General features: G+C 45.9%; 3 protein-coding genes, 2 long non-coding RNA genes, 5 other non-coding genes and 1 pseudogene across 14 annotated transcripts; 6 read left to right on the top strand and 5 right to left on the bottom strand.

Moving 5' to 3' along the window:
* The first annotated feature begins 6,205 nt into the window (after positions 1 to 6,205).
* NCL (nucleolin) lies at positions 6,206 to 16,165 on the top strand. 2 transcript variants are annotated; one of them, XM_055573726.1, is made up of 14 exons: positions 6,206 to 6,374; positions 7,670 to 7,786; positions 9,227 to 9,716; positions 10,093 to 10,308; positions 10,421 to 10,507; positions 10,691 to 10,832; positions 11,414 to 11,538; positions 12,445 to 12,568; positions 12,988 to 13,145; positions 13,867 to 13,990; positions 14,172 to 14,305; positions 14,840 to 14,966; positions 15,273 to 15,496; positions 15,673 to 16,165. In XM_055573726.1, the coding sequence occupies exons 1-14, from the start codon at positions 6,357 to 6,359 to the stop codon at positions 15,747 to 15,749; spliced, it is 2,163 nt and encodes a 720-aa protein (XP_055429701.1). In that variant the 5' UTR covers positions 6,206 to 6,356; the 3' UTR covers positions 15,750 to 16,165. The 2 variants fall into 2 exon arrangements, with proteins under 2 accessions (XP_055429701.1, XP_055429702.1); XM_055573727.1 differs by lacking the exon at positions 6,206 to 6,374 and adding an exon at positions 6,664 to 6,818.
* LOC129648088 (small nucleolar RNA SNORD82) lies at positions 10,548 to 10,617 on the top strand. The gene has a single exon (XR_008712675.1). It is a non-coding gene; the product is annotated as a small nucleolar RNA SNORD82 (small nucleolar RNA).
* Positions 14,398 to 14,477, top strand: LOC129648097 (small nucleolar RNA SNORD20). Its single transcript, XR_008712683.1, has one exon. It is a non-coding gene; the product is annotated as a small nucleolar RNA SNORD20 (small nucleolar RNA).
* Positions 15,003 to 15,136, top strand: LOC129648074 (small nucleolar RNA SNORA75). The gene has a single exon (XR_008712668.1). It is a non-coding gene; the product is annotated as a small nucleolar RNA SNORA75 (small nucleolar RNA).
* Positions 16,166 to 36,430: 20,265 nt separating the features above from the next.
* TRNAG-GCC (transfer RNA glycine (anticodon GCC)) lies at positions 36,431 to 36,503 on the bottom strand. The gene has a single exon. It is a non-coding gene; the product is annotated as a tRNA-Gly (tRNA).
* A 15,368-nt stretch (positions 36,504 to 51,871) lies between these two features.
* LOC129647342 (protein arginine N-methyltransferase 1-like) lies at positions 51,872 to 53,058 on the bottom strand (annotated as a pseudogene).
* Positions 53,059 to 63,707: 10,649 nt separating this feature from the next.
* Positions 63,708 to 67,520, bottom strand: B3GNT7 (UDP-GlcNAc:betaGal beta-1,3-N-acetylglucosaminyltransferase 7). Its single transcript, XM_055574476.1, has 2 exons — positions 66,832 to 67,520; positions 63,708 to 64,996 (listed from the first exon to the last, which is right to left on the bottom strand). The coding sequence occupies exons 1-2, from the start codon at positions 67,518 to 67,520 to the stop codon at positions 63,802 to 63,804; spliced, it is 1,884 nt and encodes a 627-aa protein (XP_055430451.1). The 3' UTR covers positions 63,708 to 63,801.
* A 30,791-nt stretch (positions 67,521 to 98,311) lies between these two features.
* On the bottom strand, positions 98,312 to 280,188 carry ARMC9 (armadillo repeat containing 9). Of its 2 annotated transcripts, none has more exons than XM_055573725.1 (22): positions 280,057 to 280,188; positions 278,235 to 278,322; positions 273,701 to 273,826; positions 268,685 to 268,855; positions 266,922 to 267,077; positions 261,551 to 261,643; positions 257,859 to 257,883; positions 249,261 to 249,418; positions 243,023 to 243,121; positions 229,834 to 229,868; positions 226,335 to 226,446; positions 223,186 to 223,278; positions 218,008 to 218,098; positions 215,501 to 215,624; positions 212,209 to 212,348; positions 210,985 to 211,061; positions 207,204 to 207,278; positions 191,265 to 191,355; positions 188,120 to 188,175; positions 139,883 to 139,987; positions 100,276 to 100,448; positions 98,312 to 98,815 (listed from the first exon to the last, which is right to left on the bottom strand). In XM_055573725.1, the coding sequence occupies exons 2-22, from the start codon at positions 278,283 to 278,285 to the stop codon at positions 98,614 to 98,616; spliced, it is 2,253 nt and encodes a 750-aa protein (XP_055429700.1). In that variant the 5' UTR covers positions 278,286 to 278,322; positions 280,057 to 280,188; the 3' UTR covers positions 98,312 to 98,613. The 2 variants fall into 2 exon arrangements, with proteins under 2 accessions (XP_055429700.1, XP_055429699.1); XM_055573724.1 differs by lacking the exons at positions 98,312 to 98,815; positions 100,276 to 100,448 and adding exons at positions 117,164 to 118,551; positions 124,933 to 125,048.
* Positions 164,742 to 169,727, top strand: LOC129646865 (uncharacterized). The gene is made up of 4 exons (XR_008712204.1): positions 164,742 to 166,259; positions 167,066 to 167,129; positions 167,705 to 167,827; positions 168,946 to 169,727. It is a non-coding gene; the product is annotated as an uncharacterized LOC129646865 (long non-coding RNA).
* Positions 210,803 to 220,005, top strand: LOC129646864 (uncharacterized). 3 transcript variants are annotated; one of them, XR_008712202.1, is made up of 4 exons: positions 210,820 to 210,926; positions 217,348 to 217,528; positions 217,983 to 218,152; positions 218,702 to 220,005. It is a non-coding gene; the product is annotated as an uncharacterized LOC129646864 (long non-coding RNA). The 3 variants fall into 3 exon arrangements; XR_008712201.1 differs by lacking the exon at positions 217,348 to 217,528 and having other exon boundaries at positions 210,803 to 210,926; XR_008712203.1 differs by lacking the exons at positions 210,820 to 210,926; positions 217,348 to 217,528 and adding an exon at positions 212,259 to 212,382.
* Positions 267,534 to 267,638, bottom strand: LOC129648058 (U6 spliceosomal RNA). Its single transcript, XR_008712660.1, has one exon. It is a non-coding gene; the product is annotated as a U6 spliceosomal RNA (small nuclear RNA).
* Positions 280,189 to 288,358: the final 8,170 nt, after the last annotated feature.

Here is a 288,358-nt window from a genome sequence, read left to right as displayed (position 1 = left end):
ATCCACTGTACCACCAGGGAAGTCCAGATCTTATTCATCTTATAACTGAAAGTTAGTACCCTTTTACCAACTTCTCCCCATAGCCTCCACCTCCTAGCTATTGCAATAGTGTTTTAATGAACATGAGAGTGCAGATATCTTTCAGCAATACTATTTTAATATTTTGAGGAACCTCCATATTATTTTCCATAGTGGCTGCAACAATTTACATTCTATTACTTTTAAATCAATCTTCTGGCATTTAAGAAAGTGTTCCCTCCTTTTCTCCAGCCAGTTGATGCCTTGTAAATGCCCATCTGGGGTTCCCTGGTAGCTTAGCTGGTAAAGAACATGCCTGCAATACAGGAGACCCTTGTTTGATTCCTGGGTTGGGAAGATTCCCTGGAGAAGGGATAGGCTACCCACTCCAGTACTCATGGGCTTCCCTGGTGGCTCAGAAGGTAAAGAATCCGTCTGCAATGTGGGAGACCTGGGTTTGATCCCTGGGTTGGGAAGATCTCCTGGAGGGCATGGCAACCCACTCCAGTAGTCTTGCCTGGAGAACCCCCATGGACAGAGGATCCTGGTGGCTATAGTCCATGGGGTCCCAAAGAGGTCAGACATGACTGAGTGACTAAGCACCTGCACAAATGCCCATCCAGCCTCCGATTCTTCCCAAAGAAGACACCAGCGGACAGGAATTATCCTAATTTTCATGCCCATACTCCATTCATTGAATGGACACTTATTAATGTCCATTTTATGCACTTTTATGCACTGGGAACTGTCTGGACACTTAAGAGGCATTAAGCCATCTGCATCAGTTACACAGGTACACTTACCTTTAGCGTCAAATTGGTCTTGACCAAGGGGAAGCCCCTTGGTTTGACAATCCTCAGTCAGTCTTGTCTTCTCGTGGTTTTTTCCTGAGCTTCCAAGTCTCCCTTTACTGGCTCCTTTCCCATAGGCTATAAGCTATGGAGAAATTTGTGACTACTCCCTCTCCCAGGGGCACTTCCCACAGGGGCCTTACAACTTCTCTATCCACAGCAGTGTGGCTGCTATCCATCACACTTGCCAAAACCTCTGATATCTTTTAATACCAAATCCAGTAGACCCTCTCAGGCCTTACCTTATTTGACTTTTCTGGAGGCACTGGACACTGTTCTTTGCTTCCCTTTTTCTTAAATTCTTTCTTCCCTTGGCTTCCAAAACTCCCCTTTCCTAGCTTGGCTTCTGACTCCCGGCCTTTTCCCACCACTGGACCTGGGTCTGCCCAGCCTTCTCCTCTCATTCCGTCTGCTATTCTAGTCTGGTCCCTTATGTCATCTGTCTGCAGCCAGGTGGCCACCTTCTCAGAGCCAATTGCCTAAAGTGACTGGTATTTCTCATGCACGCAGCATGTCCAACACTGAATTCAGGAGCTTCCCCCCAAACCTGCAGCCCTGTTGGTGTCAATCCACTTACATACACACATTCAACAGATAATGGAAATAAATGATCCTTTATCCCTCTCTATGAAGTGAAGTGAAAGTCACTCAGTTGTGTCAGACTCTTTGCAACCCCATGGACTATACAGTCCACAGAATTCTCCAGGCCGGAATACTGGAGTGGGTAGCCTTTATCTTCTCCACGGGATCTTCCCAACCCAGGCATCAAACCCAGGTCTCCTGCATTGCAGGCAGATTCTTTACCAGCTGAGCCACAAGGGAAGCCCAAGAATACTGGAATGGGTAGCCAATCCCTTCTTGACCCAGGAATCGAACTGGGGTCTCCTTCATTGCAGGTGGCTTCTTTACCAACTGAACTATCAGGGAAGCCCATAATTTAAGTCACCAAGTCTGTCAATAATAACACTAACTAGTATTGAGGGCTTATTATACATCTCATTTAATACTTGTTACAACCCCAAAGTCAGGTGCTATTATCATCCCCATTTTATAAAGAAACTGGGATGACAGAGTAGGGTCTATTTCAATCCTAGTTCTAGGATTCCCTGGTGGTCCAGTGGCTGACTCCATGCTCTCAATGCAGAGGGCCCAGGTTTGATCCCTGGTCAGGGTACTAGATCCCCCGCCACAAATAAAGTTTGCATGCTGCAACTAAGACCTTAGGCAGGTCAGGAAGCAACAGTTAGAACTGGACATAGAACAACTGACTGGTTCCAAATAGGAAAAGGAGTACATCAAGGCTGTATATTGTCACCCTGCTTATTTAACTTCTATGCAGAGTACATCATGAGAAACACTGGACTGGAAGAAACACAAGCTGGAATCAAGATTGCTGGGAGAAATATCAATAACCTCAGATATGCAGATGACACCACCCTTATGGCAGAAAGTGAAGAGGAACTAAAAAGCCTCTTGATGAAATTGAAAGAGGAGAGTGAAACAGTTGGCTCAAAGCTCAACATTCAGAAAACGAAGATCATGGCATCTGGTCCGGTCACTTCATGGGAAATAGATGGGGAAACCATGGAAACAGTGTCAGACTTTATTTTTCTGGGCTCCAAAATCACTGCAGATGGTGACTGCAGCCATGAAATTAAAAGACGCTTACTCCTTGGAAGGAAAGTTATGACCAACCTAGATAGCATATTCAAAAGCAGAGACATTACTTTGCCAACAAAGGTCTGACTAGTCAAGGCTATGGTTTTTCCAGTGGTCATGTATGGATGTGAGAGTTGGACTGTGAAGAAAGCTGAGCGCCGAAGAATTGATGCTTTTGAACTGTGGTGCTGGAGAAGACTCTTGAGAGTCCCTTGGACTGCAAGGAGATCCAACCAGTCCATTCTGAAGGAGATTAGCCCTGGGATTTCTTTGGAAGCTGCTAAGCTGCTAAGTCACTTCAGTCGTGTCCGACTCTGTGTGACCCCATAGACGGCAGCCCACCAGGCTCCCCCGTCCCTGGGACTCGCCAGGCAAGAACAGTGGAGTAGGCTGCCATTTCCTTCTCCAATGGGTGAAAGTGAAAAGTGAAAGTCATGTTGTTCAGTCGTGTCTGACTCTTAGTGACCCCATGAATTGCAGCACGCCAGGCCTCCCTGTCCATCACCAACTCCTGGAGTTCACTCAGACTCACGTCCATCGAGTCAGTGATGCCATCCAGCCATCTCATCCTTTGTCGTCCCCTTCTCCTCCTGCCCCCAATCCCTCCCAGCTTCAGAGTCTTTTCCAATGAGTCAACTCTTCGCATGAGGTGGCCAAAGTACTGGAGTTTCAGCTTTAGCATCATTCCTTCCAAAGAAATCCCAGGGCTGATCTCCACTTTCATCAAGAGGCTTTTTAGTTCCTCCTCACTTTCTGCCATAAGGGTGGTGTCATCTGCATATCTGAGGTTATTGATATTTCTCCTGGCAATCTTGATTCCAGCTTGTGCTTCTTCCAGCCCAGCATTTCTCATGATATACTCTGCATAGAAGTTAAATAAGCAGGGTGACAATAAACAGCCTTGACATACTCCTTTTCCTATTTGGAACCAGTCAGTTGTTCCATGTCCAGTTCTAACTGTTGCTTCCTGACCTGCATATAGGTTTCTCAAGAGGCAGGTCAGGTGGTCTGGTATGCCCATCTCTTTCAGAATTTTCCACAGTTTATTGTGATCCACACAGTCAAAGGCTTTGGCATAGTCAATAAAGCAGAAATAGATGTTTTTCTGGAACTCCCTTGCTTATTTGATGATCCAGTGGATGTTGGCAATTTGATCTCTGGTTCCTCTGCCTTTCTAAAACCAGCTTGAACATCTGGAAGTTCATGGTTCACGTATTGCTGAAGCCTGGCTTGGAGAATTTTGAGCATTACTTTACTAGCGTGTGAGATGAGTGCAATTGTGTGGTAGTTTGAGGATTCTATTTATTAACAGATATTATTTATTTTATGTTAATAGATATTTATTTAATAAATATGTAAAAATATTAAAATTTATTTGGTTTACTGTGAGCAGCACACAATATTTAATCTCAAGAAACCTCTAGTACTAGGAATTGTTCACAGTAGGAACCACCCTGGTGGTCACAGGATGGTGTAACTGCGGGCTGAGGAGAAGAACTTGTCAGGCCAGCCACAAACCAGGGCCTTTGACCACATAAAAGTGGTCAAATAAATGCTCAAAAAAATAAATTCTAGTTCCTAGCTATGTGACCCTGGACAAGTTAATCTCTCTGCCTCAGTTTCTGTAAAACAGTGGTAATTTATTTTTAGAGGTATAAAGAACTGGAATAGTGCTTAGAAATTCATAATTATTATGTAAGTATCAGCGATTACTATTTTTTTTTTTAATCTCAGGCTGACTCCAAAGCAAAGCACTTGAACACTCATATACTCAGACTTCCTCCAGTGCTCCCTTTACCTAAATACTTCATTCATTCAACAAATCTTCACCACTACTTGTGTCAAGCAATGCTTAAGGCACCAGGAATACAGCAGAGAACAAACGCTGTATTCTTTGAGGCTGGGGAAATAGCAAATGGGCAGTAAACAGACAAAAAATGCTAGGTAGCGGTTAAGAACCTGCCTCCATTAGGGTGGTGTGGTAGGAAGCCTCTGCGTGGCACTTTTCACTGGAGGGGGGGGAAGGCCTCTTAAGAGGTGATATAAGCTGAGATCTGAACTGACAAGTCAGCCATGCCAATGTTTCTATAGCTCATCCTTGTCACTTGAGCATGTTCCCTGCTTATCTCCCTAGCCTCTTCCCATGAGTGTCCAAAGCTTGCTCTGTGCCAAACTGTTTGCAAACACTGGGGTTTTATTCTACCACGCCTTGGCTTATGCTGTTTTTTCTGTCCCCAGTCACCCAGTACGTGTCCGCTTGGCTCCATCCCAGAGTTCAAAATGAAAACCTCCTTAGGATGCTCGCCAGATATCAGAAAGCAGGGTGCAGACCAGAGCATGGGCCCGTCTCCTCCCTGATCAGACAGCCCCAGTGGGTAGCTGTGGGCTTCCTATTCATTCAGTCACAGGAGTGTTTTAGTAAGAACTGCAAAATAATTTGATGGCTCAGAGAATCCCCATCAGCCCTTGTTAAAATACAAAAACCCTGGGCCCAGCCCCACATCTCCTTAATTAGGAACCCCAGAAGTGATTCTGAACATTAGTTCATTTGGGGAAACATCGTCATAGCTGAAGATAGCTTGGTTTTGTTTCAGGTACCAGATGCCAGATATAACTTCCTACCTGGGCAGCTCTAAACTGAAGAAAGTGCTCTGGGTTGAATTTTACATCAATTAAGTTTTGCCAATGATCCATCTGAATAGCTGGCAAAAGCACAACGCAGACAATTTTCTATTCCGTCCAGGGAACCTTCCTTTAGACTCTTTTGACTAACTCCTGGACCATCTGACACTGACTTAGCAGCCAACGTTTTTAAAAAGTAGGTGCTTTAGTTCCAAATAACAAAGAGGGAACTTTTAAGTGGTCAAAGGCCCTGCTTTGTGGTTGGCCTCACCAAGTTCTTCTCCTCAGCCCGCAGTTATCCCGTGACCACCAGGGTGTTGCCTACTGTGAAAAATACCTAGCACATAAGGTTTCTTGAGATTAAATATTATTTGTGCGCTGCTCACTGTAAACCTCACATACTAGACTGTCTATATCAGCAGTTCTCAGGAGGCAGTCTCTGAGATGGGGCACCGGGGGAGTCACCAGCAGACAAGGGTACTTTCTGGCGCGGTTCATTAGCGGGGGAACTAAGGTGGGCGATCAACGCGGTGGAGTCTGAATTCCCGAAAGTCTCGGACCCTTTAGAGAGGAAACGGGACAAACTCTTATCTGCACTGCCTCCAGGAAGCTTTGTGTAGAATGTGGGCCGGGGCCGCCCGTGAAGCCTCTCAGGAAACTCAAGCCCTCCGAGGCAGGTAAGACCCTCCCTGACTGAAAAATCAAGAGACAACTGGTATCCACCGCCCGGGAGTTACGGAACACGCGGCGCCAAAATGTCCGTCCTAAAGCGCAGGCGCCGCGAGCGCGGGCCGCGGATGGGCACCCCGGATACCGCGCGCCAATGGCCCAATCAGAGCTGGCTTTGCACAAAGCGAGTCCCGCCCCAGGCCGCCGCCACGAATCCCCTCCCCCTTCCTTGGCCGCGTCGGCCCGCCCACTCCGGCCCGCGCCCCGCCCCGCGCCGTTCTCAGCTAGAGGCTCGCGATTGGCTCATGAGAGGGACGCGAAATCTGGTTGGTCGAGGCGGAGTCACGAGGGTGCCGTCGTCGCCTTTCCAGAGGCGATTACTGGGCAGGCTCAGTCTTTCGCCTCAGTCTCGAGCGCTAGCTGGCAGCCAAGCGTACGCGCTCAGGGATTAGCGGCCGCCATCGACGGTGCTTAGGTTCCTCTGGGCTCGTCTGCGCCACTCGCTCGCCACACACTCCGCCGTCATAAGCCGCCATCATGGTAAAGCTCGCAAAGGTAAGAGGCCTTGCCCGCGCGAGCATGGACATCAAGGCCCGTTTTTCGAGGAGCGCGCGCGCTGCGCCGCCAGGAGGAGGGCCTGCGCGCCGTCCCGGGCGCGTTCGAGGGCGCCATGCTGTGGGAAGTCTCGCGCGATTAGCTGGGAGGTCTCGCGTTTTTAGCTGCTTCGTAGCGAAGTGAAGAGCTTCGGCAGGTGCCGCGCTGGTAGTGAATGCGGCGGGGAAGGACTTAAGGGCTGAGAGCGGGGAGGGGGAGAAGGGCCTCGGACTGATGAGGCGAAACTCCTGCGACGGGCCGGAGCGGGTCCCCGCCTCCTGACGCACGTGCGGCGGCGCGGGGTTCGCCACGTGGGCCGTGCCGTGTGGGGCCGGCGGCCTGCGGAAGGACCTGGCCTTGTGAGGAGGCGGCGGTGCACCTCGTCTCCGTTCCCGGTCCAGCGGGGTGGGTGGATGGGAGCGGGGCTCCGGAAGGAGGCCCTGCCGCATGCTTTCTGCGCCAGGCTGCGCGCACGTGGTGGCCTGCGACTTATCCCACGTGGCTCTTCCAGGGCTGAAAGGGGCGGGGTTGGTAACCTGGGAAAGGAAGTCTTAATAGAAGACTACGGGTTAGACGTGGTTTTTTTTTTTTTTTTTTTTAAAGCTGCCTTCAGAGTAGGGTGGTGGGATTTGGTGCCACAGTTTACCTCAAAGGCTTTTTCAAGGTGGTTTTCCTCACGTGAAGGGCCTTGAATTGTTGGCAGTTACATTGGTCCAGTTGTAGTCCGCATTGAGAAACGGTGCGGTGAAGCAAGGTTCGATTCTGGTTGGAGGTGTAATTTTTAAAACGGGTGTGCTTGAAGAACGTAGCAAGAAGACAGTAGCCTTTTTATCCAAAGCAAAAGTTTTTTGTGTTTTTTTTTTTAAAGAATTTGAGAGAAAATACGTAGGAAATTGAGTGCTAAGTCGCTTTGGTCGTATCCATTTCTTTGCGGCCCCATGGACTGTAGCCCGCCAGGCTTCTCTGTCCATGGGATTCTCTAGGCAAGAATTCTGGAGTGGGTTGCCATACCCTCCAGGGGATCTTCCCGATCCAGGGTTTGAACCTCCGTCTCTTATGTCTCCTACATTGGCAACCGGGTTCTTTTATCGCTAGCGCCATCTGGGAAGCCCTGTGTTAACATTGGTATGAAGGATAATTTTTATGTAAATTGTAGTTAACAGTATGTAGAGGGAATTCTAAGGGACATTACTGCCGTTTTGCTCTGAAGAATGGCTTGAAATGAGGGAGGGTGTAATGTGTCACGTCTGTTTTAGGCCGGTAAAAATCAAGGTGACTCCAAGAAAATGGCTCCTCCCCCAAAGGAGGTAGAAGAAGATAGTGAAGATGAGGAAATGTCAGAAGATGAAGACGATGAGAGCAGTGGAGAAGAGGTAATTGTATATAGTTCAATGTTGAATTGCCTTGAACTACAAAATGGAGACTTAAAGCAGGTGGTATTGGATGTCTGAAAATATTGGCAGAAAAACCAGGATTCTGTTAATTCACATAGGACCTGTTGTAATGGTCGAGCATTTCACAAAGTTGTATTGACCTGTCAAGATGGCACAAGAATATTTGAATGAACTCGAGAGCAAAGATCTGTAGGTGTGTGTGTGTGCGTGTGCACATGCGTGCACACCTTCTGCAGGGCTTGGTGTGATATATTGTAGTAAATCACTAGTTTCCCACTTTCAACATGTTAGTTCCACATACCAGATAAACAGAGTGAGTTCTACATACCAGATAATCAGGGTGGACAGTTAACTGTCCTGCGAATGGCAGCTCTGAGCATTATATTCAGGTCTGAGGTTAGCCTTATCAGATTCTTCTAGCTTCCAGTAGGATCAGTTGGTCTCTGTTACCCTGTATGGGTTTGATAATACTAATCATTGTTACAGTGGTGTGGATTGAGAGTTGCCACCTTTCATTGTATTAGCACTTATTTAGAACTCCGAGCTACTGTTGGCTCACTGTAAAGACGACTCGTTGCTTTATTTGTTCATATTTCTTATTTAGAATTTAATGAAGGTTTTATTTTGGCACACGTTACCTGATAAAACCAATAGTTAACAAAAAGTAGTTTTGAGTGTAACTTTAAATATAGACAAGTGATGGTTTTTATCAAGCTAATGTGCTCTTCACTAACTTTGCCACTATTGATTATCCCACTTGCCTTTTTTGATGTTCATTTTCTCTTTGGTTCTAAGAATGAGCATTCAGTGAACTTCCTACCTCCACCCACTGTGAGAGCCCCAAATGACTTAATAACATTTAACAGGTTGTCTTCTCTATGTGTTAAGGCTTTATGTGTCAAGTCATAATCCTTAAAACAGTGTATAAAGAGCCAACTCAGTGGAAAAGACCCTGATGCTGGGAAAGGTTGATGGCAAAAGGAGAATAGGGCAGACAGAAGAGGATGAGATGGTTAGGTAACATCACTGACCCAATGGACGTGGATTTGAGCAAACTCCAGGAGATGGTGAGGACAGGGACAGCTGGCTGCAGTCCAGAGTTGGACGTGATTTAGCGACTGAACAACAGTTATTTTCAGATGTGGAAACTATTGAGGCTTAAAATTAAGTTTTAAAACTTTGTCTAAGCCCATGCAGTGGCATCTAGTCTATTTTCAGGGTCTGTGTTAGAGTTTCCTGCAAGATTAAGAGTGTTACTTCAAGTGTACAGAACATGTTAATTTGACCCTACTTTTTAACTTGCTCACATCTGGTGCATGTGGTGGTGAACTGAGGCAGTGCTAGAGTTGATCATTCATTTATGGGACAACTCTTTGAGTTTGAAAACAAGCTTATGTTGTTTTTTATTTATTCTTAAAGGTTGTTATCCCTCAGAAAAAAGGCAAGAAGGCTACCACAACTCCAGCAAAGAAGATGGTGGCTTCCCCAACAAAAAAGGTTGCAGTTGCCACACCAGCAAAGAAAGCAGTTGTCACCCCTGGCAAAAAGGCAGCAGCTATGCCAGCCAAGAAGACAGTTACACCTGCCAAAGCAGTGGTAACACCTGGCAAAAAGGGAGCCACCCCAGGCAAAGCAGTGGTAGCAACCTCTGGTAAGAAGGGAGCAGCCACCCCAGGCAAGGGAGCAAAGAACGGCAAGAATGCCAAGAAGGAAGACAGTGATGAAGAAGATGAAGATGACAGTGAAGAGGAAGACGATGATGATGATGAGGAGGATGAGCCAGCAGTGAGGAAGGCAGCTGCTGCTTTTGGTGCTGCTCCTGCCACAGATGATGAGGATGACGAGGATGACGACGATGATGACGATGATGAGGAGGAGGAGGATGAGGAGGATGAGGAGGACGAAGATGGTAAGGCATTGTATTGGTAGTTCCTGGACTCCTGTTTGCAAGGTACATTAGGGATGAGGTGTGGGTGGTAGAACTACATGTTGCTGAAAACCTGGGGGGTTAGATAAGAATCATCCCAGGGATTCTCTGGACTGATTGTGATGCACTAGATTGGGACCCATGAAAGATTGCCTGCTTGTGTTGCTCAGTCCTTTCGATGCTTTGCAACCCCACAGATTATAGCTGCTCCTGAGTAGAATGCTTCAAACAGCTCATTCTTTATTTACTTATCATAGCTCTAAGCACAGTGGCATGAATAAGATTACACTTATTTTCCTTTAGGTCTTCGTAGAACTGGGATAGAACTCAGTTTTTGACTAGGTGGCTTCTCTTTCAGACTCTGAAGAAGAACCTATGGAGATTGTACCAGCCAAAGGAAAGAAAGCTCCAGTAAAGGCTGTTCCTGTGAAGGCTAAGAGCACTGCTGAAGATGAAGATGAAGAGGAGGAGGATGATGATGAAGAGGAGGAGGAAGAGGATGACGATGATGAAGAGGATGACGACGATGAGGAGGAAGAAGAGGAGGAGGAGGAAGAAGAGGAGGAGGAAGAAGGTAATGAGTTGGATTCTGAAGTACATTGATATGAGTTTTGTTTAAAAGGAGGTACTTGAGTATGTGTGGATGACACTTGTGGATGACATAGATTGTTTGAACTCTTGTCCAGAGCCTGTCAAAGAAGCACCTGGAAAACGAAAGAAGGAAATGGCCAAACAAAAAGCAGCTCCTGAAGCCAAGAAACAAAAAGTGGAAGGTAACTTAGAGAATTGGGGGATTGGGAAATGATACCACATAGCGCAAGTGATGAACAATAAAGGGACTTAATACTGAAACCTGATGTTATATTTCAACGTGCTGATGTGCTGTGTACAGAAATAATTTGATTAATACTTAAGTATACTGAAAAATTGACTAATTTGAGAAAATTTTTGTACAGGCACAGAACCAACTACGTCTTTCAATCTCTTTGTTGGAAACCTGAACTTCAATAAATCTGCTCCTGAATTGAAAACGGGTATCAGTGATCTTTTTGCTAAAAATGATCTTGCTGTTGTCGATGTCAGAATTGGTGTGTCTAGGTAAGTATGGGGGGCCTGTGTCATAACATCACACATTGTTTGTGGGTCTGCTGTTGCTTTTTCCTTTCAATTTTAGGACCTTAGCTCATTATCCTTAAACGAGAATATCTAAAAGTCTTCAAAGATTAGACATTATTGAATTAAATAATTTGATTATCAAATTGTGAAACCCCCAAATTGAAATTTTCATAATTCCCCTTAATTTTTGATATAACACAAACTAAATATTTCTTAGACCTGAAAAGCCATAATAGTGAATGCTTTTAAACAGGATTCTCTTAGTGCTTAAACAGGTTCTTTTATCATGTGCTATTAGTTGTTAAGCAGCAGTGAAGCTAATGAAGATCTCAGAGATGAACTTGCATCATTAGGTCTTGATACTTATAGACCCTGTTCTATAGCCCCATCTTAAAGGGCTTAACTTAATTTTGTTAATAGTATAGGTGCTTCTTAATCTTTGTTTGCACTATCATGTTAGTGTTACTGCTTGTCCAGAGTACTTGTTAGCTGTGACTCTTGTGGGTTTGTCCCACCACCCCCTGACCTGTGATTTTTAAAATTTTTGTCCCTTCACTTTAAAGGAAGTTTGGCTATGTGGATTTTGAATCTGCTGAAGACCTGGAAAAAGCCTTGGAACTCACTGGTTTAAAAGTCTTTGGCAATGAAATTAAACTAGAAAAACCAAAGGGAAAAGACAGTAAGAAAGGTATGTAAAGCTTTGGGTAACGCTGATACTGATAGCTTGTTCGTAGTTATGTATCTAATTTAATGTAGACAAGCCGGGGTAAGTAGTTTAACCTTTTTCTTTTGGCTTCCTTATATGTTGAGGATTAAATGAATTAGAATGTTAAATGTTTACATCAGTGCTTGGCACTGCTTGCTAGACTTAAAAAATAATTGGTTCAGTATATCTAAATTAATAGTCTTTTCCTCACTGGACCTAGAGCAGATCTCTTAACTACTCTCTTTGCATCTTTTACCCTTTTCTAGACACTTGTCACCTTTCAAGTGTGTGTTCATCCCCTTTTTATTTTTAAATTTTTTAAAATAAAAATTTGGGGCACCTGCATTGTATACCTTATGAAATCCTAGTTCCCTGACCAGGAATCAAACTGTGCCCCATGCAGCAGTGGAAGCACAAGAGCCCCAACCATTGGACCATGAGGGAATTCTCTACAGTATTTTTTCCCATTGTCTTTTAAATTAAAACATACTAAACACTTTATATACATAGCATACAATGTTTAGCTCTCTTTTTAAGTGTTCAGCACATAGTTAGCTGTCAGCCATGAAAGCAGTTTGTTTTGCCATTGCTATATCTCCATAATACATAACAGCAGAGTGCCTTTTATGTTATGAAAGCTAAAAATTATTATTATTATTATTATTTTTTGGTTGTGCCCTGTTGCAAGCAGGGTCTTAATTCCCCAACCAAGGATCAAACCTGTGCTCCTGCATTAGGAGCTCAGTCTTCACCACTGGACTACCAGAGTAGTCCATAAAAATTTTAGCAAGGACTTGTACATTGGTCAGTCTTTGATCTTTGGGACAAGAAGGGTCTTTTAAGCCATTCAGTTTATTTTTATGTTTTTGTTTTTTTTTTTTAATCTAGATCGAGATGCAAGAACACTTCTGGCTAAAAATCTGCCTTACAAAGTTACTCAGGATGAATTAAAAGAAGTGTTTGAAGATGCTGTGGAGATCAGATTAGTCAGCAAGGATGGAAAGAGTAAAGGGTATGTTTTGTGTCTACTGAAATGTTTCATTAGAATTAATGCACTTTAATTTATAGAATAAATGTTGATTTAACTTTCCTATGTTTGTGATTTTGGGCAAATTATTCTATAACCTCAGTTTCCTATCTGTACAGTGAGGATAATGTACCTAATTCAGAATAATTTTATTATAAACTAACATAAAAGTACTACCTAAGGCCTAGCTTTCTAGAAGTATTGGGTAAGCTTTCTGTAGTGGGAGGAAAGTTTTAGTTGAAAAGTGGGAAATGGCAGAAACCTTGAACATTTCAATTAATATAAAACAAAGGGCATTTTTATTTTACTTGTCTGAAATAAAGTCATATTGTTGAGATTAAGAGAGAATTAATATGTTTTTTAAAACCGAGTGAGTTCTTTACTTTTTTTTTCCCCTATTGTAGGATTGCTTATATTGAATTTAAGACAGAAGCTGATGCAGAAAAAACCTTGGAAGAAAAGCAGGGAACAGAGATAGATGGGCGATCCATTTCTCTGTACTACACCGGAGAGAAAGGTCAAAGTCAAGACCATAGAGGTGGAAAGAATAGCACTTGGAGTGGTAAGAATTTAAGTTGTCCTTCTGGGTTCTGAAATTTAGGAGAGAAAAGAAATCCTTTGCATCTTTGTACTTGATATAGTGGATAAACTGTATGTAAATCAGCATGCTATACCTCTATTTGTAATTGTCTTGAATGAGAGCTATATGAAATATTTGTGCTAGAATATAGATAAATCTAGCTTCCTCTGTATGTTTTATACTGTAAAGAACTTAGATTGTGTGCATTTAAATTAGAATATTGTTCTAAGAAGACACAGGGCTATAGTCAGCTTGCATATCTGCACAGTAGGAATGGAAGGAACCAGCATGTGAGTACTTAACAGGTATTTGATGTTGAGTAGTAAGTAGGATGGAGAAGGCAATGGCACCCCACTCCAGTACTCTTGCCTGGAAAATCGCATGGACAGAGGAGCCTGGTAGGCTGTAATCCATGGGGTCGTGAAGAGTCGGACATGACTGAGCGACTTGACTTTCACTTCACTTTCATTCGTTGGAGAAGGAAATGGCAACCCACTCCAGTGTTCTGTGGGCTGCTGTCTATGGGGTTGTACAGTCGGACACAACTGAAGCGACTTAGCAGCAGCAAGTAGGATTCCACCTATGTTAACATTGGTGTGTTACCTCTCTGAAGCACAGAAGTTCTTGGAGAACACGGTACAGCTGTGACTTAAGTTGGGATGTACTGCTTCAGAGTCTTAACTTGACATTTCTTTATTTATAGGTGAATCAAAAACCCTGGTTTTAAGCAACCTCTCCTATAGTGCAACGGAAGAAACTCTTCAGGAAGTATTTGAGAAGGCAACTCATATCAAGGTGCCCCAGAACCAAAATGGCAAATCTAAAGGGTAAAGTATCTTTATGTCACCAGTTACAGGCTTTTTAAGAGTTATCTTGTGGAGGTGAAATCATGTTCTGACATTTAGAAGAAGCTGCATTGTTTAAGGATTTGCTTGAGGAAAAAGGCTTGGTGGCAGTAGCGGAGTCATGTGCTTGGTAACTTATTCTAAGTATTGACTTAATCCTCAGGTATGCATTTATAGAATTTGCTTCATTTGAAGATGCTAAAGAAGCTTTAAATTCATGTAATAAAAGGGAAATTGAGGGCAGAGCCATCAGACTGGAGTTGCAAGGACCCAGGGGATCACCTAATGCAAGAAGCCGTAAGTCACTTTGTTAACAGGAATTTGTGGTTGGGTCCTGAGATCTACAGAAGAACATTTGCTTCTTTCTGTTGCTGCTGAGTAAATGATACTGGATATGATGACTGATTATCTGAGAAGTAACTGATGAAATCTCAAGAAAATTCCTCTAGATAGTCAAGTTCTGATCCAGCCAAGTCAGCACTGAGCAGCACATTGACCTGTGGTTTACTGTCTTGTGTTTATAGCTGCCTGTTTTAGGACTGCAGTTACTTACTTGGGTTGCTGCTGCTTCTGTTTTCCATAAAAAGATTCTTAACTGCTCTGGTGATCAGTGTAAACATTACGTGGAATTTGGTCCAAACCCTTTGCTGAATTAAGCATTAATTGGCCCAGGTTGCTTTAACCTGCTTTTTCTCATACAGACACTCTTAAGTGAAAGGCTAGCATTTGCTAAGGCAAGCATTCTTAGCCAGTAGTCAGATGCTAGACTGTAACGTAAATCCAGTGTTGTCATGGATTGTGACTGATACAGTTTTTATTTTTATTTCCCAGAGCCATCCAAAACTCTCTTTGTCAAAGGTCTCTCTGAGGATACCACAGAAGAGACGTTAAAAGAGTCATTTGATGGCTCTATTCGAGCAAGGATAGTCACTGACCGGGAGACTGGATCCTCCAAAGGGTAAGAGGCAGGAAATGTGCGGCTCTCCCACCTTGAGTCTTCTCACTGAGCTCCTTTCTGTCAATCAGTGACAGTTGAGGATTCGCACGAGAAGAAGAGAGAATTCACGGAGCTAGCGTTGTTGCCTTCTGTCTTCACAGAGGCCTATTCAGCTGTTTTGTGAGACATTCTGTTTCAACTTTCTGTAGGGAAGTGCTCTCACCTGGGTCTTTCTCAGTTTAAGGCTTATGGGATCGGTATGGAACATGTGAGATTAAACTTGGCATATGTGTGCTTTATAACAGGCAATTTCATTTGGTGTTTTAGGTTTGGTTTTGTAGACTTCAACAGCGAGGAAGATGCCAAAGCTGCCAAGGAGGCCATGGAAGATGGTGAAATCGATGGAAACAAAGTCACTTTGGACTGGGCCAAACCTAAGGGTGAAGGTGGCTTTGGTGGCCGAGGAGGAGGCAGAGGTGGCTTTGGAGGCCGAGGTGGTGGCAGAGGAGGCCGAGGTGGCTTTGGTGGCAGAGGCCGGGGAGGCTTTGGAGGTAAGAAGCGTGGAGGGCCACCCTGCTATGTTCACGGGATGCTGTTTAAGTGGCCATGCACTTCCCAACCTGCGAATCCATGTTTCCGCATCCGTCCCCAAGTCCTTACTCACCCTGCTGGGGAGGGATGACTGGCAGTTTTGGAGCCTGTTTAATGATGCCTTGCTTTTCTGCAGGGCGAGGAGGCTTCCGAGGAGGCAGAGGAGGAGGAGGAGACCACAAGCCACAAGGAAAGAAGACGAAGTTTGAATAGTTTCTTCTATCCCTGTCTCTCCCTCTTCCATTTGAAAGAAAGGACTCTGGGGTTTTTACTCTGTTAACTGATCAATGACAGAGCCTTCTGAGGACATTCCAAGACAGTATACAGCTCTGTGGTCTACTTGGAAATCCGTATAGATAACATTTCAAGGGAGGTAACCCTGTTGGTGTTGACTGGATATTCGTATAAACTTTTTAAAGAGTGATAGAGCTAACCCTTATCTGTAAGTTTTGAATTTATATTGTTTCTTCCCATGTACAAAACCATTTTTTTCCTACGGAGGTTTTTTTTGTTTGTTTTTTTTTGTTTGTTTGTTTTTTTGCGCATTGGGGGGTGTAAAGGAAAGCAGAATGTTTTATCATGATTTTTGCTTCAGCAATTTGGGACAGATTAAAAGTCCTAGAACTCTGGTGCCAGCCTTGTACTTCCTGTCTTAGAGTGTTTCTCCTTGAATATCACTGAGAGTGGAGCATGGTGGAGCCAAGTTCTACCACTCCACATCTGTTCCACCCCTGATGAAGATGTTTCTGCTTTGGTTTTGAGTGTCCCAGCCATAAGTTTTGGTGAAATGGCTACTAAAGTAACAACCGCAGCCTTGCAGCCTTGTGTGTCTTCATATGAAAGCCTGCTATGATCTTATCCCAATTACAAACAGTCCTGAGGGTCAGGTGTCCTGAAAAAGTGCTCTGGAAAGAGGGCTAGGAACGCTTTGGTTGAGCCTCTTAGATAAGCATACAAGAGCAGTGCCTTATGAGAATTCTTCTGGGGTGTATGGGCCAAAATGAAAGCTTCCAACAACTTTGGTTAAAACTGACAAGAAAGGCCTTCAGTTTTGCACTGGGTTAATTCAGACATTTGCCAAGTGTTCCCTGCCCACCCCACTTCCAAATAAAGGTCACATGAGAGACCTAGGTCAAGGGATTAACATTTTAGTTGAAAAACAGTGCCCTAGGTGATAGAAAGAATGAAAGATACTAGTGGAATAGAAGGCCAGCTGAAAGCTAGAAACCAGAGGTCACCAAGCCTGTTAGGAACCGGGCTGAATAATAGGTGATCCAGTGCCATCACAGAATTACCAGCTGAGCTCTGCCTCCTGTCAGGTCAGCAGTGGCATAAATAATGTCACTTGAATCACCCCCAACCTATCCCCACCCCATGGGAAAAAACGACCAGTCCTTGGTGCAGATTTCTGGCTCTGAGTTGCTGGTGGAGTGAGGGTGTCTAAACCTTGAGCATGCGATGCACCATGTCTCGGTCACTCTGGTGCACTCTTTGTGGACCTATGGACAGTAGCCTACTAGGCAGCTCTAGTATTCCAGGCAAGGATGGATATTAGAATGAGTTGCCATTTCCTACTCCAGAAAATTTTCCCCACCCAGGATTGAACCTTAGTCTCACATCTCCATGGCAGGTGGATTCTTTACTAGTGTCACTTGACTACCTACCAAGTCTGTTGTACGACAGGGCAGGAGGGCAGGATAAATACCTACTTTGAAGCAGGGAAGATTGAAAATTTGGTTCTGCTAGAAAGAAAAGCCAGCATAGGGACATCATCCGATTAACCAAACCTAAAAACGAAAATGAACCCTTTGTGACCTATATTTTCTAGATTTAAAAGATCTAATTGGTTAGAGCCGTTTGTGCTAGTGCATGCTGGCTGAGGCACTTCAGTCGTGTCAGACCCCGTGACCCCATGGACTGTAGCCCACCAGGCTCGTCTGTCTGTGGGATTATCCAGGCAAGAATGCTAGAGTGGGTTGCCATTTCCTACTCCATGGGAAATGCAGAGATCAAACCTCCATCTTCTGTGTCTCTAGCATTGGGAGATGAACTCTTCACCACTGAGCCATCTGGGATGGCTCATGTTGTCTGTTACCTCTTGAAGCAAACGTGTAGAATTTTTGACTGGACGTGTGGAAATTTGCATCAGCGGCAGCTCAGTCTGTCACAAACTGGACAGTCACAAACTGGACATTTAGGAAGGGCCTGTATGATTGGTCTCTAGTTCTCCAGGGCCTTTTCCATTATCCAGCAGCTGTCTCTTGTGGGTACCATCCCTGACTGCTTAGCTCAACTTTAGACAAGTTCCTGGGTTTAAACCTGAAGGTGTAATAAACAAGTTGGCCATCTAGAAACATGAATTAGCATTTGCTGGCTTGCTAACCCACTAGCAGCTAATGCTGCTTATGCTGTACCCATGGTGTGCCAGGCTTTGATCTCAGTGTCTAACCTGCTGTGGGGCAGGATGAGCAGAAAAACAGTTCTTTAATCCTAACTGTTCTTCCTTCCCGTCAAGTGAAGGAGATTGTCAAACACTATATACTACAGTTATTCCAGCCAGGGATATTATGGTGATTTCCACTGGGATGAAGATGAAGGGTGGTTACCCTGTAGCACTTGAATTTAGGGAGTCCAACAAACCTCTTAATCCTAGGCCTTCTCAGCGCCTGTCTGGTCTCTTGGTGAGGGTTTTGCAGCCATTTTAGAAAAGCAGCTCCCTACAGCAAATGGTTGTCGCCACTTTCATCACTCTTCCAGTAGGTGGCAGCACACCCACAAAGATGTGGACACCTGACAGGGAGGAGTCTGGGGGGAAGCCTGAAGTTTAGTTTCAGGTCAATGCGTCTTCCATCTCAGTTTAAGTAGTGGTGGTGGTAGTCATTCAGCCATGTCCAACTCTTTGTGACCCCATGGACTATAGCCCTCCAGCCACAGGATTTCCCAGATAAGAATACTGGAGTGGGTTGCTATTTCCTTCTCCAGAGGATCTTCCTGATCCAGGGGCCGAACCCGCGTCTCCTGCATTGGTAAAGTGAACTTGCTCAGTGGTGTCTGACTCTGCGACCCCATGGACTGTAGCCTACTACGCTCCTCCGTCCATGGGATTTTCCAGGCAAGAGTACTGAAGTGGGTTGCCATTTCCTTCTCCAGAGGATCTTCCTAACCCAGGGATCGAACCCAGGTCTCCCACACTGTAGGCAGACACTTTGCTGTCTGAGCCACCAGGGAAGTCCAAGAAGTCCTTCATTGGTAGGTGGATTCTTTACCACTGAACCACTAGAGAAACCCCGGGTTTAGGAATCTGCAGAAAGTCCACTCAGAGCACAGGAATGCTGTGGAATCCCCACAAAAAAGTGGATACTAATTGGGCCCAAGAACTAAATTTTGTTGAATGGTTGTCCTATGCTCTTTATCTCTCTGAGTTGTCACTTATCCATACTTGGCCCACTAATAACTTCATTGTAACTCAGTCTTTGTCTCCCTTCAGCCTTAAAAAGTGCAAAGCTTTTCTCATCTGAAAAGAGTTTGTCTCTTCACCCTACCTCCCTTCCTAGCTGTTCCCTCTAAACTTTATTGCCAAACTTCGAGAAGGGTAACACTGCTGCTTCCCACTTCTTTGCCTCCAGCAGGGTGGCTGCTGTCCCCACACCAGCATTGAATCCGTTAATGGGTTCTCATGATCAAAGGCTGTAAATCCAGTGGTTGGTCTTCCCTTAGGTTATGGCTTCCCTGCAGCATCTGATAATTCCTTTCTGCCTGAAACTTCCTTTTCTCCCACTTAGGAAAGGGGTGGTGGCTCTAACAGTAGACCAGTGTGAAGGGGGACAAGAACAAATACCCCTCGGAGTAGAGCCTCTCAGAATTTTACCCAATTAATATGTGTGAGCTAGTGGCTGTTCCTCCATGTCAGGTAACCCCGTAATTAGAGGAGAAAGACTTAATGATCCTTCTACTTGAAATGTGAAAAGAACACTTGTATAACTGCTGACTTCTGAGTGGAGGGACTTGGTTTTATTTACTGTCCTGTCTCATGGCCCTAGGATAGTCTGTGACACATAGTAGGTACTCAGTAGATAATGAATGAAGAAATCCTGGAGAAACGCCTTCCCTCAACAGCAGGAAACCTATGGCAGCAGCAGGAAGGAGTGTCTAAGGCCAGGAATTCTTAACATATTTTTGAAGTTCTTAACCTTTTTGTGTTGGAAATTCTTGGGTAAAGCCTTTGAAAACTTCAAAATAATATTTCCCATTAAAAAAAAAAAAAGGATTATAAAGGAAATAAGTATACTGAAAAAAGTTTTCAAAATATTAATATACATCATTTGTGATAGAATTACGTGTTCACTAATGCATTAGGTAGGTGTGCGTGCATGCTAAGTCGTTTCAGTCGTGTCCAACTCTGTGCCACCCTATGGACTGTAACCCACCAGGCTCCTCTGTCCATGGGATTCTCCAGGCAAGAATACTGGAGTGGGTTGCCATTTTCTTTTCCAGGGGATTTTCCCAACCCAGGGTTTTCGAACCCTGGGTTCGAACCTGGGTCTCCCACATTGCAGGCAGATTCTTTACCATCTGAGCCACCAGGAAAGCCCCAGGTAAGATGTATTTACATTTAAAATACAGTTCCTGTAACATGCGTGCTCAGTCGTGTTTGACTCTTTGTGACCCCCCCTGCCAGACTCCTCTGTCCATGGGATTTTCCAGGCAAGAATGCTGGAGTGGGTTGCCATTTCCTACCCCAGGGGATCTTCCTGACCCAGGGAGTGAACCTGTGTCTCTTGCATCTCTTGCATTGGCAGGCGGATTCTTTACCATTGCACCACCTGAGAAGCCCAAAATATAGTTAGGGAGTTTGGTTCTGGTAATGATGGAGTGGCTTTTAACAGATTAACCCTCCTGTTGGTAATTATAAACTTGACAAAATATAAAAATCAACTTCTGAGGTGTTGAAGACCAAACAATAGAAGCTGAAACAGGTACCATCCTTGAAAGAAGCTAAAGACACTGGGGAAGATACATGTTTAACCAGCTTTTCCCTTGAGGATATTTCCCCCACCCACCACGGATTGGCATGAATCTTTGGACATAGACTTTAAGTAGAAAGGGGGTCTTACTAAACTGAGAAGTCAGGTTGGAGCAAATGTGAATCTGGCAACCTACCTGTAGAGAAGAGAACTAATTGCCTTCAAATTCTTGATGGAGTCCTATATTTATGAGCAGCACAAGACTCGCATGTTGTTGCTGTTCAGTTGCTCAGTTGTGTCCGACTCTGTGACCCCATGGACTGCAGCACGCCAGGCATCCCTGTCCTTCACAGTCTCCCGGAGCTTGCTCAAACTCATGTCCATTGAATCGGTGATGGCATCCAGCCATCTCATCCTGTGTCGTCCCCTTCCTCTCCTGCCTTCAATCTTTCCCAGCATCAAGGTCTTTTCCAGTTATCAGTTCTTCTCATCAGGTGGCCAAAGTACTGGAACTTCAGCTTCAGCATCAGTCCTTCCAATTAATTTTCAGGGTTGATTTACTTTAAGATTGACTGGTTAGATCTCCTTGCAGTCCAAGGGACTCTCAAGAGTCTTCTTTAGCACCACAGTTCAAAAGCATCAGTCCTTCAGTCTTCTTTATGGTCTAACTCTCACATCCATACACATCTACTGGAAAAACCGTAGCTTTGACTAGACGGACCTTTGTCGGGAAAGTGATGTCTGCTTTTAAATATACTGTCTAGTTTTGTCATAGCTTTTCTTCCAAGGAGCAAGCATCTTCTAATTTCATGGCTGCAGTCACTATCCACAGTGATTTTAGAGCCCAAGAAAATAAAGTCTGTCATTGTTTCCGTTTTTTCACCATCTTTTTGCCATGAAGTGATGGGGCTGGACACCATGATCTTTGTTTTTTGAATGTTGAGTTTTAAGTCAACTTTTTCACTCTCCTCCCAGGGGAAAACAGGAAAGGTGAGAAAGAGCTGGCTATAGATTCCAGCAGATACCTGGTGCTGAAGGGAAGTTTGGAGTTCAAATTTTGCCCAGTTAGAAGGGTTTGGTAAACACTTAAAGTGTTTCTTCGAAACTCAGAAGGGTCATACATTAGACATACAGAATAGCGCATTCCAGGACTAAGGACTAAGGACTAGGACTAAGGGCAAAATACGAAACTGAAGTAGACTCACTCTAACAAAGCGTAAAACCTAAAACTCCCCCACATAATCAGTGGGGGAGTCTGCTGGGAATTTAATTGCATACTAGAACAAAATCTAACAGTGTTCAGGAGAAGATAACAATCCAGACTCTGCAATATGTCATTCATATTGTCCAGTAAGCAAAAAGATTAATAGACGTGCAATGAACCATGACTGTCCACAATCAAGAGAAAAAGGCAAACAACTCATGTTGAAATTTGTAAGCAAGCACTTCAATCATTGTAAACATGTTAAAGAATCTACAGGAAAAGATAAGTATATTGAATGAAGAAATGAGGAATTTCTGGAGAGAATGGAAACTCTAAGAACTGAGTGGAAATCCTAGAAGTGAAAGTGCTATGTTAAAAATTTAGCTAGAAAGGCTTAGTAGCAGCAAAAAGGATCCGTAAGGATCCAAAAGGATCGGTCTAGAAAATAGACCAATAGCAGTATAGAGTTCAAAACATGCTACTCCTAAATATGATATCAATAGATATTAAATATTTCAAGCTGAAGGAACTTGAGAAACAGCAAGTACATGAAGGATTTTTGGAGTGTCCCCTGAAGCAGCTCATAAAACCCTCATATGAATGTACCCTCCTTATACCCAGAAGAAGGACTTCCCTGGTGGCTCTGATGGTAAAGCGTCTGCCTACAATGTGGGAGACCCGGGTTCAATCCCTGGGTTGGGAAGATCTCCTGGAGAAGGAAATGGCAACCTACTCCAGTATTCTTGCCTGGAAAATCCCATGGATGGAAGAGCCTGGTAGGCTACAGTCCACTGGGTCGCAGAGTCCGGACACGACTGAGCAATTTCACTTTCTGTCTCTGAAGACAGAGGGACACCAAGAGGGAATTTTAAGGAATAGGCCTGCTGTTTTCCCCATTTACTACACTCAGTTTATATCCTTTTTTTTTTTTTTTTTTTGGTCCTTTCTTATTTTTCCACAACTCTCCATTATTCATCAAACCTAACATAAAAATACTCAGGTTTAACCACTTATTCAAGTCTTCATTTCCTTATAAAGGCTTCCATGTCTCGTAAGACTTAAATAAATCTGTCTGCTTTTCTCTTATTTATTTGGCTACATCAGGTCTTTGTTGGTGGTGCACAGGTTTGCTCTGTGTTATGTGGGATCTCAGTTTCCCCCACCAGGGACTGAATGCAAGTCCCCTGCATAAGAAGGCAGATTCTTAACCATTGGATCACCAGGGAAGGCCTGCTTTTCTCTCTGTCTCTTGTTAAATTTTTTAATTGCAGGATAATTGCTTTACAAAATTTTGTTGTTTTCTGCCAAACCTTAACATGAATCAGCCATAGGTCTATATAAATCCCCTCCCTTTTGAACCTCCTTCCCATCTCCCTTCCCACCCCACCCCTCTAGGTTGATACAGAGCCCCTGTTTGAGTTTCCTGAGCCATACAGCAAATTCCCATTGGCTATCTATTTTACATATGATGATGTAAGTTTCCGTGTTACTCTTTCCATACATCCCACCCTCTCCTCCCCTCTCCCCATGTCCATAAGTCTGTTCTCTATCTCTGTTTCTCCGTTGCTGCCCTCCCTGTAAATAAGTTCTTCAGTACCATTCTCCTAGATTCTGTATATATGTGTTAGAATACAATATTTGTCTTTCTCTTTCTGGCTTCCCTTGTGGTTCAGCTGGTAAAGAATCCACCTGCTTTTCTCTTTTTAAATCTTTTTTTTTTTTTTTTAATCTGTTGTTACAGGGCTCTAGCCAAGAACTTAGACATGTAAAGGAAAAAGATACTTTTCCTCCCCAACATGATCCAAACTAAAGCTCTAAGAGAAAAAGTTGGGAGAAAAAGAAACAGAGCCTCAATGGCAATATCAAATTGTCTATCATATGTGGAATTGAGTCCAAGAAGGAGAGGAAGGAAGGAATGGGCACAAATAAATCTCTTAGAAAAATAATGGCAGAAAAATATCTAAATTGATGAAAAACAACCTACAGAGCCAAGAAGAAAGTCACACACACCTCAGCATAGCATAACTGAGTTGTTGAAAAACAAAATAAACTTTTAAACAAAGCCAGGCAAAAGAATGAAGGCTAAGACTCACAGGAAAATGACAAGATAATGGATGATAGTGTTAAAGGAAAAGTATCAATCTAGAATTCTGTATCTATAAAGTGTTTTTCAAAAATAAAGGGAAATAAGTCATTTTCAAACAACTGAAGCTGAGAGAGCTCATCAGTAAGTATACTTGAGTTTTGAGAAATGCTGAAGAAAGTTTTTCATGCTGAAGGGGAATGATATCAAATGGAAAGCTGGGTTTTCCAGAAGAAATAAAGAGCACCAGAATGCTAAATAATACCCTTTGAAAGACTACTGCATAAAGCAAAAACCTAACACATATTTGCTGGGGTTTATAATATATGTAAAAGTAAAATACATGATAAAAATAGCACAAACTAAGGAAGTGGGTCAATGAAGCTGTATGATTTTGAGATCCTTGTGTTAGACTTAAGCTAGTATAAAGTTAATTCAGGGTAAACCGTGATAAATTAAAAATACATAGTGTATGTTTAACCCTGGTTGTTCAGTTGCTCAGTAGTGTCCAACTCTTTGTGACCCCCTGAACTGCAGGACGCTAGGCTTCCCTGTCCTTCACTATTTCCTGGACCTTGCTCAAACTCATGTCCATTGAGTCAGTGATGCCATCCAACCATCTCATCCTCTGTCACTCCCTCTTATCCTACCCTGAATCTTTCCCAGCTTTGGGGTCTTTTCCAATGAGTCAGCTCTTCACATCAGGTGGCCAAAGTATTGGAGCTTCAGCATCAGTCCTTCCAGTGAATATTCAGGGTTGATTTCCTTTAGGATCGACTGGCTTGATCTCCTTGCTGTCCAAGGGACTCTCAAAAGTCTTCGCCAGAACCACAAGTTGAATGCATCAATTCTTTGGTGCTCAGTCTTCTTTATGGCTTTATAGTCCAACTCTCACATCCATACATAACTACTAGAAAAACCATAGCTTTAACTATACAGACCTTTGTCGGGCAAGTGATGTCTCTGCTTTTTAATATGGCATTTAGTTTTGTCATAGCTTTCCTTCCAAAGAGCAAGTGTATTTTAATTTTGTGGCTGCAGTCATCATTCTCAGTGATTTTGGAGCCCAAGAAAATAAAATCTGTCACTATTTCCACATATCCCTCATCTATTTGCATGAAGTGATGGGACTGGATGCCATGACCTTAGTTTTTTGAATGTTGAGTTTTAAGTCAGTGTTTTCACTCTCCTCTTTCACCCTCAACAGGTTCTTTAGTTCCTCTTCACTTTCAGCCATTAGAATGGTATCATCTGCATATCTGAGTTTATTGATATTTCTCCCAGAAATCTTGATTCCAGCTTGTGATTTATCCAGCCAGGCATTTTACATGAGGTACTCTGCATATAAGTTTAAAACAAGCAGGGTGACAATATATAGCCTTGTCATACTCCTTTCCCCAACTAGGCCATTGTTCCATGTCTGATTCTAACTGTTGCTTCTTGACCTGTGTACAGGTTTCTCAGGAGACAGGTAAGGTGGTCTGGTATTTCCACCTCTTGAAGAATTTTCCGCAATTTGTTGTGATCCACACAGTCAAAGGCTTTGGCGTAGTCTATAAAGCAGAAGTGTTCTTGCCTAGAGAATCCCAAGGACGGGGGAGCCTTGTGGGCTACCGTCTATGAGATTGCACAGAGTTGGACACGACTGAAGAGACTTAGCAGCAGCAGCATAAAGCAGAAGTAGATGTTTTTTTGAACTCTCTTGCTTTTTCTATGATCCAACAGATGTTAGCAATTTGATCTCTGGGTCCTCTGCCTTTCCTAAAACCAGCTTGAACATCTGGAAGTTCTCAGTTCACGAACTGTTGAAGCCTGGCTTGGAGAATTTTGAGCATTATTTTGTTAGTGTGTAAGATGAGTGCAATTGTGCGATAGTTTGAACATTCTTTGGCATTGCCTTTCTTTGGGATTGGAATAAAAACCTTTCCAGTCCTGTGGCCATTGCTGAGTTTTCCAAATTTGCTGGCATACTGACTGCAGCACTTTCACAGCATTATCTTTTAGGATTTGAAATAGCTCAGCTGGAATTCCATCACCTCTACTAGCTTTGTTTGTAGTAATGCTTCCTAAGGCCCACTTGACTTCACATTCCAGATGTCTGATTCTAGGTGAGTGATCACACCATCATGATTATCCGGGTCATTAGGATCTTTTTTGTATAGTTCTGTGTGTTCTTGCCACCTCTTCTTAATCTCTTCAGCTTCTGTTAGATACTTACTGTTTCTGCCCTTTACTGTGCCCATCTTTGCTTGAAATGTTCCCTTAGTATCTAATATTCTTGAAAAGATCTCTAGTCTTTCCCATCCTATTGTTTTCCTCTATTTCTTTGCATTGTTCACTTAAGAAGGTTTTCTTATTTCTCCTTGCTGTTCTCTGGAACTCTGCATTCAGTTGGGTATATTTTCCCCTTTCTCCTTTGCGTTTCACTTCTCTTCTTTTCTCAGCTATTTGTAAAGCCTCCTCAGACAGCCACTCTATCTTTTCTTTTTCTTGGACCTCCCTGGTGGCTCAGATGGTAATCCCCAGAGCAACCATTAAATGAAATCATACAAAGAGGGATAGCTGAAGAGTCAATACAGAATATAGAATATTAATTCCAAGTGGCAAAATGTGAAAAAATAACCTAAAATAAGATAGAAGAACAAGGGTTAGATGGGACAGTAGAAAGCAAGTGTCTTGAACAGATATTTTAAGAAAGAAGCTATCTGGTTAGGAAAAAAACACATGAAAAAGTGGTCAACATTAGTCGTCATCAGAGAAATACAAAACTGCAACGAGATACCACTACACACCCAGCAGTGGGGCCATAGTTAAAACTACTGACAATGCTAAATGTGGTCAAGAATATAGAGCTAGAACTCTGAAATTACTGGCAGAATGTACATGTATAGGCACCCTTGTTATTTATTTTTGGGGGGCCATGCCACCTGGCTTGTGGGATCTCAGTTCCCCAGCCAGGGATTGAACCCAGGCCTCAGCAGTGAAAATCTGGAATCTTAACCACTGGGTGACCAGGGAACTCCCTAGGTACACCTTGTTTTATTGTGCTTTAATTTTTTTTTTCTTTTCACTTTTTGGCTGCTTCGCATGGTGTGATATGTGGGATCCCAGCTCCCCAACTGAGTCCCCCGCAGTGGAAGTCAGAGTCTTAACCTCTGGACTTTCATGGAAGTCCCTGTGATCAGTGCCCTTTGATGTTACTATTATAATTGTTTTGAGGCATAGTGAACCAGATTCACATAAGACTGCAAATTTAATGTGTGTGTAATCTGGCTGCTTCCCCTGTGGACTGTCCTTCTGTCTCTCCCTCTCCTCGGGCTTCCCTGTTCCCTGGGATGCAATATTGAAATTAGGCCAATTATTAATGATAACCCTACAACGACCTCTAAGTGTTCAAGTGAAAGAAAGAGTCACATGTCCCTCAATTTAAATACAAGACTAGAAATGATTAAGCTTAGTGAGAAAGGCATGTGGAAAGCTGAGACAGGCTGAAAAGTAGGCCTCTGGCACAGAACAGTTAGCCAAGTTGTGAATGGAGAAGAAAAGTTTCTGAAAGAAATTAAAAGTGTGACTTGTGGACACATGAGTAATGAGAAAGTGAAGCAGCCTTACTGCTAACGTGGGGAATGTCTCAGCGGCCTGGAGGGAAGACCAAATGAGCCACGGCATCCCTGCAAGCCAAAAAGTGAAAGTTGCTCAGTTGTAAACTTTGCGACCCCACGGACTATGGCCTGCCAGACCCTTGTCCATGGAGTTCTCCAGGCAAGAATGCTGGAGTGGGGTCTTCCCAATCCAGGGATTGACCCTGAGTCTCTTGCATTGCAGGCAGATTCTTTACCATCTGAGCCACCAGGGAAGCCCTCCCTTAAGCCAAAGCCCAATCCTAATCAAAGCCCCAGCTCTCTTCACTTCTGTGAAGCCTGAAGGAGGTGAGAAAGCTGCAGAAGAACAGTGTGAAGCCAGCAGAGGTTGGTTCATGAGGTTTAAGGAATGACGGTCTCTCCACAACAGAGCACTGCAAGGTGAAGCAGCAAGTGCTGATGTAGAAGCTGTAGCCAGTTAACAGGGAGATCCAGCGAGGATCCTGAATGGAGGGCTACGCTAAACAAAGTCCCTGCTGGGACTTCCCAGGTGGAGCTAGTGGTAAAAAGTCTGTCTGGCAGTGCAGGAGACCTGGGTTTGGTTCCTGGATTGGGAAGATCCCCTGGAGAAGGAAATGAAGTGATGTAGCACAGCACACTAAACAATGGATTTTCAATGTAGACAAAACAAATTAAAAAATATATATATTTTTCTTTTTTATTGTTTGCAGGGTCTTAGCTCCCCAATGAGGGGTTGAACCTGCACCATTGGCAGTGAAAATGCCCAGTCCTAACCACCGGACTGTCAGGGAACACCTTTATAATGGAAGAAGATGCCATATAGGACTTTCAGAGCTGGAGACGAGAAGTCAATGCCTCAGAGGACAGGCAGACTTTCTTGTTAGGGGCTAAAGCAGCTGGTGACTTCAAAATGAAACTGAAGTTCTTTTACCGTTTCCAAAACCCTGAGGCCCTTCAGAATTATGCTAAATCTACTCTGTCCATGCTTTATAAATGGAATGACAAAGTCTGGATGATGCACAGTACCTTACAATATGGTTTGCTGAGTATTTTAATCCCACTGATGAAAACTACTGCCCAGAAAAAAAGATTCCTTTCAAAATATTATGCTCACTGATGATACACCTGGTCACCCAAGAGCGCTAATGAAGATGTACAATGAAATTTGTGTTGTTTTCATGCCTGCTAACGCAGCAGCCATTTTTTTTGAAAAAATTATTTACTTATTTTTGATTGCACTGGGTTTTCATTGCCACGAGTGGGCTTTCTCTAGTTGCACACAGGCTTCTCATTGCAATGGCTTCTCTTGTTGTGGAGCACAGGCTCTAGGCGCACAGGCTTTATCAGTTAAGAGGCACGAGTTTAGCTGCTCTGAGGCATGTGGGATCTTCCCGGAACAGGGATCAAACCCATGTCCCCTGCATTGGCAGTCAGATTCTTATCCATTGCACCACCAGGGAAGTCCCACAGCATCCATTCTGCAACACATGAATTGAGGAGTAATTTTGATTTTCGAGTTTTATTGTTTAAGAAATACATTTCATATGCTATAGCTGCCATGGATTGTCATTCCTCTGATGGACCTGGGTAACGTACAGTTGACCCTTGAACAATACAGGGACTGGGGATTCCAACCCTCCTCACAGTTGAAAATCTGTGTAGTGCTACCTAAGTACTTCAGTGGAGGAAGTAACTGTAGATGTGGCAGAAATAGCAAGAGAACTAGAAGTAAAACCTCAGACTTGCCTGGTGGTCCAGTGGTTAAGAATCCGCCTGTCAGTGTAGGGACACAGGTTCAATCCGTGGTCTGGGAAGATCCCACATGTCATGGAGCAACTAGGCCTTCATGCCACAGCTACTGAAACCCATGCTCTAGAGCCCATGTTCTGCAATGAAAAGTGACTGTAATAAGAAGCCCCCACACTGCAATTAGAGAGTAGCCTCTGTTTGTCACAGCTAGAGAAAAGCCCATGTGTGCATGCTAAGTCGCTTCAGTTGTGTCTGACTATTTTCGACCCCATGGACTCCAAGCTCCTCTGTCCATGGGATTATCCAGGCAAGAATACTAGAGTGGGTTGCCATGTCCTCCTCCAGGGGAGTTTTCCCAACCCAAGGATCAAACCTGCATTTCCTGCAACTCCTGCACTGCAGGTGGATTTTTTACTGCTGAGCCCCTGGGGAAGTCTAGAGGAAAACCCACACAGCAACAAAGACCCAGCACAGCCAAAAATAAAAAGAAATAAATAAAAAATTTTTTTTAAAAAGTGGAGCCTGAAGATGTGACTGAGTTGCTGCAGTCTCATGATAACACTTTAACAGATGGGGAGTTGCTTCTTATGGATGAACAAAGAAAGTGGTTTCTTGAGATGGAATCTACTCCTGGTAAAGATGCTGTGGAGATTGTTGAAATTACAACAAAGGATTTAGAATATGACAGAAACTTGGTTGATAAAGCAGTAGCACAGTCCTGGAGGACTGACTCCAATGTGGAAAGTTCTACCATTGATAAAATGTTATCAAACCGCATCACATGCTACGAGAAATCATTCATGAAAGGAAGAGTAAATCGACTTCATTGTTGTCTTATTTTAAGAAATTGCACAACCATCCCACCTTCAGCAACAACCACCAGCCATCAACACAGAGGCAAGACCCTCCACCAGGATAAAGACTACAACTCCCTGATGATGGTTATCACAACTTCTATATGCACTGGGAAACCAAAAAAATTCACATGACTTACTTTATTGTGATATCTGCTTTATCACCGCGATCTGGAACCAAACCTGCAATATCTCCAAGGTGTGCCTATATAGCCATTTTGGAAAGCGCTTGACTGTTTGTTATAAAGTTAAATGTACACCTACACTGGAAGTTTATAATAAGGTGAAGTTAAAGATATACCTATCTGGTGCCTCATCAATTCCACTCCTAAATATTTACTCAGGAGGAAACATAATATATCCACAAAAAAATCTTGTACAAAAATGCTTGCAGCAGCTTTGTTCATAATAGCCAAAAACTGGAAACCACTCAAATGTCCATCAAGAGGAGAATGGATGAATCAACTGTGGTATAATGCAATGGAATGCTCCTCAGCAATAAAAGGGAACAAACGACTTAAATACTCAACAACATGGATGACTTAAAAATAGTATATCCAGTGAGAGAAGGCAGAATGAACAAGCAAAACCAATCACTTTTAAATACAAATTGGAACAGTGGTTGCCTCTGGGGTTGGCAGGGGATTGAGTGGAAAGAACCTCAAGGGAATTTCTAGGGTGATGGAAATAGTCTAAATCTTGATTGCGGTGGTGGTTACAGATTGAGCAATTGTCAAAACTCATAAAACTGCACATTATGATTTGTGCATTTTATTGAATGTAAATTATACATTGACTTTTAAAATGTACAAGCAAATTAAAGTTAAATTTTAGTTTTTAAAGACATATTGGTGTTAAAGTTGTTATTTAGTTTGAAATAAAGCACTATATTATATAACTACAAGGATATATTGTACAATACAGGAAATACAGCCAGTGTTTAATCTTACCTATAAATGGAGTATAACCTTTAAAAATTGTGAATCACTATATTATATACCTGTAACTTATGTAATATTGTACATCAGTTATACTTAATTAGAAAAGTAAATACATGAACTTAAAAAAATTATAGGGTGGGCTTTGACAAGACAATACATACACAATTTTTTACATCCAATTGATTTCAATTTTCTGTTTCAATGGTATGGTGGTGGTTTAGTTGCTGAGTTGTGTCTGACTCTTGCAACACCATGGACTGTAGCCTGCCAGGCTCCTCTGTCCATGGGATTCTCTAGGCAAGAATACTGGAGTGGGTTGCCATTTCCTTCTCCAGTTCAATGGTATAAGTCTTGAAAATCTTCACTTTCAAACATAAATATCTAAGCTTCCAGGGCTTTCTTTACTAGAAGATAGGCTTTTCTCAAAGAATACCAGCATTCTTCAAGGCTCTTTTAGTTTAACTCTACTTGTCATAAGTATATTTGTTCTAAGAAAAATGAGTTCTTTAGCTAGATCACAATTCAGAAACACACTATCTCAGAAAGAAAAGGTTGTGAATTCATGGTTCAATTTTGATGCCCTAAAGATTGAAATCTTCCCTGGTTGCTCAGCACCAGGATCAGTGCCGAGAATCAGCACTGCAATACAGGAGACACAGGTTCAATCTCTGGGTCGGGAAGATACTCTGAAATTTTTATATACTCTCACAGTTTTTAAAGGAATGGCAACCCACTCCAGTATTCTTGCCTAGTAAATCTCCTCTGGACAGAGGAGCCTGGCAGGCTATAGTCCATGGAGTAGCAAGAATTAGACAAGACTTAGTGACTAAACAACAACAACGATTGAAATAACTTTTGAAAGAGGTATGAACTGTTGCTAGGTGTTGGCAAATTTTTCTATGCAAAGAAGTCGATGTTTTGTGTCTGGTCTCTATCCTAAGACAGCACTTTTCCAGCCCAGATCATTTGCAAAGGTGGATTTTTAGGAGCATCATAAATGATGACTTTGGGACCTCAGAGAAGTCTCATTCATATGGTTAAATATATCTGCTACTACTGCTAAGTCACTTCAGTCGTGTCCGACTCTGTGCGACCCCATAGATGGCAGGCCACCAGGCTCCATTGTCCCTGGGGAATCCCAGGCAAGAACACTGGAGTGGGTTGCCATTTCCTTCTCCAATGCATGAAAGTGAAAAGTGAAAGTGAAGTTGCTCAGTCGTGTCTGACTCTTCGTGACCCCATGGACTGCAGCCCACCAGGCTCCTCCATCCCTGTCTATGGGATTTTCCAGGCAAGAGTACTGGAGTGGGTTGCCATTGCCTTCTCCTAAATATATCTAAGTAAGCCAATTCAAGGATAAAATTTTTTTTTGTTCAAAACGTTGCCAGAAGTGCCTTTCTTTTTCTTTCAGAAGACAGTAAGACTTCTGCTGTTTGTTTGAATAAAGCACTTGTCCTTTGAAAGCCAGTGAGGAGCACTTTCTGAACTCTGTTCCCATTTCCTGACAAGGTTTTTGCAAATGGAGTGATTGAGGGACCTGATTCTTCAGAAGTTGCTGACTTTATGAATGTTGACAAAACATCTTTCAGAGACGTCGGAAAAGTCTTTACTGCCTGTGCATTGAGAGATGACGACATGGAGAGTTTCATCACTAAGTCCAAATGAAATCAGCTTTGCAGGAGGTCCATCTGGGCAGAGAATGAAGCTTTTCTTCCCAGGCAAAGTTCTATTTGGCAAAGACCCTTTTTACTGCTTCCAAAATGTCCACAGTCTTTATAGTTTGCAAAAGCCACTCAGAAAGTCAGGATTCTTTGGTACTGCCAGCATGCCAACAGTGAGGCAAACAAGAAGACTCCTCTGTTGGGACTGATGAGGCAGCTCTGTCCTCAAAGATCTGCTTCAAAATGTTGAAAGGCATGCCATCTATTCTAGAACGTATCACACCACATGACAGGGTAACTGCTTCCAGTGTTTCCTTCTGATCCAATTCCCAAAACAGCCTGGTAATTTCTGCACGTGCCATTGGAGTCTAATATGTCCCTCCGATGGCATGGGAGATTTTCCTCTGGGCCCCTGGTAAGCAGTTTGGAGGATGCTCCAATAAAAGCTTACTGTGACATAGCAAATCCAAGTGTTGGAAGTGCTCCAGCTTTTCTGAATTGAGTTTTCCTTACATAACCACCACCCCCACCCCAACATCTTTTAATGATTTTCAGGACAGATAGATGTGCCGTGCCCTTTCCGTTTTGCTGATCCCATTCTTCCATTCACAAGAATTTTTCAGTACAGGAAACACTGAGGCTTTTGTATCCTGTCATGTTCATTACTAAAAGCGAAACAGTTATGACCAATTCATGTTGATGTATGGAAAAAGCAACACAATAGTGTAAAGCAATTATCCTTCAGTTAAAAATAAATAAAAGTGAAACCAGATAATACATCCTCTGTATAGTACTTCAGTATTACTCCTATAATGTGACTTCTTACAGAGACCTTGCTGGTCTTCTGATGTGTCAGCCTGGCCAAGTGAGAGTCCCCAGTTCTTGAGTCAAGCATAAACTGGGTGTTGCAGAGAAGATGTTCGGTAGATGGGCTGAAAGTCCATAGACAGTTGATTTTAAGTCAAGGAGATTATCCTAGATCCTCTGGCTGGGACTGATTTCAAACAGTTGAAAGGCTTTAAGAGCAGAGTGTTAGATTCCCCAAAGAAATTCTGTCCATGTACTTCCAGCCCTGTCCCTTCCCAACAGCCTGCCCTATGTATTTGGGACATGCCCACCCCCATGAGCCTGAAAGCCAGTTCCTTACATTTACAATGCAATAAATCTCTTGATATATACAGCTGATTCTCATCATTAGTTTTTGATTTTTGTATTTGCAAATTCAACCACTTGCTAAAGGCTACTTGTAAGCCCCAAATCCATGCACATGGTGTTTTTGAGATCATACAAGATCATTCACATGGTCCTCCAGGACGCGCGCAGAACTTGTGAGATGCCTAACATGCATCTAGTGAAGCTGAATAAGGTGACCCTGCTTTGTGGGGTTTTTTTTGGGGGGACCCTGCCTTTTTTTCTTTTTTGCCATGTCACGTGGCTTATGGGCTCTTAGCTCCCTGACCAGGGATTGAACCTGAGCCTCCACAGTGGAAGTGCAGCATCTTAACCACTGGACTGAGAGGGAAGTCCCGACTCTGCCTTTTTGGTGCAGCTCTCACACTGTAAGCAAGTATCCTTTTGACAATCCATGTAGTGCCATGGTTTTGCATTTTTGTCCTTCTTGCTGGTGATTTTACTGTTTGAAATGGTCCCCCACGCAGTGCTGAAGTGGTGTATACAGTTCTAAGCTGTGTGCAGTGTGCCTTAAGGGGAAAATGTGTTAGATGAGCTTCACTCAGGTCTGAGTTATGCCGCTCTTGGCTCTGAATTCAGTGTTAATGAATCAACATATATGTGAAATTAGACATATGTCCATGTGTCTTTAAACAGAAACACATGTAAGCAAGGTTATGTATTGATTGGTTGATGACATTTTCCCCAGGAGCAATGCTTTCGTGTTCACTAATCCAGTGTGTGCACCGATTTTATAGAACATAACTACTGCAAAGATGAAGCATTAACTGTATCTTCTGCTGACAATTTCTCTGCTTAAAACCCTGATTGATAGTGACAGTCACAGAACTTCTAAGATTACTGTGGTTTGTTGCCTATGTTTGCAATCAAAGGAAACTTAAAAGTCAGTGAAGGTGAAGTTGTAAGTTTTATTCCCATCCAAGTTTACGGCTCCCCTGAATTCATGGCCCCCAGGTTAAGACACATTTAAATAGAGGGTCAGGGAGAAGGATCACATCAATCCTGGCAGTCAGGTGGTGTGGGCTGGAGGTGGGGAGCTTCCTACAGACTCTGCAGAAGCCAGTGAGGCAGAGAAGGCCCAGTCGGGCTACTTTAGCCCTCCCTAGCATGTTGCCTGTGGTTATTCTTGCTTCATATATATATAAACCAGTCAACCCTAAAGGAAATCAGTCCTGAATATTCATTGGAAGGACTAAAGCCGAAGCTGAGACTCCAATACTTTGGCCAGCTGATGCGAAGAACTAACTCATTGGAAAAGACCCTGATGCTGGGAAAGATTGAAGGCAGGAGGAGAAGGGGAGGACAGAGGATGAGGTGGTTGGATGGCATCACTGACTCGATGGACATGAGTTTGAGCAAGCTCTGGGAGTTGATGATGGACAGGGAAGCCTGGTGTGCTGCAGTCCATGGGGTCACAAAGAGTTGGACATGACTGAGCGACTGAACTGAACTGAACTTTTAAAAAAATTTATTCGGTTGCACTGGATTTTAGTTGGGACACACAATATCTTCAGTTGTGGCATGGGAACTCTTAGTTGGGTATGTGGGATCTATGTTCCCTGACCAGGGATTGAATCCAGGCCCCTCGAATTGGGAGCACAAAGTGTTAGCCCCTGGAGAAGGCAATGGCACCCCACTCCAGTATTCTTGTCTGGAAAATCCCATGGACGGAGGAGCCTGGTGGGCTGCAGTCATAGTCCGACGCTATGAGTCGGACATGACTGAGTGACCTCACTTTCACTTTTCACTTTCATGCATTAGAGAAGGAAATGGTAACCCACTCCAGTGTTCTTGCCTGGAGAACCGCAGGGACGGGGGAGCCTGGTGGGCTGCCGTCTATGGGGTCGCACAGAGTTGGACACGACTGAAGCGACTTAGCAGCAGCAGTAGAAGTGTTAGCCCCTGGACCACCAGGGAAGTGTCTCCTGTGGTTATTCTTCAAAGGATGGTTGGGTGACCCCATCTGGAAGAGCAGTGTTTGCCTCCAGTGCTGAGGAGCTGCCCTCAAGGAGGGGAGTTTGGCTGGTGTAGCCCTGGGGTCCCTCCCTGGTGGAGTCTCAGAAGATACAACTGGGTGGTGGGTGAGCCTTGATTGTTTTCAACTGGAAGTAATCCTCATGATCAAGAGACATTTTAGGGCGGCAGATTTTGTCCCCTCTGGTCCCACCTTTAAAACTTCTGATGCAAAGTTTCAAGGTCCAGAAGCAGCACTGGTAGATAGTTGATCTCAGGGAACCAGTCTGTCGGCCAAGGAAAACGAAGGTTCATGGTTAGAACACATGATAAACCCAGATTCTTAGTCCTGAGTGCTGCCATCGGGGAAGATTTCTAAATGTCAGGGTCAAAGCATCTAGAGCAGTCAGAACTGTCTCTGATGAGTTCAGCCATGAGGATAAGAGTGGTTTAAAGAGGGGCAATTGTGTGATCTCTCTCCAGAGGATATTAGGTGTTCAACTTAACTTTTCAGGGCTTCAGGAAAAGAGCAGCTTCGATTTATTTATGTATGAATTTATTTAGCTGCACTGGGTCTTATTTGAGGCACTCAGGGTCTTTAGTTTCAGCATGTGGGTTTTTTTTTTTTTTTTAATGTTTAATGTCTATTTATTTGGCTGCACTCAGCCTCAGTTGCGGTACGCAGGATCTAGTTCCCTGGCCAGGGATCAAACCTGGGCCCCCTGCATTGGCAGTATGGAGTCTTAGCCACTGGACCACCAGGGAAGTCCCACAGTTTTGGTTTTTGATGATGCCAAGTCAAAAGTGGGAGAGAAGTTGGAAACATGAGTTGGAAGAGTGGTAGCCAAATTCTGGAGAAAGCTAGAAGAATTTAGGATATTTCTAGTTTATAGGGATCACTTCGGGGTTGGACACCATCTGTCTTTTTTATTTTATTTTTGGCTGCTCTGCAAGGCTTGTGGGACCTCAGTCTCACAAGGGATCAAACCCTTGCCCCCTGCAATGGAAATGCAGAGTCCTAATCACTCGACCACCAGAGAAGTCCCAGACACTATTTGTCTTGATTCATCTATTGTTCTACCTATGATTTTAAACCTCCTTCTGTGTGGACCTTTTGTCTCTTTGTGAAATTAACCAGTAAACCCTGGTTCATCAGATCGGGGGGATCCTTTGGCCACCTGTGCACACAGGACCTCTCTGCCATCCTGGAAGGTGAGGGCGGCCTGCTTGGCCAGGGTCATTACAAAGAGGGGCTGGTAATCCATCCTGTGCAGGCCTCTGTGCCCTTTACCTTCAGGTTCTGGGAACATGAGGACTTGCTTTTGGCATCCTTGGGCCATGAAGCTGGACCTTGGTCCTTCTTGGCTGGGCTCGAATTTACCTCCAATTGTTGATGTTTCCTTAAGCACAGCTCTGTGGACCCAGGGTATCGCTCTCTATTTAGGTCTTATTGTACCCATTTTGTGAACAAGAACTGAGATTTGCAGAGTAACTAGCTGACCGAGCTGACCCCATCTGACCTCACCCTCTGTCAGATCACAGCTTTGGCAGAACCTTTACCTCAACATCTGCTCTGTTGGGTAAGGATGTGGCTCTGCTTTTGACCCCGGGTCTGTGGCGATCCGTCCCTGAATGACCTGTCCCCAACCCCCAGCGTGAGGTCGGGGGTCTGCACATTTTCCCTAAAATCCTCAGTGCCCACCTCAGGCTCCTACCTGGGGAAGAGCTGTCACCCAATTGGGACCACTTCTGCTCTTCCCCTGCAGGAGACTGCCCTCTCACGCTCTTCCCAGTGTCACAACTATGCACATCCCATGACACGTGGCTCAGGAATGAATGGATGAAAGCTTGAGAAAGTACCTCACCCCAGGTGGACCTATTGTCTTCAAAGGGCTCGTCTGTGACCTGAGCTCTTTCCCGGAGGCTCTTGGGGCTTTGTTAGCATCTAGACAGCTGTCCATGAGCCTGGGGAAGTCTCAGATGGATCTGGGTGAGCTTCAGGTCATGGCACCTGCAGTGTTGCTTTGAGAATCCACGGATCATCTCCAGAAATACCCACAGAGTCATACACATAGAATCTTTAAAAAAATGTTTTATTTTATATTGGATATTTTTTGGTATTGTTGATTAACAATGTATTCATTTCAGGTGTAGAGCAAAGTGATTCCATTGTACATATACATGCATCTATTCTTTTTCAAATTCTGTCCCATTTAGGTTATTACAGAATATTGAGCAGAGTTCCCTGTGCAATACAGAAGGTACATACACATAGAATCCTGCCAGCAACTTCAAGGGGCTCGGGAACCCGCCCCACCCCTGCCCCGAGTCTTTCAGTCTCATCTCCTATTTCAGGCATCACTTGGTCAGGCAAAGTGAAGACAAAAAGTAAAAGGTATTGCAATTGCTCTAAGACATCAGGATTGTGAACCTACGGCAGAGTCCTGGCCATGGAGAAGGTCAGATAGCGTGTTGCCCACTTGCAGTGGTCCCACTGGGATAAGGTAGGAATGGAACTGTCCTGCCTGGGAGTTAGCCAAGGTCCAAGGTTAAAGGCAGAGCCCTCCGGACCATCACATGTGCCTGAGACTTCTCACACCAGCGGCATCAAGTTCAGCCAACTGTACTATTTGAGGGGACCCCCCCCCACACCAAGACTGCCCTTACTGCAGGCACCAGCTGCATGTTCAGGGGCCCCAGGACCACCTTTACTTTAGATCAGCTGGCTACAAATTTCAGGGTCCTCAAGGCTACAGATTTCATGGTGCTCACACTCACTCTCAGGTCTGATGATTTGCTAGAATGACTCATAGAACTCGCTGAAAACTACTATACTCAACAGCCACATTTATTACAGGGAAGGATACAAATTAGAACCAGGAGTAGAATGGTGGCATCCAAGGATGTCCGAGTGTGGAGCTTGGCCCTTCCTTTCCCTGTGGAGACATGAGTGGCATCGCCCCTCCCAGCCATGTGTGACGAAACGCACAGGGGATTGCCAACCTGGAAAGCTCACTAAGCCTCCACGTCCAGCATTCAGACGGGAGTCTCACTATGGAGGCACAAATCAGGGGCCGCTTGGTTGGACGCTATCACCAGCTCAACCTCCTTCCCTGGAGGATGAGCTGACATCACATGATAAGTCACTTTGTTAGAATAAAATATATACTGTGGTCCAGAGTCCCACCATGAATGACAGATAATCTCATGTTACTTAGGAGATTCCAAGAGCTTGGAGTTTCCCTCCCAGGATCCAGGACAAAGGGACCCAGGCCAGATCTTTCTCACGGGGAGGCCAAATTTCTTAACACACAGCTCCTGATCTCAGTCTTCTGCACCTCAGTTGGGTGCTCACCTCAATTCTTTTTTTTAAATGTTAGTCACTCAATCATGTCTGACTCTTTGAAACCCCATGACATGTGGCCCACCAGGTTCCTCTGTCCACAGAATTCTTGAGGCAAGAATACTGGAGTGGGTTGCCATTTCCTTCTCCAGGGCATCTTCCTGACCCAAGGATTGAATCTGGGTCTCCTGCACTGTGGGCAGATTCTTTACCATCTGAGCCACCAGGAGTGGTTTAATTATTGTTATTTTTTAATTTATTTATTTATTTTTGGCTGGGCTGGGTCTTCATTGCTGTGTGGGCTTTTCTCTACTTGCAGAGAGCTGGGGCTACACTTCGTTGCGATGACTTCTCTTGTCGTGGAGCATGTGCTTAGCGCACACGGGTTTCAGTAGTTGTGGTTCTCAGGCTCTAAGAGCGTAGGTTCAATGTTGTGGAACATGGGTTCAATTGCTCCGTACCACATGGGATCTTCCCAGACAGGGGATGGAACCCGTGTCTCGTGCACTGGCAGGCCGATTCTTATCCACTGAGCCTCCAGGGAAGCTCCTCGCCTCAATTCTCATTGTACATTCTGCTTGGTAAGTGACCCCATAAGTTTCCTCCAGGCTGTGAGCTTGCAATGGGGGAAGTGTTGAAGCAGGTGGCTGAACTCAGGGTCTGGTCCACTGATGGGAAGTGACATTTGCTTCTCTCCCAGTAACTACCAGTTTCTTCCCCTGTATCCCTGCTGGTTCATCTGTGAAGAGACCCAGAGTCCTGACTGGTCACTGTGGAAGGGCGACAGGTGGCCACTCCTGCTCTTAGCCTTCCCCCTGTGGGCACTCTGTGGACGTGCTTACGCTGAGCCACGTCCTGTCCAGTCTGAGTCCTGCTCCATGTTGACTGAGCCTGTGGTGCTTAGAATTGGGATGACAGAGTAGAGGACTGAGCACGGCCCAGTTTCCCATCATCCGGACCAGAGGCTGATGGGGGTGGAAGCAGAGTCAGTGGACTGAGGAGTTCACCAGAGACGGGAATGAGAGACAGGAAGTAGATGATGTTCTCAGAGGCTCGGGGTCTGAAGGCCAGAGTAAAGACAGCAGTAGCTGCAGAGGAGCACAGAATTGAAGGAGGCTTTTTGTTTGTTTTTAATGTGTGAGAAACTTGAGTCCATTTAAACGAACATCGAGAAGGGGTAGGGAAACGATAGATAGATGTTGAACACAGAAGAGGGAGACTTTGGGGCTTGGGAGGCTAGGCTTTCAGACTTGGATGGAGTGGCTACCTTAGAGAGGAGGGAGGGTGGGCCTTCCATGTCATTTTTATATATATTTTTATTTTACTGCACTTTGAGGCATGCAGGATTATAGTTCCCCGAACAGGGATCCAACCCACACCCCCTGCGATGGAAGCACAGAGTCTTAACCACTGGACCACCAGGGAGGTCCCAGGGGTCTTCCATCTCCCATGAATCTTTTCATTTCCTTGTGAACTAAAAGGCAAGGTCATCTGATAAGAAGTGGGTAGATGTCGTGGTCAGTGGTTTGAGAAGAGGGAAGAAGGTCTCAAATAGGCTAGTATATAGGAAGCATGAAAATAGACCCAAATGCACAGAAGAACTCAATAAATGATAAATATAGCACTTCAGATTGGTGGAAGAAGGAGGGGCTGGTGTTGGGACAGCTGGATAAACACCTACCAAAAGAGACATTGTTCCTAATGCCTTACAGTAAAATAAGTTTCAAGTGCATCAAAGGTATTGATGTGAAAAGTAAAGTATTAAAGAAGTAGAAGAGGGAATTCCCTGGTGGTCCAGTGGTTAAGACTCTGAGCTTCTACTGCAGGGGGCATGGGTTTGATCCCTAGCCAGGGAACTATCCTACATGCTGTGTGGCCAAAAAAATACAATAAAGTTCTAAAAGAAAACACAAGAAAATTTGTTTTATAACCTCAAAGTTGGAGAGGACTTTCTGAGAATGACATAGAGCCTAGAAGCCATAAAAGAAAAGATGGGTAATTTACATAAAAATAAAATATCACTGAATTATAGAAAAATTATGAACAAAGTTGAAAGATAAATGACAAATATTGGCACAGTATATTGAGTAAATGTCTTTGGTGAAGCCATTCCACAAAACAATAAGAAAAAGACAAATAAGCCAATAGAAAAGTGGACAGGTCCAGCAGTTAAGACCTCGATTCCACTGGAGGGGGTGCAGGATGGATTCCTGGTTGGGGAACTAAGATCTCACATGTCCTTGGCCTTGGCATGGCTCCAAATAAAATACAATAAAAGATAAATTTTTTTTAATTGCAAAAGATTTTTTTAAAAAGTGGACAAGATTGTGAACAAATCTTTCTCAGAAAAGGAAACACAGATTACTCATAAACTCATAAAATAGCTGTTAACCTCACTCAGAGTAAGAGAAGTGCAAACAACACCTTGTGCTCTTTCCTGCCTATTAGATAGTAGAGCTCACTGAGTTTGCCTCAGACTCTTGGGGCAAGTGTATGGAGACTGGGCTCCCTTGTGTGTTGATATAAGGCATGTAGGTTGCTAGATCCTGGGGAGAAAGTGAGTTGGTAACAGCTTTTTCCTATGGGCTGAGTTGTGGCCCCCCCCACAAATTCATATGTTTGAAATCCTAACTCCAGTACTTCAGAACATGAGTGTTATTTGAAGAGAGGGTCTTTAGGAACATTTAGGAACATTAAAAAGAGGTCATTAAGGTGGACTCTATCCACTATGACCGGTGGGTGTCCTTATAAGAGGAGGAAATGTGGACATGCACACATACACGTAAAGACACAGGAAGAAGACGGTCATCTATGAAGCCTCAGAAGAAACCACCCCTGCAGACACCATCTCAGACCCTGGGCCTACAGACTGTAAGGACATAAATTTCCATTGCTAAAGCCACTCGGTCTGTGGTATTTTGTTACGGCAGCACTAGCTGAATAATACACCACTAAAATTTAAATTGATGTGGAAATTTTACTCATAGGAATTTATGCTCCAGTTAAAGCGGCCCGTGGGTTCATGAGCACACACAAGGATATGCAAGCAGCCCTGTTTGTATCATTCAAGGTTTAATCAGGAAGACAGAAGCCACTCTAGGTATTTCGAGTAGAGAGAGGTTAATACAGGGAAGTGGAGACTTGCAGCAGCGCTGGAGGGGCCGGGGGAGGAAAGGACAGAAAGACAGTGGGACTGAGGGGGTGGCAGGGAAGTGCCACCCGTGATCCTAGGTGCCAGCAGGACCAAAGCAGGGGTTCCCCAGGAGGACACCAGCAGCCTCTGGAAGCTGGCACCAAGGATCTCAGTTGCACATAGCACTGAAGTGAGGGTCTTGCAAGGGGGACCCCAGAAGCCAAGAAAGACTCCAGCAATGATTGTTGCTGCTTTTACCCATAGCTGCATGTAAAGAGCAATGGATCCTACTTCCTTCAGCCTTTGGAATCTGGTGACAGTGCCCCTCCTGGGCAGAATCCAGCCTAGAACATACTGGAAAGGGATTCTGGGAATGCAGTGGATATATACAAGGGGACAGAGATGGTGCTATATTACAGTAATTGATCTAGCACTTTCCTCATCAGGGCTCATCCATAGAATGGAACACCGAGCCATTTCAAATGCACTGTGACACCCCTACTTGGATTGGTGATGTGGAATGATCTTTCAGGCTCACTTTTAAGCGAAAAAGCAAAATGTGGAGAGCCTCATGTGCTTCAGTTTGTGTAAAAGATAAAAAGAGGGTGAGAGTTCCATATGTGTTTGCATAAATTACCTTGAAAAGCCTCCCTAGAGCCAGGTGGCAGTGGAGGCCTGGGCGGATGGGAACCTGAAAGCCCCAGCCAGCCCCTGATGAATGTACCCCTCTGCGTGGTTGTGTGGCTTTTCTTGCCCAGGGACTGTCAGCAGCAGTGGTGGCCAGAGAAGACGCCCAGGGAATCTGAGGAAGCCAGAATGGGTCTCGAGCACAGATGTCAGCGTTCGCCAATCCAGCCCGCAGGGAAGCTCTGTCTGAAGCGAGTAGTTCCAGGCTGGAGCTTGGGGTCGCTCTGGGCTGCAGGTTTTCCCGCAACCCCGGCGAGGTGAGGTGTGTCTGGCCCTCTGCTGGCTCAGGAGCGTGGTGCAGATGTGCAGCCAGTATCTGACAGGGCGGCTGCTGGTCTCTGGGGCAGGAGTGCCTGGCCAGCGGCCGGGGTGTTGAGTCCAGGGCCTGCCCTCTACCCCAGGCGCTCAGTCTGAGTGTCTTTCTACAGGTTCAGACTCTTGGCTTGCTTCTTCCTGGGTTTTTTTCTTTTGTTTTTTCATTTTAAAAAACATGTCTAGAAACGGTTTTGCTGTCTCAGGTTTAGACATACCTGTCTAGCACACCTATCATTCTGAGTTTTTCTTTTCTTGTTATTATTGGGTCACACTGTGCAGCTACGGGATTCCAGTTCCCCCACCTGGAATTGAACTTCGACCATGGTAATGAAGGCCCTGAATCCTGACCTCTAGTCCACCTAGTGGCTCAGTGGGTAAAGAATCCGCCAGCAATGCAGGAAACCTGAGTTTGATTCCTGAGTTGGGAAGATCCCCTGGGGAAGGAAATGGCAACCCACTTTGGTATTCTTGCCTGGAAAATTCTATGGACAGAGGAGCCTGGAGGGGTACAGTCCATGGGGTCGCAAGCGTCGGACACGACTTAGTGACTAAACTCCCCTGAGTTTTTTCTTTTAAATTGGTTTATCTTTTTCCTTGGGTATCCAATTACTTTATTATTTCACTTTTACATCTTCTTCTTTCGTTGAATCTTGCATGTCCTTTAATATTTTCAACACTTGTGTAGTTTAGATATTATTTATCCTTTATTTTTCTGACCATCTTGTTTCCTATGTTGAATTGCTCATCTGGGCCAAGAGTCGTGGGGCTGCTGTGTGGCTGGAAGGACTCCGAGTCTCCAGCCTGATATCAGGGAGGAGGGCCTGGCCTCACAGGCCTGGGGGCGGGAGGCACAGGCAGTTTCCCTTCCTACCCTACCCTTGACCTCTCTCACCTCTGACTCCTCAGATTTTTCTGCCCCTCACCAGCTAGCCCTGACTACATACACATCACTTCCCTATGCGGTGGCCACAGGCTTCAGCAGCACAAAAGACTGAGAGGGGAATACTCTATCTAGTGTCTTGCTTTGTAACTTTCTCTGCTGCTTTATGCAGAAAACAATGACTTGTTCAGGACGGTTCCCACTGCTTTTGTGATATCATTATTATCTTTTACTTTTTGTCCTTTAATCCTCTGAACTTTATTATATGTTCTCTTTGTTATCTTCCAAATTATTATGTGTCCTCGAGCCACTTATTAAAAGAACAATTCGTCCTCAATAAAATCTCTGCTTTGTTATATATGACAATCTTGACTGTCCCAGGGTCAACTTCTGAGCTATTAAGTATCATTAATCTGCCCAATGTATTCTTGTACCAGACAATATTAACTGCTGTAGGAGTTAATCTGTAATGGGTTTTCAATCTGGCAAAGCTAGTTTCTTTTCTTTCAAATGTTCTTAACTAGCCTCGATTACTCTTTCAGATGACTTTTAAAAGCTTTGTCAAATTCTGGAAAAAAAAAAAAAAGGGAAAAAGAATTTTGGATGGAGTTGTGTTAAATGTTAAACATTAGGGAATTCTCTGGTGATCCAGGAGTTAGGACTCTGTACTTTCACTGCCAAGGGCATAGGTTCAACCCCTGAAGGGAGAACTAAGATCCCACATGTTGTGCAGTAAAAAAAAAATGTTAAACATTAATATTTAGACTTCCAGTTTGAAACACATGCTCTTTAAATATTCTGTACTACAAAGAAAACATTTTTGTGTTTCTTCATACACCTCTCATATTTATCAGGATATTCGTCACAATTTTTGTGGTTGTCTTTCTATATACTACCAACAATCAGAAATTACAATTTTAAAAGCCTTGTCAAAAAAACCCCATCCCATTTACAATAGCATCAAAGATTTTAAAATGCTTAAATATTAATTTGACAAAAGATTTGTAAGACCTGTACTAAAAAAATTGCTGAGAGAACTTAAATAGATATATGCACGTACATGTATTTATATAGTATTCATATATGGATCAGATGGCTCAATATTATTAGATGTTAATTCTCCCTCAAACTGACATATACATGCAGCGTAATCCCAATCAAAATCTCAGTAGGTTTATCCGTGGAAATTGAAAAGCTGATTGTAATGTTTATATGGAAATGCAAATAACTCAGAAAAACCAAAGCAACTTTGGAAAAAAAGGAATGAAGTTCAAGGATTTATATTACCTGATATCATAAATCTACAGAAGTCAAGATAATATATACTGGTGTAAAGATACACAAATGCATCAAAAGAATAAAGTCCAAAAATAGACTCCCATACATATGTGAATTAATTTTTCATAAAAATGAAAAGTATTTGGTGGAGAAAGCATAATCTTTCAACAAACAGTACCGAGACAATTGACAACTAAGTGTAAAAACCCCAAAACTGAAAAATTAAAAATTCAACCTGGATCATGCATTCTCAGGGGAGGTGGTATTGCCTATAGGAGGCAGAAATGGGTTCTTATAAATCACTGCAAATGGTGACTGCAGCCATGAAATTAAAAGATGCTTACTCCTTGGAAGAAAAGTTATGACCAAGCTAGATAGCATATTCAAAAGCAGAGACATTACTTTGTCAACAAAGGTCCGTCTAGTCAAGGCTATGGTTTTTCCAGTGGTCATGTATGGATGTGAGAGTTGGATTGTGAAGAAAGCTGAGCGCCAAAGAGTTGATGCTTTTGAACCGTGGTGTTGGAGAAGACTCTTGAGAGTCCCTTGGACTGCAAGGAGATTCAACCAGTCCATTCTGAAGGAGATCAGCCCTGGGATTTCTTTGGAAGGAATGATGCTAAAGCTGAAACTCCAATACTTTGGCCACCTCATGCGAAGAGCTGACTCATTGGAAAAGACTCTGATGCTGGGAGGGATTGGGGGCAGGAGGAGAAGGGGATGACAGAGGATGAGATGGCTGGATGGTATCACTGACTCAATGGATGTGAGTCTGAGTGATGGACATCAGAGTGATGGAGTTGGTGATGGACAGGGAGGCCTGGCATGCTGCGATTCATGGGGTCGCAAAGAGTCGGACATGACTGAGCGACTGAACTGAACTGAAGGGGAGTGAAAAAACTTACCTGTTAACAATGGCTTGTGGCCCTCCATAGCTCAGCCCTACCTGAAAAAAAATCTTATTCCTTAGTATTTAATTTCTCTCATTAGGAAAAAATTAAGTTTAAATTTAAATCAATCATTGAAATTTTAGTTAATTGAATTTTTCTTCTTGAAGAGGCCATAAAAACAATGATTTAGAAAAATTACACTTAGATTCATACCTCAAATCACTAAAAAAAAAACCTTTAAAGTGGATCATTACACCTAAATAAAAACCTAGAACTAAAACTTATAGAAGGGACTTCCCTGATGGTCCAATGTCTAAGACTCTGAGCTCCCAATGCAGGGGTCCTGGGTTTGATCCCTGGTCAGGGAACTAGATCCCACATGTCACATCTAAGACTTGATGCAGCCAAATAAATAAATAAATACTTTAAAAAAGTTAATGACGAAAATTGTAATGCCATTATCACATCTTAAAATTTAAACATCAGTTCCTTAATAGCATAAAACATTTTGTCAGTTTTATTTTCCTGATTATCTTGTTATTTTTTTCATTTGATTTATTCAAATCTGTATTCAAAGAAGAGCCACACATGGGTCTGAAGTCTCCTTCAATTTATAAATTCTCTTTCCTGCTTTTCAGTTTTCTTGCTGTCTGTTCATTGAAGGCACTGGGCAATTTGCTGTGCAAGGATTACATAGTCGGTTTAGCTGAGAATATCCTTCTGGTGGTGTTTGTTCCTCTGTTCCCTAGTATTTCTAGAGAATTGATCAGATGGAGGCTCAGTTTTTTGGCAAGTGTATGTCAGGGTGGTGCCATGGGATGGGTTGCTGGGACCCTAGACTCTGAGAGATTTGCCAAAGGAAATTTTTACTGGAGAGGGCTCTCGGGATTGAGGCCTAGGGGAGTGGGGGAGGTGGAATGGGGCAGAAGGAGTAGTTGGCCTGTGATGTGGTGGAAACCAAGGCCTCAGCTGACCACAGGGAGCTCTGGAGCTGGGACAGTCCTTCAGAATTGTTCTGGTTGGAGGCAAGGGGTGGGGCTCTTGTGCCCTCGAGTGGGCGTGTCTTTAGGACAGGAGAATAAACTGTTAACTTAGCAGCAGCAGCAACCCCTGGGGGGACCCCAAATATCAGCAACAGGCAGGAACACCACTCTGGCAGCTGTGGGAAATGCCTGCCAAAGTCTTGGAGGTGGCACCTGAGTGGTGTTCCAATCAATATTTCTTATTGCTTCACATGGGGAGCATGGGGGTGGCTAGGGTGGGAGACATGTAGTCTCTGGCTGCCTCTCTTATGATGTTACAGTTGATCAGTGGGTTCAGTTCTTGCCAGCTTCATCTATTCATCACAAGCTTTCCATCAGCTTTTCCTCACTAGTTTAAGCAGCCAAAGTTAGATCTTTCACTTCATGGGGCATTAGGAGACGGTGCTATTCTAAGTCTAGCATTCTTGTCTCATTTAAAAGCTGGAAGTCTTCTATAAATAACGTCCTCATAAACTGTTTGGTTATCTTGAGGTACAATTCATACAGAATACGTGGAATAAACATTTGATTCCTTTCCTTGATTTTCCAATTAAAATACATCCATCTAGGGATGCTGAAGCTGGTGATCTATGAATCACACGTAGATTGGCAGCTCAGCATCACTAGAAATTTTGGTAGAACTTCAGACTCTCAGGTTTATAACGAAACCTACTGAATGAGGGTCTGCCATTCAATGAAATCCCACATGTCCATTAATGATTGAAAATGGCTGTAAAATAATTTCCTTTACATATATCAATAAATATTCAATTCCATACTGGCTATTAAATTTTATCAAGCATCTTTTCATTATATATTGAGATGATCAGCACACCTGTGCAGTGTTGAACTGCATCTTTTGATTCTTTTGTGTATGAACATCCTTTTTATTTCTCAGTAGCATTTCATGGCATGCATATCCCCTGGTTCATTATCCATTCATTGGATGTTTATCCATTCATTGAATATCCATCCATTTGGTTGATGGACACCAGGTTAGTTTCTGGTTTTTCTTTTTTTTTTTTTTTTTGGTTTTTCTTTTTTATTATTAGTTTTGGTTGCACTGGGTCTTCCTCGCTGAGTGCAGGCTCTCTCAAGCTGTCGTGAGTGGGGGCTACTCTCTTGAAGTGTGTGGGCTTCTTGTGGCTTCTCTTGTTGCATAGCACAGGTTCTAGGCCTGCGGGCTTCAGTAGTTGCAGCACAGAGGCTCAGAAGTTGTGGTTCAAGGGCCCTAGAGCACGGGCTCAGAAGCCGTGGCACACGGGCTTAGTTGCTCCACAGCATATGGAATATTCCCGGACCAGGGGTTGAACCCATGTCCCCTACACTGGCATGCGGATTCTTATCCGCTGCACCACCAGGGAAGTCCAGTTTCCAGTTTTGGACTATTACAAATAAAGCTCCATGAGTATTTGTGTACAGGTTTTAGGTAGAAACATGCTTTTTCTTGGATAAATACTGAGTATCGAAATGGCTGAGTCATAGATTCATATTTAATTTGGAAAGAAACTGCCAATGTGTGTTTTAATTTTTATAAAACATAAATTTATTAATTTTTGACTCCACTGGGTCTTCATTGCTGCTCTTGGGCTTTCTTTAGTTGTGGTGAGTGGGGGCTACTTTCTAACTGTGGTGTGTGGGTGTCTCATTGTGGGGGCTTCTCTTGTGGTGGAACATGGGCTCTGGAGCACAGGCTAAGTAGTTGTGGTGTACGAGCTTAGTTGCTGTGCAGCACGTGGAATCTTCCTGGACCAGGGATTGAACTATGTCCCCTGCAGTGGCAGGTGATTCTCAACCACTGGACCACTGGGAGAAAGTCCAATATATTTTTTCAAATTGACCCTCAAAAAGGTTGTTTAGGTATAACTGTTAAGTTTTGGTATAATTTGTTATGCAGCAATAGGTAACTTTCACAGGTTCAGTTCTGGAAAGCAGACCTGAACCCGTGATAGAAAAGAAAATAGAAATTCCTACTTCCTCTCTTCTGTCTTGGATTCCTCTTTCCTTCACTTCAAATGTGGGTTTTAAGCCACTATGCCAGATTTTCTCAGACTTGAAAGCCCCAATGAAAGTGATGGGAACTTTATTTAAATTGGGGGATCCGCCACAAAAGAACAATTCTGATGGATTTTGATGGGTAGGGAATGGAAGCCAGATCGCAAGAAGGAGCAACAGCACCCAGGAGGAAAAAATCTTGTAAGGATGGGGTTTGATGGAGGGCGAAGGCTTATCTGGGGACTCCAGCATAGGAAGCACCAGCTCTTGAGCAGAATGTGAGGGTCAACTTCATCCATTCCAGACTCAGGCTTTGTAGACAGAATCCATAATTTTTATCTCCTAATAACCTTTTCTTTTGGGGAACACACCATCCCCTCACTGCTGTCTTCCGTTTGCTTGTGTGTGTGAGTGTGTGTGAGTGAGAGAGAGATATTAGTTCTCAATCACACCCTCAGCAGTGAAAGTGTGGAGTCCTAACCACAGGACCACCAGGGAATTCTCGGTCCTCTTCCATTGTAATCCTGCTCACGTCATGTGGATCAAGTGGGACGAAGCCAATCCCTGGCCTCAGTGATGTCCTGATTAGAGAATTCCATTCTCCTCACTGTAGGCACTGGTTCTAGCTTGGACATAAGATACAATCAAACCTAATTATTGGGTATTTGCTAGAAATATCAGAAAAGACACTCTTTTTTTTTTTTTTTTCTTTTAGGAGTGAGCTGTAAAGATCACCTACATCTAAAGCAGCCTGGGACCACTTTTTCCTCCCATCTCTAAAAAGCCTGTTAGAGAATCAAGTCAACTCAGAATGAAGAAGAGCTAACCAGTAAAGAGCAATCACCTGTTAAGCATCTGGACCAGCCATACCTGAAGCCCTAGTGATTTGTTTTTATCTACTAAAACTTTTTTTTTTCCTGAGCTAGTTTGGAGTAGGGTTTCTGTCAGTTACCAGTGACTGAAACCTGAATAGGAGAATGCTTTGTGGCAAAATTGAAAGAAACAGATTCCCCCAAGGAACTCTACTTCAGTATCTGCCCTCCTAGTAAGGGAGCATGGTATGAGAAGGGGAGATTGCATCTCAGTTAAATGAGAAAGTGCCTCTTCCTCCTCTCCCTCCTACCACTTCCACTCCCAGCTTTCTCTTATAATTTTACGTTTTATTATTTTTAAAATACTTAGTTATTTAATTAATTTATTTGGCTGCACCAGGCCTTAGTTGCAGCATGCAAGATCTTTGATCTTTGCTCTGACATGTAGTATCTAGTTCCCTGACCAGGGGTTGAATCTGGGCCCCCTGCATTGGGAGCAGAGAGTCTTAGCCTTACTGGACCACCACGGAAGTCCTAATTTTACATTTTAGTCTTCATTAATTACATGAACTTGTTAATTATATTTGTCTTTTAATAAATTTGGCTGTGGTCTAGCTATTTCAATGCTTTATTTAATTCCTTTATTTATTTTATTGAAGTATAATTAACCTACAACACTATGTTAGTTCCAGGTACACAATATAGTGATTCAATGTTTGTGTACATTACAAAGTGATCACTATAGATGACCGATGTATCTAGGAAGCGTCTGCCATTATACAAATATATTACAAGGTTATTGACTCTACTCCCCATGCTGGACATTTCACCCCCGTGGTTTGGGTGCATATTGTAACTGGAAGTTTGTACCTCTTAGTCTTTTTTCATCTGATTCTTTCCTCCCCTCAACCCCCTCTCTCTGGCAACCACCAGTTTGTTCTCTGTATTAATGAGTTTGTTCTGTTTTGTTATGTTTATTAATTTATTTTGTTTTTTAAGATTCCATATATAAGCAAAATCATACAGTATTTGCCTTTCTCTGTCTGCCTTATTTCACTATCATAATACCCTCTAGGTCCATCCATGTTGGTGCAAAGGGCAAGATTTCATTCTTATTTATGGTTGAGTAACATTCTACTGTGTGTGTGTGTGTGTGTGTGTGTGTATACACACACTGCATCTTCTTTTTCCACTCATTTCACCTATCGATGGACACTTAGGTTACTTCCATATCTTGGCTATAGTAAATAATGTTGCAGTGTACATAGGGACACATATATCTTTCCAATATAGTATTATCGGTTTCTTTGGGAAAAAACCCAGAAGTGGAATTGCTGGATCATATGGTAGTTCTATTTGTAATTTTTCAAGAAACCGCTATACTATTTTTCATGGTGACTGCCTCAATTTACATTCCCATAAACAGTGTACAAAAGTTCCCTCCTCTTCACATCCTCCCCAACACTTGTTATTTGTTGTCTTTTTTTTTTTTAATAAGAGCCATTCTGATAGGTGTGAGGTGATATCTCATTATAGTTTTGATTTGTTATTTTTTTTGCCATCCCAGCTGAGAATTTCTTGGCATAAATACAACTATATAAAAACCTAAGTAATGAAAAACACAGTTATGATGTGCCCTCCACACCCTGGCACATAAAACCCCCTTCTGCAGGAGGGAGTGAGGGGTAGGGGGAGCCCCGAAACCACCTAAGAATGCCGCAGCCCCTGGGGCCTCTGCAGGACCAGCCGGGCTGGGGTGGGAGAACCCAGGCACCGCCTTAGTGCATCCTGTAGTCGGTGGAGCAGGAGAGCTCACAGAGCTGGCTCTTGAAGTCTAGGCCAATGGTGAGGTCCAGGTCATGGCTGTTCTTGGCATTGGGCCACGTGCCGGTGGGGCCAAAGATCTCCTTGCCTGTCTTCACTGTCAGGTAGTCCTCCATGTAGAACACTGTCTGCTTCCAGGGAGGGGACGGGGACTCAGGGCTGTGCAGAAGCCAGTTCTCTTGTGGCAGCAGGTGAACTCAATGTTGAAGTCGGCCACCAGAGCATGCATGTAGCCGTTCGGCTTCACTTGCAGGCAGAGGGGGGAAGTGAAGGCCAGGTCTTCCACCTTGACCGTGTAGATGTCCACTTCCTTTATGAGGCAGGTTGGTGACCAGCTGCTTGGGGTCCACCACGTCCACCAGGGGCTCCTTGATGGCCACGTCTTTGATGCAAGACCTCAAAGCTGCACATGTTCTCCCGCCTGTGGATCATGTAGTCTTTGTTCTGCTGGTCCTCGATGGCTCTTACATACCAGCGTGGCTCGGTCTGGGAAGATGAGGCCATTGGGCACCAGCCACTTGTCTCGGGCGTAGACCGCGGTGTTGAGCATCAACTCATAGGAGAGGTAGTAGCCCATCTATGGTGATGAAATCCACCTCCTCCACCTTCCCCTTGATGATAGTCACCACGTGGTCTAACTTGTTAGCTTTCACAGTCTTCTTCAAGTAATCAGAGCTACTGAAACACTCGATCCCAAAGACCATGCGGGCCCTGGCCTTGGCAGTAAACATACAGACGACCCTTGTGCCTGAGCCAACGTCCAGCACCATCTTGTCTTTGAAAAGGTGTGGGCCATGAAACATGGAGTTGCTGTACGTGAATTTGCGGACCTTTCGGCACTTCCTCATGGATGCTGAAGTGAGCGTAGTAGTCAAAGCAGCAATCTTTGGATATCACGTCCTCAGCATTGGGCTTCTCGCTGAGCCACAGGAGACCACCTCTCCAGTCTCTCTGCCCCAGTCTCTAGCTCAGCCCACAGCTGGGGAGGCGAGGGAAGGGAAGGCAGAAGTGGGGGCAGACACAGGGAAGCACAAAAGTGGGGGGGGGTGACTTCTTCAAGAGGCAGCTGGAGGCTCATCCCATTAGCCAAGGTGGCTACAAAATTCTCCAGGATGCAGTTTGAGGCCTTGGCTGCTGCCATCTTCAGCCATGCCTGCTCTTCTTCTGGCTGCTGAGACCCCTCCCCACTTTTGATTTGTTAATTTTTTTTCTTAAGAAACAATTTTTGGATTCTTTTCAGTTCTACTGCTTTCAAATTCATTGATTCAGCTTTCATCTTTATTATGTCTTTATTCTTTCCTTTTTACTGGCTTGGCTTTAGTCTGTTTTATTTACTTATGGCCACACCACATGGCTTACAGGATGCTCCCTGACTAGGGGTTGAACCCAGGCCATGGTGATGAGAGGACCACATCTTAACCATTAGACCATCAGGGAACTCCAGCTTTTGGTTCAGTTCAGTCGCTCAGTCATGTCTGACTCTTTGTGACCCCATGAACTGTAGAACGCCAGGCCTCCCTGTCCATCACCAACTCCTGGAGTCCACCCAAACCCATGTGCATTGTGTCGGTGATGCCATCCAACCATCTCATCCTCCGTTGTCTCCTTCTCCTCCTGCCTTCAATCTTTCCCAGCATCAGGGTCTTTTCAAATGAGTCAGCTCTTCACATCAGGTGGCCAAAGTATTGGAGTTTCAGTTTCAACATCAGTCCTTCCAATGAATACCTAGGACTGATCTCCTTTAGGATGGACTGATTGGATCTCCTTGCAGTCCGAGGGACTCTCAAGAGTCTTCTCCAACACCACAGTTCAAAAGTATCAATTCTTCGGCGCTCAGCTTTCTTTATAGTCCAACTCTCATATCCAAATATGACCACTGGGAAAACCATAGCCTTGAGTAGATGGAACTTTCTTGACAATGTAATGTCTCTACTTTTTAATATGCTGTCTAGGTTGGTCATAACTTTCCTTCCAAGGAGTAAGTGTCTTTTAATTTCATGGCTGCAGTCACCATCTGCAGTGATTTTGGAGCCCAGAAAAATAAAGTCTGACACTGTTTCCCCATCTATTTGCCATAAAGTGATGGGACCAGATGCCATGATCTTAGTTTTCTGAATGTTGAGCTTTAAGCCAACTTTTTCACTCTCCTCTTTCACTTTCATCAAGAGGCTCTTGAGTTCTTCTTCACTTTCTGCCATAAGGGTGGTGTCATCTGCATATCTGAGGTTATTGATATTTCTCCCGGCAATCTTGATTCCAGCTTGTGCTTCTTCCAGTCCAGCGTTTCCCATGATGTACTCTGCATAGAAGTTAAATAAGCAGGGTGACAATATACAGCCTTGACGTACTCCTTTTCCTATTTGGAACCAGTCTGTTGTTCCATGTCCAGTTCTAACTGTTGCTTCCTGACCTGCATATAGGTTTCTCAAGAGGCAGGTCAGGTGGTCTGGTATTCCCATCTCTTTCAGAATTTTCCACAGTTTATTGTGATCCACACAGTCAAAGGCTTTGGCATAGTCAATAAAGTAGAAATAGATGTTTTTCTGGAACTCTCTTGCTTTTTCGATGATCCAGCAGATGTTGGCAATTTGATCTCTTGTTCCTTTGCCTTTTCTAAAACCAGCTTGAACATCTGGAAGTTCATGGTTCACATATTGCTGAAGCCTGGCTTGGAGAGTTTTGAGCATTACTTTACTAGCGTGTGAGATGAGTGCAATTGTGTGGTAGTTTGCACATTCTTTGGTATTGCCTTTCTTTGGGACTGGAATGAAAACTGACCTTTTCCAGTCCTGTGGCCACTGCTGAGTTTTCCAAATTCGCTGGCATATTGAGTGCAGCACTTTCACAGCATCATCTTTCAGGATTTGAAATAGCACCACTGGAATTCCATCACCTCCACTAGCTTTGTTTGTAGTGATGCTTTCTAAGGCCCACTTGACTTCACATTCCAGGATGTCCGGCTCTGGGTGAGTGATCACACCATCATGATTATCTGGGTCGTGAAGATCTTTTTTGTATAGTTCTGTGTATTCTTGCCACCTCTTCTTAATATCTTCTGCTTCTGTTAGGTTCATACCATTTCTGTCCTTTCTTGAGCCCATCTTTACATGAAATGTTCCCTTGGTATCTAATTTTCTTGAAGAGATCTCTTGTCTTTCTCATTCTATTTTTTTCCTCTATTTCTTTGCATTGATCACTGAGGAAGGCTTTCTTATTTCTTCTTGCTATTCTTTGAAACTCTGCATTCAGATGCTTATATCTTTCCTTTTCTCCTTTGCCTTTCACCTCTCTTCTTTTCACAGCTATTTGTAAGGCCTCCTCAGACAGCCACTTTGCTTTTTTGCATTTCTTTTTCTTGGGGATAGTCTGGCTCCCTGTCTACTGTACAATGTCACGAACTCCAGCTTTAGTCTGTTTTAAAGTTCTTTCCCTGAAATTTTGAGTAGAAATATGAGTTCGATTATTTGTATTCTTTTATTCATAGATAATGAATGCATTGAAAGTTGTTAAATTTCACAATATTCAACTGCTTTAGGCCCAAGGTCTAACATGTGACACTTCTGAAGTCATAATGATGCAAATTTGTGTTATCAACATAAATATAATGATGTGGTAATCTTGATTTCAAAATAATCTGCCTCTGTAGCTTTCACTTTCTCTTTGATGCACAGTTATTTAAGAAAGCGGTTAGGATTGTTGTCATTGTTCCTGTCATTTGGTTTACTTTTGTGGGTAATTTCTGGTTTACTGTCTCATGCACACGGAGTTTGGTCTGCTCAATTTCCACCTTGAGGGACCCTTGATATTTTCTTCCTAATATACATAGGTGGTAAAAGTTTCAGGAGCAGAAAGGATGTATGTGCTGACTTGAGTATTGTATAGAGTTTGATATGAATCTTTGATTCAGTCCCACTTCCTTGCTGGCTGCTAACCAGGGCTTGCTCTCAGCTTCTATTAATAGAAGCTTCTCTCACTCTTTATCACTTGGCCAATCTTCATCTTCAATTCCATGTTGTATATGGAATTGTTTTCTGCTTTGAATCTCTCTGACTTCTTCAACTGATAGGAGAAAACTCTCCACTTCTAAGGGCTTCTGGGATTCAATCAGGCCCACGCAGATAACCTCCCTATTTTAAGGTCAATTGTAACATATAATGGGCTTCCCAGGTGGGGCAGTGTAAAGAATCTGTCTGCCAATGCAGGAGACACTAGAGTCTTGGGTTCAATCCCTGTATCGGGAAGATCACCTGGAGGAGAACATGGCAACCCACTCCAGTTTTCTTGCCTGGAAAATTCCATGGATAGAGGAGCCTGGCGGGCTACAGTCCATGGGGTCACAAAGATTCAGATCTGACTGAGCAACTGAGCATGCGTGCAAGGGGTCAAGGGAAACACAGAATGCACTGTAATTGTAAGAATGACACCTCATCAAATGTGAAAGTTCCTGGGAGCAAGGAAGGTATCGTTGAGGGATGAGTGTCCTGTGATCAACAATGGCTCGTAAGTCTTCACTATAAAAGATACATTTTTATCGGTAACCTCTATTTTTTAAGTGCCAAAGAACATTGGTTCAAATTACATAAAACAAATCTAGCAAGAAAAGTTTGATTAGGTCTGGGTGTATTGGGCTGCCTGATTCGAGTCTGGCCTTTTAGCCAGCAGCTGGTACTAGCTAACTACAGGCAGGAATAATGGATGGTCAGCTGTTTTCAGACCTGCCTCAGAGTTTTTCAGGCCATCTGCCTGGGGGTCGGTGTGGTGGTCGATGTGCAGGTTTTGCAAACTAGCTACCTGAGTGTGGATCTCAATCCATCACTTAGACCCTTGACCTTTCACTCACGCAAGCCAGCAATCCCTTTTAAAGTTTCAAAAAGCCTGAGCTGAATTTTATGCCATTTGCAATCAAACTTACCCTAAGCAATGCTGGCTATACATTAGCTTTTAAAAAAATATATATTTATTTTTAATTGGAGGCTAATTGCTTTACAATTTTGTGTTGGTTATATATTAGCTTTTATAACAAATGGATTGTTGCGTTGGTTGTGTAGGAGTGCTTACACAGTAAACTCTTACAAGGAGAGTGGATTGTTTTCAGATTCTAAGATTTCCTTCCTCTGACCTCAGCGGGCCTCTGAGGGTGGGCCAGCCAAGGTGATTTCTGTCAACAGACTGTACTCCTCTCCTTGGTGGGTAATCATTCCTCCTTTTTCTGGAAGAAGCCCCCTGAGGGCCTCAAAGCCACTTTCACTCCCCCCAAGGCCGCCAGTTCTGTCTGAATATTGGCCCATGTCTATCTTCTCCACTTTTTGTTGTGTAGTCACTAAGTCATGTCTGACTCTTTGAGATCCCATGAACTGAAGCATGCCAGGCTTCCCTGTCCTTCACTATCTCCCAGAGTTTGCTCAAACTCATGTCCATTGAGTTGATGATACCATCCAACCATCTCATCCTCTGTAGCCTCCTTTTCATCCTGCCTTCAATCTTTCCCAGCATCAGAGTCTTTTTCAATGAGTCAGTTCTTCGCATCAGGTGGCCAAAGTATTGGCAGCTTCAGCTTCAGCATCAGTCTTTCCAATGAATATTCAGGATTGATTTCCTTTAGGATTGACTGGTTTGATCTCCTTGCTGTCCAAGGGACTCTCAAGAGTCTTCTCCAGCACTACAGCTCAAAAGCATCAATTCTTTGGCGCTCAACCTTCTTTATGGTCCAACTCTCACATCCCTACATGACTACTGGAAAAACCACAGGTTTGACTATACCGACCTTTGCCGGCAAAGTGACCTCTCTGCTTTTTAATACCTTGTCTAGGTTCTAAACTTTATCCCTCAACTAAGTGGTAACCGCTCGTGGTACAAAGCCTTCTTTAGACAAATAGGCAAAAAGAAGAGAATAAAATCCCTGGAATTCCATTGAAAGTGAAAATTGCTCAGTCCTGTCCAACTCTTTGCGACCCCATGGAATTCTCCAGGCCAGAATACTGGAGTGGCTAGCCTTTCCCTTCTCCAGGGGATCTTCCCAACCCAGGGAGTGAACCGAGGTCTTCCACATTGCAGGCGGATTCTTTATCAGCTGAGCCACAAGCGAAGGCCAAGAATATTGGAGTGAGTAGCCTATGCCTTCTTCAGCGGATCTTTCCCATCCAAGAATCGAACTGGGGTCTCCTGCATTGCAGATGGATTCTTTACCAACTTAGCTATCAGGGAAGCCCATTACAAGGAAAGAATTCCTATTAAATAGTCTGGCGTGGAAATTTCTGGTATTTTTGAGGCATACATGCCCTTAGGGACCGCGGATAACTTGGGGTACAAGGATTCCAAGTTAACCGATTTCACATAACAGCTCTAATCGTCCTCCTCTTTGTCACTATGCCCACCGTGGTCGGCTGGGGGCGCTCTCCGCCCTGTCCTGGGATGGTTCTGGCTCCGCGGATGACTCCAGCCCTCCGGCCCCTCCCCGCCCCTTGGATCTTCTCAAGGGCCCTGCCCTGGGCCGCCGCTACGGAGCCGGCGCAGAGGGGTCTGCCCAACGCCCGGCGCCCCCAGCCTCGCTGCGATCGCGGCGTGGGCCAACAGGTAGGTCTCACTAGGAGATGCCGCACTCTCCACATCTAGTCCAGGCCCCCGGGGTCCAGTGGATTCCACCACCAGCCTCCCCTGGCCTCCCCCACCTCCGACGGCAGAGTGCGATGGTCCCCACCGAAGCCTAGGTGGTTCACCGATGGCCTCTGGGCTCCTGGTTGCGCTGACCACCCTCCGACGCCCGAACCCTCAGTCCTGCCTGGGGCGAGGGCAGGAATTCCGGGCATTCTTGTTAGATTCGACACCAGAGAAAAACACAGCGCGAGCAGATTCCTGACCCATCACCTGCAGGGTCAGTTAATCCCCGCCCGGGCGTCGGCCGGAGTCACCTGGGAGGGGGTTTGAAATACCTAGACTAGCGCCCACCTCCGAGGTTCGGAGGTACCCCGCCTGGGTTGGGGCCTGAACGCCAATTTTTTCCCCCAAAGCTCCGGGGGGAGTAAGGGCTTTGCAGACGAGCAGCGGGGCTGAGCCCCTTCGGAAGGGATTGAGCTCTAGGCTCACCTGAAGGTGTAAAATTTATTCCAAGATGCAAGTTTGGTATCAGAAATATATGCAAAAAATGGCATTCTCAACCATAATGAGTCTGTGTTCATTTTAATATAAAAGATGGTAAAAGATACTTTTCAGAAAAAAGAAACGCCTAACTCCTACAGGTATAAAAATTAACACGAGGTAAAGATTTATTTTATTCGTAAGAAGGTAAGCTGATGTTATAACTGGTTCACAGGAGACTTGTCTAAAAGCACAGATTTGTATGGAATGAAGGAATTGAATTGCTAACGGAGGCAAAACTGGTTTTTCCACAGTGGGGAGAGAAATTGATGGGATCTCTCCCTTTCTGTGTTTTCTTTTTAAAAATTATATTTACAATATATTTCTTAAAAAATTTTTATTTTAGAAAAATTTAAAATTGAAGTACAGTTGATTTACAAAGCTGTGTTAGTTTTAGGTGTACAGCCGAGTGATTTAGTTTTGAATATAAATCTTCTCTTTCAGATTCTTTTCCATTATGGATTATTGCAAGACATTGATTATACTTCCCTGTGCTATATAGTAGGTGCTTGTTGTTTATCTATTTTATATATAGTAGTGTGTGTATATGAATCCAAAACTCCCAATTTATCCCTCCCCTATTTTCTGTGGTTTTAAAAAAGGTGCAGAATAGCTCCAAGACCATGAACTGGGCTAGAAGCAGACAGCTTGGGGGTTGTGTATTAAACAATGTATAGTGTTCCACTAAACAGAAAAGCTCGTCTTCACAATATTTTTTTAAACTATGTGGAAAGAAAGGTCTCCTATAGTGCTAGTCCTGCTGGGCTTCCTCAAACCCTTAATACCCAATTTCCAGTCACTCACGGGACACTACATTTTTCTACTTTGGGGACTGTCAGGCAAAACCCCACAAATACACATGGAGGTTCCTGGGAGACCAAAGGGTGGGGGGTTAGGTGCAGAGACTGCGTTCAGACAGTGCTCGGTCACACAAGTGCCGTGGGACCCTACTCTGGGGAGCCTCCGTTTCTTCACTTGACCGTCATCTTCATCTATAACTGGTTCCACAGAAGCTTCCCTCCCTGCTGAGGTGGACAGAGCGAGTCTCCCTAGAACAGGCTTTCTTTGTTAAGGGTAGAGTTCTTTGAGTGGTCTCCTTTAGTTATGTAAATGTGGCCAAGCAGCACCCATTGCCTGGCAGGAGACCTTCTGTGGCCTGACAAAGCCACCTCTTCCACAGACCCCTTAGGAATGCAGGACTGGAGGCAGGAAAGCAGGGGGGAAGTGTCTTGCCTTTGAAGCTAGGGGTCTTTGGGGAGGAAAGCGTTTGAGACCTACTTCCCCTTCCCCCCAACCTGTTCCCCAGGATCTGATTGAGGACTGACTAAAATTTACCTAAAATTTACCAGCAGCCCTGAAAAGTTGCTTCCCAGTGACAGAACCTGAGTGAATTTGTAGGGTCCCCCCAAACTCTGTGTCACTGACTGGGAGTCTCAGGACCCAGCTCTCCTAGCTGGCTGCTTCTGCTCTTTGGAGAAGAGCAAGCGAGGGTGACTAAGAGAATCGTTCTGTCTACGAATCGTGGGCCCCACTACAGCCTCTGTCAGGAAGACGGTGCCTCAGAGTCCACAGGACTGTGGGGGCCTATGGGCCAGGGTGTCACCGCGTGGGATGAGAGGCAGCAGCTGCAGAGGTCGGCTCAGACTTTTCCTGGACACACACTCAGGACTAAGGAAGCCCTTGAGGTTCCAGATAATTAAGGACTGAGTGGGCTCCGAAAGGGAGAGGTAGGATTTAGTAGGGAGGAATGATAATTTCCCCCTCTAGCTGTCTAGGTTCTTGGTGGAGACCTTTCTCTATATAATAAAAGACAGGTTAAGAAGAGAAAAACAAACAGAATGATATGTATACCTTCTGTATGCATGGAGGATACCAGGGAGCTCTCCAAAATGGCCAAGCCACCAGCTTAAATACCACCTCCGGCCAAGATGTTGTGGTGGGGGGAGCACTGGCACACCCCATCCAGCCTCATCTCCAGCACTGTCCACACCGGGCAGCCGGCAGCTCCAATGTCCCACTTTTTTTGCACTGCTGGGCTGTTGCATGTCCCTTGTCTGGACTGTCCTTCCCCTTCGACCACAGGCAAGCGCCTACTCCTTCTTCAAGACGCAGGTGCACTGGCAGGCCTGGTGATGAAGCCTGCTCCCCACCCTGTGCTGGGGGGGTCCTATTCCACTGGTCCCCTCACAGGTGGGCTGCCTGCCCTTCCTCCTGCTGTGCTAATGCTGGCGCCCCACCCCTTTCCCAGCCCTCTCTGCAAGCTCAGCCTGGGCCTCTGAGGTCTGAAACGAGGTCAGACACAAGGATCCCCCTGGGGCGGAGGCTGAGGGCGTTCCCATGCTGGAAACTTGCTGCTTCCACTGAGTCCCTGCGGCTCAGCTGGAGACAGGGCAAACCTAGAGGCAGGAGTGTGTACCCAGGGCCCCACTCCCGGTCCCTGCCTCTCGGAATCAAGTCTGAACACCCCCCTGCAACCCAGGAGGCCCTGAGATCCCTTTCTCACACTCCAGCTCCCCCCATTCCCCCACTCCATCCTCCCACTGTTGAGGAGCAGCTATCTGCTTCAGCACGCACCTGCTCAGCATCCTTCAGGTGATTTCTGAGCAAAAATGCTGTCTCTGGGCCCCAACCTGTGCACAGGGACCAGTGGCCCTTCCACCTCTGTCTCCTGGCTGTCTCTCCATGGCTCTTGCCCTAGCTGGACTGAGCTCTGGAAAGGCAGAGACCCTAGAGCCCCACCCTGCTGTCTGCAGCCCCCAGCCTCAGAGGGTGCGTGAAAGACAAAGAGAGCTGGTGACCTGTGCAGTCACCAGGTCCCACCTCAGAAGGGCCCTGTGATTGGTGGTGACATTCTTAACATTCGAAGATGGTGCCTTATATTACGACCCAGCCCTTGCTCTCACTCATCTGTGGGAGAGGCCTGGTGTGGACATTAATAAGCAAGTGACTCTCTCAGGGCATCTGGCCCATTGAGCACAGGCAGGGGCTGCTGGCTTGCCCACTGCAGTCCCAGTGTCCCTCCTCCTGGGGGTGCCTGCCCTCCCACCCCGGAGGTAAGCAGTTTTAGCCAAGGTTCCCTGCGCAGTGCAGTCTCCCTATCACTGGACCCCACGGAGCCGCTGTTTCAGTGCTTCTTATCAACCTGATCTAGGCTTGAGGCTGACTGCAGGAATGTCAGGAAGCCCACCAGCCCCTGCAGGCGCCCACCCCATCCCGCTCACTGTCACCCCAGCCTCAGGGGCAGCTCTGGCCTGGCCCTTACCAAAAATGCTCTCTGAGCTGCAGGTCTCTCTTGCACCCCACCCTCCACCCAGGGGCCCATGTGGCCTCTGCTTTCCTCCTGGAGATCAAGAGGCCCTTCAAAAGGTCCTTGCATACCCACCAGCCAACAACAAGGAACAAGCTGCGTCTTCAAAAAACCTCCAGCCACCTTGGCCCCAGACAGGCCCTCCAATAGTAATGGCGACAGGAACTTTCACACCGGGGAGAGGGAAAAAAAATCCCCTTTTATTAAGAAAATAAGAGTTAATCCTTCACTTTTCCCAGGGGACTTGACCCTGATGCAAGGTGACATCTTCTTCAGCCACCCCCCAGGACCCCCTGAATCCGAGTGGGGTGGGCATCAAGTCCACTCCATCCCTTTACAGGGGCCAATGCTGGTCTGTTCAGGGCCTGGAGAAGTAGGCGTGCAGGTGGGCATGGCTCTGGAGGTGGGGGTCGGGGGGAGCTGTGATGGGCGTGGGGGTGTGTGTCTGGGGTGGGGGTGGGGCTGAGGGGGCAAGAGTGGCGGAGGCAGGCGGTGTCTTGCTGAAATAGGGAAGGGAAGAACACCACCTCTCCCCCCACCCCCTGAGGCCCGGTGCCTTCTCCCTCCGAATTCTTCATAAATAAAATTTCACAGTAATGGAGGCATATCCTTCCAGGGTCAGACCAGCTGGTTTCCCAATGGGGGAGCCAGGCCTTGCAGAGCAGCACGGGAACTGCTGGGACCGGAGCACGGCTCTCTGGCCCTGCGTCTGGGGGCAGAGGAGTCGCGGGGCGGGGGCGTGCGGTGAGGTGGGGCTGCAGCCCATCCAGAGGTTCTGAGGATCACTGAGGTAGTCAGAGCGGCTGCTCCAGCTTCCGGACAGACGGGAGCCAGACAGAGCAGCGCCGGACGCAGCCAGGAGTGAAGCCACCTGGGAGCAGAGACTGTGCAGTCAAACCCCAGGAAGGTCAGGGGCTGGAGGGCAGGGGGCTGCTGAGGGCCTTCTGAGGCTCGGTCTCCAGGAGCCCCTGGAGGTGTTGACAGGAGGAGGCCTGTGAGCCTGCACAGGGTTGAGCTTCTCCTGAAAGGGCTGCCCAAGCAGCCCGTGGGGAGAGTGAGGCATTTCACAGAAGCCGGAGGATCCTCTCTGTGAAGACAAGAGGGCAGCCCTGGACCCCTCGAGGGCAGGTCGAGCCGGGGTACCTGAGCACAGGGTTCCTTCAGAGGTCATCAGGGCCTCCTGCCCTGTCAGAGGGAGCCAGACCACAGACTCAGGCTAGGAGGGCTGCCAGAGAACCAGTCTCTAGTCTGGGCTGTTCGGAACGTGGCCAGGCCTCAGTCCTGGTCACCCGCACCCCACCACACCCAGGGGCACGTAAGGCCCACCCCTCCACCTCCCTGCAGGGGACCAGAGGCAGTGCCCTGGCCTTGCAGCTGCAGCCTCATGACTTGCAGGGACTCTGGGGCACATGTGTCTCGTCAATCCTGACGGCCCGAGCCGGGTCAGAGCACCTGGAGCTTGCGGGAGCAGGTGAGGTTCCCATGCACCAGCTCCCACATGGCCAGCAGCTCGGTGGGCAGCAGCTTGTGCACGACAAGCATGGAGCGGAAGAAGCAGGGCTCCTTGTTCATGCGGCTGTTGCGATTCCTGGAGATGCCGAAAGTCTTGAAGCCCTCGTGGGCCATGGGCCGCACGCCCAGCACCTCCAGGCACATGCCCAGGAAGACGTCGTCGATGGGGTAAAGCTCCAGGGTATCGCAGCTGTGGTGCAGGCGCTGGGCCAGTCCCCCGGCCATAAGGAAGCCCCCTCCACCTGCGTAGGGTGGGTAACTGTTCTGGTTGTACAAGATCCCCGGGATGTAGTACTTGCTATCCTTCCGGCGGATGGGTCGGGCGTGATGCAGAACGTCGCCCACAAACAGGTCCTCCTGGGGCCGCCGGTCGGCCAGAAATTCCAGAAGGTTGGTGGGGTTGACGAAAACATCGTCATCGCCCTTGAAGACAAAGCGGACATCAGGGCAGTAGATGTCGAGCCACTTGAGGAAGTGGATCTCCTTGAGGGTCAGGTTGAAGAAGCTGTCGAGGAAGTCCCATTGCAGGATGTCCCCGTAGATGCGGTCCTCGTAGGCTAGCAGCTGCTGGTAGTGGGACTGCTCCTCCGGCTTGGAGGCCTTGCCCAGCAGAAAGAGAGTGCGCACCGCGCCGCGGCCCCTGCCCGCCGACTCCTGCTCGCGGCCCCAGGTCTGGCGGATGGCTTCGCGGCGGTCATGCTGCGCAATGATGGACTTGACGACCACCAGCAGGTACACATCACCGCTGCACTTCTCCGGATGGTTGAGTAGCATGGGAAAGTAGCGGCAGTGGCGATACAATAGAAACTGCTGGAAGTGTGGCTCCAGGCCCTGGAACCAGGATTGGTGGGTTAGGTTTACATTGGCCGAGCAGTTAGTGGTGTTCACGTCCCAGGCCTGGGGCCTCCGTGAAACCACGGGAGTGGGGGTGACCACCTCCTTCGCGCTCTTCCAGAAGCTGTCAGGGTTCACCAGGAGTCCGCTGGGTTTCTGGGCCTTCTGTTGCCTGAGGGAGGCTGGTGGGGGCTCCTGCAGAAACTGGCTGGGGGTCAGACTGCGCTGGAATACTGTTACAGCCACGAGCAAGGCCAGGGACAGGCACACGCTCTTGTAGACGGTTCTCTTCCTGGGGGTAGGGGTGAGGTGGGGAATGGATGGTTCAGAAGAGAGAAGAAAGGATGAGTCAGTCCCCTTGTACAGAGCTGCAGTCCCAGATGGGCAGATGGCCCCTGTACACAGACTCAAGTCCCTGGGCCCCTGAGTGGTCAGAGGAGGTCTTGCTTCTTTTCCTATCCTGACCTCTTCCCTTCTCCAGGACCAGGGAGGCACACAACACAAAGCTTAAGTACAGGCGCTGTGAAGTCACGCTGCTGGAGTTCAGATTTTGGTCCCACTATGAATGGGGAAAGTTCCCCTCCCTCTGCCACCCCATGGCTCAGTGATAAAAAAAAATCCGCCTGCAATACAGGAGTCGCAGGAGATGTGGGTTCGATCCCTGGGTTGGGAAGATCCCCTGGAGGAGGGCATGGCAACCCACTCCAGTATTCTTACCTGGAGAATCTCATGCACAAAGGAGCCTGGTGAGCTACAGTCCATAGGGTAACAAACAGTCAGACATGACTGAAGTGACTTAACACACGCACACACTTACTGAATACAAGCTATATGGAGACGTTTTGTGATTTCTCTTAACCTGTCCAAGCTGTGATTTGTTTTCTTTCCCCAAATGAGGATAGCATGCAATTGGCGTGTCAGCTGCAGTGCTGGGCACAGAGTGGGTTTGGAGTTGGGGGAATGCTGTGATTCTACAAGGGATTGACCTGCCCTGCTCCCCATCTCTCCCTCAGGCACCCTGCTTGCTTTGTGCAAACCTGGTGAACCACTGGGGTAGACTTCTGGGAGGTGCAGAGAAGACACCTGTTCAAAAAGTATAGGGGCTCCTGGGAAGAAAGCTCTCACTAAACCTGAGGAAGCCTGTCCCTCCCCTCCCACCCCCCATCCATCTGATACAACAAAAAAAGGACAGTTCTCACCATTGACACAAGCCTGAAAATGGGGCGAGCATCTCCCAGCAAGCCCACTGTCCCTGTAGCCCCAGTCTGAGCCCCACTCGGAGAGCTGAATTCCCCCAGCTCTGCTGCCTTGAGAGGGACACAGTTGGACCCCACTCTCCAGGGTCCCTCATGCCAAATTAACCCCATTACACCCCTTTAGGAAGCAGAAATCAGTTCTTGTCTAGGAGCACTCGCAGGGCCAGGGTCCTGAGTCCTTGGGCCCTGAGTCCCTGGGCCCGGGGACCCTCTCTCCTCAGCTCACAGTCTGGGGAGACCCAGGCCACCTGCCATGTTTTCTTCCGGGGAGATGCAGGAGCTGGGGACTCCAGGGAAAGGGCAGGCCAGAAAAGTGTGGCTTCACAGGGCCAGGCCAGAAGGGTGCCAAGAGGGGAGATTCGGGGTGATGGGAGAGACAGGCAGCAAAGTGGTGAGACAGGGACCAGGTGGTCCAGCCTGGGGTGGCCTCAGGACCGGCTGATGAAAGGTGCAGGCACCCTGGGTGAGTGATGCAGAGCCCAATGGACAGACATTTTCCCATGGGCTCCCAAGATTTCCTCTATATAGAGTTGGAGGGAGGCTGGGTCATCTCAGGTGCTGGGGTAGGGGTGTGACCCAGACCCCATCCTCCCAGGAGGACAGGGGAGTGCTCCGGCCTGGTTTGTTGGGTTGGACTGAGGGGGTCACCCCAAAGAGGGCCATGAGGCTATGCCCCTTCACTCCAGGCTGTTTCCACTCCATTTGTGGGGGGAAAAAAGCCCCCAGTGCAAGAGAAGAGAAGGGGAGCGGTGGGCAGGCCAGAGGCCCCAGCTCCGGGAGAGGAAGGAGAGCCACTCTGGGGTTGAGCGTGGAGGACAGGGGTCCCCCAGGACGCAGGAGGCCCTCGGAACCGGAGACGGGACCCAGCTACCGGCGAGACCTTGCGGTCCCCAACTCCTCGAGTCCAGGAATGAGATCTGGGTGCCTTGGGGCCGGAGCGTAAGAGAGCAGAGGGACGGCGGGGGAAGACTGAGCGCACAAGTCCACCTCGGTCCCCGAGTCGCCGACCGGCCGGCCCAGGCGTCGCGCACGGCCGGGCATCTCCAGCCATCGCCGCGCCAGCCCAGCTGCGCCCGGGAAACGGAGGCCCGCCCGCGCCCCCCGCGACCCGCGGCATCCCTCCCCGCGCCCGCAGCCCGGGTCCCCGGCCCGACGGCCCCACTCACCACAGAGACATGGCGGCCCGGGCCACGGCGGCGGCGGAGCAGGGCGCGCGGATCGCAGCTCTGAGCGCCGCAGGCTCGGGGACGGCGGGCGGGCGGGGACGAGGAACGGGACAGGGACAGGGGCGGGCGGGGGCGGGCGGGGGCGAAGGTCCGGCCGCGCCCCCGCCGAGGCTCTCCACTTCCCCGCGGCCGGAGGAGGGGCCCGCAGGGTAGGCGGCGGCCCAGGTACGTTAACCCCTTCGGCGCCCCCCCGGCCCTCCATCCCCGCGACCGCGGGGCGCAGCGCGGCGGGGCTGTAAAGGACCCATTTTCCGGAGGTGGCATCCGAGCCCCGGCGGCTCCCGGAGCCGCCTACGGTCATTCGGCCGGAGCGTGAGTGGCTGAGTCGGGACATCGGAACTCACGAAGGTCACCCCCGCCACCGGGGACGGGGGTCCTCCCCGCTTGGGGGGCTTCCCCGGGGTCGCCGGTCCCTCTGGGTGCTTGCGAACCGGGACCCCACCCACCTCCAATCTCCCCGGGCGCACGGGGGCCCCGCCATTTCCCTCCGGCCCGGTCCGGCCTTTTTCTGGGTGGGAGAAGCCGAGACAGGGCTTCCTTTCCTCCTGTCTGTTTCCCTCTGCCCTCTCCCCTGGCCCCCTCCAGGTAAGGGCCCCCACCCACCCCCGCACCCCGCTATCTAAGGTGGGGTCTACAGAGGACAGGGACTGGGGCGGAGAGAGCAGAACCCCAAGCAGAGATCAGGAAGCGGCTGGGCTGCCCGAATGGGGACCTTCCCGAGCGGGGACAGCGGCCCACGCCGCCACTCTGAAGCCTTCTCTTTGCCCCGGACAACGGCCTTCTCCATCTCTGGAGCCCTTCCAACCTCAGAGAACCCCTCCTAACCTCCAAAAGGCCTGTCTGCTGGCCCAGCCTGACTTTTCATCTGTCAACTAGTATTTCACTTCAAACCCCATTTTGTCCCTAAGCCTTTATTAATCTCTTTGTGTATGCCACACCCAGCGACTCCTAGGGAGTGGGCTGCATGAAGACAGAGAACTCCCGGTGCCCAGTCGGGTCCCGGGTGGTGGGTGTTCCACCCAGGTGATTTCCAGAACCCCCAAATAGGTAAAACCCCCCGTGGGTCCTGCTATTGCCCAAGGTCTGTTCTAGCCTTGTTCCATGTTGAAGTCCCATCCCTGAGCTTACAGTGCTGTGCTTAGTCGCTGAGTCCTGTCCGACTCTTTGCGAACCCAGACTGTAGCCCTCTAGGCTCCTCTGTCCATGGGGATTCTCCAGGCAAGAATACTGGAGTGGGTTGCCATGCTCTCCTCCAGGGGGATCTTCCCAACCCAGGGATTGAACCCAGGTCTCCCACGCTGCAGGTGGATTCTTTACTGTCTGAGCCATCAGGGAAGCCCTCGAACTTACAGTAGGGCCTCAAAAATGCCCGTAGTAGTGACACAAGCATTTCGCAGGCCAGTAAACAACAGCTAAGATTCATCAAGCAGTGCAATATGCAAAGCACACTTGAGGCCCATGCGTGAGTGACTCAGTCCTAGAGGCTATTAATATTATTATTTTTACTGCTCCACAAAGGAGGAAATAGAAGTGCCTGTCAGCTCTCATAGTAAGCAAACCTGGGAGGCCTGCCTGGTTCCAGAGGCAGGCTCTTTTGCCTTTCACCCAGGGAGAGCAGTGACAGGGAGCTCCTTCCTGCTAGGAGGCCCCCAGGGAGGCCAGGAGGCCCCCAGGTACAGTCAGAGACTGAAGATAGGAAGCCTGAGCCCCTGAGGCTTGGGTGAGCGGTCTTTCCTTTAGGCTCTGGAGCCTTAAGGATAGGAGGGGGAGGAGAAACACAACAGTCACTAGAATTTTTTCCGGATGTTGCAAGCTTCAGTGAGGGAATGTGAAGGGCCTTTCAGGCCGAATTCCAGAGGAGGACCCTGGTACCAGCGCCCTTCATAGCAGCCCCTCCCAAGTACCAGAGCAGGAAGAAGATCTGACCTGCAGCCCAGCCCCCTGGGCCTGGCTGCCTGCTTTTGGAGAACCCCCACAGTCCCCCTGGCCACCCATCCCACAGGGCACCAGGTAGCTCACTGCCTGGGCTTCTGCTTTGCCCTGTAGGTGTGGCCTTGAGGGGGCTTGTGCTAGCCTGGCCGAGGACAGTCCACCCTGCCTCAGCGCTTACATCTCACACAGAAGCTGTGGGGTCTTTTTAGGAGCCTAGTTGGGAATAGACACAGAGATCCCTGGGAAGGGGTTTTGAACCTGGGTTTGGGGACTTCCCTGTAGCTCAGACGGTGAAGAATCTGCCTGCAGTGCAGCTAACCTGGGTTCAATCCCTGGGTTGGGAAGATCCTCTAGAGAAGGGAATGGCAGCCCACTCCCAGTATTCTTGCCTGGAAAACCCCACGGATAGAGGAGCCTGGTGGGTTACAGTCCGTGGGGTTGCAAAGAGTCGGACACGACTGAGCGACAGGCACTACTGCTACTACTGGACTGGAGAGTGGGAGGTATGCAGGTTTGCATTTCCTGACTGTCACTAGGAGCAGGTGGCTTGTCCCCTTGAGACCTCAGTTTCCTGCCAGCACGGGATTACGGAGATGACGCATGAGACGCTTGATCAGTGTCTCCTTTGTGGTGGCATTGTGACAGACCGGTTGCTGTATTATTGTTGTTAATATTTACCCAATCCATAAGGCCTCCGAACCCAGGAAGGCTCAACGAGGTGGGAATGGGAGGGCCCGCCAGCAAAGCCAGCGGAGTGTTTGCCAGTGGAATCTGGTCCATTGAGAGAAACAGTTTGTCATCACGGATTCATTTGATCTGTGCCTCGGGTCGAACTCAGACTGGGAAATGGATGACAATTAAATACTCAGTGCCTGACTGTGGGGTGGGGGCGGGGGCTGTGGGCACCCGGCCGGGCCCTGGTCAAGCTTTCACTGTCAGTCCAACAGGCTTCCCTGAGGCTGCCTGGGCCTGTCCCTGTCAGGAGAGCTGGAGCTCACCCCGTCTGGCCCACTCCAACGGTCCTTTGGGCAGAGTCCCAGCAGATTCCTGCCAGTGGTCTCTAGGTGGGCTGGGGTGGTTGAGCAAGGCCCCTGAGGAGTCAGAGGGCAGCTTGCAGAGGGGATCAGTCACCTGCCCCGCTGCCCTGGCTGAGGACACAGGGCAGCTGCAGAAACAGATTCGGGAGGTGGAGGGGGGTCTGTGGGTCGCCCTGGAGGGAGGCTGGGGTTGGAAGCATTTGGTTGGGTTGGGGCTGGAGTCCCAAGCGTGGTGGAAGTCGGCCAGGTGTCCCCTGTCCCATGGCCATTCTTTGGTCCCCTTGGGTTGATGTTCTGCCCTGAAAGAGGGGCTCAGTGAGCCCTGTCTGGGAGAATCCCAAGAACCCCCACCTTCTCCGTCCCCCTCTTTCTCCACGCACTTTGGACTGTACTCCCCTTTCCCTCCCCACCTCTTCCCTTGTTCTTCTCCTGGTTCCTTTTCCCCACCCTGCTCCCCACTTTCTTTCACATCAGCCTCCACCAACCCTCCAGAATGGGTTGGGAACCAGCCCCTGCTGGTTTCCCCTGAGGACAGATGCCCAGGGCCAGGGCCGTTGAGCCCTCAGATGTGGGCGGTGGAGTGGGGGGGTGTCTCTGCCAGACCAGAGGGTGCCCTGGGTCAGCCCCTGGGCAGACAAGGTGTGAGGAGCTCTGGGCACCTGGGAGAGAGGGGATGAAACCCAGAGCTGGGCATGGGCTGCAGGCTGGAGAGCAGCCGTGACCACAGTCACATCAGTGCAGCCGCGTGATGTGGGTGAGTCTGTGAATTCACATGCTCCCCAGCAGGAGTCCACACCCTGGGGGCAGCCATGGCCAATGCTGCAAGGGTGGCCATCACACTTGCACCGCAGGTCTGTTAATTCACACTGGAGTCTCAGAAACCATCACTCTCTGGTGAACATGTGTGCCTGGCGAGAAACTGGACAGGCCTCTCAGTTTGAGTCTGAACAAGCCCCATAAGCCAGCAGCACAATGCCCAGGCCCAGAACTTTCTCTCATTGGTCCTGGGTCCTTCCATCCACAGCAATCTGACTGGAGGTATGAGCTTGAGAGGTGGCCACAGCCCCTGCCTGGGATCTGAGAAAGCCAGGGAGGGACAGGGGAGTGTGAAGCATCAGGCAAGGGTGGACCTGTACACCCTCAGACCCACAACTAAGGCAGGCATTGTCCTGGGCCCCTTTGGCTGCAAGTGACAGAACCCCACCTCAAAGTAGCTCAGGCTTGTTAGACAGGCCAGCGATCGTATCTGGGGGGCTGGAGTGCTGCAGTCGTCCAGGCCTGGTCACGTATCGCCTGCTGTGGTGGTGGGAATGACTGTGAGGGTGTAGATCCCTTAAAGGAAGCTGTTAGTCTCACGCAAGCAGGGGAAGAGCTGCCCAGGCCAGTCTTCCTGCTCACATTCCCTTGGACTGTTAGCCGCCCTTTGAAACAAGCTCCGAAGCTGGAGGGCCCCAGAAGGAAGAAGAAGGGTGCTGGCTGTGTGGCAAGTGTCTGCTCACGTTTTCCTGACAAGTCCTCTCCTGGGGAAGGAGCTCTAGGTTGGTCAGTGGGGACTGGGTATAGCTCCCTTGGGGGGCTGGCCACTCTCTGACTCCTTTGCTGTGCCTGGGCCCCTCTTGGGTGGTGATACCATGCAGGGCCCTGTGGAGCTCCTGGGTATAGGGCCTTTCTTTGTCCCCCATCAACAGCCTTCATTCAGCCTCCATGACCTTCCCTGAGTTCCAACCTGCAGGTTGAAGCAGTTGTTAATCAGGAAAGGGATGTGAGACCAGGGAGAAACAAGCAGTCAAGAGCAGCTTTGGGGCAGGGTCCTGTTTATCCATCAGTGGATACACACAACAGCATCTTTGAGCTACTTTGCAGATACTGAAACCCCCTTCACGTGGGCAAAGTTAATGATTAATGATGGTACGCTGCCCACAAGCCTGTAGACCCCAGGCCAGTTGGACCTGAAGGTTGATGATGTTGACTGCTACTTAGCTCCTCGCCAGCCCATGAACTGATCAATTTGAACAATTATTATAAAACTTCCATCTTCCTCAAGTTGGGGCACATGTTTTTCAGGGCGTTAGCCTACGTGGGCCCTTTTGCTTGGCAAAGCAATAAAGCTACTCTTTTCTACTTCACCCAAAACTCTGTCTCCAAGATTTAGTCTGGCACCAGTGTACAAAGAAGCTGAGCTTTTGGCATCACTGGTCCAGGGGCAGCTGAAGCCACCCAGGCCTTTATGGGTTGGGAGCCAGTCATGTGTGGGTGGAGCTGGGCAGACAGAGAGAGAGAAGCCGGAATTCAAACAGGCCCAGGGGCGGGGGCAGAGCTCCCTCTGAAGGCTGGGCAGGAATGGAAGGTGCACTCCCAGGTGCTGCCCTGGACACAGACCAGCTGGGCTGCACCCCAGGCTCCTGAGGGCTGGGTGTGGTAGGCACTCACAGCAGACACACACACAGCCACGCAGGCCGCCAAGCAAGAGACGGAGACACACACACCAGGGATAGGCACACAAACACGGACGTACTCAGAGACACACAATGCTTGTACACAGAGACATTCACATGGAAGCATGTATGCTCAGAGAAAGACACACACATGACAGTCAAAGTCACACACACACACGAGATACATGCACACATTGTAAGAACACACACAGGCGCACATATACGCATGCGCCTACAGGGACACACATTTGCAGAGATGCACATACACACCTAGACTCACCCACAGACACACACCCAGATACTTATTACTCACACACATGTCCAGGTGGCAGGGACTTCCCCTAAGCAGCTCGTTTGCCAACAGTGAAACCCTGCCTGGCAGGCTCTTGAGAATGGGCTCAGCGCTAAGCAGGTACCTGCTGCATCCATGAGTGGCCTCTTTTGATCTCTTTCCAGGTCCTCAAGCCTATGTCCACCTTCAGGAGGCTCCAGGTACCTCCTGGAGCACTTCACATCCCAAGAATCTACCCCTATCCCTGTTTCAGCTGCCCTGGCCTTCCTTGCTCCTTCCCCAAACCCCAGCTTGCTTCTGCTCAAATGCACTCTCCCTTCTGCATCGAGTGAACTTCCACTCATCTTACAAAACCCACCTCAAAGGTTCCCTTCCTTGGAGAAGGTGCTCCCTTTCCTGGCTGGCATCAGGTCTGTCTGTCTGCACTCCCCCCCACCAACCCCCCCGCCACCTGTCCCACTGCAACTAAGAGAACGAAGAGCAGGGACAGGCCCTTCTGTTCTCCTGGCTGCACAGAGATGCCATAGACTGAATAACGGAGGGCGTGCATTGCCAGCCCTGGCTGCCTGGAGGAGACCCTGGCAGGGATGAGGCTAGTCTCACCACAGCCACATTCAGAGGATGATGGGGTATGTGTCCACCTCTGGGAGCCTGGGACGGCCCAGACAGATCTGCAGGGCCCCACCTGCACCCCCCGCACACACATCCAAATTCACACTGACACGCATTCACACAAGGGTGGGCGTTGGGCCCCCTTGTCTGGGACAGCTGGGTGCCCCCCTCCCCCAGGCCACCAGTGACTCACATCCCCCCCGCCGCCAGGCAGCCGGCTTGGGCACACACAAGCCTCCTTTCAGCCTCTCGGTCTCCAACACACTAGCTTAGTCTTCCCTCCAGGCGCCTCCCCTCCACGGTGAGCCGGCCTGCCCTCCCGGCCTGGCAGCTCAACCCCACGGGGAGGCCAGGCAGAGGCCGCCTTCCTCTTCGCAGCACAGGGCTCCCTGTCTCTCATCATCCGGCTCCTGTTCAAGCCCTGAATGGTCGCCTTTTCATGGCCTAGAGCCTGGCCAGGTGCATTCTGGGCAGCTTTGCTCCCACCACCGCCCGCCGGGGAGCTGTCGGCCTTGCTGCTGCTAACACTGAGGGGCCCGGAGCCAGGGGGACCGTTGAGACTCTGGCCGAAGACTCAGAGCCCCAGAGTCCCTCCCAGGCTCTGGTCAGAGGCCTCCGCAGGTTGACAAAGACTCTTCTTCACACATACCCTCCCGCCTGTTTCCCTAGCAGCCCTAGATATCCTGTCCAGGCACAGGGTTTTATTATTCCCATTTTACTGAAGGAGCAACTGAGGCCTGAGAAGAGTCAGCCTGCTGGCAAACGGTAGAGCTGGGTGAAGAGGAGTGAATAACACCGTGGAGCTTACAGAACTGCAGTAAGCACCATGAGGTGCTGAGCTGGGTGCCCTGGAGACGGGGTCAGTGAGTGGGCTCCATGTAACAGTGGTCAAAGAATCAGTCCTGGGCTTTGTACCCAGCACCCCTCCCTTCTTTTGGTAACAGACTTCTTTCCTCTGGTCTCAGGGTGGGCCCTCCACCAGCGGCCCACGTATGGGCTAGTCAGTCCCATACATATCTTCCTGCCCTGCCGGCGTGCTCAGTCCAAGGGGTGGGCCTGTGCCCTCCCCTGGGGTGGTCAGGGCTCTGCCCTGGGGAGTGGAACTGAGAGAGGGACACCCTTGTCCTTTCTGCTCACCAGGTTTTTGAGGCTGTGATTCTAAACACACTGGGAAAGTGTTGTGCCACACGTATCCTGTGCCCCACTCCCCAACAACGATAACAACAACAGCAAACAACACACAGCAAACGGAGGAACAGGGTCAGGATCCTGGATCTAGAGGCCCTGAGGTCAGCAAAGTGTTGCCCTTCCCACAAGGCTGTCCCTGTCCTAACCCCCAGAACCTGCTACTGTGTTAGGAAACAGGCAAAAAGGATGCAGATGTAATAAGGTTATAGACCTGGAAATAAGGGAGTTAGTCTGGGCCCAATGTAATCACAAGAAGTCTTGACAGCAGAGAACCTTCTCTGACTGGAAGCAGAAGGGAGAGTGAGACTCCAGGTGTAAGAGGCATTTGATGTGCCTTTACCAGTTGTGAAATGCAGGGACCCACTTGAAGCCTAGAGACCAGAGAGGCCCCTGGGAGCTCTGGGCAGTGTCCAGTCAACAGCCAGTGAGGATTTGGGAACGTCAGTTCTATAACCACAAGGAACTGGAATCTGTCCACAGTGTGAATGAGCTTAGTAGCAGATTCTTCCCAGACCCTCCCAATAAGAACCTACCCGGCAAACACTTTGGAGAAGGCAATGGCACCCCACTCCAGTACTCGCTTTTGACCTTATAAAATTCTGAGTAGAGAAACTAGTTGAGCCAACCTGGGCTTCTGATCTACAGATGTATGAGAGAATAAATTTCAAGTTGCTGAGTTTGTGGAAATTTGTTACTGCAGTATTAGAAAGCCAACTATGCTCACCACTGTGCCACCAAGGCTGCACTTGTTACTATAGTATTGTTGTTGTTTAGTCACTAAGTCATGTCCAACTACTATGCAACTCCACAGACTGTAGCCTGCCAGGCTCCTCTTCCATGGGTTTTCCCAGACAAGGATACTGGAGTGGTTTGCCATTTCCTTCCCTAGGGGATCTTCCCGACCCAAGGGTTGAACCTGTGTCTCCTACATTGGCTCTTTACCACCAAGCCACCAGGGAAGCCCTCTTTCTATTTTAGGAAGATAAAATAGAGCCTGAGAACTAGTGCCACTCTGCCTCTCTTGGTTTGGTTACAGGTGCCAATAATTTTTTGTTGGTGGTCTTTGTCACTCACCCATGACCAAAGACTCTAGACTGATGCTGCTATTGCTATCTTCCGCATTCACTGTTTCCCAAAAAGTCTGCTCTCAGGGCTGGGTAGGAGAAGGGGCGCCCAAGCCACCACTGTACAGGCTTGGGGACAGCAGAGACGGTGGGAGGGACAGGCCCTCTTCGACCTCAGAGCCTTCAAAGGTCCAAGGCAGTTCTTCCAGAAACTCAGGTGGCCCAGTCTGCCTCTTCCTCACCAGGCAGGGCTGAGGTCACTGGGGAGAGGTCCAGCGCCAGAGAGCCAGGGATGAGTGACTTGTCTGAGAATGTCCTATGGTGACTTAGTCAAAACTTGTGAAGTTTGGCAGGGTCAATAGACATAGGGAGCTGCAGTCCAAGGTGGCGAAATAGGAGGCACCTGAACCCAGCTCTTCCTGGGGACACACCAAATCGACATTGACACATGGAGCAGTTCTCTCTGAAAGAAACCCAGAAACTAGTTGAGTGACAGCTACACACCAAGAAAATAGGGAAAGCCCTACGCTGAAAGGGTAGGTGATGCCGAGACACAGTCTTCCACACTCCACCTCTTGTAGACTGACGTGTACTAGCAGGAACCTCATAACTCCCAACTTCTCCCTCAGAAGTGAAGGGGTTGGACCCAACATATAGTACCTCAACTTTTTTGGGGGAGTTGAGTTTGTGGCATGAGAGATCTTAGTTTCCTGACCAGGGGTTGAACCTGTGCCCACTGAAATGGAAGTGCAGAGTCTTAACCACTGGACTGTCAGAGAACTCTTTCTAGTGCTCCAACTTCCACCTAAGGGAAGAGACCCCAAAATATGTAGCCCTGAAAGCCTAAGGGGTTTTTGTCCCCAAGACCCATTAAACTATAGCCAACAAACAGTTCTTAACTGGCTATTTCCCCATGGTTCTACTAACAAAATCCCAAAGGCATTTTTCACAGAAATAGGAAAAAAAAAATCCTAAAATTTGTATGGAACCACAAAAGGCCCCAAATGACCAAAGCAATCTTGAGAAAGATGAACAAAGCTGGAGGAATTACACTTGTGATTTCCAATTATATTACAAAGGTACAGTAATCAAAACAGTATGGTATTGGCACAAAACAGAGACAAAGATCAATGGAACAGAATAATGAGCCCAGAAAAAAGCTCGTGTACATGGAGTCTATTAATTTACAACAGAAGAGCCAAGGCCAAGAATATGCAGTGAGGAAAGGATAGTCTTTTCAATAAATGATACATATTGAGAAAACTGGACAGTTCAGTTCAGTTCAGTCACTCAGTTGTGTCCGACTCTTTGCAACTCCATGAATTGCAGCATGCCAGACCTCCCTGTCCATCACCAATTCCCGGAGTTCACCCAAACTCATGTCCATTGAGTGGTGATGCCATCCAGCTATCTCATCCTCTGTTGTCCCCTTCTCCTTCTGCCCCCAATCCCTCCCAGCATCAGAGTCTTTTCCAGTGAGTCAACTCTTCTCATGAGGTGGCCAAAGTACTGGAGTTTTAGCTTTAGCATCATTCCTTCCAAAGAAATCCCAGGGCTGATCTCCTTTAGAATGGACTGGTTGGATCTCCTCGCAGTCCAAGGGACTCTCAAGAGTCTTCTCCAACACCACAGTTCAAAAGCATCAATTCTTTGGTGCTCAGCTTTCTTCACAGTCTAACTCTCACATCCATACACGACTACTGGAAAAACCATAGCCTTGACTAGATGGACCTTTGTTGGCAAACTAATGTCTCTGCTTTTCAATATGCTGTCTAGTTTGGTCATAACTTTCCTTCCAAGGAGCAAACGTCTTTTAATTTCATGGCTGCAATCACCATCTGCAGTGATTTTGGAGCCCAGAAAAATAAACTCTGACACTGTTTCCACTGTTTCCCCATCTATTTCCCATGAAGTGATGGGGCCAGATGCCATGATCTTCGTTTTCTGAATGTTGAGCTTTAAACCAATTTTTTCACTCTCCTCTTTCACTTTCATCAAGAGGCTTTTAGTTCCTCTTCACTTTCTGCCATAAGGGTGGTGTCATCTGAATATCTGAGGTTATTGATATTTCTCCCGGCAATCTTGATTCCAGCTTGTGCTTCTTCCAGCCCAGCATTTCTCATGATGTACTCTGCATAGAAGTTAAATAAGCAGGGTGCCAATATACAGCCTTGACGTACTCCTTTTCCTATTTGGAACCAGTTTGTTGTTCCATGTCCAGTTCTAACTGTTGCTTCCTGACCTGCATACAGGTTTCTCAAGAGGCAGGTCAGGTGGTCTGGTATTCCCATCTCTTTCAGAATTTTCCACAGTTTATTGTGATCCACACAGTCAAAGGCTTTGGCATAGTCAATAAAGCAGAAATAGATGTTTTTCTGGAACTCTTTTGCTTTTTCAATGATCCAGCAGATGTTGGCAATTTGATCTCTGGTTCCTCTGCCTTTTCTAAAACCAGCTTGAACATCTGGAAGTTCACGGTTCACGTATTGCTGAAGCCTGGCTTGGAGAATTTTGAGCATTACTTTACTAGCGTGTAAGATGAGTGCAATTGTGCGGTAGTTTGATCATTCTTTGGGATTGGAATGAAAACTGACCTTTTCTAGTCCTGTGGCCACTGCTGAGTTTTCCAAATTTGCTGGCATATTGAATGCAGCACTTTCACAGCATCATCTTTTAGGATTTGAAATAGCTCAACTGGAATTCCATCACCTCCACTAGCTTTGTTCATAGTGATGCTTTCTAAGGCCCACTTGACTTCACATTCCAGGATGTCTGGCTCTAGGTGAGTGATCACACCATCGTGATTATCTTGGTTGTGAAGATCTTTTTTGTACACAGCCACATTCAGAAGAGTGAGAAAGGACCCATATCTTACACTCAGAATGGATTAAAGTCTTATGTGGATTATTACCTGAAACCATAAAACTCCTAGAAAAAGAACATAAAGAGTAAGCTCCTCGACATTAGTCTTGGCAACTTTTTGGAAAGGAAAGGCAACAAAAGCAAAAATAGTCAAGCAGGACTACATCAAACTAAAAAGCTTCTGCACAGCAAATGAACCATCAACAAAGTGAAATGGCAACCTACAAAATGGGAGGGAAATATTTGAAATCATATATCTAAGAAGGGGTTAATATCCAAAATATATTAAAAATTCAAAAAACTTAATAGCAGAAAACCAAACAATCTGTTCTTAAAATGGCCAGAGGAACTCAATAGACATTTTCTCAAAGAAGACATCCAAATGGTCAACAGGTACATGAAATATACTCAACATCACTAATCATCAGGGAGTTGCAAATCAACACCACAATGAGATATCACCACGTACCTGTTAAGATAGCTCATCAAAGAGGTGTTTGTGCCTGCTGAGTCACTTCAGTTGTGTCCGACTCTTTGCAACCCTATGGACTGTAGCCTGCCCAGCTCTTCTGTCCGTGGGATTCTCCAGGCAAGAAAACTGGGGTGGGTTGCCATCCCCTCCTCCCGGAGATCTATACTTAGCCAATACCTTGGCTATTGTGAGTAATGTTGCAATAAACATGTGTGCAAATATCTCTTTGAAACCCTTTGGCTAAGTGACTGTCAATGTATGTCAATGGATGAATGGATAAAGAAGACGTGAGATATATATATATATATATGAATATATTTGAATACATCAATTCAGTTCAGTCACTCAGTCATGTTTGACTCTTTGCGACCCCATGGACTGCAGCACTCCAGGCTTCCCTGTCCATCACCAACTCCTAGAGCTTGCTCTAACTCATGTCCATCGAGTTGGTGATGTTGTTCAACCATCTCATTCTCTGTTGTCCCCTTCTCCTCCTTCCTTCAAGTTTTCCCAGCATCAGCATCTTTTCAAATGAGTCAGTTCTTTGCACCAGGTGGCCAAAGTATTGGAGTTTCAGCTTCAGCATCAGTCCTTCCAGTGAATAGTTAGTTAGGACTGATTTCCTTTACAATGGACTGGTTGAATCTCCTTGCAGTCCAAGGGACTCTCAAGAGTCTTCTCCAACACCACAGTTCAAAAGCATCAATTCTTTGGTGCTCAGCTTTCTTCACAGTCCAATTCTCACATCCATATATGACTAGTGGAAAAATCATAGCTTTGACCAGACAGACCTTTGTTGGCATTGTCTCTGCTTTTTAAGATGCTGTCTCAGTTGGTCATAGCCTTTCTTCCAGGACCAAGCACCTCTTGGCTGCAGTCACTATCTGCAGTGATTTTGGAGCCCAAGAAAATAAAGTCTGTCACTGTTTCCATTGTTTCCCCATCTATTTGCCATGAAGTGATGGGACCTGATGCCATGATCTTCGTTTTTTGAATGGTGAGTTTTAAGCCAGCTTTTTCACTCTCCTCTTTCACTTTCATCAAGAGGCTGTTTAGTTCCTCTTCACTTTCTGCCATAAGAATGGTGTCATTTGAATATATATATGAGTATTATTCAGCCATGAAGGAAATCTTAGCATTTTTGAAAATATGAATGTATCTTGAGTGTGTTGTTGTTGTTTAGTCGCTAAGTCATGTCTGAGTCTTGCAACCTCAAGGACTGTAGTTTGCCAGGCTCCTCTGTCTATGGGATTCTCCAGGCAAGAATATTGGAGTGACTTGCCATTTCCTTCTCCAGAGGATCTTCCTGACCCATAGATCGAACCTGAGCCTTCTACATCTCCTGTACTGCAGGTGGATTCTTTACTGCTGAGCCACCTGGGAAGCCCCTTGAATGCATTATGTTAAGTGAAATAGCCAGACAAAGATAAATACTACATGATTATCACTCATATGTGGAATTTTAAAAAGTCAAAATCAAAAAACAAACAAAAAAAAGTGGTTTTCAGGGACTAGGAGTGGGGGAAATAGGGAGAGGTTGATAAAAGGGCACACACTTTCAGCTATAAGATGAATAAGGGGATTTCCCTGGTGGTCCAGTGGTTAGGACTCTGAGCTTCTACTTCTGGGGGTACAGGTTCAATCCCTGGTCAGGGTACTAAAATTCTGTAAGTCATGCAATGTGGCAAAAACAAAACAAACAAGCAAACAAAATAAGGCCTAAGGATCTGAGGTAAAACATGGTGAGTAGAGTTGGAAATGTCACATTGTATAGTTATGATTTGCTAAGAGACTGGAACTTAATTAGAACTTATCACCAAATAAAAAACTCTGAGATGATGGAAGTGATCCTTTTACAGTGTATTAGAAGGTCTGAATTACCAAGTCCGACCATTCCAAGTGTTATTGAGGAGGTGGATACACTGGAACTCTCGTCCACTGCTGGTTTTGGGAATGTCAACAGGTGTGACACCTTCAGAAAACAGCTGGACTTAAAACAATAGTCACAACCTAAAAGTTGAGAGTTATATTTTATTTGGTGGAAATTTTTAGGACTTCAAGTCTAGGAATAGCATCTCAAGTAACCCTGAGAGAACTGCTCTGGGAAGGTGAGGGAAAGAGTCAGCTTATATAGAAGTTTTGCAACAAGGGGCAGGTAGTGTTAACATCAAAATGTTACTGTTACTTAAAAAAAAATCAGATATCCCAAGTTAAGGAATTTAGCACTTTTCTCTGTATGGGAAAATGCAAGAGTCTTGTTGTTTGGTTTCTCAGTTGTGTCCAGCCCTTTGCAACTCCATGGACTGCAGCACGCTAAGCTTCCCTGTCCTTCACCATCTCCCAGAGTTTGCTCAAACTGAAGTCGTTGATGCCATCCAACCATCTCATCTTCTGCTGTCCCCTTTCCTCCTGCCTTCAGTCTTTCCCAGCATCGGGGTTTTTCTCATAATGCAAGAGTCTGGGCTCACTGAAATCATTCTTTTCATACACATCTCAGCTATCCTGGGCCAGTATCTTGTGTTTTTTCACATCTTGAGATCACTTGGGGCTCACCACAGGGAGGGGCTGCATCCTGCTGACAGGCATTCTTCTCCTTCGTAAGTGCCCTTAGAGCTTACTGGCTCACATTGGAAGGCTGCAATCACTGACAACTGTGACATCCTTGTTGACTGATATGGCAAGAAATATTTCATTTCCCAACGGTTTTCTAATAAGTTAAACATATACTTACACATGACCCAGTCATTTGACTTCTAAATATTTACCAAAGAGAAACAACACTCATGTCCATAAAAGACTTGGACATGAAGCTCATGACATCTTTATTTGTAGTCACTAATAAACCAATGGTGGTGTTATAAAATGGAATGTTAGGGGCTTCCTTGATGGTTCAGTAGTTAAGAACCTGCCTTACAATGCAAGGGACATGGGTTCAAAGCCTGGTCTGGGAAGATGGCACATGCCACGGAGCAACTAAGAGTGTGTGCCACAGCTACTGAACCTGTGCTCTAGAGCCTGGAGGCCACAACTACTGAAGCCTGTGTGCCTAGAGCCTGCGCTTTGCAACAAGAGAAGTCATTTCTGTGAAAAGCCCATGCACCGGAACTAATGAAAGCTCATGGGCAGCAGTGAAGACCCAGCACAGCCAAAAATAAATCTTAAAAAAATAAAACGAAACACTACTCAGTATTGTAATACAAAGGACTAAACTGATACACACCGCAACAGGAATAAATCTGTTATGTTGAGTGAAAGAGCCAGATCAGAAAGAATACTTGTTGTATAATTTTGTATAGCAAACTCTGGGATATAGTGAAGGACAAGGAGGCCTGGTGTGCTGCAGTCCTTGGGGTCGCAAAGAGTCGGACACGACTGAGTGGCTGAACAACAGCAATAACAAAAGTAATTCTAGTGAATACATAAAAATTGGGAGAAGACAAACATGCTTTTAATGACAGGGAAATCAGTTGCCTAGAGATGGGGAGCGGGGAAGGAAAAGGTTACCAGAGGCTGGAGGAAATCTCTTGGAGTGATAGATCTCTTCACTCTGCTGCTTGTGGAAGATGGTGTTGTGGGTGTTCACATCTATCAGAACTGATCACATCATACACTTGACACAATCAAGTTGATTGTATGTTAATGATACCTCAGAGATAAAACCACTAAAAAGAAGAAGAAGCAACTAGAATGGGCTCCCTGAAGGGATGTGTGGTTTGTGGGGAGGAGAGTTGAGCCCCAGCCAGGAGGGGCCTTAAGGGCGGGGCTCAGGGGGTTGTCCTAGATGAAGTGGCACCTTGGAGCTCTCGAGACAGGGTGTCGGCCCTGCCCTATGACTTATGCAAGTTCAGGTATACCATGCCTACTCTGCAGGACACTGGGAAGATGCCCAGGCCCTCTCTGCCCTCCCAGAGCTCCCAGCAAGGACCCCAGGGTGTCAGTGCTGTGACAAAAGGAGTGAGAAAGGTCTCTTGGAAGCTGGGGTCCCAATGGAGGCCCAAGGAGGAATGGAGGTGAGTGGGGAAGGGCAGGAGGGGGCCAAAGCACACGTGGGATGTTGGCCAGGGAGAGAAAGGCAGGAGCAGCCCAGCCCTGTGTCTCCTGGGGCCTGACCCCTCCTCAGGGGCCCTCAGGGTCTTCTTCCATTGTGGGTGTGGGTCCCCGACTTCCACCTGGGCCAGGGCGAGCCTCCCAGCCCCAGGCCCCCCACTCCTTCCATGGCCCCCCTGCTGGTCTTGCTTTCCTCTCCCCAACCCCAGCACAGGGCAAGGTCTCTGCCCAGAAAGTGTTAACAAGTACGACATGTGATACATACCTCAGGGCGCTGGACCACTGTCCCAGTGGAGGCCCCAGTCTGCTCCTGGCACTGTGGAAGGGCATCCTTCAGCCAGGAATAAGAGGCTGATATGATCCTGTCCGGTGTTGAGAGACCTCCGATCCAGTCTTGCCAAGAGAAGCTGGGCACAGACATGATGGCGCCATGCGCCAAAGTTGTCTGGGCTGCATGCAGCTGCCCACCTGTGCGGCCTCCCCCTTGGGCTTGGACAGCAGAAGAAATGAAGCTGTGAGGCCCGCCTTTCTGCTGGTCTTTCCTGCCTTCTTGCAGCTAGAGCTGCTTTGCGAAGGTGAAACCCCACACCCAGTCCTGCTTGACCAATGAAGCTGAGCTCAATGCCCCTTCCTGATCTCAGGCAAGGCAACAGTGAGCAGTGATGTGAAGTGAGATCTTAATTTTCTGCCCGGGAATTGAGCTTGGGTAGCCTGGAAGAAAACCAGGAATCCTAGCCACCAGACCAGCAAGGGCTAGAGGCTATTTTTCCCTGGATCTTTGCCCTCAGTAAAAAATGCATTTGTCACAGAGACAGAAGCTGTAAATGTAGGTACAACACAGCACAACAGCAAGTGGGAGAATGCATAGAGAAACGGTTGGTTTATTTTAGTTAAGACAGAAGCAAAGCAGAGATGCACATGGGGAGAGAAAGGGTGTGGGCATCCCATCTTGTGATGAGGAGCACAGTAAAGAGGAGGTTAAGTCATTTATATAGGGCAGTTCTTTCGGGTCCTTGTCTTCCTTCAGGCCATCTATCTGGTTTCTTTATCCACACCTGACCTACCCTGAGACCCTCTCCTGGGTACACACGCACCCCTCAGTCAAGACGGATCTCGAAGTGAAGGCTTCTGGGAGGAGCAAGACTCATTAGGGCTTGGTGTTATCTCTTGACTTTTGACCCACAAGGAGCCTTTCTGTGCATGTGTAGTGTCTCCCTTGTCCCAAAAAAGGGGGAAGCAGAGATCTCTTAATCTTTTACTCAAAAAGGATTTTGCCCCTCTTTGTCCTTGCCATGACTATTGCCCTGACTATTGCCTTGACTGTTACCTCAAGGTGTTTACAAGAAACAAACAATGACTATTTATCCTGTTTCTGTTGTTACTTTCATTTCAGAGGGCAAACAGGAGGCTGACTGTACATGCCTTAACTGGAGCCTGCATATCTTGCCTCAGAAAATGCTACACCCTTATGGCAGAAAGCAAAGAGGAACTAAAGAGCCTCTTGATGAAAGTGAAAGAGGAGAGTGAAAAAAATGGCTTAAAACTCACCATTCAAAAAACGAAGGTCATGGCATCAGGTCCCATCACTTCATGGCAAATAGATGGGGAAACAATGGAAACAGTGACAGACTTTATTTTCTTGGGCTCCAAAATCATTGCAGATAGTGACTGCAGCCAAGAGGTGCTTGCTCCTGGAAGAAAAGCTATGACCAACCTACAGAGCCTCTTAAAAAGCAGAGACATTGCCAACAAAGGTCCATTTGGTCAAAGCTATGATTTTTCCAGTAGTCATGTATGGATGTGAGAGTTGGACTGTAAAGAAAGCTGAGCTCCGAAGAATTGATGTTTTTGAACTGTGATGTTGGAGAAGACTCGAGAGTCCCTTGGACTTCAAGGAGATCAAACCAGTGAATCCTGAAGGAAATCAGTCCTGAATGTTCATTGGAAGGATTGATGCTGAAGCTGAAACTCCAATACTTTGGCCACCTGATACTAAGAACTGACTCATTGGAAAATCCCCTGATGGTCGGAAAGATTGAAGGCAGGAGGAGAAGGGGATGACAGAGGATAAGATGGTTGGATGGCATCACCGACTTGATGGACATGAGCTTAAACAAGCTCTGGGAGTTGGTGATGGACAGGGAAGCTTGGTGTGCTACAGTCTATGGGGTTGTAAAGAGTCGGACATGACTAAGTGAGTGAACTGAAATGATGACTATCCAGTCTGAAATCCACTTCTTTGTGCCCCAGGAAATGTAAATAGGTGGCCACTTGTAAATGTTTAACCTGGAGCCCTACATCATTCATATCTCCTACATCATTCCCACTGTATTCTCCATGGACAGATATCTCTCTAAATAGCCTCAGGCTCCCTATGGGAGAGCAAGGCCTCTGGCCATGGAAGGCTGAGCTGGTCCACTTCTGGAGAAGACATGGGGCTTCATTCTCAAGAGTACCCCACTTCTGAGTGGCAGCTCTTTTCCCATTCTCCTCTTCCCAACCCCTGACCTTTTCTCCTCATCAATATAGGGAGGGGAGATGCTGAGACAATCATTTCCTCTTTAACAGGGAGCTTCCTCTCTGGGATTTGCGGCTCAAGCCATTTCGGCCCAGTCATGCGGGGACCACGGTTCTGAATTGGTTTGGTCTTGGTTTGAAGCTGACATTAGACCCAGGATACCGTTTCCACTTCCAGAATTTAAGGAGCCAGAGGCACCCAGGGACAGAGAGGGACAGGTGGTCAGTCCCCTTCTTGCTGCTTAGACCTCAACGCTGGATGGAGTCCCTGGTGCCCTTCCACGCTCCCAGATTGTCATCTGTCTGGAGCAGGCACTGGGAGATTGGTCGGATCCCCGGAAAGATGAGACAGGAGGGCTGGGAGGAAGCAGGCCGGTGAGGGCTGGGGTGAAGGGCAGGAGTGGATAAAATTATTTTCAGAGCTAGCCACCACCCACCCCTCCCCCCAATATGATTCTGGACAATTGGACCCAGGATCTTTCCTTAACATGAGCAGACTTAAAAAATATCCACAACCTAAAAGTTGAAAGTTTTGTTTTATTTGGTGGGAATTTTTAGGGCTTCAAGGCTGGAGGCAGCATCTCAAGCAACCTTGAGAGAACTGCTCTGAGGAGGCAAGGAGGGGATCTGGGTTATATAGAAGGTTTGTAACAAAGAGCAGGGAGTTGGAACATCAAAAGATGATTGTTAATTGAAGAAAATCAGATAACCCAAGTTAAGGAATTTAGTGCTTTTCTGTGTATGGAAGACGCAGGAGTCTGGGCTCATTGAAATCATTCCTTTGATATACACCTCAGCTATCTGGGCCCAGTGTCCTGTGTTTTCACATCCTGAGTTTCCTCAGGGCTCACCATAGGGAGTGACTGCAGTTTGATGGCAGTTGGGTGGCAGGCCTTCTTTTCTTTCCTGAGTTTCCTCAGGGCTCACTGGCTCATATTGCAGGGCTGCAATCATGGGTGGCTGTGACGTCCTTGTTTGCTGATATGGCAGGAAATACTCCATGTCTCACATGGGAGGGTCACTGCAGGCATGGGGGAGCCACTGATTACAGATGTTTGATTATGGATGTTGGCAAACCAACAAAGGAGAAAAGAAAAGTGGGTCCTGGACCTGATGCTCTAACAGCAGAAGATGACCAGCACAGCACACAGCACAGGGGGTGGGGGTTGCTGCCTGGAGCCCCAGTCCTGGAAGGTCAGCTCCAGGACACACAGAGAGAGGGCAAGGCCAGAGCCGTTCGGGGTGGCGGGGGGTGTGGTGGGTAGAAACACCTGTGAGGGCATTTTCTGCCTGCCTGGCCCACCCTAGGCACCAGTTGGGTGCCTTACCTTCTGGCAGAAAACTTTTTTGTTAGCCAGAGCCATGCAGGAAAAAGGAGGTGGTGTATTTTATCCCTGGGTCAGACTGAGTTTCTGTGAAGACGTTATTTAACTACAACTTATGACCTTGGACTTTTGGGTTCAGTTTGCTTGACCTGCTGCTGCTCCTGCCTTATGGTGACCTCAGGATCCTTGTGGAAACCCTGACCCTCACGATGGAAGCTGTGGAGGGAGTCTAGTCCTCACAAGACCTTGAGGTTGGCCTGCAGTGGCCTCCTGGTCCCACCTTAACTCCTTTTGCTGATTCCCCAGGGCTTCCCTTGTGGCTCAGCTGGTAAAGAATCCACCTGAAATGCGGAAGACCTGGGTTCAACCCCTGGGTTGGGAAGATCCCCTGGAGAAGGGAAAGGCTACCCACTTGAGTAATCTGGCCTGGAGACTTCCATGGACACGGTCCATGGGATGGCAGAGTTGGACACGACTGAACGACTTTCACTTTCATACCCGCCTCATGGATCCCATTCTTGTCCCTTCCTAGTCTTGTGTTTGTCACAGAGGGTGTGTTAGTCGCTCATTCATGTCTGACTCTTTGTGATCCCATGGACTGTATAGCCCACCCGTCTCCTCTGTCCATGGGATTCTTCAGGCAAGAATACTGGAGTGAGTAGCCATTCCCTTTTCCAGGGGATCTTCCCAACCCATGGATCAAACATGGGTCTCCTAAATTGCAGGCAAATTATTTGCTGTCTGAGCTACCAGGGAAGCCTACAGAGGGGGTCCTCACCATTTTGCAAAAACCATACAGGTAGAAAGTTGTTCTCACAAGAATTCAAGGGTGAGTGGTTTGGAACTTTGTAAGGCAGTGTTTGTTGCTGAAGCATCACCAGGGACACAATCAGATGACATTTCCTTGAAGGGACCCGACGCTGAGGGGCAGAGCCGCAACATCAGACCACACTTCCTGAGGGCTGGGTGGGGAGCACGTCCATGTGTGGGTGGGTGGGTGGGTGGATGGGAGGGAGGGCGGTTGCACAAGAAAAAATTCTCAAGTTGAGTTAGAGACGCTTTTCCCCAGCTGCTTAAAAGAAGGTGGGTTTGGAAGAAAAATTGGGAGTAATGTGGCCAGCAGAGCCTGACGGCAGCCCACATCTAAGCAGGTGGGGTCACTGTTTTGGTTGCTAGTAAGTGACACCCTCCTGGAGAAGGAAATGTCAACCTGCTCCAGTTTTATTGCCTGGAAAATCCCATGGATGAGGAGCCTGGTGGGCTACAGTCCATGGGGTCATGAAAGACTGGAACATGGCTGAGTGATTGAGCATGCAAACACATACACGAAAGTGACACCCAACCTGAAGAATCATTAACCAATCAACAAAGCAGGGATTTGTTGGTGACTTACTGGCCCAGGTAAGCAGAAAAGGTCACGGTGTTGCTGGAGACATCTGCAAGCAGACTCTGCCCAGGGATCATGCCTCTGTCTCCTCCTCAGTGGCATCTCAGGGGACTCAGCCTGGGCAGCCAGCACTTCAGCTATGTTGTCCAGAGGGAGAGGGGCCCTGACCCCTGAGGCTCCAGCCCACCTCCTGCCCTGCATGACTTCAGAGGGCAGGGGCAAGGCGGAGAGTGGGATTTCCCTTTGGACCATGTGGTTGCCGGTAGGGAAGGAGATGCCACCCTACTTGGGGGGAGTCTGCTCAGGCATCCTGTGTGCTGCGCTGTGCTTAGTTGCTCAGTCCTGTCCGAGTCTCTGTGACCCCATGGACTGTAGCCGGCCAGGCTCCGCTGTCCCCGGAATTCTCCAGGCAAGGATACTGGAGTGGGTTGCCATGCCTTCCTCCAGGGGATCTTACCGACCTAGGGAATCGAACCCAGGTCTCCCGCATTGCAGGCGAATTCTTTACCATCTGAACCACCAGGGAAGCCCGAGTGTACTGGAGTGGGTAGTCTATCCCTCCTCCAGTGGATCTTCCTGACCCAGAAATTGAACTGGGGTCTCCTGCATTACAGGTGGATTCTTTACCAGCTGAGCTATCATGGTAGTATCCCAATTTCTGATCGTCAAGGAATCCCAGGCAAAGGTGGGACGGCCCTCAGATGTTACGGCAGAGTGTCACAACGTCCACAATGTCCAGATGTTGGGTGATGCTGCCCTACCCCCTAGATTTGGTGGTGCCTCTGCAGCCTGTGGGTCAAGGCTCTACTTCGCTGGCTGCCCCCCTGCACCCTTCTTAGTGCTAAATCCTCCTTGAAGTCATTGTAATGGAAGTGCGACTACCTCCATTCTTCCCCTCTCTTTGTAGTCATCAGGACAACGGTCCAGTTGACAAGGTGCAGGCGCTCAGGTTGCTCAGGGGAGGGTCTGGCCTGGCCCAGCCCGGATCCCTTTCTGATGATGGGGGACTTGTTCTCCTTGGTGTTCCAAGGTGGTCCAGTGAGAGCCAGGTTCCCACCTCCCTCCCTATTTCCATGAGCCCCACCTCAGGGTCCCTGATACCTCAGAAATCCTTCCTTTTGCCTGAATTTTGTGTTTTTTCACTTTTCCCTCCTCCCTCCACTCCACGCCCTCTAGTTCAGTTCAGTATAGTCGATCAGTCATGTCCGACTCTTTGCGACCCCATGGACTGGAGCATGCCAGGTCTCTCTGTCCATCACCAACTCCCGGAGTTTACTCAAACTCCTCCATTCAGTCGGTGACGCCATCCAACCATCTCATCCTCTGTTGTCCCCTTCTCCTCCTGCCTTCAATCTTTCCCAGCATCAGGGTCTTTTCCATGCCCTCAATGGCAAGTCCTGGTCACTGACTCCCTACCTGGGAGCCCACGCCCAACACTCTCCCAGCCTCTGGGCCTCTCTGCCCAGGGGTCTTGTCTGTGGGACTTTGGGCTCAGAAACTGGGCTCCCCCAGAAGACAGTCCAGCTGGGAGGCTCACACGAGGCTATAAATCGATCCTCAAGCCCCAGGACCGGGTGCTCCCAGGAGGCTCCAAGCCCCTAGTCACGCAGCTTCCCAGGTGGGGCTCTGGAAGACTGGCCTTCCTTCTGGGGCTCGTGTCTCCCCAGCTCATGTCCTGGCCACTTTTACTCCTGCTCTTCTTGTCTTTGGCTCAGACAACTTAACCAGGCTCTATGCCTGTCTTCTCCCAGTGCAACCAGTCTCCAGGACACCCAGACTCTGCCCCTCTGGACTTACAAGTCACTGAGACCCTCTGCCTGGCTTCTCTCTTGAAGATGCTGTTGCCTGAGATCAAGCCTGGCCTGAGTGCTGCTGGTGTGAGCAGGGCATCCACACTTATCTGCTCCTGACCCTGCCAGTGTCCCCACCTGGGCACTGAAGAACCAGATCACAAAGTCCTAGGAGTGTAGCTAGGGAAGCCCTCCTGGCTCCTTGTGAGGCTGACCCGCCACGATGATGAGTGGGCAGGAGCAGGGTCACACCCTTGAGCATACACAGTGTGTGTGTTTCTAGGTGGCACGGAGATTGCTGAAGGGCAAGCAGCAGCAGTGTGCCAAGAGGGAGGTGTCCAAGGACACCTGGGGTCACTTGATATCACCCTCAGTTGGCACATGACTCAGACGGAAGGCTCCGGCAGGGCAAAGGCCTGGTCGTGAAGTGATGTAGCCATCGCCTGTCCCTTTCTCTTGCCATCTTTAGGGTGTGCCATGCCAGGGAACACACACTGCCCTGCTCCTTCCACCTTGTCTCTGATCCACCCAACCTTCTGCTTCAGGCTGCACTGGGGGTGGGGAGGGCGGGGTGCCCCGGTTTATGAAGTGCAAGTGTGAGTCGCTCAGTCACGTTCAACTCTTTTGTGACCCCATTTGGAGCCTACCAGGCTCCAAAGTCCATGGAATTTTCCAGGCAAGAACACTGGAGTGGGTAGCCATTTCCTTCTCCAGGGGATCTTCCCAGCCCACAACTGAACCCTGGTCTTCTGCATTGTAGGCAGATCCTTTACCATCTGAGCTGTGAGGGAAGTCCTATCTCCCCCTATACGGATGTTAATACAACATGGTGTAAGTACCCTCCAGGATGCAGACAATGGTAAATGGTAAAATTAGGAAGGAATGAGATTTGAGCATTTATTACTTTTATTTTTAATAGAAATTATTTAGTTTTTTTCTCCCAGCAATCTTGATTCCAGCTTGTGCTTCATCTAGCCCGGCATTTCCCATGATGTACTCTGCATAGAACTTAAATAAGCAGGGTGACAATATTCAGCCTTGATGTACTTCTTTCCCAACTTGGAACCAGTCTGTTGTTCCATGTCCAGTTCTAACTTGCTTCTTGACCTGCATACAGATTTATCAGGAGGCAGTCAGATGGTCTGATATTCCCATCTCTTTAAGAATTTTCCACAGTTTGTTGTGATCCACACAGTCAAAGGCTTTGGTATAGTCAATAAAGTAGAAGTAGATGTTTTGGAACTCTCTTGCTTTTTGTATGATCCAACGAATGTTGGCAATTTGATCTCTGGTTCCTCTGCCTTTTCTAAATCCAGCTTGACCATCTGGAAGTTCTCAGCTCACATACTGCTGAAGCCTGGCTTGGAGAATATTGAGCATTACTTTGCTAGTGTGTGAGATGAGTGCAATTGTGCAGTAGTTTGAACATTCTTTGGCATTACCTTTCTCTGGGAAAGAAACTGTGGACACTGCCGAGTTTTCCAAATTTGCTGGCATACTGAGTGCAGCACTTTCACAGCATCATCTTTCAGGATTTGAAATAGCTCAACTGGAATTCCATCACCTCCACTAGCTTTGTTCGTAGTGACGGTTCCTAAGGCTCACTTGACTTCGCATTCCAGGATGTCTGGCTCTAGGTGAGTGACCCCATCATTGTGGTTGTCTGGGTCATTAAGATCTTTTTTGTATTGTTCTTCTGTGTATTCTTGCCACCTCTTAATATCTTCTGCTTCTATTAGGTCCATACCATTTCTGTCCTTTATTGTGCCCATCTTTGCATGAAATGTTCCCTTGGTATCTCTAATTTTCTTGAAGAGATCTCTAGTCTTTCCCATTCTAATGTTTTCCTCTGTATCTTTTCACTGATCACTGAGGAAGGCTTTCTTATCTCTCCTTGCTATTCTTTGGAATTCTGCATTCAGGTGGTTCTATCTTTCCTTTTCTCCTTTGCCTTTAGCTTCTCTTCTTTTCACAGGTATTTGTAAGGCCTCCTCAGAAAACCATTTTGCCTTTTTGTATTTCTTTTTCTTGGGGATGGTCTTGATCACTGCCTCCTGTACAATGCCAGGAATCTCTGTCCTGAGTTCTTCAGGCACTCTGTCTATCAGATCTAATCCCTTCAATCTATTTGTTACTTCTACTGTATAATCATAAGGGATTTGATTCCAGCACAAGCTGGAATCAAGATTGCTGGGAGAAACATCAGTAACCTCAGATATGCGGATAACACCATCCTTATGGCAGAAAGCAAAGAGGAATTGAAGAACCTCTTGATGAAAGTGAAAGAGGAGAGTGAAAAAACTGGCTTAAAACTCAACAATCAAAAAACGAAGATCATGGCATCAGGTCCCATCACTTCATGGCAAATAGATGGGGAAACAATAGAAACAGTGACAGACTTTATTTTCCTGGGCTCCAAAATCACTGCAGATGGTGACCGCAGCCATGAAATTAAAAGACATTTGCTCCTTGGAAGAAAAGCTATGACCAACCTAGACAACATATTAAAAAGCATAGACATTACTTTGCCTACAAAGGTCTGTCTAGTCAAAGCTATGGTTTTTCCAGTAGTCATGTATGGATGTAAGAGACCATAAAGAAAGCTGAGAGCCAAAGAATTGATGCTTTTGAACTGTGGTGTTGGAGAAGGCTCTTGAGAATCTCTTGGACTTCAAGGAGATCAAACTAGTGAATCCTAATGGAAATCAGTCCTGAATATTCATTGGCAGGACTGATGCTGAAGCTGAAGCTCCATTTGGCCACCTGATGCGAAGAACTGACTCATTGGAAAATTCCCTGATGCTGGGAAAGATTGAAGGCAGGAGGAGAAGGGGACGACAGAGGATGAGATGGTTGGATGGCATCACCAACTCAATGGACATGAGTTTGAGTAAGCTCTGGGAGATGGTGCTGGACAGGGAAGCCTGGTGTGCTCCAGTCCATGAGGTTGCAAAGAGGCGGACATGACTGAATGACTGAACTGAACTGACTGATTTAATTTTTTAAAATGACTTTTTTGATGTGGACCATTTTTAAAGTCTTTATTGGCTTTGTTACAATATTGCTTCTGTTTTGTTTTTTGCCCCTGAGGCATGTGGGATCTTAACTTCCTGACCAGGGATCGAGACTGTACCTCCTGCATTGGAAGGCGAAGTCTTGACCACTGGACTGCCAGGGAAATCCCTAATTTTAAGTTTATAAAAGTTGAGCTTTGGAAACGGCTGTCTTCAACACCAGCTCACGGAACTCCTGAAAATGTAGCGAGCAGGTACAAGCTGGCTCCAGAATACCACTGTCTCCCATCCAGGTGGACCTGGCTCAGGGCCTGGTGGACACCCTGCTCCCAGCGACTTAAGTCCACTGCTCGGTGGCCTTGGCTCCAGTTGCCCCTCTGAGAGGTCACGCCATCACCTTGTCCTTCTCCAGCCAAGCTCCTCAACCTCAGTGCCTCTAGCATCTAACTGGTCACCTTAGTTCTTCCCGGGCCAGGCTGACCTCTGGCCCAGGACTGCTCTCTGGAATGTGTCCTCAGGCAGCCCCGCCCTCCTCCGGCTCTGGCCATGGTGACCACCCTCCGTGCACTGCTTTCCTCCCCCGGTTCTAGAGCACGTGTTCCCAGGCCGCCTCCTCCCCGGAGACTGTCTCCTGCAGCAGGCCCTCTTCCTTCTCTCATCCCTGGTTCTGCCCCAGGTTTCTTATTTCTCCAGTCCTCTCCTCTGAGAGTCTATCCACTCCCAGGCTTCAACTGACACCTTAATTTACGACTCTGGGTAGGTGTCTCTAGACCTGACTTTCTCCAAATTCCACAACCTCCTGGAAATCTGCCCATGGCTTCAATCTGGCACTGATGGCTGCCCGGAACCCTGGCTATCCGCAGAGTCCAGGGATTCCTCCTAGAAGATGGATGGCAACTCGCCGGCCAGCGGAACTTTGTCTCCTGCTTCAAGTTTAACCGAGCTTCTCTAGGATGTTGCAGCGACACGTGCTCTGTGTGGGTAAGGGAGGCTGCAGGGTCCTGGAACTGATCCCAGCCTCCTCACCAATGCATGGCCCAGTGCAGCCTGCAGCTTGCAGCTAAGAGTAAGTTTCCAATAGGGCTTCCCCAAGGGCCTTGTGACACAGTCTGCCCCGCCTCCCGGGACCCTCCACTCCCAAGAGAGCCATGTGCCTCCCCCGGACTGTCTCCATTGCACTTTCCCTTCACCAGGGTTCAAGCTAACCGATGCTAATTTAACATAGTCACAACCCCCCACAACCCAATGCAGAACAGTCCCCCAGAATATGTTGAACTGAATTAAAATGGAGAGGTTATGCCCTGGTGGAAAATTCATCCGGGAAGATTCGATTCTGAGATGTGTAAATTCTGAACACCCTCTCTGGGGCAGATTGTTAAAGTCCTATCGGGTTTGTCTTTGTTTCCTTTTAGTCCCTCTGCAGAGACTAGGCCTTGGCCATGAGACTTGCATTGGCCAATAGTAGAGCAGCAAATGTGATGCAGGTAGAAACCTGAACAGCATGTGGGCTTGATCTCTCTCATTGCAGATGTCCTGAGAGCACCAGGCAAACGAGCCTGAGCTAATTTGCCGGAGGGTGAACCCAGCATCCAGCCCACAGCCAGCTGCCAGACCTGAGGCCCTCGACTGCCCTCTGATCACAGATGTGCACCTAGGTCCAGCTGAGCCCGAGACAGCTGGCCATCTGGGCCCAGCCCCATCACTGATCCACATAACTGCGACACTCACAAATTTTTAAAATATTTATTTATCTGGCTGTGCCAGGTCTTAGATCTTCGTTGTGGCATGCAGGATCTTTAGCTGCCACATGTGGATTTAGTTGCCACATGTAGGATCTAGTCCCTTGACCAAGGGTTGGACCTGAGCACCGAGAGCTCAGAGTCTTAGCCACTGCACCACCAGTGTGTCGCCTTAGTCATGTCTGACTCTTTGCCACATTATGGACTGTAGCCCACCAGGCTCCTCTGTCCATAGGATTCTCCAGAGACGAATACTGCAGTGGGTTGCCATGCCTTCCTCCAGGGGATCTTCCCTACCCAGGAAATGAACCTGCGTCTCTTATGTCTCCTGCATTGGCAGGTGGATCTTTACCATTCGTGCCACCTGGGAAGCCTAGGGAAGTCCCATAAATTGTTGTTTTAAGCCATTAAGTTTTGGGGGCAGCTTTTTCGTGCAAAGGTGAACAACATTGCTCCTTTAGTCTCTGGAGAGCTGAAGATGGTCAGACAGGCAGGTCCAGTGCCTCGGCCACAAGGCTATGCCACGAGCACCCTGGGAAGCCCTGGAGGATCGCCCACCCCCAGATCCTGGGTGAGGCCAGTGCGGCTTCACCTTGCACACAGAATGGAAGGGGTGCCCTGAAACTCAGTAACGTTTTCATGCAGTTCAGCAAACTATGGCTCATGGGCTGGCTGCCTATTTTTGTAAATAAAACTTTATTGGAATAGGTACTGGATCAAGGTTCTGCAAGCAGGGTAGGGTCACAGAAGCACAGGCTCAGATCCTGTTCGTATTAAAAGTTTGAGACTTTGTCATGGAATTTTTGTGTTAATCTTATTTATTTGTGTTTTTTTTTTTTTAAAGCTCATTTGATTTGGGCCAAGTCCTTTCCAACGTACTGAGTGAGCCCTTTTATCTGCTGCTGCTGCTGCTGCTAAGTCGCTTCAGTTGTGTCCGACTCTGTGCGACCCCATAGACGGCAGCCCACCAGGGTCCCCCATCCCTGGGATTCTCCAGGCAAGAACGCTGGAGTGGGCTGCCATTTCCTTCTCCAATGCATGAAAGTGAAAAGTGAAAGTGAAGTTGCTCAGTTGTGTTAGACTCTTAGCGACCCCATGGACTGCAGCCCACCAGGCTCCTCCGTCCATGGGATTTTCCAGGCAAGAATACTGGAGTGGGGTGCCATTGCCTTCTCCCCCTTTTATCTGACTGGATCTCAAATCTCTACCTGATTATTATATTCCCACCAAGGGTCATCATTTAGGCTGTTGCTGGACATTTACATTCTTTTGTGAATGAAGATCAAGTCCTACTCAGGAGAAATCAGAGGGCCAGGTAACCAGAGAGCTGGGGTCAGCTTCCAGGGAAAGAAGGGCTCTTCCTAAAGGTCCCCATTTCTTAAAAGTTCCACAGACTCCTCTCCGTGGCCTCCCTGGGTAGGTGTCATGGGCAAAGCCTAGGAGCTGTAGGATTTGGTCTCCAGATGACCTGTGAAAACATTTGGGTTTATTTGTATATTTTATTCTCGCCCCTCCCCCACCTTAGACTGTGGTTGTATCCGGCTCCCCATTAGGCCTACATTTAGCTGGAATATTTATGCTAGTTGGTATTTTCTAAAGTCTCTTTTGCACCATCAGCCCTGGAATGCATGTGTGTGTCTGCAAGAGGGCTCTCCCGGAGGCCATATTTACTCCCCAGAGAACCATCCAGACTGCACCTGGTGACCTCAGTGTAGTCTGTCCACATTTTTTTTTTTACCCTAAGTGGCCAGACATCTCCAAATCAGACTTGAGCTCATCTGTGGGCCTGAGGGAGAAACAGAAGTCACCCTGGCTTCGGGGAGACAGTGGGCGGTAACGGACAAGTCACCCACTCCCTCTGGATTCTGGAGACGGGACTGCTCTCTCGCCACGGCAGGGCAGGCTGTGTCAGTCGGAGGCATGTGAGGAATCCGAAGGGAGTGGATTTGCTGGGAGAAAGGGAGAGATCTTTCCATGATGCTCCTCTGCTGTTCATCTGCAAACACTCTCTGCCTTTTCAGGGTTTCTCCACGAGCGCTTCCATTTCATGGACCCAGTCTCCGCTTCTCTTGCTGGTCCATTATCCACAACACCGAGAGAAGCGTTTGCGTTTTCTCTTTATCCCTCCAGAGGTCAAGCCAGGAGTTCGGAGGGGCTGGAGGGCAGTGTTCTGCCCAGCCTTCTTCCCCCCCGGAACAGAGAGGAACTCACATATTTCCAGAGGATCAAGATGGGCTAGTCACATGACCACAGAGTTCTACTGTGCCCACCCTGGCACCACTGCCAAGCACTTGTGAAATTAACCCAGGGCCCGGCTCACGATGTGTCTATGGTCATCACAGGGCCAACCTGGCCTCTCGCCTGCTCCAGCATTCTTCTGTTGGCCTCTTCTGCCTGCTCTCCTTTGGAGTTGGGAGGATACTGAAAAAAGCAACGTTGTCCTTTATTTATATCTAGTGGGGCCACCAAGATGACTCCTAGTGGGCCTGGCCAGGGCAGATGGACTGCCTGGGGGACAGTGTGCGCGCATACACACACACGCACACATACACACACACACTCTCACGCAGAGGCACATACGCAAGTGCCATCTCAATACTCATCATTTTATTTCAGTATTTCTGTTTTAGGCGAGGTCAGACCCTGCTACAGGCTTGGGTAGCAGCGCTGACTCTGCAGGTGAACGCTCTTTCTCTGTCCCAGTGTTGTGGAATCCGGAGTCGCAACACACACCTCGGAGGACACTTAAGACAGTGCAGTACGGTTCATTACACCAGCAGGTCCAAGGGGGAATCGGTTCCCAACAAGGACCCTGAAGTTTCTGAGAGGCCCAGTTTTATACCCCCCACTATGTGACAGGTTACATGTTAGCAACCTCTCTGTTGCATATGATTGAGTTTACAACAAGTAGGTGCTAGGAGAACAAACAATTAAGGTTAAAGGTGGGGTGGGGGGGCAATGATTTACATCAAGGGGGGATGTCTCCATGGTTAATCTAACAGGGGCAGCCTGACTTCAACTACAATCTCTGTTTGCCACCTGTAGGGAGGGAAGTCTCCAGGAGACCTGGTTTTCACTAGTGACCATTTCCTCATTCCGGGGCTAGGGTCCAGGCCCCGTTCACATCCTGCCTTTAAGACAGATGACAGGCTTCAAGATGGAGGCTCTCCTGCTTTCCTCACACGGGCCCCAACACTAGGATTGGCCCTGATGTCACCCTTGGCAAGGAGGGAGCAACGGGCCTCCCCCAGTGGGGACCAGTCACCCTGCTGGGGGCACAGTCTGTGCTTGTGGTCTTAACGGACGGAGGGAGGAAAATGGCTTTAAACTGGTCAACCCTCTGAGCCCTTAGAACACGTGTGCAGAAGCACAGGGCCGCTGTGGAACAGCCGTATTCCAGCCACAGAGGGGAACACCCCATATTCTTTCCAGGTTTTAAGAGGAAGAAAATACCAAGTCTGCTGCTCAGGTAGCCGACTTGAGAAGGACTTTCCCGTATTCTAACCCCCTTCTGTTTCCTCATACTTGGTCTGGGTGAGGAGGACCGGTTTCCTCCAAGGTCGAGGGCCTGCCTCTGGCTGAGCTGTCTGGCCCTGGCTCCCCAAGATGGACGAGCTCCCGGCTTTGGCTCTGCTGTCCCCCGCTGCCCCCCCAAGCTGGGTGCCGGCGGGGAGGGTGGGCAGGAAGGACAGTGGCAGGACCCTGGGGCATGGGCTACGGTGGGCCTGCTCCTGGACGCCTGGAGGGTTGTCCTCCTCGGCTCCTCGAGTCACCTGGTGGTGTGACAACAACCGTCTCGTCACTTTTGTCGTCTGCAGCTGCCAGCTGGCCAAGGGCAGGAAGCGGGCTGGTCATTGGGCAAAGGGACGGTGACCGCGGGGAAGAACCCATCCTCACTTCCTGGAAGACGGGCTGCCTGGAGAAGAAAAGCCAGGCAAGCTGCCAGCGCCAGGGAGGGCTTGGGCACACAGACCCCCTCTGTCCCTGCACAAGTCCTCCTTTCAATGGGCCCTGTGCAAACCGAATGCAGAGCGCCTTCCTCCCGGGTCACCTGCTCTGTGGCCGGGGGGGCCTGACTCACTGGGGTGGCCATGCACTTTCCTGACAGGAAGCTTGGTGTGGGGACTTGGTGAGCCTCGCTGCCAGCAGCTCCTGTGTTTGTGGAGGCCGAGGGGGTGGGCATGTGCTGCTTCCCACCCTGTGCGGCCAGCCAGCCGGGCAGCCCGCCTGCTCCTGGGCGCTGCTACTGTGGTTACTTCAGTTGGGGCGTGCAGCCTGGTGGCCGGGCAGGGCCCCGGGGAAGCCGGCCTGCCTCGCTCCTGGCCGCTCTCTCCCCCTGTACTTGCTGGCGTTTCCTTGGGGCTCGTGTGCAGAAGCACTGTGGTGGGGAGATGGGGCCGGGGCTCTGCTGTGAGTTTCTCAGCAGAGAGGTGCTGAGAGCAGAGGGAGCCCTGCCCACCCCCACGGGCTGCCCAGACTTGGCCCATGAACCACGGTCCCAGCCCAGTGCTCCCCCGTTGGCCAGAGCGCCCAGGGCCCTGTCAGGAAGGAGGGGGTGGCCAGGTCGCAGGACTCACACATCCTGAGTGTGACTGATTTTCTGCCGCTTGATGTCCTTTTGTTGGGTTTCTCTTTTGCCTTCCCTTATTTTTAGTAAAGCCCTGTTGGAAAGTTCCAGGCTTGGGTTGGGGAGTGGGAGGGGTGGGGGTGGTCAACTGGCTGACTGGGAGGTGACACAGAAGTGGTCTTTATCAGGAGCAAAAGAGTGGGAGGGTGGCCCCAGGGACACAGCGGGGTCCCCTAGGGCCCACCCCACCCTCAGGCCCTCGGAGGGGGCCTCTCCACCCAGCCTGTGAGGAAGAACCTGCTTCTGTTTCCCACCAGAAGATCGATTCTGGTTTCAGGGCTGACCCGGGCGGGGGGATCTTATCCCCAAGTGACTGTCTGGAAGGGTCTCCCTCCGCCAGCTTGTGCCTGAGCTGCTGAAGTGTGAAAGTCGCTCAGTCGTGTCCAACTCTTTGCGATCCCATAGATTATACTGTCCATGGAATTCTCCAGGCCAGAATACTGGAGTGGGTAGCCGTTCCCTTCTCCAGGGGATCTTCCCAACCCAGGGATCGAACCCAGGTCTCCTGCATTGTAGGCGGATTCTTTACCAGCTGAGCCACCAGGGAAGCCCACGACCCGCTGAGGCCAAGGGCAATTTCTTAAACAGAAAGATGAGTGAAGAACCGGTCCCTGGGGCAAAGGAAGTGGGCAGCTAGGGCCCTGGTCTTGTGGGGAGGGGAGATGGGCCTTTCCCCTTGGTCTGGTGGGCATGGAAGGAACACGAATCAGATGGGGAAGCCCAGTGCCCTCCCGCGCAGGGTAACTTACTCTGCAGGCTCCTTGTGGAAGAGGTCATGGAGCTGGGACGGCTGGCCTGCTGGGGGCCACATGAGGAGAACTGAGGGCCCAGAGCCGATGCCTTGACCTTGGGTGGGTTCATGTCCAGCATCTCCGGGGTGCGGGGGGCCCGGGGCTTGCAGGAGAAGCTTGATGTGAATCCCCTGGAACAAAACATCCAAGCTAAAGTCACAGGAGGAAGAAGGTAGGACTCCCCCTTCTGGCTCTAAGAGATGCCAGCCAGGCACCATCCTGGGCACCGGGGGGTGGGGTGGGGTAGAGCAGGGCACCTGGTGGCATAAATCCCTGCCCGTTGAGCTCACACTTTGGGGGAGGAGGGAGATGATGAGAGAGGAGATGAAGGCAAGGAGCAGAATAGGGAACCTGAGAGAGTATTACAGTGTCAGATCCAGTGGCCAGGAAAGGTGTGTCTGGCTCCAGTTAGTTCCATGTCCCAGTCCCTGGAACCCTACATGACAACAGGAAATCAAGGCTGCAGGTGTGAGGTTATCCTAGATTACTGGGACATCTGTAATCACAAGCGTCCTTAAAAGTGGGAGAGAGGCAGAGGAAGAAAGAGAAATAGGCTCGGCTGTGGAAAAAAAGACACAGATGCAATGCCACTGGCTTTGAGGATGGAGGAAGGGGCCATGGTGCTTTTCAGGTGGCGCTAATCTTAAAGAACCCGCCTGCCAATACAGGAGCCATAAAAGACGCTGGTTTGATCCCTGGTTCAGGAAGATCCCCTGGAGGAGGGCATGGCAACCCACTCCGTTATTCTTGCCTGGAGAGTCCCATTAGAGAGAAGACCCGGGCAGCTGCAGTCCATAGGGTCACAAAGAGTCAGACACAACTGAAGTGACTTCACATACGCACGCAGGAAGGGGCCACAGGCCCAGGAGGGCAGGAGGCTTCTTGAAGCCAGAGGGGATAGAAGAGAGATTCTTCCCTAGATCTCCAGGGTATAACCTGTCCTGTGGACACCTTGATTCCAGCTCATGAAGACCCATGTGGGACTTCTAATCTACAGAACTGGAAAATAATAAATTCGTGCTTATTTAGTGACTAAATTTGTGCAACTGGAAGTTTATTACAGCATCAACTGGAAGCTGACTTTAGATGGGGTGACCAGGGAAGGCCACAATGAGAAGATGACCTTGAGCCCCCAAACAACCCTGCGAAGCAGGCATTACTACCCTATTTTTCAGATGTCAAAACTGAGGCTCCAAGTTGGTCAAGTTTCCCAAATTTACACACATAACAAGCAGGCAGTGAACCTGGTGGGATCTTACAGCCAGCCATTCTCCAGACGCCCTCAGGACCCCAGCCCAGTGGGTTGGCTTCACAGAGACAAGAGGCCACGTCTTAGAGCCTGTTCCCTCCTTCCTACCAGCACCCGCAGCCACTGCAGCTGGGGTTGGGGACATGATTCCCCCACCCAGCCCTTTGCTCCCTGGCTGTCACTGAGGTATAAACATGCTCAACTTTTATTCCCATCTTGACTTCTGTTGCTATTGTTGTTCCGTCGCTCGGTCGTGTCGGACTCTGTGACCCCATGGATGGTAGCATACCAGGCTCCTCTGTCCTCCACCATCTCCCAGAGTTTGCTCGACTTCTGGGGACTTTGCTATGTGCCCATTTTTCTGACACCTAACTCTGAAGACTGGAGTCCCGGGGGCCATCACCCAGGGCTGTGGTCACCACTGACTGAGCTGATGTAAGCGCCATCTCAGCTCCTGGCAGGCAGCAGGGGCTCCTGGTCTGACCTTCCTTCAGTAGGTGGGCATCTCGGTCTGCAGGCTGCAAGTGTGAGTGCAGCAGACACTGTGAGCTTGGCTAGTAAAGTGGGGTGTCTCCCTACCGCACCCCCAGGACAGAGAGATGCTGACAGGCTGCAGGGCTCCTAGTGGGCAGTGTGTGTGTGTGTGTGTGTGTGTACACCATGCTGGGGGCTGAAATTGAGGACTGGGGCAAGTGAAGGATCTGGTGGCAGGGAGGAGGGTGAGGGCCCTGGAATGGCCTGGACTCTGTCTCGCTCTGTTGCTTTCTAGCGGGTGAGGGACAGTGAGCAATCTGCTGACATCTCAGGAGCCTCAGTTTCCCCACCTGTGAAATGGCTTCTGTAGCACAGCTCTGAAGGTTCCATGAGGTGGTATCCCTGGGCCAGCTGTGGTAAAGCGCCCCATGAACGGGGATGATGGCTCTGGGGAGTGAGACTCGGGAGGCAACTGCATAATTTGTTGATTCATTTCATTATGCTTCCCCCCCCTTTTTTTTTTTTACATTGAGAATCTATTACTTTAATAATCAGAAAAATAAAACTTAAATATTTGAAAAGTCTCCAAATACAAATTTAGAAAAAGACGTGTAAAAAACTGCCTGTACTTTAGACAAGAAATCTTTCATACCCGGTTGAAAAGGATAGAGGAGATTTAGCCCTCTTACAATTTTTTAACTTTTTTTTTTCCTTTAAAAAGCAAATTTATTTTCATGTCATGTATAACATTGTCCTTCCAGGTGAACTGCCTCAGAGCAGCAATTTGGTCTAGTCCACCTTTGATATCCACTGTCCAGCACAGTTCTGAGCACACATGTGCTAAGCTGCTTCAGTCGTGTCTGACTCTTCGCAACCCCATGGACTGTAGCCCGCCAGGCTCCTCTGTCCATGGGATTCTCCAGGCAAGAATACTAGACTGGGTTGCCATTCTTCCTCCAGGGGATCTTCCTGACCCTGAGCACACATCCATGTACATTATCAGTGAATGAAAGAAATGTAAAAAGTTAGAGTATACTGATCAGATGAAAGAGTATGCAATAATCGTAAATAACTGTGGGGGCTACTCAGGCACATGAGAGAGAATGTAGTAAGGCTCAGAATAGAGGAAAAAAGCTGCTGTATAACACAGGGAGCTCAACTTGGTGCTCTGTGACAACCTAGAGGGGTGGGATGGGGTGGTGGGAGGGAGGTTCAAAAGGGAGGGGACATATGTATACTTAGAGCTGATTCACACTGTTGTACAGCAGAGACTAACATTCCAATGTAAAGCAATTATCCTGCAATTAAACAACTAATCTCGAGAATATACAAGCAACTCCTACAGCTCAACTCCAGAAAAATAAATGACCCAATCAAAAAATGGGCCAAAGAACTAAACAGACATTTCTCCAAAGAAGACATACAGATGGCTAACAAACACATGAAAAGATGCTCAACATCACTCATTATCAGAGAAATGCAAATCAAAACCACTATGAGGTACCATTTCACACCAGTCAGAATGGCTGCGATCCAAAAGTCTACAAGTAATAAATGCTGGAGAGGGTGTGGAGAAAAGGGAACCCTCTTCCACTGTTGGTGGGAATGCAAACTAGTACAGCCACTATGGAGAACAGTGTGGAGATTCCTTAAAAAACTGGAAATAGAACTGCCTTATGATCCAGCAATCCCACTGCTGGGCATACACACTGAGGAAACCAGAAGGGAAAGAGACACGTGTACCCCAATGTTCATCACAGCACTGTTTATAATAGCCAGGACATGGAAGCAACCTAGATGTCCATCAGCAGATGAATGGATAAGAAAGCTATGGTACATATACACAATGGAGTATTACTCAGCCATTAAAAAGAATACATTTGAATCAGTTCTAATGAGGTGGATGAAACTGGAGCCTATTGTACAGAGTGAAGTAAGCCATAAAGAAAAGCACCAATACAGTATACTAATGCATATATATGGAATTTAGAAAGATGGTAACAATAACCCTGTGTACGAGACAGCAAAAGAGACACTGATGTATAGAACAGTCTTATGGACTCTGTGGGAGAGGGAGAGGTTGGGAAGATTTGGGAGAATGGCATTGAAACATGTAAAATATCATGTATGAAACAAGTTGCCAGTCCAGGTTCGATGCACGATACTGGATGCTTGGGGCTGGTGCACTGGGATGACCCAGAGGGATGGTATGGGGAGGGAGGAGGGAAGAGGGTTCAGGATGGGAAACACATGTATACCTGTGGCGGATTCATTTTGATATTTGGCAAAACTAATACTATTATGTAAAGTTTAAAAATAAAATAAAATTAAAAACAAAGTAAACACAAACACACACACCCAAAAATCCCAGAGCAATACAGAGTGCTCAGTTGCTAAGTCCTGCCTGACTCTTTGTGACCCCATGGACCGCAGTCCACCAGGCTCCCCTGTCCATGGGATATACCAGGCAAGACTACTGGAGTGGGTTGCTATTTCTTCCCCCATGGGATCTTCCCGACCCAGGGATCTAACCCATATCTTCGGCATTGGCAGGCGGATTCTTTACCACACCGCCACCTTGGAAGCCCTTGGAGCGATACAGAAAGTGAAAGTGAAAGTGGCTCAGTTGTGTCCGACTCTTTGTGGCCACGGTTCTCTAGGCCAGACTGGAGTGGGTAGCCTTTCCCGTCTTCCCAACCCAGGGATTGAACCCAGGTCTTCTGAATCACAGGATTCTTAACCTGCGGAGCCACAAGGGAAGTCCAAGGGAGTGATACAGAGCAGCATGTAAATCTGACTGCAAGTGTGTGAAAACGGGAGGGCATTGCTGACACTTTTCTGACACAATGAAGCTTTTCTAATTTTGAGATATATATTCTTTTGTTTTTGTTTGTTTTTGGCTGTGCCACATGGCTTGCAGGATCTCAGTTCTCTCTCCAGGAACTGAACCCAGACTACAGCAGTGAAAGCCCAGAACCCTAACCACTAGACCTGCAGGGAACTCCCTAGTGTGGAAATTTGTTATCATTGTTATGGTGGTGAAATATATATAACGTGAAATCTTGATTGTTTTAAAATGCAGCCCCATTACACTTTCAGTTCAGTTCAGTCACTCAGTCATGTCCGACTCTTTGCGACCCCATGAACCGCAGGATGACAGGCCTCCCTGTCCATCACCAACTCCCGGAGTTCACCCAAACCCATGTCCATTGAGTCGGTGATGCCATCCAACTATCTCATCCTCTGTCGTCCCCTTCTCCTCCTGCCCTCAATCTTTCCCAGCATCAGGGTCTTTTCCAGTGAGTCAGCTCTTCGCATCAGGTGGCCAAAGTATTGGAGTTTCAGTTTCAACATCACTCCTTCCAATGAGTATTCAGGACTGATCTCCTTTAGGATGGACTGGTTGGATCTCCTTGCAGTCCAAGGGACTCTCAAGAGTCTTCTCCAACACCAAAGTTCAAAAGCATCAATTCTTCAGCGCTCAGCTTTCTTCACAGTCCAACTCTCACATCCATACATGACCACTGGGAAAACCATAGCCTTGACTAGACGGACCTTTCTTGACAAAGTAATGTCTCTGCTTTTTAATATGCTGTCTAGGTTGGTCATAACTTTCCTTCCAAGGAGTAAGCGTCTTTTAATTTCATGGCTGCAGTCACCATCTGCAGTGATTTTGGAGCCCAGAAAAATAAAGTCAGCCACTGTTTCCACTGTTTCCGCATCTATTGGCCATGAAGTGATGGGACCGGATGCCATGATCTTAGTTTTCTGAATGTTGAGCTTTAAGCCAACTTTAAGAAGGAACAATTGAGAGACCCTGAAAGAAACTCCTCAGGTGAGCCCTGGGGCTGTTCCTAGCAGTGGTAATGGCAGAGAGTCAGCCTTAGATTACCTGAGGATGTCCCCTCACACAAGGGGGCCAGATTTGGAGGAGCTAGCTGTGCAGATTCAGGACGGCTTGGCCCACTTTACCTCGTGGGGCCTTAGAGCCAATGGGTAGCAAGGTCAAGTTGTAGAGTCTCAGGGATAGCTGAGGTGAGTTGGCAAGAAGTGAAGGGAGGGGATTTTCACGGGGGGTCCAGTGGTTAAGAATTTGCCTGCCAATGCAGGGAACATGGGTTCGATCCCTGGTCCAGGAAGATTCCACATGTTGCAGGGCAGCTAAGCCTGTGGGCCACGACTAGAGAAGCCCACGCACTGCAATAAAAGATCCCGCGTGCCGCAACTAGGATGTAGCATGGCTGAATAAATACATAAAGAAATGAAAAAAAGAAGTGAAGGGAGAGAACAGTCAGGGCAGCAGGGCTGGGGATCTACTAACCTCCCCACCCAGGGCCCCATCCTTTTGGAGAGCCACATGGTGATGCATGTGAAAAGTCTCAGTTCAGTTCAGTCGCTCAGTCATGTCCGACTCTTTGAGACCCCATGAATTGCAGCACGCCAGGCCTCCCTGTCCATCACCAACTCCCGGAGTTCACTCAGACTCACGTCCATCAAGTCGTGATGCCATCCAGCCATCTCATCCTCTGTCGTTCCCTTCTCCTCCTGCCCCCAATCCCTCCCAGCATCAGAGTCTTTTCCAAAGCGTCAACTCTTCCCATGAGGTGGCCAAAGTACTGGAGTTTCAGCTTTAGCATCATTCCTTCCAAAGAAATCCCAGGGCTGATCTCCTTCAGAATGGACTGGTTGGATCTCTTTGCAGTCCAAGGGACTCTCAAGAGTCTTCTCCAGCACCAAAGTTCAAAAGCATCAATTCTTCAGCGCTCAGCTTTCTTCACAGTCCAACTCTCACATCCATACATGACCACTGGGAAAACCATAGCCTTGACTAGATGGACCTTTCTTGACAAAGTAATGTCTCTGCTTTTTAATATGCTGTCTAGGTTGGTCATAACTTTCCTTCCAAGGAGTAAGCGTCTTTTAATTTCATGGCTGCAGTCACCATCTGTAGTGATTTTGGAGCCCCAAAAAATAAAATCTGACACTGTTTCCACTTTTTCCCCATGTATTTCCCATGAAGTGATGGGACCATATGCCATGATCTTCGTTTTCTGAATGTTGAGCTTTAAGCCAACTTTTTCACTCTCCATTTTTACTTTCATCAAGAGGCTTTTAAGCTCCTCTTCACTTTCTGCCATAAGGGTGGTGTCATCTGCATATCTGAGGTTATTGATATTTCTCCCGGCAATCTTGATTCCAGTTTGTGTTTCTTCCAGTCCAGCGTTTCTCATGATGTACTCTGCATATAAGTTAAATAAGCAGGGTGGCAATATACAGCCATGAAAAGCCTACATGCAGGTAAACTTTATGTGGCAGTGTTGTGGGGCTGCAGTGCCCAGGTATCTGATCAAACACTGCATATTTCTGTGCAGGTGTCTCTGGACAAGGCAGACATTCCACAGGGGGGACGCTGAGTAAAGCAGACTGCCCTCCAGAAAGCGAGTGTGCCCCATCCACTCACTCTTGGGTTCTGGACTTGCCTCTGCAGCCACGTGAGTCGATTCCTTAATTAAATCTCTTTCCACACACACTTCCTGTTGGCTCTGTTTCTCTGGAGAATCCTGACTAATATACCTAAGAGCGGGCCTCCTCTTGGCTCTGGGACATGACCTTCGTTTGACTGGGGTCGTGTTGTTGCCATGAAAGAACATCTCAGACACATCCTCCCTCTGGCTGGCACCTCCCTCTGGCACTGGGGAAAGTGGCCCTTGGCAGACACCAGGGAACCACCCCTTCGGCTTGGCAGATCCTTCCTCTCCATGGGGTCCCCACCTGGGCAGCTGCAGGAGGCGGATGTGTTGACTGAGGGTGCTGGTCACTGTCGCTGAACTCTGGGGGGTGATGAGTTTGGGGCCCCCTAGAGAGGACACTGTGGGAGGCAGGGAGGGATGGCTGTCGGGAAGGGTCAGCTTGGCCCCTGAGCAGCCCCCCAGCCCCCTCAAGTCCCTGAATGGTGTGAGCTTATGGTCTAGGGAGTCAGAAGCTAGAGCCAGGAAATGGCGATGGTCTGGCCAGGGATGCAGCCAGATTAGGGCAGAGCAAAAACAGCACATGGGAAGCGCATATGCATAGCAGTCGCCTCCAACTCAGGAAGATGTGACCGGCTGCAGAAACACACGGTGCTGGGTCCTAGAAAAAGGTGAAGGTCGATCGATATATTGGTAAATTGGGAGGTGCCCTGCAAGGTATGCGGTTATGTATCAGAGAAGCCTGGCTGGCTTCTATGATCTCTGCTCGTCAATAGGAACATTGTGTTGGAAGGGAGTCACAATAAAAAGCTTCTGGAGATATTTAATCTTTACTTGTGTTTGGAATGCTGCTGAGTCATAATCCCAGAGCTGAGATTCCCACGGCAGAACATCCCCGTGTCCCTTCATTTCTTCGGAGGGAGATACCGTCTGCATTAAGATACGAATCAAAGTGCTCAGGGCTTGCCTAAGTGGACTCTGCTCATCAAAGTTCCTAACTTGGTCATTGCTGTGGAATTTCATCTGGACTGCAACAAAGTCCAGGGGGGAGAAGGGGGGCTGGGAAGAGCGTGGCGGCTGGGGAGGGAGCACGCCGGATGAAGGCAAATTTCACACACGGATATTCAGTGAAGGTGCACACATGTCTGTATAAATATTCAGGCTACCCCAATTTCCCTGACCTCCTGTTTCTGTAGTTTCTGTTAGCTCAATACTGTCATATATCCTTTGGGAACAAATGTGAGGAGGGAAAAGCATATATGGGACATATATGTAAGAGCTTCCCTGGTGGCTCAGTGGTCAAGAATGTGACTGCAATGCAGGAGATTCCCAGGTTTGATACCCGGGTTGGGAAAATCCCCTGGAGAAGGAAATGGCAACCTGCTCCAGTATTCTTGCCTGGAAAATGCCATGGACAGAGGAACCTGGAGGGTTACAGCCCATGGGGTCGCAAAGAGTCAGACACAACTTAACCACTAAACAACCACCACAGACATACGTAAAATCTCGTTCTTCCTTATTTTTTAAAAGCCACAATACTTGTGGCTGGGCAGAATTTTGACAGTTTGCTTCCCATCTCAGGCTGGCACTGGTAGACGTCTGTGGGGCAGTGAGAGCTCTGACTGGAGGAGCCCACTCCCTCACCCGCCCTTGGCCACACAGAGGGAATGGCCAGACAAACACCCTCCTGGTCTGGCTGGGCTCCTCGGCATCTCCGTGTGGATGACGTGCCAATGCCGTGCAGAGCAGGGCCCCAGCAGATGGCGGGCGGCCAGTGGGCGGGCAAGGCCATGTGACGTCTGGGCAGCCTGGCCCCTCACCTTCCCAGAGGTGACAGCTGGAAACCAACCCTGTACTTTCCAAGGTTGGGGGGTCAGCCCCTCCAGGTTGGGACTGACAGATTTCCCTGGGAAAGTGCCTTGGTTCTCCTTGGGATAAATGCTTGTTTTCTTTGAAAATGCATTTTCATAGTCTGGTTAACATTTATTCAAAGCTAAGGACTGTAAGAGGGGGAGAGAAAAAGGAAAAGGAAGACGTGGGCTGTGGGGAGGCTGTGCGCTGGTGGAGTCTGAACCTTTTCACTCCTGGCTTCCAGGAAGCCAATTTCACAGCAAGACCAGTTGCTGGAAACCACTGGAACTGCAATTATCTTTACGCCACCTCAAAGTCAGGCCTAAGCAATGTGGGCTATCATTTTGTCTACCAACGACCCACATCCAGGGCTCCAGAGCCTTCCTTCTCCCCACAAGTAAGGGCCCAACCCAGCCAACTCATCTTCTGGGGCCAGGGGCTGCCCTCGACAGACTGAGAGAGTGGGGCTGTCAAGCCAGACAGAGAGCCACGCTCTCTTCTTTTCTCCTAGGGATTCATCCAATGTGTATTTTGAGCTCCTGCTCTGTGCCAGGAACACAGGGGATAAACACCCTTCACATGGCCCCCGTCTCTGAGGACAGTGGGAGAGTCATGGAGCACGTGACCACACAGCGGAACTCCGGTTCACCATCTTTGACACCTTCTGCCCTGTAGACACATCCAGGACTGTCCCCTCCCCAGTCCAGATCCCAAGGTCCTTGCAGCTCATCCCTATACAGCCCTGCCGCCCTTCTGCCCTTGAAGCAGGAAAGGAAGGTGCAAGGTAGCTGCCTGCTCACAGAAGGGTAGGCTGTGGCAGTCTCCCCGCCCCTCCTCTCCCTGACTTTCTCGCCAGTGGGTGCAGCGCTGCTGGGCCTTCTGCCTGTCCTCAGGGGTCCCTGACCCCTCCAAGGTGTCCAGCAGCTTCTAGAACCCGGCAGGAATCCCTGTTTCTGTGGCGTTTCCATCAGTGGGAGATTGCAAGAAGGCAGGAAGGTCCCCACAGGGGAGGACCGGTGGGCTGGTTTCTCGGACTCCCCTGCACTGTGATGGGGGCCACATCTGCAGGGGGTGGGTAGTTTCAGGCCTCGAGGGGCCTAGAATGCAGGCCTCCCACAGCCTCACCCAGCTCCACAAGGCCCCACTGCTGGAGGAGCTGCAAGTCAGCTGTGACCACAGCGGAGGTGGGGGTCTGCTCACTGCAGACACAATAACGGATCCCTCCCTGTTGGAAAGTGGGGCACGGATGGCCTGACCGGTCACCATGGCAAAATTCCCCTAATCAGAGACTCCAAGGGTGTTGTCATGATGCTCAGCATGACTCTCTAGAGCAGTGTTTTAGTGCAGGAGCGAGGCTCCTCTGTCTTGAAACTCTCAGCCTGCAGGGCACTGCCGGGCGGGGAGGAGGAAGTAGTGGGCGGCAGTCAGGAGACAAGTTGGGTCTGAGTCCAGGGCCAGGCCCCTCCCCCAAGCAGGTTCTCTCAGATCTGAAAGAGGGAGCCTGTAAGATCATTAAAAAAAAAAAAAGTCCTTTCGAGATTCTAAAGAATCCCTCCTCACCCACTGAGTGCCGGTTTGTGCTCATTTGACACAGAAGAACAGAAAACATCTTTTTTTTTTTTTTTTCTTCCTGGGGGTCCAGTTTCTGTTTTAGGAAGCTGACATCTGAGCCAAACCCTTGTACTGACCTCAGGCCTCACCTTTCTCCCCTCCGCAGCCCCCTCTCCAAAAGCGAACTGCTAAGAGAGGCCACTGACCTCCAATTACTTCTCTTCACTCACCCTCCCAAACGTGTTCACCCAGCAGTTCTTAAAACAAGTCCCTTGGGTGTGTTTGTAAGTTTTTCTCTCCTTCTGGCCTGACGACTGGTGATTCTCAGGAGGGCAGGTCCCTCCCCTTGGGCTCTGAGGTTGTCAGGCGAGCTGACCACACTCCCCTGAGGGTCTCAGAACCGCACTTGGGCCCCCAGTAGGAGGCTCCTTTGCCTCCATCGTCAGAGGCTGGGCCTCAGAGGAGCCCTTCCGGGACACTGCTCCACCCCTACCTGGTGGTGTCTCCACTTTCTGGGGCCCGGGGCCCCTCTCGAGGCTGGCTCGGGGCCCCTGCTGCGGGCAGACGAGGCTCTCCCTGATGTCCTGCTGGCGACCACTCTCCTGGCTTGGTGTCGGTGGCGGCTGAGAGGAGTCAGGAGAGAGAGCACAGTTGACCTCTGCTCTGGAAGCTCTTTGAAGATGCTCTTTACTGGGCTGGACCCCGGAGCCAAGAAAAGCACACAGCCCGGGGGCCAGTCCCTCACGGCTCCCCTCCCCGGCGCCTATGGATGGGGACTTGTTTACTTGTGCAGGTTGGGACCTTTCCAGATGACCACTTCAGGTACTTGTAACCTGAGGGTGCAGTGGGCACGTTCTGGTTGGAACACACGCACGCAGGGAAGATCGGACCCTCTGCCCTGTGGCCTGCCCCCTCCCCACCCCTGCCCCCACCTCTTGGGAAAAGCCAACAAAACCTGGAATTGTCTCCTGGGCCCCCTGCTTGGCACTGATGCACAGTGGCCCAGAGGCACACTGAAAAACTATTCATGTCTGTTTGAAATTCAACTTCAGCTGGGTGTCCTGTGTTTTTATTTGCCAAATCTGGCAACCCCAGAGGTGGGGCTCTCTGAGCCTCCCCTGGATCCTTCAGGGCTGAATCCCTGCCCTCCCACAAGGGCAGGAACCTCCCTAATACCGCCCAGCAAGGACCAGGCCACCTGGGTCACCCCCAGATCACAGGGAACAGTGGGAGAAGTTCCCGATGACTCTGCTGAGGGTCCCTCCCCAGGGTCTGGGGACGGGCCTGTTCTGTACTTCAGATGACACGCACCCCTCCTTCTCCAGCTCAAAGGGCTTCATGTCACGGTCACAGCAACACTGTGACAGTTTGAATTCACTGCCCCCCAACCCAAGCTCCTTTCAGCTCATTAAAGAAAAACCAAGACCCTCTCTAGCACCTTTGCAATGGCCTCAGCTTTATCTTAGATAACCGTCCCTACCTAAACAGACATTTCTCTAAAGAAGACATTCAGATGGTCAACAGGCACACGAAAAGCTCCACATCACCAATTATTAGAGAAATGCACATCAAAACTACAGCGTGATATCACCTCACGCTGGTCAGAATGGCCATCATCAAAAAGTCTACAAATGACAGATGCTAGAGAGAGTGTGGAGAAAAGGGAACCCTCCTACACTGTTGGTGGGAATGCAAATTGGTGCAACCACAATGGAAAACAGTATGGAGGTTCCTCAAAAAACTAAAAACAGAGTTGCTATATAATTCAGCAATCCCACTCCCGGGCATATAGGCAGACAAAACTATAATTCAAAAAGATACATTCACCACTATGTTCATAGAAACATTATTTGCAATAGCCAAGGCACAGAAACAACATCAATGTCCACTAACAGATGAATGGATAAAGACGTGGCACATGTATGCAACGGAATACTACTCAGCCATAAAAAGGGACGAAACTGGACCATTTGCAGAGATGTGGATGGACCTAGAGACTATCACACAGAGTGAAGTCAGTCAGAAAGAGAAAAAGAAATACCATACGATATCACTTGACATGTGGAATCTAAAATATGACACAAACGAACTATTCTATGAAACAGAAACAGGCTCCTAGACATAGACTACAGACTTGCAGTTGATAAGGGGGAGAGGGATCAGGGAGGAGTGGACAGGGAACTTGGGATTAGCAGATGTAAACTATTATATATAGGATGGATAAACACCAAGGTCCTACTATACAGCATAGGGAACTATATTCAAGATCCTGTGAGAAACCATAATGGAAAAGAATAGGAAAAAAGAATGCATATACATGTGTAACCGAATCACTTTGCTCTAAGAGCAGAAATTAACACAGCATTTTAAATCAACTATACTTTGATTTAAAAATAAAAAGAATCCTCCCTGCAGGTTTCCTCAAACCCATGGCACGGGGGCACAGCTTTGACTTCCAGATAACTCTCTTTTGACCCAAACAAGGACTCTGTTTCTGGTATGGAACCCATGGGTGGCTTTATTTACAGTCCACACTGGACAGTCTCTGGGCTTCTCTGATAGCTCGGTTGGTAAAGAATCCGCCTGCAACACAGGAGACCCTGGTTCGATCCCTGGGTTGGGAAGAGCCCCTGTAGAAGGGAAAGGCTACCCACTCCAGTATTCTGGACTGGAGAATTCCATGGACTGTATAGTCCATGGGGTTGCAAAGAGTCGGACACGACTGAGCAACTTTCACTCACTCACTCATTGGACACTCTCCACCCAGAACGGTGACTGGAACTAGGATTTCAGCCTTCTCTGAGCTGCTCTTCAGTGGATAACTGGCCTGCTGTCTGTGCTCTCTGCTGACTGGGCTTATAAAAATGCTCAGGAGACCACACTTGGGTGTATAAAATAATGGTTGAGTGGCACCACACTTGAGAGCTGGGCCGCACATGGAAAACCCCATGAGAGTCAATGGTGTTCCAAGATGGCGCCCAGGGGTAGGCAGCTCTCCAGGATCATGAGCTTTCCTGGGTGGGTGGCAGTGGGGGGTAGGTGCCAAAGCCCCCTGGCAGGAGGGAGGAGGAACTGAGCTGGGCTCTTGGGAGAATTTCTCGGGTCTTCTTGGTTCAGCCACCCCTCCCGCCTCCCCTGCTCCCTCTGCTTAGGCCACATGGCAGACTTTCAGAGCAACCTCTATGGCCCCCGATGCCATCCCCCGCCCGCCAAAAAAAATATATCTCCACTGAAAGAGCTGGGAGCTGGGAGGCGGAGGGCAGCTGTGTGCATGCACCTGAAGCTTCCTGGGACAAACCACTGGTTCTCTACCTCTTCATCCATTTCAAACAGGGCTGGCATTTTCCCTCAGGGTCCACTGACAGGACCTGCGATTTTGATATCCCAGCCTTGGTGGATGGGGAAGGAAATGAGAATAACTTTCCTCAGGCCAAAATCATACAAGATTCTAAGTCACATTCTTGGCTTTTCTTTTTTTTTATTTTCCCTTGGGAGCTATTTCCTTTTGGCTCTGTGGGGCTGAGTCCTTTGCTTAAAAATAATGTATTTTCTGGCCCCTCACAGAACTTATGGAGCCATGTAAGGATCCCACGGCCTCCTCATTCCGAGTCCTGCCTTAGTGCTGACGGAATGCACAGCCATGAAGGGGGGCATCCTGAACAAACCCCACGGGTCTTGAGTGGGGTATTAATTCCCAGCAGGGGTGAAGGTCATGTGTGAGGGGACCTGTTGGGGGGTTGGTGGCCTGGCGAGGCCAGAATGGGCTGAGGGGACAAGGTGAGCAGGTGCAGAGACAGGGGAGAAAGGGCTGGAGGAGCAGGACTGGATGGGCGGAAGGGTCAAGAGGAAATTAGATCAGCTCTCGCCGGGGAAGGAAAGAAATGGGACAGCGAGGATCAGGAGGGTCCTGCCACACGCTGCTCTCCTCTTCTTCCCTCGACCGTGGTGCTTGGTTGGCCGAGCCCAGATGCGACCTCAGAACTAGCCTCAACACAGCATTTGAGCATGTTGGCTGAAGCCGGTCTGCACCCGCCCCCTCAAGGAGGCTGAGTGAAAAGAGGAAGAGAAGGCGGTGGCCAGACCAGATGGAAAGCTCACACTGGTCCACGGAGGAGGCGAGGGCCTGGGGTGGTTGTGCTGGGCAAGGAAGGAAGAATAGAAATCTACACCAGAAATGGAATCCACGCTCATTAAATGACCCCAGGAGCAGGGAAGGATCAGGGGAAAGGGATAGTTAGGGAGTTTGGGATGGTCATGTATACACTGATATAACTAAAATGGATAACCAACAAGGACCTACTTACTGTACAGCACACGGGACTCTGCTCAATGTCACGTGGCAGCCTGGATGGGAGAGGAGTTGGGGGGAGAATGGACACATGTATATGTATGGCTGAGTCCCCTTGCCGTTTGCCTGAAACTATCACAACATCGTTAATTGGCTATGCGTGCTCAGTTGCTAAGCTCTCTGCGACTTCATGGGCTGTAGCCCATCAGGCTCCCTTGTCCATGGGATTTTCCAGGTGAGAATACTTGGGTGGGCTGCCATTTCCTTCTCCAGGGGATCTTCCTGATTCAGGGATGGAACCTGCATCTCCTGTGTCTCCTGCACTGGCAGGCTGATTCTTTACCACTGTGCCACCTGGGGAGCCTATCCCAATACAAAATAAAAAGTAAAAAAAAATTTTTAATAAAGAAATGACCCCGGGAAAGCCAATAAGCTGGACTCTTGGCTTCTTCAAGGGGAGAACTTTTGTCCTATAAAGGGATTTTGAAGGAGAACTAAGTAAGGGTGCTGGCCTGAGGAAGAGAGAAGGCATGGGGGTGGGTGTGTGCTCAGATGTGTCTGATTCTTTGCGACCCCATGGACTGCGGCCCACCAGGCTCCTCTGCCCATGGAATTTTCCAGGCAAGAATACTGGAGTGGGTTGCCATTTCCTACTCCAGGGGATCTTCCTGACAAAGGGATTGAACCTGGGTCTCCTGCATTGGCAGGCAGGTTCTTTACCACTAGCAATACCTGGGAAGCCTCTGGGGGTGGGGGAAGTGATTAATATGCCTGATATCTGGCAAGGGGAGTGAGGATGGCCTGGGGGTCAGTGTAGGGGAGTCCACTGAGGCAGGAGGGCAGCAGGTGGGCTCCCAGCCAGGCCTGAGTGAATGAGAGTAGGTGAAGGATGGGACCTGAAAAGTATGGCCTCAGTGCTCAGAGCAGGCTCCTGGGTGCAGCGGTAGCATGGCTCCAGGTGGCCCATCTAGAAGGGCAGGTGAATAGCTGCTGCCTCCCCAGGGAGAAGCACTGGGAAGGGCTGGTGATCCCAGGGATGAGTGCCCTGGTGGGTGCCCACCGTTTTCATGCAAGGAACCAGAATTTGCCAGGGTCAAAAGCAATTGTTCTTGAAAATAACAATAATGTCTACATCACCAGCAACATCAGCCACCACTCAGCTTCCTCCACCCTTGACAACCTCCAGTGACTCTATCCTACAGGTAATACCATGCCAAATCTTCCTAAAAGATAAGGCCACACTTAGAATCAATGCAAGACAGAGGGTCACCTTGGTGGCAGTTTGGGTAAAACAAGGATGCTACTGATAAATAAGTTAGCCTAAATGCAACTCTTTGGAACAGTGGTGCTGTGTTCAGTCGTGCCCAACTCTTTGAGACCCCATGGACTGTAGCCCACCAGGCTCCTCTGTCCATGGGATTTTCCAGGCAAGAATACTGGAGCGATTATTTCCTATTCCATTTCCTATGCCAGGGCATCTTCCTGACTCAGGGATTGAACCTACATCTCCTGAGTCTCCTGCATTGGCAGGCGGGTTCTTTGCCTCTGCACCACCTGGGAAGACCAGCCCTATAGAATTTGAAATCATTTTTAACTCAACAACATTAGGTCAAATTGGCAAAAATCATTAGACCACCTAAAACCTCCACCCTAGCAGCAGAAATCTCTAGGTAAATGACTGAGCTAACCATCTTTTAAAGAAGGCATATTAATGTTTGGAGCTCTAGCAAAACACATGTAAAATAACAAATGATCAAAGCTGGTAAAAAAAAAACAACCCTCTAAAACTGCTGTAATCAAGAGACCCTTTCCCAGGGTAACCAAACAGCCTGGCTTTCTTCCGACTCTGTGACAGGTCTACTGCTCTGAATCAGGGATCAGACGCATTTGAATCCAATTCAGAGCAGATTAGAAAAGCTCACAGATGTTTCTCATACTGGAATCTGACCTGCTCCTCTTGTTGTTTTTCCTTTTTGAATGGAGAAATTGGAGTCTTATCTGATCTGTTCATATCCTTTTAATTTCCTCTTGAAAATTAAAAAAAAAAAAACTTTGTACATTTCTAATTCAAAGCATATATATTTTTTCTAGCATATAAAAAATACTTTTATTCCCCATCAGCCTCTAGTGAGCTCAACTAGAAGCTTCAAAATGTGTCTGGAGAGCTTCCCTGGTGGCTCAGTGGTAAAGAATCCGCCTGCCAATGCAGGAGACACGGGTTCGATCTCTGATCCGGGAAGATCCCACATGACGCCTGAGAATCTAAGCCCGTGTGCCACAACTATTAAGCCTGTGCTCTGATGAACCCTGGTGGCTCAGATGGTAAGGAATCCGCCTGCATTGCGGGAGACCTGGGTTCAATCCCTGGGTTGGGAAGATCCCTTAGAGGAGGGCATGGCAACCCAATCCAGTATTCTTGTCTGGAGTATCCTCATGCACAGAAGAGCCTGGCAGGCTACTTGGGGTCTCAGAGAGTCAGACACAACTGCTCGACTAAGCACACTAGAGCTGGGGAGCTGCAACTACTGAGCCCATGTGCTGCATCTGCTGAAACTGCAAGCACTAGAGCCCGTGCTCTGCAACAAGAGGAGCCGCTCCAGTGAGAAGCCCGCCACTGCCACCGAGAGCAGCCTCTACTCGCCGCAACTAGAGGAAAACCTGTAGAAGCGTTTTCAGGCAGGAAGACCCAGCACAGCCAAAAAGAAATGAATACAATTATTTTTAAAAATGTGTTTGGATCCCACACTAGCTTTTGCTCCTGGCCGCACATTTCTAACTCTGTTCAGCCTTCTACCGTGTGGCTGACCTCCTCAGCAATAGAGCTGGGTCACCAGAGTTTTGGTCAAAGATCGACATTGTTCGGAGAGTTCTACTTCAAAGTCTCACATTTAAACGTGGCTTCCCCAGTCAGAAATCTTGCTCAAATAGCTTGCAGAGGTGAGCACTGGACACAGTGCTCTGAGAGAAGGGAGTCTGGAGGAAAAGCTCATGGTCAGGTCTGGCTGTGGGGTCACATGCCTGTGAACCTCTGTGACATGGGGTAATGGTTGAGATCAGAGGGCTTTTCAAGAGCAGGTGTGAGGCTGAGGCCTTCCAGGGTTTGGAACTGCTGCAGTTTCATAAGATCCGAGGCATCACCAGGCCCAGAGCTGCCCCCAGTCCCAGAGCTGCCCCCAGTTCTGGAGCTGCCCCCCCATATGCTGCCAGTTTTCTTACATGAAAAGGAAAGGCAAGGCTCAGGAGCAGCAGGTTTGCCCCCCCTGCAGACTGGAGTGTGGGTGTTTAGCAGGGATGGGAGGCAGCCATTTCTGGCATGCTGGGCCATCTGGGGAGAACTGAGATGATCTTCCAGCCTGGAGGAAAAAACGAAAAGCAGCAATCAATACAGACAGGAGATATCTGACTGCTGACTACTGTGTAGCATCACAAACAAATACAGGAAGTGGAAGCACCTGAATGCCATTTGTTAAGGTAGTATTAGCAGATATTGGATGTCTTTAAGAAATAGGAAGTGCCCCTTGCCTCACTCATGTGAGCGCTTACACATTTTAAACATGGCTATTATTTTTCTAACACAGAGTTGGATCTTTTGACTTTGGGTGATACGAGGACATAACATTTCAACCAAACAATTTTAATTAAAGTATCAATCTTCTGGGCTTTCCTCCAAGGATGAAGCAGATTACTGCAGGGATGAAATCAGTCAGAAAAGATGGGATGTGTCATAGCCCTGACAACAAGAGTTACTAGGCACAGGAGTGGGGAAGAGCTTGTTCTCTGGAACACTATAATGGTGTGTGTCGTGTCTAACGCTGCCACCTGGGTCGGTGGAGACTGGTCCACCCAGCAGACATGCAGTGGGCGCCTGCGAGAGGTGGTGACCTGGGCAAGCACATCAGAGAGAGGCAGGATACCTTCACAGCAGATCCCGGGAGGGTTCTGCAGCGTGCACACAGCAGTTCGGTACTCGCTTCCCATCTACGAGGAGACACGAGCCACCTGCTCGCAGCAAGGGCTTGGTGGGGACATACCATGGCAGGCCTGTCCCCGCTCTGCCCAGAGTGGTACCCCATAAAACAGCTGTGCTTGAATGTCAGTTCCAGCAGCAAAGATAAGCAGACACCTAACTGCCCTGCAGGGCAGAAAAGCTTGTGTGTGTGAATGTGTATGTATTTCTGTGTATATGTATGTGTGTGAGTATATGTGTGTGTGTATGTACCTGTGTATATGTATGTGTGTGTGTGTGTGTATACGTGTGTATATGTAGTGTATGTATGAGTGTATGTGTGTATCGGTGTGTGTGTGTGTTTCAGTGTATGTGCGTTTCGGTGTGTGTGTGTGTGACTCAGTCGGTTCTGATCTCTGAGCTGGGGTTTGCCAGGGGGCCGAAGAGGGAACATTTCCCAGCAGAGGTAGCACCACGAACAAGTAAGATGAAGCAAGAGGAGGCAAAAAGAAAGCATATATTTATACTGCTTTGTTACAGAGAGATTTAGGGCACCTAAAAAATGTAGGCCAGAGGGTACATCGTGTTCTGGGGAGCATGTGCCTCTGAGGGTGGAGATTGGAAGGTGTCAATTAAGAAGGACCTGATCGGCCAGGGTTTGAGTAGTTTGGTCTTGAAAGAGGGGTTCCCAGGTAGTTCAGAGGTAAAGAATCTGCCTGGGAATGCAGGAACCACAGGTTCAATCCTTGGGTCAGGAAGATTCCCTGGAGGAGGAAATGGCTACCTGCTCTAGTATTCTTTCCTGGGAAGTCCCATGGACAGAGGAGCCTGGTGGGCTATAGTCCATGGAGTCACAAGGAGTCAGATATGATGGAGCGACTGGGCATGCACACCCTAAAGGAAATAGAAGACGCAGAAATGAGATTCCATGATGATGTGCTAGAAGGATGACTGTGTCTATGGTCCTGGAGGGTGGACTGTGGCAGGCAGAATGGTCTGGAGGCTCTGCCCAGGCTAGGGAGAAGGACCTGGCTCAGGAGGGCAGAGAGCAGGTGCCAGAGCCAGGAGAAGGGGTGGCTGGGCACCCTGGGGTGGGATCCTGGCTCTGTGTCTGGGAGTATTAACTCTGTTCTCTGAAGCAGGGGGCTCAGAAGACAGGGGTGTTCATCTGAGAGGTACTGATCTGGGGGTGATGTGGGGACACACGTAGCCCTGGGGGCAAGAGTGGGCTGGAGTGGGAGATTTGGGTGTGAGCAGCGTGTAATGGTGGAGAAGGAGATGGCAACCCACTCCAGTGTTCTTGCCTGGAGAATCCCAGGGACGGTGGAGCCTGGTGGGCTGCCATCAATGGGGTCGCAGAGAGTCGGACACGACTGAAGTGACTTAGCAGCAGCAGCAGCAGCGTGTGATGGAAACCAGAGGACCAGCAGGATGGGATGGGGACCTGAACACAGGACGGGGCCTGCACAACACAGTGTTTTAGGAGGAAGAGGGCGGAGAATTGGGGGACCAGCACACAGCGGCCACAGGGCAGAAGTTCGAGAGCTCCCAGGAGGGTGGTCAGCAGGGTCTGGGAGGTCATGGGCGTGACTGGCAGCATTAACTTGAGGAAGTCACTGCCAGACCATGTGGGCTTCAAAGAGAGGAGGATGGCCCAGGGAAGTAGCCAGGGGGCCAGAAGGGAAGGGAGCCCAGGAGACACGGAGCCTGGGGACAGGCCTTGGGGAGGGGGTCAGGAGGCGTCGTCAGATGCAAGGTGATGGAGAGTCCCGTACTGCACAGGGGCGACTGTAGTCGTTATTTTCAACCTTTCTTGATTTTAAAACCAGCATTTATCATGAGAAATCAGGAAAACATATAGAAAACAGATTGCCCTGTCCTCCCAATACCTAGACACAACTCCTATTAACATTTGATATCTTCTTTTATTTTGGTATCTTCTTTTAAAAGAGCAAATATACTCCTAAAAAAAAAAAAAAAAACAAAAAACAAAACTCAAAACTTAGGATTGCTATATTTGGCCAGCAGGTTAGATCCACACTGTTTCATAATTTGCTTTTTCACTTAGTAGCATCTTGTGAGGCTTTTCCCATTTATTAAATATTCTTCTAAAATGTTATTCTCAATACATTTTGTGTGGATAATAATTTAACCAGCCTCCTTCTTTGGGCATTTAGATGATTTTTTAGTAACTCCTGTTGTGTGCATGTATGTATCTGATTATCTCAGTAAAACCCTAGGAATGGGATTACTGACTGGAAAAGTACTAGTGTCTGGAACGCGTGTAATGCATATTGTCACTAAGACTCTTGCTTTATCTACACATCTGGCATCACTAGGTTATCAGAGGACACTGGTTGGAAATGGAGACTCATGTAATCTTTTTAAAGAGGCGATCTGAAGATCCTGAGTCTTACTTTGTGCTGCCTGCCTGAGGGGAACCGCTATGCTCTGCCATCACCTACTTGCCAAATTACGAGCACTGTCTCTCTTCCCTACTAGGTAGCTTGCTCTGTGTGCTCCTGAGGGCAGGGACCACATTGTTTATTTTTGCACCTCTAGCAACTTTCCTAAAGGAAATCAGTCCTGAATATTCATTGAAAGGACTGATGCTGACGCTGAAACTCTTAATACTTTGGCCACTTGATGTGAAGAACTGACTCATTTGAAAAGACCCTGATGCTGGGAAAAATTGGAGGCGGGAAGAGAAGGGGATGACAGAGGATGGGATGGTTGGATGGCATCACCGACTCAATGGACATGAGTTTGAGTAAACTCTGGGAGTTGGTGATGGACAGGGAAGCCGGGTGTACTGCAGTCCATGGGGTCGAAGAGAGTCAGACACAACTAAGCGACTGAACTGAACTGGGCAACTGGCACACAGAAGTGTTGTAAATGTTCGTTAAATTGGCCTAACGGATGGAGTTGGTTATGGGGCAATGGCTTTGTTAGAATCAGAAGGTTCAGGGACTTCCCTGGTGGTCCAGTGGTTAGGACTCCACCCTTCCAATGCAGAGGGTACAGGTTCAACTCCTGATCAGGGAATTTCAGGAAAATGAAGGGCTCTCATTCCTTGCAGGGAACACTTTGACAAGTCAGGGGAACACCATGTGTGCTCCCCAGGCAGGGAAGAATGTCCTCTTTTTCCTCTCTATAAGGTAGAACATTTGACCCAATTCACTGTGCCCTTTGGTTGGATCTTGTATTTATTAGATTATCTTTGCCCTCTTTCCTGATTAAATATGCATAGGTTATTGTTGCCTCTCTGTAAAGCCGGGGTTTTAGTAACTTAAAAAAATTTTTTTAAATGATAATTCAGTGTCCTCTTTCCCATCTCAAACCAGATGGATTTTATTAGTTCCTCTTACTTCTTCCATTCAAAAAGATATTATATTTATAAACTGGATCTACTCATAGTTGATACTTGGCTATGGTCTGAATCAAAAGGTCGGGTACAAAACTTCTTAGATATAAATGATATTTGGGGGACAATTAGGGAATATTTATATGCTCATATTTTTAAATTAATGTTAACTTTTTAGGGTGTGACTATATGGTTAAAAATTATGGGCTTCCCTGGTAGCTCAGCTGGTAAAGAATCCACCTGCAATGCAGGAGACCCTGGTTTGATTCATGAGTTGGGAAGATCTCCTGGAGAAGAGAATGGCTACCCACTCCAATATTCTAGCCTGGAGAATTCCATGGACTGTATAGTCCATGGGGTCACCAAGAGTCAGACACGACTGATTGACATTCACTTTCATGTGGTTAAATAAAAGGATATTTTTATTCTTTGGAGATGTGGGCTGAAACTATGCCACCTGCTTTCAACTCAGCAAAAAAAAAAAAAAATGTGTATGTGTGTAAATTGTATTTTATGCACAGAACGGGACCAAGAGAGTGAGTAAGCAAGAGAGCACAATTATTGCAGAATGCTAACAGCTGGAAGCTCTTTATTGTTAATAATTCTTTCAACTTTTCTGTAGGTTAAAAAATATTGGTTGTAGGTTAAAGAGAAAAACGCATATTAGTTTAGACATTAATAATGAAAAATAAAAGCCCTGAAATATGAAGTACATGTTAACTAGTTGTGAAGTCAAATCAAACAGATCTCAGCACTGATCCACAGCATGGACCCTGAAATATTCACAGGTCAGGTCCTGGACGGGCAGTCAAACTCCACCAGGTCTCTGGCGTCCCTTAGCATTCATGCACCCAGATCTAACAGGGCAGGTGCTTCTGCGTTCTGTCTGCTGCTGTAGCCCCGGTGCCTGGTTGTTTGTTACAAATGACTATAAAGCAAACCTGGAAACAAGAAAAGTGCTCGGCTATAGGGGATAATGAAGCAAAATATATTATATTCGTTTGAAATATTTTAGGGCCAATAATTGAAAGAGAGTGAAAAAGTTGGCTTAATGTTCAACATTCAGAAAACAAAGATCATGGCATCCAGTCCCATCACTTCATGGCAAATAGATGGGGAAACAGTGGAAACAGTGGCTTGACTTTATTTTTCTGGGCTCCAAAATCACTGCAGATGGTGACTGCAGCCATTAAATTAAAAGATGCTTACTCCTTTGAAGGAAAGTTATGACCAACCTAGACAGCATATTAAAAAGCAGAGACATTATTTTGTCAACAAAGGTCCATCTAGTCAAGGCTATGGTTTGTCCCGTGGTCATGTATGGATGTGAGAGTTGGACTATAAAGAAAGCTGAGGGCTGAAGAATTGATGCTTTTGAACTGTGGTGTTGGAGAAGACTCTTGAGAGTCCCTTGGACTGCAAGGAGATCCAACCAGTCCATCCTGAAGGAAATCAGTCCTGAACATTCATTGGAAGGACTGATGCTGAAGCTGAAACTCCAATACTTTGGCCACAGACCCTGATGCTGGGAAAGATTGAAGGTGGGAGGAGAAGGGGACGACAGAGGATGAGATGGTTGGATGGTGTCACTGACTCAACGGACATGGGTTTGGGTGAACTCTGGGAGTTGGTGATGGACAGGGAAGCTTGGTGTGCTGCAGTCCATGGGGTCGAAAAAGTCGGACACGACTGAGCGACTGAACTGAACGGCCAATAATTGTTGCATGAACAAACGTAGGTTTTTGCCTGCTCTCCATAGCCCCCTTTATGTGCACCTGTTTATCTCCAGTGTTCTCTCTAGAAAGGTGAAGAGGTCACCCAGACCTCCAAAGAGGCCCAAGCTGGACTGCCTGGCCTAACGCTCCCCAAGAGTCCACAGGGGTCTGGTCCTTGGGTTCTCAGGGAGACCAGAGGCTCTGGGTAACCAGATTAGATTTGTTTATATAAACAGGGTTGGAGCAAGGCTATCAAGAAATGAATACAGGCTTGGCAGCCAAAACTGCATATAGTTCTTTTAAAAAATCATCTAGAAAAAAAGGCTGGTGGCATTTTAAACTGTGACACTCCTTCCCAACAAAGGGCCTGGTGCTGCGGTGAGAGGCTGCAGAGAAGACTGAGAGTCCTCTCTGGGTAGACACCTTGCCCCTTTCTGGTCCTTTCCTTCAGAATCAACACTGGCCAACACCAGGCTTCTCCTAGATAAAGGTTGTAAGTGCCTTGGAGACCCTGAGAAACGTAGAGGGGGAAGAGGGAGACTTGACCTCTGTCCTTTCAAAAAATCCCCCAAAGATGAATAATAAAGAGAGAAATGCTTTATAGTATGAACATTTTATTTTGACTTCTTAAATACGTACATCTTTCACTGCAGTTCATCAAAACAAAGCTTAGGAAAATAAATCCCTGCCTCCTTTAGCCCGGACTTACGCTGGGTACCCGGTCCTGTGGCCGCCGGGGGTGACAGGCCGGCGCAGGGGCTCCGGGCCACCCCACTGCACGCCAGCTGTCCCCCTCCGCCTCGCCTTCCCCGTGTTGGTCATGATCTGGTGGAAGCAAAGAGGAAACAGGGCTGGAGAGGTCATCTGGCTGAGAGCAGACCACACATTCTAACTCACTGTACTTAATACATTCATCTACAGGAATAAGAGACTTTGCAATAAGTAAGGAAGGGTCATGGCACAGATTATTCAGATAAACAGAAAATGTCAGGAAAAATCCCTTTAACTTGCATATTATACCATCTAGCAGTATAAATTAAAAAAAAATCAAACCATGGAAAAAGTGGAAAAAAAGAGTTGAATATAGTAACTTATCGCATCTCTGGAGTATACTGACTTTTGAAAGTGAGAAGGGAAAAAAAAAGATGGACAGATTTGGTTTCATAAAAAGTTAACATTTCCATATATACAGTATTTGAATGATAAACCAAATTAACAGGTAAAACAATGAACTGGGAAGAAATACTTGCAGCACAGTTAACAGATTAAAGGTTAAGATTTTCATTAGATAAAGAATTTTTATAAATCAGTTAAGTAAAACACCATACAGATAATAGGGCAAAGATTTTGAACAGCCAAGTCACAAAATAAAAAGTATCACCAATCAAGAGAAGAAAAAAATCATCAACTTTACAAGTAACTAGAAACTACAACTTTACAAAAACCCGTTATCATTCTTAAATTATTAAATGAGTGACAATTAAGGAAATGACCCCATCTGCTTCTGGCAACAGTTTAAGATGTCAGTGGCATGGAAATGAGAGACAGTGCTTTTGGAAAGTAATTTGGCATTTTATACCAAGAGTCATTGAAATGTTCATACCCTTGGGTGTTAAACTCTGGAGTGTTAGTTGCTCAGTCATGTCTGACTCTTTGTGATCTCACGGACTGTAGCCTGCCAGGGTTCTCTCTCCATGGGATTCTCCAGGCAAGAATACTGGAGTGGGTTGCCATTCCCTTCTCCAGGGGAGCTTCCGGACCCAGGGATTGAACCTGGGTCTCCTGCATTGCAGGCAGATTCTTTACCATCTGAGCCACCAAGAAAGCCCCTAGAGGAGGACTCCAAAATATGGAAGTTGTTAAATAAAACTGTTTGTTACAAAATCACTGTCGAGTAAAACTGCAACAATCTGTCTAGTAATAGGGTAGCAATGAAGGAAAATATGGCATATTCATTTGAAATATTATATGGCCATTTACAAGGATAAAGACTAGGTTATGAAGAAAAATGTTTATTTAAAACATTGTAAGTCAGGTTATAACATGGTGCATAAATGATGCTTTCCATTTATGCTAAAAGTACACAAAAAGACTGGAAGGAAAGGAACACTAATGCTTTTAGTGGCCACATAGGACAGTGAACCAAGAATCATTTTTTTCTATTTTCTGTAACATAGCTATGTTAATAATTAAGAAAATTTGTTTAAAAAAGAAATCACTTTTTTGGTGAGATCTGAATGAAGTCTGTGGACTGTGCCGACATCGACCCCCTACTTGCTACAGTTGCCACTGGGGATGCTGGGTGAAGGGCATCTGCACTTCCACTGTTTCAACTTCCTGTGAATCTATAATTACTTACAAATAAAATGTAAAAAAAAAAATCAGAAGGATTTCCCTGGTGGTCCAGTGGCTAAGACTCTGTGCTCCCAATGCAGGGGGTCTGGGTTCAATCCCTGGTCAGGGAACTAGATCCTACACGACGCAACTAGGAGCCCACATGCGGCAACTTAAGATCCCATGTGCTACAACTAAGACCCAGCGTGGGCAAAGAAACAAATAATTATTTTTTAAAACTCAGAAAATATATGAATGGGAGTTCCATCTTTGATTTCTTGATTTTTACTTGAAAGTTATTTAGGTTTATCTAGTATTTGAGGTTCAGTTCAGTTCAGTTCAGTCGCTCAGTGGTGTCCAACTCTTTGCGACCGCATGGACTGCAGCACGTCAGGCCTCCCTGCCCATCACCAGCTCCCAGAGTTTACTCAAACTCATGTCCACTGAGTCGGAGATGCCGTCCAACCATCTCATCCTCTATCATCTCCTTCTCCCACCTTCAATCTTTCCCAGCATCAGGGTCTTTTCCAGTGAGTCAGCTCTTCACATCAGGTGGCCAAAGTACTGGAGTTTCACTTTCAACATCAGTCCTTCCAATGAATCTTCAGGACTGATTTCCTTCAGGATGGACTGATTGGATCTCCTTGCAGTCCAAGGGACTCTCAAGAGTCTTCTCCAACACCACAGTTCAAAAGCATCAATTCTTCAGTGCTCAGCTTTCTTTATATTTTTTTTTTATATTTGAGGTAGGAAGAAGAAAAAAGGGCCAGTTTCCAGTGGGAGGGAATCACCAGGTCTCAGCTGTGCTGTGGGGACAGCCAGCAGCTGGAGGGGCGGGCAGGGCAGGGTGGTGAGGGGTGGGGGAGGGGGGAGGAGAGAAAGGCAGGGGAGAGGAGATGGGAGGCCTCCACCCTTGTGGAGGAAACAATGGGCCATAAGCTTCCCAAGTAAGAATTAGTGCAGCTTCATCTCCCTTGTCCTGTGAAATACGCAAAAGAAGGCTATCCTACCCGCCATCACTAACACTGCCCTCCTCTGTCTGCTGCTCCTCCCATTTCCCTTCTGACCTGCTGTCCCCATCGTCAGGGCAGGTTCCTTAAGTCCGATATTCAGTGGTACCTTAGGATCCCCTGGGCCTTCTCTTTCCCCCTCCCTTATGCCTGGGTCCTTCCACAGAAGCTAGGAGAGGGAGGCTAGGGCTTAAGCGCTGGAAAAGGGAGATGGCGAGTGTGTGGGTTGCTCACCCCATGCCTCCTCCCTGCTCCAATGTCCTTCCCAGGTCACCCTTCCAACTCCTTCCTCAGGAGAGAGAACAGAGCACATACTCGTGTTTCAGCCTTTGGAAACCCCGCCCCCCACCACACCATCTCCCTAAAACTCCACAGGCTAAGAAATCACCTAAGATGGGTGGTATTTGTCCTCTCCAGTGGATGAGGAAGGGGCTTCCCAGGAGGCACTACTGGTAAAGACCCCGCCTGCCAAGGCAGGAGACATAAGAGATACAAGTTCCAGCCATGCCCTGGGAGGATCCCCTGGAGGAGGGCATGGCAACCCACTCCAGTCTTCTTGCCTGGAGAATCCCATGGACAGGAGAGCCTTGTGGGCTACAGTCTGTAGGGTTGAAAAGAGTCAGACACGACTGAAGCGACTTAGCATGCGCACAGCCATGCACTGGATGAGGAAACTGGGCCAGCCTGTGGGCAGAATCTGGTGTGTCGTCACAAGGCCTGAGGAAGGGTCGGTGAAGAGGGTTGGTATGAGGGCCCAGAATGACTGCCTTAGGTGCTGGGTGTCTCAGAGGAGCCCAGAGGGCTTGTTTCCTGTTTACCTCACAACCCCCTGTGCTTCTGGGGCGCTCCAGGGCCCTCTCTGGGTGCCTCGGCTGCAAAGGAGCCTTTTGGGGATAGAAAGGTCTTAAAGCATATCTGTCTATACTGAGTTCCACAGGAATGCTTCAGGGGGTGCTGGGAGAGAAGGGAAAGGGTTCCCAACAACCACCCTCCCCATCACAGAACTCAGCACCCATCTGGGTTACACATGGAGACGCTGTCTGAAAAAAAAGTCTGCTACAAAAAAAAAGAGCATATTTAACCACACACACACACACACACACACACACACAAACCCAAAAAATGCAGTATGTGATTTAGCTGAATGTAATTTGTTCTGTCAATCCTAAAGGAAGTCAACTCTGAATATTCATTGGAAGGGCTGATGCTGAAGCTCCAATACTTTGGCCATCTGATTCGAAGAGCCAACTCACTGGAAAAGACCCTCATGCTGGGAAAGATTGAAGGCAAAAAAAGGGCAGCAGAGGATGAGATGGTTGGATGGTATTGCCGATTCAGTGGACAGGAGTTTGAGCAAACTCCAGGAGATAGTGAAGGAGAGGGAAGCCTAGTGTGCTGCAATCCATGGGGTCACAAAGAGTTGGACATGACTGAGTGACTGAATAACAACAACAATTTGTTCTGTAGCAAAAGATGGTCAACACATATCAATTTAGGTAAAAAAAATTTCCCAATACTAGTTTTTGAGTATTGGTGAAATCACTTAAAGCAATTATGGCATGTTATAAACAGTATGCATTTTTGTAAGAAAATACAGGCACACAATACATCTGTCTATCTATACACACAGAGAAAGTCCTGGAAGCTGAAGGAGACACTGCTAGCTGTCCACTCAATACTCATTCTCTCTTTCTTGACCAACAGCCCTCTGATTTTGTTGGCCCAAAAATGCATCTACTTAAAAACACCTTTCCAGACCCCCTTGCAGCTAGGGGCCATGGGACCCAGCTCTGACCAGTAAGCAGTAAATGGAAGTCTTCAGATGGAGCTTTGGAACCCTAGCAATGTGTTCAAACAGTCACATGTTTTTGTAAAATTTGCAAAAGTAGCAAGTTTTAATTGCAGTCACTTAAGAGTGCTGTTTCTTTCTACTCCAACTTCTGTTGTTATACCTCCCCACACAGTGTTAGAATGGCCAAAGACAATTTGGAACTTAGCTAAGGGGGCGCTGAACCCAGGTGACATACAATTTGGGCTTAATGAGAAATATCATTCTCAGTCGCTTCTGTGCATAGCCAAACGATGGTGAGCTGTCCTGGTGTAGAAGCGACTACAAGGAATTCCCCAGGTCATCAGAGTATTTATGAAGAGTCGGTACACAGGGAAACTTGAAATGTCCCTAGTCTTCCATTTTCAGAAGTTTGAGGAAGGTTTTCTCAAATTTAATAGAAATACTAAAAATTTACACAGCATTACCAAAAACTAAATGTGAAGTCGAAAGAAAAATTTCTAATCTCTCAATAATAATAAAACTTTTCTTTCACTGTAGAAAATATTACAAACTCCTCACATATGTAGAAGCAATCAAAGAGTATAAAACAAAAAATATCCAGAAAGAAAACTATGCAGCATGTGTGGATTCCTGCCCCAAGGCCACAGATGCAAGGCCTCACACAAAGGCCTCAGAAGTGGAGCTCAGAACCCAGGTCCCCTCTGAAGCTGACTGAGCCCCTTTGTAACCATCACCAAAAGCCCTGGTGGGGGCTTCCTTCATCAGCAGGCTTCCTGACCCCAAATTAGGCAAAGATACCCACCCCGGTAGTCACCCTACAGTGCCCTAACTGATCACCTAATGCCAACCTTCCAGCAGGAATTTTCTTTGTTTTGAGGCTATAGAAGTTGACTACTAACCCACGAAAACTGTCAACTCTCCCTGGTCTGTCAGGAGGTTGGTCCACTGCGCTCGCAGTGCCCACATTATCTCTGCTGTTTGTTCTTAATAAAATCACTCCCTTCTGAAATGCTCTGTGTCTGGAAACTCTTTTCCAACCCATGCAGATTACCTCAACAGCATGTGGCAAGCCACTAGTTAATAAAACATTTTTCTGATGTTGGTACCTGTCATTTTTTTTTCCCTTTACCTACTTAAAAAAATTGAACTACAGTTGATTTACAATGTTGTGTTAGTTTCAGGTACACAGTAAAGGGATTCAGTTATACATATATCTATTCCTTTTTAGATTCTTTTCCATTATAGATTATTGTAAGATACTGAGTCTAGTTCCCTGTGCCATATGGTAAGTCCTTGTTGATTATTGATTCATCAGTTCTTAAAATTTGAATTTGTTATTTATTTCTCTAATTCTCACTCTGGATACTCGCTTTAATACCTAAACTTTATACTCTGTTGTTTTACAGAAGGCCTCCACAACCCTGTGACTGGAGGGCCCACAAAACCTGGATACTCCCTTCTTCCTGATAGTCTGGGTGAAGGAAGGCAAAAGATGAGCCTTGGGTCTGGTAAGGCTGGATTCCTGGCTCTTTGCAGTTGAGCTCAATTGCAACTGACAAAGGAAAGATAAGACACAGAGACAAATGGAAGGAGAACAGAGGGAGCGGTGGTTGTCGCTGGGCGGACAGAATTATTACAGTGGCTGTTTACGCTGTGTTTACTTTTGGCTTTTCAGTAATAAGTACGCACTTCATTTGTAATCAGAAAAAGGAATCCCAGAAACAAACTGAAAAAGAAAAAGGACTTGGAATCTCGGGGGGTTGGGGATCTTCCCCCTGCTCATTTGGTTGTGTTTTCACAGAACATGGATTTTAAGTTAGTTCGAACTGACTTTTCAACCACAGGGTGAGGCAGAGCACAAATAACGGGTGGAAACGTGAGTAGAAAGCGCCCCCAGGGACTTCCCTGGTGCTTCAGCGGCTAAGACTCGGCACTCCCAATGCAGGGGGCCTGGGTTCGATCTCTGGTCGGGGAACTAGATCCCATGTGCCGCAACTAAAGATCCTGCATACTGCAACTAACAGCCGGCACAGACAAATAAATAAATGCTAACAAAACAAAACAAAACAAAAAACCCAAAGTGAAGACAAATTTGAAAAAAAGAAAAAAAAAAACTTGGAAACTACAGCCCTTCCTTTCCTGGTTTTGGTTTTGACTGAGTAAGACAGGGTCAGCTGCAGGTGCCCCAGCTTCTGTCCTGTCTCTGGGGGACTGGGCCCTGCCCCTTGGCAAGCTGCACCCACTTCCCGTGCAGAGGCCCATTCACCTGGAGGTCTGCATACATGGCAGTGTGTTTCATGGCGCAGATTCTGGCTGCAGAAGCACTGAGGGGTGTAATAAAGATGCAGATTCCCAGGGCCAGGGCCACACTCTCAGTCTCTCTGGGGGTGGGGCCATGACTCCTTCTTTAGCCAGCTAAGAGAACTCTGGAAAACTAAATGAACTTGGGGGAATAAGAAAGTGTGGAAAGTGAGAAATTAGCATTGACTACAGGCATCCCTCCCGAAAACTGAGCCTATGCTTAAAAATCGTTGCTGTTGCTTCAATTTCAAGAAAAGCTATGACAAACCTAGACAGCATATTAAAAAGCAGAGACTTCACTTTGCCAGCAAAGGCTCGTGTAGTCAAAGCTACGCTTTTTCCAGCAGTTATGTACAGATGTGAGAGTTGGACCATAAAGAAGGTTGAGTGCCAGAACTGATGCTTTCAAACTATGGTGATTCTCTCAGAAGACTCTTAAGAGTTAAGTCCCTTAGAGAGCAAGGAAATCAAACCAGTCAATCCTAAAGGAAATCAATCCTGAATATTCATTGGAAGGACTGATGCTGAAGCTGAAGCTCCAATACTTTGGCCACCTGATATGAAGAGCCAACTCACTGAAAAAGCCCCTGATGCTGGCAAAGACTGAGGGCAGGAGGAGAAGGGGATGACAGAGGATGAGATGGTTGGATGGCATCATCGACTCAATGGACACGAGTTTGAGAAAGCTCCGGGAGACGGGGAAGGACAGGGAAGCCTGGTGTGCTGCAGTCCATGCGGTCTCAAAGAGTCTGACATTGACATGGCTTAGTGACTGCATAACAACAGCATTAGACCATAAACTAACTTTGAATATTTCATACAGTCAGTGACTCTAAACTTTCAAACACAGTTCACTGGAAAATCAATAGCTCTCCCAGAAGACAGCACAGCTTAGCGGTAAAGAGCGAGCAGGCTCAAATAACACTTGAGCATGTTCCTTAACCTTTCTCAGTCTCAGCTTCATCATCTATAACATGCAATGTGAGCAGAATTCACCCCATTGTTGGTTGGGAAGATTAAATAAATGCAATCAGACGTGTGAAGCAGTCAGCATAGAACTTGGCGCAGGACGCATCCCCAACTAGTTTAAGACACACCTGTGACTGTTAAAAGTAACTGAACAATAAATTTAAACTTCAAAATAAAAATAAAAAACCTGAGATTCTATGAAAAATACCTATAGCCCTTCAACCAAGGTATTGAAGATATTTAAAATTAGGGCACTTTTTTTAGGAACCATAAGTGGCATGGTATGGATAATTCTGAATTCAGTTCAGTTCAGTCGCTCAGTCGTGTCCGACTCTTTGCGACTCCATGAATCGCAGCACGCCAGGCCTCCCTGTCCATCACCAACTCCCGGAGTTCACTCAGACTCACGTCCATCGAGTCAGTGATGCCATCCAGCCATATCATCCTCTGTCGTCCCCTTCTCCTCCTGCCCCCAATCACCTCCAGCATCAGAGTCTTTTCCAATGAGTCAACTCTTCACATGAGGTGGCCAAAGTACTGGAGTTTCAGCTTTAGCATCATTCCTTCCAAAGAACACCCAGGACTGATCTCCTTTAGAATGGACTGGTTGGATCTCCTTGCAGTCCAAGGGACTCTCAAGAGTCTTCTCCAACACCACAGTTCAAAAGCATCAATTCTTCAGCGCTCAGCTTTCTTCACAGTCCAATTCTCACATCCATACATGACCACTGGAAAAACCATAGCCTTAACTAGACGGACCTTTGCTGGCAAAGTAATGTCTCTGCTTTTCAATATGGTATCTAGGTTGGTCATAACTTTCCTTCCAAGGAATAAGCATCTTTTAATTGCATGGCTGCAGTCACCATCTGCAGTGATTTTGGAGCCCAGAAAAATAAAGTCTGACACTGTTTCCACTGTTTCCCCATCTATTTCCCATGAACTGATGGGACCAGATACCATGATCTTCGTTTTCTGAATGTTGAGCTTTAAGCCAACTTTTTCACTCTCTACCCTCACTTTCATCAAGAGGCTTTTGAGTTGCTCTTCACTTTCTGCCATAAGGGTGGTGTCATCTGCATATCTGAGGTTACTGATATTTCTCCCGGCAATCTTGATTCCAGCTTGTGCTTCCTCCAGCCCAGCGTTTCCCATGATGTACTCTGCATAGAAGTTAAATAAGCAGGGTGACGATATAACAGCCTTGACGAACTCCTTTTCCTATTTGGAACCAGTCTGTTGTTCCATGTCCAGTTCTAACTGTTGCTTCCTGACCTGCATACAGGTTTCTCAAGAGGCAGGTCAGGTGGTCTGGTATTCCCATCTCTTTCAGAATTTTCCACAGTTTATTGTGATCCACACAGTCAAAGGCTTTGGCATAGTCAATAAAGCAGAAATAGATATTTTTCTGTAACTCTCTTGCTTTTTCAATGATCCAGCAGATGTTGGCAATTTGATCTCTTGTTCCTTTGCCTTTTCTAAAACCAGCTTGAACATCTGGGAGTTCACGGTTCACGTATTGCTGAAGCCTGGCTTGGAGAATTTTGAGCATTATTTTGCTAGCGTGTGAGATGAGTGCAATTGTGCGGTCGTTTGAACATTCTTTGGAATTGCCTTTCTTTGGGACTGGAATGAAAACTGACCTTTTCCAGTCCTGTGGCCACTGCTGAGTTTTCCAAATTTGCTGGCATATTAAGAGCAGCACTTTCACAGCATCATCTTTCAGGATTTGAAATAGCTCTACTGGAATTCCGTCACCTCCACTAGCTTTGTTCGTAGTGATGTTTTCCAAGGCCCACTTGACTTCACATTCCAGGATGTCTGACTCTATGTGAGTGATCACACCATTGTGATTATCTTGGTTGTGAAGATCTTTTTGTATAGTTCTTCTGTGTATTCCTGCCACCTCTTCTTAATATCTTCTGCTTCTGTTAGGTCCATATCATTTCTGTCGTTTATTCAGCCCATCTTTGCTCAATGAAATGTTCCTTTGGTATCTCTAGTTTTCTTGAAGAGATCTCTAGTCTTTCCCATTCTTAATTCTGAATTAAGAATTATTAATTAAGACTTATTTAATTAAGACTTATTTGGCATAGTACAGATGATTTTTAAAAATTTAGACATCACCAAGCATACAGAAGTTGGCAAGTCATTAATCTTGCCCTGCTACTGAAGAAGAAACATAAAAGGGTGCTGTTCTTCACCAGAATTATGAGTAAAGGATATATTTGATGTGACCACTGCTATTCTCAGGGACTCTCTGAGCTCCCTGTGGTCGTCAGTATTTTCATGGCCCCCAGGCTCTGCAGCGCTCAGTGCTGTTCGCTTATCCTTGAGGGGATGCAGCAGGCAGCAAGTGTGGCCTTGTAGGGTTCAGGGGTGCCCATCAGTGCTCAGAAGGGGAGGAGCCATGAGTCCAGGAATCCTAGGAAAGGGCTCCCTTTCACTCTCAGAACACCTGAGAGGGGGTGCACCCTCGTACTCCATCCTCACCCTCAACATAGATAGCAGTTTTTCAGTCACTGGTGTGTACAATAACCACTCCTGAGATTATGGTAAGGGGATCTGGGATGGGGCCTAGATTCTACGTGAACCCACATTCAATGGTCTGAGAAGCCCTGGGCCAGCCACACAGGACGAGAACCATCAACTCCCTGATCATTCCTCCCTGTTATCTCCAGCCCTCATCAACAGCACAGATTTATCTGCTGTGTCCTCTTTTATAAACTTCTGGAAGATAACAGCTTCTCAGACTTTTCTAGGATTCTGTGGAATGTTCAGCAAATGACTCAGGTTCAATAAAATTTTTTTGAATAGAGTTTTCAAAAAAATCAACATTTTTCTACTGATCTTGATAGATCGCCCTGGTACATCAGAATGGGAGGTACAAGTTGTGATTTGGGGGAACATTCCCTACGGAAATGCAACTCCTGTCTCTGGCAGGTTCCCTCCTTCAGCACAGGCAGTTAGCAGCCCCCGTGTGAACAAGCGTACAGGGCGCCCCACCCAACCCTCCCTAGTGTGAACCACCAGAGCCCAAGGAGGGCAGGTGAGGTGAGTTGCAGTGCTGGCCAGCTGCCAATTTCAAATCAGGACTGTGTGTCTGGGACTTCTCTGGTGGTCCAGTGGCTAAGATTCCGTGCTCCCAATGCATGGGGCCTGGGGTTCGATCCCTGGTCAGGGAACTAGATCCCACATGCCACAACTAAGAGTTTACATGTCACAATTAAGGATCCCAGATCCCACATGCTGCAACTAAAACCCGGCACAGCCAAATAAAAAAAATAAAAAGACCGGGTGACTAAGGGCAGCTAAGGAGATCTAAGAAACTAAGACAGCAAACAGGGAGTGTACGTATAACCTCAGCAATTATTGCTCGACAGTAAGTTTTCTGCTTCCACAGGGGATCCTCTGGTGATCGGGCCCAGTGGGTGGCATGGTGGCCACTCACAGGTCTGTCCAGGTATTAACCCCAGGAACCTGTGCATATGTGGCTTGGTTTGGATAAAGAGTCTGCAAATTGTAGTTAAGCTGTTGCTGTTGTTCAGTTGCTAAGTCACGTCTGCCTCTCTGCGACCCCATGGACTGTATCTTAGATTATCCTCAGTCCAGTGACAAGTGTTATTATAAGAGACAGAGAGAACATAGGGACTTCCCTGGTGGTCCAGTGGCTATGACTTTGTGCTCCCAATGCAGGGAGCCTGGGTTCGATCCCTGGTTAGGGAACTAGATCCCACATGCCGCAACTAAAAAAAAGATTCCAAGTGCCACAACTAAGACCCAGCACAAGCAAATATATATATATATATATATATATATTTTTTTTTTTTTTAAAGAGAGGGAGCATAAAGAGAACAGGAGAAAGTTATTGGAGATGGAGGCAGAGTATGGAAGTCCACAGCCACAAGTCAAGGAGGGCCTGCAGCCGCCAGAAGCTGCAAGAGCCAGAAAGGTTGTGGGACAACATGATTTTGGATTTCTGGCCTCCAGAACTGGGAGAGAACACATTTCTGTTATTTGAAGCCACCCAGTACAAATACACTGGGGCTTCCCGTCTCTGTACTGAGTTCTTTCTGCACTTCATTCTTACCACTCACATTGCCACTGAAAAGAGACTGACACCGATAAGATAAACAAGCATGTGTGCAATTTTTCTAAATATTTCCTTCTGGTAAAAAGAATAGTACCTATGCATTAAGGAGATTTAGAACTACAGACTGTGGTAAAGTGACACTATTTCCGGATGCCGTTAAGTTGGGCCACTGGCTGATTTCAAAACTCTGTCCCTTTTGCATCTTGCCAACCTGCATGACGGAGAAGGCGATGGCACCCCACTCCAGTACTCTTGCCTGGAAAATCCCATGGACAGAGGAGCCTGGTAGGCTGCAGTCCATGGGGTCACTGAGAGTTGGACACGACTCAGTGACTTCACTTTCACTTTTCACTTTCATGCATTGGAGAAGGAAATGGCAACCCACTCCAGTGTTCTTGCCTGGAGAATCCCAGGGACAGGGGAGGCTGGTGGGCTGCCGTCTATGGGGTCGCACAGAGTCGGACACGACTGAAGCGACTTAGCAGCAGCAGCAACCTGCATGATCCAGCTGGGAGTCACAGCATGTTCGGGGTCTTGTTTTTGTTGTTGCTATTAAAAATCTTCAGTTAACAAGTTAACATCTTCAAGTTAACATCTCAGCACGGCATTTCATTGTGCAGAGGTGCTAAAAGTTATTAGGGAAGGGGCTATGGTGGGGTTTCTGTCTGAACATCCCTGCTTGTATGCTGGGAAGACCGGGCATCTGAGGGCTGTGTTCTCAACAGCTCCGCCACCCCCCTCCAGAGAAGCCCCACTGGTGTGCCTTCTGCTCTTCTCACCACCTTGCTTTTCAACATGCACATCCCTCCAATACAGCTCCGTCCTTCCTGACAAAGCCAGTGTCTTCCCAGGTGTCAGGGCTCAATGACTTCCATCAACAGTTCGGAACCCGGGTGCCTCACTCCCTGCCCTTCTCGAGCACCTCCCCGCTTGACCTGTCTGCGGTCAGTTAGGGTCCTTTGATCCCTGAGTCGTTCTGAGGGGTAGTGGCGCTTGTCCATGACTGGGGGCCAGTGGTCACCCAGCCTCCTACGTCATCTCCCTTCTTTCATCCACTCTTGCCCCTCTATGTTCTATTCTATTCTTCACAAAACAGCCCGAGTGAAAACAGAAGTTAATGTAGTAAAACATGAATTAAACTGAGTCACTCCCCTGCTCTGCGCCCTCCAACAACCTCCAGCTCATGCAGGGTAAACTCCAAAACCCTTACCAACAATGTCCTCATGCCCAGCCCTTGGCTGTCCTCCAAACTCAAGTTCTGCCAGCATACACTGGCTCCAGCTGGGAGCCCCTGGAAATTCCACGAACAATGAGGTGATCAGGGAGACCAGTGCCCAGGGAGAGGTGATGAGGGCCTGGGTGGGGCAGCAAGGGGAATGGACAGGCTTTCTGCTTCCGCCTGCCCCTGTGAAAGCTCACGCACCTGCACCCGCCATCTTTTTCCTTCCCAAGTCACTGTCTCTGCTTCAGTTGTTGAGAGCCTGGCTCCCAGCTCTAACGCTGACCTGCCCAATCTGAGGAGACTTCAGGGTCCACGTAACTGACCCAGTCAACCACCAGCATCAGAATTTCAGGAGTCCCTTTTAAAGCCTTCACTCCCATGTGCTCACCTGTCCGTCATGGGGCTTCAGTCTGAACTGGCCTCAATCTTTGCATCTGCTCCTCCTTTCAGATCTTAGCTTTGAGTACCCACTGCTCACCTGTGCACTCTCAGATCGAGGTTCCGTGACACTGCCATCCTCTCCCTGCCAATCAGTAGCTCCCCCGACTCACACCTTCCCCGTGGGTCCCACAGCAGCAGAGTCTTTGGGGAGCTCAGATCATGGCCCCTCACAAATGTGTGACTCCACAGGCCTCTCAAAGTTTTGAGTGACTACTCAACCCGTCTGGAAAGATCTCTCCCTCCTGTTTTCCACGACACTGTTGTCTCCTGGTTCTCCTCAAGCCTCTCTGTTCACCTTTCTGTTCATCTCAGGGGCCACCTTTCGTCTTCCCCTACTTCCGACATGCTGGTGGGCCCTCTGTATTCATCCCCGCCTCCCTCCCTGTCCAGCCTCTGCCTCAGTGGGTGACTTCATCTGGTCTGATGGTTTTGGCCATCCCCTGTGTTCTGGTCCGTCTAGTCAAAGTTATGGTTTTTCCAGTAGTCATGTATGGATATGAGAGCTGGACTATATAAAGAAAGCTGAGTGCCAAAGAATTGATGCTTTTGAACTGTGGTACTGGAGAAGACTCTTAAGAGTCCCTTGGACTGCAAGGATATCAAACCAGTCAATCCTAAAGGAAATCAGTCTTGAATACTCATTGGAAGGACTGATGCTGAAGCTGAAACTCTAATACTTTGGCCACCTGATGTGAAGAACTGACTCCTTGGGAAATCCCCTGATGAAGGCAGGAGGAGAAGGGGACAATAGAGGATGAGATGGTTGGATGGCATCACCGACTTGATGGACATGACTTTGAGCAAGCTCCAGGAGTTGGTGATGGACAGGGAAGCCTGGCATGCTGCAGTCCATGGGGTCACAAAGAGTCGGACATGACTGAGCAACTGAACTGAACTGAACTGAACTGAACTGTGTGCTGATGACTGACAAACCTGCAGCAGCCTTCCCTTCTCATATATAAGGCACAAAAAACCCAGGAATCTAGATGGGTAAATGATTGCTTCTAAGGATGGGCATGGGGCTTCCCAGGTGGTGCTAGTGGTAAGAACCTGCCTGCCAATGCAGAAGACACAGATCTGATCCCTGGGTTGGGAAGATCCCCTGAAGGAAAGCATAGCAAGAATGCCTGGAGAGTCCCATGGACAGGTGGGCTACAGTCCATAGGGTCACAAAGAGCTGGACACGACTGAAGCGACTTAGGACGCATGCACATACCAAGGATGAGCATACCTTTAGACACTGCGAAGGCTCTAGAGTGTGCCTTTTAGCTATACTCTAACCGCCTTCTGTTTGCCAGCGGGTCTGTTTAGGATAGTAACTAGGGCCTCTGTGCCCTTTAGGGGCCCTGGAAGGAAGTTGGCCACCATGGAACTTCTCATAAACATAGTATCATAACAGATCAAGCCAAATCCTCGTGTGTTACTGTAAACACTAAGTTCATCAATGGCCCATCTCTCCTTTCTATTATGGGGTCCTCACTCCCTTCACATGGTACTTACTCCCAAGTACTCCGTGGTTAGAAGCTTCTCCCCTGAGAGCTCTCCAAGCTGGGGCTGGATCAGTTCGTCCTTGTCCAGATCGGCTTCCATAGTGTCATGGTCCTCCTGTTTCAAAGGAGACATGAAGTGAGAGCTCTGACCCCTCTGGCAAGTCCCCAGAGGGTGGCTCTCTGAGCGGCCACCTGTCGTGAAATGGGAAGGCCTTGGGTTGGCATTTCAAGGGTCTCAAGGGCACAATGCCCTCTGCTCATGACCTCCGTGAAGATGAAAAGGAAAATGCCAACCCACCTCTTTAAGACGTCTCGTGTCTAATGACCACTTCCACAACCACAGGTGGGAACAGATTCAACAAGATGCTATTGAATGGTTTCTCCTAGTTACAGTTCTCAGAATGTTTTTCTCTGTGAGGTCAAGACCGTGTGAACCAGCTGGCCTACAAATAACTATTAAGCCCCTCCATATGCACAGGCCTTACAGGGGATACAAAACTGTATACTGTAGGCTTGTTCTTCTCATGAAGTTTACAGTCTCTAAGTGAAAAGATTCAATAAAAAGATAAGAGTTGTTCTGCTTCCGAGAAGAAGGAATGGACATGTTTTCCCCTGTTGCTCCCTCTAAGCAAAACCAAAAATACTGGACATTATGTACCAAATAAACCTAGGAGACTCTGAAAGGTGGCGAGGAGGAGGCAGACTGGCTGGCTGTTCTGGAACACAAGGAATGAAAGGTGGTGAGTCCCCGGCTTTACTTTTTGCCTTAGAGATTCTAGACTTGGCATTGAAGAAGGCAGCAACCCAGAAATGAGAATGGGAAGACAAACGCTTGCCCTCTCTAGCCAAAGAACCAGCAAAGGGGGGTGCCCAGTGTGATGGGACTTTTAGACACTAAGCAGACACCGGAGCAAATGCTGTCACCCCTCCTGCCCAGCCAACCCCCAAGCACACCAGCAAAGGAGCCGAGACTTCTGCCCTCGCCAGGCTGTGATATCACTGTGTGTGTGGGGTGATATCAGAGAAGGACAAGTAGGGAGGGGGAGTTCCGACCTTGCTGGGCGGTAATGAGCCACCCCCACATCCCAGCACCAGGGAGAGGAGAGACCCGGTAGAGAGCCTGGACTTCCACCCCAACTCGGCGGTAATGAGATGTCCCATCCCCCAGCTGGGGATGGGGTCAGAGAAGCCCTGGTGAGACTCAAGATGTCCACCACTGCCTTGTTTCTCCATGCTCCTGCGGTGTTGGGGGGCCGTGTGGGGAGCAGTAACGCGCCGTTCCTATGGCAGAAGCCTCGTAGGGATGGAGAACTCCCACCCCCATTCTGCACTAACGAGGAGTCTCCTCCCCGCTCCCCCTCCACTGGGTCTCCAAAGGGACCAGGGGCAGAATCTGGACTTTTACGCACTTCTAACAGTAATGAAGAGGAGCCCCTGCTCCCCTGCCAGAGCAGCGTCAGAAGAAGCCAGATAAAACAGAAGATTTACATAAGACAAAAGTTTCATCACATAGTATCCAAAATACTGGGGTTTAAATAAAAAAATCACTCATCATACCAGACATCAGAGTGTTCTCAAACTTAATTAAGAGAAAAACGATAGATGCCAATATCAGGATACAGAGATGTTAGAATTATCTGAAAACATTTAAAGGACCCATGGTAAAAATGCTTCAGTGAGCAATCACAAGCACTTTGGAAACAAATGAAAGAAACAAAGTCTTGGGGCTTCCCTGGTGGTCCAGTGGCCAACACTCCGAGCTCCCACTGCAGGGCACCTGGGTTTGAACTGTGTCCCACATGCTGCAGCTAAAAAGATCCTGAAAGCCGCAATAAAGACCAAAGATCCCACGTGCTGCTACTAAGACTCAGCGCAGCCAAATAAATAAATAAATAAAAAGATTAAAACAACAATTAAAAAAAACCCAGCAGGTCTCAAGAACATAGAAAAGGAAGAACAAAGTAAACCCGGGGCAAGCAAAACAAAGGCAACAATAGAGAGAAGAGCAGAAATCAATGAAAAGGAAAACAGAAAAACAAGAGAAAATTGGTGAAACTAAAAGCTGGCTCTGAAAAGATGAATATAATTGTCAAACCTCTAGTGAGACTGACAAAGGAAAAGAGACATAAGTTACTGATATCAGGTATGAAATAGAAGCTATCACTACAGACCTACAGACATCAAAAGGGGTGGGAGGGAGGTTCAAGAGAAGGGGGGTATGTATATTTATAGCTGATTCACTTTGTTGTATGGCAACATTGTAAAGCAATTATCCTCCAATTAAAAATAAATTTTAAAAAAGGATAATAGGGACTACTATGAGCAACTGTAGATAAATTTGACAATTTAGATAAAAAACACAAATTATTACACTCTCATAACCTGAGTAATCCTATAACTATTAAGAAAATTGAATTCATAATTTTAGAATCTCCCCCAAAGAAATCTCCAGGCCCACATGGTTTCACTGGAGAATTCTATCAAACTTTTGAAAAAAAAAGTAACATCACTTCATGGCAAATAGATGGGGAAACAATGGAAACAGTGACAGATTTTATTTTTATTTTTTAAAATTAATTATTTTAATTGGAAGCTAATTACAATATTGTAGTGGTTTTTACCATGCATTGACATGAATCAGCCATGGGTGTACATGTGTTCCCCATTCTGAACCCCCCTCCCATCCCATCCCTCAGGGTCATCCCAGTGCACCAGCCCTGAGCACCCTGTCTCATGCATGGAACCTGGGCTGGTGATCTGTTTCACATATGATAATATACATGTTTCAATGCTATTCTCTCAAATCATCCCACCCTTGCCTTCTCCCACAGAGTCCAAAAGACTGTTCTTTACATCTGAGTTTCTTTTGCTGTCTTGTATATAGGGTCATTGTTACCATCTTTCTCAATTCCATATATATGCATTAGTATACTGTATTGGTGTTTTTCTTTCTGATTTACTTCACTGTGTATAATAGATTTCAGTTTCATCCACCTCATTAGAACTGATTCAAATGTATTCTTTTTAATGGCTGAGTAATATTCCATTGTGTATATGTACCACAGCTTTCTTATCCATTCATCTGCAGATGGACATCTAGGTTGCTTCCATGTCCTGGCTATTATAAACAGTGCTGCGATGAACATTGGGGTACACGTGTCTCTTTCAATTCTGGTTTCCTCAGTGTGTATGCCCAGCAGTGGGATTGCTGGATCATAAGGCAGTTCTATTTCCAGTTTTTTAAGGAATCTCCACACTGTTCTCAAGAGTGGCTGTACTAGTTTGCATTCCCACTAACAGTGTAAGAGGGTTCCCTTTTCTCCACCCCCTCTCCAGCATTTATTGTTTGTAGACTTTTTGATAGCAGCCATTTTGACTGGCGTGAGATGGTACCTCATTGTGGTTTTGATTTGCATTTCTCTGATAATGAGTGATGTTGAGCATCTTTTCATGTGTTTGTTAGCCATCTGTATGTCTTCTTTGGAGAAATGTTTGTTTAGTTCTTTGGCCCATTTTTTGATTGGGTCATTTATTTTTCTGGAATTGAGCTGCAGGAGCTGCTTGTATATTTTAGAGATTAATTCTTTGTCAGTTGTTTCCTTTGCTATTATTTTCTCCCATTCTGAAGGCTGTCTTTTCACCTTGCTTACAGTTTCCTTCACTGTGCAAAAGCTTTTAAGTTTAATTAGGTCCGATTTGTTTATTTTTGCTTTTATTTCCATTACTCTGGGAGGTGGGTCACAGAGGATCCTGCTGTGATTTATGTCAGAGAATGTTTTGCCTATTTTTTCCTCTAGGAGTTTCATAGTTTCTAAAAATATGGAACACTTCACAAATTTGCATGTCATCTTTGCAATTTTATAGTTTCTAAAAATACGGAACACTTCACAAAATTGCATGTCATCATTCCAATTTTAGTATATGTGCTGCCGAAGCAAGCATGACAGATTTTATTTTCTTGGGGTCCAAAATCACTGCAGATGGTGACTGCAGCCATGAAATTAAAAGATGCTTGCTCCTTGGAAGAAAAGCTATGACCAACCTAGACAGTATATTAAAAAGCAGAGACATTACTTTGCCAACAAAGGTCCATCTAGTCAAAGCTATGGTTTTTCTAGTAGTCATGTATGGATGTGAGAGTTGGAATATAAAGAAAGTTGAGCACTGAAGAATTGATGCTTTTGAACTGTGGTGTTGGAGAAGACTCTTGAGAGTCCCTTGGACTGCAAGGAGATCAAACCAGTCAATCCTAAAAAAAATCAGTCCTGAATATTCACTGGAAGGACTGATGCTGAATCTGAAACTCCAATATTTTGGCCACCTAATGCAAATAACTGACTCCGTGGAAAAGACCCTGATGCTGTGAAAGATTGAGGGCAGGAGGAGAAGGGGACAACAGAGGATGAGATGATTGGATTGCATCACTGACTGGATGGACATGAGTTTGAGCAAGCTCTGGGAGTTGGTGATAGACAGGGAAGCCTGGCGTGCTACAGTCCATGGCATCGCAAAGAGTCAGACAGGACTGAGCGACTGAACTGAACAGAACATCAATTCTACACAATGTTCTCCAGAAAATAGAAGAGGAAGAAATATTTCCTAATTCATTCTATGAAGCTAGCATTACCCTGGTACCAAAACTAGACAATGATAGTATCTTCATAAAAAGAAGTGTGTGGATGTATGCTCAGTCATGCCCAACTCTTTGTGACTCTGTGGACCGCAGTCTGCCAGGCTCCTCTCTGTCCATGGGATTTTCCAGGCAAGGATACTTGAGTGGGTGGCCGTTTCCTTCTCCATGGGATCTTCCCAACCCAGGGATCGAATTTGCAACCCCTGTGCCTCCTGCATTGGTAGGCAGATGCTTTACCACTTGAGCCACCTGGGAAGAAATACTTGGGTATAAATCTAACCAAATACGTATAGGACTTGTATGCTGAGAACTACAAAACACTAATGAAAGAAATCAAAAAGGTTTAAATAAATGGAAAGACAAATCTTATTCATTAATTAGAAACCCAACATAGAACTTCCCTGGTGGTCCAGTGATTTAAGAATCTGCCTTGCAATGCAGGGGATGCAGGTTTGATCCCTGGTTTGGGAACTAAGATCCTACATGTGGAGGAGCAACTAAGCCCATGCCTGGCAACTACAGAGCCCAAGCGCTCTGGGACCTACATGCCACAGCTACAGAGTTCGTATGCATGATGCAACAAAGATCCCATGTGCTGCAGCTAAGAACTAACACAGCCAAATAAATAAATACATATTGAAAAAAGAAACCCAACACAGTTAAAATGTCGATTCTCCCCAAGTTGATATATAAGTTTCATGTAGTTTCTATAAAAATCCCAGCAGGATTTTTCTGTAGATGGACCCAAGACTATTCTAAGATTTATATGGAAGGACAAAGGAAGTCAAATAGCTAAGATAATTTTGAAAAAGAAGAATAAGGGAGAGGAATCAGTCTCCTAGATTTCAGGACATTATTGTTGACAAAGAACACTGCCTGCCATTTCAGTAAACGAAGGATGTGTGTGTACCTAGTTACTAAGCTCAATTTAACTCCTGTGAGCCCATGGACTGTAGCCCACCAGGCTCCTTTGTCCATGGGATTTCCCAGGCAAGAATACTGGAGTGGGTTGTCATTTCCTTCTCCAGGGGATCTTCTTGACCCAGGGATTGAACCCATGGCTGCAGCCTCATCTCCTGCATTGCAGGTGGATTCTTGACTACTGAGTTGCTGGGGAAGCCATCAGTGCTCACAGAGCTGTCAGCCAGTGGAGCTGGTTCTACACAGTTAAGATGACTATCACAGGAGTAATTTCAACGAGTCCAGACACTTGCGTCTTCCCAGACACAGAAAAGCACTAAAATCATTAACTTGAGATGTCTAGTAAAACTCCTCCCTTACCTCTTTGGAACAATTCTTCAGAGCTGTCTGAGAGGCTGTCTCCCAGGCTATAGTCCTCAGTAAGGTCCCAAATAAAACATAACTTTTAACATTTAGGCTGTGCATTTTTTTTCCAGTTGACATGATGCATGTACTAGAATTACGATTGATAATCTTGATATTGGCAGAGAGAGAGACATACAGATCAACTGGACAGAACAGAGAACTTCAAAACAGACCTACACAAATATGTCCAACTGATTTTTGACAAAGATGCAAAAGTAACTCAACAGAGGAAGGGCAGTCTTTTCAATAAGGAGTGCTGGAGCAACTGGATATGCACAGGGAAAAAAATGAACCTTACACTAATTCTCACACCTTATAATATAACAAAATAACTCCAAATGGACCATGGACTTACATGTAAAACTATCAAATCATCAGGAAAAAAAACCAGAAGAAAATCTTTAGGATCTATGGCAAAGCAAAGAGTTCTTATACTTGAAGTACAAAAGGAAAATTTGATAAATGGGAGTTTTATTGAAATTTTAAAAGCTTTTGTTCTCTGAAAGACCGTGTTGAGAGGACAAAAAGAAAAGCTATAGACAGGAAGAAAATATTTGGAAACCACCTATCTGAAAAAGGACTAGTATCTAAATATATAAAATATATAAAGAACTCTCAAAATTCAACAGTAAGTTCCCCAAACAATCCTATTAGAAAATGGGCAAATATATAAAGAGACATTTCACTAAAGAGGACATGTGGATGACAAATAAGCACAAGAAAATGCTCAACATCATTCACCATTCAATTCAGTTCAGTTCTGTCGCTCAGTCGTGTCCGACTCTTTGTGACCCCATGAATTGCAGCACGCCAGCCCTCCCTGTCCATCACCATCTCCCGGAGTTCACTCAGACTCACGTCCATCAAGCCGGTGATGCCATCCAGCCATCTCATCCGCTGTTGTCTCCTTCTCCTCCTGCCCCCAATCCCTCCCAGCATCAGAGTCTTTTCCAACGAGTCAACTCTTTGCATAAGGTGGCCAAAGTACTAGAGTTTCAGCTTTAGCATCATTCCTTCCAAAGAACACCCAGGGCTGATCTCCTTTAGAATGGATTGGTTGGATCTCCTTGCAGTCCAAGGGACTCTCAAGAGTCTTCTCCAACACCACAGTTCAAAAGCATCAATTCTTCGGTGCTCAGCTTTCTTCACAGTCCAACTCTCACATCCATACATGACCACTGGAAAAACCATAGCCTTGACTAGATGGACCTTTGTTGGCAAAATAATGTCTCTGCTTTTCAATATGCTATCTAGGTTGGTCATAACTTTTCTTCCAAGGAGTAAGCGTCTTTTAATTTCATGGCTGCAGTCACCATCTGCAGTGATTTTGGAGCCCCAAAAAATAAAGTCTGTCATTGTTTCCACTGTTTCCCCATCTGTTGCCCATGAAGTGATCAGGAAAACCTAAATTAAAATCCCAATAAGTCACTCCATACCTATCAGAATGGCTAAGTTAAAAAAGAGTAACAACATCAAATGCTGGTAAGGATGCAGAGAAAGTAGATCTATTTCTAGCGGGAACACAAAACTGTTTTAGCCACTCTGCAACACAGTTTGGCAGTTTCTTAAAAAGCTAAACATGCAACTACATACAACCCACAAGTATGCTCTTAGGCATTTATCCTAGAGAAATGGAAACTTATTGTCACACAAAAATCTGCATATGAATGTTCACAGCAGCTTTATCTGTAAAAACCAAACCTGGGAACAAAAGACGTTCTGCCACAGGAGAATGTTAAACTGTGGTCCAGCCACACTATGAGCTAGTGACCACACACGCACCTGGATGAACCTCCAGTGAAATACGTTGTATGAAAAAAGCCAGTCCTTAGTGGTTACATACTATGTGACTCCATTTACGTAACATTCTCGAAATGACAAAACTCTGGAAATGGAGAACAGATTAGTGGTTGCCAGGGTTTAAGGAGTAAATGGGATGTGACTGTAAAAGGGATCTGGTGGTTATAGAAATCTTCTGGCTCTTGAACGCATCCGTGTTAATACCCTGGTGGTTGTTATACTGTAGTTTTGTATGATGTTAGCAGTGGATGGAACTAGGTAAAAGGTATACAAGATTTTTCTCTATTATTATGTGAATCTACAATGATCTGAAAAAAAAAAAAGTTTTCAAATATACAAAAAGAGGAGTTAAAAACCAAGTAATAGTATATATGATAATAATAATAAATAATAATAGTATATATATGATGGTGTTGGAGAAGACTCTTGAGAGTCCCTTGGACTGCAAGGAGATCAAACCAGTTCATCCTAAAGGAAATCAGTCCTTGGAAGGACTGATGTTGAAGCTGAAACTTCAATTCTTTGGCCACCTGATGCGAAGAACTGACTCATTTGAAAAGACCCTGATGCTGGGAAAGATTGAGGCAGGAGGAGAAGGGGAAGACAGAGGATGAGATGGTTGGATGGCATCACCGACTCCATGGACATGAGTTTGAGTAAACTCTGGGAGTTGGTGATGGACAGGCAGGCCTGGCGTGCTGCAGTCCATGGGGTCACAAAGAGCTGGACACGACTGAGTGACTGAACTGAACTGAACTGAGTATATATGAACTGTCCCCAGCCTGCGTCTAATCAAATGCCAGCTGGCACTGGGGAAGCTGTGGTACTCTCCTCCATTCCCTGCCAGCACTTCGGAGACTACACTGTCCTTTGTAGGTTAAATTATGAAGATCCATACAAGACAGGCCAGGGACTTAACCTGTGGTCCAGTCGTTAAGACTCCATGCTCCCAATGCAGGGGGCACAGGTTCGATTCCTGCTCAGGGAACTAGGGCCCACGTGCTGCAAGTAAGACCTGGGGCAGTAGAATAAATACATGAATTAAAATAAGCTATAAACAAATAAATAATACGAAACTGACCATCTTGTCACCTGACTGAGGTAGAATCCAAGGAAAGAATGTGTCCGTGTGAGGGGAGCTGGCCTGCTGTGAAGTGAGGCCAGAGGAAGGAAGAGGCCCTGGAGGGGCAGCAGGCCCAAGACCCAGCACTCTCAGGGCAGAGGGCTGCCCCAGGCCGGCATGTCTGGGTGACAAGGGTCCCTGACATCCTCAAGCCAGGCCTTCTCCTGAATCTTCACCCACTCAACCATGTGGAATTTGCTTCCTCTAAAACTTGCCAACAGGAAGAGGAAGCTCTGCTCTGCAAACCTAAGTACCCGTCCTTATTTCCAAGCTGATTCCTAACCATATTGGTGAATGTGATTTATCTGAGTCAGTTTCGAAAAGATGACAAAGCCCCCGGTTCCCATGAGGACTGCCTTTGCGGGGTTGGGGCAGAGAGGCTGTTCCAGGGCGCACCGCTGTCTCCACAGGTCTCTTCACCACACGGTCAGTCAGCGCCACCTGCCACCACTAGACCCTGTCACCCCAGGGTGGGGCAGGGGAGGCTGTCTTAGGAAAAGGGGATTCGACTTATCCTATGTGGCCACCAGAGCAGACCAGAACCAGCAGACTCAGGAGGGTTCCAGTGAGCGTGTCCTCACCCTCCGCGCTGTCTTACTCACTGCGGGGGCTGCTGAGGGAACACTACCCCCTCCAGCTTACATGCGAGCATGGAGGAAGCCACCGTGCACTTCCACAGCACTCCACCTCAGCTCTCACAAGGACTCCGTGGGGGTTCCTTTCACAACATCTGCTTTGTGTGATGTGGAACCTGAGCTGGAGAGGCGTGACAAGCCCACAGGGAGAGCCTGGCCTGGAGGGGGAGGTCTGGACTCTAAGCTCAGGGCAGTCCTCTTCCACCCAGAACTTTCTGACTCAAGACCTGGGGCCCTGCAGAGAAGCCTGTTTTCAGGGAGGTGCAGGCTGGACCTCAGTGCCTGGTGGAGATTGAGCACAATGGGGCAGAGAGAGGGGAGAGGAGGGGCCAAGGGCTGGATCCGCACCCCCTTACCCCCCCCATTCCTCTCCCAATCCCCCCACCCCACCCCTGCCCCGTCTCGTCCTCTCTCTTTCCATCCATCCTGTCTCATCGTGGATGGAGAACCCATTCTTGACTGAACTGGAACACCAGGTTCATGACCATTTAGCCCCTTGTCCTGATCGTTCTCCACACAAGGGCTACTGCCTTTTTTTGCTGTTCACCCGAGTTGGCAGCTCTGCCAAGTGTGGTGTACCCGCCATCCTGAAATTTCACTCGGGGTTCCTTAAAGGCAATGCTATGTGAGGCCCTACCCGAGGTCAGGTCTGGGACAGCCAGGTAAGGTTTTACTGCTGCCTGGGCTTTGAGTTTAGCTTTACTTAAAACACCAGCATCTTGGTGATCAAATATTGTGTACATTATATGACTATTTTAGGAAAATGATTGCTCTTTGTGGACGACAGCACTGGGCTCTGTGGTCAGAGTGAGTGGCTAAGGGTGCTGGGCGGTGGAGTAGGATTTCATTTCTTTTCTAGGGAATGAAGCCGTGGAGCCACCAGCTGGCAATAGGCATGTGAATCACAGTTTCACAGAGGTATTGGTGATACACCACTTCCCTGCCAGGATGAAATAGGAGACCTTAAGAAACAAAACAAATGTCCACATTCCATTTCAATGAAAAATAAAAGGTCAATGGCTAAGCTTAATCAACACTAGCAAAAGTATTTCTCTACTCTGGACAACAAGTACGTATGTAAGACATTCACTTGCAAATACACAAATTAACAAACATATTCTCGATCATAAGTTAAAGCCTGACTTACTAGCTTCTTGTTGATGTTTGACAGAAAACAGTAGAATTCTGTAAAGCGATTATTTTTCTTAAAAAATAAATTAATTAAAAAACAAATTAGTAAGAGATTCACTGATATATTCAATTTTTTTTAAAAAAAGCAAATGGATGCTTTTTTAAAAAAATTAAAAGTACTTCATAGTTAAATTCATTGATAACTGATAAACTTTGGAAAACACAGGACAGTTTCTATATTGGCTCCCTAATATATACAACTCTGTAATAGAAGTGGACTTAAGTCACAGTGTCATATGCAAGTGTGGGGCCCGAGAAAGAACCAGGGTACCTCAGCCAGCCTGCTTCCACCTGGAGACTTTGCTTCTTCTGTCACAGTTTTTCTATTGCCAACATACAGGCAAATACACTGGGTGCTTTCAAGAATATCATGTTAGTGTAAGACACAGAAATGTAAGAAAATGGATGTGAAAGTCATTATTAAATGAATAGCTCCTGGTTAAGAGAGTTAGCAGTGAGGCCCTGATTAGACCTGATTCTTATCAGTGCCTGAGCTTCTCCCTCCAGCAAATGAGATCATTTAAAGTCCTGCCCCTTTAAAATCAGGACTTACTGATTAAGGACATTTCTTAAGCTTTCCATATACTCTATAGACATAAAGAAGTTACTATCATGGTTTTTCTAAGAAACACACTGATATCAGCAAAAAGGAAACGGAGGCATCGTCAAGACTCCTGAAACGTAAAGACAGAAGGAAAGGGGCTGTACTCGATGAGCTGGAAGGTGCTATTAGACAGAGTTGTTGCTGTTGAGTTGCTGAGTCTATTCTCTGCGACCCCATGGACTGCAGCCTCCCAGGCTCCTCAGTGCATAGAATTTCCCAGGCAAGAATACTGGAGTGGGTTGCCATTTCCTTCTCCAGGGGATCTTCCCGATCCAGGGATAGAACCTGCATCTCCTGCATTGGCAGGCAGGTTTTTTACCACTGAGCCACCAGGGAAGCCCTTTAACTTCAATACTATTGAGGCAAGAGCTTAATTCAATACTAGTCTGTTTCCAGCAACACTTGGGAAACCAGATGCAGAGGGAGGTTTGGGAAGGCAGAGGAAATCATGAGATGTGGTGGGAAACGTAAAGAGAGAGCCCATAAAACTGATGCCTGCTGAAAGCAGGGCACTGGGTCCACCTGTGCCGTTGGGGCCGAGTGGGTGGAACCACTGAGGACGTGTCAGAATTTTCTGAAATGAGCACGCCTAGGAGACACTCAGGGATGACCTTACAGCGTCAGCCTTCTCTCTGGAACAGGAGAGACTACTTTCCACCATTTTCCCCCGATTTAAGTGGGTTTCACTTGTGTAGAAACAGTACCAGCCACACTGCTGGCTTCCCCCGGCTGCTTGTGAATTCCAAACGACACATATTTTGCAATCTACTCTGTGAAGTAAGCAGGTGATGGATAAGGAGCGCTTGGAGAATAAATGCCTCATTAGGGTGGGTTTTAAATACCATTGTCGGGAGGAATTTTACTAACATTACTGGTCTTTATGTACTTGGGCAGAATGCATCAGATTACTAAAGGGAGAGCCCAAGGATAACTGATCACGTCAAGAAATTAAGAATGCCTCAATAAAAAAGGCACTTGAGCTGAGATGAATTTAGATGCTCTAATACGAAGCTTCCCCATAGTGGCTCGGTGATCTTATGACACTACAAGATTCTTAACTGAAGGCTTTAGATACATAATACTCCAGACAAACCAGATTCTAAGCAGTTGGCCTGAAAGCAAAACTAAGGTTGACCACTAAATGCATTTGAAAACTCAGATTCTTGCAGATACAATGCAGAGCGCAGAATGTATTCAAGTGGTTTTACATATGACAAGCGAAAGTATCGAGTGTGTTTTCCACTTGAAATAATTATAGGACTTCTAGCAGCAGTTTAAACTTGAGACACCTTCTCAGAACCCTGAATTGGAAATCTTGCTCTTTGTAAAAATAAGGAAAAAACACTCCACATGGGAGAGAAAGGGTGGACCAAGGTGACCAGGTAGGCAGTATAATCAACCTATTTCCCCTAGCAGAATGGATTTTTTTCCAATTTTGCAGCTTTATTTTACGTGTGTGCCAGGACTGCGGATGCAAGGAGGTTCTGAGCCCTGGAGGACTCGTTTTGAGGCTGAGCTGTTCTAAACAGCAACTTCCCATCCACAAAATGACATTCCTGGGGGGCAATGACAGCTGGTTTGACAACCAGCCCAATTCATTAACTAACCACATTACAGGAACCAGAAAATCTGTAACACCCTTCGCTTCCTTGATTCTTCTAGTCCAAGGCTTTAGCTGCCTAATGTGCTTGCTTAAACATCCCTGAAGTCTACGTGAAAATGACAAGACATGTGGAAATGACAGTCGTGTTGCTCTGAGAGAAAGTGAAAAAGAAAATGAAAGTGTTAGTCCTGCAGTCGAGTCCGACTCTTTGCAATCCCACGGACTGCAGCCCACCAGGCTCCACTGTCCATGGGATTCTCGAGGCAAGAATACTGGAGTGGGTTGCCATTTCCTTCTCCAGGAGACTCATTCCAACCCAGGGATCAAACCCGTGTCTTCTGTGTCTCCTGCATCGCAGGTGGATACTTTACCGTTGAGCCACAGAAGCCCTGAGAGAGGCCGAGCTTACAAAAATATGTAACACAGAGAATCAGAGGAGACTGGGAGGATCAACAACTCTGGAAGTGAAAGACAGTAGAAAGATCTGGTGGGACAGAGAAAGGCAGCCACCATCACAGCAGTGTCTAGACACCCTGCTGAAGGCAGACAAGAGGACTCAGGTAACTGAGTTCCTTCTTTAATTTTAAAAAATTAATTATTTTTAAATTTTTGGCTGTGCTGGGGCTTCGTTGCTTTGCAAGCGCCTTCTCTAGTTGCAGAGAGTGAGGGTACTCTTTCTCTAGCTGCAGAGAGCGGGAGTTGGGGTGCATGGACTTCTCGTTGTGGTTGCTTCTCTTGCAGTGGAGCACAGGCTCCAGCCACTTGGGCTTCAGTGGTTGTGGTACCCAGGCTCAGTAGCTGTGGTGCACAGGCTTAGTTGCTCCTGTGAGGCACGTAGAATCTTCCCAGACCAGAGATGGAACCTGTGTCCCCTGCACTGGCAGGCGGTTTCGTATCCACTGCACCATGAGGGAAGTCCTGAGTTCCTTCTAAACAGGAGTTGCCGAGTGTGCTCAAGAGATGCGGGGGTGGACCTGGCACTTGGGGAATCAAAACATCTCGAGTCTGGGTGTGTCCCTCCTCAATCCTGAATGACTAGGGAGGGGCTAGCTAATAAGCAGAAACCACCACCCCAGATATGGAAACGTATCTGACACAATGAAGGTACACCAGCAAGCAAAGTCACAGGGAAAAACTCTTATTCTATAAACCATGTCAAGTTCTGAGATAATGTTTAGATGAACTTCAAAGTCCTCAAAGAACTAGATGAAGGAGATTTGAAAAGTAAGGATTTGTCATTATTTCTCAAGCTCCCTCGGTAGGGAGGATGTGTTTGTGGCGGGATTGATTAGGAACCTGAATTTGGTATTTTAGGAAAAACAGGGAAATTTAGGAAGAGTTAAGAAAATTTTTCACAGGCTGGCTGTTACAAGAAGTTTGCTCTGGGAACAGCGTCCCTCCCCTCCTTTCACCCATTGAGGGTATCCAACCCCTTCTTCCCCATTCTCCACCCCCAGCTCCATCCTGGCCACCCACCGACAGGCTCCAGCTCTGGCCAGGCACCGCACCAGCGACTTCCACTCTAGCAGACAATACTGAAATGTCAAAACTGACTAACAAGCTCTGAGTCTGTGCCAGTAGTTCACATGGATCATTTCATTCGATCCTCCCAACCACCTGATGAAATGGATATTTATAGCTGTACTTTACAGGTGAGAACACCAAGGCCTGAGGTGCTGAACCATGTGCCCTTGGCCACATGGCTGGTGAGAGGAGGGGCTGGGCTCAAACCCTGGCAGGCTGATTATGGAACCACTTTCTCTGTATTGAGATTCAAACACTTGCTGTTTTCCCATTAAGTATTTGTCATTTCCAGGGTCTGTTGGGGCTACAGAGAGGCTTCTGTGCTTGGCTCCTCTTACCTTGGACTTGAAATGAGGACACGGGCAGCACATACGATCAAATGCACCCATGAAAGGAGACAAGAATGTGATTCAAGACCCCAGGGGCTGTAACAGTGAGATATCAGCAGATCAAGAGAGTGTCCCAGCCTTGGCTTTAACATGTGCCCTTACCCACCCCCTACCCCCAGCTTTTCTGGATTATACTTACTCCGCATAGCTCCAGAAGGAACAAGTGGATATTATATAGACACAAAGGAAGAAATGGAAACTATCCATTTTTGTGTGTTCATTGTGTACCACAGACTAATTCACTGATCTCAACAATTCAGTAGTAATTATCTTTATCTTTATAGATGAAGAAACAAAGCTAGTAATGAGAAAGAAAATATAAACCTCGACTAGGGTCTCAATGGAGTGGACCTTTGAATACCACCGTTAGCAACTTAATTTTCTTAGGTGATACGGGGCATGGGAATGTTTTTAAGAAGGAATCGAGTGAAAGCAAAAATGGGTTCAGCCACCTTGGAGAGCAACGTGGCAGTATCTATTGGTGATAAAGACAAGACCCTTGTGCAGGGGTTAAGAGGATGAACTAGGGCGGCACATCTTGGTATGAACAAATCTCTAACATGTAATGTTGAATGAAAAAAAAGCAAGTTGGTAAATGATTCATAGAGCATTATGCCATTTATGTAAAACTGAAAACCACAAAACAATAGTGTACATGGTTAAGGGAGACATAAAGATATTATAGAAGCACAGAATGCCCATGGAATGTTACGCACCAGGTTCCGAAAGGTGGTTAACTCTGGGGAAGATGGGAGAGGAGAGCAGGGAAGAGATGGAGCCACAGCGGTCAGGTTAGTTTCTGGACTTTCTGTTAAGTTGAAAATGCTCCAAAATTTAAGAACAAAGTGATCATGGCCCTGCGTGATCCAGGCCCTGTTCTGGGAAGATGGTCTGGTGGCCACATGCAGGAAAGGCTGGGAAGGGAGGAGACTGAGGCTTAAGTCAGGATGTGGAGCAGAAAAAGGAAATGAAGGGGAAGATGAAAGTGACTTTTAGAACCATGAGCCATAGTGTCTGGAGGATGATGGCAAAGTATGAAGGAGAAGGAAAAACCAGATTCCGGAGCCACTGAAAGAGTACAGGTACCTGGACAAGTGAGCAATTAAGAATCTCAGTTGTTGTGAATGTCCACATTTGATTTTTGGGCTTTGCTCGTGGCTCAGATGGTAAAGAATCTCCCTGCAATGCCGGAGACCCAGGTTTGATATCTGGATCAGGAAGATCCCTGGAGAAAAGAATGGCAACCCACTCCAGTATTCTTGCCTGGAGAATTCCATGGACAGAGAAGCCTGGCGGGCTACAGCACAAAGAGTGAGACATGACTGAGTGACTAATACTTAATACACTTGATTTAGAGCCACTTATTGACCATACATCACACATGTTAGACACTAGACAGTTGGCTCATTTAGAGAAACTGAATCTTGCATACGGCAGAGTCTGGACCTCAATGAGGGTCCCTGATTCTAAGATGAATGATGTAAGCCCAGATGCCACTTTAGCCAAGAAATTCACAAGGTCCACAGGCTACCTGGTCCCAGTGCCTCAAAGCTCAGTTCAAGGACACAGATGCCAAGCCCTGTTAATGACTTATTGTATTCAGTTGGCAACTGCAGTTCTCATTGTGATGCAGTCAATGGGCACTCTGAGTGACCCTTTAACACAAGATGAGTGCTAATGTCACTTTTCACTTAATATTTTCCAACAACTTCCCTCTTCTCTCAGAAAAAGAGCTAATGTCCTTAAATCCATTACCATGTGTAAAACAGATAGCTAATGATGGGAAGCTGCTGTATAGCACAGGGGGCTCAGCTCGATGCTCTGTGATGAGATAGAAGGGTGGGATGGAGAGAGTGGGAAGGAGGCTTAAGGGGGAGGGGAATACATATATATATACTTAAGGCTGATTCACGTTGTTGTAGGCAGAAACCAACACAACATAAAGCAATTATCCTACAGTTAAAAATAAAAAATTTTTAAAAAGAGCTAATGTCCTTCTCAAGGCTCCAGGTGATCTGACCCCATCCTCTGACTCTGTATCCTATTCCCTCCCCATTTCTTGTGGGTCCCCAGGAAGTTTCGACCTTGACATTGGCTGTCCCCAGGGTCTACCTTGGGGCTTCTCCCTCAAGTCCTTCTTACTTTTATTGTTCTTTGAGGCACCTACCACCGCTTGAAAAAGTAAGGAAATATTACATTTCTATTTCCTTATTTGTCTAAGGTCTGCTTTCTCCTGATAGGGTATCTATTTTGCTTACTGCCACGCCCGGACAGCTTCTGGTAAAGGAAAATGAGTAGGTCAGGCAATTCCCCTCTACACACATCAAGCACAAAATGTGACAAATTTATTAAAAACGATCATTTCAGGACACTGGAAAATGACCAGTGGCAGATCACAACTGCTCACTGGGGAAGTGCTACTGCACGTGGGGCAAGCGCGGCGCTCTGCTGGGAGAGTTCCCGTCTATTTCAGGCAGTGAAAATCCACAGCTTTATTAACTGAGGGTGTGGACTTGGTGGAGGGCAAGTAAGAAACCAGCTAGAAGCTGAAGGGGGATTCCCAGAAGCAAGGGAGCCACAGAAGGCCTGCGACGATAAAACCTCCAAGCATCCCCGACGGACTGTTAACTACAGATGTGTGCAGAAAACCCAGGGAGCTCAGAGAAAGTTAAAAGCTTGGGGGAACTTGGAAACTTTCTAGGCTTTTAAATGAATTCTTCAACCTACAGGTAACTCAAGTCACAGAAGATGGTCACTTGAGGTGGGTAAACATTATCTTTACCCAAATCTCTCACTGACAGTGAAACTATGCAGGGAGACCCATATGGCAGGGCACGTAATACGCAGAGACACCACAAGCTGCATGCCACAGGGGGAGAGGTTACACAGAGATCAGCCAAGGTAAATGATTACTCAACAACTCTCAAGAAAGCAACACATAAGCCAGAATCTTTGCAACGTATTATCTGCAATGCCTGGTTTTCAACCAAACGCATTATCAGACGTGGCCCAAGAAACAGAAAAAATGTGACTTGCACTCAGGAAATATTGAGTAGCCAAGACCTAACTTTGAGTGGGCCCAGATGTTGGATTTAGCAGACAAAGATTTCAAAATAGCTATTATGAAAACGTCTACAGAATTAAAGGAAAATGAGCTCAAGAGCTGAAGAAAAATATACTAAAAATAAGTGAAAAACAGGGAAGTGGACCCTGTAAAAAGGAACCAGATGGGGGTTCTAGAGCTGAGAAGTATAATAACTGAAATGAAAAATTCAGTGGATGGGTACAACAATAGATATGAACTGACAGAAGAATCAGTCAGTTGGAAAATGGAGCAACACAAAGTATCTGGCTTAAAGAACAGAGAGAAAAAACACTGAAGAAAATAAAGAAAGCCTCAGAGGTCTGTCACATAATATCAAGTATTCTCATACATGTGTAATTGGATTTCTAGGAAGAGAGGAGAGAAAGAAAGGGGCAGAAAAATACTTGAATAGATAATGGTTGAACTCTTCCCAAATTTGGTGAAAAACTGTAACTTATAGATCCAAGAGGACTTCCCTGGTGGCTCAGACAGTAAAGAATCTGCCTGCAGTGCAGGAGACCCAGGTTCGATCCCTGGGTCAGGAAGATCCCCTGGAGAAGGGAATGGCTACCCACTCCAGTATTCTTACTTGGAGAATTCCAAGGACAGAGGAGCCTGGTGGCGGGGTATAGTCCATGGGGGTGGCAAAGAATTGAACACCACTGAGAGACTTTAACTTCCACTTTTTATAGACACAATGAATCCTAAAAAGGATAAATACGAAGAATACTACATCCAAACACATCATCATCAAACTGCTGAAAGCCAAAATTGAAGAAAAGAATCTTAAGTACCAGCAAGGGCAAAACAAGCACTTTCAGGGAAAGAATGATAAAAGGTACCATTAATAGCTGGCTTCTCATCAAAGACAAAGGAAGCCAGAGACAACGACATATTCAAAGCAAGAAAAACCATACCCAGTGTAACTGTCCTTCAAAAATGAAGGTGAGATAAAGACAATTCCAGATTTTAAAAACTAAGAGAATATAACAGACTTGAGTTACAGAAATGCTACAGGGAGTGCTTCAGGCAAAAGAGAAACGGCGTCAGATGGTAACTTCACAGGAAGGAACAAAGGACGCTGAAAATGCTAAACACGTGGACAGGCACAGAGATGGACGCTTTCCCCCGGATTTCTTTAGAAGATTCATGACGATTGAAAACGAAGACTCACAATACTGGGTTGATAATAAATACAGAGGTAGTATATGCGGCAACAAGAGCACGAAAGAGGAACAGAAATAGAGCTGTATTGGTGCAAAGTTCTATTTTACCAGAAACAAATCAGTATTAACTCAAAGAAGATTGTGCTAAGCTGTATACTGAAATCCCTAGAACCAACTCAGAAAGAAAAAAGAAAATACAGCTAAAAAGCTAATAGAGTAATTAAAATGGTATACTAAACAATATTTGTGCAATACAAAATAGGGTAAGACATGTATTTGTTTAAAACAAAGGAAGGGAGGAAAAAGAGGAACAAAGATCGCATAAATAGAAAACAGCAACTAGCAGAATTAAACCCAACCATGCCAATAATTACATTAAATATGAATAAATATTAAAGAAAACAATTTTGAAAAAGAACAATGTTGGAGAACTCATATTTAAAAACCTATTATGAAGTTAAATACAAGAATTAAGATCATGTGGTACTAGCACAAAGACAGACATGTAGGTCAAGGGAACAAAAATTAGAATCCAGAAATAAATGCTTACATTTATGGCCATTTTTTTTTAAAGAGTTTCAATCTGACAAAGTAATTCAATGGGTCAAAGCACAGTCTTTTCAACAAACTGTATTGGGATAACTGGATATTCATATGTAAAAAGATAAATTTAGATCTTTGCCTGAAATCATATATAGAAATTAACTACAAATGGTCCTACATCTAAATGTAAGAGCTAAAGCTATGAAACTCTTAGGGAAACATGGGAGAAAATCTTTGCAATATTAGTTTAGGCCAATAGTTTTCAACTGGAGGTGATTTTGCCTCCTGGGGACATTTAGCAACGTCTGTAAACATTTTTGGTTGTCATGACTTTGAAGTGGGGTGACCAGTTCTGGCACCTAATGGCCTGAGATGCTGTTAAATATCCTACAACACACAGGATAGTCTCTACAACAAAGAATTATCTGGCCCCACATGTCAGTAGTGCCCAAAGTTGATAAACATTGGGTTGGGCAAAGAGTTCTTAGATACAACAACAAAAGCACAAACCATGAAAGAAAAAAAAAGGTAGGTAAATCAGACTTCATCAAAATAAAAAACTTGGGTACTTCAAAAGATGCCATTAAGAAAATGAAAAGACAAGTCACACTTTGGGAGAATATATTTACAACTCATATACATGGGGAAACAATGGAAACAGTGACAGATTTTCTTGGACTTCAAAATCACTGTGGATGGTGCAGTCCTAAAATTAAAAGATGTTTGCTCTTTGGAAGAAAAGCAATGACAAACCTAGACAGCATATTAAAAAGCAGAGACATTACCTTGCCTTCAAAGGCCGGTATAGTCAAAGCTATGGTTTTTCTAGTAGTCATGTATGGATGTGAGAGCTGGACAATAAAAAAGGCTGAGTGCCAAAGAATTAATGCCTTTGAACTGCAGTGTTGGAGAAGACTATTGAGAGTCCCTTGGATTGAAAGGAGATCAAACCAGTGAATCCTAAAGGAAATCAGTCCTGAATATTCACTGGAAGGACTGATGCTGAAGCTCTAATACTTTGGCCACTTGATTCGAAGAGCTGACTCATTGGAAAAGACCCTGATGCTGAGAAAGATTGAAGGCAGAAGGAAAAGGGGACAACAGAGGATGAAATAGTTGGATGGCATCACTGACTCAATGGACATGAGTTTGAGCAAACTCCAGAAGATAGAGAAGGACAGGGAAGGCTGGCGTGCTGCAGTCCATGGAGTCTCAAAGAGTAAGACATGTCTTAATGACTGAACAACAAATGATATGTTGAATTCCTAACCTCCAGTACCTCAGAATGTGACCTTAATTGGAAATAGGTTTGTTGTAGATGTAATTAGCTATGATGAAGTCATATTGCAGTAGGGTGGGCCCCTAATTCAATGTGACTGGCGCCCTTACAAAATGATGTGAAGACACACAGGTGAGAAATACACCTGCAAGTCAAGGAATGCTAAGGACCTCCAGCAACACCTGGAGCTAAGAAGGCGTGGAACAGGCTCCCCCAGAGAGAGTGTGGCCCTGCTGACACCTTAATTTTGGACTCCTAGGTTCCAGGGCTGTGAGAAAATACCTTTCTGTTGTTTGAAGCCAACCAGTCTGTAGAACTTCGTTAGACCAGCCCTAGGAAAGTAATGCAGCTAAGCAAGAACATAAAAGATGCTCAGCATCATTAGAAACTGGGGAAACACAGACTAAAAACGCAGTGTGGGACTTCCCTGGCAGTCCAGTAGTTAAGAATCTGCCTGCCAATGCAGGGGACACAGGTTTGGTCCCTGGTCCAGGAACTAAGATACTACATGCTGAGGAGCAACTAAGCCCGTGTGCGGCAACTACTGAAGCCCGCATGCCCGAGAGCCTGTGCGCTGCAGGAGAATCCATTGCCATGAGAAGCCCACTCATTGCAATTAGAGAGTAGCCCCTGCTCGCTGCAACTAGAGAAAGCCCGAGCACAACAGTGAAGACCCAGCACAGCCAAAAATAAGTAAATAAACAATAATTTAAAAACCATGATGTAATATCACTTCATATCCACTAGGATGGCTATAATTAATTGAAACAACAGACAAATAAAAAACACTGGTGTGGATGTGGGAGGGCTTCTCAGGTAGCAGTAGTGGTGAAAGAAGCTGCCTGCCAGTGCCAAAGCAGGAGACGTAAGCGACTCAGGTTCAAGCCCTGGGTTGGGAAATCCCCTAAGCAGGACACGGCAACCCACTTCAGTATTTTTGCCTGGAAAATCCCCTGGACAGAGGAGCGTGGCGGGCTACAGTCTACGGGATTGCAAAGAGTCCGATATGACTGAAGCTACTTAGCACAGCAGAGGATGTGGAGAAATTGGAGCCCGAAAGCCTTCTTCAGCGATCAATGCAAGGAAATAGAGGAAAACAACAGAATGGGAAAGACTAGGGATCTCTTCAAGAAAATCAGAGATACCAAAGGAACATTTCATGCAAAGATGGGCTCGATAAAGGACAGAAATGGTATGGACCTAACAGAAGCAGAAGATATTAAGAAGAGATGGCAAGAATACACAGAAGAACTGTACAAAAAAGATCTTCACGACCTAGATAATCACTATGGTGTGATCACTGACCTACAGCCAGACATCCTGGAATGTGAAGTCAAGTGGGCCTTAGAAAGCATCACTACAAACAAACCTAGTGGAGGTGATGGAATTCCAGTTGAGCTATTCCAAACCCTGAAAGATGATGCTGTGAAAGTGCTGCACTCATTATGCCAGCAAATTTGGAAAACTCAGCAGTGGCCACAGGACTAGAAAAGGTCAGTCTTCATTCCAATCTCAAAGAAAGGCAATCCCAAAGAATGCTCAAACTACCGCACAATTGCACTCATCTCACATGCTAGTAAAGTAATGCCCAAAATTCTCCAAGCCAGGCTTCAGCAATATGTGAACCGTGAACTTCCTGATGTTCAAGCTGGTTTTAGAAAAGGCAGAGGAACCAGAGATCAAATTGCCAACATCTGCTGGACCATCGAAAAAGCAAGAGAGTTCCAGAAAAGCATCTATTTCTGCTTTATTGACTATGCCAAAGCCTTTGACTGTGTGGATCACAATAAACTGTGGACAATTCTGAAAGAGATGGGAATACCAGACCACCTGATCTGCCTCTTGAGAAACCTGAATGCAGGTCAGGAAGCAAGAGTTAGAACTGGACATGGAACAACAGACTGGTTCAAAATAGGAAAAGGAGTTCATCAAGGATGTATATTATCACCCTGTTTATTTAACTTTTATGCAGAGTACATCATGAGAAACGCTGGACTGGAAGAAACACAAGCTGGAATCAAGATTGCTGGGAGAAATATCAATAACCTCAGATATGCAGATGACACCACCCATATGGCAGAAAGTGAAGAGGAACTCAAAAGCCTCTTGATGAAAGTGAGGGTAGAGAGTGAAAAAGTTGGCTTAAAGCTCAACATTCAGAAAACGAAGATCATGGCATCCGGTCCCATCACTTCATGGGAAATAGATGGGGAAACAGTGGAAACAGTGCCAGACTTTATTTTTCTGGGCTCCAAAATCACTGCAGATGGTGACTGCAGCCATGAAATTAAATGACGCTTACTTCTTGGAAGGAAAGTTATGACCAACCTAGATAGCATATTCAAAAGCAGAGACATTATTTTGCCAACAAAGGTTCGTCTAGTCAAGGCTATGGTTTTTCCTGTGGTCATGTATGGATGTGAGAGTTGGACTGAGTGCCGAAGAATTGATGCTTTTGAACTGTGGTGTTGGAGAAGACTCTTGAGAGTCCCTTGGACTGCAAGGAGATCCAACCAATCCATTCTGAAGGAGATCAGCCCTGGGATTTCTTTGGAAGGAATGATGCTAAAGCTGAAGCTCCAGTACTTTGGCCACCTCATACGAAGAGTTGACTCATTGGAAAAGACTCTGATGCTGGGAGGGATTGGGGGCAAGAGGAGAAGGGGACGACAGAGGATGAGACGGCTGGATGGCATCACTGACTCGATGGACGTGAGTCTCAGTGAACTCCGGGAGTTGGTGATGGACAGGGAGGCCTGGCGTGCTGCGATTCATGGGGTCTCAAAGAGTCGGACACGACTGAGCGACTGATCTGATCTGATCTGATCTGATACCTTGGCTGACGTGAATATAAAAATGGGAACAGCCAGTTTGGAAAACATTTGTCCATTTTAAACAAAAATCTGCCATACAACCTAGGAATTCCACTCCTGGGTAACTGCTCAAGAGAAATGAAAATGTATGACCAAACAAAGACTTACTCACAAATGTTCACAGCAACCTTATTTATAATAGCCAGAAAAGTGAAAACTATGCAAATGTCTATCAATGGAAAAACAAAAAGTGGTCTATCCATACAATGGAATATTATTCAGCAATAAAAAGAAATACTGCTTTATTCTATATGGTTAAACCTCAAAAAAATCATACTAAATGAAACCCACCACGTGCAAAAGACTACATACTATATGAAATGTCCAGAAAAGGCCGATCAACAGGGCTAGAAGGCAGATCAGTAGTTTTTTGGGGCTTGAGGGGAGGGAGACAATGGACAGGGATTAACTACAAAAGGGGGCTTCCCTCATAGCTCAGTTGGTAAAGAATCTACCTGAAATGCAGGAGACCTGGGTTAAATTCCTGGATTGGGAAGATCCCCTGGAGAAGGAAATGGCAACCACTCCAGTATTCTTGCCTGGAGAACCCATGGACCGAGGACGTGGCAGGCTGCAGTTCATGGGGTCGAAAGATTCGGACATGACTACAAAAGAGCCTAAGGGACGTTTCTGGGTTGCTGGGAATGTTCTACAGTTGAATTGGGGGGCTAGCAGTGCAACTGTAAATTTACTAAAAATCATTAAACTGTATGTTTAATTGTACAGGTGAAGATCATGGTATGTAAAAAGTGCTTAAAAATAGAAATGCTCTAATCAAACACTCCAGTCAAAGGCAGAGATTGTCAAACTGGATATAAAAGCAGGATCTAGCTATAGCCTGTCTACAAGAGAAGCACTTTATTTATTTATTTATTTTTGGCTGTGCCACACGGCATGTGGGATCTCAGATTCCTGACTGGGAATTGAACCTGCATGCCCTGCATTGGAAGCTTGGAGTCTTAACCACTGGACTGCCAGGAAAATCCCAAGAGAAGCACTTAAATTCCAGGACACCGATAGGCTGAAAGTAAAAGAATGGAAAAAGATATACTATGTGAACAGTAAGCACAACAGAGCTGAAATTGCTGTATTATTATCAGCCAGAGAAAACATACCAGGAACATTACTGGAGAAAAAGACGTTTCCTAATGATAAAGGGGTCAACACTGCGACGATACAACAATCACAAATACGTGTGATTCAAACAAAAGAACTTCAAAACAGATGAAGCAAAACTGACAGAACGGAAAGGGAAAATAGGCAAGAATACAATTATAATCGGCGATTTCTATAGTCCTCTCTTAGTAACTGGTAGAAAAGTAGACAGAAAGATCAGTAAGAACATAAGACTAGTTCCTGGCATAAAAGAGGTGCCTGATAAACACCTGTAAACTAGATGAGTTTTCACTAAATCAGTTTTTGAAAGATTCCCAAAGTTTGATCAACTCGGATGAAGCAGGAGAACACAGCCCGCTATTCGACACCACTGGCTGAGCACAGACTACACACACCAGGCCTCCGCTCAGACTTGGCACAGATATTCCGCCACCCCTGACAACACTGCTGTCTGCTTGGTAGAAATAAAAACTAGGTTTCTGAAGTTAACACCTGAGGGTAAACCCTGGTAAGGGGAGGGCAGTAGGAGACTCAGACTGAAAAAGGCAGCTGGCTTTTCCCATCTGGTAAGGCTTAGGTGGTAACAGATGTCAATTTAGATCGCTAAAACTCTAAATGGAAGGAACTTCTTTCTTGTTTATTGTCAAGTCTTGTGTGTGTGTGAAACCACAAAGTTATTTTGTTTGTATATGAAAGCTACCTTAAAAGGGTTTGTTCTGAGATAAATCTGACTATGGTGGACTGTTGCAGACACCAACTCCCCTAAGGCCAGCAGGCATACTCCCTTGCAAGAGGACCGGTGGCTTCGGCCCTCACCTTCTTAGAGCCTGGCAATGACAGTGCTGTGAGGATGCCCAGCACATTCATTGGAGGAGGGGGCCTGGCCCTGCACCAGCCTATGGGTGAGACCACTTTGACCTTCCTGCCCGCCTGACCTCCAGCCAACTGCAGACACAGCATGGAGTCCGGGTGAAACCACAGACAACCTGCCCAGTTAGCCCACAGAATCGGAAGGAAAAGACTGTTGTTTTTTTTTAAGCCATTAAGATTTGGGGTGGTTTTATCAATTAGCAAAGGCTAACGGGACCTGTCACAAATATAACTGAGCCAACAGTTCAGACTCAGTGTGCGTCCCACTGTATGATTCCCTTTACATAAGTGTCAACAACAGGGCAAGAACTCAAGGTGGGGCTCCTGAGATGCAGAGGGTGGTGGGTTACACAGGTGTGTGCCTTTGGGCCAGGTGAACGTGCCTGTGTCCACTCTTTTGGGTGATTCTCGGCAGAGAGGAGCTATCAGAGCTCCTGTGGGCATCTGCCCTGTCGGCATCCCTCTCTGACAGCCAGTATGTGCCACGTGCCATGCGAGGTGCCGAGGGTGCCCTGGAGAACAAAGCTGACACTGTCCCTGCCCCAGGGGCACTTACAGTTCACTGGTGGAGAATAAAAGGCAGTGCAAATAAACAGCAGCTAAAAGAAGACGAATCCATCATGAAAGGTAATATCAAAATAAAAGCCCAAGAGTAGCCACAGTCAGCTCTTGCCTGGAAAATCCCATGGATGGAGGAGCCTGATAGGCTGCAGTCCATGGGGTCGCTAAGAGTCGGACACGGCTGAGCGACTTCACTTTCACTTTTCACTTTCATGCACTGGAGAAGGAAATGGCAACCCACTCCAGCGTTCTTGCCTGGAGAATCCCAGGGACAGTGGTGCCTGGTGGGCTGCCATCTATGGGGTCGCACAGAGTCAGACACGACTGAATTGACTTAGCAGCAGCAGCAGCCACAATCAGAGGCAACAAAGGCTGCATAACTAAATCCCTGTAGTGTGTCTCCCACATACCACATAGCAATGTTAACTTCCACTTTGCTTCTGCTTTTTTCTATTTCAAGTGAGTTCCCTCTGTTTTTCCCTTTCAAACATGTGACTTAATGTCTGTCTACTCTTAGCAGTAGATCATAAGTTGAATATGCCACGCCTAACCACAGCTTCAAGAGTATCTGTCCATTTCGTAGTTCTTATTCTATAAAACTGAATATGACACGTTGCTCATTTCGCTCACTACTAACAGAAAACTGCTTCTATTTCTATGTTTTACATCACAGACATATTTAATATTTTATATCACTTATGTGGCACACAGAATTTAGACACAAACTGGCTGAATTTGAGTCAAACAGCTCCTGAGCCCTTACAACTAAATGACAGTGATACAAGCAAGGGCCTCGGTTACTACCTGGAGAACCGATGTCTTGAATTCGAAAGTTAGAAGGGATGGCAGTTCATGTACTGTTTTTCCTCTAGTCACATTCCCAGGCCTAGGACACTGTGTCATCTTTGAATGCCTAACTGAAAGTGACTTGATTAGGTAAGTAGAAACAAATTAAATAAAAATTTTTAAATAATGCAGAATGCACTTAAGTATAAGGATTTAACAAATAGGTCAAAATTAGAAATATGTATGTCTCACTACATAAGATGTACTATTTCAAAAATCTGTGATAACAGGAAAAAAGCCATGCACTGCTTTGGTATTTGTTAAAAAAAAAAAATAGATAAGAGAAAAAAATTTCTTGTAGAGTACTGGTTGGCCTTTTCTGCATCTGTTTCCATGGCAACAGATGGTGGACAAATAGGGTTTGTAAATGCCTTGGAATCAAGAGGTGTCTCAGAGCCCTCACCTTGTTTTGAGCCAGCTGATGTCTATTTCCATAGAAACCAGAGTGGAAACGAGGGCAGCAGCCATGAGTCAGCCTGTTGGGTGGTTTGTCCCCGCCAAGGTATGAGAGCATGGGAGCCGTGTTACAGAAGTTAACGAATTTAGAACCAGAAAAAAGCAAAAATCTTAATTGGGAAACACTGGTTTCTTTATTGACTTGGTTAAGTAATGGAAAGGCCCTGCAAGTAACACAGACATAAAACAGACGTTTCTTTGCTAATTAGGTAGCAGGGACTTAAACTCCCATTTGCACCAGGCCAAGCAAGTGAATCACAGAGGGCGATCCATCAGAGGTGATTCACCGAGAGCAGCTGATTCTCTGAACGTGGACTCTGAAGCAGCTTCAGGTGGGTCAACCATCTCATAGGTTGTGCATAAAGATGGCCAGACAAAAAGGGCTTCCCTTGTAGCTCAGTTGGTAAAGAATCTGACTACAATGCAGGAGACCCAGGTTCAATACCTGGATCGGGAAGATCCCCTGGAGAAGGAAATGGCAACTCACTCCAGTATTCTTGCCTGGAGAATCCCATGGACAGAGGAGCCTGGCGGGCTACAGTCCATGGGGTCGCAAGAGTTGGACACGACTTAGCGACTAAACCACCACCACCAGAGAGAAAGGAGTTCACGGCCCAAGCACTCAAGATGTCTCTCTCTGTGGAACACAAGGTCACTCGAAGGAAGTCTGGTCAAAAACTGACTGGTTCTAGACCCCACCACTTTCTCGTTCCAGCCAGATCATGGTAAGGGCCTCCCACAGAAAATCAAGTTCCCCTAACACATGGTATATCCTACACCCCTAAGGCTGTGTGCCCCATTGTCGTTAAATGCATCACCACCCTTCTGGCTATCTAGGGTCAAGGTTCCCAGCCTTCAGTTCCTAATGACATACCAACTCCTGCCAGTTTCACCTCCAGGAGCACCCCCCAACCCCCGAAAACATCGTCTCCCAGCCATAAGCCAAGTCAGCACCACTCCCCTTGCAGCTCCCCTCTGCAGCATCACACAGCAGAGGAGGGCGGGCGCATAGGCTCTCACCCCAGCCTTGGTTTACCCTTTTTCTTATATTTTGTTCAGTGGGAATGATCTCCACCATTCTGTCCTCCAGGTCGTTTATCCATTCTTCTGCCTCAGGTATTCCGCTACTGATTCCTTCTAGTGTATTATTCATCTCTGTCTGTTTGTTCTTTAGTTCCTGTAGGTCTTTGGCAAACATTTCTTGCATCTTCTCCACTGCTTTCCTGAGATCCTAGATGATCGTCACTATCATTAGCAGGTTGATATTAGATTCTATCATTCTATCATTAGATTCTATCAATAGAATCATTCTGAATTCTGTTTCTGGAAGGTGGCCTATTTCCACTTCATTTAGTTGCTTTTCGGGGGTTTTATCTTGTTCCTTCATCTGGGACATAGCTTTCTGCTTTTTCATCCTGATTAACTTCCTATAATGTGATTTTTGTTCTAGCTGCTGTGGGAGTGTGGTTCTTCTTGCTTCTTCTGTCTGCCCTCTGATGGAGGAGGCTAAGAGGCTTCAGTAAGCTGATGGGAAGGACTGGCAGTGGGAAAAACTGCTCTGGTGGGCAGTGCCTTGCTCAGTGAAGCTTTAATCCAATCATCTGCTGATGGTTGGGGTTGTGCTCCCTCCCAGTTAGTTGTCTGGCCTGAGGTGACCCAGCCCTGGGGGAGGACCCAGCCCAACCTCCAAGAGAGCTCACGCCAAGGGGAACCTTCCAGGACTGCTGCTGCTGCCAGTGCCCCCATCCCTGTGGTAACCCCCTGCCGACCCACGCCTACGCAGGAGACCCTCCAACACCAGCAGGTGGTTCTGGTTCAGTCTCCTATGGGGTTGGGAATCCCCAGGGAATCTGTCCCTGAAGGCCAGCAGGATTTGCTTATAGGACTTCCTCAGGACTGGGGGAAACACAGACTCCAGTCTTGGAGGGCACAAACAAAATCCTGTGCATACCAAGGCCCAGAGGAAAGGAGCAGTGACCCCACAGAAGAGTGAAAGTGAAAGCCGCTCAGTCGTGTCCGACTCTTGGAGACCCTGTGGACTGTACAGTCCATGGAATTCTCCAGGCCAGAACACTGGAGTGGGTAGCCGTCCCCTCCTCCAGGGGATCTTCCCAACCCAGGGATCGAAGCCAGGTCTCCCGCATTGCAGGTGGATTCTTTGCCGTCTGAGCCACCAGGGAAGTCCATTCAGATGATACTGGGTTTTAAGTAAATCTAAGCTTTCAGTGGAAACAGTGTCAGACTTTATTTTGGGGGGCTCCAAAATCACTGCAGATGGTGACTGCAGCCATGAAATTAAAAAACGCTTACTCCTTGGAAAAAAAGTTATGACCAACCTAGATAGCATATTCAAAAGCAGAGACATTACTTTGCCAACAAAGGTCCGTCTAGTCAAGGCTATGGTTTTTCCAGTGGTCATGTACGGATGTGAGAGTTGGACTGTGAAGAAAGCTGAGCGCCAAAGAGTTGATGCTTTTGAACCGTGGTGTTGGAGAAGACTCTTGAGAGTCCCTTGGACTGCAAGGAGACCCAACCAGTCCATTCTGAAGGAGACCAGCCCTGGGATTTCTTTGGAAGGAATGATGCTGAAGCTGAAACTCCAGTACTTTGGCCACCTCAATATGAAGAGTTGACTCATTGGAAAAGACTCTGATGCTGGGAGGGATTGGGGGCAGGAGAAGAAGGGGACGACAGAGGATGAGATGGCTGGATGGCATCACCGACTCGATGGACGTGAGTCTCAGTGAACTCTGGGAGTTGGTGATGGACAGGGAGGCCTGGCGTGCTGCAATTCATGGGGTTGCAAAGAGTTGGACACGACTGAGCAACTGAACTGAACTGAATCTCCTGTTAATTTGAACGCACACCAGATCAGCCTTCCTATAGCATAGCTCTGTTCACACCCTTCCCAGGCTGACAAATAGAAATTTCAGTTCAGTTCAGTCGCTCAGTTGTGTTCGACTCTTTGCGACCCCATGGACTGCAGTACACCAGGCCTCCCTGTCCAACACCAACTCCCAGAGTTACTCAAACTCATGTCCATTGAGTTGGTGATGCCATCCAACCATCTCATCCTCTGTCGTCCCCTTCTCCTCCCGCCTTCAATCAAACTTAGGGCTTCACAAATTTCTGTAGACTTGCTCAGCCATACATATACACCTACACATACATATACATATATCCATTCCCCCCCAAACCCCCTTCCATCCAGGTTGCCACATAACATTGAACAGAGTTCTCTGTGCTATACAATAGGTCCTTGATTATCCATTTTGAATATAGCAGTGTGTACATGACCTCCCCAAACTTCCTAACTATCCTTTCCCACACACCCGCCCCCCTGCCCCCACCTTCAACCATAAGAGGACAATTGCTTTCTGATCTGTTAGCCTAGCTGAAGCTCACACCTTCTATTAAAACACTGCATTTTAAAACATCTGAGGCCATATCCTTCTGTAAGGCTCCTCTATGGCACATCGCTTCCACCAGAGCCAGAGTACAAGGCATGCCAGAAACACCAGGACTTAACCTGTTCTCTGCAGCCAGGCATGGCAGGGGCTGAAGCTGATAACATCACCATCATCACAACGAGAGCCAACATTCACCAAGGCCCTCCAGTATCTCAGGAACTGGGCCAGGGGTTTTGATGTGATTCCTTAGTGACATCAGAACATACTGGGATTTTTATAAAAGCCACTGATTCTGCTCTGCTGCTTGAGCCTGGTCTTTCTTTGGATATTAACGTTTCTCCCCACGTGCTTGTATTGGTAAAATGCATCTAAAGAGAGTATCAGTTGAAAATTAGTGATATAAAAACATTTTTTTAAGGAATAAGACCTAGTTTTCTGCTTTCTGCACTGATGCTTTAGGAAGTACGATTAAAAAAGAAAAAGTCTCACTTTCCTTATGTCACATCAGTCACATGGGATGGTCTCTGGGTTTGGGTTAACAGCATTGGACCCCCCTCCCACCCTCACCTGGCCAGCTTCACTTACTCAGGAGCACACAAGCATATGCCATGGACCAGGTAGAATGGGTAGGGGGAAAAAGAAATGATAAAACAAAATTAATTCCAGTCCCTAGGACAAGATAAAAACTCTTCTGATCTATATTATGAAGTCAGAATAAATTTTAATAACCAAACACATAAAAATTGTAAACCCACGGTTCTCAAAGTGTGGTCTGGGGACCCTTCAAAAGCCTCAAGATGCTTTCAGGAGGTTTATAAAGTCTATACTATGTTCATAATAGAATGTTTTTATATATCACATAAACTATACTTACATATTACCATTTATAAAATATAAAATAATACATGTCTATTTTAATAGTAATACTGTTGGCCGTTTTCACTCTCATTCTCTTATGATACAGAGAGGTTTTCTGGAGGCTACATGACATATGATGATATTACTCTGACAGTAAATTGTATGTTTGTTTGAGTATTCTTGTGTTTTCTAGAAACTTCTAAGGTTTGGGGAATAGATACGTGCCTTTTCATAACTAAGTTTGTTTCTAGTACTTTTACTGTGCTTGTACTAGCTATCTTTGGTTATATTTACTATAACTGATATAACTTCATCATTACCCAATACATCTTTATTTTGAAATTATGAGGTCTTTCCTGCTCCTATGCAGGAACAGACTAGAAGTATGTACTGTTTTATGTTGCAATGTGTTATGTGCGTGCATGCTCAGTCACTTGAGACGTGTCTGACTCTTTGGAACCCCCATGGACTGTAGCCCACTAGGCTCCTCTGTCCATAGGATTCTCCAGGCAAGAGTACTGGAGTGGGTTGCCATGCCCTCCTCCAGGGGATCTTCCCAACCCAGGGGTCGAACCTGTACCTCCTGCACTGGCAGGCGGACTCTTTACCAATGAGCTGCCAGTGAAGCCCCATGTTGCAACAGTATTCTTATAAGTTTTCAAAAGATTTTTTAATTTTAAAATTTCTCTCTAAAACTTATTTCAAAATTTAACATTTATTTTAACAGAAAATCTGATTATAAAACCTTTTTGCTACACTTTTAAGGATGGATCATTGGCTTAAAAAAGGATGATCAGGGGACTCAATTTCTCAACCCACAGCTGCACCATTTATATGGAAAAAATGCTGAAAAAAATGAAACTGACTTATCAAAGACTTCTCTGACTCATAGAAGGGAGGAAACTATTCCAGAGAAGTTGGCAAAACTGCAAATAAAAAACAGAATTATGATGGAAGCTATCTTTCCTTCAGTTTTAAAGATGTCAATAATTTACCTTATTGGATCTTAGGTGACAGGACACCTTTGTACAGTATTATGAAGCTTGTGAAGGTGAGGTGTAATTTTGAGACCAATCATTCAGAGTCTAACAAAAAAGAATTTAAATATTTTAAACACAGGTATGATTGAGTTCTTTAAAAGCGAAAAATCAAAAATATGTTAGCGCTTTCCAGACTAGAAATTTAAAAGCCACTGAAGTTGCATTATGGGCAAACAGGAATTGCCTGTATTATTTGTTTTCTGTAAATCTAAAATTATCCCCACTCCCAAATAAAATTATTTAAAAAATAAAGACACTGAAGACCTTAAAGGGTAAGTTATTACATGACTTTGGTCCAAGAAAAATACACAATAGCCTTGTAGAGCTAATACTACTGAATGCCTGCTGGATGGAAAGTTTCCAAAATAAATTATAGCACACTACTTTCCAATGAGTTTGAGCAAACTCCAAGAGTTGGTGATGGACAGGGAAGCCTGGCATGCTGTAGTCCGCGGGGTCGCAAAGAGCTGGACATGACTGATCGACTGAACTGAACTGAGCTTTCCAATGAAACAGTAGCTTGTCAAATTAAAGATTTAGCTGCAAACATGAACGCTGGGTTAATATCTCATCTGCAGAGGTATGCCTGGACTTGCTATGGGGCTTGTACTCATCCAGTATCAACAGTAACTAGTCTTTAAAGATCTTTTATGGAAATGCTTGGCAACAAAACACAAGTGGTGCGGGCTGAAGTACCATACTGAATGCCTTTATTGATTTTTATGGTTTATGCTGGTATTTGAGCTTACGGTACAAAACCAACAGGAGGGTAAAACCACAAGTGCGACAGCATCCATCAGCGCATTGCTAACAAGCTCTAGTAGTAGTCACTGCGTTCTCCATGACCACCAGAGATAGACAGGCAGACTTACGGAAGAATAACAGAAAAATGATTGGGAGATAGATAGATAAAAGAAAGATGACAGCCTTTCATCTAAGAAGTCCTCAATGAAGCAGCAAGAATTAATTTGATTAAAATCCTGATTTTCATGACCCATTTTTTAACATTCTGTGTAACAAAAGGATGCACGTGATCATTATCTTGAGCAAAAGCATTTGTGAAGTTATTTGCGTTGCAAGCTGAACTACCACTTTGTTCAAAGAACATCACTTTTACTCAAAAGAATGACAGAAGAATTATGTTATTCAGACTTGGGTATTTGGTAGACATTTTCCCCCAAATTAATGAGGTGAACCTGTCACCTCAAGGAAAACAATGGATGGGTATTAGTTATCAGTAATAAAAAATGAACTCTCAAGAGAAAACAAGAATTTTTAAAAAACTTATACCTGCTACAGTAAGCTTGTTAGCTTCCCAAAACCTAAAGATTTTCTGATGACATCAGTGGTGATATTAATTAATGCAATTCGGAGGGATGTTTTATAATAAAATACAGCAATGATTGGAAGAACTGCAAAATGCAAAACCATTATTTCCCCAATTATCAATGCATGAAAATACAAAATCAGGCCTCGTTAAAAGAACAACTGAAAGTGCAAGAGGCACTTGTAAAGTTCTTATAAAGTAAGAGCTTTGGAAAATCCATTCTCCATAAGAGCAAGAACACTGGCAAAAACTGTCAAAATCAATTTCTTCAGAACTCTGAAAATCAATCAAAGGCTTGTGGTAATCTGAGGAGTGTTTATTCAAGGAAAAAAAAAAAATCCTGACTCTTAATAAGAACAGCAAACGGGGACTTCCCTAGTGGTCCAGTGGTTAAGAATCCACCTTGCAAGGCAGGAGACTTGGGTTTGGTTGGTCCCTGGTCGGGGAACTAAGATCCCACATGCTGTGCAGCAGCTAAGCCCACGTGCCACAACTAGAGCGTCCATGCTTCGCAAGGGAAGATTCTGCATGACCTAACGAAGCTCCTATGTGTTACAACTAAGACCCGACACAGCCACAGCCAAATAAATAAATAAATAATAAGCAGCAAATGTTGTGGCATTTAAACTTGACCTCTTCCTCTCACTCCCACTCCACCTCTCTGAAAACCACCAGCTCTTCAATCAAAGTGAAAACCAGCATCCACGCAGTCACTGGAGCAAGCAGACAGGTTCTGAGCTCCCAAAAACCTCACTCTCAGAGGACTGTCATTATTTGACCTGTCTGGCAATTTCCTGGAAACCCTCCTGACGGAACTTATCCTTTTTTATCCCAAGAGTTCACTTGGAGCCAACAGCATTGTCCTCACAGGCTCTGTTGAAAACATATTCTTGAGTAATCAGTGGGTGAAGAAAACCACAAGAAAAAGTAAAAAATATTTTGAGATGAATGAAAATGAAAGCACAACCTTCCAAAATTTATGAGATGCAGCAAAACAGTACTCAGAGGCAAATTCATAGCTCCCTATATTAGATGTATATAATGCCTAGATTAAAAAAGAAGAAAAATCTCAAATGAACAAGCTAACTTTTTACCTTAAGAAACCAGAAAAAGAAGAGCAGAAGGGAAGAAGTAATGAACATTAGAGCAGAGATAGAGAAGAGAAAAACAACAGAGAAAAAACAAAAGTTGTTTCTTGTAGAGATCACCAAAACTGACAAACCTTTAGCTAGACTGACTGTACAGTCAGCTTGGGCCACCATCATAAATTACCACAGACTGAGTGGCTTAACCAACAGAAATTCATTTCTCATAGTTCTGGAGGCTAAGAAGTCCCAGATGAAGGTGCAGGCTGATTCACTTCTGATGAAGGCTCTCCTCTCGACTTGCAGACAGCTGCTTTCTCTCTGTAATCTCACATGGTGGTGAAAGAGAGACAGAAAAAGGGCTCTGAAGTACTTCTTTATAAGGACACTAATTCTACCAGATCACAGTCCCACCCTCATGATTTCACTTAACCTTAATTACCTCCTTTTGGGCCCTATATTCAAATAGAGCCACACTGAGGGTTTGGGCTTCAACAAATGAATTTGAGGAGACACAATTCAGTCCATAGCACTGACTAAGAAAAAGACTCAGATTAGTAAAATCAGGAATGAGAGGTGGAATACTACTGACTGACCTTACAGAAATTAAAAGGATCATTAGGAAATACTATGAACAAGCATACCCCAACAAATTGATGTCTTAGATGAAATGGAAAAATTCCTAGAAGGACACAAATTATAGAAACTGGCTCAAGAATAAATAAAAATATGAATAGACATGTAATAAGTAAAAAAGATCAGATTAGTAATAAAAAACTACCCACAGAGAAAAGCCCAGGCTACCAAGAAATAACATAAACTCTGCACAAACTCTTCCAAAAACAGAAGAGGAGGGAACACTTTCCAACTCATATATGAGGCCAGTATTACCCTGATATCAAAACTACATGAGGATAGCACAAGAGAAGTCAAACTATAGACTAAAATCTATTATGAATATAGACACATAATTCCTCAACAAAATACTAGCAAATCAAATCCAGCACATATGAAAGGTATTATAAATCATGAAGAAGCAGGATTTATTTCAGAAGTAAACCAGTCAATGTCATATACCAGTCAATGTAATGCAAGAAAACTCCCTCACATGGTCATCTTAACTGATGTAGAGAAGGCATTTGACAAAATTCAACACTTAAAAGTTGGAAAAGGTGGGAGCTTTATCAACCTGATGATGAATATCTATGAAGAACCCATAGCTAGACTCATACTGAACAGTGAAAGACAGAAAACGTTCCCCCTAAGATAAGAAAAAGGCAAGGGGTCCACTCTCACCACTTCTATTCAACACTATACTAGAAATTTTAGAGAGGGCAATTAGGCAAGAAAAAGATACAAAAGACATTTAGACTAGAAAAAAGATGTGAAATTATCTCTATTCATAGATGACATGATGTTGTAAACAGAAGAGCCTAAGGAATTCATCACAAAGCTAAACAAAAACCAAAAACTTTTAGAGCTAATAAATGAGTTCAGTAAGCATGCAGGACACAGGGTCGAAATACTAAAATCAGTTGTGTTTCTATAAACTAGCAATGAACAACCACAAAATAAGATAAACAAAATGCAAAATAGATGAACAGATTTTAATTAACAGAATAAAAAAGATGACTTGATATGGTTCTCGATTCCACACTGTGACTCACCTTTAATAAATGACCACTTGTCTAGTTCTAAAGTAGTATCAAAGAAAAATATTTCTATCCCAACCCTTTCAACTACATAAATGTATGAGGCTGGATTTTCTTCATATCCCTTGATCAAAACAACATATTGCTCCAGAGGTGGATTTGAGAACCTAATTATTTTCTTATCCAGACATTAAAGAGATTCATAAAAATAAAATACAATGCTACTCTTCTTTTTTTTTTTAACTTTTTATTTCAAATTGGAGTATAGCCAATTAACAATGCTGTGATAGATTCAGGTGCACAGCAGAGTTTTATTTTGTTTTTCAAATTGTTACTTCCTGGTTGTGCCACTTGTCATGTGGGATCTTAGTTCCTCAATTAGGGATCGAACCAGCACCCTCTACATTGGAAGCACGGAGTCTTAATTACTGAACAGCCACAGAATTTCCAAAATACAATGCTACCCTTCTTAACAGTTATTTGCTTTTGATAATAATTCTTTGTTACAATGACATGTAACGGGTTTATTATTATCATTTTAAAATTAGTACATTTTATCGGTTTTAAGTTCTAATTTAGCAAACATCCATAGGCAAAATAAACATAAAAGATTTTTGCAATATTCAATGGTTTAAAGAATATAAAAATGTCCTAAGAGTGAAACTTTGATAATAGTTATTTCAAACCTACATACACATGTATTTTTCTCTTATATGTATAAAATAATTAATAATTTAAATTTTAAATGAAAAGGGAATTCTCTGGCAATCCAGGGGTTAGGACTCTGTGCCAATGCAGGGGTTGTGGGTTCAATCCCTACTGAGGGAATTAAGATCCCATAAGCTGCATAAGCATAGCCAAAAAAAGAAAAGAAAAGAAAGAAAAAATAAATTATTAGAAGAAAATCTAGGAAACTACATATGAAATTTAGGGTTAATGGAAACCTTAATCAGGATAGAAAACCCAGAGGCTATCATAGAAAAAGCTAAGATATTTATCTTAAAAAAAATTTGGGGGGGGGCTTCCCTGGTGGTACAGTGGATAAGAATCCGCCTGCCAATGCAGGGGACACAGGTTTGAACCCTGGCTGGGGAAGATTCCACAAGCCATGGAGCAACTAAGCCCATGAACCACAAGTACTGAAGCCATCACACCCAGGGCCTGTGCCCCGCAACAAGAGAAGCCTCTGCAACAAAACACTGCAACTAGGGAAAGCCTGCATGCAGCAATGAATGCCCAGCACAGCTAAAAATAGTACACTCAATCATTAAAAAGGTTGTTTTTTAAGATTTATGACAAAAGAAGTTATAAAAATATGTCAAAAGGTAAAAGATACATTTTTAAATATTTGCAACCAAGGTGAAGAAGGATCAATATCTATAATATACAGAGAATCCATATGAGCTGACCTGGAAAGACAAATGCAATTTTAAAAATAGAGAAAGGACAGAAATGGGAAAATACAGCATAGCAAATCCAAATATCCACTCTGATAAACATAAAGACACTCAAACTCACTAGTCATGGGATGCAAAATTAAAATAATGAGATAGCTAGCACCTTACCACCATTATCCTTTAAGTGTTAGTCCCTCAGATGTTTCCAGCTTTTTGGGAGCCTGTGGACTGTAGCCTGCCAGGCTCCTCTGTCCATGGAGTTCTCCGGGCAAGAATACTGGAGTGGGTAGCCATTCCCTTCTCCAGGGGAATTTTCCCAACCCAGGGATTGAATCTGGGTCTCCTGCATTGCAGGCAGATTCTTTACCATCTAATCCACCAGGGAAGCCACCATTAAATTAGCAAAAATACAAAGAGTCATGACACCTACCCACTGGAGGGAAATGGAAGAAAAGCCTCCTCTCCTGCTCTGCTAGCGAAATCTGAATTGTTACAGCCTTTCTAAAAAGCTTCCCTGGTAGCTCAGACAGTAAAGAGTCTGTCTGCAGTGTGGGATACCCAGGTTTGATCCCTGGGTTGGGAAGATCCCCTGGAAAAGGAAATGGCAAACCCACTCCAGTATTCTTGCCTGGAAAATCCCATGGATGGAGAAGGTTGGCATGCTACCATCCATGGGGTTGCAAAGAGTCAGACACAACTGAGTGACTTCACTTTCTTTCTTTCTAAAAAGCAATTTAGAAAAATGTATTATGATTAAAACACACATACACTTCAACCCAGCAAAAAACCCCATGTAAATAAAAAAGGATATATTTACAAAAATGTTAACTGAGGTATTGTTTGAAGTAGCAAGTATTGGGAAGACTGCACGAGTTCACAGCATTAAAAAGAATCAGTTGTGGTGCTGGCTGGCTTAGAGGGATTTCCAAAAGATATCAACAAGGGAAAAAGGCGACCCTGAGGATGCATGTGCTTGTATTTCTGTGTTATCTCATTGTGTAAAACAAATACTGACAAAAACACACATGAACACGTGTACCTGTATGTGTGTACTTTCTGTGTGTATCTTATAAGCAAAGTACGAAAGCATACACACACACATGGGTTTCGGGGGGATGTCGATGTGCGCTGGGGAGAGGCAAGGACAAAGCTCACGCTGTCTCCCCTGGAAGATGCCTTTCCTACTTTCCTGACCACATCCTTCTCTTCAGCAGTCCATTCCACCTACCCGTCATCCTCGGCGAGGCAAAGCCCTGTCAAGACAGCCACTTTCCAGTTTTCTCTGAGTACTTAGAATTTCTGTAACACTTCCTGGTTCTACCACATTCATGAACCTATGAGTGTTTATTTATTCTCTATTACTTGCTGACTGTTTATATATATAAATATATATGTGTGTGTGTGTTTATATATGACTTCCCTGGTGGCTTAGAGAGTAAAGCGTCTGCCTACAATGCGGGAGACCTGTGTTCAATCCCTGGGTTGGGAAGATCTCCTGGAGAAGGAAATGGCAACCCACTCCAGTATTCTTGCCTGGAAAATCCCATGGATGGAGAAGCCTGGTAGGCTACAGTCCATGGGTCACAAAGACTCAGACACGACTGTTTATATATATATATATCTCACAGGAGACAAAATCTTGTAGTGGTTAACAGCATGGACTGTCAAGTCAAACCACCTGGGTTGATTCCTGGCTCCATCACTTAACTCATCAGCTGTGTGAACCGGGCAAGTGACATATTCTCTCTGTTTCCTCAAATGTGAAATGGAACAGTAACAGTACTTATCACGGGGTTGTTGTGAGGAGTAAATGAGTGAATAGTGCCAAGACAGGCACCCAGAGCACTGGTGAGGATACACAAGCTATTATCAGGGTCTTTATTATCTCACCTATCTAGATTTTAGAATATACAGAACTATACAACAAAGGTCTTAATGATTCGGATAACCATGATGTGGTCACTGACCTAGAGCCAGACATCCTGGAGTGTGATGTCAAGTGGGCCTTAGGAAGCATTGCTACGAACAAAGCTAGTGGAGGTGACGGAAATTCCAGCTGAGCTATTTCAAATTCTAAAAGATGATGCTGTGAAAGTGCTGCACTCAATATGCCAGCAAATTTGGGAAACTTAGCAGTGGCCACCGGAGAAGGCAATGGCACCCCACTCCAGTATTCTTGCCTGGAAAATCCCATGGATGGAGGAGCCTGGTAGGCTGCAGTCCATGGGGTCGCTAAGAGTCGGACACGACTGAGGGACTTCACTTTCACTTTTCACTTTCATGCATTGGAGAAGGAAATGGCAACCCACTCCAGTGTTCTTGCCTGGAGAATCCCAGGGACGGGGGAGCCTGGTGGGCTGCCGTCTATGGGGTCACACAGAGTCGGACACGACTGAAGTGACTTAGCATAGCATAGCATAGCAGTGGCCACAGGACTGGAAAAGGTGTTCATTCCAATCACAAAGAAAGGCAATCCCAAAGAATGTTCAAACTACCACACAATTGCGCTCATCTCACACGTTAGCAAGGTCATGCTCAAAATCCTTCAAGCTAGGCTTCAATAATACGTGAACCAAGAACTTCCAGATGTTCAAGCTGGATTTAGAGAACGCAGAGGAACCAGAGATCAAATTGTCAACATCCGTTGGACCATAGAAAAAGCAAGAGAATTACAGAAAAACATCTACATCTGCTTTATTCACTATGCTAAAGCCTTTGACTGTGTGGATCACAACAAACTGTGGAAAATTCTTCAAGAGATGGGAATACCAGACCACCTGACCTGCCTCCTGAGAAACCTGTATGCAGGTCAAGAAGCAACAGTCAGTACTGGATATGGAACAATGAACTGGTTCAAAATTGGGAAAGGAGTATGTCAAGGCTGTACATTGTCATCCTGCTTATTTAACTTCTATGCAGAGTACTTCACGCAAAATGCCTGGCTGGATGACTCATAAGCTGGAATCAAGATTGCTGGGAGAAATATCAACAACCTCAGACATGCAGATGATACCACTCTAAAAACAGAAAGTGAAGAGGAACTCAAGAGCCTCTTGATGAGGGTGAAACACCAGAGTGAAAAAGCTGGCTTAAAACTCAACATTCAAAAAACTAAGATCATGGCATCCGGTCCCATCATTTCATGGCAAACAGATGAGGGAAAAGTGGAAACAGTGAGAGATTTTATTTTCTTGGGCTCCAAAATCACTGTGGATAGTGACTGCAGCCACAAAATTAATAAACATTTGCTCCTTGGAAGAAAAGCTATGACAAACATAGTGAAAGTGAAAATGTTAATCTCCCATCCAAGTACTAACCTGGCACTCATGACTGCTTAGCTTCTGAAATTAGACTAGACTGGGCAAGTTCAGGGTGGTACGTATGGCTGTCGCTCAGCTGTGTTCCACTTTTTGGGACCCTGTGGACTGTGGCCTGCCTGGCTCCTCTGTCCATGGAATTCTCCAGGCAAGAATACTGGAATGGGTAGCCATTCTCCTTACTTCAGGGGATCTTCCTACCAAGGGATCAAACCTGCATCTCCTGTATTGCAGGCAGAGTCTTTACTGTCTGAGCTCCCAGGGACCTAGACAGCATATTAAAAAGCAGAGACATTACTTTGCCAACAAAGGTCTGTATAGTCAAAGCTAAGGTTTTTCCAGTAGTCATGTATGAATGTGAGAGCTGGACCATAAAGAAGGGCAAGTGCTGAAGAATTGATGCTTTTGAATTGTGGTGTTGGAGAAGACTCTTGAGAGTTCCTTGGACAGCAGGTAGATCCAACCAGTCAATCCTAAAGGAGATCAGTCCTGAATATTCACTGGAAGGACTGATGCTGAAGCTGAAGCTCCACTACTTTGTCCACCTGATGTGAAAAGCCGACTTACTGGACAAGACCCTGGTACTGGGAAAGATTGAGGGCAGGAGGAGAAAGGGGTGACAGAGGATGAGATGGTTGGATGGCATCATCAACTCAATGGACATGAGTTTGAGCAAACTCTGGGAGATAGTGAAGGATAGGGAAGCCTGGTGTGCTGCAGTCCATGGGGTCATGAAGAGTCAGACACGACTGAGCGACTGGACAGCAACCATCTAGATTTCAAACTCTTGGAGGCATTTAAAACCATAGATCCCCTTTTAAATTTCTTTTGGATCTTTTCCCCATTACTTCCTGGAATAATGTTATTTTAAGGCCCTGCAATATTAATATTTGTGGTACATGTGTCTCTTTCAATTCTGGTTTCCTTGGGGTAAATGCCCAGCAGTGGGATTGCTGGGTCATAAGGTAGTTCTATTCCCAGTTTTTTAAGGAATCTCCACACTGTTCTCAAGAGTGGCTGTACCAGTTTGCATTTCCACCAACAGTGTAAGAGGGTTCCCTTTTCTCCACACCCTCTCCAGCATTTATTGTTTGTAGACTTTTTGATGATGGCCGTTCTGACCAGTGTGAGGAGATACCTCATTGTGGTTTTGATTTGCATTTCTCTAATAATGAGTGATGTTGAGCATCTTTTCATGTACACAGTGGAGTATTACTCAGCTATGAAGAGGAACCCACTGGAGTCAGTTCTAGTGAGGCAGATGAACCTGGAGCCTGTTATACAGGGTGAAGTAATTCATAAGGAGAAAGACAAATACTGTATATTAATGCATATATATTAACACATATAGTTATGACCAACCTAGATAGCATATTCAAAAGCAGAGACATTACTTTGCCAACAAAGGTTCGTCTAGTCAAGGCTATGGTTTTTCCTGTGGTCACGTATGGATGTGAGAGTTGGACTGTGAAGAAGGCTGAGCGCTGAAGAATTGATGCTTTTGAACTTTGGTGTTGGAGAAGACTCTTGAGAGTCCCTTGGACTGTAAGGAGATCCAACCATTCCATCCTAAAGGAGATCAGCCCTGGGTGTTCATTGGAAGGAATGATGCTAAAGCTGAAACTCCAGTACTTTGGCCACCTCATGCGAAGAGTTGACTCATTGGAAAAGACTCTGATGCTGGGAGGGATTGGGGGCAGGGGGAGAAGGGGACGACAGAGGATGAGATGGCTGGATGGCATCACTGACTCAATGGACATGAGTCTCAGTGAACTCCGTCCGGGAGTTGGTGATGGACAGGGAGGCCTGGCGTGCTGCGATTCATGGGGTCGCAAAGAGTCGGACACGACTAAGCAACTGATCTGATCTGATGGAATTTAGAAAGACAGTACTGACGATCCTACATGCAGGGCAGCAAGGAAGATACAGATGTAGAAGACAGACTTTTGAACTCAGCAGGAGAAGGCAGGGGTGGGAGAATAGCATTTGCAAGAATAGCACTGAGACACATACATTACCATATGTAAAATAAATGACCAGTGCCAGTTCGATGCATGAAACAGGGCACGGAAAGCCAGTGCTCTGGGACAACCGGGAGGTGGGGGGAGGTCAAAATGGGGGGAACACATATATACCTGCAGCTGATTCATGTTGATGTATGGCAAAAACCATCACAATATTGCAGGTAATTATCCTCCAATTAAAATAAATAATTAAAAATATTGATATCTGTGGAATAAACAAGTTAATGGCTTTTAGATTTGAGATGCCTGTTGAGAAAGAAACTGCTGAGCACATGATTGTCACTTTCATGGCAACCAGCAAGTAAATGTTCATGGCTGATCTAACCTGGTCTTTCAATCTATTTTGTTAAGAGGGAACAATATTTATCTTAAAATCAATCTTCTGGATTAGCACAGAAAGGCCTTTCATCTCCACTTACAAAGCCACGGAGGAGCTAGACACAAGGAACTCACCTCAAACTGTAAGAAAACCTGAGCCTTTTGTGGTGAGAAGACTGGAATCAGGGCTCCTAATGATTCATATGGGGCTGCCCTGGTGGCTCCGTGGTAAAGAATCTGCCTGCCAATGCAGGAGACGCAGGTTTGATCCCTGCGTCAGGAAGATCCCCTGGAGTAGGAAATGGCAACCCACTCCACTATTCTTGCCTGGGAAATCCCATGGACAGAGGAGCCTGGTGGGCTATGGTCCATGGAGTCAAAAAAAGAGTCCAGCATGACTTAGCACCTAAACAACAACAAAGATTGACCCTTTGGGAACATATTATATATGTTCAACATAAAATAAATTGTATTAGATAATAACACATTTCTTCAAGCACTAGGTGAAATACATTGGAATCCTTAAACAGTAGTTGCCATCTGTCCAGTCTCTTGTCCGTACTACTCAAGCTTATCTAGTGATAGTTTTTCTCCTCTGGAGCTTTAAATGAGCCAAGAAGAGTGTAGACAATTTTGAAAATAATGGAAACACCTGTTCTTCTGATGCCACCCTTTCTCCTCTCACCACTCTCTTGTTCAACCTTTCCCTCTCAAATGAATCCTTCCCAATGGCATTTTAACATGCTTGGATATTTCCCAAATGAAAACACAACAAAAATGCCCTGTTCAGCCACCATCCAACTCTCTTCCCCTGCTCACAGCCAACTCAGTGGAAAGAGCTGTATTATTACTTATTCGCTCCATTCTCTCACGTCCCACTTGCTCCGCAACTATTCAGTTTGGCTTTTGCCCCATTAAGTCTTCACAAATGCTCAGCAACTGACCTCTGTCCATTAACTCCAGGTGCCTTTTTCACTCCTCACCTCACGTGGTGAGCCTGCTCATCTGGGCCTCTCTTCTCCTCTCATCCACACTTCCTCATCCCCGGCCCTCACCCGGGAAACACTCAGTGTCAACAAAGAGGGTGTAACTTCCACACCTTTCTGCTATGTGTATATACACAGATATATAATTCATCAGGATGTGTGTTTATAAGTTTGCTTTTCTGAAGCTGACTCAGACTCATACGTTACTTTGCAATTTCCGTTTTCCACTTGACGTCACAGCCTAGACAGTCTGTAGTTTACTCAAGTTAAAAAGCTTTTTATGTTGGTATGTAAATGTATATATATTCAGACATAACTAAATAAGTGCTAATACACCAGGGCAAGTAATTATATTTTTAGAAATTAGAAAAATCAGATTATGCACGTGGGGATCCTTGAGAGTCTCCAGCGGGGCAGACTAGCGGCCAAAGTCACAAAGGCACAGATTTCAGCTCAGTGTCAGACGAGGCAGCCATGATCCACCCCAGCCTTCAGCCCCTCCTAGAGCCATTTTACCTTTAGAGGCACTGACAGCTACCTGAAAACAGTCTTCATTATCTGTGTTTGGGGTTTAAATAATTTTGCCATCTCCTTCAAAGTCATCACCTTGGGAAGTGACAGCCACATTCCAACAACAGTGTGACTTGCACAGATGCTTTTTGGAGATTTTTCTTTAGTCTAAGCACCCTTCACTTTCTCCCAACCACACACCCCACTTAAAAAAATAACATCTGGCCTTGGGGGAAGCTGAGTGAAATACAGACCTGCTCATTCCTCTTCAGGTCATCCTGGCTAATCCTTCACGGCGAGAGTCAGGACCAAGGGGGAGGATAAGCCCAGAATATGCTGACTTGAGCTCATACCAAGAGTCAAGTTTTGGCCCCAAATGACAGGTCCTTTCTTTATAATTTTCCAACTAAACCCTTTCAAGGATCTTCTGAAAATTCTAGTTATCACAACAAATATTTTCACACACTATCTTCTTTCTTTTCTATTAAAAAAAAAAAAAGTTTATTTATGTGGCTGCACCGGGTCTTAGCTGTGGCATGTGGGATCCAGTTCTCTGACCAGGGATCAAACCTGGGGCCCCTGCATTGGGAGTGTGGAGTTTTGGCCACTGGACCCCGAGGGAAGTCCCCATACACTATCTTCCTAAAATAAAAATCTGCACAGAATGGCAAAAAGTCCAGAAAGCTGAAAGATCTCTCTATTCTTTAATTTACAGTAGACTATAACTGTAGCTCTATAGTTATAGTCTACTATCACTTTTTAATTGTAGTTATAGTCTACTAAAACTATAAGTTAGTTATCGTCTACTCTAACTTCCACGGGGAAATTCCAAAAGTTGAAATTCCACCATTAACAGAATAGTCGAACCAAATGAAATTTCCCACGCAGTACAAAAACAAAAGGGTTAATAGTAACAAAACAAAACGACCCCAAAGAGATAACAGGGGGGAAAAAACCAGATCTTTAGGGAAGCTTTATGTGGACAAAAAGTTATTGGAATGAAATAATTAAGATGTTAACTCAAAATATAAAACGGTGCTGAAGGCCCAGGCACACAGGTGGTGTCTTGTCATAGTGCTGAGAAGCCCCAGTGAGTCCGGGAGCTGAGTTCTCTCCAGGGTTGGCAAACAGCGGCCTGTGGGCCAAGGTGTCTGTTGTTGTAAGGCCAGTAAACTAAGAATGGTTTTCACATTTTAAAATATTTGAAAAAATTATTAATGACGCAAAAATCATACGAAATTCAAACTTTAGGACACACTGAAATAAGATTTATGGAGACACAGCCGCATTCATGCATTTATTTATTGTCCATGGCTACTTTGTGTTACAATGGTCCATCTGGGTGAATGAAACTGACTGTGTGGCCTGCAAAGCTAAAATATTCACAAGTTTCCTCTTTCTAGAAAAGGTCTGCTGATGCCTGTTCTAAACCAGATTTTACTGCCATCAACTCCGTGTGACCTGAGGCTGGCCTCCTGCCTTATCTGGATGCACCTTTGAAAGGAAGGGGCCTGGAGAAGGTGCTGGCCCGGCCGCCAGAACTGCAGGGAGCAGAGGCACCCACTGGCGCCACCTACAGCCCGTTAGGAAAATGGCAGGCAGGAGGCTGGCTGCGGTGGGACACTCGCTAACAGGTCTGTCCCCATCTTTGGTGGAGCCGCCCTCTTAGGTTGAGGGCTCTTAAATGAATCTCCCCCAACTAATGCCATCAATGAACAAAAAACCTCGCCTTTACACACCTTTTAAATGGGCAGCCCAAAACTCCAAATAGCAATACATCTTCCAGCATTCACTTCAGGAATAAATGTGCCCCACAAAATAGAAGAAAAGCACTTATTTCCACAGAGAACTTATTACCACATCTGGCTTTTTAGTTCTGAAGGAAAAATAATGAAAAAGCTCTGCAGCTCATGAGTCACCATTCTCACTCATACCACTTCACAAGGCACGCTCAGACTCCTGAACCTTCATGCTCTAAAAAACACAGGTGAGCAGACCTCACAGGCTGAGGAAACCCACAACAAAGGAATGCAAACGACTGGGCCAAGGGGTTTGTCTGCCGGCTCTGAACCAGTTCTCCCTGGGCCAAGGTTCCCGCCCATGAGGGAGACAGGGCAGACTCTCACCCCTTCAGAGCAAAAAACCTGGCTCAAGACCTGTCATCTTTCAACCCCCCATCAACCCCAGTGCTGTAGAGAGTGGCATCTCCATGTTGAATGCAGCGAACCCACCAAGGCAAGGCCGATAGTCTCCAAATGCGCCACCCCCAAGTCCCCCCGCCCTGCCCGTTGTGTGGGTGGGGTCTAACTGCTGCTCCCTGTGTGGGCTGGTCATCCTGCTCCCGGAGCAGCAGTGATGTTCTGAGACCGCTGAGCCCACATAAGGGCTGGAAGCTTCCACTTTTTTCCCCTTGGAGCCCAGTCCCCAACCAATATGGAAGTCCAGGCTGGACAACTGAGGGATTAGAGGCCACATGGAGAGGGAATGTGGAGGACACGATGCCAGCTTGGACACCTGGATACAGCTACCAGACACCCCAAGAGAGACCACCCCCCTGAGCTCTAGCTGACCCACAGAATCATGAGAAGTAACGTAGCAGGGACTGAAATCTCCATTTCCAGGCTAACTTTTCAAGGCAAAGAAAAGACTCAGCAGAGTTGGCCCAAGCTTTCTATGTGGTGTGAAAAGCCTCCAACTTACTTCATCATCTTCATCTTCATCATCATCAGATTCAAGAACACCATCCAGTAGCTCTTCTACAAAGGGAAAAAAAAGTCAATGAATAACTATAACCACAGTTGGGAGCCTGGGTCAACAAAATCCTTCAACTACTGCAGAGATGTGTAAATACCCTTCTGAGAGTTACTGTTGTTTTAGTCTCTCAGTCATGTCTGACACTTTTGTGATCCCATGAACTGTAGCCCACCAGACTCCTCTGTCCATGGGATTTCCCAGGCAAGAATACTGGAGTGGGTAGCCATTTCCTACTCCAGGGGATCTTCCTGATCCTGGGATCAAACCCGAATCTCCTGCATCGCAGGTGGATTCTTTACCACTGAGCCACCTGGGAAGCTCCTCTTGAGAGTTAGGTTACAGCAAAACAATCCTGTTCCTGGTATCATTTCAGCATAGTTTGATATCATGTTAAGCAGTTATAAATATCTCTCTCCATTTTTGTCAGAACACACTAGTCGTGGCATGAGAAAAATTAAAGCCAACATATAAGAAAGTAGACTAGTATCAATATTATTGCTAAGCATTATTCTAGATGGTGTCACACATGCGATTTGACTTAATCTTCAGTAGAGTTTGTTGACTTTTATCCATTTTATAGCACAGAGCAAACAGAGGCATGGAGGATAAAAGACACATTAAGGTAACATTCCCAGTAAGTGAGAGTTGAGATTCAAACTACATCTATTTCTAAATCCCACCATTTTCCACAGAGGGCAGGCTAGTGGTCACGGCAGGCTGAGCTCCTGAAGGCTCCCGTGGTTCACTGTTGCTTATTCACTAAGTCATGTCTGACTCGTGGTGACCCCCTGGCATGCAGCCCACCAGGCTCCTCTGTTCACGGGATTCTCCAGGCAAGAATACCGGAGGGGGTTGCCCTTTTCTTCTCCAGGGGATCCTCCCAAACCAGGGACTGAACTTGCATCACCTGCATTGCAGGTGGCTTCTTTACTGCTGAGCCGCCAGGGAAGCCCTGCTATTAATTTCCCCTTGAGGATGGACCCTGGACTGGATGAAAACTCTCTAGCTCTCCCTCTTCTAGGTTTCAGCACAATGCTTACAGATTCATTCTGACTTGATGCCTATGACACGTATCCTAAGGTATTTGTGTGTGTGTTTCTGATCCTCCACCCAAATGTTCAATGATTTTTCTAATTTGGTAATAAAGCAGCAGACTCCTGGGTAATCCTCTCTGGGGTCCTTCCACTGCCTGATGGATACAGAACAGCTTCTGTGCTTGAGACGAAAAAGAACTACTGTAGGCCCTCTATTTAAACTGGAATTTCCAGACCTGCGCAGGTAGATCCCAAGTTTGTCCAAAATACACAAGGTTGTAAGGCTTTAGCTCCATCCACGATAACTTCTTGCCAAAGCGCATCCCTTCCAGAACAGTAGACTGACCCCTCCTCCTCACATCCATTAGCATGCTGGTCCAAGGGCTAGCTCTGTGTTAGAAAAAGAGGTGCTTCTTGGCCAGGGAGACAAGACACCACGCTTCTTGGCTGCCCGGGAAGAGAATATTGAAAAGGACACAGAAGTGTGTCTTGACAAAAATCAGCCCTGAAGAAGGTTCCCAACCAGAACCTGACCCTGACCCTGCAGAGGACCCCTGGCCTGGGAGGAAGGTCTCAGTCAGTGACCACAGAGCAGACAGGCAACAACTTCTCCAGCATTCCCCCACCTTCCCAAACTGTTGCAGACCCAGAGAATGTTAGGGAGCAACCTCGGCTCCCTTTTATGTATTATTACTTTTATTATTTATATTTTTATATTTTATTATTTATATATTATTATTTTATTTATAAAAAATCATTTTATGATTATTTTTCAACATGCCTGCCTAGCAGAATGGAAGTCAGAAATACAGCAACTGCAGAACATATAGTTCTATTTTTTGCTCACCTGAACTTGGGATGAATCTAGCTTGCCATAATGACCAAAGGGGAGGAGGTCTGAATGGAAACGGGCCCCCCAGCCTGAAGACAGCAGAGGTTTAACCTTACCAGCTGCTCTCCCAACCTCCTCCTGTTGCTGGGGAGCCCTCTAACCTCCTCCTGTGCCTCCTCACTTCTGTGTCCGTCCAAGGGAGGGAGGCGCCACCTTGTCTGCATATGGGAATCGCCTAGGAGTTTTAAACACTATTTCTCCCCCGGGGCTCCCCCAGAGGTTCTGATTTAATTGCCATGGGGTGCTGCCTTGGGGGTTTTAAGAACCAGGTGACTGCCTGGTTCAGCCTTGGCTGTGAACCCAGGAGAGCCATCTGTGGCGTCCTCCGGGGAAGGACTTTGGGCATCTCCCTTGGCCTTGGTCAAACTTGGCCCTGGGGTTAGAGCAGGGAACAGGTGATTCATTTCTTACCTCCACTCAAGTAAGAAACAGGATCTATGCACCTGGATGTTCAGTGATGGGATGAGGGCGTGTAGAAAAGATGTAAGTGACAAACTTGGCCCAGGACCTAAGCAGCACCAGGTGCCTCTGGCACGTGTACCAGTCAGGATCAAGGCATCAGGAAGCCACAGAAAGAGCTAAGAGATTCCCCACCACCTGGTCCCATCCAAGGCTTCCTTTCTTGCTTATGGGATTCGGGTGGGTGGTCGCAGTAATGAAAGAAAGGAAGAAATATTGTCCAGGGTTGTTGGTTGGCAACATGTATTCTTCTGGAGTGGATACACATGGGAGGATGTGTTCACTTTCCACAATGGTTCTGGAAAGCCTGGCATCTTTTTTCACTATCTGACCCTTGGGCCCCATTTTATTATGGTTCATTGACTTGAGAACAGCTACCGTACTGAGCCAGGGGAAATACAGTAATTAGGAGGGGGAGGCCCACACAAAGAGAACTTCCAGTTAGAGAAGAGTTTCTGCAATTGCTTCTGAATGCTTTTTTGTTGACTTAGGCCAAAAGTGTGACAAGAGATTGTTGATCTTGAGACAACGTGGCCTTGACCACCTGGCTGAACTTTTGTTTGTTCACTTGGATCACGACAGCTTCCTTAAGGCCTTTTGAATGAATTCTGAGATAGGACAAGTCCCTTGAAGAAAGCCTGTGTGTCTTTCTAGCACATGTGAAAGACTCAAAAGATAGATAATAAGATTCTTGCATTAAACGGACCTGAATTGAGCTGCTTGATGATAAACTCGATCTGGCGGATCATTTCGGCGTTGCCCTCTTTGATGAAGCAGCGGAGGATGTCTTCCATTCCCTGGAAGCATTGGAGAGAGGAAGAGTGAACATTTCAGTTTGGGAGAAAACTACTTTTTGATGGATAGTTCCACCTAATCAAAAAAAAAAAAAAAATTCCGCCCCCCCCCATTGTTTTAAGGAGGAAAGGATATGCACAATAAAAAAAAAATTCCTCTGCTTAGTTCATTCTTTTTTGTTGTTTTTACAATTCACAATGAAATTATTTTATTTTTGCTTGACTAGCTGACCTAATTATAACGCATTTACTTTTAAAAAAGCTATTGTACAATTTTACTATGTAAGTACTTCTTTTAGTTTTGGTAATATGCTGTTTTGGGAGGTGGTTTCTTTCCTGTGTTTTCCCTATATTTATACACTGTCATCTGGATTTTAGGGCCAAAAATGGTCTTTGAAAAGTGGAACCATATGCTCAGAGAAGTAAATGAACAAATAGAACCTCTTTTTAAACAGCCATCATTCCTTTTCTATCAAAATAATTATAAAGTCACTACATTGTGCATTATTTACGACAAAGCACTGACATGAGTTTTCTATTTTGACTAACAGAATTCCCAGGAAATGTAGAGGTAAGATACTGACTTACACATAAGTACCTATTTCCCCTCCTTCCTCTTCCCTCGTGAGACATGAATGTGTGGATGTGTATGTGTGTGCTCAATCGCTCAGTCGTGTCAGACTCTTTGCTACCCCGTGGAATGTAGCCTGACTCCAGGGACTGCAGCCCACCAGGCTCTGTCCATGGAATTTTCCAGGCAAGAATACTAGAATGGGTTGCCATTTCCTTCTCCAGGGGAATCTTTCCAACCCAGGGGTCAAACCTGAGTCTCTTATGTCTCCTGCATTGGCACTGGCAGGCAGGTTCTTTTACCATTAATGCTGCCTGGGGAGCAACATGGATGTATGGCTGGAGCTAATGAGGCCTTCTTGCCCCAACAAGGAGAAAGTGTATCTAATACTGAACTCAAAGCTGAGGAAACAGAGTCCAGAGGTGCTGGCTGAGACATGAATCAGGTGACATGTGAACTCTGATCAAGATGTGCCTGAAGCTTATGTCTGTACTTTTCAGTTACATGAGTCATAAGTTGCTTTTTCAGGTAGGCCGGTTTGGAATCAACAGCTCTAACAGAATCAAAGAAGAAGGGCCAAGTGTAGTTTTGAACACAGTGAGTTCCCATCACCTAAAGCAGAGCACTATCTCCTAGAAAGGTTCAATCTGGATCGTAATTCTAGTTTCTCGATCAAATAGCCGTGGGACCTTGGTCAAATGGCTTAACTCCTGCCAGCCTGTTTCCTCAACTATAAAATAAGGATGGCAACTCAAGGCAACACGAGATTTTAAAGGATGTATACTGGTGCTGGTTATGTAAACGCATGTTTGTGTAAGGGCACTGAAGGGAGGGACTTCCCTGGTGCTCCAGTGGTTAAGAATCTGCCTTGCAATGCAGGGGATGGGGGTTCATCCCCTGGTTGGGACCTAAGATCCCACATGCCTCAGAGCAACTGAGCCCTCTAGCTGCAACTAGAGAGTCCGTGCGCTGCAAGGAAAGATTCCCCATGAAGCAATGAAGATCCTGAGTGCTGTGCTATGGGCCAATGCAGCCAAATAAATAAATAAATTTTAAAATGCACTGAACTATATATGTCAGGCCTGTGTATTTCACTGTTCGTAAATTACAATACCTAAAAAAAGAAAAGCCTCTAATCCAGTGATTGACACATAGGAGATGCTTAATAAATGACTGAGACTGCACTTGCTGTGTCTGGTAGGACTTTGTGGCTCAGAACAGAGAGCTGGTAGGTGAAGCAAGGGAACAACCAGGGTTCCTGGTGGTCACAGGTGAAGAGGGTTATTATAGAGAATGATAACATTTAACTGGTCGGGGGGTGGGGGGCGGTGGGCAGAGACAGACCAGTCCACGGAACAGAAGGTGAAGGAGTGGCCTGGGAGGAAGAACTGGACAGTCGACAAGGGAAGAGAGTTTCACAGAGGGTGTGGTCCAGGCCCCTGGGGAACCAGTCAGACACACCTGGGCTTGTCTATTGTCAGGAGGGCTGCATTTTATCTCTCTCTGCCTCCTAAACTGACCTCTTCCCCAGACTCCATCCTGTCCCAAAGTAAGGGCCCGAGGAAGAAGAACATGGTCAAGTGCAAGCAGAGGGATAAACCCTAAAACACCAAAGGTTAGGATCACCGCCAACCAGCTGACCACTGTCAACATTTTACCTTTTTGCCAGTGGAGCGAGACAAATGATTCATTCAGGCTCTCCATTTTTTTTTTTTTTTTAGCTAGAGTTTACTCTTACAAATGATTAACTGTTTATATATTGAAAGATCTTTTAATTCTCACTTGATCTCTTTCTTCTGTCTCTAGCTCAGTTGTTACTTGGGGGTTAAAAAAAAAATCACAAATTCCTTCTCTGTAATTAGGAAGAGTATTGGGGGAAGATTTTTTAATAGAAAATTTCTCCATAAGAAATTTCACGTCTTTTAAATATATATTTTTATGTGTGTAGGTGCATGCTAAGTTGCTTCAGTCCTGTCCAACCTTTGCCTATGGACCATAGCTTGCCAGACTCCTCTGTCCATGGGATTCTCCAGGCAAGAACACTGGAGCAGGTTGCCATGCCCTCCTCCAGGGGATCTTCCCAACCCAGGGATCAAACCTCGGTCTCTTATGTCTGCATTGGCAGGAGGGTTCTGAACCACTAGCACCACCTGGGAAGTCCATATATTTTTATACTTATTATTAAATGTATATTTAAAAGAAGTGAAATTTATTTTATTAAAATAAGTGAAGTACATAAACCATATGTTTAATTTTTTACTAAGCTAAAATGTAAATTATAGGAATAATAAATCATAAAAATAATAATATTTTATCATGAAAACAATATGTTATTTCAGATAATCCAGGCCAAATAAAAATGCCAAGGCAGATGTAAAGGGTAAGAGAGCAGGTATTTGTAATCAGCCAGATATGAGAAAATAAGAACATGAATGTGTGCAAAAAGCAGAGAAACAACGAATGCCTGTTTTTGCCAGCTCGCTGAGATTAGAGACCGTCATAAAGACAATCACACGGAAGACTGTATCTGTATGTAGTACTGAAGGAAAGACAAGGATGGATCACATGCAGATTCCTCATTAGGTAAAGGTTCGGGGGTGTGTCCCGAACACTGGAGCCAAACCACCCAGACCAGCTGCTCACTGGCTATGCCACCAGGCAAGGGTTTTAATCTCTAAACCTCATTTCATCACAGCAAAATGGGCACAACCACAGGAACTGCTTTGGGGGCCTTTTGGGAATGAAACAGATAAAGCCCCCGTCAGGGCCTACGACATGCACCAAATACCATCCAGTCCAAGTAATTTCTAACTCTCCTTTCACGCTCAGCAGGTCAGCTCTCTATAGTGTTCTATTTTGTTCCGACCCAAACAGTCCACACTTATATCACTATGGGTCTTCATGAGAAATTTCTCTTGGAAAATATAAACAGAACTTCCCTGGTGGTCCAGTGGTTAAGGATACATGGATTCGACGCCTCCTCTGGGAAGATCCCATATGCCTTGGAGCAACTAAGCCTCGAGCCACAAGTACTGAGCCCACGAGCTGCAAGCAGAGAGTAGCCCCGCATGCTTTGCAACTAGAGAAAAGCCCATGCAGCAACAAAGACTCGCACAGCTAAAATAATCAACTAATTAAAAAAAAAAATAAACATATGTGTCAGGTGCACATGAATACTTTCTTCTGGCGTGGAAGGTATATAGGTTCTCTACAGAAAACTGGTAAACTAAACTTAGCAAGACCCCCTGGAGAAGGGAAAGGCTACCCACTCCAGTATTCTGGCCTGGAGAATTTCATGGGCTGTACAGTCCATGGGGTTGCAAAGAGTGGGACACGACTGAGCGACTTTCACTTTTTCACAAACAAAGGAAAAGAATTTAAATTATCCACAAGCCCCTACACTCAGACATTAAAAAAAAACTGTGGACGTTTTGAGATATGCCCTCCTTTTATGGGCACTGTTTACATAACTGACGTCATATTGATAATATAAGACTGACTGTTGTTTTTCAACTAAACCCTATGACCATTTGAATGTCAGTAAATTCTTTATAAACACAATTTTAATAACTATAATAATAATAGCTAATATTTTCCCAATATTTGCCATGTGCCAGGCACTGTTCTAAATATTTTACCTGTGTCAGCTCTTTTAATCCTCATAATGGTCTTATGAATTTGATACTAAAACAACACCCACATTGCCACTGAGAGAATAAATCATATGCCCAACGATACACCATGAGGTACTGGGAAGTCGCAGAGGCAACATTCAAACACGGCCCTGGGCTCGTCAGCTCCCGATTGACCCTCTGCCTCTGTTCTGACTTAACCAGCCCCTCCTTAACCATGCCCGGCATTTAGTTGTCTCCTACTTTCCACTATGATCAGGAATGCAGTGATGGATATTTTCATACATGAATCTTTGTTCGTGTTCTTGTATGGAGCTCCAGAAGTAGAATTCCTGGGCAAAGAATGTTAATATTTTTTAGGACCGTTATACATATTGCTAAATTGCTTTCTAAAAAGGCTGTATAGGGACTTCCCTGGGGGTCCAGTGTTTGGGACTCTGCTCCCAAAGCAGGGGGCCCAGGTTCAATCCCTGGTTGGAGAACTAGATCTCACATGCTGCAACTAAAGATCCCGTGTCTGCAGCTAAGACCTGGTGCAAACAAATAAATATTTAAAAGAAATATGCAAGTAAAAATGCCGTATCAATTTATGCCATCCGTTTTGAATTTTGAAAGGCCCCCTCATCATGGAGGCCACGGAATACAGCAAGCAGGCCTACCATCCGTAAGGGACAACTGCTGCAGTTGGGGCTGATGAACACCTGACACAGCTTGCCTATGGTGTGTTCATTTCCCAGAGTGGCAGCCAGACTCTGAGCATTCCCAGGCTCCCCTGAGCGAGGGGCAGGCGGGCAGATGACCTCTCGGTCCTGTTGACAGACAGACGTGCTCATGTGAGACTGATTCAGCAGTGGGCCATGTGAAGAATCAGGCACACAGGGACACACATCTTTGGGAGAGTTGGCTGGGGTGGCATCCGGCCTCTGGGGACAGCAGGGCTGAGTTTCCCTCATGGCAGTGCGAGAATGGCCTGGGGCCAGGGTGCAAGGCACAGCAAGGGTATCTCTGGAGCAGCCCCGTGGGGGTGGGTGGGCATTCCTCCCAGCTCCGTGGCTTCTAAGCCCAGCTCCCTGGCTCTCCCAGAGACTCTGGGAGCCTTCACAACTGACCAAGCATCTGGTCTGCTCCAGCCCAGGGTGCCATGTCTGGCTGAGGTTTAGATCCCAGGGAGGAGGTCTGACGCTAACAACTCCCTGGGCGCAAGAAGGCCTTGGAGTTGGCATTAGGGCGGCCCTCTTGATCGCATCTGCTCTCCAGCCCCAGACCCTGAAGGGATCTTAAATTTCAAATAAGCCTCAGGGCACGCATTTATCTTTTTCTTTTTTTTTTTTTGGCATTAAGACCACCATAGTAGCATTTGGTACTAATATAATTTTTATGTATTCTTTGTCATTTCCCACAAGCACACAAATGTTTTACACAGTTGCAAAAACAGAGTTATTGTAATAATAATGTCATATTCTTCTTTTATCCCCCATTACACAATAAAAAGTTTCCATACTGTCTCATACTGCTTTTTCTAATTATCATCTTCAGTAGCTACTAATACTGTGAGCAAAAGAACTGTAATTTCATGAGCAGGCATTACCAGACATTTACATTCTGTTTTTTCACTACTACAAAAATCCTGGAATGAGCAACTTCATGTGCAGAACTCTTCTCTGCACTGGTAGAGGAAAATGAATGAATCCAAAGCATGGAGGTTTTCATAATTTTTCACATATACTGCCAAGCTTCCTTCTGGAACGACTGTGCTGACACGCATTGCAAACACTGGCCTGATGTGAACATCAGCCCTGCCTCATCTCGGCTGTGTGTGTGAGCAGATGCTAAGGTGGGGAGATGACGGACGACGTTCTCCTCACTGTCTGGTTTCCTTTATTACTGTTACACGCAAAAAGGATGTAATACTCTTTTTCAACCTAAAAACTCAAGGATAAGAGTGAAATGAGGGGAGACCTTGGGGTTTTAGAAAAACCCTGTTGAAACTATAACCTCCCTTAGAGGCCTCTCTTCTAAATAAATGGGCAACTGCTTAGATGATGTGTCCAAAAGAGTTCTCCGTTTGCTTAGGCTTGGATCCCAGTTAAAATGCCAGAGGGAAGCTTATGCTACTTACACCTTCACCTAATCAGTCTATGCTTTCTGTCTTTCATTTATTTGGCCGTGCTGGGTCTGTAATAAGGTATGCAGGATCTATTAACAGGTCGGATTCAGTTCCCTGTTCAGGGATTGAACCTCGGACCCCTGCACTGGGAGCGTGGAGTCTTAGCCACTGGACCACCAGGGAAGTTCCCCACATTTTCTTTTTAAAGTTAATAATTCACAGGGTGTATAGAAACTTATGTCAGAAACTATAAAGGACAATATTAATAGATTTAACTACAGAGTTAACTGCCATATGACCAAAGTCCCATAACTAAAAGACAAATGAAAAGTTGGGGAAATATTTGTAATATATGTCAAAAGATGCTTCCCTGCTGGCTCAGATGGTAATGCACCTTGTCTGCAATGTGGGAGACCTAGGTTCGATCCCTGGGTCAAGAAGATCCCCTGGAGAAGGAAATGGCACCCTACTCCAGAACTCTTGCCTGGAAAATCCCATGTATGGAGGAGCTTGGTAGGCTACAGTCCACAGGGTTGCAAAGAGTCGACAGGACTGAGCGACTTCACTATGATGATGTCAAAAGATTAATAGCCCTAATTTCACTGTGACTTCTCTGATCCAGAGATGACTTAGAAGCGAGTGGCAGACAGGCTCCAACACGACCCCACCTCCTGGAATCCGTACTCCTGAGTGTCCCCCCACACTGTTCCTGGGCTGGTCAATGTAGTGGGAATTCCTAATAATGTTCTTTCACAGCCTTGAGAAATTCCACAGAAATAGAATCTGGAAAAACAGCATATATTAAGAAACTATGGTAATGATTATATTTCATGTTTTTCTTAGAATAATCGCCTTGTTACAAACTCCAAGGCCAGACCCAGAAGGGAGTATGGCTGGGATCATGAGTGCATGAACCTTGGAACACCAAGGCGTCAGGCATGAACACTGCTTAAGCACTTGCTGATTGTTTCTGGGACTAGCCCAGAAGGGAATGGCCTGGGGTAAAAACAAGGAGATCTAGACTATGTTAGTGTAGTGTCTTGAGAAAGATAAGATCAAAGAAAGTCTGCAATTAGGAACAAAAGCTGGACCCAGAGTGGACTCTGCACCTCAGTCCAATAGAGGCTGCAGGTCCCTTGACCCACTGTACCAGATTTTGTGTTCTGTCTTCATTCTTGTTGCTCGCTCCCAGGACCATTAGGGCAACAACTGGCGCCCAACGTGGGGCCGGAGCCGAAGACCACTACAAGCTAAAGTAAAACTACAGCGATGCAGAACTTGGGACAGTGAAGAGGCCTCTGAAAATTCCCACTGGTAAGTCCTTCTGGCATTTAATTAGGGTTAAAATGGGAAATGTTTAGAGTGCAGAACACCATTGCCTGTATATTTGTTTACTAAGACAGCTCTCAAAAGTGGGAGGAGCTTCTATTAGTGAAGGGCGATTATTAGAATTGTTGCAAGCAGTGGATAAATATTGCTGCTGGCTCCTGTCAAGAGGGACCTTAGATTTGAAAGTCTGGGAAAAGGTTGGAGCTGAGTTAAAAAAAAAGAACATGCAAAAGGAACTCTGCTCCCTGTTTCCATTTGGAGTACGTGGGCATTAGTTAAGTCAGTATTGGAACCTTTGCAGACTTCTGATTCTTTTGATGAAAGTGATGATGACTCTTAAAAACCAGAATATGTAAATACTGGGGAAATGGGCAAGCCATCTTCGAAACCTGTTTCCTTGGCTTCCGAAGAAAATGATGAGGGATTTTTTTCCTCCGGCTCCTCCCCGCCATCCTCCACTTCCACAGGGGACAGTTGGATTATTGTGAGGAAGATCGGGGCTGACTTCCCAGGGAGTTCAAATTCATACACCAAGTTACAGACAATGATTATGAAAGAGAATTGAAGGTAATGGCGTCTACCACTCTTCCCTGGAAGGTTTCTAAAGGGTATAGGATTGCTCAGTCTCCCTCATTGCTCAGTTGGTAAAGAATCTGCCTGCAATGCAGAAGACCCCAGTTCGATTCCAGGGTCAGGAATATCCGCTGGAGAAGGGATAGGCTACCCACTCCAGTATTCCTGGGCTTCCCTTGTGGATCAGCTGGTAAAGAATCTGCCTGCAATGTGGGAGACCTGGGTTCCATCCCTGGGTTGGGAAGATCCCCTGGAGAAGGGAAAGGCTACCCACTCCAGTTTTCTGGCCTGGAGAATTCCATGAACTGAATAGTCCATGGGGTCGCAAAGAGTCAGACATGACTGAGTGACTTTCACTTCACTATGTGGGCATAGGACAGTCAGACAAAAAGGAAGGCTCTAGGGCATTTGGAAGCACAGCCAAGGCTGGTATTTTTCTCACTGAAAAGATTTTGGAATCCAGACCCACTTGTCAAGTCAATATAAGTGGCAAAAACATTCAAGGTTCAATAGATGCTGGAGCCAAGGTTTCTATCATCAGCTCTAAACTCTGGCCTAAAGCATGGCCAACTAGGCCTGCTCCAATATCTATTGCAGGTCTAGGACAGGCACAGGATTAAAACAACGTGCTATGGTGCTGTCTTGTTCAGGGCCTGATAAACAACCAGCTACCATCCAACCTTATATGGCTGCTATACCTGTCAACCTATGGGGTCGTGATCTCTTGGAACAATGGCATGCTGAGATACATATTCCTCCAAATCAATAGATCAAGGCCAGCTGCCAAATTGTGTTCAATCAAGGTTATATACAAGGATTGAGACTGGGCAAAAATCAACAAGGAAGACTTTATCCTTTGACTACTCAAGATTTCGAACCACCCCCTTTTCATTAGTGGCCACTGCTCGTATTAATCTTCCCCCACCCACACCCATACCTTAATTGGAAAACTGATTGACCTGTGTGGATAGAGCCGTGGCCTCTAAAACAAGAAAAATCGGAGGCTTTACATGAATTAGTTAATGAGCAACTGAGCAAGGGACATATTATTGAGTCCTTTAGCACTTGGACTTCTCCGATGTTCATTATACAAAAGAAATCTGGCAAATGGAGAAGACTTACGGATCTGAGAGCTGTTAATGCTATTATTGTTCCAATGGGTGCTTCACAGCCTGGCCTACCTAATCCTAATATGATTCCAAGAAATTGGCATTTGTTTGTTATTGACCTTAAAGATTGTTTTTTCACTATTCCTTTACACCCTGATGATCAACCTGGATTCGCCTTTTCAGTTCCTTCCATTAATTTAAAGGAGCCACATAAAAGATTTCAATGGACTGTATTACCTCAAGGTATGCTTAACAGTCCCAGTATTTGTCAAAATTTTGCATCTAGCACAGCAATGATTCCCTCATGCATGTATTATTCATTATATGGATGATATATTATGTGCCTTACCTAATATTGATAGCCTATAGGAATTGTTTTTAAAGCTAAAAGGAATGCTCAGAATGTGCTGGCTTGTATTTGGCTCTTGATAAACTAGAATACACTGAACCTTCTCAGTGCTTAGGAAATACAGTTACCTGTACTACAATCAAACCACAAAAGGTGCAAATACGCAGAGACTCAATTAAAACTCTAAATGACTTACAAAAATTACTAGGAGATATTAACTGGATTAAACCTAAGTTAGGGATTCCAATGTATCCTTTATCCCATGTATTCTCTCTGTTAAGAGGAAATCCAGAGCTTAATAGCTCCTGACAGCTAACTCCTGAGGCTGAGAAAGAACTAGCAATTATAGAACAAGCAGTACAAAACCACCAAAGAGACAGAATAGACCCTTTAGAGCCTCTCCAGTTGTTTGTCTTCCCTACCCCTCATTCCCCTACTGGGTTGATTATGCAAACTGAAGGGATATTCTTAGCTAATTCACAAAGAAAATCTATTACCCCTTATTTACACATATAGCCACTGTAATTCTAAAAGGAAGAGAACGTGTTCAGCAACTTACTGGACACGATCCCTGCCTTATTTGCACTACACTAACCTCCAAAGAATTAAACATTCTCTTCAAAATCCACTATCTTGGCAACTAGCTTTAGCTGACTATATTGGACAAATCAACAACCACTATCCTGACTTACCTATCTGGCAGTTTTTAAAACAAACAAGATGGATTTTGCCTAAAATTACTCGTGTCAACCCCATTTTCACTGCTCTTTTCATTTTTACAGATGGCACTACCCGAGGAAAAGCAGGATATACAGGAGCATTTATGCTAGTTATTGAAACACCTGGATATTCCACACAACAAGCAGAAATTCTGGCTATTACACGTGCATTACAAAGTAATCCCCAAGCAATTAATATCTTATCTGATTCTCAATATTCTGCACATGTCACTAAACATATAGAAACAGCAACTATTACGGATACTATCTCATCCACATTATACACGCTTTTCACAAATTTACAACGGGTGATAAGACACCGACAATTTCCATTCTACATTACTCATATTCGGGCTCATATTACTTTACCAGGGCCCTTAACAGAAGGAAATGCTCAAGCTGATGCCATTTTATTTCCAGCCTTTACAGAGGCATCAGCCTTTCATGATCTGACACACTGTAATTCAAAATGTTTAAAAACCAAGTCTCATATCACTTGGTCTCAACCAAAACAGATTGTGCAGACTTGTCGTACATGCCAGACGTACATGCCACATCTCCAACAGAAGCCTTGGGAGTTTCGCCAGGTGATTCAGAAACACCCGTTTGGATTCCCTCGTGTCATCTGAAACCATATCATATCCCACGGGAGAGACACTTCGCATGAGATGTAGAGGCCCCAGTAATGAGTTTCGAAGGCTTCAGTCTGAGACAGACAAAGACAACGATTTCCCTCTCGTTGACGCATTGGAACAAGATCCCCACTTGGGGACAAATTAAAAGGTTAACACAGAAATCAGAGGAGATCTTAGAAAATGAAGGGAAAGCTGTCACTCCTAACAATCTGGCTGTTTCCATGTTTGCTCATATCACCACCACAGTGAGTATACCCCCTAGCAACAGCTGAATCTAAAAATTATACTTATTGGGCATACATACCTAGCCTCCCACTACTAAAACCCATTGTTTGGGGGGATTCTATGATCTCCGTTTATGTTAATAATTCTTTCTGAATACCAGGACCTGAAGGTACATGCCCTCCTCTTTTTAAACAAGAAAAAAGGACTCCCTTCAATGTTACTTATGGGTATGAATCCAGGCCAATTTGTATAGGACTGGCTACAGGATGTCTTAAATTATCTATGCAAGCCCGGCTGTCCACTAATTCTTTAAATCATAACTATCCTAAGGTTCAGCTACATCTTCTCTCTGGTCTGAGTTTTGCTTATGACAACTCAGAACCCAATAATGACACCAAATCGGACAGACCTTTAGGCGAGCATTGTGAGCTGTGGACTGAAAAACAAGGTTGTACTCAGTGGGATAACTGCCGCGGGGCTGAGGGAGTAATTTTGATTAATGGTTCCTACGGAATTGTATGGGACTGGTCCCCTACAGGGTATGCAGTCTCTAATTGCTCTCATCAAAATCAGTCCTGCAATCCTCACAAAAAGCTGCATTGGCAGGTGCATAAAGTCTTTAACCATACCAATGTTACCACTCATTTAGATCATCCAACTATATGACATGGTATTGGCATGTCACTCCCCTTCCCACAATTAGATCAAGGAAGAGGGCAAGAAGGGAGTTGGGAACTGGCTTTAGGTCTTGAAAAATTCCAAATTTGGGATGGACATTATTCCAATAAAACTAATTATTCATTGACATTTAACACCAGTACAAACTGGACATTCTATATTCATGCTTGTGTGAGAGATCCTTATGTGTTCTCGAAAGGAACAATTTCTATCAATGAAAGTGTATAAGCACTTTCTTGCCAGGATTGCAAATGATATACCTGCTTAAATTCTTTATAATTCTCATCACTCATTTGTTATACTAAGAAGGAGATTGGGAATATGGCTTCCAGTAAATCAAACCGGACCCTGGGAAGGCTCCCCTGAAACACATGCTCTTTTAAAGGTTATAAAGAAAGTACTACAATGTTCCAAAAGGTTTATTGGACTACTTGTAGCAGCTATTATGGGAATTACTGTTATAGCCACCACCGAGGTAGTAGCCAGGGTGGCAATGCATCAAACTACACAAACAGCTACGCCGGTACAGCACGGCACCAAAGTGCAAGCTCTGCCTGGAGAAGCCAAGCCCACCCAGACCAAGACATTAATGAATGACTGATTCATTTAGGAAATGCAGTTCTCCTACGAGGGGATGAAGTACCAAGTTTCAAATTACAAATTCATCTGAAGTGTTATTGGAATCTCTCTTCATTTTGTGTCACACCTCATAAGTAGCATCCAAGTGCATATACTTGGGATCAATTATCTAAACATTTGAGAGGACACGTTTGTGATAATCTATCCTTGGATATTTCCCAATTACAGGCTACTATTTCTAAAATACAGGATGCTCACTTACAACTACTCCCAGAAACTGATTTATTTGAAGAAATTGAGGAAAGCTTACATAAACGTAATCCTATGATGTGGATTAAAACTTTAGGAGGAGGATTGCTTGGTACCATATCAGGATGTCTATTTTTGACTGTCTTGTGTCTAGTCCTCAGATGCACGAGAGAAACCATCTGAGAACTGAGGAAGAAAGAAGTTGCTCGGTTGACGTATCTACTCCTACAAAAACAAGAAGGGGGAGCTGTAGTGGGAATTCCTAACAATGTACTTTCACAGCTTTGAGAAATTCCACAGAAACAGAATCTGGGAAAACAGCATATACTAAGAAACTGAGGGATTATCAGTTAATGATTATTGTTCATGTTTTTCTTAAAATAGTTGCCTTGTTACAAACTCCAAGGCCAGACCCAGAAGGGAGTATGGCTAGGATCATGAGAGCATGGACCTTGGAACACTGGCTTGGAGTCAGGCCTGAACGCTGCCTAAACACTTGCTGATTGTTCCCGAGACTAGCCCAGAAAGGAACATCCAGGGGTAAAAACAAGGAGATCTAGACTATGTCAGTATAGTGTCTTGACAAAGATAAGATCAAAGAAAGTTTGCAATTAGGAACAAAAGCTGGACTCAGAGTGGACTCTGCACCTCAGTCCAATAGAGGCTGCAGGGCCCCTGACTCACTGCACCAGATTTCGTGTTCTATCTTCATTCTTGTCTCTTGCTCCTGGACCATTAGGGCAACAGGTCAATGTAACCACTTCTTTATATACGTATAATTAAATTTATTTATTTTTAATTGAAGGATAGTTGCTCCACAGTATTGTGTTGGTTTCTGCCAAACATCAACACGAATCAGCTATAGGTATAGCTGTGTCCCCTCCCTCCCACCTCCCTCCCATCCCACTTCTCTGGGTTGTTATAGAACCCCGGTGTGAGTTCCCAGAGTCACATGGCAAATTCCCCTGGGCGTCTATTTCACACCTGGTAGTGTGGATGTCTCCATGCTACTCTCTCCACACATCCCAAGGAGACTGTGGCTGCTGTCTGGCTCACTTTCTGTCTCTCTAGGATCCCTCAGTGGGTAAGCCAGCTGCCATGTAGAGACAAGCCCTGTGGAGAGGCCACTGGCTGGGGAACGAGGTCCCCGGACAATAGCCAATGTGACAACGGGCTTAGAAGTGGATCCTCTGCCCTCAGCTGAATCGAAGGACAGACTCTTGGCCAGCACCACGCAGCTAATGTGCTCCGCAACTTCTGTCCTCTAGAAACTGTGAGGCGTTAATTTTTCAAAAGACGTTAAACTTTGGGATAGTTTTTTACGAAGCAATAGAAAACGAATACAATTGTGCTGTTTAATTTCCAAACATTTGGGGGTTTCCCATTCCCAGATACCGTATTACTATGGTTATGCTTTTTCATCATTGTCTGTTCAGCCCTTTTTCTCCTCATTACCTCTCGCCTCTCCTCCTGGGGCTCCAATGACAGGTTGTGACACCTCTGGCTACTGCCCTCCCTGGATATAGGGCTCTGAGGCTGTCCCTTCTCCACCTCTTTTCTCTCTGGCCTGGATGATCTCCAAGGGCTGCCCCTCTGTGTCCCACAAGAGTGAGTCTCTTTGCCCCACTTGGTCCCCTTTCTCCACCACCCCCATGCTTTCTCAACCCCTGGGCCCTGGATGTCTGGCCTTTGTGCTTTCAGATTCCATGTCACCTCCATTCTTTCCTTTTCTTCAACCTACGTGCTTTCTTCCTTGTTCTCTGTCTTGGCTGACAAGCTCTCTCTTTCACCTGAATGACCATAATGCAGAATTTAATAAAAGTTTATTTTTCCCTTGGTCTGTATTGAGAAAGCAAAAAAATTTTTTTTCTTTAAAAGCAGTAGGTAATTCAGTTTCATTGTTTACTGTGACCACACAGAATAAACCTTAAGTAAGTTTTTGTTTCTGGCATAATTGCTGATGTAATTGTAGCTGACCCATTATATTTAGCAATTCTTCTAAGTAAGCAAAGCCAAGTGGAAGAGCATGCTTCATTGATCTCAAACTGAATTTAGCCTGTGTTCTGACAGTGGAAACATATTTAACCCCTTCATCCTAGGCATTTAACACACACACAATTAACCTGGTTTCACGCGTTGTAAGGAAAAAGGACAAAACTCCAGTGGTTTTGATTAGATCTAGAAACATCTGTCATCACGAAAGAAGATGCTAATCACCTGAGGTTTGTTTTATGCCTCCAATGCAAGCACTAATGTAAACACATTAAATATTCAATTCACTCTTTTCCAACCAGCTAGTTGGATCATCTTCATCAGCGCCTCTGTACCACTTGGTTGCTACCAGATGCCTGAGGATTACAAGGAGTGTGTTGATTGCCCCGGGTCTCACTGCCACAATTCCTCTAGGAGGCCTAGACATGAATCTGAGCGATGATTTGTCCAATTTCATCATTTTCTTGCTAAGCTTCTCCTGCTATGAAATCCATAAGCATTCCCAAAGCCCCCAATTAAAATGTCACTAAAATTTTTAAAAAGGTCTACAACTTTCCAAAAAATAAATCTGCTGGGAACTTCAACCCTGAATATGCATTGGAGGGACTGATGGCAAAGCTGAAGCATCAATACTCTGGCCACCTGATGTAAAGAGCCGACTCACTGGAAAAGACCTTGATGCCAGGAAAGATTGAAAGCAAAAGGAGATGAGAGCAGCAGAAGATAAGGTGGGTTAGACAGCATTACCAACCCAATGGACGTGAACTTGAGCAAACTCTGGGAGATAGTGGAGGACAGGGAAGTCTGGCATGCTGCAGTCCATGGGGTCATAAAGAGTCAGACATGGCTTAGCAACTGAACAACAACAAAGGAACTTCTGATGCTGTAGTTCTTAACTCTGTCAGCCGAGATCCCTTGAGAATCTGATAAAAACCATGAATTCTGTCCCCAGAGAATGGCAAATATGTGTTTGGGATACAATTCCAGGGAGTTTAGAAACCCTTCGAAGCCCTCCCTGGGGCCCAACTGGGAAGCCCTTGTGCTAACAGCCTCTGAACGTGGCACTGACGGATGGTGACTGACCCCACGAGCACATTTTCTTACCATTGCTCTAGCTTCCTCGCGAATGGATGGGATGGAAAGGATGCTGTACAGAGCTCCGTTCACATATGGCTGTATCTTTAAGGGGAGAAAACAAACAGTCATGTGCGAGTTCTCAAACACCATACAATTCAACTATCACACACCACCCTGGAGAGCAGCCTGGCTGCTAAGGAGGGTGACCACTGCCATCTGCACAGCCCCTTGAGCTCCAAATGACAGACATCTCCGCTCGCATGTCGCAGGGCAAAGGTTACAACTGAGAGTTCAAAGCAGAGCATGCACCATTCCCTCCCACAGCTTACTCCCCGCTGCATTTCACTGTTTAATTGATGTCTTCCTGACCACTCAGGCTAGAACCCCTGGAGGCATCCTTGATTCCTCTCGTCTTCCTCTCCAATACTGAGTCTCCAAGTCATCTTTGATGGGAACCCTTCCTGTAAACATGCGCTGCCACAGTCCTTGTTCAGATGTCCTTGTCCATGACCTGGGCTACATCGAATCTCCAAAAGGATCTCTCCGCCTTTACATTCACCCTTTTATCCAACCATCATATCATTGCTGAGAGTCTACAACTTGGACTGTATTAATCCCTCTTCCAACCTCAGAAACCTTCCATAGAAACTCCCTGCGTGCGTGCTCAGTTGCTTCAAGTCGTGTCCGACTCTTTGCAACCCCATGGATTGTAAGCCCACCAGGCTCCTCTGTCCATGGGATTCTCCAGGCGAGGATACTGGAGTGGGCTGCCATGCCCTCCTCCAGGGGATCTTCCCGACCCAGGGAATGACCCGCATCTCCTGCGTTGAGGCAGATTCTTTACTGCTGAGGCACTGGGGAAGGCCCCTAGGAATGCCCTGGGAAGTTCTAACTCCTGATTAGAGAACACAGGGCCCTTCAAGGTTTGGCCTCTGTAGTCTTCCTTGGCTTCTCCCTTCCTGCCACTTGAAATGCACACTGCACAGGTTCCACACTACTTAAGAGACTCCTTGATACACACAGCACCTGGGACATGCCCTGGGCTGGTCCTAACAGCTCACCTTGCTGGGGATGCTCTTCCCACATATGTCTCTCTGGAAAGTTATGGCTCATCCTTTAAAACTCAGTTCACACATATCTCAGAGGAACCCTTTCCTGAGCGCCCAGACAGAGTACTCTGCCCTCCTTCCTGTACATCCCTCCACTTCTGTGCTGGACTCAGTGTATTTTAAGATTTATATTTATGTCTCCCCTATGAGCTCTTCAAGGATAGGACCCATGTCTTAATCACACAGGTAACCCCACCATTAAGCCAGACAGGATTTGATAAATGAGCCCTCCCTTTGGAGTTGACTGTATGCTCTGCTCTCTCCATACCATGGGTAGGGGGGAGGACTCATTTCCCACCACCCTTTTCTAGCACTGGATTTATTATCACTTTTCATTCGTGCTAATATAACAGGTAAGAGAGGGCATTGTATAGTTATCTTTATTTTCATTTCCCTGATGACTAGCAGAAACTGAACATCTTTTCATGTTTATAGTAAATCATCAAGATTTACTATTCTGTAAGCTGTCCTTTTACATACTTTATCTTTTTTTCCTATTTTTCTCTGTTTGACTCTTACTTATCAATGTATAGGAGCTCTTTACATATAAAGGATATAAAACTTTTGTCATATGTGATGCAAATCTCTTTCCATATGATTATATGATTGAAGTTCATATATTCAACTATGGGTATTTTTTTCTTTATGGCTTCTTGATTTTGTTTTTCAAGACCATGACTATCTCATAAGGACACGTGCGTGAGAATTTTATGTAGGAAATACATTTCTAGGCTCCAATATATTATATATATATTATTATTATTATTATTATTAACCCTGAATATTCATTGGAAGGACTGATGCTGAAGCTGAATGCCAGTATTTTGGCCACTTGAGGCAAAGAGCTGACTCATTGGAAAAGACCCTAATACTGGGAAAGACTGAAGGCAGGAGGAGAAGGGGACAACAGAGGATGAGATTGTTGGATAGCATCACTGACTCAATGGATACGAGTTTGAGTAAACTCTGGGAAATGGTGAAGGACAGGGAAGCCTGGCTTGCAGGTCACAAAGAGTTGGACATGACTGAGCAACTGAATAACAACTATATATATATATATATGGATTTTCCTGCTCATTTTCAAAGCAGATGCTTTGGCAAGAGTTAATGACAAGACCTGACTCCTTTGGTCTATTCAGTTTTCAGAGCTGACACGGTTCTGACACTTGGAACCAAACTTTTCTGTTAGGTGACAGGATATAATTCCCACTGGCTTCAACTGTCTGAGTTGAATAAAATGGAACAGAGAGTTCACTCTGGTCTAGAAGTAGCTAAGAGCTCACTGATTTTAAAATATAAAGGCATGGCAGGTGCTGTAAGGGTTTTCCTAATAGCTCAGTTGTTAAAGAATCCGCCTGCAATGCAGGAGACCCTGGTTTAATTCTTGGGTCAGGAAGATCTGCTGGAGAAGGGAAAGGCTACTCACTCTAGTATTCTTGGGCTTCCCTATGGCTCAGCTGGTAAAGAATCCACCTGCAATGCAGGAGACCTGGGTTCAATTTCTGGATTGGGAAGATCCCCTGGAGAAGGGAAAGGTTACCTACTCCAGTATTCTGGCCTTGAGAATTTCGTGGACTGCATAGTCTATGGGGTCGCAAAGAGTCTAACACGACTGAGCGATTTTCACTTTCAGGCACTGTAAAAATGAATAAGCCTCCACTCGCTAAAGCAGTCCAGGTCATTCAGCTGCGGGGGTGCTGGGGGAACATGAGATGTGAAAGGAGTGGCCAGGATGGGAGCTGTCTGAAATGGGAACAGATGTGGGGAGACCGAGGGCTTCTCTCTGACCCAGTGGGACCCGGTGCCCCTGCGGAGACAGCCCTGTGCCCAAGCTAAGGAGGGCAGAGCTCTGCGGAGATTAGGCTTCAGGTGCAAAGCGATGCCATGGTTTCTGCAAAGGCATTTGTAGCAAACAGGTGAGAGAAGAACTGCACTGTGTGTTAGCTCATCCAGACCTCTGTTCCATTTAAAAAGGGCTTGAGCCCTATAGGCTAGAAAACCTCCCCAGGGCTGGGGAGGACACAGGCGAGGGTAGAAGCGAGGCCGGCCACTCCACAGGACAACCTGGCAGGACCCTGACGTACAGGGTGAGCAGGCAGTGGCCAGTGTCTACACCTCAGGGACGCCCTGGCCTGGGTCCTCAAGGGGCAAGGGTGGAGATGTCCACGGAGGATGCAAAGGGCGGGGAGGCGCACCCCTGGGAGCTGGACGAGTGAAACGGAAGGGCTGCCAACAGGGGGCTGTTGTGTGGTGGCGAGAGTGAAGGCTCTAGATGGACAGAGAACAACGGAGAAAGGACCTAAAGACGTGGGGAAGAGAGTAAGAAAAGACTGAGATGGAGAGGACATTGCTATTTACACAAATTAATCATGCCCACAATACTAAATACATTACCAGGCTATGTACACGTCCAGGGCCATATATTAAACTCAGTAGAGGAGCACCATCATGGAGGGGAGGGGTGAAGGGGCGGGGAGAGGGGGAGAAGGGAAAAAATAACGCCCAGAAGAGAGCCGCACAGACCAGCGATGGCAGCTGTGCTCACACACCGGAAGCCGGAAGCCGCCTCCTGCTCCGGGTTCCAAAATTTGACAGAAGGCCCTGGCACAGGTTATACAGATATTTGAAGGAAGGTGATGAGGTAAGTACCCAGGGCCAGCCCTCCCATGAGCCCGGGGCCAGCGGCGCTGACTGGGTACCTCGTGGTTTTCATGGCCGAGCAGATCCGAAAGGACTTTCAGCACCAGGCCCGCCACCTTGGCACACATATTCTTCCCTTTAGGAGAAAAACAGCAAAACAGAACAGGTCACGTCTAAACTCAGAGGCACAAGTCAGGCAGATTTAAAAACATATCTTGGCTTCTCTGCTTATGAGCTGGGTGATCTTGGGTGGGGGGGCCCTGTTTCTCCCTCTGGGGTCCCTTGGAAATCATTAGGGTCCACCTCAAAAGGCGACGTAGAAGTTAAGTAGCTCAATACAGGGCAGCATGCTCCCAGTGGTTCTTATCATTCGGGCAGAGCACAAAGCCGCTCACTACAGGAACCACAAGGAATCGCAGAGCCATGCCCTCCTCCCAAGCGCACACACCATCACAGAAAAACCGACGGCTGTCTCAGTGGTTCTAAACATCATAGCAATCACTGAAGATAAACTGATGATAATCAAGAAAAGCTGATTATAACCTGATAAATGCTTTCAAGCTAGGAAGTTTGCATATGCTGTTTTTCAAAAGAGAACTCTGAAAGAAGTCCTTTAGTCAGTCAACAACACACAAGTGGTTCAGATTCCACGGCATCTGAAGGGGAAGGTGCTTCTCACAAGTACCCCTGAGCTATTTATCCAGGTAGCCTTCTCCTAACACTGGGACTGCTCAGGGCAGCTCTTCTAAGGAGGCTTCTTCCATTTCAGGAAACAGATCATTTAAGTGGGGTGGAATCTGTTGGAGAGTGAAAATCACTCTCTTTATTGATCAAGACATAAATGACCAGAGATGTCACATGGGAATTCCCATCTCTAGGAGATGGAATGGAAAAGGTGACTGTGATTAAGAGCAGGGAGTCTGGTTGAACGTCACTGCTCTGCCGTAACGTCAGATTAATGTCACAACTTAATCCCATAGGATCTTAGGAACGTACTTCTCTGTCTTCAGATAAAACAGGTCATAATTCTTCATTTCCTACCTCTGAATAATGTAACAAAGAGGGAGAAAAATATAATGTAATTCAATTTTCTCTTAACATATATATTGCATATAATTGAATAACATAAACTCTTCTTTCCAAGGCCAGGGTGGCATGTTGGCTTTAGGGATTCAATAGCTTTACACCTAGTTGGATATGCTTCACACTCTGTTTTGAGTTTTTCTAAGAGGGAAAAATGAAAGCCAACCCAGAGCCGGGGGAGAGGAGTAGGGCTGTGAGACCTGAGCTCCTGAGGCAGAGGTTCATGAGCAGAGCCACCGAGTACTCGAGCGTGTAGTCAGACAGGCAGTCGGGCTCCTTCAGGATGTCAATCAGCCAGAAGATGAGGCCATCTTGAATCATCGCTGTCTGCAGTGGGCGCCTAGGATGAGATAGCCAACAGGTGATTAAAGCCGGTAAGAAACCTTCCATGTAAGAGAACACAGTAGTATGAGTGCATATCAGAAGAGGAACTTTATAGAGGTTACGGACTCAAAGGACTGCTTTACTTTTAGGCCTATACAACTGAAACTACAGCAATAAATTCTTTTTCTTCTTCTTTTGGCCACATCGCGTGGTTTGTGGGATCTTAGTTCCCTCACCAGGGGTTGAATACATGCCCTCTAGGCAGTGAAAGCACAGAGTTCTAACCACAGGATCTCCAAGGAATTCCTACCAATACACTCTTTACCTTTCAGGGGTATCATTAAAAGGTTAAAGAAAAATAAGGCAGTAAGGAGACTTCCTACTTTGAAAGTTTCTATTTCAATATATAGAATTAGCAGAGTATCACCTCAAATACTTCATAAATATTTATTGATAGCTTTTGGTCTACTTAACCCAGGAAACAGAGTCACAGAAATAGTTCACTGACAAACATATTTTTACTTAAAATCTAGTCTGTATAATCCAGCGTAGGCACTCTGAGCTATATAAAAATACAGAGATACAAAAAAGAACATAAAACCAGCTTAATACCATTTTGATTCAGATCTCTATAGAATAAGGGTAGTTTAATAACCTGGATAATACAATTTATATGGAATTATTTTCCACCCAAAGTCCCGGTGTAAAATCTTAAAATACCAAGGCACCATCACATTGTTATGGTGGATATCATCATGTCAGCCTTAAGAACTGATGGGACTAAGCACTACAATAACTATAGTTATTAAATTTCTGCAAATTTTTCAAATACTGTCAACATTAAGCTAAATTATCTCTATAAACAAACAGAATTATGTTCCTGTGATCTAATGAAGTAATAACTCTGCAGATAATTTGTAATTCTTAATTCATACAGGTAGAAAAAGAAACTTTCATTAGCAGGGACCTACTTTGCCAGGTCTATATATCTACAGCCATAACTACAGCTTTCCCCCTACAAAACATATATACACTCAGAGTATGTCATTTTTCAGGTGTTAGGTTATTAGTGTGTGTGCTAAGTCGCCTCAGTCATGTCTGACTCTTTGCAACATTGTGAACTGTAGCCCACCAGGCTCCTCTGTCCATGGGAGTCTCCAGGCAAGAATATTGGAGTAGGTGGCAATTTCCTCCTCCAGGGGATCTTCCTGACCTAGGGATCGAACCAGTGTCTCTTATGTCTCCTGCATTATTGGCAGGCAGGTTCTTTATCACTAGCGCCACCTGGGAAGCCCAGGTTATTAGTCAGAGTCAGTCAAATATCGACCACATCTGATGGGAAGGAAATGTGTTCACAAGAGGACTTACAGAAAAAGTTAGGTACTCAAGGTAATAAAATTCTTAATAGTCAAATAAAAAGTCAGGTGTCATCAGGGAATATAGATGCTGGACGAATTAGCATATGACCCAGCAATTCCACTCCTAGATACCTACCCAGGAGAAAAGAAAACAAAGACTTGTATGCAAATATTCACAGCAGCACTACACATAATAGGCAAAAATTAGAAGCAAGTAAGGTATCATCAACTGATGAATGCATAGGCAAAATGTGGTCTATTCATGTGATGGCCTATCACTCGGCAACACAGAGGAATAAAGTGCTGATACATGCTATCTCTGTGTGAACCTCAAAGGCAGTATGCCAAGTGAAAGGAGCCAGTCATAAAAGAACACACCAGTCGAGGTAAATCTACAGAAAACAGTGGTGGCTGCCCAGGTGAGGAATAGAAATGAAAAGTGACTGCAAAGAGGCATGAAGTTCCTTTTGGTGATGATGGAAATGTTCTAAAATTAGACTGTAGTAATGGTTGTACAACTCTGTAAATATACCAAAAATCATTGAACTGTACACTTAAAATGGGTTAATTTTGTGGTATGTAAAGTACACCTTTGGCTTCCCAGGTGCCTCTGTGGTAAAGAATCTGCCTGCCAATGCAGGAGACTCGGATTCAATCCCTGGGTCAGGAAGATTCCCGGGAGGAGGGCGTGGCAACCCACTCCAGTATTCTTGCCTGGAGAATCCCATGGAGAGGAGCCTGGTGGGCTACAGCCCCTGGGGTCACAAAGAGGCAGACATGACCGAGCAACGACAACAAAGTACACCTTAACAATGCTGTCAGCTAAAAAACAAAACAAAAACGCTCTGGGAAGACATCAGTTCTGCTTCAAGAAGAGGTGTCTGATTTTTAAATTTCTAATGTGGAGAAGTTGCATGTCATGAGGGGGTCCAGGCTGAGACCATAGGGTGGCAGGCTGAGATGAATGGACAAGGAACCAGGAAGCTCCACTCTGACTTCCAAAGGGCGACTGACCCCACTGACTGTGCCTGTGCATTTATATGCCTGTCTCCCACAATGAACTCTTGAGCATTTGGCAGGCTGAGGCTCTATCGGGTTTTATTCCTGTGTTTATTTCCAAACCTTGCACATGGCTTAAGACACAATCTATCATCTAGCATCTTGTCAGCATGAGATAACATTCATTGGGAGGATACAATGGTGCTTTAACATGTAGGAGCAGGATGTGAGAGTTGGACCATAAAGGGCTGAGTGCTGAAGAACTGATGCTTTCGAACTGTGGAGAATACTCTTGAGAGTCCCTTGGACAGCAAAGAGAGTCAATCAGTCAATCCTAAAGGAAATCAACCCTGAATATTCATTGGAAGGACTAATGCCGAAGCTCCAATACTTTGGCCCCTTGATTTGAAGAGCTGACACATTGGAAAAGACCCTGATGTTGGGAAAGATTGAGCGCAGGAGGAGCAGGGGGCAACAGAGGATAAGATGGTTGGATGTCATCACCAACGCAATGAACATAAGTCTGAGCAGACTCCAGGAGATGGTGAAGGACAGGGAAGCCTGGTGTGCTGCAGTCCACGGGGTTGCAGAGTCAGACATGACTGAGCGACTGAGCAACAACAAAGGATGGTTTAGGGGATTCAAGATAAGCTTTCTAGTTGGAAAGTCACCCAATCTCTTCTAAGTATTCACTGAAAAATATCACCCATCCCTTAGATTGACTCTGGGAATAAATAAGCACAAAACAGTGGCCAAGAACCCCCCAAGGTGATCTCATGGGAGCCACCGTGACCTATTGCATGGTCAGCACCTGAGGCTGAACTTCTGCAGGGCCCCAAGAACATTCTCCCGGGTGATGACATCCTTGTCTTCCTCCTTCAGCCTTTCCTCCAGCATCTGCAGCACCTTTGTGCTCTGGGCGAGGTAGCGGCGACCTGGTAATATGACCAGAGATGAACAAGTAAGAGAATTCATCTTGTGTTAAGTTTCTGCTCTGAAGCCACTTTCTATGAAAACTGTGCATATAATTTTGATATTTGGCAAAACTAATACAATTATGTAAAGTTTAAAAAATAAAATTAAATTAAAATAAATAAATAAATAAAAATAAAATAAAAAAATTTTTAAAAAAAGAAAAAGAAAACTGTGCATATAACACATGTAGAGTTCGGGATTCCTTGGTGGCTCAGTGGTAAAGAATCTGCCTGCCAATGCAGGAGATGCAGGTTTGATCCCTGTGTCAGAAAGATCCTCTGGAGAAGGAAATGGCAACCCACTCCAGTATTCTTGCCTGGGAAATCCCAGGGACAGGGGAGCCTGGCGGACTACAGTTAGTGGGGTTGCAAAGAGTCAGACACAACTTACTGACTAAACACAACAAGAATGCAGGTGGTTTTATGTTCTAGAAAACTTAGTAAAGCATATTTAATCTGCAAGTTGGTTTCATTCAACCAACTAATGAATAGAAAACCACTTTTTCTGTCGTCTGAACATGATTCATCACTGTGTTCTTGTGGGGAGCACTGTCTTTTATTTACCCACGATCTTGAGCCCAAAAGTCAGATCACAAGGGGATGATGGATCTGTGTTTTATGAGCCCTTTAGTCTTTTTTTTTTTCCATTGTTTAGAGAATACTTTATTAGTTTCTGTAATCAAACCCATGTAGATAAGACCTTACATATTTAATACAGTGTGTTACCCCTGTACAAATGGAAAAAATTATGTTTAACGTTTCTAGACCAATATGGCTGTTAATTTCTGTACAATGCCAACCCAACACGGTACAACTGGGATACTTTTTCCAAAGTTGACAGCACAGCTAAAGTTTCCAAAAATTCAAATTATATATATATATGTATATATATATAGATTTATTTATTTATATAAAAAGACCAATAGCAGTATGTTATGCATCAATCCTTTAGTCTTAACATTAGAGGCAGCCAAGTAGTACTTTCTTGACATACCAATGGCCTGGAGAAGTTAGGAACCACACTTGGGACCCTATTATAAGCCTTGAATTGTCATTAGCCTATGGTAAACTTGTATCTTGATATAGATTACATTAATTTCAGACATAAATTTCAACAATATTATATCAATGGTCTCTGGCACATACTCTGGCTAATCATAAAATGTTTGCTAAATGGATGGAAGAACAAACAAATGAGAAAATTTTTGGAGTATCATATAGTCACAATCTAAAACTCCCTTTACTCATGTTAAAAAGAGCTCAAACAAATGAGAATTTATGGAAGATAATGGCATTTTGTAAAATCATTTTGAATTCTGTTATGGTGGCATTTTAGTTTTGGAATTTTCAAATCTTGATTTAAGAGGCTTAGTCTTTTACAAGAAATAGTACAGTGCTTATTGGAGTCACTTTAATTATTCCAACAACCTTACTTTGCCTTAAGTAGAAAATGGCAGAGAATGCATTACCCGCTATCTTGAGAGCAATCTAAAAAGTACTACGTTATGATACCAGAAAGCTTATAAAACAAAACTGGAGGCTGACAAAATAAACTCCGAAACCATGAAAATCTGCTCTGACAACAGCTAACTTTCACAAAAGACTTTAGAGGCATTAAACAGTAATACATTAAGGAAACACATGTCATTGCTAAGAAACTTGGGGGGGATGTCTCTTTTCCCAGGGAAAAACATAGCTGCAAGACCTAGCTCTTCTCCTTGAAGATATCAATGAAAAAGGAAAATGTTGCTGCCGTATCAGTAAACAAGGGCTGGAGCCATCAAGTCACCACAGTCACCCTGGACGGTGAGCCCTGAGGGGGCTCAGGATGGAGAAAAGCGGGACGCTGGCCCCAGACAGCTGAGGTGCACATCAAAGGAATGACTTCAGTGAGCCCAGACTCCTGCGTCTTCCCATACGTGTTTGTCTCTAAGTTGTGTCCAACTCTGCAGCCCCCAGGATTGTAGCCCTCCGGGCTTCTCTATCCTGGGATTTCCCAGGCAAGAATACTAGAGTGGGTTGTCATTTTCTTCTTCTGGGGATCTTTCTGACCCAGGGATCAAACCCACGTGTCCTGCATTGGCAGGCGAATTCTTTACTGCTGAGCCACCAGGAAAGAATTCCTGAAGAGATCTGGCTTTAGCAGTCATCTTTTGAAGTTTCAACTACCAGGTCTTTGTTGCCAAAAGGCCTATATGTCCCGGCTCCTCCCTCATCTCTTCGGAGCAGTCTCTCAGAGCTATCTGACATGCCGTGTTCTGGCTTGTCCATTTTGTCAGCCAAATAAAACATAATCCTCAACTTTTTTTTTTTTTCCAGTTGACAAGAAAAGCTGACATCTTACCTTCTGCTAGGGATGCGAAAGCGTTGATGAGCCTGGCCATGTACTGCCGTACCACCTCACTCTTGGATCGCAGCAGCTGAAGCACACTCCTCTGTGTGGGGTGGGGGGCGGACATCAAAACGTCAAACGAGGAAAAACAATGGAGGTAAACACAAGTGAGAGAGAAGCCTGTGTCTGCTCTGAGGGTCTGCTGTAGTCTCCCTCTGCGTGAATTTATTAGAGGTGATTCAGTTTTGATTTCCAACTGATCTTTTCTATGACTTGGCAAAAGGAAGTTGTTCAAGCCTTTTGGACTCTGTGGGAGAGGGCGAGGGTGGGATGATTTGCGAGAATGGTACTGTAACATGTATATTATCATATGTGAAACGAATCGCCAGTCCAGGTTCAATGCATGATACAGGATGCTCGGGGCTGGTGCACTGAGATGACCCAGAGGGATGGGATGGGGAGGGAGGTGGGAGAGGGGTTCAGGATGGGGAGCACATGTACACCCATGGCAGAGTCATGTCAATGTATGGCAAAACCATATTGTAAAGTAATTAGCTTCCAATTAAAATAAATAAATTTATATTAAATTAAAAAAAAAGTTGTTCAGGCCCAGAGTAGAAGAGTTAATTATTCAAAGCATTTACAATGATGACTGACTCCAAGGAGGCAATGCTGTTTGCTATTATTGTTGCTGATGTTTTTCCAGGTAGAATGAATAACCCAGCACACGTCTAATTTTGCTCCTCCAAAACCACCATAAAACCATCAGTAAATGGAGTTTTTAAGGAGACAGATATTTTCCAGGACAGAGAAGATAGCACCAGAAACCATGACAACACAATTTTGGGATCAGGAATGCAGGATGATAACACACTCAGCAGACCCAAGAATGCCAAACAGGCAATGAGGAAGGAATTACCCAGTTTACATCACTTAATTCTCAGAAGTCACCAGAACTGGAGGAAAATCAAGAAGGAATGAAAGCTATAGGATCAGTAGCTCAGTCCCACACGCTGCTCCTGCTCCGTGTCCTCCTGTGCACCCCACACCACACACCTGGGACGCTCTCTTTTGAGGGCCACACAGAAGGTCTCTGGATGGAGAACACCAGATGCAGGTGAGCAGAGCTTCCACACCAAAGCAGGAGAATAAATGCTCAACAGCCACTCCCTCCTCCTCTCCTAGCTGGCTCCCAGAACACTGGCAACCAAACCCTTACCTACCTACCTATGAACAGAGAAAACAAGAGAAGAAATCAACAAAATAACTCCAGAAAAGTTCCCAGAATTACAGCTGTCAGATTGAAAGGGCTCAAAAAGTGCTCCCCCAAAACGAATTAAATACATATCATGAAAGACATCAATGGGAAATTCATTAACACTGGTGAAAAGGAAAAGACTCAACATGCTTCTAGAAAGAAAAACAAAAACAGTTCACACACAAAGGGTCAGGAATTAGAAAGGCTTTGGACTTTTCAAGAGCAACAATGAAACCTAAAAGGCAGTGAAGCAATATCTTCAAAATTCTGAAGGATGATTATTTACAACCCAGAGCTCTACACAAAGAATAAAGGTATTTTCAGATATACACAGCCTCGAAAAATATACTCCTGCAATCTATCCTTTCTCTAGAAGCTATTAACTAAAGGCTGTGCTCCACCAAAAAGACAATTATAGAATGTTGGAAACAGAGATCCAGTTCAGGAAAGGGGTGAAAGGAATCAATATATGTTTGGTGGAGAGAGATTTCCAGAAGGCAGCTTTGCCCCAGAGGTGGAGGGCCACCAGTGCAGGCTGAATGACTGACTCAGGAGAGTGGCATACTGAAGGCTGTCACCCCCAAGATGCCTACTGCCATTGTGCCATCTTTGTTGGTAAAAATTTTATTGAAATATAACACCCATCAGAATATCGCCCAGATCATGAGTATACAGCTTGACAGGTTTTCACAGAGTGGACATGTGGCTAACAGACAGTCACATCAAGAAACAGAACAACAACAACAACAAAGGAACGGATTATCCAAGCCCCAGACGCCCTCCGAGGGTCCTCATCTCAACCAAGGGCAACATCTCTCCTGGCTTCTTGTATTGTGGGTTAGTTCTGTTTTATATTTTTTACTAAATAAAGCCATGCTGTATTTATTCTTTTATATCTGACTTTTCTCATTCAATATCATGTTTGTGAGACTCATCCATGTTGTATGCTGTATGCTCCCTCCCATGGCTCAATGCATGAAAGGGAAAGAAAGTGCTATTTGCTCAGTCATGTCCGACTCTTCGTGACCCCATGGACTGTAGCCCACCAGGCTCCTCTGTCCATTCCCTTCTCCAAGGAATCTTCCCCACCCAGGGATCGAACCCAGGCCTCCTGCATTGCAGGCAGATTCTTTACCATCTGAGCCACCAGGGAAGCCCAATGGCCCAATGGCTCAATATATCCCATCTTAAAAATATATTGCAGATGACTTATCCATTCTACTCCTGATGGACATTTGGTTATAGCCAATATTCTGGTTCTTATAAATACTGTTGCTATGAACATTCTTATACCTCTTACAGTTGAACATATGGCATACTTCTGTTGGGATTATACTTAGGCATGTTTCTGCTAGGGCACAGACTATGCAGTTGTAGTAAATATAGCCAGGGTTCCACAGTAGCTCACCATGTAACACATTTTCAAGCAGAGTGCAACATACCTGGACTGGTGAGCCCAGACTCATGTGCACTTGGACAGCCCTGCCCACATGCTGATGAAGTTTCAGCTCCCCTTCCACACCCTGTTGTGTGGACCAGCTGTGGAAAGTCTGTTCACCCCACAGAAGTGTGATCAACTCCTGAGAACTATGAGCAGACCAGGAGAGCTTAAAACCCAAATTAGAGCGCCTCACCATTCCCCTTGGCCATACATACTGCTGCCAGATAACCAGTACCTGGGCTACATTTCAGCCCTGCCAGATGCCCTATGCTTCCCCAGACTCTCTCCTGACTCTAACTACCAATGTCCCCAGAGGAACCAATAAGAGCCCAGGGGAGCTATGTCTAATTATAATCCAGCAATTTTGTTCATGTCACCTTCCCCTAGGTGCCTTCATCTAACCTGGAAATAGTACCCATTCCTTGCAGAGTAAGTTTGTACTTGATACTCAGCAAACCCCAAATCAAACACTGTATTATTCTGGGGACATATGCAAATGAGGCTACTATAAAGAAAAACAAGGAACTGATTAAGACAAGAGTGAGGATGTGCACACCCATGTTCAAAGCAGCATTATTCACAACAGCGAAAAGGGAGAGGCAACTCAAGTATCTGCTGATACTTAAATGGATAAACAACCTGTGAGACAAATACTTATATCCCAACTTATTTTGGTGTCATGGTGACACGGCATCCATGTTTCCCAAGGAGTTTCCCCATTCTGCAGATTCTCTGACATCTTAAGATAACTCCAGCTCATTTCTTATTGAAAAATAAATAAATAAATAAGCCATACCAATAAAAAAAAAATGACTTGAGGAAGATATGATATCCTCAGTGGCTATAAAGATTACAGCATTTTGACAAATATCATGTATCATAAAACCTAAGACACTTTTTATTAGAGGACGTATTTTTTTATGCACAACTAAGAAAGAAAACTGCACTGCCAATTAAACTGTAACAGGCCATCAGCTATTCTTACAGATGTTAGCGTGAGGCAGGGGGAACTGTACCTTAGATTCAATGAAATATCATAATTCAGAAAGAATCAGTATTGAATTCTGATTCAATTCAATACAACTGGATTTGAGTGTATAAGTCAGAAGAGTATAATTCAGCTGCTTCAGTGCCTAATTCAGCTAGATTCAATGTCATTGCTGCTGCTGCTGCTGCTAAGTCGCTTCAGTCGTGTCCGACTCTGTGCGACTCCATAGACAGCAGCCCAACCAGGCTCCCCCGTCCCTGGGATTCTCCAGGCAAGAACACTGGAGTGGGTTGCCATTTCCTTCTCCAATGCAGGAAAATGAAAAGTGAAAGTGAAGTCTCTAAGTCATGTCCGACTTTTAGCAACCCCATGGACTGCAGCCTACCAGGCTCCTCTGTCCATGGGATTTTCCAGGCAAGAGTAATGGAGTGGGGTGCCACTGCCTTCTCCGAATGTCATTGCAAATACCAACAGAAAAAGAGGTTAAAGAAAATAACTCTAGAATTTGAGAGACTATTTTTCATACTTAACACAAATCTTTCATGGGAGCAATAAGATTATGTACAAAGAAGAAACGCAAAACCCTTCAGGGTTGCCACTTGTGTACACAACACATCGCGTGTGACAAGCATCCTTGAGGAGCTGTTTCTTCAGGTTTCGAAGAGGTACAGATACTCCACTCCCTTAACAGTAGGGAGATGAAGGTTTTAGAGCATCCTAGATAAAGATGCAAGTGAAATAATGAGACACGGTATCCTCTCACGTAGGCCACAGCCAAGCTCTCGATGCTCCTCCCGTGTGGGAACAGGTGCTGAGAATGTGGAAGGGGCTGGGGTGGGGAGGAGAACCACCACTGTGGACCCCTCTGCTCTGGGCGCCGAGTCACATCCATCCCACATGTGACCTCGCACAACCATCCCACAACCTCCCAAGGCAGGTGACTTGGTGGTGGGAAAGCTCCCTGAGGCGAGAAACTTGCTTAAGGGTGTTAGCCAGCTGTTGGTGGGGCAGAGATCTGAGACCAGTTCATGTCCTTTTAAACCCCATACTTCCCCCACTGCACCATTAGACCCATCTGGTCCAAAGCTCTATACACATAGTGTGGAAGACATGTGTAAAAGCCAGGCCCAGATGAAAACAACTGGAATCTGCTTCTTTACCTTGCCCATTCTAAGTCCTGCTGAGTTTTCAGACTCATGGTAAGCAGTGGCATGAGGGCAAGAGCAGAGACTTTGAGAAAAAAAAAGAAAAGAAAGAAAAATGGCAGAAAAGAGATGTAGAGTTGAATCAGGCAGTACTAGCTTATTTATTAGGACTCTGCATTATAAGTGAAAAGTGGGCCAAAGTCCAGGGTGGACAGCAGATCTCAGAAGCTAACAGAAGCCCCAGGCTGACATATGATCACTCTGCTGAAGACATGCATAGAAACGAAGGGCCTCCTCCTTCTAAGACCCTCCCCAGCAGGGCAGGCCCCGGCTGGGCGCTGGCCCGTCTCCCACCGACCTGGCTGTGGCTGTGGCAGTCCAACAGGTCGTTGCTGATGTAGGCCTGCAGGACGGTCTCCCTCTGCTCTCCGGGATGTGATGTGGTCAAGCGCTAGGATGAAGAAAAACAAGAGTAGCGAGGTCCAAGTGTGAATGTGGGGAAAAGGCATTTTCTCATCACAGGTGGCACCAGTAACCATGCCTTTCACCAAACCAAATGAGTAACACCCAGCTGGGCAGCTGGTCAACCAGCTGACATGTCAGTGAATGAAAAATTACAGCGAACCTTCTAATGGCTGATGTAGGAGTCACCTAACACACATACGCTCCTGAGCAGTCAAAGTGGAAAATGACGGGACTGCAAGGGACCAGATAAGGGAGGGCTCCCCAATGCATGGAGGGTTTTTTTTTTTTTTTTTTTTCCCCTGAAAGTGGCTCAAGAGTTGGTCCTTGAAGGATGAGCAGACTCTCAGGCTTCAGGGGACGTGTGAGCGTGGTGTGGGGCTGGGATGCGTGGTCCGGCTGAGGGAGGTGCCCGATGGGGAGGGCTGTGAGCGAGCACCAGGCCCACAGAGCACACTCATTCTACGGGGGCCTGCACAGCACCGCTGAGGATACTGTGTGTGTGTGCATGTCTGTGTGGGGCACCCCTGGCACTGCCTTCCCTTCTCTTTCCCAGTGCCCCTCTCCTTGGCGGGCTTCCTTGATAGCTCAGTTGGTAAAGAATCCTCCTGCAGTGCAGGAGATCCCAGTTCAATTCCTGGGTGGGAAAGATCCGCTGGAGAAGGAATTAGGCTACCCACTCCAGTATTCTTGGGCTTCCCTTGTGGCTCACCCAGTAAAGAATCCACCTGCAATGCAGGAGACCTGGGTTCGATCCCTGGGTTGGGAAGATCCCCTGGAGAAGGGAAAGGCTACCCACTCCAGTATTCTGGCCTGAACAATTCCATGGACTGTATAGTCCGTGGGGTCGCAAAGAGCTGGACATGACTGAGGGACTTTCACTTTCTCTCCTTGGCCGCAGCGGGTCCAGTCTCTCTGACACCTGCCTCTGGGGACCTGCACTGTTTGGTTCTGGGTAGTCTGCCACTCTGTCTTCTCACCCACGTGCTGTTCACGGTCACACCTAGGGGCCGCCGCTCGTCTGTTGAGTTCAGAGGCCTCTGCCAGGCTACTGTGGTGGGGCTGAGGTAGGGTGCTGGAGGGGTCTCAGACAGAATCTTATAAGGATCTGTGTGTTTTTCCTGCTTGTTCTATGACAATGTCATTCAGTAAGCAAAGGAATACCAGGGATCACCATGAGGCTCACTAGCATAGACCAACAGCGAGAACACAGTGGATAATCCAAGAGCCCCGGGGAGGCTGGTAACCAGAGCAGTGGCAAACCTCCAGGCAGGTTACTCTCGTCGCCCCACCCACTCCAGTCAACTGGACAGAGCAGACATGCTAACTGGTTGCTGGACTCTTCCTGCTAGTCTGGATGCATACTCAGAGTGCTCCCCCAAAACACATTCCCGGAAGTGCTACCAGCCATCAGAGTGCACGTGAGGAGAGCTATTTTTATCCAGAGATGGGGAAATGACACAAAGGCATTTTGATGTCAAGACAGCCTTTTGATGTCAAGATCCCCCTGAAATGTGGGGATCCCTGAAGATGTCTGACACTACTGTGGGTCAATCAGAGTAGACTGTTCAGTTAAGAAGTGAACTGGTGTTGGCTTGCACCAGTGGTTCTCAAAGTGTAGTCTGGGGAACCCTGGGGGTCCCCAGAGTCCCTTCAGAGGGATCTACAAGGTCACAATTATTTCTATAATAATACTAAGATATGTTTTGTCTTTTTAATGATCAGTTTCTCAGAGGCTAGATGAAGTGTGATACTGTGACAATGTAGAAGCAGAGATGAGAATTCAGCTGTCCTCCATCAAGCCAGACATTAAAGAAATGTATAAAAAAGCAAAATAATGTCAGACTTCTAAATTTTTTAGTTTGGAAAAAAGTTACTTTTCATAAAAATGGTATTTATGTTATGTCCTCGGTTTATTAGTGTTTATTTATTTATTTTTATTCTTTGGTCATGCCGCACGCACGGCATATGAGCTCTTATTTCCCCAACCAGGAATCAAGCCTGCTCCCTCTGCAATGAAAGTGTGGTACCTTAACCACTGGACCGCCAGGGATGTCCTATTATTGTTCATTTTAAATGAATTAATAAATATACATTTTCTCAGTTTTAACTGCTAATACTATAAATTTTGGAAGAAAAAAATTCACACAAACAAAACCTCTTTGAGTTCCTCAGTAATTTTTGACCATGTCAAGAGGTTTGACACCAAAAGGCTTGGGAGTCAGTAATTTTTGACCCTGTAAAGACGTTTGAGACCAATAGACTTGGGAATCACTGCCTTAACTGTGATCAATCTGAAGACTGGGGACAAAAGCAACCATTTATTTATTTACTTATTCATTTTTATTTGGCTGCACTGGGTCTTAGTTGCAGCATGTGGGATCTAGTTTCCTGACCAGGAATCAAACCCAGGCCCCCTGCATTGGGAGTGAAAAGTCTTAGCCACTGGACCACCAGGGAAGTTTCCATTTATTTTTTTAATGAAGCCTTTTTTTTTTTTTTTTTTCTTTTTTTGCCTGTCCCTTGGCAGAAGCAGTGCCCACTGCAGCGGAAGTGCGGAGTCCTAACCACTGGGACCCCCAGGGGATTCCCAGAAAAGCCGCTATTTAGGCTTTATTTTCCTTAAAGACTTAGTAAGTTTCCTCTCTTGATGTGGCTACACGGGAATACCTAAATCCAGAGGTCTCTGAGGGGGCCAGTATGAGAGGGACCCCGAGCTCTAACATGCTGACGCCACCATCTGCGGGTCTGGCTCACAACCAGGGAAGGGCCAGAGGACAGGGCGACTTCAGGGCCTGGAAACTGCACGTATCAGATTGTCAAGTGAGGGTAATGGCAGCTGTGATGTCAATATAAGGGTTTGTGTTTTTTTTTTAGAGACCACAGTGATCGTCAGAAGCTGGTTTTTTAATTTTGGCTCTTGGTATCAGCAGGCAGCAGGAAGAAAGGTTTTGAGAAGATGGGTTGAAAGATACAAGCAAGGGAGCCAGTCAAGAAAACCAGCGTGGTCTTTTTTTTTTCCCACTTCAAGAAAAAGGTACGTACCCAGCGTAGAGCCTGCAACAAGAAGGCTTTCAAGCGGTCACTCCCCAAAATCAAATCCTTCTTCAGTTTCTCATAATCCAAAGAGGGCAGTAATGGGACATCCTTCAATTTCCTGCTCAGCAACATAAGTTCAAAGAGAAAGAAAAGGGCACAAGGGCACATTCATTATACCTCCTGAGTATCATGACGTCCCATCTCAAGTGGCTCTGACAGACTGGACGGGCAGGGGTCCACTTGCTCTCTCTGTGTTCCTGGCATCAACTCCAGGCCTCCACTGAGAGGGCTGGGTTCCAGGCCCCCATCCCAGCTTCAACGGGCTCAGCTCTGCCTCTCGTTTATGTACCAAGATCTATATAAATTTTCCTAGAACAAGGAGTCTGCCTAATGGCTATGGAAACCACTGCATGCACAATAGACCAGGGCTCCACACCATGGGGATGAAATAGCCTTGGAGACCTCATAACTTCCCATTGAAGTTCTAAGATTCTGAGCAAAATCCAAAGTCTTATTAGTGTCAGCAGGCCCCTAGGGTCCTCCCTAAAAACCTGTCCCCCTCAAGCCTGAGGGACAGGCTTGGGGGGATGCGAAGGATAGTGAAGTGAAAGTTGCTCAGTTGTGTCCAACTCTTTGTGACCCCATGGACTGTAGTCCATGGAATTCTCCAGGCCAGAATACTGGAGTGGGTAGCTTTTCCCTTCTCCAGGGGATCTTCCTAATCCAGGGATCAAACCCAGGTCTCCCGTATTGCAGGCAGATTCTTTATCAGCTAAGTCACAGGGAAGCCCGAAGGACAGACCAGGGGTCAGAAAACAACCCTGAAGATGAGGAGCACCTCATTGACCCTCCAGGAGGTAGGAGGATGTGGCCAAGAAGCGGCAATGGGGACATGCGGGTGAAGCGGGTAGTAAGTAGGACAATTTGCAAACCCTCCTCGAGAGGACCTGAGTCAGACCTCAGGCTAAGGCAGGTTTCAAATCAGACAGCTCTCTGTTCAGAGATCTATAAGGTGTGAACGACCCGACAGCTGCATTTGGTTTACCAGAAATGGAAGGAACCATCTTAGATGCCTTGTCTTTAAAACAAGCAACCTCACATTTTGTTTCGTTGAACAGAAGGAGATTGGAGTGTACAGAAAAATTGAAAACTGAATGATGTCTGGACTGTCTCAACGTTAATTTCCTCATTTGAATGTTTTACTACAGCCAGATGAGATGTCACCACTGGGGGACTCAACTTCAGGTGCATCTGTAATTATTTCAAAACAAAAAGACTAAAAACTAAACAAAATATGAGTCTTCTAGTACTGTGCAGAGAATATTAATATTCAATGAGGATTCATTGAGAACTGAGTAAAAAGACTAAAGATGTAGGGTTTCATTTGTTTTTAAGGGTGGAGTAAAAACTGGGTTAATATTTCTTGGAGGTAGGATTGGGGGTTCTTTAAATTTTCTTCTTCATATGTTTCTGTGGAGTCAAAATTTCTATAATGAGCATGTATTACTTACATTATAGAAAAAATTTACACGCTAGGTTCTTTTTTGGCCACACCATGTGGCTTGCAGGATCTTAGTTCCCCGACCATGTTGGAACTCATACCCTTGGCCGTAAAGTGCAGAGTCCCAATTGCTGGACTGCCAGGGAATTCCCTTAATGTTAGTTTTTAAAAGACAAAATGAGATCCTCTTACAGTGCCCGGAAGAAAAAGCTAGAAGAGAGGCATCGAATGGGGTCTCAGTTAACATTCTTGGGGAAGAGCATCTTCAATTTAAAACAAGCAAATGGTAAGCCTCTATACATGGCACATTGATTATTTCAAATTTTTTTTTTCCCAGAGGCAGATACTATTATGAATTTAAAAAGTAATACAAATATTTTAAAAATTGCAATTATAAATAGCTGGCCAGTGTTCTTCAAAAGTGTCGAGGCCACAAAAGACCAAGACTAAAGAAGGATTTCAAAGTAAAGGAAACTAAGACGTGACAAGACTGAATCTCAGTGATCCTGGACTGAATCTCAGTCCACAGAAAGGACACGATGGAACAACCGGTAAAGTGTGAGTCAGGCCTGCGGGTCAGCTGACAGTGCTGCGGCAGCATTAATCTTCTCATTTTGATAACTACACTGGGCTGGTGTAAAACAGTAGCACTGGGAACCTGGGTGAAGGATATATGGGAATTCTCTGTTTTGCAACTCTGAAATTATTTCAAAAGTAAAAAAAAAAAAATTTTAAATTCAAACAGGCTTTTTCTAGACAAAAAAAGTTCCATTTTAAAAACCAAGTTTGATGATGTTCCATAGCTGGCGAGCTTCTACTGGAAGGAGGAAAAACTGTCCTATTTGGGCCATATTTACTTGCCAATAATGGACTGATGCTGATGCGAAAGCTCCAACACTTTGGCCAACTGATGCGAAGAGCCAACTGGGAAAGACTGAGGGTAGGAGGAGAGGGGGCGACACAGGATGAGATAGTTGGATGCCATCACTGCCTTGATGGACATGCGTTTGAGTGAGCTCTGGGAGATAGTGAAGGACAGGGAAGCCTTGCATGGTGCAAAGAGTTGGATATGACTTAAGAGACTGAACAACAACAGCAATATTACCAACTAAGTTGCTCAACAACCTGGCATTTCTGTGGTCCAGCCAATCTCCCACAGTCCATGAGGAAACTGAGGTATAGAGAGGTATAAAAGTGGTCCAAGGTCACAGAGTCTGTGGCCAAAGGGGTTTAATCCTGACAGTCTGTGCTCATAAGCACCACATTCTAGAGCCACCAACCAAAGTGAAGCAAGTGCAGGGTCCATGTGGGGCTCGGGCAGGACGGAGGGAGGAGGAACGCTGTATGAACCGCCCATGTCTGTGTAATCGCGCAGCACCCAGCCCACCGCATCCCCCACTTCTCGCCACCCAAGGCTGGCTCAGGGAGTCACCAGAACCCACCCTAGTCCTCATGTCCACGCCAAAGGTTCTCGACTTCCTTGCTACTGCAATGCACATGCCTGATGAAGCCCCCCCTCCCCTGCCCCTTGGGGGACAGCCTAAGTGACCTGGGCAGGAGTGCTCCGGCACAACACAGACCCATCCTGGGGCCCTGGTCAGGGTGTGAATCAGCAGAGAACGTGAAATGTAAACATTGCAACACTCCGCTGACTGACTGCCTTATGACAGGAAATTAAATTGATTTCTATAAAACATTATAGGAAAAAGTCAATGATTTTTTTTCCATTTGATGCTATCTCTCCAACATAAATAGAAATAACTTTAAAAGATATTTTTATAAGTATTTTTTGGGACTTAAAAAAAACACCTTTATTCCAAACATATTTCATAAGTATTACTTATAATTACTGGTATTTCCTTTAATACCTACATGGAGCTCCAGCTAAGTAAAGGAATTCTCTAAATTAGGCAGTTAAAATGAGAATTGATTAAAAGCACTTGGAATTCCATTTTTACCCATAGCCATTCCCCTTAATAACAATTCCTCAGAGCAGTTACTTACACGGGTGCCAAGGAGGCTCTTAACATGGTTGAAGCCTGCGGGGGAAGGGGCAGAAGGAAACAGATTTTGTGTTAAAACACTGACAGCAATGTGCTAACGCCCAATCACTGTGGTGGCACAAAAACAACAGATTTGCTAAGTTTTTCATCCACCAGATTCTCCAACCATAATCAGATTCAATTTAAAAATTAGCCCAAGTTCAAGTTCTGTGACACCTTACTGATGAATTTCCCAACCTACCCACCCTTGACTTGTTGCTAAACTCCACTCCAAAGAGCACTCTATAAAAGCGCGGGTGGGTTCACCCTGACCAAACTCTTGGAGGAACTTAAAACTGCCTGGTCAAAGACATCATAAAGAATAAAAGCAATGAAAATCAGTTTATTATCCTGGTTTTATTAAGATTTTATCTTTGAATATGAAAATAACACATGCACTTTGCACCGAGTCAAACACTATAGAAATGTTTATAGAAAAAATTCACAAGCCCCCTCCCATACCACTCCCTAAAGGGGATTTAAAGATTCTGTCTATAGGCCAAATCACAGCCTACTTTATGGGCATGTCCCATTTATTGTCTTCTTGCTTTCTTTTTGCCATATTAAGCATGCACTACAATAGAGAAACAACCAAGTGCTGTGAATGGCACTCAAACCAACCATAAAGGACACCTGAGAAAAGAAGGGAAATGTGAAAATCTCATTGGTATTACATGATACTAAGGACTTAGTGTTAATTATATTTCGCACTGTGGTTATGTTTTGTTTTTTAAAGCCCTTATCTGTTTGAGATGTACACTGAATTATTTATACGTAAAGTAATAGTCAAAGCTATGGTTTTTCCAGTGGTCACGTATGGATGTGAGAGTTGGACTATAAAGAAAGCTGAGCGCCGAAGAATTGATGCTTTTGAACTGTGGTGTTGGAGAAGACTCTTGAGAGTCCCTTGGACTGAAGGAGATCCAACCAGTCCATCCTAAAGGAAATCAGTCCTGAATATACATTGGAAGGACTGATGATGAAGCTGAAACTCCAATACTTTGGCCACCTGATGCGAAGAGCTGACTCATTGGAAAAGACCCTGATGCTGGGAAAGATTGAAGGCAGGAGAAGGGACGACAGAGGATAAGATGGTTGGATGGCATCACTGACTCTATGGACATGGGCTTGAGTAAACTCCAGGAGTTGGTGATGTACGGGGAGGCCTGGCCTTGCTGCCGTCCATGGGGTAGCAAAGAGTCAGACACGACTGAGTAACTGAACTGAGAGTGATAGAATGTTTGGAATTTGTCGAAGAGAACTCTAGGAGGGAAAAGCTAAGTAGAGCAGAAGACAGGAAGCCTCAGCTGTCTGGGGGGCCTTTCCAGAAGGGGCAGGCGTTGGTACTCTGCTTCCTCTATGTTACCACAACCCTCTAACAGAGCCTTATCCATGCTGATCATATTCAATGGTGGTTATTTTGCAGCCACTTCTGTGTCCTTTCCACAAAGGCTGGAGATATAGCACCCTCGTGTCCCTAACACGAAGCACAGTGCCTGGACCACAGAGACACTCAGTCAACATTTGCTGATTGAATGAATCAAGACTGAGTTCCTAAAGGGGCACTTGAGGGAATTTTCTGGTGGTCCAGTGGTTAGGACTCCGTGTTCTCATTGCCAAAGGCCCAGGTTCAGTCCCTAAGATCTAAGATCCCTAAACCACATGGCCAAAAAAGTTTTTTGTTTTATTTTAAATCTTCAAAATTGGGCACTCTAGGGCTTCCTCGGTGGCTCCGTGGTAAAGAATCTGCCTGCCAATGCAGGACACACAGGTTTGATCCCTGGTCTGGGAAGATGCCACATGCCTAAGAGCTGCTGAGCCTGTATACCACAACCACTGAAGCCTATGCTCTGCAACGAGAAGCCCACACCCCTCAACTAGAGAGCAGTCCCCGCTCGCCACACTAGAGAAAAGCCCAAACAGCAACAAAGACCCAGGACAGCCAAAAATAAATAAATAAAATTATTAAAAAAAATAGAATTCATGTCAGAATGCTTGACAAATGTAACAAACACCTGTAATAAATCAGCCCTGTTGTCAACTGTTTCCCTTCAAAGTATTTACAGACCTCCCGATTCTCACCTTGAAGACAGAAAGCCCTGCTTTTAAATGGCTCATGACCAAGTACGTTTTGCATTTTTTAACTCTTTAACTTTTTTTTTTCCCTTGGCCACAATGCATGGTTTGTGGAATTTTAGTTGCCTGACTAGGACTGAACCTGGGCCCTTGGCACTTGGCACTGAGAAAGCGGCACCCTAACCACTGAGCAACCAGGGAATTTCCTTTTCTTTTTTATTTTTAAACCTTTGACTTTTTTTTTTTTTTAATCAAAGAAACTACCTGTTATTCCTGTTACTGGCTTAAGTAGCAAGGAATTCAGAAAATAAGTTGGAAACATCATCTAAATTACTCATCTAACACACTAAGAGGATCAAGGAGCCAGGAATGAGTCAGTTAAGGACACAGCCATAGTAAAATATTAGCATAATATATGCACAAAATAAAAATATTTTAAAATTAGTGATATTGGCTAATTCATATTTTCACAAATAAAATTCACTTACATACACCCCCTTTTTTCATAGCCAAGAAAACCTTTTCTATCTTTCAAAAATTGATTATTTCCTCTTTTGCTAAATTCTACAACATTCTATTTGTCCTAGGAAGAAATTAATTGAAAAGTAGTAATAACTGACCCTTTCATGAGAAAAGCCAGTATGTCAAATAGTATCAAGACTTTATTATCCGTGCGTGGGTGCTAAGTCACTTCAGTTGTCTTGGACTCTTTGTGACCCCCTGGACTGTAGGCTGCAGACTCCTCTGTCCATGGGATTCTCCAGGCAGGAATACTGGAGTGGGTTGCCATGCCCTCCTCCATGGGATCTTCCCAACCCAAGGACCGAACCCATGTCTCCCGAGTCTCTTGCACTGGCAGGCAGGTTCTTTACCACTAGCACCACCTGGGAAGCCCCTTTATTATCCAATCAAGTAAAAGAAAACAACACCCCCCACCCCAAAAAAAAAACCCAAACTGGTGATGAGCTGTAGGAAGAATGGCTGAGCACGCCCTTAATGAGAGAGGAGAGGTTAAGGTATTTCGTTAAGTCCCTATTGATTGCTCACCCAATAGGCCTCTGCAGATAGCATATTCAAAAGCAGAGACATTACTTTGCCAACAAAGGTCCGTTTAGTCAAGGCTATGGTTTTTCCTGTGGTCATGTATGGATGTGAGAGTTGGACTGTGAAGAAGGGTGAGCGCCGAAGAATTGATGCTTTTGAACTGTGGTGTTGGAAAAGACTCTTGTGAGTCCCTTGGACTGCAAGGAGATCCAACCTGTCCATTCTGAAGGAGATCAGCCCTGGGATTTCTTTGGAGGGAATGATGCTAAAGCTGAAACTCCAGTACTTTGGCCACCTCATGCGAAGAGTTGACTCATTGGAAAAGACTGATGCTGGGAGGGATTGGGGGCAGGAGGAAAAGGGGACGACAGAGGATGAGATGGCTGGATGGCATCACTGACTCGATGGACGTGAGTCTGAGTGAACTCCGGGAGATGGTGATGGACAGGGAGGCCTGGCGTGCTGTGATTCATGGGGTCGCAAAGAGTCGGACACGACTGAGCGACTGAACTGAACTGAACTGAACTGAGGCACTGCTGATACTGGTGAGCAAGACAAAGGCCCTCTTCTCAGACAGCTTGCAATTCAGTGGGGAGAATCAGTGATCAAATAACTCTCCACACCAAATCTGCAAGATGGGGACAATATCATACCAGTGGGTGCAGATGCCAAGGAGAGCACGTGGAAGTCAGCCTTACTTCCCTCCCTTTTCTGCCCGTCCACCCTGAGCTCCCTGCACTGACAGGGGTGCTGGAGCTGAGAGGCACTGAGCCGAAATTATGCACTGGGATGTTGACCTTTAACATTGACACCCTGGTAGAAGCTTGCCCACAGAATGGAGAGCTCACTGCAGGTGACAACGACCACTTCCTTCCCTGATGTGGAGGCATTAGTAAGAATACTCAAACACCTCGGGTGGGTGGGTGGGTCCTGCTCTGACCTCTCGACCAGCCTTTACACTGGATGGGATTTCTAAAGGTCACCGCCACCAGCTTCGGGTGCTGCTCTGAGGACAGGTGGGGTGGACACAGATCCAGTGGTCTGGCCAAGGAAGGAAAGCCCCAGGGAGAGCAATCTGGGAGAGAAAGGGCCCAAGTCCATCATCAGTTGGAATCATCCCCCTCTCAAGCAAACACTGGATTCTGAGTCTGGACGATGGGCCCAGACAGCATCCCCTCACTAAGGGTCCCAACTGCAGGCCACGTGGGCGGTGTGTGATGTCCAGTACATTATGCTGGGTGGTCAGGGCGAGGACCCCAAGGACTGGGGCACCGGAAAGAGACCAGCGTCCTAGCCCACAGTGGATGTTGGGCGCGGGCAGGCCGTGCTTTCCCAGCTGGGGAAGCACAGTGTGAAGGTGTGGCAACCCTTTCCGGGCCCAGGCAGAGACGGTAACAATGAACGTAGGAACCTGTTGCTGAACCTGTCATTAGTCTCTGAGCACCTCTCCCGTGCCAGGATAAGGGCAGGGCTCGCCAGAACGCTTGGGCGTGGGAGAGATAAATCGATACCAAGGCTGAGAGTGACAGGTCAGAGCTACGCCTCCATCACTTCTCAGCCTGCAGGCCAGGGACCTGAGCCTGGCCCTAGGGGTAGAGGGGCCAAATGAGCCTGAGACAGCTCTTGGTGACAGTGGCAGGATGAGGAGCTTTGGTAATGACCCGTGACATCAGGAAGTGTGTTTAGAGAAACTGGTATGAGGTGTGACGTGACGCAAGTATCCCTCTGTCATGGGGACTGGAGAGTCACTGGGTTGGACGGGGTAAGCAGTCCCTCACCGTGGGCCTTCTCCAGATGCCGGTGTGCGGCTGTGAACCTCAGGACAAAGTGTGTCTCAAACTTGCGACATCAACGCTCTGTCTGGGGATAGGGCCAACCTGTGGGGCTGGCTTCTGGGCACACATCTCGGAAACTGCTGTTCCAGAGGACGCAGTCAGGGGAGGGTCAGGAAGAAAGAGCCACAAGGGCACCAGGGACAGGAAGGCCCTGTTTGGGGCCCGAAACCTCCTCGGACCAGGCTGGTCCGCAGAGGACCAGCCTTGCTTCCCAGGCTCTGCTCACACAGGACTAATGCTGATGCAGCGGCCGCCTGTGCAGTGCAGACAAAGGCAGGACCCTTGTCAAGAGACCTCACGGGGCATGATCGCCAGGAGACGTTAAATAACCACAGAGGGACACTTGAGGGACTGTGTGTTGGCCAGCGGGCAGAGTGGCCATGGGAGCCGGAGACCCAGGGGGCGTCCCCACCACCTGGGGAAGGGTGGCTGCTATGGCCAACCCTCTAACAGGAGGTGCACAAAGGAGGGGAGCGTTGCCATGGAGCATGGGGCGAATGACATGTGGAAACAGAGCTAAGTGTGTGTGTGGTGTGGGTGTGCCCGAGTGTCCGAATGTGCCAGTGAGTTTTCCAGGAGCCTCTCAGGCAGGGTTCTCTCTGGCTCCCCAGGTCGCTGAGGGCACTGCCGTTGGCCCTATCCTTCCACCCCATAGCCCGGAGGTGTCTGAGCGCCTGGGGCCAGGGGCGGGCATGCTGGGGCTCCTCGGGGTTTCTGTGACCAGAGTCGGGCCTGGATAGATGGACAGGCATCACGTCATGGAGGGCTGAGGACTCACACGGAGCACTTTGGACTGCAAGCAGTGACAAGTATTACGCAAGGTAGAGTGACAAGGACAGGTTCCTGTACATACCTAAATCCTTCCTGAAACCTTTGGGCTAAGTAAATAGGACACAGCCAGGAGCTTCCCTGGCCCAGTCCAGTGGTTAAGACTCTGTGGTATCTTATGCAGGGGGTGCAGATTCAATCCCTGGTCAGGGAACTAGATCCCATTTGTGGCCAAAAAAAAAAAAAAAAAGACACAACCAAAAAGGTCACTCCAGCTCCCGTGAGAAGGAGCCATCAGAGATTTAAGGGCTTTGAGACTGAGACCAGGCAGAAAATGTTGCTTTAATCAGGACAGAAAGAGGGAGACCCTGAACAGACACAAAGGCAGGAGGCAGGGCAGGGGGAGCCACAGCTCCCCCTACTGGAAGCTTCAAGAAGTGCTCTCCTTCGTGGAACAGCATCACAGCAAGGCTTCCTGAACAACTGCACGAGGCCCCATCCCCAAAGGGTCACTGTCACGGCCACCACCCCAGCCCTCTGCAGGTTGTTACTGCTAACAAAGATGGGCGATATCGGAAGTAGATGCCTCCAAAGAGTCACATGTCCTGAGCTTTTAGTATATTTAATGCTATCAGATCTGGAAGTATTATAACTTACATTTCTTTTTTTTAAATTTTATTTATTTGGCTGCACTGGGTCTCAGATGAAGCATGCAAACTCTTAGTTGCGGCATGGGAACTCTTACTTGTGGCATGTGAGATCTAGTTCCCTGAACATGGGTTGGACCCAGGCCCCCTGCATTGGGAGTGCAGAATCTTAGCTACTGGACCACCAGGGAAGTTCTTATACTTCCAGTGGGGCCTACTGGGAGTTGTACGAGAAAGGGAGGGTTAATTTCTAAATAAGCCATTTTCTCCAATAAGGATGGATTTAAATGGAAACTTTCCCACCTGAAGAATCACAAACCCAGAGGTGCCACTGGGTGGGCTTTGGGACTTACTCAGGGGGCTGTGCTCAGGTGTTCACCTTGAGAGTGTCTCTGCATTCCTGCTTACCCACTGCAAACAGGTGGCTAAGAGGAGAAAGGTATTCCACGGCATTTTTAAATGCTGTTTGCAGCACACAAAGACAGATGTTGCACCGTTAGAAATGGCAAAAAACTGATAATGTCTACTAGAGGAATGCTTAAATGAACCATACTGTTGTCAAATTAAGATTCTAAAAGGACATGAAAGACTATTGAAAATGTACCATTAAGTTAAGAGACAGCTGCAGAAGGATGTATCTAATAAAATCTCAGTTTTATATAGTTTTTAAAGCTTTGGAGGATGCATATAAAACAGTGTCACCTGTGGAGGAAGTGGGATGGGGTGGGTGTGAGGCAGGGAAGGGATCTGTGCTTCACTCCATTTCCTGCTAAACTGTTATACATTTTCCAGCTGACATATATTTGTGTAGTTCTTGTACTGGACATGGAACAACAGACTGGTTCCAAATAGGAAAAGGAGTACATCAAGGCTGTATATTGTCACCCTGCTTATTTAACTTATATGCAGAGTACATCATGAGAAACCCTGGGCTGGAAGAAGCACAAGCTGGAATTGAGATTGCCGGGAGAAATATCAACAACCTCAGATATGCAGATGACACCACCCTTATGGCAGAAAGTGAAGAGGAACTAAAAAGCCTCTTGATGAAAGTAAAAGAGGAGAGTGAAAAAGTTGGCTTAAAGCTCAACATTCAGAAAACGAAGATCATGGCATCTGGTCCCATCACTTCATGGGAAATAGATGGGGAAACAGTGGAAACAGTGTCAGACTTTATTTTTTGGGGCTCCAAAATCACTGTAGATGGTGATTGCAGCCATGAAATTAAAAGACACTCGTTGGAAGGAAAGTTATGACCAAGCTAGATAGCATATTAAAAAGCAGAGACATTACTTTGCCAACAAAGGTCCATCTAGTCAAGGCTATGGTTTTTCCAGTGGTCATGTATGGATGTGAGAGTTGGACTGTGAAGAAAGCTGAGCACCGAAGAATTGAGGCTTTTGAACTGTGGCGTTGGAGAAGACTCTTGAGAGTCCCTTGGACTGCAAGGAGATCCAACCAGTCCATTCTAAAGGAGATCAGCCCTGGGTGTTCTGTAGAAGGAATGATGCTAAAGCTGAAACTCCAATACTTTGGACACCTGATGCGAAGAGTTGACTCATTGGAAAAGACTGATGCTGGGAGGGATTGAGGGCAGGAGGAGAAGGGGACGACAGAGGATGAGATGGCTGGATGGCATCACCGACTCGATGGACATGAGTTTGAATGAACTCTGGGAGTTGGTGATGGACAGGGAGGCCTGGTGGCTGCAATTCATGGGGTTGCAAAGAGTTGGACACAACTGAGCGACTGAACTGAACTGAACTGAATAATCTTAGAAGACAAAAAACTCTCCTTCTCATGCTCTTAGAAGAAGCTTCTCCTTTTACTATTTATCACTAGATGCTTGATAATATGAAATCAGATTCATCTCACGCATGTGCGTGTGCTAAGTCGCTTCAGTTGTGTCCGACTCTGCCTCCCCATGGACTGTAGCCCACCAGGGTCCTCTGTCCATGGGGATTCTCCAGGCAAGAATACTGGAGTGGGGCTCTTCTCAACCCAGGCATTGAACTCGCATCTCCTGCATTGGTGACTGGGTTCTTCACCACTAGCACCACCTGGGAAGCCCCAGATTCATCTCATATCCCAGTAAATCATGGCCCAGGGTTTGGAGCCTGACTTGGTAGGGACCACGGCACAATAAGCCTGGGGTTAGGATGGTGACAAGCAGCACAACCTGAAGAGGCTATGTGGGAGAGTTCTCATCTCAAAAATTTAACCCATCATTAATCCTAGGAGCATTCAGATTTGTCAGCCAACTCTGATAATGCTTCTCAGGTGGTATGGTGGTAAAGAATCTGCCTGCCAATGCAGGAGATGCAAGAGATGTGGGTTCAACCCCTGAGTCGGGAAGATCCCCTGGAGGAGGAAATGGCAACCCACTCCAGTATTCTTGCCTGAAGAATCTCATGGACAGAGGAGTCTGGTCGGCTACAGTTCATGGGGTTGCAAAGAGTCAGACACGATTGAGCACTGCACAGCAACAGACAACTCTGATAATGCAGCAGACTCTGGGACAGTTACCTGGGCAGGAACAAGGTAGGGTAGAAACACACTTCTGGTTTCCCCATGGGGCCCTCCGCCAGGGTAATCTTCACACACACTCCCCAGAGGGGGTGACTGGCTGGATTTGCACTACCCTGTGCCCCCTTCCTCTGGGCAGTGAGGTTGTGTGGATGGAGGGGGTTGGGGGAGGGACTGGCTTTCACTGTCCATGACTGAGTGAGAATGTTTCTTTAATTCCAGGTCTGAAAAGTAGGTAACCCACTTGCCTACCAAAAAACCCCCCACATTCTCTAATATAAGCTTTCTCAGAATCAGCAGCAATACCTTCAGTTCCATTTTCCTTCATTCTATTTATTTTTCAATTGGTTCGGAACTCCAGGGGAAGAAGGGTGCGATTTACTGAACCCTTCAGAACTTTCAACAGTGAATGAGGTTACAGAGGGCCAGATTCTTAGCAGTTAGATTTAAAAACCAGATCAAAGTACTACATTTTGTAGAAGATACAGCTGTTTTATGATGGATCCTGGCCATGCTTCTCCATGAATACAGTGAATAAGCCTGAAGAGAAGTTGATCAAGGACCAGGCTAGAAAGAAGGCTGGTCTGCACTCACCTATTTATCTTGAAATTGATGGCATTCTGTTTGGACTTAGAGTAGAATGTTGTTGTTTAGTTGCTCGGTAGTGTCCAGCTCTTTGCTGGACATGGGTTGATCCCATGCACTGCAGTCCACCAGGCTCCTCCGTCCATGGAATTCTCAAGGCAAGAATACTGGAGCGGGTTGCCATTTCCTTCTCCAGGGGATCTTCCCGACCCAGAGACTGAACCCATGGCCGCTGTCATGTCTCCTGCATAGCAGGTGGGTTCTTGACTGCTGAACCACTGGGGAAGCCCTTAGGATAGAATATATTCCCCTTAAAAAAAAATAAAAAAGCAATCTCCTTCTGAAGGGCTTCCCTCCTGGTGGCTCAGATGGTCAAGAATCTGCCTGCAATGAGGAGACCTGGGTTTAAATCCTAGGGAAGATCCCCTGGAGAAGGGAATGACAACCCACTCCAATATTCTTGCCTGGAGAGTTTCATGGATAGAGAAGCCTGGCGGGCTACAGTCCACAGGATCTCAAAGAGCTGGACACGACTGAGTGACTAACACACACGCACTTACCTCTCCGAATCCTAGATCGTATCAGCTCAGTCGCCGGACAGCCCATCTAAATTGTATCCTAATTTCCTCTGCATACTTTATAAATCTGATACCACACATTGACGTTAGGCATGCCCGATCAACCACAATATCCTGTACACTTTCATAATGACCCCTCATCTACTTTTTTTATCATCGTGTAAGAAAAATATAACAGGAACAATAAAAGACTGTTTGCAGCTTTTATTGCCTGGTAAGTCAACGACTCAGTAGGAAAAAAAAAATGGTCATGAGTTAATAAGATAAACAGAGTTCACCCTCCCTCCTGTGAATTCTGAGGCTTAGACTCTGTACCTTAGTGTCCCTGCAACACGGGAGGGTGGCAGGACCAGTTTCTGGGCAAATGAAGGTGACCTCTCATGGGATGAAATGTCCTGTATGTTGTGCCCCATTCCCTTTTATACTGCTCCTTTTAAATATGACATCAGTTTTTTTGTTTGTTTTGTGCCCTGCCTCAGGCATGTGGGGTCTCTTTCAATTTATGGTTAAAAATTTACCTTAGTTGTAGCATGTGGGATCTGTGAATAGTTTCCTGATGAGGGGATTGATTGAACCTAGGCCTCCTGCACTGGGAGCATGGAGTTTAGCCACTGGACCACCAGGGAAGTCCCTAGAAAGCCACTGTTTTTGGTAAACACACTCTGATCCTTAAAGTCATCCCAAGGCTGATGACTTACAGCCAAGCATATACAGGACATAAAAACTCAACTCAGCCAGTCCTCAGGGAGGTGGCTTGAAGCCCTCCATCCTAGAGGGCCCACGAGAAGTCACTTGTTTGAGACTCAGATGTCTGTGTGTACTTAACTGACATTTAAGAAAAATGGCCGACTCACTAAGATTTCTGTACACAGACGTCATTGCAGCCACGTCCTAAAGCACAGACGCCACAGCTCCTATCCTTCACTGTCCACGTGTGGCGCAGCCGACACAGCAGCGGCTGGCCAGTCCTTCCACGTGCGGCTCAAGGACGTGGCCAAGGACGCTGGCTCACAAGCACGGTACCACATCCTTTCTACCAAGATCCACGAGAGGAACTCTCCTCAGGTCTGAGCTACAGCATCGCCCATACAGCGGTTTTTTTGACCTGCCAGTCTTCAAAAATAATGTACTTAACAACTTGCTTTTAAACTGTGAGTTGGAAAAAGCTCACGGTCTAAAGGGCACCAGGGCACGTTGGCGGCACTGAGACGATCTATTGTGGGCACGTGTGAGGGGCTCATGGGCATTCATTTTACCGTTGTGCTTCGGAGGCTGCACATTCAGCACAAATGTCTTTGATGCAATGAATATCATTGTCTCTTCCTTTATAAATAGATCATGTAACTGCTTTCTGCCCTGGCTACTGGAAAGCCGGAGCCAATTCTAGGCCTCCTTCCCCACATGCATTTTTTATACCAGCCTTAGCCTGGCTTACTTTTATTTTTCTCACCCTCGTTTTCCTTTAACCATCATTTTTCTTTTCCCTCCAGCATCACTGAGATATAACGGACATGTATCATTGTGTGAGTTCAAGGTGTACAGTGTGATAACTGGATAAAGGTGTGTATTGTGACATGATTACCACAACACACAGCTGTCACCTCACCTTTTTTTTCTAGTAAGAACATTTAGGAACTATTCCTTTAGAAACCGTCAAGTTCACAATAGAGTATTGTTAACTATAGTCATCGTGCTGTCAATTACATCCCCAGAACATAACCGTCTTAAAACTGGATGTCTGTGCCCCTTGATCAATCTCTCTCCATTTCCCCTACCCCTTGGCAACCACCAATCTACTTTCAGTGTTTATGAATTGTAACCAAAATTTCTTTATCTTTATTTTCTGTATTTTTCATTTCTCATATATGTGTTTTCTCATAAGTTGCTCCAAATCTTTTTAAGAATGCGGTAGATTATTTTAAAACTAAAAAAGGACTCTGTTTATGAAGAGAAGATCCTAGCGTTAATGTTGAAACACTTCAGTGAAAACCAGGGCCCTAACCCGCAGAGGGAGTGAGGAGGGCTCTGATCTCAGGGGGAGGGGCTCTGACTCTGGAAGGGGGCTCTGAATGTAGGGAGGGCTTTGATCTTCAAGGTGGGGGGCAGGGGGGCTCTAACCCTCGGGGGGAGGGGCTCTGACCCTGGGGAGGGTGCTCTGACATTTGGGGAGGGACTCTGAACCTGGGGTGGAGGGGATCTGACCCTGGTGGGGAGCTCTGACTCTCAGGGGGTGGCTCTCACCCTTGGCGGGAGGGGCTCTGACTCTTGGGGGGTGGGGGCTCTGACTGTTGGGGGGGCTCTGGCACTCAGAGAGAGCCTCTGACCCCTGGGGACGGGCTCTGACCCTCATGATGGGGGGCTCTGACACTTGGGGAGGGGCTCTGACCCTCGGGGGTGGGCTCTGAACCTGCGAGGGAACCCTGACCTCGGGGGTGCCTCAGAAATCACCTGGCGCTTCCCTCCTAACTGTTCAGCTCCACACATTCGGCCTCTGGACCAGGCGGCAGGTTGGTGTTTCCCAAGTTAGTTGGGTCCTAAACCAAGGGGCAGACAGAGTACACCAGCGTCTTCCGAGGGAGTTTTCAGTTCATGGACTCCTGTCCCGGGCTATTTTTGCAACTTTTCTGTAAGTTTGCAATGACTCTAAGTATAAAGTTAAAGAGAGAAAAAGAAAGGCCCTGCCTGAGGCCTGGGAGTTGCCTGTAAAAGACGACGAAGTTGCCTTGGGTTCCTCCTGACCTGCTGTTACCAGCCCTGGTGCCCACAGAGCAGCCCCACCTGGACCAGACCAGCCTGTCTCCCCCCGCAGGAGGCTGCCTTCCAGCTGCTCACTCTCCAAAAACAGCTTTTTTTTCCTTCTGGGAAAGTACAGATCTCCAAAGCCTGCTGAAATGCAGACTCCTGAATGTATTTTCTCCTGCTCTCTCATTTTTTAGAGTTATGGCATGGTGAAATCTATTGCAACCCACTCCAGTATTCTTGCCTGGAGAATCCTATGGACAGAGTAGCCTGGTGGGCTACAGTCCATGGGGTCACAAAGAGTTGGACATGACGGAGCGACTAACACACATGGTGAAATCTGCGGGCCTCACCGTGCCGGGCCTCGTGAAGTCCACGCTGTGCGCCAGGCTCTGCCGCATCTGGTTGCTGAAGAGGCGGACGCAGACGCTCTGCAGGTACTCAGGGGTGATCTGCAGAGGACAGAGGAGGGATGGCTGGTGAGTGTTGCCCTGGCCAGTGTGGGCACTGACTCTCCACAGCCGCGGAGGTGAGATTTTGCTTTAACGTCAGGGCTCTAGCAAGTTGAGCCTGATGAGGAAACTAGCACTCTCCAGGTGTGACCACGGGATAGGATACTTTAAGTCATGTAATTGCACTTAACATACTCCCGCTGTCCTGCAAAATAAACTTTTTTTTTTTGGCCACACTGCCTGGCTGGTGGGATCTTAGTTCCCTGACCAGGGATTGAACCTGAGCCCTCTGCAGTGAAAGCGCCTAACCACTGGACAGCCAGGGAATTCTCATAAAATAAACTTGATTTTAAACCAATTTTTTGTTAATTCAAACAGTGAAGTCATGGTAGGGCAGGGGGAGGAGGGAGCGGTAAGAATGGATGGAAAATCATGATAGAAAGAATGCCAGGCTTAAAATCTGAAGATCTGGGCTTAAGCAGTGGACTCAAGAAAACCAACGGTCTGCCTCCTGCTTTCCGGACCTGTGGGAACAGATGAAGGAGGTGTATGGCTCTGTGTCTTGGGGATCAGGGGAGAGCCCAGCACATGGTAGATGCTCAGTAAACGGTAACTGAGTGAGTGATGGAGACTTGTTATGAACCACCCAGCGCTTGACAATGGGAGCTGGGTTACTTCTGCACCAAAGCAGTTGACACGATGGCTTCTTTCTTCAGCTCTCATGCCTCTCTCATTAGCCACCATGATTCAGGACTGATATCCAGCATCTAAGGCGGTAATCTCTGAAACGTTTTCTTCTCATCTTATGTCTTTTTTAAAAATATATATTAAAATGAGAATTCCCTGGTGATTCAGTCGTTAGGACTCTCCTCTTATTGCCAAAGATCCAGGTTCCATCCCTGGTCAGGGAATTAAGATACCACAAGCCATGTGGTCAAAAAAAAAAAAAAAAAAGAGGTTAAGAGTGCCCCAATTTAACTTATATGCAGAGTACATCATGAGAAACGCTGGACTGGAAGAAACACAAGCTGGAATCAAGATTGCTGGGAGAAATATCAATAATCTCAGATATGCAGATGACACCACCCTTATGGCAGAAAGTGAAGAGGAACTAAAAAGCCTCTTGATGAAAGTGAAAGAGGAGAGTGAAAAAGTTGGCTTAAAGCTCAACATTCAGAAAACGAAGATCATGGCATCCGGTCCCATCACTTCATGGGAAATAGATGGGGAAACAGTGGACACAGTGTCAGACTTTATTTTTCTGGGCTCCAAAATCACTACAGATGGTGACTGCAGCCATGAAATTAAAAGACGCTTACACCTTGGAAGGAAAGTTATGACCAACCTAGATAGCATATTCAAAAGCAGAGACATTACTTTGCCAACAAAGGTTCGTCTAGTCAAGGCTATGGTTTTTCCTGTGGTCGTGTATGGATGTGAGAGTTGGACTGTGAAGAAGGCTGAGCGCCGAAGAATTGATGCTTTTGAACTGTGGTGTTGGAAAAGACTCTTGAGAGTCCCTTGGACTGCAAGGAGATCCAACCAGTCCATTCTGAAGGAGATCAGCCCTGGGTGTTCTTTGGAAGAAATGATGCTGAAGCTGAAACTCCAGTACTTTGGCCACCTCATGTGAAGAGTTGACTCATTGGAAAAGACTCTGATGCTGGGGGGGATTGGGGGCAGGAGGAGAAGGGGATGACAGAGGATGAGATGGCTGGATGGCATCACTGACTCAATGGAAGGGAGTCTTGGTAAACTCTGGGAGTTGGTGACGGACAGGGAGGCCTGGCGTGCTGCGATTCATGGGGTCGCAAAGAGTTGGACACGACTGAGTGACTGATCTGATCTGATCTGAACCTGTCACCAGTCCACCCTGCCCCACAAGCCAATCCCTAGAGGTTGTTGCTGTTTAGTTGCTAAGTTGTGTCTAACTTCTTCTACAACCCCATAGACTGTAACCTGCCAGGTTCCTCTGTCCATGGGATTTTCCAGGCAAGTATACTGGAGTGGATTGCCTTTCTGTTTTCCGGGAGATATTCCTGACCCAGGGATCGAACCCGCGTTTCCCGTATTGTGGGTGGATTCTTTACCACTGAGCCACCAGACAGTTTTACTTCCTTCCAGACTTTTTCTATGCCTGACTGTTGGATGGACACTTCTTTTCCCAGTCTCCTGACTCTGCCTGGTGAACTCCCACGTGCTAATGTAATAGGTGTCCCTTCCCAATGCTCACTCACTCATGCCTACAAGAGGACGACTACTCAACTGACTGGTGGGTTGGAAGGAGCAGGAACACTGGACTAGACCCCTTCTCTCCCTGTGGTTCTCCTGTCTGGCCCCTGGAAACCTCGGGTCTGTTTCAGCCACAAGAAAGACTGTTCCTCGTGGAGAACTTCTCGGGTTGTCTGGGCTCCATCTCAAGCTGCACCCACTACATTATCCTCAGCCCATCTCCTCTGAATGCCTGCAGGATCAAAATTCAAACACCCCTCGTTTATCCTGTGCATCTCACCTTTCCTTTTATACCAGTTCCTTCCCTCCAACCTAGAAACGTGTCCAGATATGTTTCATATTTCAAAAATACCTTCCCCTCGCTCCTCCCAAGGTCCTCATCTATCAACCACCCTCCTGAAGTTCCTCCTTTACAGCCACGGTCCTTAAAAGACCAGCCAACGTCTGCTGCCGTGCCTTCCCTTTACCTTTCCACACACCCTAGCTGAGCCCCCGTCTGCCTGGCCCCCACGGAAACTCCCATGGTAAAGGCCACCACCAGTGACTTTCTAAATGGCAGACACACTGGACACTTTTCAGTTCTGGACTCCTAGAGTTTTCTGTGATTTCTGAGACTGGAGCAACCCTTTGCTTCTGAGATTGCTTCCTCTCCTTTGGTACCAGAACCATTTCTTTAACGTGGAAATCTGATTCTGTCACCTTCTTGCTTAAAACAAAAGAGGACAGGACATGTATACAATAGTTGACTAAAAGACAAAATATAAATGGCAAAAAGACATATGAAAATATATTTGGCCTCACACATAATTAAAGAAATGTAAGTTGCAACATTCAGAATACCAAGTTTTACTCAATGGACATGGGTTTGGGTGAACTCCGGGAGTTGGTGATGGACAGGGAGGCCCGGCGTGCTGCGGTTCATGGGGTCGCAAAGAGTCGGACACAACTGAGCGACTGAACTGACTGACTGACTTATCCAACTAGCAAAAATTTCAAAGTATAATCATGCCTAGTGTTGGCAAGTATGTGAAGAAATAGATATTCTGATATGTTACTGGGGGTGGAGGGTGGGTAGACATTGTTGAAATCTTTGAGGAAATAATTTGGCAACATCTATCAAAACTTTAATGCCCATAACTTCTGACCTAACAATTCCATTCAGGTGCTTATCTTCCCTACATTCAAGGGTATACTGTATACATAAGGATATATACAGTATGTACAACATTTTGTGTTATAGCAAACAAAAAAATCTATATGTTCATCATCAGAGATCTGACAAATTATGGCTCACCCTTACAGTGGAATAATGTACTCGCATTAAAAACAATGAAGCAGTGTGTGGTCATGTGGAAAGATTTCCAAGATATGCTGAAAGTGAAATAGCAAGTTTGAGAAGGATAATGGGTTACATAACCCCAAGTAGTACGTGTGTATGCACATGCACGCACATGTATGTGCATAAGGGTTCTGAAGTAATACCCAAGTATTAATCTTGCAAGAAAACAAGACTAAGGAACTGTGTGTGGAAGGGGCCTTTTGTTCTTAACTATATACTCCTCTGAAGTGTTTCAATTTTTTACTATGAGCATGTACTTCTTTTACATTAAAAACAAGCTAGTTCAGATTCCAGTGCTGCCCCCTGCCCCAACCCCATGTCTCCCTGTCTTGATACTGGAGACCCTTCCAACCCCCTGCCTGGTGGTGTGTGGGCCTCTGCTCCCACACTCCAGCAGTAAGAGCTCAGGTCCCACCTGTGGTCAGCGGGCCACACCTGGCATCACATCAACCCTGGCCGTGGCAGCCACACCACAATGATGGCAGTTATTGCCTAATAGAGACAGCAAAAGGAAAACACATGTTTTCTTTTATTTCTGTACTATTTGAATTTTCAGTGTACTTGCCTTCTTTTCTTCATTTTTTTGCTAACAGTGATTATATAAGCCATCTTTGTTTTGTTTCTGGTACTTCTCTGTACTAAAGAAAAGTCGGTTTTAGTTTTTCAGAACTAAAACACCCGAACAGTTTTCAAGATACACATTTCAAATGCTCCTCAGTAACTGCAGGGTGAAACACAAGTTCCTAAGCACAGTCTACAAATCTCTCCGTGATCGTCCCCAATGCACCTCCCTCGCCTTGTCTTCCAACACATGCCACTCCCCACCCCCTAGCTTCGGCCATTCCAGCCACACCATGCAACTTTCAGCAGTTCCGTGAACGTTTGTGTGCTGTGTTTTCATCTGGGCAAAGACGTCTCGGTGTAGGGTATTAAAACATATTTAAAAGAACCCACCTGCAACGCAGGAGACCTGGGTTTGATCCCTGGGTTGGGAAGATCCCCTGGAGAAGGGAAAGGCTACCCACTCCAGTATTCTGGCCTGGAGAATTCCATGGACTGTGCAGTCCATGGGTTGGCAAAGAGCCAGACACGACTAAGTGACTTTCACTTTCACAAACTGTTATAGCAAAAAGCAATCCACAGTTGTTGCTCTGGCCTAGAGTTCTGGGGTAATCCCAGGGAACTGCATAACCGATTCCTTTCAAGTGTTTACTTAAATGAGCCCTTATAAAAGTAAAAATCTAGAAATAACACTAATGTCCAACAACAGAGACCCAACACGCTAAATAACCTGATAGAAAACACAGCCACAAGTGGTGAGCATCGTAGGAGGATATTTAATGACTTCAAGAATGCATGATTCGATGCCATTCATGTGTATACCTGGGGCAGATTCATGTTGATATATGGCAAAACCAATACAATATTGTAAAGTTAAAAAATAAAATTAAAAAAAAAAAAAAAAAGAATGCATGATTCGGTATTTAGGAGAAAAGCAGACTAGAAGACTGTGTGAACTGAGCCCATTTCTGTAAAACACACGTATCCAAGCTTTGGGAAAAAAAAGTCTGGAATGTTAACAAGTGTTATTACTAAGTGAGATAATGGCAGCTAATTTTAATCTTATTTTTGCATAGTTCTATATTTTCAAAAATTTCTAGAATACATTTCATTTTGTAATCACATTTCTAAGGTGTTAAAGCAAGTTTAATACATTCATCTATATTGGTGACAAAGTTGTATAAAGCTTAAAACACACACATATAGACACACACAGGAGTACAAGTAAAACTGGGGAAATTAGGATAAAGCAATAGATTGTATCAGTGCCAGTATCTTGGCTGAGACACTGTACTCTCGTTTTGCAAACTATTACAACTGGTGGAAACTGGGAAGAGGGTACAAGGACTCTCTGCACTATGCCTTAAAATCACACGTGAACCCACCATTATTTCCAATAAAAAAAATTCTATTTCCAGAATGTGATTTATTATGCTTTCTATTTTTTTATTGAGTAAAACACTCAAGTCACTCCCATTAAAGTCGAAAATAAGACAAACATGCCCATGAGCTCATTCAACTCCCAGGGTCTTAGCTAATCAGTTAAGTGGGGGGAAAAAGAAAGTTGGGATATACAAGGGGAAAAAAAAAATCACTATTTGAAAGTGATATGACTCCCAATCTAGAATACAGGAAAACTGATCAAAAGAATCTCTCAGATTAATGGAGTTTAGAAAGGTTACTGGATACAAAATCAGTATATAAAAACCCATAGGTCTCCTATATACCAAAAGAATATCTCCCCTCGTTTTTATGCCACAACATGATTTTTTTTCTGCTGCCCATTTATTCTTTGCTAACACTAAGAACAGGCCAGAGAAATAAAGACGCAGTAGGTAATGTGTCAGGAGAAATGGATGAAGTACTGCAGCGGCATGATAAACAGCTGCACCCGGCTTTGTAAAGTTGGGGGGCAAGTGTCACTGGCTGGAGGTGGCAAGGAATCATCCGTGCCCGCGACCCTTCTTTATCTCAAGAAGACACGTGGATGATGGGGGACCTCCTTACCATCTTGCCACTGACCGTGGCCTCCAGAGAATCCACCAGCTCTGCCGTGACTCCGATGAGGTTGTGGTAGTCGGCCTGGATCCTGTTGTACCGTTTCAGGTACGTCATGGACCTCCGCTCAGCTTCTACCAGCTGCTGGTGGAGCTGCTGCAACATGTCTAGGAAGACAATTTACATTTACATTGAAACAAAACAAAAAAGCGATGGTTAAAAAGAAAAAGTCTACAAGGGGCTTCCCTGGTGGCTCAACGGCAAAGCATCCGTCTGTCAATGTGGGAGACAGGGGTTCCATCCCTGATCCGAGAAGATCCCATGTGCCATGGAGCGACTCGGCCCATGGGCCACAACTACCGCGCATACATGCTGCAGCTACTGAAGCCTGCGTGCTCCAGGGCCTGCGCTCCTCAACCAGAGAAGCTGCCACAACGCAACTGGAGAGCAGCCCCTGCTTGCTGGAACTAGAGAAAAGCCCGTGCAGCAAGGAGGACACAGCACAGCTATAAATAAATAAACAATTTTTTAAAGAAAAAAACAAAATTTAAAAAGATTTTTAAAAAACCCTACAAAATAAAAAATAATTATATTCTTCTCAAGTGAATGCCACGCCTCCTGTGAGAATATTTTACTATAACAATGAACTTAGCACTATGTATTTATCACTTCTGTTTATGCCACATTTACTGACAAAGTGCTTTGTGATCACCGATCTTTTAATTTCTTCTTTTTGGCCGCACTGCACGGCAGGTGGGATCTTTGTGTTCCCTGACCAGAGATCGAACTTGCGCCCCTTGCATTGGAAGCACAGGGTCTTAACCACTGGACGCTAGGAAAGTCCTTGATTTTTTTAATGTTTCACCCTGCTAGTTCAACTGCTCATCACTGACTTTCCTAACAAAATCTACTTCCTTGGCTGAATCCCATACAACTTCAGTTCCTCTCTCTGCATATATGAGAAATGAACTCAATGTTTCTATCATGAGTTCACAAAATGGCTGAACCAAAACTGAGTCTTTTTCTCTGTTTGTGCCCTGTGAGTATGAGGGATAAGTTCTTCCTTTTAAGTAAAAGTTAGGGCTGCGTGACGGGTGCTGAGAAAATTCAAATCCACAATTAGGTAAGACGCCAGGTGTTCACTCTGCCAGTTTGAGAAAGCATAAGCCACCCCACTGGGCCTTAGAGCAGTAGCTTTGAAAGGTTCTAGGGTTCTCTTCCTGGAAGCCCACCACCACCCTGCCCCCATCCCTCACAGCAGCACAAGACGGCCAAGCCACCCTGGGCACAGCTGGACTTTTCATCAGTGTCCACCCTCCTTGCCTCTGTCCTACCTTCTCCCTTGCCTGGAAGATCACACTTTTGATGGAAGAACCTATTGCTGCCCCCACACCCGTGTTAACTCACTGTGTCCCAATCCAGGTGCTGTATAATATGTAAAGTCTTCATTTTAGAACACATTTCATGCATAAAGAGAGACTTTAAAATTATAAAGACCAAACACAGGCATTATTTTATAATAACTTTAAGGAATATAACCTATAAAAATATTGAAGCACTATGTTGTATATATACCTGAAACTAATATAATACTGTAAATCGACTATGCTGTGCTATGCTTAGGTGCTCAGTCGTGTCAGACTCTCTGCGACTCCATGCACGGCCTCACACCAGGCTTCCCTGTCCTTCACTATCTCCCAGAGTTTGCTCAAACTCATGTCCACTGAGTCGATGATGCCATCCAACCATCTCATCCTCTGTTGCCCCCTTCTCCTCTAGACCTCAGTCTTTCCCAGCATCAGGGTCTTTTGCAATAAGTCAGTTCTTTGCATCAGGTGGCCAAGTATTGGAGCTTCAGCACCAGTCCTTCCAATGTTCAGGGTTGATTTCCTTTGGGATTGACTGGTTTGATCTCCTTGCAGTCCAAGGGACTCTCAAGAGTCTTCTCCAGCACCTCAGTTAGAAAGCATCACTTCTTTGGCACTCAGCCTTCTTTATGGTCCAACTTCCACGTCCATATATGACTACTGAAAAAACCAAAGCTTTGACTTTATGGACCTTTGTTGGCAAAGTGATGTCTCTGCTTTTTAATACATCTAGATATATCATAGCTATCTTTCCAAGGAGCAAGCTATCTTTTAATTTTGTGGCTGCAGTCACCTGGTGGGCCATACATGGCAGCTATTATTATTATTTCCTTTCATGAAAAAGGGTCAAAGATTTTCTAAATGTATTTCTATATAAGTAGATCACTTGAAAAAATGTCAGAAAGGTTATGTCCTAAAGCAGTGGTATGTAAACTCTGAAATACATCAGAATCATCCAAAAATAAAAATGAACAAGCTTCAACTTCAGAGACTGATTTTGTGGATACTGGGTAGGGGCTAAGTACCTACATTGTTAACAAACTCCTCAAATGGCTGACACGTAACTGCATGTTTGAGAAACACTGCCCTAAAGTATCTATTCCTCTTAATTTGTATCCTAAACAGCTACGATGATAACCTACATCCCAACTGTATTTAAAAAACATTCATGTTTCACAATTGTTGATGTGCAGAAGTAAAATACTTTAACTATTAAAACCCCGAATATCATATAATGAATTATTATTATTATTTAAAACCCATCAAATTTCAGTATTGAAAGATAACTTTAAAAAGTCATCTGAAACAATTTTATATCCAGTATTTGAACCTCTGGAGAATATCTCTGGAAATCATTTATCATTCTCCTAATACAATATTGAGAGTCACTACCTTCTTTTCCACTACGTATTGTTTAAGCTTTTTCATACATCCAAAACTCAAAATTACATAGATAAGAATTTCAAGGATGAAAATTTAGATGATTCACATTCCCATTTTATGGTAGTAAATATTAGAGAGAATCTATGAGATTTTTCTCAACAAGTACCGAGTGGCAGATGAATGAAATACCAAAATCCATTAGCTGGGTCAAATGACTTCTCAAACCATCAATGTTAATGTCACCCAAGTAGTCCCTCTTGAAATGGGACTGCACCAAAAAACTCCCTTCAGAAACTCATTGTCGATTAACTAAATGTAAGGGACTATTTCTGGAGTTTTTACCTTGAGAACAAAGAAATGGAATTTATGACAATTTCAAAGTATGGTAACCTGAGAGAAAAGAGCCCTAACTACCAGCAGCCTACAGAAAAGAGTTGCTGTTTAGTCGCTCAGTCGTGTCTGACTCTTTGCGACCCTATGGACTGCAGCCCACCAGACTCCTCTGTTCATGGGATTCTCCAGGCGAGAATACTGGAGTGGATTGCCATGCCCTTCTCCGGAACCAGGAATTGAACCCGTGTCTCTTTGTCTCCTGCATTGAAGGTGGATTCTTTACCGCAGAGCCACAGGGGAAGCCCACAAAACCCAGTATTTACTTATAAAAATTAGTTTCATTCATGGAGAAAAATATTCAAATTTTATAAACAGGAGAGAAGTAAGAAACTCCTTCTCTGTTAGCAAAAATAGTCTGCTATCCAGAGACATCAATGTGCAGAGAACTTAACAGTTATAAACAGGACCTGACCATTACTGTAAGATATCTGGGTTACAGCTCAAAATATCAATTCTATTTCTGAGCATTAAACAGAACTCTCTTTCTTTTCCCTGTCAAAAGTTTTATGAGAGAAGGACAACTAAGCCAAGATGCCTTGCCTTCCAAGATGTTAACTTTTAGTGGAGATGTCTTGGCCCATGGTATTTTAATGAAACTGCCATAGTTATGCCAGCAAAACTTATTGAGATGCTTTATATTTCAAAGTCACTGACATAATTTGTGCAAAAGTCCAAAGAATTTGTCCATTCTTTGGACAAAGAACTGCAAGCTTTAAACAAAACATATATACAACTAAAAGAATGCCAGTTAATGTCACAGACAGTTTTTTTAATTCCAGCATGAAATGAAACAATAACAAAAGTGATGGAGATCTTCACTACAGTACAGCAGTCAAGTTTTCTTGACCTGTATAATGTATAAAAGTTAACATTTATACTTCATTTAGATGCATTGCTTTTTTATAAGAGTAGATGAGATTTCACTTTGGAGACCCCCTAGGCTGCTCAAGACAATACCTGTCAAAATACAGAAATTTTTTCTAACCTAATATAAAAATCAATGCTGCATATTCATTGGAAGGACTGATGCTGAGGCTGAAGCGCCAATAGTTTGGCCACCTGATGCGAAGAGCCAACTCACTGGAAAAGACCCTGATGCTGGGAAAGATTGAGAGCACATGGTGAAGACGGCGGCAGAAGATGAAATGGTTAGATAGCATCACTGACTCAATGAACATGAATCTGAGCAAACTCTGGGAGATAGTGCAGGACAGAGGAGCCTGGTGTTCTGCAGTTCACAGGGTCATAAAGAATCCGATACAACTCAGCGACTGAACAACAATATAAAAAACTAAATCAATCACCCTATTTTTACAATATATACACTTTTTTCTTTGTATTTAGATATAAATCAGTTCTTTGTTCTTTTGCTAATCCACAAAAGCTGGATGAAGAAAGTTAAGACTAGAAAGAACTAGGAATCAGTTCAGTTCAGTTCAGTCACTCAGTTGTGTCCAACTCTCTGTGACCCCATGAACCGCAGCACACCAGGCCTCCCTGTCGACACATCACCAACTCCCAGAGTCCACCCAAACCCATGTCCATCAAGTCTGTGATGCCATCCAACCATCTCATCCTCTGTCATCCCCTTCTCCTGCCCTTAATCTTTCCCAGCATTAGGGTCTTTTCCAATGAGTCAGCTCTTCGCATCAGGTGGCCAAAGTATTGGAGTTTCAACTTCAACATCAGTCCCTCCAATGAACACCCAGGACTGATTTCCTTTAGGATGGACTGGTTGGATCTCCTTGCAGTCCGAGGGACACTCAAGAGTCTTCTCCAACACCACAGTTCAAAAGCATCAGTTATTTGGTGCTCAGCCTTCTTTATAGTCCAACTCTCACATCCATACATGACTACTTGAAAAACCATAGCCTTGACTAGACGGACCTTTGCTGGCAAAGTAATGCCTCTGCTTTTTAATATGCTGTCTAAGTTGGTCATAACTTTCCTTCCAAGGAGTAAGCGTCTTTTAATTTCATGGCTAAAATCACCATCTGCAGTGATTTTGGAGCCCAGAAAAATAAAGTCTGACACTGTGTCCACTGTTTCCCCATCTATTTGCCACGAAGTGATGGGACAAGATGCCATAATCTTCGTTTTCTGAATGTTGAGCTTTAAGACAACTTTTTCACTTCCCACTTTCACTTTCATCAAGAGGCTCTTTAGTTCTTCTTCACTTTCTGCCATAAGGGTGGTGTCATTTGCATATCTGAGGTTATTGATATTTCTCCTGGCAATCTTGATTACAGCTTGTGCTTCCTCCAGCCCAGGGTTTCTCATGATGTACTCTGCATAGAAGTTAAATAAGCAGGGTGACAATATACAGCCTTGACGTACTCCTTTTCTTATTTGGAACCAGTCTGTTGTTCCATGTCCAGTTCTAACTGTTGCTTCCTGACCTGCATACAGGTTTCTCAAGAAGCAGGTCAGGTGGTCTGGTATTCCCATCTCTTTCAGAATTTTCCACAGTTTACTGTGATCCACACAGTCAAAGGCTTTGGCATAGTCAATAAAACAGAAATAGGTGTTTTTCTGGAACTCTCTCGCTTTTTCGATGATCCAGTGGATGTTGGCAATTTGATCTCTGGTTCCTCTGCCTTTTCTAAAACCAGCTTGAACATCTGTAAGTTCACGGTTCACGTATTGCTGAAGCCTGGCTTGGAACTAGGAATATCAGTCATCATTTTCAGTAACACTATTTATAGCTCTGAACTCCAGAAAAATGATCAGTTGCCCATTTTCTGAAGATGCCAAATGGATAATACCAGGAATGCTGAAAGATGCTATTTCTATATCCTTTTTTAGATGGCTAGGTAAAAATAATAATCCAACATGCTATGCTGCCAACCTAAGTTTTTATTCCTAACACCATTTTTAATATAATTCCTCTTGAGGGACTTTTCCATACTCCAAACACTTTACCTACCCTTCTTCCAAAGTTTAGGGAAATAATAACGAATTAAAAAGAGAGAACAAAAAAAAGAAAAGAAAAAGTTAACGGAAACCTTACTGTGCCCATGAAACCTTCCTATCCAGACACATACTGATATAATCCAGTCACTCAAAGTGGTGACAACTAGCTGTGGTGATGCTGGGCCTGGGCCCGAGCCCCTGGCACAGGTGCCCTGCCGGGTGCTATTCCCTCATCTCCATGGCGACACTGCATTTGGGGGCTATTCTGCTGCAGACCCACGCTGTGCCTGCCAGACTCAATTCCACAGACATCCTGCTTAGCTAGCCTCAGAGAACTCAAATCGAACTTGAAGAAGGCTCAGAACCCTGGTCTCCTTGCTGAAATACCAAATGAAAGGTCTGTAGAAAAAACACAGGATCTTCTACGTGCACTCCCCCCACCCATGTTTATTTCTGTCTGCAAAACTGGGCCGCTTACTGGAGACATAACTGGCTCCTGGCAAGAAGCTATCCCCCTAAACCGCAGGGCATGCCAGGTGACAGGGGCTGGCAGAAACCCGGGAATCCGGGAGAAGTTTCTCACCACCGTCCTGCCTTCAGTGCCTAGGAGTCCAAAGACCAAATCTGAACAGGGACTGAACAGACTCGGTCAAGCATTGAGGCAGTCCTCAGGGACCCATGGACACAGGTGGGGCGGTGGCTTTAAAACATGACTGCAAAGTCTCTGACACTCCTTCCCGTCAAGAGGTGGAACATAATTCTCCTTCCTTCGAATGTGGGCTTCAGGAATTTGCTTGTAATGAAGAGAACGCACCAGAAACAACACCAAGTTACTTCAGAGCCTGGGTGAAGAGGTGAAATGGCTTCCATCCGCACTCCTCTGGGGACATTCACCCTGGGTGGGAACCCGGCCGCCAGGCCCTGAGGAAGCCCAGGCCACAAGGAGAGTCCACTTGGGGGTCCCGGCCCAGGGCCTGTGCTGAGAGCTCAGCTGACAGCCAGCATCAGCCACCACACCTATGTTTGTGGAAGCCTTGGAGGTGGCTTGACCCGACCCGGCTCCATCTACACCCGGGAGAAACCCTAAGGGAGAACTGACTGAGCCCGTAACTCCCAGACCACGCAAGAGGATAATAGTAACAAATGGACATTGCTGTTTTATGCCACCAATTCTGAGGTGGTTTGCTTGGATGGCTAGAGAAACAGAAGTAGTGAAGCACAAGAGCGTTCCTGGGAGGTGCACGGCGAGGCCTGAGTGCTGGCCCAGCTGAAGAGTTCCAGCTGTGCCAAATGGGAGAAAACCGGGCCGGACCCGCCCTGGTCAAGGTCCGGACTTGCGCTGACCCAGTACAGAGCCGTCCTGGGGGCTGCATTCATCCTCGGGGTCACCGTGCTGGGGGCAAAGCTACCCCGACGGTTCAAGGCTGCGGTCTGCGACCCTCGGAGAGGTCCCCGTTGACCCCATGAGAACACATCTGCACCCCGCTCCTCCGTGTTCTGGCAGGCGGAGAGGAGGGGTCCTGAGACCTGCCACTCCTCCACGTGGGGCCCTCGGAGCTCCAGGAGGGGCGGCCTGGCTGAGGAACTGGCTGTACAGTTGGAACTGCCAGGCTGGAGGCCACAGGGCTCCCGAGGTGGAGAACAGACACCCCAGGGCTTCCCACCTGAAGTTACTGAAGCCCCCATGGGGACCTCAGCACTGCTCATCCTCCCAGTGCTGGAGAACCAAGAGCCAAATGACAACTTCCTAGTGCTTTTGTTCTTTGGAAAACTTTAACTCTCTAAAAGGAAACAGAAACAATGGCAGGAAGTTTTGGAATCCTCTCTGGCAGGACTGCTATGAAAAGGACAAACGTGCTATTTCACGTAGTGAGACTCCACCTGCTGGGAATCGAGGATGATGCCATCGGTACTTAGCAAAGGCAAGAAGCACCTCACACACCCTTTCCAACAGGGTAACTTCAGCCGTTTTCATAATCATGTTGTATCAGAGACAAAGCTCCTACAAGAACCCCACTTGTGGCCACCACGTTAACTAAAATTTTTCTCATCTTTCTGAAAAATGAAGGGGTCTGGTAAAAATGACTCATCATGGAAAAACCATCAGTTTATGCTAAAAATTTAAGACTGGAATTCCTTCTTGGAATGTGAAAAATGGAAACGCTTTATAAGAATGGACACTCCACATGCTGCTGAGATAAGACCCCGTTAGACTAGACTAGTTCAAGGTAAAGGTGAAAGACACGGAAACAACTCTCTCCCCACTTGTGCTGCACTGGGCTGCCTACCTGCTGCTGCCCTGACATTTTCTGGCACCTGAGTGGATTCTCCCCGTCTTAGTCATCCTACATACCAGACAAAGCTAACAGTACCAGCCACCCTAAGAAGCGGGCCTCAAGGAATGCAGACAAAAAGGACTGTGAAGCACTTCCTAAGTATTTGGACTTTCCAAGCCCTCTTTCGCCAAGTCTGTGGAATTCTCTTCATTTCATTACTTAAAACTTGAGTCGGCGAAGTTGTTATTTAAAAACGGTTAATCTAGATGATTTACCTTTGTTGCTTTGTCCATTCTCCTTCTGGGATGAGAAGAAGTTCAGGAAAACAAGCATTCAGGGAAACAGGCATTCAGGAGACAGTACTCAGGGTATCCCTCTCATTGTGCTGGGCGATCTGGGAAACAGCCCCGGTGCAGTGAAAAAGAGAAATCTCAGGACAGGGAACCGGAACCCAGTGAACAGAGAAGACAGTTAACCAACTATCTTAGGACAGGTAACCCGAACTCCATGAACAGCTGAGATGGTTAACCGCTCAGGACAGGTAACTGAAAGCTGATGAAGAGCAAACACAGTTAACCGACTTCTCAATCCTGGGGTGACTACCCTTAAGGAAATCCTCCTCTCTCCATCTCAGGAACCAGTCTGTGCGTCCAAAAGCCCCCTAACTGGCCTCCTTACCAAAACATTGGACTGAAAATGCAAATCTGTGTTCATACCCTTTACCTCTGGACCTTCAGTGCTAAAGCAACTAGCCTAAGGAAACTGAGATTTTGACGAAAAGAACATGGCACAGAACAGAGACTGTGACCACAGATGCTAGTGCGGGGTGGCCTGGGTTTGAACCTCAGCTTCTACACATGTGGCCACATGACTGAAGGCCGAGGTGTTCACCTGTTTTATTTGGGTTTCCTTACTTTTTCTGGTAACAGCTTTATTGAGATGTAACTCACATATTATAGAATTCACCCATTTAAAGTGTACATTTCCATGGTTTTCAATATATTCTCGGAGTTGTCCAACCATCACCGCAATCAGGAGTGGAATATTTTCATCACCCAAGAAAGAGACCCTGTGCCATCAGCGGTCCCCGCCCCCTCTCACCACCCGTCCCCCATCCCGCCCTAGGCAGCCACTTATCCACTCTCTACAGATCTGCCTTTTCTGGCCCCTTCACACAAGTGGAATCATATAGTATGCAGCCTTTTATGTCTGGCTTCTTTCATTTTAGCACCATGTTTTCAAGATTCATCCGTGTAGTAGTATAGATCAGTAACTCACTCACTTGTATGGCCACGTAACATTCCACTGTGTGCACTTGGTCATCCCTGCATCAGAGGATGGACATCTGGGCTGTCTGCACTTTTTGCCTATTTTGGATAATGCTGCTGTGAACATTCATGTACAAGCTGCTGTGGAAACAGACACTGTTTCTCTTGAGGATACAGCTAGGAGTGGAATTGCTGGGACATAGGTAATTTCTGTTTAAACTTTCAGACCACCTATTTTTGAAGAATATTTTAATGCTATGAGGGAACATTCTCTTTGTTTAAGAAAAATATTTAAAAATATGCATGCATAGAGATGTCTCTCCTTGCTTATTACAAACATTACATACTTTGAAGTGTATGTGTGCAAACAAATGCATTTCTGTGCTTTCTAAACTTTCTATAAGGAATAGGATCAATTTTATAATCAGGAATAAAAAGAGTGATTAAAAAAAATGTAAACATGACCATGTTTTTCTCCTCATTACTTAGGGGACCTCACACGAACCTCCACGACCCGGCCCTGCCGGGTCTCTGACTCTCTCCATCTCAATCCTTCTGCCCCAGCAACACTGAATCCTTCAGTGTCCCAGAAACACTGGCTCAGCACTTGGGCACAAGCTGTTCCCTCTACCTGGAACTCCTACCCCTCATTCTGTCTGCCTCGCAGACACCCATTTTCATGTTCAAAACTCCAGCTAAGACAATGATCTTGGCTTTTTCTTTTATCCTTAATTCCTAGCACACTATTCAACCTAATATACATGTTGAACTGAACTCCAAATATGTAAGAAGGAAAAGAGAGGAATAATGTTTAAAGTTACCTGCTGGACTTCAGTGTATTTGCTTCAAAGCAAATGTTGAATGGGATAAAAGGTGACAAGTGTTTGCAAACTATAATACAACAGCTAACAATAACACAAGTGCTTACTATGTGTTGGACAGTTTTATCAGGTTTTTCATGTATTAACTCAATCCTCATACTGCTCCTATGAAGTGGGTGCTATTATTAATATACTAGTATCATCTATTATGTAAAAATTTTCTTTTAGAATCTTTACATAATGGTTGGTACCTGTTACCTTTAAGGAGAAAGGCTTTTTATTTTTAATTTTTTAAATTATTTATTTGGCTGCACAGGATCTTTAGTTGTGGCAGGTGAACTCTTAGTTGTGGGATGTGGGATGTAGCTTCCTGACCAGCGATTGCACCCAGGCTCCGTGCATTGGGCGCACAAAATCCCAGCTACTGGACAACCAGGGAAGTCCTGAGAAATACTTCTTAAAAGTGTATTAAAAAAGTCATAAGCCAAGTTGGAGAAGTTCTAATTTCACTGAAAACTGTTCTTTTATACAAAACTCTAAGAGGGAAAGGAACTGGGTATGCAAACATGTGGGCAGAGGGAAGAACTTGAAGAAAACCTTCAAGGATATAAAAGTGGAAAGGGGAGGTGTACTAAGCCCGTCTGGGGGCAGTCTCAGGCCGAGGTGAGGAGCTGAGTACAGGCAAGAGGGAGCCACTGAACGTTCAGGAAACGGAAGCAGGAGAAATGTGTCATGATATCCCAGGGATTTCTATTCAGAGTCCAATTAGGAAAAGAGAGTCCAGTGCTTTGGAGTCAGAATAGAAGCAGAAGGCATTATCCAGCAGAGTGGCCTAAATTTTTTATTATGGTAAACAAAACAAGCACCAATTTTACAATTCAAAATGCTAACTCTTGTCATGAAATAACATTTCATAACAAGCTACATGCTTGTTGAGAATAAAATGCTGAAAATAAAATGCTTGTTCAGAATAAGATGCTCAGACAAGCATCTTTAGGGACCAACCAGCTCTAGGAAGGGAGCCTCCATGGGCAGGCAACGACCTTGATCCTCCCTGGACAGCCTCCACTTACACCTGGTCCTGGGCCTCTGTCTGGTCAGTGTCCCCCTTCTACCCTCAAAAGTGCCTCTGTTTAAACTGGATTTATGGTGATGGCTGCACAGCTCTGTGCATTTGCTAAAAATCATTCAATAACAATACCGTGGGCAAATTTTATGGTATGTAAGTTACACCTCAACAAAGTCATTTCTTAAAAGTCCTGACTGGAAGGACAAGTTATATATGAGTTGATCCATACATCATGACCTCAAGGCCTTAAGTGACTGACCTTCAGTAAAGGGACAATTCCAAAGAGTTCTTTTCCAAGAAGACAGGCATTATTTTTTTCCTACTCAAGACAGCTTCTTGGCACATGACAGGAAAATAAGACCCTCGCCAAGTCTCAGAGACCCAGTGCCATAGAAGTCAACTCTTTACAGGCCTTGGCATGTGCTTTTGTTAGTGCTTCATTCAGTCTTGAGTACAGAAGCAGCACAACCATAACCATCCCTGTTTGAGGCCATCTAAGCCATTCTTGGGCTTCCCAGGTGGAGCTAATGATAAAGAACCCACCTGCCAATGCAGGAGATGTAAGAGGGTTTGATCCCTGGCTTGGGAAGATCCCCTGGAGGAAGAAATGGCAATCCACTCCAGGATTCTTGCCTGGAGAATCCCCATGGACAGAGGAGCCTGGCAGGCTACAGTCCATGGGGTCACAAAGAGTTGGACACAACAAAAATGATTTAGCGTGTGCATACACACACACACACACACATACACACACACACAGAGGCGACTATTAATTCCATAGGTGGTCTCCATTTGCTTTAAAAGGATACATACAATGTTAAAAGCTTTGGCGTGTTACTGGCTTTGAACATTAAAGCCAGAAACTTTTCCAATTTCAACTTTAATTCTGGAGTCCATGAATCCTAAAGGTAAGGAAAAAGAAGAAGGAAAAATAAGAAAAGCACCAGATCATTAAATGCCAACAAACATTGTCAAGCTGTGGCCTTCAGGATAAAATAGCTCTGCCACAGTTACTGAAATCAGAAGCAAGATGTCTTGTCAGTGGTGTGATGCTGTAAAAAAACAGGTTTTAGGACATTTGACCAATTCACTTATAGAAGATTCAAGAGCCCACGGCAGGAGGAAAGGACAGAGTCCTTTCATAATCAGGGAAAAAATAACCCTGTACATGATTTGAATATTTCAAGGATGCCAAGTAACCTTATTAGGCTGAAAACCAAAAATAATTCAGTATGGTTTAGGCATATGTGGCACTGGCAGGCATATACAATTATCGCTAAGTTACAGAAAGTCTCCGGAAGAAAGGGACTCATTTCCATAAACCTCACTCAGACAAGAAAAACAGAAAGAAGCAGTCGTCTGCCTCAGATACTCCATCGTGTCCAGCATTCTGATATGTGTCTAGTTTGATTTCTTCCTTAAAAATAAACTATTTACCTCAAACAACGTTCACTGAAAAGGAAAAAATAATGACTTATGTAGTGAAAGAATAAGTATCACAAGCAACGACCTTTCTCGGGACAATTTTCCTGAGGGTTCTTAGACAAGAGTATCTACCACAAACCAGGAGGTCCCACTAAAAGAAGTTCTGCTGCTAAAAATTCACGGCCACTTGGCTCTGAGATCCTGTCCCGTCTCCCTCCGACCTGCCCATTCTCCCCACTTCTCCCTCCAGCTCTCATCGCCCACACCCCCCACCCCGCTCCACTGGTCTATCCTGTGCATTCTCTGACTCTTCAAAAAAATACTGCCAAATAAGCAGAAAAGTCTGATTCCCTGACACAGCACGATGACTCTATTTCTTTTCTGTGTGTGTGTGTGTGACTCTATTTCTAATGGGTCTGTTGTGGGTTGAACTGTGTCCCCTAAAAAGACATGTTGAAGCCTTAATCTCCTCGGAATCTGAGGTCAGGGGAGCGGGGACGCTGCAGAAGAAATTAGCTCAGAGGAGGCTGAATGACAATAAGCTCTTAATCCAATATGACTGGTGTCCTTATAAGAAGAAGGACATTTAGGCACAGACACTGAGAGAAGACAGCCATGCAGAGACAGAGAGGAGATTTAGAATCATGCAGCCACAAGCCAAGGGACACTTGAGGCTACTAGAAGCTGGAAAAGGTAAGGAAGGATCTTCCCCTAGAAGTTTCATAGGGAGCACAGTCCCTTGACACCCTGATTTCACACTTCTGGCCTCATAAACTGTGAGACAAGCAATTTCTGTTGTTTTAAACCACCCAGTATGTGGTCCTTTGTTGTAACAACTGTAGGAAACTCATACGGGGTGCTCCAGCTTGAGGCTTTCTGTGCTCAACCGTATAGAAATCAATCTCAGCAAAGGACTGCTAGGTTGGCCAACATAAACCAAGACATCTTAAATAAAAAAGCAAAATAAAATATTTGGGTATCTCTAAGACACTCCTATGGTTTTTCCAGTAGTCATGTACGGATGTGAGAGTTGGGCTGTGAAGAAAGCTGAGCAGTGAAGAATTGATGCTTTTGAACTGTGGTTTTGAAGAAGACTCTTGAGAGTCCCTTGGACTGCAAGGAGATCCAACCAGTCCATTCTGAAGGAGATCAGCCCTGGGTGTTCTTTGGAAGGAATGATGCTAAAGCTGAAACTCTAGTACTTTGGCCACCTCATGCGAAGAGTTGACTCATTGGAAAAGACTCTGATGCTGGGGGGGATTGGGGGCAGGAGGAGAAGGGGACGACAGAGGATGAGATGGCTGGATGGCATCACTGACTCAATGGAAGGGAGTCTTGGTAAACTCTGGGAGTTGGTGATGGACAGGGAGGCCTGGCGTGCTGCGATTCATGGGGTCGCAAAGAGTCGGACACGACTGAGCAACTGAACTGAACTGAAGACACACTAGACACACTAGAGTGAAGTGATACAATCAGAGAAAAAAAGACAGGGGACCTGCAAAGGAACAGCAGTCAGACTGATGGCCAACTTCAAAACTGCAACAGTGGGAGCCGGGACACAAAATAAAAAACCTTCAGTGTCCTGAAAGAAGATAACTGTCAGGACCTGCCTGTGGTCCAGTGGTTAAGACCCTGAGCTCCACTACAAGGGGCATGGGTTCAGTCACTGGTCAAGGAATTAAGATCCCGCATGCCACACAGAAAAAAAAAAAAAGAGCTGTTAACCTACTATTTTAACCCTGTCTGAGAAAGCAGTACAGATGCTTTCAGACAACAAGAACTGAAAGAAGGGATCCTCAGTGAAAGGAAATTCTAAAGGAGCATCTTTCAAGTAGGGGTGAAAACGATCCTAGATGGAAGGGCTTCTACACAAGATGGAATAGTAAACAAAAATACTGGTGAATCTAAGGGTAAATCTATACACATACTGACTGCATAAAATTTTTAAAAGTTCAGATTTTGTGGGGCTAAAGTATATACTAAAATATTTGACAACTACAGCCCATAAGTTAAATGAGGTCCTTGTAATGGTCAGGAAGAGAGTAAATACTAACTTTAGATTTTATTATGTACACTGAAGTATCTGTGATGATCACTTAAAGAATATATTTAGAGAGCAATAAAAGGAAAAATTCCAGTTGAGCTATTTCAAATCCTGGAAGATGATGCTATGAGTGCTGCACTCGATATGCCAGCAAATTTGGAAAACTCAGCAGTGGCCACAGGACGGGAAAAGGTCAGTTTTCATTCCAATCCCAAAGAAAGGCAATGCCGAAGAATGCTCAAACTACTGCACAATTGCACTCATCTCACACACTAGTAAAGTAATGCTCAAAATTCTCCAAGCCAGGCTTCAGCAATACATGAACCGTGAACTTCCAGATGTTCAAGCTGGTTTTAGAAAAGGCAGAGGAACCAGAGATCAAATTGCCAGCATCCTCTAGATCATCAAAAAAGCAAGGGAGTTCCAGAAAAAATATCTATTTCTGCTTTATTGACTATGCCAAAGCCTTTGACTGTGTGGATCACAATAAACTGTGGACAATTCTGAAAGAGATGGGAATACCAGACCACCTGACCTGCCTCTTGAGAAACCTATATGCAGGTCAGGAAGCAACAGTTAGAACTGGACATGGAACAACAGACTGGTTCCAAATAGGAAAAGGAGTACGTCAAGGCTGTATATTGTCACCCTGCTTATTTAACTTCTATGCAGAGTACATCATGAGAAACCCTGGGCTGGAGGAAGCACAAGCTGGAATCAAGATTGCTGAGAGAAATATCAATAACCTCAGATATGCAGATGACACCACCCTGATGGCAGAAAGTGAAGAGGAACTAAAAAGCCTCTTGATGAAAGTGAAAGAGGAGAGTGAAAAAGTTGGCTTAAAGCTCAACATTCAGAAAACGAAGATCATGGCATCCGGTCCCATCACTTAATGGGAAATAGATGGGGAAACAGTGGACACAGTGTCAGACTTTATTTTTCTGGGCTCCAAAATCACTGCAGATGGTGATTGCAGCCATGAAATTAAAAGACGCTTACTCCTTGGAAGGAAAGTTATGACCAAACTAGACAGCATACTGAAAAGCAGAGACATTACTTTGTCAACAAAGGTCCATCTAGTCAAAGATATGGTTTTTCCAGTGGTCATGTATGGATGTGAGAGTTAGACTATAAAGAAAGCTGAGCACGGAAGAATTGATGCTTTTGAACTGTGGTGTTGGAGAAGACTCTTGAGAGTCCCTTGGACATCAAGGAGATCCAACCAGTCCATCCTAAAGGAAATCAGTCCTGGGTGTTCATTGGAAGGACTGATGCTGAAGCTGAAACTCCAATACTTTGGCCACCTCATGCGAAGAGTTGACTCATTGGAAAAGACCCTGATGCTGGGAGGGATTGGGGGCTGGAGGAGAAGGGGACAACAGAGGATGAGATGGCTGGATGGCATCACCAACTCGATGGACGTGAATCTGAGTGAACTCTGGGAGTTGGTGATGGACAGGGAAGCCTGGCGTGCTGTGATTCACAGGGTCGCAAAGAGTCGGACATGACTGAGCAACTGAACTCAACTGAAAAGGAAAAAAAAGGGGGGAATAAAATGATTCTGTGAATACTGATGATCTCTAACCTCCTGAACTCTGAAGAGGAACTTGAACTCAGTCTTGGAACATCAGACCTGCCGAGGACTCAGCGGGAACCTTTCCCTGACTCTCCCAGCTCCACCTCGCCTTGACATAAGCTGCAGCCACACCATGTCATGACTCTCGTAAACAGAACCTTGACTGTGAGAATATCTAACCTTCCATTGCAAAGTTCATCACCTTTGTAACTGTTTTCTATTTTTAACCTTTTAGGAGAAGACAGTAAAACTAAATTGGTACTGACCAGAAAAACAAGCACAGAATTCAACTGTGCTACTGTATAACAATCTAGCTTTGATAGAATGAGTCAACCACCTGAACTTCAATTTAGCAGCTGCTATTCAGGAGTAACGAAATTGGTTTTACTGAATTCAATAAACAGAGAATAACAGAAACTGAAATGTAATTGTTTGGAAGAATTGCATCCATTGTTCAGTGGTTGGGGAACACATACAAATTTTTGAAAACAGTGTGAGATCTTTAGAAAAACTATCTAGTCATATCAAAATATTTGTTTCTAAATACATTTCAATAAACCTCGCAGTGGGATGTATTAATTTTAGTAAGTCAACAAAAATTACCTTAATAGGTAAGTTTTTATTTATAAATACTATGCTAAAATGTCAAGTAAAATGAAATATAACAATTAAAAGAGCTATAGACAAATAGTCTGGTGGAAATAATGTAGTACAAAATCAGACAATCAAATATATACTGAATAAGTGAGAATTTTAACACAAATCAAAATATACAAGGCCAGTGATTGTGTAAAGTAGCCTAGATTTTTCTCTGGCTACTAGTTTTCATTATAATTGAATAGGTTATTGTTTCAATACTGTAAAAGTTTACAAAGAGTGACTGAAGAGGTTAGTATATTTTACAATATTTTGTCAGTCTGAGTTAACAAGTCTTGGTGCAATAACAACAACAACAAAATCACATTTTATACCAGAAGAAAAGTTTGTTAAAGCAACTTACCTGTACCTTCTTTTAAAATACAACACATGCAAACGTTAGTGTTTTTTTACAGCACGCTTCAGAAATCAGCAGTGTATAAAAGGTGGAACTGCCATGCTGCCCAGGATCCAAGATCTGGAGACAGTCACTTACCTGGAAGAGTTCTTTATATGAGGGGTGCGCCATGGGGTTGGGAACAAAAGGCAGGGCGTAGAAAGGCAGGAACTCTGTGGTCTGGCTCAGGGCCGCCCCTTTGGTCTCCAGGAAGGTTTTGAAATAAGAAATCCTTTCATCCAGGTCCTCTTTGTCCTGCAAGGAAGAGAGGATGTCTGAGATCTCCGGCTTGACGCCGGCTCACCGGTTCACCTGTCCTCCCCCCAAGGCTCCCTAGGTTCCAGCCACGTCGCTGCCATCCTCCTCGCCTGGGCCAGCCTGCGAGCTGTCTGCAGTCATCCGAACATCACCCCGTTTCACCCCTTCATGAAACTGCCAGGAATATCAGAGAACTGCATGTATAATATATATAGTCCAAGCACTGCCTTTTCACTTTATCATTACCATTTTCTGATATCCTTGAATTCATCAACGTCTTTCTTAATGGCATGACAAAACCTCATCTTGTGGGTCTATCATAATTTATTTAACCAATCCCCCATTATTAGATATGTACATCGCTTTCATAGTACAGATAGAAAAAAATATTTGTCTGCATTCCTGTGATTTCCTTAGGAGAGGTTTTTAAGGGTGAATAGTTTTTTTTTTTTTTTTAATATGGACCACTTCCAAATTTGCATGTCATCCTTGCGCAGGGGCCATGCTAATCTCCACTGTGTCGTTCCATTGTTTTTTTTTAAGAGTATATGTGCTGCCAAAGCAAGCACTTAAGGGTGAATGGTTTTTTGAAACAGCAGTTTCCATATCATTATTCCCTTCTTTTATTAAGCTAACCAGGAATTGACCTTGCGAGCTTCACTACTTCCGGGTGTAACCCCAGGCAAGTCGGGTTCCCTCCCCACCCCGCTGGGTCTCCACCTCCTTCTGGGCCTCAGTGAGAAAGTCTTCCCTGGCCTCACCTGGTAGGTCCCTCACAGCCTCATACACAGGCCAGTTCTTCTCATCAATGTATCTCCCTTCACCTATACCATGAAGCCCACTGGACTTAAAAAATTTATTGATTTTTTTATCTGATAGCAAAACAGAAAAAATTAGTAAAAACAGATACAAGGGAAATGAAAATCTCCCACAATGGCACCCACCTGAGAACCATCTTTAGGAACAGCCCTCCAAGAACAGCTACTACAATTTGCTATATAGCTGCTCCCTCCACTCTGACCCCTCCTGTGGCCACTGACATGTTAGTAAGTTAACACAGGTCCTCGGGGCAGCAGCCAATACATGGAGGAGTCACAAAACAAAGGCGGATGGTCCAATGTCAGCCTGGCTGGCTCCCCTCTGTCATTCCTTCCACACCCCGAGGTTCATCCGCAGAGCAGCCTGTGTCTGCTCCCCTCTCTTTCACACCTCCAGGAAAAGACTGCAGAAGCTCAATTCAACCCATCACTCAAACTTTCACAAACAGGCACACCATTTTCCCACTGTTTAAGCTTAAATTCATCTTCTGGTTGAAAATGTGGTCTGAAGATGCATTCTCTTAGACATAGCCATCTTGAGATAGTCAAGCAAACGAGGACATAGCTTTCATTACAGAAATGACTAACTTTCCATACAAATTAGAAAAGAAACTGCTGGGAATGAGACAGAAAAAGCATTCATCAGGACATATGAGGCCTACTCCTGAGAAGCAATATGATAAAAGGGGTGAAAAACTAACATAATCCTCATTTGCAAAAGGTAACAGCTAACATCCTCCTTTAACACACCCCGTGGACCAACCCCCCAACACAAGGTGAACCTACAGGTCTGCCTGAGGAGTGCTTCAGAAGATAGATGGCAAAGTGGATGTGAAGGTAGAACTCCAGCTTCTGGGCCAGAGAGTCGCCATCCCGGATGGGCCTGGGGATGTGCTCCTCCCACAGCCTGAAGAACACCTTCTGGTCTCCACTGTCAAACGCAGCAAGGAGATCCCTCTGTGGAGAAGACATCAGAGTGAAGCCTGGTCGGTTACCAGGGATGCCGCATCTCCCAACGCCCCTGATTCTCACACCCTCCCAATGCCTTGCTGTTGTTCAGTCGCTCATTTGTGTCTGGCTCTCTATGACCCTGTGAACTGCAGCATGCCAGGCTTCGCTGGCCTTCACTATCTCCCAGAGCTTGCTCAAACTCAGGACCATTGAGTCGGTGATGCCATCCAACCATCTCATCCTAGACACCCATATACTCCATCATTTCAGTGTGAGCAAAACCAAGTCTCCTTTTCAGAGGTGAGGGATAGGAAAAGAGAGATCCGGAGGGCTTCAGACTGCCTTGGCTGACATTCCTGCAGACCGCCCCTGGTTTTCCACTGCTCTGCAACATCAAATCTGAGCATACTGAAGAACAGAGGGCTTCCTGGGTAGCTCAGTTGGTAAAGAATCTGCGTGCAATGCAGGAGACCCTGGTTTGATTCCTGGATCAGGAAGATCCCCTGGAGAAGGGATAGGCTACTCACTCCAGTATACTTGGGCTTTGCTGGTGGCTCAGCTGGTAAAGAATCGCCTGTAATGTGGGAGACCTGGGTTCAATCCCTGGGTTGGGAAGACCCCTTGGAGAAGGAAAAGGCTACCCACTCCAGTATTCTGGCCAGGAGAATTCCCTAGGCTGTATAGTCCATGGGGTCACAAAGAGTTAGACATGACTGAGCGGCTTTCACTGAAGAACAGATGCAATGGTGAAGGTCTCTGAAATGGAAGGAATCTGCCACCAGCACAAGAATACACTCAGGTCGCCCTTTGGACTTGGTGACCCACCGCCTAAGACTGATGAGAATGGCTCGGACCCAGAGCCCAGCCAGACCTCAGCGGAGCGACCTCATACCTACAGAGAGTCGCTGACACCACAGCTGCCAAGATGTGGCATGCGGCCAAGAGTTCAGCCACTTGGAGTGGTCAATCCCAGGCCTGGGAGGTGGGACTGAGCGTCGTCACGGGCTTGCTGTTGCCAGAAGCGTGTCTGGTGGAAAGGACAGTGCAGAAAGTGACCACAGAGTCCAGCTCCCCCAGAGTGATTGCCTCCAGGTCCAAGAATAAGACACCTGGGCTGAAGACGGAAGGAGAAACACAGGCCCAGTCCAGGCTAACCTTGGGGTTGCGCCAGCCTGACAATGTGGGGCAGAGCCCATGGCCCGACTCACCACATGGTGGTTGAGCAAAGAACTCTGGAGAAAGGAGGTGGCAGTCAGCACATCACCTGTCTCACAGGAGGAGCGATAACTGACCCACCACCAACACCTGCTGTGTGACTTTACAGATTTAGGCAAGGTGGTTCAGCGGTAAAAGAATCTGCTTGCCGATGCAGGAGATACAAGACATGCCAGTTCGATCCCTGGGTCAGGAAGATCCTCTGGAGGAGGAAATGGCAACCCACTCCAGTATTCTTGCCTGGGAAATCCCATGGGCAGAGGAGCCTGGCGGGCTTCAGTCCATGGGCTTCAGTCCATGGAGTCTCAAAAAGCGGGACACTACTGAGTACGCACGCTTGCCTTCAGGACCAAGAGAGCTTCCTGCTGTGTTTTCCTTTTTGTATCAAATGCCCACAATACCCAGACCTCCGTTTTGGGCTCAACTGCAGAAACTTTTTTCAGAGTTTTCTGATTTTTTTTTTTTTTTTTTTTTTTTCAGATTTTCTGTAGAATCTCAAGTTCCCCCATCCTTCACCACCATTACTTACCACCATTATTGGGTCACTATTCTTTTATGCTTTTAATAGTTTTACATTTTTTTCTGTAAATTTTTTTAAGGTAAAATATTCTATTTGTTTATAATCAAGCTTCTTAACCTAAGATAGAAACCTACAGAGAACAGGGTTGCTGTGTTTGGTTTTCCTTAAGTCAGAAACATTCTCTGATAAGGAGTCTTCCGACACGAACCCTACAAAAATGTTCTCTGTATCATGTGACCAAGAACAACAGTCTCTGAATATTACCTCACTTGGGAAGGGACTGGCTTACACTGGAAAGAAACTCAGAAGTTTTCAAAATAAGCCCCACAGTGAAATTCTACCTCTTCAAAACTGGCCTCTTTGAGGGGACCTGGCCAGAGGATCCCATGTTCTTGTCACTTCCTAATACAAAGGTGAGAGGGATGTGCTGCTGGGGCCTGGCCCTGCCCCAGGCTCAAGTCTGCTGAGCTCTGAGCAAACCCTGCAGACCACCCAGGGGAGGACTCTCCCGCGAGTTCCAGGGACTGTGTACAGACTCTTGAGGGTGTCTTAAAGCCTAGAGTTAAGTGTTTTCTTAACATGGTTTGGCAAAGTATGCCTTCGCATCACATGGCCCATCTACAGTTTATTCTAGACTCTGCATTTGTAGACCTGGGACCACAAACCTTTGCTGTGCCATGACATTCCCAATTTATGAACCATATTCTGAACTGGAAATGGTCCCTGTGTAGGGCACCCAAAGCTGGTGTTCTGTGACAACCTGGAGGGATGGAGTGCAGAGAGAGGTGGGAAGGGTTTTAGGATGGAGGGGACACGCGTATGCCTATTGCCGACTCATAATGATGAATGGCAAAAACCATCACAATATTGTAAAGTAATTATCCTCCAAGAAAAATTTAAAAATAAATAAATTTTAAAAAATGACCCCTGAATTTATTTTTTTTTAATTTAATTTTATTTTTAAACTTTACAATATTGTATTAGTTTTGCCAAATATCGAAATGAATCCACCACAGGTATATCTGTGTTCCCCATCCTGAACCCTCCTCCCTCCTCCCTCCCCATACCCTCCCTCTGGGTCGTCCCAGTGCACCAGCCCCAAGCATCCAGTATCGTGCATTGAACCTGGACTGGTGACTCGTTTCATACATGATATTACGCATGTTTCAATGCCATTCTCCCAAATCTCCCCACCCCCTCCCTCTCCCACAGAGTCCATAAGACTGATCTATACATCAGTGTCTCTTTTGCTGTCTCGTACACAGGGTTATTGTTACCATCTTTCTAAATTCCATTTATATGCGTTAGTATACTGTATTGGTGTTTTTCTTTCTGGCTTACTTCACTCTGTATAATAGGTTCCAGTTTCATCCACCTCATTAGAACTGATTCAAATGTATTCTTTTTAATGGCTGAGTAATACTCCATTGTGTAGCAATCCGACTCAATGGACATGAATTTGAGCACACTCCAGGAGATAGTGGAGGACAGAGGAGCCTGGTGTACTGCAGTCCATGAAGTCAGACACAGCTTAGTGGCAATAACAACAGATAGAACAATCCAGTGTGATAACTCATAGGGGTCACAAAATATTAACTTCTTGAATGTAAAGTGTGATCTCAGCCAGAATTACCAAGATCAGAAAATTTACACACCACCAATAATACACACAGGTTCTTACAGAACTGTAATTAAGGAAATTTTGTCTATTGAGGGCCACTGACACTTGGCAAGTATCACTAAGCTACCGCTCCAGGTATTTTTGTTTGGGAAATCTATAAAGGCGGGTCACAGCTGTTTACTCAATGGACAGAAAAGACAGGCTTCTTACAATCAGAAAGTTTCAAGACCTTTCAAGTTAAGTAGCCTCTGTTTGCATGTCTAATGATGACCAGATTCTCTTCTCCTGTTCTGAAGTCTGCTCTGGGGTTGGGAGGAAGCCTCAGGCTGCCCGGTGCAGCACTGACAGAGGAGCCCGTGTCTGAAGTGGTACAGGCTCAGCACCCAGATGCCCAAGGCCTGGAGGGGTGCTGGGCAGGGGCACAGCCTCACTCCAACTGCCCAGGCCACTTCAACAGTGTCCCTGCTCAGTGGTACCCCATGCCAGGTCATGGGGGAGTCAGGCTGTGGCCTGACCTCCAGCAACTCGGTGGGACTCTCAAACCAAGTCTCTGATTTTTCTTGGAAGTATGTACACTGAAACAAATTTATTAAAATAATCAAATCATGTTTTATGGGTTATCATTGGAAATTCTGATTTGTTTAATACTGACTTAGCCTCACTCCATGTAGTGTTTAGGAAAATGAACAAGAGAGTTAGAATAAAATTTGTAAATTCCAAAAAATAAAAATATTATCAGGCAAAGCTGAAACAAGCTGCCTCAGGAAATGGTATGTTCTCTTGTCACGGGTTGTACTTGAGGTGAACCAATTCCTTACCTAGAACATTTTGAACAGGACACAGAATCCAATGACTGAAATGAGGACTTTTTGTTTTTGGCCGCACACGTGGAATCTTAGTTCCCTGATGAAGGACTGAACCTGTGCCCTTTGTATTGGGGGCACAGAGTCTTAACTACTGGAACGCCAGGGAAGTCCTTGAAATGAAGACTTTCAAGGTCTTTTCTGATCCCTCTGCAGCCCACCGCCAGGGGCTCCCAGCCACCCAGGCCTTCCTTTGACAGGGTGCTGCCCTGTATATGGCTCTTGCCCACTTCGACCTCCCCAAACTAGATGGCAAGCACCCTGAGGGCCGATATTTTGTTTTATTTTGTTCACCAGTGTCCCCAGTACTTAGAATTAACCTAAACTTCCTCAGGATGCAGATCACATTTGTCTCTGTTTCTAAGCATTGCGTGGTTTCTTCTTCCTACCAAGAAATACGTATGGAAAAACCTTGTGTTGCCATTCATTTTCTAGGTCAGTCAAGAAAGGATGTGAAATCTCTCCAGAGATTTGAAGATGATATCACCCGTTTATCCATAAACATCGGCACAGTCTAACAAGTCGCTCTGCCCAGGTCCCCAGAAATGATTCCAACATTCTCTAATGGTGACGTATTTTAGAAGTTGGGAGCATCTTGATTACATACGAAAATCAAAAAAGTAAAATGTTACCTGGAATTTCAATGATTTGGGGTCCCTTAAAGAGCCACATGTAGATTTAGATAATGGTTTTCCTTTTATTTTGCATTCTTTCAAAAATGTTTTCAAGGTGTCTTCAAATTCAGCAAAATCTAAATACTGTAAAAAAAAAAAAAAGCATAAATGAGCATACATTTCTCTGTTCTAACATCAACAAAGTGACTGTCTTTGATGTAATAGTATCAGCTCAATATTATCACAAATACATAATGGGATTAATTAACTGTCATCTTTGGAGAAGTAATGTGGGATCAGGAATTTACTTATTGATATACATACTAAAGGCCTAGAAAGACAGTATCATAGAAAATGTTCATTTCAGTTCAGTTCAGTCGCTCAGTCATGTCTGACTCTTTGCGACCCCATAGACTGCAGCATGCCAGGCCTCCTTGTCCATCTCCAACTCCCAGAGCTTGCTCAAACTCAAGTCCATCGAGTTGGTGATGCCATCTAACCATCTCATCTTCTGTCATCCCCTTCTCCTCCTGCCTTCAATTTTCCCAGCATCAGGGTTGTTACCAATGAGTCAGTTCTTCGCATCAGGTGGCCAAAGTATTGGAGCTTCAGCTTCAGCATCAGTCTCTCCAATGAATATTTGGGACTGATTTCCTTAAGATTGACTGGTTTGATCTCCTTGCAGTCTAAGGGACTCTCAAAAGTCTTCTCCAACAACACAGTTCAGAAGCATCAATTCTTTGGTGCTCAGCTTTCTTTATGGTCCAACTCTCACATCCATACATGACTACTGGAAAAACCATAGCTTTGACTAGACAGACCTTTGTTGGTAAAGTAATGTCTCTGCTTTTTAATATGCTGTCTAGGTTTGACATAGTTTTTCTTACAAGGAGCAAGAGTCTTTTACTTTCATGGCTGCAGGCACCACCTGCAGTGATTTTGGAGCCCAAGAAAATGAAGTCTCTCACTGTTTCCATTGTTTCCCCATCTATTTGCTATGAAGTGATGGGACCAGATGCCATGATCTTAGTTTTTTGAAATGTTGAGTTTTAAACCAGCTTTTTCACTCTCCTCTTTCACTTTCATCAAGAGGCTCTTCAGTTCCTCTTTGCTTTCTGCCATGAGTGGTGTCATCTGCATATCTGAGGTTATTGATATTTCTCCTGGCAATCTTGATTACAGCTTGTGCTTCAATCGGCCTAGCATTTCTCATGATGTACTCTGCATATAAGTTAAATAAGCAGGGTGACAATATATAGCCTTGATGTACTCCTTTCCCAATTTGGAATCAGTCCGTTGTTCCATGTCCGGTTCTAATTGTTGCTTCTTGTCCTGCATACAGGTTTCTCAGAGGCAGGTAAGGTGGTCTGGTATTCCCATCTCTTTCAGAATTTTCCACAGTTTGTTGTGATCCACACAATCAAAGGCTTTAGCATAATCAGTGAAGCAGAAGTAAATGTTCTGGAATTCTCTTGTTTTTCCTATGATCCAATGGATGTTGGCAATTTGATCTCTGGTTCCTCTGCCTTTTCTAAATCCAGCTTCAACATCTGGAAGTTCTCGGTTCATGTACTATTGAAGACTAGCTTGAAGGATTTTGAGCATTACTTTACTAGTGTGTGAGATGAGTGCAACTGTGTGGTAGTTTGAACATTCTTTAGCATTGCCTTTCTTTGGGACTGGAATGAAAACTGACCTTTTCCAGTCCTGTGGCCACTGCTGAGTTTTCCAAATTTGCTGGCATATTGAGTGCAGCACTTTCACAGCATCATCTTTTAGGATGTGGAATAGCTCAACTGGCATTCCATCACTTCCACTAGCTTTGTTCGTAGTGATGCTTCCTAAGGCCCACCTGACTTCACACTCCAGGATGTCTGGCTCTAGGTGAGTGATCACGCCCTCGTGGTTATCTGAGTCATGGAGATCTTTTTTGTACAGTTCTTCTGTGTATTCTTGCCACTTCTTTTTAATATCTTCTGCTTCCATTAGGTCCATACCATTTCTGTCCTTTATTGAGCCCATCTTTGCATGAAATGTTCCCTTGGTATCTCTAATTTTCTTGAAGAGATCTCTAGTCTTTCTCATTCTATTGTTTTCCTCTATTTCTTTGCATTGATCACTTAGGGAAGGCTTTCTTATCTCTCCTTGCTATTTTTTGAAACTCTGCATTCAGATGAGTATATTTTTCCTTTTCTCCTTTGCCTTTCACTTTTCTTCTTTTCTCAGTGATTTGTAAAGCCTCCTCAGACAACCATTTTGCCTTTTTGCATTTCTTCTTCCTGGGGATGGTTTTGATCACCAGCTCCTGTACAATGTCACTAACCTCCATCCATAGTTCTTCAGGCACTCTGTCTATTAGATCTAATACCTTGAATCTATTTGTTGTTTCCACTGTATAATCATTAAGGAATTTGATTTAGGTCATACCTGAATGGGATAGTGGTTTTCCCTACTTTCTTCAATTTAAGTCTGAATTTGGCAATAAGGAGTTCATGATCTGAGCCACAGTCAGCCCCCAGTCTTGTTTTTGCTGACTGTACAAAGGTTTTGTTTTGTTTGAGCCCTTCAAGTGGCTCTGGAGGGTATGGGGTTTGATTTTAAATGTGATTTCACCCCTCCTACCATCTTGTTAGGGCTTCTCCTTTGTCCTTGGACACTGGGTATCTTTTTTTGGTGGGATCCAACATTCTCCTGTTGATGGCTGTTCAGTGGTTAGTTTCTCACAGGAGATGAGCATACATCCTTCTATTCTGCCATCTTGTGATCAGAGGAGAAAATGTTCATTTACATAAAATAAATGTGCTTTTAGAAGGAAAGTGTGAGTTGTAAGATTCATCATAGTTATTCATAGAAAATAAAATGAAAACAAAGAAAAAAGAAAAGAAAAGAATATGTGCAGCAGCCTGAAAAAAGCAAAAGTGATTGGCAGAAGGCTTGATGGCTTTGGGTCTAGTAGGTCACTGGGAATTTGTTACCTGCAACAGGTATTAGAAATAATGCCTGTCCCTAAGAAGAAAGGTAAGTCATTAAACCTGAGAAACACCATCTGTGATCTTCAAGTAGGGCACTAAGGATCACCCTCTGTCTTTAAACGTCATGGACAGAAGAGCCTGGCTACAGTCCATGGGGTGGCAAAGAGTCAGACAGGACTGAGCATACACGCACGTGCACACACACACACACATGGGTGGCAAAGAGTCAGACAGGACTGAGTGTACATATACACACACACACACACACACACACACACACAGAGCTTCATGTTAGTGACACAGACTACTACTGCTGCTCTCCACTTCTCTGCCCATCTCCTCAGTTTGTGTCAGTCACACTTTTCTGTTTCCACCTCCTCTAACTCTGGCTATTTCTCCGGGCCCTGTCCACCACCCTCTGCTGTGACGCCATGAAAATTTATTCATGATCACACCAAATTTCAAAGCTGCATCCCTCAGGTGGATGCCTCATTCCTGCTCCATGGCCATGTCTCTCATGTGTGACTAAATGCCTAATGGACACTCAGTCACACACCAAAACAGCAGCAATCATTGCTTTAGCATCAACTCTATGCTGGTCCCCTGATAAAAGTAGCTATTGTTGTTTAGTCGCTAAGTGGTGTCTGATTCTTTGTTACCCCATGGACTGTAGCCTGCCAGGCTCCTTTGTCCATGAGATTTCCCAGGCAAGAATACTGGAGTGGGTTGTTATTTCCTTTTCAAGGGGATCTTCCCGACCCAGGGACCGAACCCATGTCTCCTGATTGGCAAGTGGATTCTTTACTGAAGAATCACCTGGGAAGCTGGCTAAAAGCTGTAGAGAATATCAAAAAGCATAAGACTTAGGCCTATCCTTCAAAAACTTTCAGTGTAGGGCACATAAAGGTCCATTAATAGGCAACAAGTTAACTAGATGACGACACAGCCACTCAGTGAAATACTCTACGGTATTCAGAAGTCTGAGGCAGAACATAGGATGATGTTTATACTGTATGACTGTTGACAGATAAAAGGCAAGCTACAGGGAGAGAAATTCAAGAGGGAGGGGACATCTATGGTTAATTCATGCTGATGTATGACAGAAATCAAACCAATATTGTAAAGCAATTATCAATCAAAAATAAATAAATTTTTTAAAAAGGTAAGATACAGAACAATGTGATAGTATCATTACATTTTGTAAAATAAACTATTTAGTCATGTGAATATATTTTGAATACTCAAAGGAAAAAAGTCTAGAAATGTAATATACTAAACCATTAATAGTGGTCACTATAGGAGCAGAGAAAGAGAATTCACTGTTTACACTTCTATACTGTTTGAATCTTTTATCACGAGCATGTACTGCTTGTATAACTTTCTTTAAAGGAAGTCTAAAAAGCAGCTCTAAGATTTCAGCTTATTATGAACACACTGAAAATTATAAAATGGAAAATAGATAACAGTAATGTAATGATATAAACATTACAAGGCATTATAGAATTTTCTGCATTGTAAAACACAAGCGCCGCAAGTTTTCAAGATCTCTTTCTCTGTGACCTGTGTTTTGTGAAACATACCTCTTTCACTAGTCCAAGTAATTCTGATTCATGAGCCAGAATGTCTACCATATTGAACAGATACTGTTAATTCTCACAGCAAAAATCTCTGCAAAGCAAAAACATAAAACAAAGGCTTTCATTTCAATTAACAAAAGAGAGCTGTAGGGGACTTCCCTGGTGATACAGTGGATGAGTATCCACCTGCCAATATAGGGGACACAGGTTCCATCTCTGGTCTGGGAAGATTCCACATGCCGCACGGAACAGCTAAGCCCACAAGCCACAGCTGCTGAAGCCCATGCACCCTGGACTCCAGAGGCCACAACTACTAAGCCTGAGTGCTGCAACTGCTGAGGCCTGCGTGCCCAGAGCCTGTGCAACAAGAGAAGCCGCCAAAATGAGAAGCCTGAGCACCACAACAAAGAGAAGCTCCTGCTTCCTCGACCAGAGAAAAGCCTGCGCAGCAATGAAGACCGAGCAGAACCAAAAACACATAATAATAACTTTTTTAAAAAAAGGTAGCTGTAGTGGGCAGAATAATGGCCCCCAAAGTTGCCTGTGTCTTAATCCCCAGAATGGGTGAATATGTGAGGTTGCTTAGAAGGGGGGAATCAAGCTTCTTCCTGCCTCAGGGCCTTTGCGCATATTGTTCTCTCTGTGTGCAACACTTTTCCCCTTTCTTTCTTCACCTGACTGACCTCTGTGCTTAATAAACATCACTTCGTCAGAGAAGTTCTTCACGACCATCATCTGAATAAGATTCTGTTATGATCATCTCTCAGTGAACATGAGCCGTCATTGGGTGTTCTATTACCCTGACATTCTTTAAAAGTACAGAATTTTCTGTACACCTTTATATCATAATAGGCTCACTTACTGAGGACTTATCATATGCCAGGCAATGCGCAAAATGCTTCACATTTAATTTTCACAATAAACCTGAACAAAGAATATGATTTATATTCTTCTTTTACAGATGAGGCAACTGAGGCCCAGGGAGGGTGAGGTGTTCCCTAGAACTCAACTAATAAGTGACAAAGTGGAAATTTAAATCCACACTGATATTAACCACTACAGTATTACCCCAAAGTTTGGACCATCTGAATTAGAATCCCCTGGGATGCTTGTGCAAATAAAAACTCCTAGCATCACTCTGATCTTACTGAATATAATGTCCAGAAATTACTTTAAAGTCTCTCCCGATGACTTTTATGCACGTTCAAGGTTTGAGAACCACAGCTTTACTTTATGCAAAAACTAGAGAAAATTTCTTCAGTCACTTTTGAGGATTGCAGTGGCAGCTTCGGAATTTCTATATGATAAGGATTTAGGGCCTACGAGCTAGTTGAATAAAGGTAAGACTAAGGCATTTGTCTGGAGGAGGAATTTGCATAGCAAGCATCCTGTTTTTGCTTAGACTGGTACAAATCTGGACTTAACCTAGGTGCCTGGGGAGAGGGGTTGGCTGATGAATAACGGAAGGGATGGATCTAAAAGCCCCAGGCCACCCTCCCGTGCCCCCACTACCCAACTGGACGACCTGGGGCCCCCTTTGTCCGGCTCACTGGAGCAAAGATCGGGGACTACTTGTGGCAAGCAGTTGGCCTGTCCTCGGGATGTCCGAGCAGCCGCCTCAGGCCCGCGCCAGAAAAAAAGTCCAGGACAGCAAGCGAAAAGTCGGGGCATCCGGCTGCGGCTGCTGAGTTGGCGCATCGGGGTCTTCCTTTGGGAAGAGGGCTCAGCAGAGCTGCGGCCCTCGGGCCCATCACTACTCCTCCCCGCCGGGGACGGCGGGCTCTGAGATCGCCCGGCCCTGTCGGGGCGGGGAGGACGCACTTACCTGCTCCTCCGTAGCGGACGCACGCGCCTACCCGGCCCGGCCTCCACGTCTCCAGCCGTCGCCCCGGCAACCACCGCCGCCAGCCTGGCACCACGTGGAGCAGAGCAGCCAATCACGGGACGTGGCCTGTGCGGAGCATCCTGGGAGGAAAGGCGGAGCCTGGGAGGCTACGCTCCGAAGCTTACAGGCGTCGGAAGTGAAGTTGGAACTCGCGGAGTGGTGACGGCTGCGGATGTCGCGCTGCAGAGCCAAGTTACCCGTCCTCCTTTCCACAGTTTCCCACTGGCTCATTTCCACAAATATTGTGCCTGGCCCTGCGGATAAGCCCAATCAGGCTGGAAAATAAACTGGCAAGAGATCCACTGGTGTGAGTGGAAATAGATGGGCGTCGTTATTCCCATTCCAGAGGAGCCGCCTTCAGTTCAGTTCTGTTCAGTTGCTCTGTCGTGTCCGACTCTGCGACCCTATGGACTGCAGCACGCCAGGCCTCCCTGTCCATCGCCAACTCCTGGAGTTTACTCAAACTCATGTCCACTGAGTCGGTGATGCCATCCAACCATCTCTTCCTCTGTCGTCCTCTTCTCCTCCTGCCTTCAATCTTTCCCAGCATCAGGATCTTTACAAATAAGTCAGTTCTTTGTATCAGGTGGCCAAGGTATTGGAGTTTCAGCTTCAGCATCAGTCCTTCCAATGAATATTCAGGACTGATTTTCTTTAGGATAGATTGGTGGGATCTTGCAGTCCAAGGGACTCTCAAGAGTCTTCTCCAACACCACAATTCAAGAGCATAGATTCTTTGTCGCTCAGCTTTCTTTATAGTCCAACAGTCACATCCATACATGACTACTGGGAAAACCATAGCCTTGACTAGACGGATCTTTGTTGGCAAAGTAATGTCTCTGCTTTTTAATATGCTGTCTAGGTTGGTCATAACTTTTCTTCCAAGGAACAAGTTTCTTTTAATTTCATGGCTGCAGTCACCACGTGCAGTGATTTTGGAGCCACCTCAAAACCAAAAATGTAGCCCAAGATCTGCCTTAAAGCTCCAGGCACTAGAATTCCACCCCACTGCAGCAGTTTCCAGGAATTTAGAGAAACTTGTTTTTTCCCCATGTGAAATGTAGGTTTGTAAAAATGAAACAGGATCGCAAATCTTCCCTCACCTTACACGTGGTGCTTTTGAATTGAAATTCACCAGCATTGAAGAAGCACCTGTGAGTCTCTCTCTGGGTTGGATGCTGGGGAGGTGGCCGGAGATGGAGAAAATCCCTCCCCTCCAGGCACTGCAGGCCAGATCTCGCATGTGTACATCCCCAAGAAGGTGGAGACCACCCAGGCCAGAGACAGGGAAAAAGGTGTGGAGAAGGTAAATGAACTTGCCTTTGAAGAAGCCCTGAGATGGTCTGTTGTCATCTCCCCAGGACCCAGGCTTGCCAGTGCTCTCTTGAGGTCTGAGATTGTTTTCAAAGTAAAGGTTGTATTTAGCAGGAAGAGACACCCCTCCTGGTAATATGATTTGAAAATAAATCTCTCTGTTCATGATGAAAGTTATTATTTATTATCAGCTTACTCTGTTCTGGGGTTGCCAGACAAAATACAGGACAACCAATTAAGCTTTAATTTCTGGTGAGTTTTTAGTATAAGTATATCCCCAATATTGCCTTGTTTAATTGTGCGTACAGGACATTATATTGTCTTGTATTTTCATTTGCTAAATATGGCAACCCTATTTCCTTGCATTGTTCTGTTAAGAAGGCTTTCTTATCTTTTCTTGCAGGGAAGTAGAGGAAAATAACAGAATGGGAAGGATAGAGATCTCCAAGAAAATTGGAGATAGCAAAGGAACATTTCATGCAAAGATGGGCACAATAAAGGACAGAAATGGTAAGGACCTAACAGAAGCAGAAGAGATTAAAAGGTGGCAAGTAGTGGGAAAGAACCTGCCTGCCAATGCAGGAGATGTAAGAGATGCAGGTTCAATCCCTGGGTCTGGAAGATCCTGTGGAAGAGAACATGGCAAACCACTCCAGTATTCTTGCCCAGAGAATCCGATGTCAGAGGAGCCTGGCAGGCTACAGTCCATAGGGTCATAAAGAGTTGGACACAACTGAAGCAACTTTGCACTCACGCAAGAATACACAGAAGAACTATTCCACGTGGACTCTGAACCAAGAAGACAGGTGGCTCTGAAGTTCCCATGAAACAGTAGGATCCTATGGTCCTTGACCGCCCCCTCCCTGCCTTCATGTCCTCTGCCTGCCTTTTGTCTGTGGAAAACTTCAATCAAAGAATAAGTTTAATCAGAGAAATGAGAACATGTGAAAACAAAGGAAAATAGGCAAAGGAGACCAAATAATACTAATGTAGTCATTAAGCATAGTCAAGGACCTTTAGTTCTTTCTCAAGGGCTATATATAATGTTCGGAGCCATATGCTATGAGCTGTATTATAGATACCAGAACACCAGGTGGAGAAGTTAACTACATGATGACCAGACTATACCCGGGACAGGAGCTGCCACAGTTCTGAGAATTGGCCCCAAAGAATTGGGAACAAATGGACCCTGGAACATGAAGATTAACTGTACCTAAAACAGCCAAGATCACACTGGTCAGATCACTGATGACCAATTTGAAGATGACTGTTAGAGATGACTGTGCTGTTTCTGTATGTCTATAAAAGCTCCTACCTGTTGGGGGTATCAGGGAGTCTGCCTTTGGACAGATGTCTGCCCTGAATTAAAGCAAACTTTCCTTTCCATCAGCCTGGCCTGTTTATTGGCATTTGAATGGCGAGCAGCCAGAGCCCACACACTTCAGAACCACCTGTCTTCTTTGCTCAGAGTCCACGTAGAAAGAGAAGAACTGGGTCTTGGGTCTCCCAAGAGCTGCTTGGTTTCTTGGAAGGAGAGCACAGCCGGGTGGGAATGTACATCCCCCCAGGAGGGCTGTCTATAGGCAGGGGAGCAGGGAAGTAGGAAAATGGGGGAGACCAGAGCATCCACCCTGGCCTCAAGTGCTGTCCTTCCTCGCCCTGACCCAGGGGTGTGAGTCACATCACAGCCCCTGATAGGCATTTTTTTTTTTTTTTAATTGAGACACTTCACTTTTTAAATGATCCTTTAAAAATTACTTTTATTTATGTATTTAGCTGTGTTGGGTCTTCTTTGCTGCGTGGGCTTTTCTATAGTTGCAGCAAGCAGGTCCTCCTCTCTAGTTGTCGTGCAGGGGCTCCTCATTGCAGTGGATTTTACTGTTTGCAAAGTACAAGCTCCAGGTCACTGGCTTCAGTAATTGCAGCACGTGGGCTCAGTGTTTGCAGCTCCCAGGCTCTAGAGCACGGGTTCAATAGGTGTGACGCCCAGGCTTAGTTGCTTCACAGCATGTGGGATCTTCCTGGATCAGGGATTGAACCTGTGTCTCCTGCATTGGCAGTTGGATTCTTTATCACTGAGCCACCAGGGAAGCAGCCACCCCCAGTAGTTCTGTGGCCTAGATGAGGTTGGTAAAAAGATGCAGGCCTTCAAATGGCCTTCCCAAAGGGCAGACCTGGATCCAAGATCATTGCAAAGCAAGTCAGCTCCTGCAAGAAATCCTCAGGCCATTCTCAGCAGTGGTGTTCCTAGGTACAGACACGATTTTTAGGGCAGAATAAAACTAATTTCTAAGCAAGTTTAAAAACAGTCATTGTAAGTTAAGGCACATGATGTGAGCACAGAAGGTGGTATGTTGGTTTGAACTTGAGAGTAGATGCTGCAGTGACTGATTTGGGTTGCAGGTGGACACATCCTAAGGACCAGCAAGACGTGGCTCACAGGGAACCTCTTTAGTTAGGTGGCCAACCCTGTCACTAAGCATTTCCTGACCTGATTGTTGTCTCAGCCTAAACACCGGCTCGCTTGCTCCAAACCAATTTTACATTATGATTATTGCTTTCACAATGAAACCTATATGTGGACTTCAAGGGTGTGTATGAGACAAAGTGACAACCCAGCTCCTAAATAAACAGTTGATTAATTGTAACAGTAAAAAAACAAACAAAACAGGGACTTCCCTGGTAGTCCGGTGGCTAAGACTCCAGGCTCACAATGCAAGGGGCCTGGGTTTGATCCCTGGTCAGGGAACTATTAGATCCCACCTATGCAACTAACAGTTTGCATGTCACAACTAAAGCTCCTGCACTCCGCAACTAAGACCCAGCACAGCCAAACCGATAAATATAATAAATAAATAAATATAAAGAATAATTCATGATGATAGATGTTGCAGCTAGTAACAGTAAATCTCCCTTTTTACCCTTCTCCCCACCTCTAATGAATGTCCCCTGAGTTCAAATGAGCCTGAGGTCAGGGGTAAGAGGAAGAACTCCCGTTTGGCTCTTGGGTGAACCCTTTTACTGCTAATAGACATTTGAAGACCAAAGTGAATCTATGGCCCCTAAAGAAAGAATCTGGGAGGACGGGGGTCCCCAGAGCAGCTGCCACAGCAGCATATGGGAGCTTGTTGGAAATGCACACTCTCAGGTCCCACCAGATTTGGCAAATCAGAAACCCTAGGGTGACGCCCAGCAATCTAGGCGATGGGGACGGGTGGGCACTCCAAGTGTGGGTCCAGCTGGGCGGGCTCGGGAGGGAGTATCCGCCCCGCCTCCCCTCCGCGGCCACAGAAGGGAGAGCCGGCCACTGCAAGGCCAGATTTGCAACGGCTTCGCAGCGGGGATAAATCTATTAGCTGAGCAACCAGGCCACAGCCCGCCCCGCCCAGGAAGCCGCGCAGACATCGCCCCACCTCTCCCCCCACACCCGCCGCAACCCGCCCCGCGCGGGGACCAGGTGGAGCCGTGGTCAACCCTGCAGCCCCAAGAAGCAACGAACAAGGGGTCCACGGAGTTTTCACCCAGTGACCCCCATCTTCGTGCGGAGGGATGGTCACTAAAGTGACCTTGGGCCTGGGAAGGATGGGGTCAGCGCGGGTCCTGGGGAGAGCTTAAGACAGCAGCCCTCGGTCCTGAGCCCGACTCCGCCCCGGCGGCAATTCGGCTCCGGCCTGGCCCCAGGCGTACCCTGGCTCCCCCAACACGGCCATTTCCAGGAACCTGGACCCTGGCTGTGCCAGCCGGGCAGAGAGGTTGCCAGAAATCACCCGCGCTCGGGAGCGGAGGCAGTTCCTCACCCGTGGCCCGGGCATCACTGTTTTCCTCCCAGGACCGCCCACAGCTGTGACCTTGGGAAGGAAGTGGGGCACAGACACTGGGGGTGCGGGTAGAGGGGGGTAGGGGGGCGGGGCGGGCGGGGGTCGAGGCAGCCCAGCCGAGGCCCACGCCCACCTTCCCCATCACCAAGGCTCTCTGGAGTCCGGCCCTGTCCCTTCTCCTCCCTCTTCAACTCCTGACAAAGTGGCACCAAGGAAGCAAAAGCCTCCTTCAAGTCCAGGGACAGAAACCCATCTCAAAGCAGCTTGAGCCAAGACAGACTTTCCTGGCTCCCTTCTCCTCCCAGCCTCTGGGGCTCTGGTCACAGGGAAGTCGGGTGGAGCTGGCCTGCCGGGGACAGTTTGAAGGAGGGCCTTCAGCTCTTGGCGTCTGTGCTCTCTGCTCTGCCACCACCTCTGTGTGGGGCTGGGACTGGAAGCCAGGTCTCCCCGTGGTTGGGCCTGCGACATGGGCCTGGGAGCGGTGATGACCTAGGCAGAGAGCCAGGGAGGACAATGAACAGAACCCTGTGAGAGCACTCTCCCTGAATCTGAGGGCCGGAGGGTCTGGTTCCCCTCCCTCCTGAGGCCTGGCTGCCCCCTGCCCTTGACTCTGTAAAACCCCTCTGTGTGTTTAGGTAAGGGTTGCTGCTTTGCTGGCCATGTTCCAGTTGATTTCTTTCCTCACAGGGAAGAATCTGGACTCCCGAGGGCTCTCTGGGCAAATCTGGCTCCCTCCCAGTCTCCCTGCCCGCCCCTGAGGCTTGAGGTGGAGCCCTCTAGCAGGAGGGAAGGGAGGGGGGACATGGAGACTGCCCTCATCCAGCTCTGTGACCTCCTCCTCCTCCCTCCTGCTGCGACAGGGGAGTGGCCTTCTCCTCTGTGCCTGGTCCCAGGAGGGCCTGCCAAGATCCTGGGGGAGAAGTAGGCAGAGATGCCAGAGTAGCTACAGTGTGGCAGCATCTGGTCCAGGCTCAGAAGTTTCTGGTAAATAGAGTTAATGCACCCCCACCCAACATTGAGTGTGTGCAGCCCCTGCTCTCAGGAGGGCCTGAGAAGCTGTCCAGGAAAAATGATATGAACCCCGTCCATCCTTCGGGTTCAGGCAAATATGGCCCAGCTGAGGGTCTGGGATAGTCTTGACAGAGGTCAGCCCACAGGGCTAGAAGTCAGCCTCCCAGGGATTGGGCACATCCGGGAAGGATCGGAAAGGTCCTTCATCAAACACTGCAAAACAGTCTGAGGCTTGGATCGCTGGCCAGCCTCTAGCAGCCGGGTCCCATCTCAGACTCACGGGTCTTGGGGACTGCTGCACTGGCCACAGGCTCTGGAGTCAGCGGGATCACAGGAGAAAACTCTAGAGTCAGAGAAGTCCCTGGGAGGGGCCCTCCTGCTGTGAAGGGGGTCTCCACCCATCCCTTCAGCTCCAGGCTGGAGGCTGGAGCCCTTTAGGTGCAGCAGCACCTTTGCTCTGGGCCTGTTGGCTGGCGGATTCGGAGTGGGGGAATTGCTCTGTTTCAAGGTTTCCCAGCTGGGCTGTGAGTGGTGAAGCCCAACAACCAAGGCTGGGCTAGGAGGGTGAAGGGGGCCATGTGGATGGAGAGGAGGGAAATTTCTTTCTCCAGATTTTCTCATAGGCTGAGCACTGGATTTATTTGGAAGAAATACTCAGATAAGCTCTTTGGGGTTAGGGTGGGTGAGGAGCAGATGAGAGGAGCAGTGCTCGGCCTTCTAAGGGGGCTGAGTGCTAGTCTTGGGGTGCTGGCTGACCCACCACTGTATCCAGGGGTCATTCTGGATGGTGGTGCACCATAGCGGCCCTGCTCCCCGCAGTGTCCAGGCCTAGCTTGGAACCCCCTTGTGTCAAGGCCAGGTCTCAGGCCAGGCGAGCTGTGGCCACACAACTGCCCAGGTCTTTTGCCATTTCCTGCAGCAGTGCTGAACCCAGAACACACGTTTGGGAAGGAACCAAGACAAAGATCGTTTTCTCTATCTGCCCTGCCCTCTCCTCAATCCTGGTCCCAAGAGCCCAAGGATTCTGGTCTGTTCTGACTCACATTTTCTAGAACCCTCTGTCTTATGGGCTGCCTTGGTGGTTCAGATGATAAAGAGTCTAACTGCAGTGCAGGAGACCCAGATTCGATCCCTGGATTGGGAAGATCCCCTGAAGAAGGGCATGGCAACCCACTCCAGTATTCTGGCCAGGATAATCCCATGGACAGGGGAGCCTGGGAGGTTATAGTCCATGGAACCACGAAGAGTCATACACGACTGTGTGTCTAACACTTTTTCATTGTGTCTTATGGAAATGTGTGTGTACCTGTCTGGAGGAAGTAAGGGGCTAGAGACAAGGTAACATTCTTTACTTGCACTTGAAGGTCTGGAGCGAGGCTCACTCTGGATCCTTTAATCAGGAGCGGCAGCAGGGCACAGTGCAGCCCAGGCCTTCTGGGGGGCAGAAGGGGCTCTCTGGGAGGCTGCTGTGCCCCTAAACCCACCCCAGCTCCCCTTCTCTCCCCTCCAGGAAGCTGTGAGAGCTGCAGGCGCCTGCAAGGGGAGCCCATTTATTTTCTCTGCTTGCTCAGTCCACACATGGCCTTATAGGGTAGAGGCTGTGCAGAGGCCTGGCCTGAGGGAACACCCTGGCTGGGAGGCCTTGGGGGCCTCTGTACTGAGTCTGAGGCGCCGCCCTGGTTGGTGAGTCTACTTCACCTTCTCAGGCTCTCTTCTCTAACATGCTTTGTAATAATAGCCTCTTTCCTACCCTAAAATGAAATCCCCAGACAATATAACCTACTTACCCACCTGATTTTAAAATGATCATTATAATGTCCTCACCGTAATAGAAAGAAATAAAAGGAAAGCAGTGTATTTAAAGGAGCTTTTATTTTCATATATGAGCTTGTGTTGACCACATGGGAGGACACAAAGCAGTCTGATACACGTGGCCTCAGGCAATTGCTGTGGTGCAACTTTTTGACTGGGTAGTTCAAGGTGATGAACGGCTCAGAAAATTTCCAGACCAGACAGAGCCCAGTGCTGCTCCAGCTGCCCTTAGTGCGATGTCCAGCATGGTGGGCTCCCACCAGAAACACTGTTGGGGTCCCCGACCC

The sequence above is a fragment of the Bubalus kerabau genome, chromosome 3 (genome assembly GCF_029407905.1).
Source record: "Bubalus kerabau isolate K-KA32 ecotype Philippines breed swamp buffalo chromosome 3, PCC_UOA_SB_1v2, whole genome shotgun sequence".
Lineage (NCBI taxonomy): Eukaryota > Metazoa > Chordata > Mammalia > Artiodactyla > Bovidae > Bubalus > Bubalus kerabau.
The sequence above is the reverse complement of the archived record's forward strand: the minus strand, read 5'-3'. Positions and strand labels throughout refer to the sequence as shown.

What these genes read in the sequence shown, in the direction of transcription:
- ARMC9 (XM_055573724.1), bottom strand. Translation starts at nt 278,285, where the DNA reads ATGGTAGACATTCTGGCTCATGAATCAGAATTACTTGGACTAGTGAAA. An exon ending in ACTTCACGAGGCCCGGCACG is followed by an intron (nt 229,869 to 243,022) that starts GTGAGGCCCGCA and finishes CTTCCCCCGCAG; the next exon opens with GCTTCAACCATGTTAAGAGC. An exon ending in CCTCTGCCTCAGGAGCTCAG is followed by an intron (nt 211,062 to 212,208) that starts GTCTCACAGCCC and finishes TTTCTCCTAAAG; the next exon opens with GGAAGAATATGTGTGCCAAG.
- B3GNT7 (XM_055574476.1), bottom strand. Translation starts at nt 67,520, where the DNA reads ATGTCCCGACTCAGCCACTCACGCTCCGGCCGAATGACCGTAGGCGGC. An exon ending in GGGACCGCAAGGTCTCGCCG is followed by an intron (nt 64,997 to 66,831) that starts GTAGCTGGGTCC and finishes CCCTACCCCCAG; the next exon opens with GAAGAGAACCGTCTACAAGA.
- NCL (XM_055573726.1), top strand. An exon ending in CAAAATGGCAAATCTAAAGG is followed by an intron (nt 13,991 to 14,171) that starts GTAAAGTATCTT and finishes CTTAATCCTCAG; the next exon opens with GTATGCATTTATAGAATTTG. An exon ending in GAGACTGGATCCTCCAAAGG is followed by an intron (nt 14,967 to 15,272) that starts GTAAGAGGCAGG and finishes TTGGTGTTTTAG; the next exon opens with GTTTGGTTTTGTAGACTTCA.